Here is a 246150-nt window from a genome sequence, read left to right as displayed (position 1 = left end):
AATTTGTTAGCATCCCTTATCTGTCCCCCCACCCCCCAGTCAGTGTTGAAAAAGTTTTTGGACAGCAATACAAACATGAAAAATGTTCCTGGGGGTGTTTATAAGAGCTATAATTGCCTATTTGGTAGCCCATGTGTTGACTGGAAGCCTACAGAAGGCTCTATTTAGCAATTAAACTGTTTTTAAAGAATAAGTAAACCTTTTGTTTTTTCTATGAGTAAAATTACTCTAAACAGCCTCCAGAATTACCTACCTTTGTCCCAGCATTCTCTCTGACCTGGTTCCTTAGTCAGAAGGTATTCATTTTCATTGCTTCCTTGTGCAGAGTGAAGCCCCGCCCCCACTTCCTGTTCAGGTCTCTCCTCAACAAAAATAAAGGCTAATGCACAGACTGGCTCCTGCTGCCTCCAGGCATGCACAGAAGGCTCTCCACTTCAACAACCTTTTCCAGTTGAAGAGAGATCTGAACAGGAAGTGGGGGGTGGGGCTTCACTCTGCACAAGGAAGCAACGAAAAAGAATACCTTCTGACTGAGGAACCAGGTCAGAGAGAATGTTGGGACTAAGGTAGGTAATTCTGGAGGCTGTTTAGAGTAATTTTACATTTAAGCAATCAAAACTTGCCTCAGAAAATTCAAAAATAAGCACCTGCTTTGAGGCCACTGGGTGCAACATCCAAGGGATTGGTGAGCAACATCTTGCTCCTGAGCCACTGGTTGGGGATCACTGATGTTGGCCATGCCCAATAAATCCATTAGAACCTAGACCTGTTGACTGCAGTTTAAACAAATATTCCTATTAACCACAACATCAATATGGAAAAAAAATCCCACAGTTCTCTTGTGTGTCCATTTTTTTCTCCTTCTGAATAAATGTCTTAAAGATTCCCAGCAATGATGATTCAGTTATGGTCTCCAAGCAAGTATTCCTGCGCTTCTTTCAAAACACCTTCAGGATCTGCTACTTTCACCTAGACAAACAGAAACATATAACAGGTTCTCTATAGATTTGCACAGAAATGATGGGAGAATAAATATGTTACATATTGGCCTGTATTGCTCAGACCACCCTGCAAGGTACCCTAACTGCCCATAATATGGCTGACACATCTGTTCTTTGGGTGTCTGAAAATAGTTCACCTTCAGCTCTGTTAAAAGGGTAGTTAACCTTAGGCTGATGCCACACGAGGCGTAGGGCTGAAATTTTCGGCAAGCGGAAAAACGCTTGGCGAAAATTCAGCCCTACGCCTGCTACTTGTGCCTGCACCCGAATGAATGGAATACGCTCGGGTGCAGGCACATGTAGCCGATATACGCATGAAAATGCGAGAGAATGCAAAGTCTCGCGTTTTCATGCGAATATCGGCTACATGTGCCTGCACCCGAGCGTATTCCATTCATTCGGGTGCAGGCACAAGTAGCAGGCGTAGGGCTGAATTTTCGCCAGGCGTTTTTCCGCTTGCCGAAAATTTCAGCCCTACGCCTCGTGTGGCATCAGCCTTAAAGTAAACTTATAATATGTTATAGAATCCAGCAGCATTTCTAGCCCTAATGCTGCCCGCCCCACGCTTACCTTTACAGCACTGGAGGGGGGCCGGGGGAGGGGACCCACATAGCTAGTGCAGTTGCGCTCCCTGCACTAGAAGGCTGAATTTCCAGTTTAACCCTTTAAGTGCCAGCCGAATTCGTCATTTCGGTTCCCCCCAGTGCCAGACGTTTTTTAAGCATTTTGTACTCATTCACTTTAACAATGTTTTTTGGTAGGAAAACCTCCATGAAACTAGGGAAATTATATATCGTTTTTTTAGTCACTAATTGGGCTTCGACATACATATCAAATTTTATAACTTTTCTGGAGATATGATGTGTATTTTGGGTGAAATATGTAAAAAAAAAAAAAAATTATGAAAAATTTCTGTATATTTTGAGGTTTTTTTCCATAGAAAAGTTAATTTTACACACTTTTTTTTGTCGTTTGTAAAAGCCCTGATACTCCCAAGTCCAACGATACCAAATATGTGGTGGTACCCCACAGTTCCTGTCCAGAAGTAACCCCCAAACTAAAGCAATACTTAGTACAATATCACACCAGAACAAAGCGGAAAAGCGCTTGTAACAGTTGATGCAGCATAACTTATATGTAAATCTAAAATATCCCCTCATGTTCGGTATCTTTAGAAACTACAGACCTTCAGGTTTCTAGGTGCAATGTAGTTTTCTCTCAAAAGCCAAATACTTTTTGTCAGTGCATTGTGCAATTTGGAGCTTTTTTTGACATTTTTTTTTTTTTCTAAAACGTAAACTTGGACGCATGATCAAATGTGGATTTGACAAAAAAAAATCTCATAAAAATTTTCTAACAAAGGCAAATTTGAAAGACAAACTTCTCCTGAATAAAATGATGCCCCATATGTATGGGTGCACATAAAGACATGGGCACCAAACACTCCAAAGCAGGGGCAATGCATAAAGGCAATTACAGCTAAAAATTTGGGGGCTGCGCTCTATGTGCACTACCTGCAGTTTTTCAGTGTTAACCCCCCCTACCTGTGAAATAACCCCCACAAACTATATATTTCTGAAAAGTGCACACCTTCAGCTATTCAGAGACACCACTCTTCTCTTTCTACATGGAAAATTGTGGATGCAGTCCCTTGCAGAAGTCAGCGCTTTGGTCAGAAATCAAGGAAAAAAACAGATACAAACCTAGATTTCTCCCCAAAATCTCCATGGCAACTACCAAAAACTTACTAAACATCAATCTGCAAGTTCCCCTGAATAAAACGATACCCCATATGTATGGGTGCACATAAAGACGTGGCCACCAAATGCCCCCAAACAGGGGCAATGCATAAGGGCAATTTCAGTTGAAATTTTGGGGGCTGCGCTCTATGTGCACTACCTGCAGTTTTTCAGTGTTAACCCCCCCCTACCTGTGAGATAACCCCCACAATCTATATATTTACGAAAAGTGCACACCTTCAGCTATTCAGAGACACCACTCTTCTCTTTCTACATGGAAAATTGTGGCCGCAGTCCCTTGCAGAAGTCAGCGCTTTGGTCAGAAATCAAGGAAAAACCAGATACAAACCTAGATTTCTCCCCAAAATCCCCATGGCAACTACCGAAATCTTACTAACCATCAATCTGCAAGTTCCCCTGAATAAAACGATACCCCATATGTATGGGTGCACATAAAGACGTGGCCACCAAATGCCCCAAAACAGGGGCAATGCATAAGGGCAATTTCAGTTGAAATTTTGGGGGCTGCGCTCTATGTGCACTACCTGCAGTTTTTCAGTGTTAACCCCCCCTACCTGTGAAATAACCCCCAAAATCTATATATTTACGAAAAGTGCACACCTTCAGCTATTCAGAGACACCACTCTTCTCTTTCTACATGGAAAATTGTGGCTGCAGTCCCTTGCAGAAGTCAGCGCTTTGGTCAGAAATCAAGGAAAAACCAGATACAAACCTAGATTTTGGTCAGAAATCAAGGAAAAACCAGATAAAAAACCTAGATTTCTCCCCAAAATCTCCATGGCAACTACCAAAAACTTACTAAACCTCAATTTGCAAGTTCCCCTGAATAAAACGATACCCCATATGTATGGGTGCACATAAAGACGTGGCCACCAAATGCCCCAAAACAGGGGCAATGCATAAGGGCAATTACAGCTAAAATTTTGGGGGCTGCGCTCTATGTGCACTACCTGCAGTTTTTCAGTGTTAACCCCCCCTACCTGTGAGATAACCCCCACAATCTATATATTTACGAAAAGTGCACACCTTCAGCTATTCAGAGACACCACTCTTCTCTTTCTACATGGAAAATTGTGGCCGCAGTCCCTTGCAGAAGTCAGCGCTTTGGTCAGAAATCAAGGAAAAACCAGATACAAACCTAGATTTCTCCCCAAAATCCCCATGGCAACTACCGAAATCTTACTAACCATCAATCTGCAAGTTCCCCTGAATAAAACGATACCCCATATGTATGGGTGCACATAAAGACGTGGCCACCAAATGCCCCAAAACAGGGGCAATGCATAAGGGCAATTTCAGTTGAAATTTTGGGGGCTGCGCTCTATGTGCACTACCTGCAGTTTTTCAGTGTTAACCCCCCCTACCTGTGAAATAACCCCCAAAATCTATATATTTACGAAAAGTGCACACCTTCAGCTATTCAGAGACACCACTCTTCTCTTTCTACATGGAAAATTGTGGCTGCAGTCCCTTGCAGAAGTCAGCGCTTTGGTCAGAAATCAAGGAAAAACCAGATACAAACCTAGATTTTGGTCAGAAATCAAGGAAAAACCAGATAAAAAACCTAGATTTCTCCCCAAAATCTCCATGGCAACTACCAAAAACTTACTAAACCTCAATTTGCAAGTTCCCCTGAATAAAACGATACCCCATATGTATGGGTGCACATAAAGACGTGGCCACCAAATGCCCCAAAACAGGGGCAATGCATAAGGGCAATTTCAGTTGAAATTTTGGGGGCTGCGCTCTATGTGCTCTACCTGCAGTTTTTCAGTGTTAACCCCCCCTACCTGTGAGATAACCCCCACAATCTATATATTTACAAAAAGTGCACACCTTCAGCTATTCAGAGACGCCACTCTTCTCTTTCTACATGGAAAATTGTGGCCGCAGTCCCTTGCAGAAGTCAGCGCTTTGGTCAGAAATCAAGGAAAAACCAGATACAAACCTAGATTTCTCCCCAAAATCTCCATGGCAACTACCAAAATCTTACTAACAATCAATCTGCAAGTTCCCCTGAGTAAAACGATACCCCATATGTATGGGAGCACATAAAGACGTGGCCACCAAATGCCCCAAAACAGGGGCAATGCATAAGGGCAATTTCAGTTGAAATTTTGGGGGCTACGCTCTATGTGCACTACCTGCAGTTTTTCAGTGTTAACCCCCCCTACCTGTGAAATAACCCCCAAAATCTATATATTTACGAAAAGTGCACACCTTCAGCTATTCAGAGACACCACTCTTCTCTTTCTACATGGAAAATTGTGGCCGCAGTCCCTTGCAGAAGTCAGCGCTTTGGTCAGAAATCAAGGAAAAACCAGATACAAACCTAGATTTCTCCCCAAAATCTCCATGGCAACTACCAAAAACTTACTAAACATCAATCTGCAAGTTCCCCTGAATAAAACGATACCCCATATGTATGGGTGCACATAAAGACGTGGCCACCAAATGCCCCCAAACAGGGGCAATGCATAAGGGGGGGCTGTGCTCTATGTGATCTACCTGCAGTTATATAGTCTAAACACCCCCATACCTGTGAAATAACCCCCGCAAACTATATATTTCCAAAAAGTGCACACCTTCAGCTATTGAGAGACACCACTCTTCTCTTTCTACATGGAAAATTGTGGCCGCAGTCCCTTGCAGAAGTCAGCGCTTTGGTCAGAAATCAAGGAAAAACCAGATACAAACCTAGATTTCTCCCCAAAATCTCCATGGCAACTACCAAAAACTTACTAAACATCAATCTGCAAGTTCCCCTGAATAAAACGATACCCCATATGTATGGGTGCACATAAAGACGTGGCCACCAAATGCCCCCAAACAGGGGCAATGCATAAGGGGGGGCTGTGCTCTATGTGCTCTACCTGCAGTTATATAGTCTAAACACCCCCATACCTGTGAAATAACCCCCGCAAACTATATATTTCCAAAAAGTGCACACCTTCAGCTATTCAGAGACACCACTCTTCTCTTTCTACATGGAAAATTGTGGCCGCAGTCCCTTGCAGTAGTCAGCGCTTTGGTCAGAAATCAAGGAAAAACCAGATACAAACCTAGATTTCTCCCCAAAATCTCCATGGCAACTACCAAAAACTTACTAAACATCAATCTGCAAGTTCCCCTGAATAAAACGATACCCCATATGTATGGGTGCACATAAAGACGTGGCCACCAAACAGGGGCAATGCATAAGGGGGGGCTGTGCTCTATGTGCTCTACCTGCAGTTATATAGTCTAAACACCCCCATACCTGTGAAATAACCCCCGCAAACTATATATTTACAAAAAGTGCACACCTTCAGCTATTCAGAGACACCACTCTTCTCTTTCTACATGACAAATTGTGGCCGCAGTCCCTTGCAGAAGTCAGCGCTTTGGTCAGAAATCAAGGAAAAACCAGATACAAACCTAGATTTTGGTCAGAAATCAAGGAAAAACCAGATAAAAAACCTAGATTTCTCCCCAAAATCTCCATGGCAACTACCAAAAACTTACTAACCATCAATCTGCAAGTTCCCCTGAATAAAACGATACCCCATATGTATGGGTGCACATAAAGACGTGGCCACCAAATGCCCCCAAACAGGGGCAATACATAAGGGGGGGCTGTGCTCTATGTGCTCTACCTGCAGTTATATAGTCTAAACACCCCCATACCTGTGAAATAACCCCCGCAAACTATATATTTACAAAAAGTGCACACCTTCAGCTATTCAGAGACACCACTCTTCTCTTTCTACATGACAAATTGTGGCCGCAGTCCCTTGCAGTAGTCAGCGCTTTGGTCAGAAATCAAGGAAAAACCAGATACAAACCTATATTTCTCCCCAAAATCTCCATGGCAACTACTAAAAACTTACTAAACATCAATCTGCAAGTTCCCCTGAATAAAACGATACCCCATATGTATGGGTGCACATAAAGACGTGGCCACCAAATGCCCCCAAACAGGGGCAATACATAAGGGGGGGCTGTGCTCTATGTGCTCTACCTGCAGTTATATAGTCTAAACACCCCCATACCTGTGAAATAACCCCCGCAAACTATATATTTACAAAAAGTGCACACCTTCAGCTATTCAGAGACACCACTCTTCTCTTTCTACATGGAAAATTGTGGCTGCAGTCCCTTGCAGAAGTCAGCGCTTTGGTCAGAAATCAAGGAAAAACCAGATACAAACCTAGATTTTGGTCAGAAATCAAGGAAAAACCAGATAAAAAACCTAGATTTCTCCCCAAAATCTCCATGGCAACTACCAAAAACTTACTAACCATCAATCTGCAAGTTCCCCTGAATAAAACGATACCCCATATGTATGGGAGCACATAAAGACGTGGCCACCAAATGCCCCAAAACAGGGGCAATGCATAAGGGCAATTTCAGTTGAAATTTTGGGGGCTGCGCTCTATGTGCACTACCTGCAGTTTTTCAGTGTTAACCCCCCTACCTGTGAGATAACCCCCACAATCTATATATTTACGAAAAGTGCACACCTTCAGCTATTCAGAGACACCACTCTTCTCTTTCTACATGGAAAATTGTGGCCGCAGTCCCTTGCAGAAGTCAGCGCTTTGGTCAGAAATCAAGGAAAAACCAGATACAAACCTAGATTTCTCCCCAAAATCTCCATGGCAACTACCAAAAACTTACTAACCATCAATCTGCAAGTTCCCCTGAATAAAACAATACCCCATATGTAGGGGTGCACATAAAGACGTGGCCACCAAATGCCCCAAAACAGGGGCAATGTATAAGGGCAATTTCAGTTGAAATTTTGGGGGCTGCGCTCTATGTGCACTACCTGCAGCTTTTCAGTGTTAACCCCCCCTACCTGTGAGATAACCCCCACAATCAATATATTTACGAAAAGTGCACACCTTCTGCTATTCAGAGACGCCACTCTTCTCTTTCTACATGGAAAATTGTGGCTGCAGTCCATCGCAGAAGTCAGCGCTTTGGTCAGAAATCAAGGAAAAACCAGATACAAACCTAGATTTTGGTCAGAAATCAAGGAAGAACCAGATAAAAACCTAGATTTCTCCCCAAAATCTCCATGGCAACTACCAAAAACTTACTAAACCTCAATTTGCAAGTTCCCCTGAATAAAACGATACCCCATATGTATGGGTGCACATAAAGACGTGGCCACCAAATGCCCCCAAACAGGGGCAATGCATAAGGGGGGTATGTGCTCTATGTGCTCTACCTGCAGTTATTTAGTCTAAACACCCCCATACCTGTGAAATAACCCCCGCAAACTATATATTTACGAAAAGTGCACACCTTCAGCTATTCAGAGACACCACTCTTCTCTTTCTACATGGAAAATTGTGGCCGCAGTCCCTTGCAGAAGTCAGCGCTTTGGTCAGAAATCAAGGAAAAACCAGATACAAACCTAGATTTCTCTCCAAAATTTCCATGGCAACTACCAAAAACTTACTAAACATCAATCTGCAAGTTCCCCTGAATAAAACGATACCTATGTCTGGTTGCACATAAGTACATGGCCGCCAAACCTGAAAATGCATAATATTGGGGCTGCACTCTATGCACCCCTTTTTTTTTTGCCTGCACCCGAATGAATGGAATACGCTCGGGTGCAGGCACATGTAGCCGATATACGCATGAAAACGCGTGAGAATGCAAAGTCTCGCGTTTTCATGCGTATATCGGCTACATGTGCCTGCACCCGAGCGTATTCCATTCATTCGGGTGCAGGCACAAGTAGCAGGCGTAGGGCTGAATTTTCGGCAAGCGTTTTTCCACTTGCTGAAAAAAATCAGCCCTACGCCATGTGTGGCATCAGCCTAACCCTTGGCAATAGAAACTACCAGAACAATCTTAGCCTTTCTAGAACAACTGAAATCAAATGAAGTTAAAATGGAATAAAACCACTAAAAGCAATCAAAGAACAATAATTGCAATGAAATCGGTGGTCAGAGCCCTGGATCCACCAATGTCACTGCAAAAGCAACCTTTTTGGGGGCACTAAACACACAATAAAGAACAATGCAAAGATAAAACACCATAAAATCAGTAAAATCCAATAAAACCACCTAAACCAACAGAAGAACAATAATTGCAATGAAATTGGTGGTCAGAGCCCTGGATCCACCAACGTCACTGCAAATTCAGCACCCAATAGCAATAAAAAAAGTTACAGTGCAATAGAATAATAAAAAACAGAAATCAATTATGAAAATGCCAAAAAAACACTAAAATGCAACCAAATAAATCAGATAATTATAGAGCAAGATCAGAAATAAAGTTTTAGTAAAAAAAAAGACTGCCAAAGAAAGCAAAGAAAGAAAGAAAAGAAAAGAAAGATAGAAAAAAAAAAAAAAAAAAAAAAAGTGTAAGTGTAAGTGTGTGTGTGAGTGTCTGTGTGTGCTTGGGAAAGTTGTAAATAAGTGTGTATGTGTACAAAAGTGTAATAATGACAAAGATAGAAGAAAAAATTGAAAAAAAAAAAAAAAAAAATTTTTAGACAGTTGAGATCGAAATAAGCAAAATAAACAGTGGTAGAGAGTTGTAGTTCAGCTTACCCAAGGCAGGCAGGCGATCAGGGGCGACCAATCTGGCAGGAAGGCAGCAGGAAGGCAGCAGGGGAGCTCCATCAGGTCCGAAGTGCGCAGCAGGAATGAGGAGCCGACAGTAGGCGGCGCTATTTAAAGGGACAGCAGTGGACACGTCATCATCGCGTGTCCACTGCTGTCATTGGCTGGCGACGCGATCGTGGGACCGGATCGGTGAGTATGACTGTCTCTGCTCGTTGCCTAGGGGGTTGTGAAGGGTTTACAAGCGCTGCGCTGCTTTAAAAGCGAGCGCAGCGCTTGTAAACCTGATAGTGCTGTAGGACGTAGATTCTACGTCCTGTGGCACTTTGGTCCTTTGCTACCCAGGACGTAGAATCTACGTCCCATGGCACTAAAAGGGTTAAAAACTAAATTTTGGCTCTTAAAGTTACCAGAAGGGGATATTTGGTACCCTTGTTAACTTGCTGTGCGCTGCCACCTGAGGAGAGTTTATTTTCAGCCATGGCCTCATGGCAGCAGCGCTCCTGAGAATGTCTTATTCCTAGCGATTCAATTCAATTCTAGCTCTCAAATTGGAGGGGGTTGGGGGGTTATTGCTAATTTTAATACCAATCTTTATTCCCTATACTACTTATATTTCAGTCTCTCATTCAAGCCACGTCCTGTTTGCTTGGGCAAATTGGACCCAACCAACTATATCGTTGCTAATATTCCAAACTGGAGAGCTGCTAAACTAAAATCTAAATCATTCTAAAACAGATATAGAAGACCAATAGTAAATGATCTTAAAGTATTTCTGTTTACATCATTTTAAATGTTGCGTTCAAAGTGAACTACCCCCTTTAGGCTAATGTCCCAAGGGGAGACCACAGGCAACTAATCTCCCTGAAATGCCTTCCCACTGGCAATGATGTGAACCACCGGTGGGAAGCAATGCTCATAGCTAAGTTGCCAGAAGTTTCCTCGCAAAGGAAATAACTTTTAAACCATTGAAAAATGTGAATGTTTATTGGAAAGTTGCTTAGAATTACATAGTTGCCCACAATATGAGAGATTTATCACGGGCGACTAATATTCCCATAGGGCATTAGCCTTATTCATTTGGTTTCTATCACATTGTTTCAGGAGTCAGAGATAGTTTTGCAGAGAATGTAATCAGCCAGACAGATACTTCCTTTTTATAGCAAATACATTTACAAATAACTTCTAAACCATTAAAAACTTGAATGGTTATTAGAAAGTTGGTTAGAATTACACACAAAAAAATTTGGGGGTGAATTTGCTTGTTTCACAAAACCAAGACACATTGAAAAAAAAAATACTTATTTTTATGTACCCTGCTAGGTATTTCTCCTTAGGGCAGGGTACATGGGGAGATTAGTTGCGTAGCGACAAATCTCCCCGCAATGTCACCCCACTGGCTAGAATGTAAATCAACGGTGAGATGGCATGCGAGGCGCCAAAATTTGCCATCCCACCGGCGATTTACATTCTAGCCTGTGGGATGGCATTACAGGGGGATTAATCGTCTGCAACAACGGAGATGTGTTGCAGCATGACTAATCTCACCGTGTGTCACTGCCCTTAGAGGGGATGAGCTTGCCTAGTCCGTAGCTAGCTGTCTGCAATCACACCAGCTATCCCACTCTAATCTGCACAGGGCTGTATTAAGGTCTTGTATTGCACCTGCAACGATTGCTAAAGAAGAAGGTACCCTACCCGTCAACTCTGTTGCTGGATTTAGGTGGGAAGCTTTTCCCACCCCGTGCTTTTATTTACCATATAGGCTCGCAAGGGCAGTCCCCCTCTAAAGCTGCTCCCTAGGCATTGGCCCTTGAGTGCCTGCATGGTAGGTATGGCCCTGTATCTCCTTGCTGCTTCACCAGATTCAGACCTTGAGAAGTCAGTGGAGGCAATCTACTCAAAGGTATTGCATATATGTTAGGAGACACCATGCCCACTAATGTCAGGGGTGGGTGCATAACACTAATTTTAAGGTTTTCCACATTTTATTAAAGGCATACTGTCGTGATTTTTATAGTGTACTTTATATTTCTAAATTACACTGTTTACATAGCAGATAATTCACTTCATTTAAAATTGTATTCTTGAACCAACAAATGTATATTTTTTAGTTGTAATATTGGTGCGTAGGCGCCATCTCATTGTGCCTGAGTCTGAGCTTTCAGAAAGAGCCAGCGCTACACATTAAGACTGCTTTCAGAAACCTATTGTTTCTCCTACTCCCATGTAACTGGAGGAGTCCCAAGCCGGACTTGGATTTTTTTACTATTGAGTGCTATTCTGATATCTGCTGGGAGCTGCTATCTTGCTCCCTTCCCATTGCTCTGCTGATCGGCTGCTGGGAAGGAAAGGGAGGGGGGTGATATCACTCCCCTCCCAACTTGAAGTGCAGCAGTAAAGTGTGACTCAGAGCACAGGTCAGTATTCCTTTATATCATTTAAAACCCAAACACACATTCTCCTGCAAAGTGTGGAATTTTAAGGGGTGAGTAAACCTGTGAGAATAGTTAAATAAGAGACCTTAAATGTGCAGTAATGTAAGTCAAAGGAACAAAAATATGATGACCTGTCAGTTTCTACAATCCAGCACAGTATCAAAGTGGAGTTGTTAAACAAGAAAAGAACCTGCTCCATCAGGTTCCCTCCGGCTCACCCCCATCACACACACGTACGTGATGCATTTCAGAGCATTCCTCACTTTTAGACATGATTTACTAAAGAGGATGCAGGCAGATTTACACCAAGCTCCCAAATATCACATTGCATTTTGGTAAATAAAGGGCAAGCAAACCCTAATTTGAAATTGCTCTCACAAGTTTACTCACCTTTGAACCTCCACCCCCTAAAACCCCACTCTTAGCAGGATGATGTGTGTTTGCCCCTCCCCCCAGTGATTTAACTTTTCCTTCTCCTTTTCTTGAAATCCCAGGGCCCATGCATGTGCATAGAGTCAAATAGCCAACTTTTTTTGTTAAAGTTTGGCTTGTCACTGTACTGTGTATGCACAGTCAGCACGAGGAAAGAATGTTACCCCAGCGTGGGGTATCAGGTAAGTGAGTACAATCACTGGCACCTCTGCTATTGCAGGAAAATGGATTCCATCTATTTTAACATACTGGTCTTGATGGCCTCCCTGCATCTAGACCAGTAAATCATGACAAACTGGAATGGCAAAACCCTAGAGCTGGAGTGTATTGATAAGCAGCACCACCTGCCCCTTTAAACATAAGGTTTTACTTGGTGCTGGTTGAGGGGGGGGGGAGCCTTACCATACCCCTTGTATTATTGTTAGGCTACAACTCCCTGCATCTCAGACAGCCCAAGGCTCTTAAGAAATTCTAGGTGTTGCTGTTCATCAGCCTTTGAAGAACTGCAGTTTCATGGGCGAAAAAGCCTACAACGCATAAATCTGTGTTAAACAATTTTTTTAAAGTTTTTTTATCCTCCACCTGAATATGTCAGAAAGGAAGGAAGGAAACACAGTTGTTTTAAAGGAAACAGATGGCAGCTCTCAGAATCAGTGACACAGCTGAATATCTTTAGGAGACCTCTAAAGCTTTTTAAAGTGACTAAAAGGGCTGGTTTTAGAGTAGAAAAGAGACAGCCCTGCTTCTGAGCATCACTTGGCCCCTTTAGGTCAGTGTTATTAAAGGGGCTGTATACCCCTTGTTTAACATGATTTGTTGTTTGTTAATTTAGATAATTAGATCAGCAGTGCATAGATAGCCAAGCTAATATGGAGGTGGACTATTTACACAGATAATCTAATTATTTACTTCACAAGGACCAAACATGGAATAGCTTCATTTTCCCTGTTTAGGCTGATGGCAGACAAGGTGTAGGGCAGATATTTTTGGCAAGCGTAAAAGCGCTTGCTGAAAATACCGCCCTGCGTCTCCTACATGTGCCTGCACCCGAATAAATGAGATACTGTACACTCGGGTGCAGGCACATGTAGCCAAAATACGCATAAAAAGCAAGACTTTGCATTCTCTGGCATTTTTATGCATATTTCAGCTACATGTGCCTGCACCCGAGTGTACAGTACCTCATTTGGGTGCAGGCACATGTAGGAGGCGTAGGGCGGTATTTTCAGCAAGCGCTTTTCCGCTTGCCGAAAATATCCGACCTATGCCTCGTCTGCCATCAGCCTTATCTGGTTTTGGTAAAAAAAAATTTAAAAAATTGTTCATGATTAAAACAATAGGCAAAAAGTATGTCCGGCACAAGCCCTATTGATTGCATTCATGTTGAACAGAGAAAACCTTTGGATTGCCAACAAATCTACACAAAATACAATCAATACAATACCAAGTGCTTATTATGGTGAGCAATAATTGTTCCTTCTGGCTGTTGACAAGCATGCTGCAGAACATGTATATATGTATAACTTTAATCATATAACAGTAATAATATGAACAGGAATGACAAAATGTCGAACGCTGCAATAAATATATTAAATATACAGAGGTAGGAGACACAGAAGGATAGAGGATATAGAGCATACAGTTTAGGCGGGTGAATAATATACACACAAAAAATAACAAGTTAAAAGTGCTGCTATGCACAAAGTTTGCCACTGAAGAACTGAAGAGATTAAGAATGTATTCCATATGGAGGAATTCAGGAATTGAATTCTAGAGGTAGGGACCAGCAAAACACAAATGTTTAAGACGAAAGATGGCAGTGGGCTTGAATATTATTTATATAACACTAACATATTCTGCAGCAATTTACAGAATCTATACATCATTTATTGCCTCAGTGGAACTTAAAATCTAAGGTCCTTATCACATTCACACACACACACTATGGGCAATTTTAGCAGAAGCCAATTAAGCTGCCTGTATGCTTTTGGCGTGTGGGAGTAAAACTATGCACACGGAGAGAACATATTAACTTCTCGCAGATAGTGCTCAGGCTGGAATCACACTCAGTACTCAAGCACTTGCAAGGCAGAAGTGCTGCCCTCTGAGCCACCATGTCTGAATAATTAGGATTTGGTGTGGGATTTAGCAAAATCATAGCAATTTTTGCAGCTTTGGAATTCAGACAAATCCCAACCAGGTCCCTTAATTCAGTGCATTAGAAAATAAAATCTAGGGTGCCATCTCTATTATGGAGTGTCACCTATAGCCTGGTGTGGTGAAGTTAGGCTTCCAATACGACCATGCCCCAAGGCTGCAAAACATAATCACCTTCTAGTTTGCTGTACAGAAATGTAAAAGTACTGGAAAGCCATTATATTCTTACCTCAGGTAATGGATATTTTGTTGGATATGGTGCTTCTGTTCGTCCAAAGTCAATCATAGTTCCACATTTTGGGATATCTTCAATCCATACTCCTTCATATAGCTGGCCTTTATCAAGGTAGTAAAATTTGCCCGGCCCATCCTTCTTCCCATCCTTCCAGGAACCCTCATATCGATTCTCATTAGCTGGGAATGACACAAGGCATTACCTTACCACATATCAACCCAAGCCTGTTATACTGTAGTTGTAAACAAAATCATACAATTGCTCAATATTAATATGCTCAATATATATTTATGCTCAATATGCATAAAAAAACACATACGCTTTCTTGCGGGCCTATTTTTTAGCATTTATGTCTACTCTACCATTGGTGAAACTATGGAGGAAGCAGACGCTGACCCAAAGGTCCCAGACTGTGGGGTCTGCTGTATAGAAATTCCCCCTCCCCAGCTACTCACCTACCTTAAAAGTTGTGTACCCACAAGCAGGTTGGGGGGGGGATTGTTTTGTTTTACGATACTACAGAATATGTCGCCATTGACTAATGTAAGTCTAAAAAACATTTATTCCAATCATCTCTAAGTATCTAGAGAAGTGGGCTGGAATTAGATTTTTGTGTGTGACAACTTCCATTTTTTTTTATGCATCCCTACATATGCAAATGGACTATAGTGATATTATTGGTGCATAAAGTTGCTGTCTATAAGGATCAAGTGTAGTTGCACTGTGCATCATAGACTTTCTAGTTGTGCAAATGTATTTTGCGATGCTCAGACCTAACAAGGAATTTTTCTACTGTGCCTCTCCTGCAAATACTTTTACCTGAGAAGTATGAGTTAACTAGGGCCTAACATGTTGATATGACCTGATTGATTGATGACTTTCAGATAAATATTACATTATAGTAAACCCACTTTTAACGGTTTTCAGGAGACCAGAAAAAAATGTAAAATCCAGGAAAATGTAAAATCAGGGAAATGAATTATGCACGGAACAGGGCCACTTTAAGATACCAGCAGGCCCTCGCCAACATTTTATTGGTGGACCCTCACTGCCTCAAGAAATTTGTGATAGCACGTGAAGTTCAGGCAGGCAGTGAAGAAATGGTCTAATTTTCCTGCCTATGTAATTTATTTTATGTTTATTTTCAATTAAAAATAACATGCACTAAAACAATGCAGTCGCCATGGTAGATTTTAATCTGATGATTTCAGCAAAAGTAGACCTCCTTGTTGGATTTGCAAGGGCACTTGTGCTCTACCTGTTGCTGGTTTCAGTTACATTGCATTAAAGGAGAACTAATCCCTAAAAAAGAATAGGGGTAGAAATGCCAGTTTTTTTATACTGGACTTACTGTATCAGCCTAAAGGTTCAGCATCTCTACAGTAAAGTAGTAATGATCCAGGCCTTCAAAGTTGCCCCAGGGAGTCACCATACTGGATTCTATTAGGGTCGTCGTAAATGATCAAGCAGAAAATGAGGTTCCTCTGTCATTGTGATTCAAATTGCATTGGTTTTGAAGCTGCCATTTATTAATAAATCTGTATTATTTACTTTATTATCAGCCTTATATTGTGACGTTTATATTGTACATATACAGTATATTATATGTCGGTCCCTAAGCGCAGTAACTGACAACAGCACAGAGCATGGACAGTAAATCAGTAGATCAAGAAGATGGGGAGTTACTGGGGGCATCTTTAGAGGCACAGATCTTCCCTGCTAAAGGGCTGGGGTTGCCTTGGGCTGGTACAGAAGCACAAAACATAATGCAACATTTCTAGCCTACTTTAGTTAAAGCGGACCTGTCACCCTAAGAAACAATTTCAAATTGTTTTCTATTGTGTTTGTCAAGCAAAATAAACTTCACCTACACTGTAGAAATTATTTTAATCTTATTTTCTTCAGCCTTGGAATTCACAATTGCAGCAAGCAGGCAGGTACCATTTTGTGGACACTGTTATTAAGGCAAGCTTTAAATCCTGCCAAATTCTTGTTTCTGTGCCAGTATGGGGGGACCTGATGCCCATGTCCATGCACTGGTTACACAATTACATGCTGCCGAGGGAGGGGGAATGTGAGGGGCACAGCAACATCTAATAAGTTCTGAATTGAAAGTGAAAGTAACTGTCTGCCCCACCTCTATGCCTAAGGCATAGAGGCGGGGCAGGCAATATATGATTGACAGCTGGGATTTTTACATGCTTTTATAATGGGCATGGATGTGTTCATAAAAAAATGGCTTTTGGTTTCATATTTAATTTGAAAAGGACTTTTATTATACAGCTTTTTATGCCTGGGTGACAGGTCCACTTTAAGCTATAGTTCTCCTCTAAAGGAAAACTACCTGGCATCAGTAAGTATTTCATAGTGACTGTATGCATTATGGGTGGATCCACTAACTTGTGCAAACATTGGGTTGCGGCCACAGTACATGCACGTCTTAAACTATCCATACAGGGAGCATTACTTCAGGTGTAATTGCCTGACACCCATCTCAGTGCATAACTTATGCAGCCAGTTGCAACAGCCTGTTGTGTGATTCCTTTGTACCAAACCAGGACCATCAATAGGGTTGCTACCCTACCAGGGCCTGAACTAGGGGTAGGCAGAAAAGGCACGTACCTAGGGCCCAACAGTTGGGAGAGCACCAGGCACATACCTCTACCTCCACATACCCCACATTACTTCCCCCCTCCATCTTCAGCACAACTGGAACTGTATGAAGACTTTGACATCCTAATAATTTTATGGGGAAAATGCACTCCCACCTGCACTTTTGCACAGTATCCCTGGAATTCAGTGGGAATCGCAAGCATAATATTAAAGGTTATTTAGATACTAAAGTAGTTTGAATATTGGTATATATAGTTTATATATGTGAGTGTATAAAAAGGTCAGTATGGGTCTATGTGTGTGCATTGGGATTTGCTTGGAAGGGCTGAACTTAATAAACTTTTTTCAACCCAACTTAACTATGTAACTGTGTAACAAAAAAGTGACAACAGTATCTATATGGAAATCCGCTTAGCCTTTTTCTTGTATGTTTGGGGTAAAAAATTCCTTTTCATCCCTGTGCTCCACACTATGTGCTGCTTATTGTGCTCTGTTGTGAGTGCATATGAATTCTCTGGCTGCATACACTTCCTGACAGAAGTAGTGATGGTTACAATATTAATCTGGCGCTGCTCCTTACAACATAGCGTGATCACATTTCCTCTAGTCATGCTGCCCAGCAATTTCCGGACATAACCTTGTCTAGTATTTCTTTTGGTTCCACTCTACAGTAACTTACATTAGTAGGTGACTTTATTAAGTGATACAAATTTGTCAAGGAAAGTATAATATCTGATAAACAATGAAAACAACTGTTTTAATTTAAAGCCTTTTGAATAGAAGGTATGGAATCACCCCACCTACAAGTGCTACAAGATCACTGTAACCAAACACTTGGAGACCTAACAGGACTCATCATCTCAGTGTAGTCAGATATAACTAATTCTATTTTTACACCAAGAATACTTTAGCTTAAACACACAGGGACAAATGTGTAACGCAGATTCATACCAAGGAAACAACTTAACAAATATTAGGGGTGAGTCTACATGATTGATATATTTTAACAGAAACTCAGAAAATAATATATTCTATTTAAGGGTGAACTGTCACCAAAATAAATGCTGCTATGTTGCAGGGAAAAAACACAAATGTGATTGGTATACCTAAAATGCTAAACCACAACAGTGCTATGAACTGCTATATAACTCCTTAAGCTTCCAGTTCTGAGGCCTCGCTTGAGGATGGGGGTCTCTTGTTGGAGAAGTGATAGGGCTCAAGGCTGGAGAGATGAGCTACAGTAAAAGATTCAAGTCACATCTAAATGTTTATAGATACTTAATCCAGGAAGATCCCAATGAGCATTAAATATCCCTCTAGCTCAGTGATCCCCAACCAGTGGCTCACAAGCCAACCCCTTGGATTTTGCTTCCAGTGGTCTCAAAGCAGTTGCTTATTTTTGAATTCCTGGCTTAGAGGAAAGTTTTAGTTGCATAAAAATCAGTTGTAATGCCAAACAGAGCCTCCTATGCACTGCCAGTCCACATAAGGGGCTACCTAATATCACAGATGGCACCCCCAGAAAAATTGTGCATGTCTGTGTTGCTTGCCAACATTTTTTACATATTAATGTGGCTCACAAGTAAAAAAAGGTTGGGGATCCCTGCTCTAGCTGATAGCACTAAGGGTAATGTCCCATGGGAAGATTAGCAGCCTATGATAAATCCCTGCCACCGTGGGCAACGAATCTCCCTTAAAAACCTTTCCACTGCCAATAAAGGGAATCGCTGGTGGAAAGGCCTACACATTGCTTAAGTTTTCCAAAGTTACATGAAGTTGCCTGCTGGAGGAAGCTTCATGTGGCTTTGGAAATCCAAAGTGATATATAGGCCTTTCCATCTGCGATTCCCTTTGTTGCTGGTGGAAAGGCATTTTGGAAAGATTAGTTCCCCGCCGTAGCAGAGATTTGGGGCATTAGGGCTCTTTCAGGGAAATCGCGCCGCCGCGCATGCCATCCCACCGGCGATTTACATTTTCACAGGTGGGATGGCATTTCGGGGAGATTAGTCGCCCGCGAACAGGGAGATTTGTCGCGGGCGACTAATCTCCCCATGTGCCAAAGCCCTTAGGCCTAAACACTGTCAGATTAGCCTGCCAGACCAATAGATAATCTCACAGGCTACAAAGATTCCTATCACAATCATTATTTCCAACACAGGCTTAAATAACACTAAATCTACTATTGTGAGGGTAGACCCTGGGTGTCAGTTTCTCTGACATCTCTATTTTGCCATCTCCAACACTGGTCTTGTTACTTCCCTTCCTTTGTTTAGCTTCTTTCAACCCTTTATAGAGTTTAAAATGTCTGTCTACAAACAGTCACATCAGCCTAAAAAATGTAGTGGTGCAGCTCTGGCTCCTGTCACATGTTGAGTTTCTTTGCCATTGGTGATGCCCATGATAGCTTCATGTGGCCCCCAATGACTTTAATGGGATATGTGCAAAAATGCTGGTGTGTGGTTTCTGGTTATTTTACTTTTTATTCTGTCTCTACCCAGTCTGTAATTTGAAATTTCAGTGATTGATAGGGTCAGTGACCATAGCCATGTCAAGGTTTTTCCTTCTTAAATTCAAGGAGACACACAAGTCATTAATGGGATACCTAGGCATAGCATTCCCTGTCCACTGTGCTTGTCTTCCGACCATTCTCCTTCATAAATATCTCTGTTTGCAAAGTACATTCTTCCCCAGCCACATCTCTTTCCACACTTCCACTCCCCTTCGTAATACTCATTGGCCGAGTAGAAATGAGTCCCATATCCCTGTAAAGAAAAGAAGCAGGATACAGAAGCTCATTTGAAATGCTGACAGACAATAATCTAATCATGTGTAATTCATTTAGAATAGTAATACACACTGTAATTCTGAGCATTTGGTAGCTCCCCTGGTGGGTGACAAAATGTTGATGCATGTAAAGTGTGCGAGTGTGGGAGAGGCACAGGGTCAGACTGGGGGGCGCAGGGCCCATTGGAGAGCGCGTAATTGAAACTTACTTTCAACGTGTCAGGGGAGGGACACTGGCGGCCGGGGGAGTTCCAGCAGGAATTGGGTCTGGCCCGACGGGGCCCATCGGGTTTTTTCCCGGTGCACCAGAGGCCCAGTCCGACCCTGGATTAGCAATATATCATGGGTGATATTGCGGACCATATATAATTGCCTTGAGGATGCTTTGGGGCCACAACAGTCCCGGACTGGCCTGTGTCTCCTGGCAAATGCCAGAGGTACTGCTATAAGATGCCATAGACAGTCACTATTTAATGGGCTGCTGAAGGGGATTGGGCTTCTGTGTACTTGGTGGGGACTATTTTGAATACCCGTCCAGACCTGAGCAACTGCCACCCAACTTTCGTGGCTTTTTGAAACAATATGACTATTAAGGGATAAACTGTTTTCCTGTTCTATTCCTATTTGGTATAATGCCTGGACAGCTTTTATATAAGTCAATGATGGCCATTCAAATAAGCAATGCTTATGATTAGCTTTGGGAAAGTTAAGAAACTAACAGCACAAGTTTTTGTGTCATAGGCCCTCCTTTCCATGTGCATTTCCTAGTTACTATTTAGGCATTCCCATTGAGAAGCACAAGTACACGCTTGCTCAGGATTCAGGAAAAAATTGATCCAGGCCAGGAAGCACCCAAACGGTACAAGGTAGTCTAATGATGATAAAGGAACAGTAAAGGAACACTTTGCATTCGTACTAATGTAATGGATTGTTATTCCAAGTAGTGGTTCTGAGGTGAATTTTCTGAGGTTTGAATCTGTAACTTATATTTGGCTGTCTATCCTTGATCACTAACTCTGATCTATATGGAGCAAGATCAAGCTTGCAGATAAGAATAGCCTTCTAATATTCAATAGACTAACCTGGAAACCAAGATAAGTGTTTTGACTGGCTCTTGACCTGCAATTTTCTCATTGCAGGTAAAAAAAAATGTATCACTGCTCTACCGTCACATGCACAAACCAGCCCCAAATTCCTATGCAGTTGGTAGAAAAATAGCTCATCGATTCTTCTTGACTAGTTATCTGGAATTGCTGTTACAGAAATACTTACATGTTTTTTGTCATTATCCCAGTAGCCTGAATAAACTTTTACATATTCACCAGTATTAGAATCTTGCACGCTGTATGTGCCAAATCCACTCCTTTTGCCACATTTCCAATCACCTTCATAAATGGATTTGCTTTTTTTCCACATAAAGGTGCCTTTGCCTAAAACAGAAATAAAACTAATTGTAATTAGCAGCAGGCTAAATTAATCTAAATATTTTCATATGCAAGTACAGATGTGAAGTTCATAAATCAGTAATGGAACCAAAGACCTTGGACTTCAAAATTTGGGTTAGGGCCCTCCTCTTTGCTGTTGAAGCACCCACACTGTCCATTTATAATCGTACTGTTTTTATCCCTTAATATCCTGAACTCCACCATATCCACTTGTCCCTTCAAATTCCAGTGCTTGCTGTACTTGTTATGTCCTGGCATAAATCTATACAACCATAGACAAAAAATAGTGAGGTACAGCATTTTGCTTGATGGATAGTAGATACAGACATAATACTGTACATAATGGAGTGTATAAGTGCTAATAAGTTGTAGCTTTTACAGTTTCTCTTCTACCACTGCTAAAGTAGGTCTATAACTGAAGTTTTTCTGTGGAACAGTTTGTTTAAACACCTCATTTGGTCTAACTCATACTTCCTGTCTGGGGAATATTGGTAACACTAAAATTTGGATTGTAAGCTTTAATTTACAGCACCATCTCTAACCCCAGTACCGCCCAGTATTTGCCCCCTCCTATTGTACAGGGGGTATGTCGATATTTTATAAATATTTGTTAAATATAAAACTACTACAACTTATATTAAATTTACAATATAGCATGTTAAGTTTACAGTGTGGTATAATGCAAGCATATTTGCATAAACACAGTACTGGCAGGAAGTTCAGAATGCTCGGGAGGGGGCTGATCTTGTGATAAAACACACACAGGAAATCTGATAGTCTTTCAAAGAAATGTGAGTTCTATTAGGGCCAGTTGGGGAAATGTATGCTCATTATCCTTCTGTACTGTGTGCTCTGTTCATTCCATTGTTGGTCAGGGCTCCAGCACGCCAGTAGAACATTTGCAAGCATGCTCACTAAAGTCCTTTTGATTTGCTGTTAATTTCAAAGCATTTTGTGGCACTCAGGTATGGATTATTATTCTATTTATATCAGTGCTACACCAGTGGAAACCTGGGGCAAAATGGTCAGTCACACCGATGATATGGCAATCTCACAGGAACTAAATTGAATTGTCACAGGAACTAAAGCTACATAGAAGCTGACACTACTGGGCTAATGATTCAGTTCTGGTGTGAATTGTGCTGGTTTTGGATGACTATGCCTGAATGTACTACTAATCAGCCTTGTATTGTGACATTTTTATTCTATGTATACTGTTAAGATGTATATTATGTGTAATGTATATTGTGAGTGCGGCATATTTGGGGGCACAGAACTTCCCTGCTAAAGGGCTGTGGTTGCCTTTGTCTGGTACAGAAGCCCAGAAAATAATGTGCAACATATCTACCCATGAACTAAAATCTTCAGCACACCACTTACATTCATGTTCTCAAAGGGTGCTTAACTTCCACAGCCGCTCCCAAGCCTTTTTTCCATGTATCTTTGCAAAGGGGAAGAAGCACTCCAGTGTGTCGGCAATGCCTTTGTTCATTTCTGCAAATAAATTATTTAAAGGCATTGACGACACACTGGAGTGCTTCTTCCCCTTTGCAAAGATACAACAAATCTACCCTACTTCTTTGTTAAGGTTTTAGTTCTACTTTAATCATGGGTGACCAATGATGGCATCACTTTTTATTTCAGGTGGTTCAAGAACCTACTCGGAATGATTCTATTTTGGACCTGGTAATATCTAATAATACTGAACTTATCTCTAACATTTGTGTGGGTGAGCATTTGGGGAACAGTGATCACAACATGGTCTCCTTTGAGTTAATGCTACAGAGACAGCTCTATAAGGGAGTAACTAAAACGCTCAATTTTAGACGTGCAGACTTTGCCAGTTTAAGGGCATCTCTGCAATGTGTCAACTGGGAAAGGCTTTTCATGGGGTTAGACACAGAAGGAAAATGGAACATCTTTAAAACATTGCTTTGCAAGTATACACAACAGTATATTCCCCTTGTAAGCAAGGAGAGGCATCGCAAAGCAAAACCGTTATGGCTGAAGAAAAAAGTTAGGGTCGAGGTTGGTAATAAAAAACGTGCTTTTAAAGCATTCAAGTTAGCTGGGACAGCGGAAACTTTCATCAGGTATAAGGAAGCAAATAAAGCATGCAAAAAAGCTATCAGGCAAGCTAAAATAGAGATGGAAAGGGATATTGCAGCTAGGAGTAAAAAGAATCCAAAATTATTTTTTAATTATGTGAATAGTAAAAAAATGAAGCAAGAAGGGGTGGGAACTTTATTATCACGGAGGGGTAAGTTGGTTGATGAGAACGGGGAAAAAGCTGAAATTTTGAACTCTTATTTTTCATCTGTCTATACATCTGAGGAGCCACCTAATGAAGGCTTCCCTTTTAATATACCCAGTTCTAGTAATTTAGCTACTGACGCATGGGTCACTCGGGAGGAAATTCAAAAGAGACTTGAACATGTAAAGGTAAACAAAGGTCCAGGACCGGATGGGATTCATCCCAGGGGTATTAAATGAGCTGAGCGCTGTGATTGCCAAGCCTCTTCACATAATTTTTCAGGATTCGTTGAGGTTTGGCATGGTGCCGAGAGACTGGCGGATTGCTAATGTGGTGCCATTATTTAAAAAGGGATCTCGTTCTCAGCCTGAAAACTATAGGCCTGTTAGTCTGACATCAGTAGTAGGAAAGCTTCTGGAAGGGGTAATAAGGGATAGGATAGTTGAATACATTGCAGTTCACAATACTATTAGTTTGTGCCAGCATGGTTTTATGCGTAACAGATCTTGCCAGACTAATTTAGTTCCCTTTTATGAGGAGGTGAGCAGGAACCTTGATGCTGGAATGGCAGTTGATGTCATCTACTTAGATTTTGCTAAAGCGTTTGATACAGTACCTCACAGAAGGTTAATGATCAAATTGAGGAATATTGGCCTAGAACATAATATTTGTAATTGGATAGAGAACTGGCTGAAGGATAGAGTACAAAGAGTGGTGGTAAATGGAACATTTTCTAATTGGGCCAGTGTGGTTAGTGGAGTACCGCAGGGGTCAGTCCTTGGTTCTTTGCTTTTTAACTTGTTTATTAATGACCTGGAGGTGGGCATAGAGAGTACTGTTTCTATTTTTGCTGATGACACTAAATTGTGCAAAACTATAAGTTCCATGCAGGATGCTGCCGCTTTGCAGAGCGATTTGACAAAATTGGAAAACTGGGCAGCAAACTGGAAAATGAGGTTCAATGTTGACAAGTGAAAAGTTATGCACTTTGGTAGAAACAATATAAACGCAAACTATCTACTGAATGGTAGTGTGTTGGGGGCATCCTTAATGGAGAAGGATCTAGGGGTTTTTGTAGATCACAAGTTGTCCAATTCCAGGCAGTGTCATTCTGTGGCTACTAAAGCAAATACAGTGCTGTCTTGTATAAAAAAGGGCATTGACTCAAGGGATGAGAACATATTTTTGCCTCTTTATAGGTCCCTGGTAAGGCCTCACCTTGAGTATGCAGTGCAGTTTTGGGCTCCAGTCCTTAAGAAGGATATTAATGAGCTGGAGAAAGTGCAGAGACGTGCTACTAAACTGGTAAAGGGGATGGAAGATTTAAGCTATGAGGTTAGACTGTCGAGGTTGGGGTTGTTTTCTCTGGAAAAGAGGCGCTTGCGAGGGGACATGATTACTTTGTACAAGTACATTAGAGGGGATTATAGGCAGTTGGGGGATGTTCTTTTTTCCCATAAAAACAATCAACGCACCAGAGGTCACCCCTATAGATTAGAGGAAAAGAGCTTCCATTTGAAGCAGCGTAGGTGGTTTTTCACGGTGAGGGCAGTGAGGCTGTGGAATGCCCTTCCTAGTGATGTGGTAATGGCAGATTCTGTTAATGCCTTTAAGAGGGGCCTGGATGAGTTTTTGAACAAGCAGAATATCCAAGGCTATTGTGATACTAATATCTACAGTTAGTATTACTGGTTGTATATATAGTTTATGTATGTGAGTGTATAGATTGGTTAGTATAGGTTGTGTGCTGGGTTTAATCGGATGGGTTGAACTTGATGGACAATGGTCTTTTTTCAACCCTATGTAACTATGTAACTATGTAACTATCACTCAAAATTCACATGTAGCACCATGTAAGTATCATGTTAACATTTTAACATGTGTGATAACATATTATTGTTTAACTTATTTAAATAACCCATGACAGTGTTTCTGAAGCAAACTTGCCATTTTAACCTGTGTTGGGTAAGATTACATTATATTTAAATGCATATAAAACATATTATCATTTTTTGGCAATGGGGGTACTAAAGAAGCAATGCAAAGTTATACTTAAGGGTAGTTGTACATGTGGGCAGGCTGAAAAAAGTGAGTGGGTCATCTGTCACATGTGCCCCTACCAATTGAAGTGATACCTATTGAAGTGATAATTGCTTAGCCTTTAAATTTCACTGCAAAAAAACATGTTGGTTTAAATCCTTGCATTGTAGCACTTACCTTTGCTATCAATGGTGATATTTTCATAGCAATGTGTTTTTTTTAATTGGGTAAGCCTAAATATGACAAACGGAATGCCTTATAGCACACAGATGTTTTTGTTATATGTTGGGATGGGATCTTCTTAGGGATCAGTGTCAATAGCACCCCCTACTGGCAGTAAATAAGATAAAGTTATCTTATTTATTGCCTGCATGAAGTAAATTATAACTTTGGGTAAGTATTATAACCTTGCTATTTTTGCAGACACAATAAAACAACATGGCATCTCTTCCTGCTCTCTACGTACAACACACAATGAGCTAAAGATGCCTAAAAGCAATAACAGAGGATCTAGTAAACCTTACCATGTCTGAGGTTATTTAGCCACTCTCCTGTGTACTCATCTCCATTTATACTGTAAATTGTGTGTCTCAGACCTGCCTTCTGTGCTTTGGCATCCCATTCCTTCCAGACTGGCTCTGCCTTCTTTGGAGCCTTAACTAAAGGCATGTCATGCAGCTTTAACAAAAATTAAAAGGATGTTATAACAGGTATATTGTTTGCAGTTCCACTGATGGCTTAATATGTTTAAAATTTTAAAATAAATAATTGACTTTATATTAAGCAGTTATTGAGTATGGCTTTTTTTAAAATATATATTTCCATGTCAAAGCAATATTTGTTTGGAACATTATTACTTAGAAACACCAAGCAAGCATTCCGCCATTATTCTGACACTACAGATATTTCCTGATATCACTTTTAAGCTTCCAACACAAGGGGGAATCTGAACTGTGTAGAATGTAATAAACAGCAGATTAAATAGCTGATTGGGGGACCTGACTTATTTAGTATATGGCTTAGGGCATGGACTCTAGAAACATTTTGCTGAAGGGACCAGTGACTTCTAATAATGTGTCTAAATTCCAAACCTAAATTCTAATTTATATACTGGAGCATCTATTTATTTTGCACCAAATTCATACATGGTGGTATAATGTCACATTAAAGGAGAAAGAAAGGTAAAAACTAAACAAACTTTATCAGAAAGGTCTATGTAAATACAGCCATAAGCACGCACAGAAATGCTGCACTGACTTCTCTGTGAAAACATTTCTTGTGTCTGTAATTCCTGTGCCAGAGACATGCAGCTCTCTGCTGTCTCCTCTCTCCTGCTCCCCCCTCCCTCAAGAATGCTAAGGACTCACTCCCCCCCCCCCTTAGGAATGTGGATCTGAGCCAATCAGCAGGAAGCTGACTCATAGTCTAACTAACTGAGCATGTTCACTTGGTCTGGGTGTCTGTGCAGGAGTAAGGCATTATGGGAACTTTACACAGCTCAGCGTTTTTTCTTCCTGTTTGGCTTCTGATCATCTGAACAGGTGAAATTTGGGGAGACTTAAGGGCACTACTGAGACAACTGAAGGTAAGCCTGCAGCTTGAGATTAACTCTTTACTAGCCTTTCCTTCTCCTTTAATGACTCCAGGTGAGAGAAAAACTCTGCAATGTTGAGATGCATGAAAGGACAGGGCACACTATAACTTTCCATAACCAAACTCACAGGGATGTTAAAATGTGTCCAGCAAATATTGTGTACTGAAAATATGATCTGATTCAAAGTGTGCAATGTGCATATTAGTTGGCAGTTCTCCATAAAAAAAGACAAATGCAGACTTTGCACAAAGCACAAAAGAAAGTGATCTGAACACCATGTACCTATTGTACAATATGCCCAGTCCTAATACTATTTATAGATTCTATGGAAAGGATATTCAGGAACAAATGCAGAACAAGTGATCTGCTTCTGGATATGTAAGAGGAAAAAAAGACATTTTAGGCTGGAAGAACTCCCAGCAGCCTGTGTGATTGCATTTGGTTTAATGAAAGTAAGAAGTCTGGATCCAATTTGGTTTAGCTATGATAAGTTTCCTATGCACCGAGGGACAAGTATTGGGTTACTCCAACACTGGCTTCCCGAACTCCAGATCAAGTCCTGGAAAAAAGATATATGGTTTGCTACTATTAAATATCAGCAGGGTTTATCCCGCTTATGTAGTGCCAGTATTTTTGTGCTATCTGGAAAAAAGAAACACAGACCCTGATTGATTGATTCTATGATGTCAGAAATATCCCAATATCATTTGACAGGTGTCTTGGTTTGCCGGAGGGGTGACTGGAATACAGCAATTACCAGTGTAGGAGCACAGAGACATAGGGGGAGATTTACTAATCCACGAATCCGAATCCCGAAAGAGAAAAAATCGTATTGGAAACATAAATTTTGCAACTTTTTCGTCGCCGTCGCGATTTTTCGTATTTGTTGCGACTTCTTCGTTGTCGGCGCGGCTTTATCGTATTCTGCGCAATTTTTTAGTCGCCGTCGTGATTTTTTAGTATTGAGCGATAGTAAACAGCGGAAAAACCAATCCGATTTTTTTCGTTACGGTGACGAAAACGTCGCGGAACATATACAAAAAAGGCACGACGGAGATGAAAAAATCGCGGGACATACGAAAAAGTCTGGACGGCGACGAAAAAGCCGCAAAAATACTAATCATTAAGAAAAAATCGCATTCGGATGCCTTCAGACTGTTCGTGGATTAGTAAATCTCCCCCATAGTATCTCCTGCACGCAGCCCATAGCATATATCAACTGATACTAAAAATGTGCAGTCAGGATTGTCGTGCATTGTGTTTCCCAAAAGGATCAGTGCCCCCTGTGCATGGGTCCCTGTCTGTGCATCAAATAAATCTTTCACAGAAAGCCGCCAATTACATTGTGTCAGATCACTGTTAAGCTGGCCATACACGCTTGGTTTTGTATGTTTAAATGCAACAATCTAAAACTAGCATTCAGATTGAAATTGTAGGATAAAATACTAAAAATTTCAAATCGTAGGATGTTCTGAACATGAAATAATTGGCAGACAAAAATCGTATGAAAGTGATGTCCCAGAAATGTATTGTAGGTCCCCAAGGATATTAATCAATCAATTACTCAATGCACACCTACTAACCACAAAAGGCAGCAAATGGTATGTTTAACATATAATGCTCTTTATATGGAAAAAATTCACAGAACAGTAAATACAATTACAATGCATAATATACATACCACCAGTTGGACAAAATGCAATATACAGAAAAAGCAGACACGTGTGGATTGAGAAAACCCCAACGTTTTGGAACACAGTCCTTTGTCAAGGGGATTCTGAGGATATTGCCAGATACACAATACATGCTCAGATTTTATCATTATCAGACCAAAATATTTCTAAACTGTCTGACTGACCAAACATCTGATCGCCATGGTATGAAAACTATTGGGACAACAATTTGGAGCCCACACATGGTCCGAAAATGATATCAGTGTATGTATGGCCAGCTTTAGCGGAGTGCAAAGTACTTGGTCTATCGGTGTAACGAATAGCTATCTCTCAGAAAAAGTTAATGGATGCAAAAGAGTGACTGACCCTTAAAGAGATACTGACATTAGAAATTAAACCAAATTTTACATTTATCATAACATTATTTTCATGATTTTTATAATTTTGCCTTAAACGTATTTGCCCAATGCTTTTACATTACATTACATTATCTGTTCCTCTAGGACGAGATGCCATATTTGTGCAGCAGTAGTCCATTATAATTAGAAGCTATAACTGTGTGTTCTCCCCGTGTCTGCGTAAGTTTCCTCCGGGTACTCCAGTTTTCTCCCACACTCCAAAAACATACAGGCAGGTTAATTGGCTCCTGACTAAATTGCCCATAGCATGTGTAAAATGAGATTGTAAGCTCCTCTGGGGCAGGGACTGATATGAGTGAATAATCTCTGTAAAGCGCTGCAGAAATGTGTCAGCACTATATAAATGAAGAGTAGTTTTTTTAGTGCCAGTATTACTTTAAAAGAGAAGGAAAGGTAAAAACTATGTAAGCTTTATCAGAAAAGTCTATGTAAATACAACCATAAGCACTCACAGAAAGAGTCAATTATTAAAAGAAACACAGGATTTCTTGTCTCCTTTTTTGTAAACATGTTCTTCAGTATCAGACTTCCTCTCTTTTAGGGCTTCTTCAGTTTTGGGGCATGAGTCTGCTCAGTTCTCTCCTCTCTCCCTCCCTTCTCCTTCTCCCCCCTTCCATAAAAATGCATAAGAACTCATTCCCCCCTCCCTTAGGAATGTGTGATCTGAGCTTCCAATGCAAGCTGCAGCAGGAAGCCACCAAGACCAAGCTAAAATGGCAGCTGCTAACAGAGGGAGCTTCTAGGGCCCTTTACTCAGGTATGATAAGCTTTCTGCTGAATAAAATAAATAACAGAGGCACCCCAACACTGATGTCGCTAATGACTACACACTTAAATACTTGCACACAATGAGCGAGTCTTCCATTCATTTGGAGCAGGGTTACTAAGGATAGAGACATAGTGGGAACTACTTGTCACAGCTACAAAACGGCAGAAAATACCCTGCCATAGACAATACTGAGAATTGCATTTGCTAAAACACACGTAGAGACAATTATCAGTAAATGATCAGCATTGTCTATTTTAGTAGCCATGACAAGTAGCTGCTACTAGTAGCTCTGTGTGTCTTCATCCTAAAGATACAGCACACAGGGTACTTCACAACTTGTGTGCACCATACAATAAAGGGATTCTGTCATGAATGAAAGGAGGGTGGTTATTCAATCCAACTTGCAGCTCAGCAGTAAAGTGTAACTGAAGTTTATCAGAGCACAGTTCACATGGCTGTGGCACCCTGGAAAATAGAGAATATGGCTAGCCCCATGTGAAATTTCAAAATTAAATATATTACAATGCAGGATTATCCTGGAGAAACTCTATTAATTTATGCATTTTGAAAAAAACATATTTTCCCATGACAGTATTCCTTTAAGTCCAAGGTTCCCTTTGTACACTGAACCTGTGGGTGCTCTTTTTTACATTTACTATACTACACGAAAGTGAAGGCAGAGTGCCCATGTGGCCAAAAAATGCAATTGTATCTTGTGGACTATTTTCAAATAAGTACAGTAAGGGCTCTTACGCACAAGCATTTGCCCCTGCACTGGATCTTTCCTGTGTTCCAAAGCATGTGTTAACACAGCCCAGTCTTTTCAATCAGTCTGTGCTCACTAGAGGTCATTTACTTATTCCAGGGGTTCAAGTGCAGGAGTTCTAAGGGGCACAAAAGTGAGCCACTTAGTACTCACTTATGAAGCACTTGTGCCACATCAAAATAAAGTGCGCTGTGCAGAAAGCAGCATTAACAGGCATTGCTCCAGATACTCCTTTACTGCATGTATAAATGGGAATAAAGGAGTGCAGGGACCTGTGGCCATTGTTCACATGCACCAAGCCATGTGCAAAGTGCAGAAAAATGGCTGGTTGCATTGTATTGAGACCTCCTGTGCCGCAGGGAAGTGCCAAATTCAGGTGGAACGCAAGTTGATGCGCTTATGCTAAAATGTTTGGAAAAAAACACTGCATTGTGGGAATAAAATATTCAATTTGTGTTGATTTTTCCTGCTCTTCACAATAAGCTATGAAAATAATTGAGGCCTAAATAAGGATGTTATAATCTTATAGTAAAAAATCATAGTTGTGGTTGGCAGAAGTTACCTTATTCTAACATAGAACAATAAAACCAGTGTTTGAAATATAAAAGACAGCAGAAAATATTGATATCTATAAAAAAAGAATTTATGCCTGGTTCTACATTGTACTGACTAAACAGGGATAGGGTTGACCGCTTTTATGAAAAGGAATTATTTTTATATCATGGCAACATGTATCATTTATACCGGCCACACAAGAAAAATACTGTACAGGCTGCGCAATGCGTCCTTTAAAAGAAATAGATTAAAGAAACACATTACATCATGGCAGGCAAGAAAGATACATATATATCCAAGCATTTTAAATAGTGTTGGAAAAATGACATTTTGTTCTTTAGAATTGTTTTGCCCCTGGAAAGAGGAGGGGATCAGTATAAGTGGCTATTGAGAGCTGAAATGAAATGTCTATATCTTCTAGGAACCTGCCAATCATCAGACCATAATTCTGTTTTTAAAGAAAGCTAATTTAAGGATGTGACTTTTACATGATGTTATTATGGCCTATTAATATTAATTATGACTGTGTATTAAGTGTTAAATCAGTACAGAGGAGGAGACAATGTGAAGTAATTTCCATCTGTTTGCTTTTAAATATGATATTGTATGTGCATTAACATATACCTATGACTAAGTGCCAAATGCACAAAAAGCGTTGGGCAATGATTTTTAATGGATCCATTAAAATCACGTTTTAAAGAGATACTGACACATCAGATTAAACTGTTTTTAATATAACATAACATTATCTTTGCAAGAGCTTTATAAATTTGCCCGATGCTTTTACATTACCTATCTGATCCCCCATGTTCCTCTATGAGGGGGGCCATATTTGTGTAGAAGAAGTCTGTTAGCATTAGAAGCTATAACTGACAGGCTGAGAAGGGACAGTCAGGTTTAGGAACTTCAAGTAGCAATTATTAACAAAAATGAACCTTTAAAAAAAAATGTAAAAATTATCAACATGACCTATAGATAAATTTTAATGTACATTATTATTTTGAAAAGTTGTTTTTTTTGTGTCAGTGTCACTTTAAGTCACTTCCCATTCATGTGTCTGGGAGTGTGAGAGCAAAAACACTGTATCAGTTCCATACAGGCAGCAAACCTAAAGAACAAGATACCAGCTAAAATACAAACTTGGTGATTCAATAAGAAATAAAATCACATGAAAGAATATTTTAGTCAAGAAAAAATGTAAAGGCATACAGACCTGTGTAGTAGGAAATCAGACAGGACAGGGTTCTAACTGCTGCCAGCTCCACAGAGACTCTGGTCTCCACAGCAACAGGACGCTTGGCTAACAGTCACATGGCTCAGCAGCCTGCAGCACAAAGAGAGGAACAAGTTTGTCTGACTCCTATTAACCCTTTATGTCCACTCAGTTTCCTTGGCTTACATTGCTCTTATTTCAGGTTGCAGCACAAAGAGAGGAACAAGTTTGTCTGACTCCTATTAACCCTTTATGTCCACTCAGTTTCCTTGGCTTACATTGCTCTTATTTGAGGTTGCAGCACAAAGTGAGGAACAAGTTTGTCTGACTCCTATTAACCCTTTATGTCCACTCAGTTTCCTTGGCTTACATTACTCTTATTTCAGGTTTCTGTCCCAACCCTTGCCAGCAGGGTTGCCAGGTATAATTTTCTAAACCTGTCAAAAGCCATTTAAAAAATAGCACCAAAATTGCACCATAAAAATATAAAATAAAAAGGATACATGTTAAAACTTAGATACTTTAGTTGTACTTGATTACAGGCTAGGTTACTCGATTTGCTTAACCATTGCCAGTTCTACAGAAATTAACTAAAAAAAATTGTTCCATAGCAGTCCCACGCAGTTTCCATAGCAACAGAACACTTGCCCTATAGCCACATGGTTTCAATTCTGCCCCCTTTACTTTCATTGCCAATGAGTAGTACATTAATGAATTGAATAAAATTTTTATTCTTTTGTTGAAATTTTAGTTTCCCTAGAAGCACATTTCAGTGGTGTCTGAAATCTGTGTCTGAAATGGTGTCTGAATCTGTTGCTAAGCATCTGAGTTAGAAAGAATGCGTCTATACAGATGTAAATACAACCAGGGTTTTTCATTAACCCCCAAACACTTTTTTAGTTGGTTTCAGATAGCACACAAGAAAAAATACCTTTATCAATTGCTTTCTATTTTTTATTTTAAATCATTTCTGAAAATTGAAGTTTAAAGTTTAATATTCCTCTCTTTGGTGTGTCAATTGAAGTTTAAAGTTTAATATTCCTCTCTTTGGTGTGTCAATTTGGCAGCTCAAGTGCAGTTATTAGTCGATACATGCCCCAGCAGCATCTGTGGAATGTATCAATTATTGTATCAATTATAACAGCAGCCTTTAATGAAATTCGGGGATTATGCTCAACAACATAATTAGCAAATTGGAACAGCAAATTAGAACAGTTTTACAGGGGGCAGCTTTCGTTGTATTCACCCACGATTTCGTGTGAGTGGGTGGGGTCGCAGGTGACCGGTGATGGGAGCAAAATCGTGGGTCACCATGACACACCCCCCACACAGGCTAAAACTAGCAGGCTAAAAATCCTGGTAGGCCCCAGTCCTAGTGGGCCCCAGCAAGGCTGTGTTTAGAGCTGCCCCATCCTCCTGCTCTGCAGTTTCCATAGTTGCCTTAAATCCCACACTTGCTGATTCTAGATCTCTAAGCCAACCTACTTTGGCAATCTAACCAATGTACTGGGCTAGTACATTTCCCTGCACCTACCCAATAAGAATGCAGCTCTTCATTACAGCCAGGCAAACCTACCAATCCAGCAGTTCGTACAGAGCAATGGGTAGGCCTGGGAGGGAATTTAAAGGAGAAGGAAAGGCTATGGAAGAGTTAATCTCAAGCTGCAGGCATACCTTCAGTTGTCTCAATAGGGCCCTTAAGGGCTCTGGCACACGGGGAGATTAGTCGCCCGCGACAAAACTCCCTGTTCAGGGACGACTAATCTGCCCGAATTGCCATCCCACTGGCAAAAATGCCTCGAGAGGAAACTTGCGCGATTTCACTAAAATCGTACCGCCGCGTTTGCCATCCCACCAGCGATTTACATTTTCGCCGGTGGGATGGCATTTTGGGGAGATTAGTCGCCCGAGACACAGGAGATTTGTCGCGGGCGACTAATCTCCCCGTGTGCCAGAGCCCTAAGTCTCCCCATATCATTCAGAGGAAAAGAAAACACTGAGCTGTGTAAAGAAAGTTCCCATAATGCATTGCTCCTGCACAGACACTATGACCAGAAATGTAGGTAGCGCATGTGCATTTATCTTGTGATGTGAACGTGCTTTCCCATCTCACAAGCAGGGGTAGAGTAGGTCACGCTCGCGTCTAGGGGAGGGAGAAGCTTTGCGCATGCGCATTAACTTACGCGGCGCCAAGTTAAATATCCAACATGGTGGCCGCAATAGAGGCAAACGAGCGCTCAGAAACAACAGGGATTGTTCGAAAAGTACCAGCAAAACAGGTGAAAAAATGTAGTGATCAGCTACAGGTACATGTGGCCTATCTATGTATGGGGTCAACTTTTAAACCCTTTCCTTCTTCTTTAAGCTAAATGCCTAGCATGTGTAAGTAATAAAAGTAATTTATGCTTTCCTGTCCATCCAAAATCATCTGACTCCTTTCACCCTGCCCCAATTCTGAAGTAACCCTTTTCACAGGAACAGTGTTTTTTCCATTTACTACAATGATCTTCTTGGCATGTCAGGGGTTTAGGCACAGCTTATTGCCAGCAGCAATCCAACTGGCATGTCTGAATATAATGAAGTGCTTAGTATCTACACATTCTGCAAGGATGTCACTGGCATATTTGTGGTTAAATGGTGTGCTCATCCATTTTTTGCTACAACCTCACTGGCATATCATGGGTTAAATGGTGTGCTCATCAATTTTCTGCTGCTATCTCACTGGCATATCTGGGGTTAAAAGGCGTGTTCATCCATTTTCTGCTGCTATCTCAATGGCATATCTGTGTTTACAGTTCCTAGCCTAAGCCTTGTTATTGTGTTCTCCTTTTGTTTATCTGACTTCATGCCTGTTTTTTTTACCTTGTCTTCTTACCACCTGCCCTGACCTCTGTTCTGACCTTGACAATGATTCTAAGTACAGAGGAGAGCACCATAAAGCAGAATATCTGCTGAAAAGACTTTTTATTTCAGACCACAGCACACAACATGTTTCGGGCAGTGTGATGCCCTTTATCAAGTACACACCTATATTATTACTGAAGAAACATGTTAGAACAAAAGATCTGTGCACACAGCTTCCTTTTGGGGCCTCATAATATCCTAGCACCTTAAAAACACATCTACGATGTCAGTCAGAAGGGCAGAAACCTTACTCAAGTCCCCAAAATATATGATCAGAGAGTTCACATAAATACTGTATCTCAAAAATATTCATCAGTTAAACGCATTTTGGAACATTGGTTCATTAAAGTCTACATTTTTTCTGTTCCGTTCTTAAGGTGGCCACACACGTAGCAATTCCGATCTTATGCACGAAAGATCGTTCCCACCCTCCACTGACATTCAGGGCTGAATCATTAGATGTGGAGGTAGAAATAATAGAAATTCTACCTCCACCTGGCGATTCAGCCCTGAACATAGATTTTAAAAATCTTTTAACTTGACCAACTGACCGGTCGGCTTTTCGAGCTGCCATACACACACAATATTATTGGTGCGTGTATGCCTGGCTTTAGACATTTTAAAAATATAAAATCTTTCTAAAATGAAACCTTTTGGTTAAAAAATTGGGCAGGTGGCAAACCTATATGGTCATGATGACAAGATTTTATGCTACAGCTCCCATTTTCCCAATGGACACAAAAAACTGGGCAGTGTTCAGGGTATATTGAGGAAATGTAGAGGTTAACTACACTTGCATCAGGGTCAAATGATCAGATTACAATGGCGGGCTATCGGCGTTGGACCAAGGACAAGCCAATGTGATCCAATGGAAAAATCAAAGATCTGCCAAATTTTCAGATATCAGTCAGGTAGGCCCATTGGGGGTGTCCATACGCAGGCCGATTTCAGCTGCCGATATCGGTCCTTTAGATTGATTCTAATGAGCTGATCTTACAGTGTATGTCCACCTTAAAGAGATACTGACACCAGAAATTAAACCTTTTTTTACATCTATCATAACATTGTCTTTGCATGCTGTTTATAATTTTGCCATAAAAGTATTTGTCCAATGCTGTTACATTACCTATCCAATCTTCCATGTTCCTCTATGAGGGGGCTGCCATATTTGTGCAGCAGGAGTCCATTATAATTAGAAGCTATAACTGACAGGTTGAGAAAGGACAGTCTGGTTTAGGAACTTCAAGTAACAATTACTTACAAAAGCAGAAATATTAACGAAAAATTATGAAAAACATGAACTACTGGTAACTATTTATGTAGATTCATATTTTTAAAAATATTTTTTTCATGCCAGTATCACTTTAAAGCCTGTAATGTGCTCTGCTAGATCCCACACAGACCCCTGCTTGATCCCATTACTTCCCCACCACCATTCATTTTACTTAAGTTGGCAGTGAGATTTAACTTGGGTTACTAGAGGTGTTATTTTTCTGTGACCAGGGAGCATTGCAACTATAATCAATGAGTCATTTTATATAATATGCTACTTAATAATTTTACTTTGAAAGCTGTGTATTACAAACAAATATGTAGATGTAAAATGGTCAGTCAGGCGCCATGTTTGGTTTCTTGAATTCAGTTCCCCAAAGGCTGGCCCTGACCAATGTTTCCTATGACTGATTCCAGTCTGCCTGTTATTTCTGCATGTCCAGAGGTGCGGGGCATATGATTCCTTGGCAAACTTCCAAAAAGTTTGTGCTGAACACTTTGTACTTTGACTGCAACTCTAGCCCTGTAAAACGCAACAGCACTACTGCAGTCCAACTACAGAAAGAGGTTTGATAAAGACAGGGGCGCTGCTACCATGAAGTGAGTTGAGAAACTCCCTGCAAATTACCAGGGACGACAAGAGCCAATTTTGGCTCCTCTAGTGCGCTCTCTGCACTAGCGATGCAGCCCCCCCTCTGACACGAAAAAGCTAAACCTTTTTCAATATGTTTTTTATTAAAAAAAATATATATGGCAGATCTGTAAAGGTGGCCAAATATGCACCAATATTATCATACAAAACTAAGTTTCACACAATAACATCTGTGGTGGGAGACAAGCAGGCTGATATCGGTAAAAGACTTGGATATCGCTTGTCTCTTCGATCAGGCAGGATTAAAAATTTTGATTGGTTGCCTTTGAAATGCCTGTACATTGTAACGCTAATGTTGAATCGTCAGATAGGGGTAAAGAATTCCTTTGTTTTTACCTGCATATGCAATTACTTTAAACTTCAAGTTTCAGCAATATTTTGCATCGATGCAGGAAGATACAATGTATGCCAGGCCTATAACAGGGCTACCTGTTATAGGCCAGGACGGTGGACACTTTATTTTCTTTATTTAAAGGGACAGTTCAGTGTAAAAATTAAACTGGGTAAATGGATAGACAGCACAAAATAAAAAATATATGTAATATAGTTATTTAGGCAAAAATGTAATCTATAAAGCCTGGAGTGAGCAGATTTCTAACATAAGAGCCAGAACTCTACACTCTACCCTCCTTTCAGCTCTCTAACCTCTTAGTTAGTCAGTGACTTTAGGGAGGGGGCACATGGGACATAACTGTTCAGTTAGTTTGTGAGCATGCAGGTCATATTCAAATGCAAACTAACTGAACAGTTATGCCCCCCCCCCCCCTTAAGTCACTAAGTAACTGTAAAGGAGGAAGAAGTATTATGACCATTATGTTAGACATCAGCTCCCTTCAGCCTTTATAGCAGATCCTCAAACTATGACCCCCAAGGTAATTTATCTTAACAGGTCGAAGCCAGAGGAGGGAGTGGGAGGACACAGTGGGGAGCTGGAGGAGGGAGCAGGAGAATGGAGGAGGGAGTGGGAGCACGCAGGGGGGAGCTGGAAGAGGGAGCAGGAGGACGCAGGGGGGATCTGGAGAAGGGAGCGGGAGGACGCAGGGGGGAGCTGAAGGAGGGAGTGGAAGGACACAGGGGGGAGCTGGAGGATGCAGGGCGGGAGCCAGAGGAAACAGGGAGAAGCCAGAGGAGGGAGTGGGAGGATGCAGGGGGGAGCTGAAGGAGGGAGTGGAAGGATGCAGGGGGGAGCTGGAGGATGCAGGGCAGGAGCTGGAGGAAACAGGGGGAAGCCAGAGGAGGGAGTGGGAGGATGCAGGGGGGAGCTGGAGGAGGGAACAGGAGGATGCAGGGGGGAGCTGGAGGAGGGAGTGGGAGGACGCAGGGGGAGCTGGAAGAGGGAGTAGGAGGACACAGGGGGGAGCTGGAGGACGCAGGGGGGAGCTGAAGGAGGGAGTGGAAGGACGCAGGGGGGAGCTGAAGGAGGGAGTAGAAGGATGCAGGGGGGAGCTGGAGGATTTAGTGGGAGGACACAGGGGGGAGCTGGAGGACGCAGGGGAATGCAGGGAAGAGCTGGAGAAGGGAGCGGGAGGACGCAGGGGGGAGCTGAAGGAGGGAGTGGAAGGATGCAGGGGGGAGCTGAAGGAGGGAGTAGAAGGATGCAGGGGGGACCTGGAGGAGGGAGTGGGAGGACACGGGGAGTTGGAGGACACCGGGGAATGCAGGGAAGAGCTGGAGGAAGCAGTGGGGGAGGACATTGGGGAGGACTTTAGTCCAGCTCCCCAAAAGTCTGAGGGACCATGAACTGGCCCCCTGCTTAAAAAGTTTGAGGACCCCTGTTTTATAGATTATTGCTTACCTATATTGAAAACATTATTTTGCACAGTCTATCCATTTTGCTCATTTTTATACTGAACTGCTCCTTTAAAATAACAATATAGGCATGTTTCTTTACCTCCCATGCCTTCCTCAAGGGGGCGTTTGAGAGAGTTGGGGAAACATACCATATTGGCACCCCAAGTTTTATGGGCCATTATATATCCGCTGATTGGCAGTGTTTTGCGGCCTGCCTGATTTCCCTGCTGCTTTCCAGCAGATCCGACGGCAACTTACGGGAAAAGCAGCATTTGTTTTTCAGCGATAGTCGCCTGACCCATGTGCGAGTCAGTGGGGACTTTGACACCCAAAGCTCACTCTCGCTGCAATTAAACGTCAATAATGCTAAATGCTTCGGGAGTTATACAGGCCTACGTTAGTAATACGAAAGAACAAAAGGAATTTGCCGTTTCGTAGTGCCTGAGCCCACTGGGAAATCCTCCGGTGTTCAGCTAATACGAATCAGCAAACAAAACCAACATTAAATATCAAGCCCACAATAGTGCAATATGAAAGGAGGGAAAAAGACAAATGAGGTGACAGTCCAGGGGGTGGCTGCTATGCTCTAGTAACTTGTCCTCTGCTGTCAATACAGAAAGCTCCGCCCACAGCCTGAGGGAAGCCCCTCTAGGATTGGCCAGATCTCTTAACTCGAAGAGCAACCGAATGGGAAGACATTTGCGCATGCGCCGTGCTCAGTACCCGCCTACCTCCAGCTTGGACGGTCTGGGTCATGGAGTTAGGGAGGTGACGTAAGGTGCGAGCGTGGCTCCTGCGGCCGGGCTCACAGCGGCTTCTAACATGTCGCTACAGAAGTGCCAGGAAGAATGGGGAGAGCTGGAGAAAGAATTCCAGCAGCTACAGGTAAGCGAGGGTCGGTCACAGAACGGGGGTTAGAAACGACGACAAAGGCTATTTGTAGCCCAGGCATGGTGAGTTTCAGCTGGACTAGCTCACCTGTGAGGCGCACTATATGGAGCGCATATCCCCTGGCTAAGGAGAACTGGTGCCCGAGTGGAACCGTATGCGCCTCATCGGCACAATGGCCAGTTACATACACGCTATTGCTTCTTCTTATTTCTTACGGGGGAGGTCACCCCATCTGGATTGTTCCTCCTCTGTCCTGAGACTGTGCCCTTCTTATCCTCGCCTTCTTCAAACTAACAAGCCATTCAACTTCTGCGGCACACACTAGCCCATCTGCCTTTATTCCAGTCCAGATGGTGACCTTGGTGCAGCTTCCATACAATGACCCCTCTAACCATCTGCAATACACGCCGAATATGAGCATCTTAATAGGGATCAATAAGGCAAAGGTCGGTTCTTTCCTGATTACTGTGTTACTGAGCAGGCTATGCAGTCTGTCTACACACATATATAATACATGTATACATATAAACTTGGTGGGTAGATATTTACTAAATGCTCAGGTGTAACACACTACAGCAGCCTTTATTTCGCAGTGTCAAAGTATAGAACTGCCACCCAATATAAAGGCATCTTCTCCCTGTCCACAGTGGAACCTATTCCAGACTGTACTGTAAAGCATTTGAAAAATCTAAATCTATTATGGCTCTTTGCCTTTGGCAGCACTCTGGCTGTAATTTGTATAGCCTATGCTAAATTTTATTTCTAAACCTTCAGTATAGCACAGATATTTTATAAAGTACACAGTAAATTGCATTAGGGGTCTAGGGGGTTCTTAACTAAATGAATATGGTGCCTTAGAGGAAAAGTCCCTCAAGACCAAGTCAGCACTTTATTGGCCCATGTATAGCTTCCACTGACAGTCAATCAGGCAGATTTGTAAATCCCACTTAGATGAGGACTGCATCTGTGTGTTGATGTGGTCCTTGTTGAATGGGCTTCTGTAGAACCTTGATGGGCAAATCTCTGTTGGCCCCATTGTATTATGGGCAAATGATTATCTATATGGGTCCAGATTCACTCATTTGTAATCATGAAATTAGTGAATCTGCTGTTGCATGGCCATCTTTATTTGCGCGCTTTTTATGCAGTTTTTTCAAGATCAAATTAACCTAGGCTGTATTTGAGCTATTAAACCTGTGGTTCTGGGTACATTGTACATTGCCCCAGGGACATTAAGCTGTAACATGAATGTCTCCACCGTTAATTCTGTAAGTTATAGTTAAAACCTCATCATTTTGGTTTTAAGGCAGTGCTATGTGATTAGCATAAGGTATTTTAATACTTCTGTTCTGGAACTAAGAAAAAATTAGAGTAGGCAAGGTACTCATATTTTAGTAGTAAATTTAAGCAACATTTAACCCAACATGTTTCAAGCATTCGTTTTGTCTGTTGAGTGTGATGGGTGTTTCAGGTAACACCCTGACAGAGATCGTAAAACATAGTGTTATCTAGGTGTGCTGCTCCTTTTGGTATACATTTTGAGAATGGGAGAATAAAGAGCTTCAGGAACAGTGCTCTGGCAGTGAGGTTTCCGTGAGGTTTTATGGAGATGCTCACTGGTGTGCTTGCAGGTACATGGCACCCAAATAGCGCCTAGCTCAGCAATGTTTGCAAGAAAGTTACTTATCTTGCCTATACCTTAGATTACATCAGTTTTCTATCTAGACTGGAGATATTTACCTAATTAACTATTTAGGGACCTTGAACAGTTGAGCGCCTGCTGTGGCTTTCCCCTTGAGGAGCCTTATTTCTATCTTTATGTGTGCTTTTACTACTAGTGAATTTCCCAGACTGGTGGTTTTTCTTTAAATCCCTTCAACAACTCTGTCTAGACTCTCCTTCCTTACAAAAAAAAGTCTGGAACACGTCCAGTTATATGTAGCTGAACTATAGTAACCCTTAAATACTACTCTCTTTTGTGCTTGTATTGATTTGTATCCAACAGGTAGTAGCTATGCCAGTCGAAAAGAGCAGTAAAGCAACATAAACCCACACACAAAAATGGGCAATAACATATATTAAGAAATACTTTTTGGAATAGACACAAAGAGAGGAATTCACAAAAGTGGAGTAAACAGAAGTCAGACATAATACTAGAGAGAAATTGGAGTTAAAAGAACATTAGATTCACAAAAGCCTGCATGTTTAAATTGCCACTATAAAATGCCACTTTAGTAAAATTGTACAAATATCTTTAATATAATCTGGGATATAATTTATGCATATTTTAAAGAGGTTGAAGAAGCTCTGTATGGTTTAGTTAAAGGAGATGGAAAGTTTAAATCACTGGGGGATACCAAAATATTACCTACCAGTGATTAAGATTGCTTAACTGATACCCTGGGTCTGTGTGCCAATTTGCTAAAAACTGCAAAGGCCCACAGTACTTCTACAGAAGCTCAGCGCCATCTTCTTCAGAGTCTTCTGTTTTCTTCTCATTTTGGTCTGGTTAAGGCGCATGTGCAGTAGTGTGAAAGATGAACCTAGAAAGGAAAAGCCGGCTCTTTTACTCTAGTGTGCGTGAGCATGCTCCAGTGAAGAAAGAAGAAAAATTGGGGCAAAAAACTGCTGAAATACCTGGGCCGGTACAGTTTTCTGCTGGAGCTCCAGCCTGGGTTATCAGGTAAGCTATTACAGTCGCTGGGGGGTGCCTAACATTTGGCACTCCCAGTGATTTAGACTTTCCTTTAATAATGCTTTACTTCAACTTTTTGCTGTAAAAAATGTTTTTGTAGTAAAGTAGAGTGAAGAAACAACAATTGTGATGTTGACGTTTATTGATCCAACATAACTAAACAATTTTACTCCAGTATACCTACAAATTCATCTTAAAGCCACTTTTGCAAATACCCTGAATGACATATTTGTATATCCATAGTGGTGAGAAAGCTTATGTTTTAGGAGGTAAATTTATGAAAGATTTGGCAATCTGATTTATAAAGGGGCTGCCTTCACTTTACCTGTGTGTGGCCTCTTTTTGGTTTTGCTGCAAATTGATTGCTGTTTAGTTGAAACTCCTAGGGGCACATTTACTAATCCACAAATCCGAATCCCGAATGGGAAAAAATCGGATTGGAAACAAACATTTTGTAATTTTTTTGTCACCACCGTGACTTTTTCGCAAGTTGTCGCAACCTTTTCGTCGCCGGTACGACTTTTTTTCGAGAATTGTCGCAACTTTTTCGTATTAAGCGCTCGTAAACGGCAGGCAAACCTTTCCGACTTTGCATGATTTTGGAAGCCTCCCATAGGACTCAATGGCACTCTACAGCTCCAACCTGGTCCAAGAAAAGTCACAATACTGAAGCTTGAATGAATCCAAAACTTTCATACTCAGTGCGACAGTACGTTTTTTTCGCGATATCGGCGAAAAGTTTGCGACAATTCGCAAAAAAGTTGTGACAGCGACGAAAGTAAAAACTCGCAAAAATACCGATCATTATGGAAAAAAGACATTCAGTAAATGTGCCCCCTAGTGTCCAGTGTAATTTGTTTCATACATTTGTTGGTACATGTAAGGTGAATAGTGGTTGGTTTCGGGATCAGGCAGGTTAGGAAATGTCATCTGTTGCTGCACCATGTTCTTCAGTGCTGATGAGGAATTAAAGCATTTGGCACAGAGTTATTTGCTTTTTAGTTATATGTTCAGTGTTGATTCAGGCACACCAGGGGTCGCTCCTACCACAATTTGATATAGATGCTATTTATAAATGGTATAGGTGTTATATAGGCCTGTGAATGAAATAAGAAAGTTTTAATGGGATTTGACATCTACGGGGCCCACTGGGAAATCCTTTGGTACTGTGTGGCAGCAGTGCCACAGTTAGCATATACATGCAAGCCCCTAGAATAGAAAATAGGATTTTTCAGAAATACTGATTACTAGATATCTACAGTTAAATGGTTCATTGATCATGTTAGTTATATAACAGCACAATAGCCAGAATACTGCTTTGTTCATAAGGGGGTTTACATTGTCTTAATGGGCAACATGCTTTTTCATAGAACAAAATAAATAGGTTACTAGAAGTATTGAAAAAGCTTGCAGTGCCACCAAAGCTAATCTTTACATACGGATTGAACACAGGAGAAAGATCAAGGTTACAGATAAAAAGTTGTTTGCCGAATTGCTGCACTGAACAGCCCTTAATGTCAGAAACTTGGGCACGCTACTTTGTTCAGGCGACAGACTCTTAAAGGGACAGTGCACCCCCTTGTTCAACATGCATTCAATAAATAGGCTTTGGCTGAACTTTTTTTTTTTTGTCTATCACAGTAGTATGTGGTTTTAAGTATCTGTGGTTTATCGATCCCATTTGGCTTTTTACTGTGATGTGGAAGGGCTTATCTATGGGATGTCCCTTTCCAATTGAGGAGAAACCCAGGGGTTAATTTACCAGAACATCTTGACCAGTCACATCGCTTCTTACTATTTCAGGAAAACGTTCTTTTATTTGGTTCACTGCACAAACCTAGAAATATTTCTAAATGGAACATATGCATTCATCACACAAATACTTCCACCTTAGCAAGTAAGGTCACGTTTGACATTCAGATTTTTATATCCCAGAGGAATTATTGTAAAAATTTCAGACTTGTGAAAATTTAAGACAAAATTTGTTTTTTTTAAGAATCTTCTTTACAAATGTGTGCATTTCTCATTTCTTATTAAAATTGTTTACATCCTTTGAGGTGTTAAAAACCATTGTCAACTATGTAGCAGGTTGTAGCAGATTTTACAGCATACAAAATCATGAACTTAGAAGTGACTCATGAGTAGAATTGGTAGTAGAATGCTTGTTGTATTGTTTAATATCTTCCTGTTGCTAAAAGCAGACTAATTTGGGGATGATGAATTTCTTTTCAGTAAACAAGCTTGTAATTAAAGTCTTAAAACGGTTTCAAATAAAAAAATCTACATATAAAATCTACATATATAAGAGCCCCCCCCCCCCCCCCCACCGAGTGAAATAAATTGCTAATATTTCCACAACCCAGTGGTCCTTGGGGGAGATAAAACTGTACCAATGTGGGGAAAAAACTGAGTGCCCACTCTTGCGCTAAAAAAGACTTTCACATTTCACAACAGAAATTTTTTACCTAGTACTGTGCAAGCTCAAGCCCCAAATATATTTTCTTTAGGCAAGTGCCACGCCAAGTGGATTCTTGGCCTGTGAATAAGACATGCTGTTATCCGCAGGCCAAGAATCCGCCTGGTGTGGCAGTAGCCTTTAAAGGGGGTGGTTTATCTTCAGTTTAACTTTTAGTATATGTTATAATTACCTATCCTTAACAATTTTCAATTGGTCTTCTTTTTTTATTTTTTTTTATAGTTTTTGAATTATTTGCCTTCCTCTTTTGACTCTTTCCAATGTAATTGCCTCTTTTAAATGTTATTGCTGTTGTAAGCAGCATCTATCCCTTGGTTTTACTTGGTAAACAATGCCGCAGAAGGGACCTGTGTAGTAGCAGAGAGCCGTGAAGAATGCAAAGCATTGTGGGAATTGAAATTCTTTACTTGATGAGGACTGGATCCTGCCGCCATGTTTGAATAGTTAGCATGAATTGCAGAGAATAGCAGGGGATAGCCAGACACTGTACTACTTTCCTTATCATTAGTCATTATGATTACTTTAAATGGAATCTAACTGTTTGGAGGGGACAGAGGGGCAAATACATTCATAAAGGTTTTGGCCCCTTTTCAAATCATTCAAAATGTTATTAATAATGTAAATTAAGATGGTAGGTAGAATTAGGTTTTGTTTCACTAGCTGAAATGTTATTATTTCAGCTAGTTATTATTAGGAACTAGCTAAAATTAGTAAATGTAGTCTATCATTGTGTAATATCTCTCTCCTTTGTAATGCAGGAAACACACAAGGTATACAAACAGAAGCTGGAAGAATTGAATGGCCTTCAGAATCTATGCAGCAGTTATATTAATAAGCATAAGAGGCGTCTGACTGAGTTAAAAGGCAACCTTCATGGGTAAGATGATTGCTTGGTGTTTGAGGCTAAAGCATAAAAAATAAACTGCCTGGCGCAAGTGCTGTGCAGTACCGGACCTTGATATTCCTTGCACATGTTCTCTATTAGAAACATTTTATTGTCATTAATCAAAGTAAAAAATCTAGATCTCAGAATAATTCAATGACTTATGTAAATTGTTGTTTTCTGGAATTGTGTATTAACCTGCTGGTGTTCTCATAATGCCAATAAACATTGTCTCTGTGCCATGGTACATGTAAAAGATCTTTCTGTTTTAGAATAATATATACACTTTTAAGCTTAGGAAAGCTGAAGCTTGCTTTATATTGCTTACACTTCCCTCTAGGGTATAGCTACATGTTTTAACCTGCAGCAAATGTAGTATAATTTCCTTCTTATTCCCTGTATGCAAGTGAGACATGTAATTCTGCACACCTGCTAGAGACCCTGGCACATCAGGTTGTTTACTGGATATTAAAGTGATCTGAGTTATATAGTCTTGCAGAATTGTTTCTATTGCTAGTCTAGACTTGCAGCACATATCTCCCTAATAAACTCTATACGATTATACTTGTACAGTGTGTTACGTCACACACAAATGTATAAAGCCATGTAATTTTATGTAACTGTTTGAATGGCCAGCAAGTATAATTTAACACTAAAATATTTTCCAGCAGTTTTTTTATAAAACAAATAAAAAACCTAGCTATTAATATTTAACTCAGTCTGCTTTCCTGTAGATAGGACAGGTAGATTGATGCACTGTAGAAATGAACAATTACAGATTTTTTTTTAAAAAAAAAGTTGAGAAAGAAGATTTATTTTCAATAATCTGGGCAGTTAGTCATTGCAACCAATCAGAAGTCTGTTTTGATTCTTACACCTGCAACTGACTGGAAAAATGTAATCACTGTTTGGTTGCTGTAGGTTAATGCCAAGGTGCAAATTTCCCCAGTGTTTATAAATGAGCCCCACTGAGTCAGGTTCTGTAATGTGATCACTGATTGTTAAACACTCATTTAATCTTTATAATCATTTCAGATATAAACATACCTCTAATGTTGAAGAAAAGGAACTCGTCCAGCAAATAAACAGCACAATTAAAGAGAGGCACAATGCATTTTTCGACATGGAAGCCTATTTGCCAAAGAAAAATGGGTGAGTTAGGACTAGCTTGTCACAGTTCTAGTGGGTAATCTTGCAAAACTCTATCCTAATGGATCCCATGGTCTCGCATAAATTGTTTTGTTATAGCTGCTGAAGATCCCAGAGTCCTGAGAGGGTTAATTATTTTTTTTGCAAAAATCTTTGTTGTGATTTTAGATTTGTAGATAAAACTCAAGTTGGTGAGGAGTAAAGGAATATTCTGTTTAAGCTGAGAGTGTAGGTATTTACATTTGTCAAGCTGATGGTCCTGACCAATACCCATATACTAGAAATATCAGCCATATTTGAAAATCTAATCTGATGCATCATATCTGCCAGTGTGTGGTGCCCTGGCAAATGCCTTCACCGCCTGCTGTTCTGCTGTGTATTATGTTTGTTAGTGTAGTTCCTAAAGTGACCATAAAGTGTAACTTTACTATAGTAAAATAAGTAATTTCAGCACATGTTCAGGTTTTTTTTGTGTGTACTTGTGTGTGTCTCAATACGTTGTCTTTGAATTCTATGTCTTTTGTACCTGTAATTAAATGGTGTTTGCTAGGATCAGTAACACTAGAAACAAAGATTGTTTTAGAGTTTGATTGAATTCAGCTAAACTCTACCGATTTCGCCAAAAGTTACATAAAGTGCTGTGATTCATTTGAATCATTGATTCAGTGGGCAACTGAAAATAATAAAAGGTTGGATGCCCAAAGGGTACCATGGTCTGTGAGTAGATTTTAAAATGGCTTGTATTGTCCATCGACTTCCATTAAATGACATTTATGATTTCAGAAACAATGCCTATAGAAATTTTGTGGTTTTTTTTTCTCTTGTTAATATGTTTATTTCTCTTTCCTTAATGCAATTAAGCTATATTCAAAAAAAATCATATTAAAAAGTCACTTTTATTACTAGCATTAAAGGAAAAGGAAAGGCAAAGTCACTTGGGGGTGCCAAAATGTTAGGCACCCCCAAGTGACTTTAACGGCTTACCTTGTACCCCGGGCTGGTGCCCCTGTTCGCAGAAAACAGCACCAGCCCGGGGTAGCAGCGAGCGCTTCCTCCTTTGTTATTTGCTGCACGCGCATGTGCAGTAGAGTGAAAAGCCGAACTTAAACATTAAAGTCAGCTTTTCACTCTACTGCGCATGCGCCCACCGTTTCAGCAAACGGAAGCCGGAAGGAGGAAGCGATCCGCTCCAGGTACCCCGGGCTGGTGCTGTTCTCTCTAAACACAGGGGCACCAGCCCGGGGTAAAAGGTAGGCGGTTAAAGTCACTTGGGGGTGCCTAACATTTTGGCACCCCCAAGTGACTTTTACTTTCTTTCTCCTTTAAAAGCATGGCAGTTCTGCACGTCCCTCCTTACCTACCCACCCCCCCCCCGTCCCATCCCTTTTCCTTCTCCTTTTTCTTTCCTCTTCTTTTCCCCCTTAAGGAACGACACGTAAAAACCAATTTCGATCAACAGTGGTACTCTTTATTGACACAATGATTTACAACTGGAAATGTCACTGAATATGTCATGTACTTTGTTATCTCCAATAAAAAAGTTAAAACTAAAAAAAAAAAAAAAGCATGGCAGTTCTATGCCCAAACCTGCGGGTTTCAAGTAGGCCCACTTATCACTCCTCTGTTGAATGTAACTATTCTTAAACTAAATAGCTCTATATATGTTTAAAAATGCTCGAATCAATGGGGAGTGATTCTAGGTGTTTTGTTGCCTGCAAATGAAAGTATGTGGAAAACAACTTTCTTGACATTCTGGATGTGGATGCAGGAAAAAACATTTGAAGTAGTCTCAAATATACCTAAGGCTAATGGCGCTTGGCTTGTTTTCTCTGTTGGCATTTATACCCCAGCATGTTTGTGTTCACTGACAGGCACATAATCCATACACACACATACACACACACACTCTCCTCTGCTGTTGTGTATATATGACTGGTTTTCCATTAGTCTTAAAATGTTAACAAGGGTGAAAGTCCATGTTATGCTGTTTAACAGCCAGAGTCATCAGACATTCTTTATTGTGGCTTGTATCCTTTACACACCAGATAACAGTCCATTCTTTAATATCTATTTCAAGTAAGCATAAATGATTCACACTTCCTTCAGTGTTAAACAAAATGCATTAATAAACAAAACATACTTTTAATGATCACTAAAATTGAACTGATAAAACTTTTTCCTTTTTCAGTTTGTATTTAAACCTGGTGCTTGGAAATGTGAATGTCACTCTCCTTAGTAATCAAGCAAAGTAAGTGTTCCATTCAATTGTTATTCTTGTTGTATCTTGTGGCCATAAATTGTCTTATATATTTAAACACAGAGTGCATTTATGTACTTGTATGGTAGACTTAATGAATCCCTTGTATACTGGTCAGCTAAGTCATTCTAGCAGTTCTTTAAAGGAACAGTAACACCAAAAAATGAAAGTGTATAAAAGTAACTAAAATATAATGTGCTGCTGCCCTGCACTGGTAAAAGTTGTGTGTTTACTTCAGAAAGCCTACTATAATTTATATAAATAAGCTGCTATGTAGCCCCGCGGGCAGCCATTCAAAGGAGAAACGGCACAGGTACATAGCAGATAACAGATAAAACACTATTGTATTCTACAGACCTTATCTGTTATCTGCTATGTAACCTGTGCCTTTTCTCCTTTTTTCCAGCTTTAATGGCTGCCCCCGTGGCTACACAGCAGCTTATTTTATAAATTATAGTAGTGTTAATGTAGCAAACACACCAGTTTTACCAGTGCAGGGCAACAGTGCATTATATATTTATTACTTTAAAGCTCTTTTATTTTTTGGTGTTACTGTTCCTTTAACTCTCTAACCTAACCACGGCTTCCTGTGTTTACAAAACAAGGCAACTAGACTTTACACATTTTAACCCTTTAAGTGCTGCGTTCTCTTGATCTTGTCGCATCGCATGTTGCCAATAAACAGGGGCATAGATAAAAATGAATCTATGACACTTGCATAACTGTAACTTGGTGTTAGAACTGTTCATTTTGCATCCACTTGCACATACAGGGATAAACATCATTATTAATATTACTTTTCTCTCTGAACCTCTTTTCTGTGTTTTCAGATTTGCTTACAAGGATGAATATGAAAAATTCAAGCTTTACTTGACTATTATATTGTTACTGGGAGCTATCACATGTAGATTTGTGCTTCATTACAGGTGAGCTCTCTCACTGCTGCTTCTTTAAAGGCACCTGTTATTGTAAAATGTTTTCCCTCACTGAGGTGCGGACTAATAAAGCTCACACACTGAGCACTCTCTGGGAGGGAGCTTCTGGTGCAGGTGGCCATATTGGGTTTAGGCACATACGTATAATGACCAAGTCTTTCAGCTTCCAAAGTTTGATCAGGGAAGGAGTCAACCAATTCTACATCCTGTCCCAGCATGCCTACACTAGGAGGTCTCTCCCTGTGAGGGCTAGATAGTGTTTGCTATATACAAAAATAACATTGTTTGCCCCAACGGGAGTGTTTGTTTTATTAACCTGCACCACTGGTAAGGGAAACCGTTGCTGTTATATGTGCTTTAAGGACCTATACATTCAAAAAGTTTTCAAACTGTGAAATAAGTTGTTTGCAGCATATGTAACTATATCATCTAGTCTTCTGTGGGCTTAGAGACTAACTTATGCTCCATTAACAGTGCAGGGGCAAGTTGGCAATAATCTTACACATGCAGATATATATATATATATATACAGTCCACACGACAGCACCACACTCCAAAATCTGCTGCTCTGCCCCTGTGCACGGGATATCATATAAATATCAAAATAAAACAGCCAGCACCAAGGGTCTTTGTATTTCAAAAAATCTCTTGTGTATTATAATTGCATGTACAACCGACGTTTCGGTCCCTTTTGAAAAAGGTCCCAAAAGGGACCGAAACGTCGGTTGTACATGCAATTATAATACACAAGAGATTTTTTGAAATACAAAGACCCTTGGTGCTGGCTGTTTTATTTTGAGATATATATATATATATATATATATAATATATATATATATATACAGAAAAGAACAGAGCACACCCTAATAGTAATCAAATGCCCCAGGTGCTTGCAAAAACCGTGTATATAGCAAGACAATGAGCCGCACACGCAGGGACTTTGTTAGAAAACAAAAATTTTTTTTAATGCAAACGATCCAACGTTTCGAGCACCAACTGTGCTCTTCCTCAGGGACAAACCAGGGTTTGTCCCTGAGGAAGAGCACAGTTGGTGCTCGAAACGTTGGATCGTTTTCATTAAAAAATTTTTTTGTTTTCTAACAAAGTCCCTGCGTGTGCGGCTCATTGTCTTGCTATATATATATATATATATATATAATATATATATATATATATATAATATATATATATATATATATATATAATATATATATATAATATAATAATATATATATATATATATATATATATATATATATTCTGATTTAAAGGAGACATATCATGTGAAAATTAAGAATGTAACCGTACTCCTCTAAATATTGAAGGATTGGCATTAAAAAAAAAAGTTGTTTTGGACTGAATTATTGAGAAATTCCCCCAAAACCCTACTAATCCCACCCATCTGTCCCATTTCCTGCTGGCTGAATTCTCTAAATGTGCAGGGAGCAGGCGGCTCTCAGCACACTGCACTGTAGGATAGGAACCAATCGGCAGCTTGACTGACCTGATAGGGAAATAAAGTTTAAAGTCATTGGTTGTGTGACAGCAGGGCTGTGATTGGCTATCCCCCTGCTACTCTGCATCTGGCAGGGACCGCTAGGATGCGCCCACCCCTCATTTGAAACACGGACAGGGTCCTGGGAGAATCTTATAGATAGTATTCATTTTTAGTTCAAAAGTAAAACCAGCACTATATATTATTTATAACTGCCTACAAGATTAGGTTTTTTTTTTTTCATTTATCCTGTCTTTTTAAACTGCCCAGCCTTAGCACTGGTGCATGTGGGGTTATTTTGACACTCCTAGATGAGTTGGTCTGCTGCACCTAAAACCTGATCTGCAAATGCCTCTTCTTAAAGATTATATGAGACTTCATAGCTCTCTCTTCTCTGTTCAAATAATTACCCTATGGCCATCCCTGTCTGTTTCCAAATCTAACTTACCCCCCAACCCACACAATATATTTGGCAAATCCTCAACTTTAACCTGCATTTTCAAATAAGCATCATCTGAATAAAAATATGTTCACTTCAGCTCAGTGCTTAAAAGTCCCATACAAATCCTTAAGGGCTCTGGCACACAGGGAGATTAGTCGCCCGCGACAAATCTCCATTGTCACGGGCGACTAATCTCCCCGAACTACCATCCCACCGAGATGATTTGGAAAAAAAAAAGGTTCCCAGTCTTTCTCCCATTTCACCTCCATGTTGTTTCTAGAATATGTATAGAAAGAAACTTCAGTAATGCTGAATTTATTGTACTGCTTCTGTGTCCTTCCTTTTATACACTGTATACCTGCTGGCCACTGCAAGCTCTAAGAAGGACTGCGTAAATAACCTAAGCTGCATTAAAGCACTACTAAGAGCAGCTAACATATTCCCCTCATTCTCTTTGAGTCTCTTTGAAACACCAATGACCTAGGTTACTGTTGATTGCTCAGCAGCATGCCAATTGATCAACTCTGTATTTGCTTTGCAGGGTGACGGATGAAGTATTTAATTTCTTATTAGTCTGGTACTACTGCACTCTGACCATTAGGGAAAGTATCCTCATCAGCAATGGTTCAAGGTAAGTGCTTCCATCTGTGGCCTTTTTATATGTTTTTGTGTTCAATCTACATTTAAAAAGGATGGTAGAATTCTATAATATCTGTGCTACAGACCTAGAAAAGTACCTTTTTGGTACCTAGATCTAGATGCACCTGGTTACCTAAAATTTGGTAACAGGCGTCCCAGCTAGATGGTCCAGTTATTAAAAGTCCAGTTATTAAAAGGAAAAGTAACTTAAAATGAATGGGGGCTTCCAAGTTGTAGATCACCCTGCCCCCACACCTATCCCCACCTACCCTGGGCCAGTACTCATCTTCAAAAAAAAAAAACACACCTGCCCTTTGTACATTATGTTGAACCCCACATGACCAATCTTTTTCCAACCTCCCAAGTACCTCGCCACAAACGTTAAATGCCTTACTCTCCTGATTGCAGAGCTCACGTAATAGAAATCCATAAAATGAGTAATTGAAAGGAAGTGTGGAAATTGATTCATGATGTTACATTGTTGACAGTCTGTATTCTGCTTGCATGCAGGATAAAGGGATGGTGGGTATCCCATCATTATGTCTCCACGTTTCTTTCGGGAGTGATGTTAACATGGTAAGTCCATCAAGTGTAGCTTGTTCACTGGGGTGGGGGTTGGCTTGTTTTATTACAAACTATTCCTAACTGATGTCTGGTTATTGTTAAACTGGTTAAAACTGATGTACAGGTTAATTGCACTCAGGATAGACTTTGATTCTGAAAAGGTTGAAGATAAAATTAAATATTGTCTATTTTGCCCCCCACCATGTAGGCCAGATGGACTCATGTATCAAATATTTCGAAATCAGTTTCTGGCATTTTCCATATATCAAAGTAAGTAACCGAGAAATAAAATATAAACTGCTTTAAGGCAATCTGCAGCACAGTGTGTCTGTATTACACAACACCCCTATGCCACAACACATAAATGTTCTTGTTCACTCTTGTGTGTATTGTATTTGTTTTGCTTACAACTTGGGGAAAGTACTGTAAGATGCCTACTGCTGTACAATAATGTTCAACTTTCCTGGCACCCTGTGTGCAATTTCACTGTGCTTGGGAAGTGACTACAGTGATATAAATAGGAACCAGACAGATTTGCTTGCACTTCTTAGTTACCACATGGTATACAGGAACTGGCATACAGGAAACATTAGCATCCCAAGAAATTATTAATCTGAAGAATCCTAGGGTCAGATTTATCAAAGCAAGAGTTCGAATCCCGAATGGGAAAAATTCGGATTGGAAACAAAAATTTCTGAAGATCACAAATATCACGAAAATGCTTACGAAAAAATCGTATTAGTCACAATAATATTGTTTTGGGGATCCGAAAGTCACAAAATTTTTGTACCGAACGATTGTAAACAGCAGCAAAACTGTTTCGATTTTTTCGCGCTACAAATAATAATAAAAGTCGCAGAAAATTGGAGTGTTCATGGATAAGTAAGTGTGCCCCCTAGTGTACAATAGAATGAATGCTCCTTTGTACCAACTCGGTGTACTAGGACATGGTGTGCCACTAAACTTGTACTCCGTGTACAATAACATTGTGGCATCCCATTGGGATGTGTTCAGTAATCACAGCGCTACCCTGACTTGACTGCTAGAGTAAAATTCTTCCCTGGCATGATTACCAGTGTACAAAGACATGCTGCCCATTGTACAATATCATGATTCCCCTTGACCTGGATTCCACTGTTTTACAATAGCATGGTGCACCAACTGTACAATAACATGGGGATAACATGGTCAGTAAAGAATACTGCTTATGATGTAGATTTTGGATGTGTTATTTTGAAAACTTTAATAAAACTATAATTAATAATAAAGAATACTGCTGCAGTACTGCGATCTGTTTGTTTTTACTTTCAGATATTACTTCATTGTTCTTTCATATTTGTAACAGGTTCTGGGGTTTTTTCTGATTTGTGTTCTAGGTTGTGTACAGTTTCTTCAATATTATTATCAGAGCGGCTGTTTATATCGATTACGTGCTTTAGGAGAGAGAAATCATTTAGACCTCACTGTTGGTAGGTATATCTGAATTCTATTGCCCCTTTCGGAAGCGGGTAAGCTATTACAATCCACTTGTTCTCTACCACAGGGAAAATTGCTTTTCTTTAGCCTATACCGCCCATTTCTCTTCCCACCCAAATATATTCATCTTCTGCCTTTTATAGTGCTGATTTTGACTTTGGATAACTTATTTTGTTCTCTTTGTTGATGTTCTCCTTCTCTCATTTCTAGAGGGCTTTCAATCATGGATGTGGCGAGGCCTTACATTTCTACTTCCTTTCCTTTTTTTTGGACATGTAAGTATGTGTATAAGTAAATGATGTACAAGTATGGAATCCCTGATCTGGAAACCCGTTATCCAGAAAGCTCCGAATTACGGAATGCCCGTCTCCCATAGACTCCATTTTAATCAAATAATTCAGAATTTTAAAACTGATTTCCTTTTCTCTGTAATAATAAAACAGTACCTTGTAATTAATCCTTATTGGATGAAAAACAATCCCATAGGGTTTAATTGATGTTTTATTGATTCTTTAGTAGACTGAAGGTATGGAGATCCAAATTATGTAAAGTCCCTTTATCCGGAATACCCTTGGTCCCGAGCATTATGGATAACGGGTCCTATACCTGTATATTGTAAAAAAAAAAAAAACAATGAATTCTGGCTGTTAATCAGTTCCCCTTTTCTTGATCTGTAACCATAAATTTCTGTGCATGTATTATTGTTGTACCAAACTAACCCAGTGTCGGACTGGGACCTCAGGGGACCACCAGAAAATCTTAGATCATAGACACACTCTCTATTTCTGCTCTTTTCTTCACCCAACCTCTTTATTCTCCTAGTCCTTATTTACATGCTTGCATCCATTCTTCATCTATTTGTTCCCATTCAGAAATAGGGAATGACTATGAAGCAGGCCAAATGGTTAGGAGCAGGAGGTCTGACACTGAACTAACCACAAATATCATTCTGTATATGCCACAACAAATGTCCTTTGTTGCTGATATTATCCCACAGCACCTACTCATTTTGGCAGGGGTTGAGCCTGTTTTGGGTTCATTTATTCAAACAGATGAAGTCATCTGATACCTCTACTGATGTCCTGCAATGTAACATTTTATTAGATACTGCTGAGCCAATGGTTACCTTGCTGTGTCCCTATAAAGGTCATACACTGACCTGCCATTGTTTACTAGCTGGATCTCTGGGATTCATAGATTCAAAATAAGCCCTGGCATTCCAAGTACACAGAGGCCAAAACAGCCCCCACCAGCCAAATAAATATTGACCCTGACATGGCATCTTACAGCAGCCCCTATGGCTTTTGATGGCCACCACAAGAAGCAGTTTTGTCTTTGTCTTGTTATAATTTAACAGCAAGCTACCCATGTGCTGTTTGAATATCCAGCAAAAATACTAGTATGTTGAATAATTAGAACAGCGCACCCAATCTCAGAAACACATGTCAGAGCTGATATGTAAAGGTAGGTATTCACTAAACCTAAAGAAAGGGGAGCTAAAACCCCAAAGTGTTGTTTGTGCCAAGAGGAGTACTTATTTCACAATTAAAATGCCTGGCTGCCAGTAAAAAATAATAGTATATACTCAACAACAGTGACCTTACTCAGGCATGTCCCTGAGGACCAACACCTAAAATTATGCCCAATTTTATACCATTTTAGACCTGTTATAACCCACTGGAGTCAGTAGGACAAATTCAGATGGAAATGAATTTCTGTAATGAAAAGTAGTGTTGAATGTGTACAAAGGCTGCACTCAACACCTATTATTACCAGTCTTTTTCTTGCCACCAGAAGTGTGCTCTAATCTGCATATTCACATTAAACTAATGCCATACCGTAATTAGCACAGATGTATAAATATTGCAGGATAACAAGTGGTCATTTGTGGTGCCTTTCAAGGTTTATTCCTCTGTTACTGTGCCATTGCTATTAACAGAACACTAGAGGGCACCACATAATTGAACAATAGCAGCTCCTACTGAAGTCCTTTTTATCTCCATCATTCTGTAAAATTCTGACTGCAATTTTATTTTTAGTTTTGGCAGCTGTACAATGCAATTACACTCTTTGGGCTGTCAAGACATGAAGAATGCAAAGAATGGCAGGTAATGCATTTTTTATGACTTTTTTCTTCTATTGCATGATCTTCATCAACATATCTTATGTCAGAGGTCTTCCAGTTCAATCTCGGCTTTGGTCTGACTTTTTTTTATCTCATTACAAGTTGACAGATATTTGAAAGTACTGTTTCCATAATTCAGCAATCTTTCCAAGAATATCTAGGCCTGGTGGTTGCCACTACTCTGAGCCTCCCCGGCAAGCCCCACAGTTTGGCACCCAAGGTCAGATGAATTTACTGTGGCAGAATGCCTCATTTTAAATTGATAGTTCTGCATACACAAGTTGTGTTGTATAAATAGAATCACACATATATTGTTGTGTGAAGCCGAGTGTGCCATACATTTGTATGTGTGAGTGGTTTGTTTAAATGAGGAAGTGGCAGCATATTATAACTTAAAAAAAAACCTCATATTTATTGTGCTTGGTGAAGAGGCATTCACTGCTCAGGCAAATGATTAAAAGAAAAGGTGCACTGTGAGGGCTAATTTTCAGTTTTGGGTCCCAATTCCTAGGTTAAAAATCCCTCTATTACCTGTAGTTGCTGACATGTCTCTGATACTCTGTCGATATATTTATTATAGTAATATTTTAAGATAATTTGCAATTGGCCTTCATTTATTATTATTTGTGGCTTTCAAGTTATTTAGCTTTTTATTGAGCAGCTCTCCAGTTTGGAATTTCAGCAGCTACCTGGTTCCTAAGGTCCATATTACTCTAGCATCCAGGCATTTATTTGAATTAGAGCATGGGATATGAAAAGGAGAGCGCTTGAATAAGAATATGGGTAATAAATAGTTTCAATAACAATACAATTTTAGCCTCACAGAGCAATTTGTTTTTTGCCTGATGGGGTCAGTGACCCCCATTTGAAAGCTGAAAAGAGTCAGAAGTAGAAGGTAAATAACGTAAAAATAACAGCAGGGAGAAATAGGAAACAAAGTGCAAAGTTGTTATTTGTATTATACAATTGAAAATGCAAATCTTAGTGACCTGTCCCCCCTTAAAGTAAAACAGTGAAACTTATGTGTTTGAGTTCCCTTATGATTAAGTGGGAAAGTTCTCATTGCTGCCTGACCTGAGCACATTTACAGTGAATAGTGAAAGAGTTTATTGCTACATAAAGCGGTACTACCATACTCACACGCTTGCATTTATCCGTGTGATGTAACTGTACACACAAAGCATGTGGGAAAGGGACGTGTTACTCATCAGACTCTGTGCTTGGGTGAATATCTATGTAACGTGCCTGCTGAGAGCTCCTCTGCTGAACTCTGCCTGGCAACTGAAACAAAGGTATAGGATGGAAAAGAGCCTGCTGCATTTAAAAGCACCAAGGGCTAAACTTCCTACCAGTATGGTCCAAATTTCATCTTTTTACATTTCAGTATAGGATTTGTGCTTTGGTAAAATCGAATGTACATATTTTTCTTGCCTTTCTCATATTGTGCTCAGACTGAGTCTTGCTGTCTCCATTGCAGGTGTTTGTGTTGGCTCTCACATTTCTCCTGCTCTTCCTGGGGAACTTCCTGACAACTCTAAAAGTTGTTCACACAAAATTTCAGAAGAACAAGCTAAAGAAGCCTTGAGCCTGGTGTAAGACTGGGGCAAAAATATACTGGATGGAATATTTGCCCCTCCCCCATCGTGGACTTTAGCATGAGGGTGGGCTGGAAAGTGCAGGGGCTGTGCTTTGGGTCCCTGATCAGGCTATTACAGTGGGGGTTGGTATAATGGATTGGAAGGTGGGTGCATAGATGCCGGCCAGTTTCCCTCTGGGAGAGACTTTCGTACTTGCCATTTCTAAGCTGCTTTTTTCCCCCCTCTGGAAAGGATACGCTCAGGCCTGCGGTACAGACCACTGTGTTCTACGGCTGCTAATGGAATTACTGACTCTACTACTAATCCCCATTAATCATTTTGGCCACATTGCATTTTGAATCACATATGCAAAGGTGGGTTTCCCAAACCAGTGTGTTATGGTTGGTACCATGTTTATATGGAAGTACAGTAAGGGCACAGGCTGGAGGGAATGAAAAATAAATGTTTACTACTGTGACTTGTTTTAGTGTTTTATTAGTGGGAATGGGTTGTGGAATATGGCACTACACTGAGCATTCGGTGGCCTTTTGTCTTGCTGACATATACACAGGGCCACCGTCAGAAACTTTGGGGCCCGGCACAAGTTATTTATATATGCCCCCCATGAACTCAAATGCCATGCCCCTTGTGTGCGCAATATAAACAGCTGATATTACTCTATAATAAGCAGTTCATATGATGAGTTCCATTAATTAATGTGATAATAATAATAAGCTTAGGGGACCAGTGATGCTGCTGTGGGGCCCAATAACCAGTCATTTTTTAATTCATTGGCAGCCAGTGGAGTTTGTCCCTGCAGAGCTTCTCTGCATTGGCTTTTGCTTGATACGCAAGTTACTTACTTCTAGGCAAGTTACGTAGTTTTCTAGGCAGTTTTTGCAGAAGTTACGAAAATTGTGCAACCTTATACATAACTTATGCAATTTGCGATGGGGCCCCCTTATCTACATATATACAAGCTACATATTATAAATGCACCAAAGGGCCCTGTACCTGCTATATTTAATCTGAAAAATACACTATTGACAGTGAAAGAAAACCCCAAATATAAAGTCAGACAAGTGGTGTGGAAAATATAATGAAATCTCTGTAAATTAAAGAGAAGGCCCAAAAATAGGTGTAGGGTATTCTGTACTTCCTATGTCTGTCTGTCTGTCCCAGAGTGCACATGCTTTAAAGTGATACTGACAGCAAAAAAGTACTTTTCAAAATATGATTCTACATCCAAACATACCTATAGGTCATGCTGACCATTTTTTCATGAAAGTTCTGTTTTTCTAAGTAAATCCTAATAAAGATAGCTGGACCCGACTGTCTGGCAAGCCGACTGTAGCTTCTGAAGCTGTCTGTCAGAAGTGGAGTAGCTGACGTCAAAAAACTGGGAGGATCCTAACGTTACTTTAAGCAGAGTAACTAAACATGACCATGTGACCTCCCTTCCCAATGCCTGTGAGCCTGCAGCATTTACCCGTGGATGTGTTCCCTCACTGTTTGTGAGTTTGTTTTGCAGCTAATACTTTTTATGGTTCTCTTTCCACTTTCACGCACATTCTTGCAGTCCCTAGCCTGCTTCAAAATGCTCTCCCCCTCCGCATTACACACACAGAGAATTAGCAGACACCGTCAATCTTTTAGAGTTGAGGTCCGATTCCAAACACAATACAAGCTTGGAGAACGGTTACTTCAGACTCACTCTGATGGTATCTGCTAATTCTCTGTGCGTGTAATGCGGAGGGGGAGACCTTTTGAAGCAGACAACGGACAGCAAGAGGGAAGTTTATTTCTATGTGTGTGTAACAGAAGGTAGAAGGAGAGCCCCCTAAAGCAGGCAATGTGATTGGTTGATTTTTTTCCCCTTTATTTATTTATTTATTTATTTTTTTTGATGGAGGCGTTTACATGGCAGTGCAGAAGAAAGCAAACATGGCTGCCTTGTGGAGCAGTAGTTCATCTGCTCCTAATAGTAATGTGAGCAAACTGGAAATTTTTTAAATAACATTTTAGAAGCTCATAACATAAACAGTATAGCGGGCGTAAAAAAAAAAAAACGGGTTTAATAGGTGTCAGTATCGCTTTAAGAATGGATCAGGTCAACTATTAAATCTAGTGAAGTGCAGGAATAATGGCTTAAAAGTTATGTAATAGCCAACGTCAAGCCGATGTTTCATAATATACACACAACTATGTAATTAGTCATATTATTAAAATGATCATTAAACCTTACATAAGTCCATTACAAGTAACCAATGTCCGGCCATGCAGTGTCCTTGCCATGCTGTTTCCATCTCCCGGTGCATGTTTTGTATCAGATTCTAGACAGCACGGTCAGTTCTGATGGTGTGTCTTGGCTGTCATTATATAGTTATCTGTATTTTATTATATACTTGTCATTTGTCAAACATTGTCAGGTGTAATCTTACCACTGCCCAGTGGTAACAGCCTTCTTTTATCACTTTCATAGCCCTCCTATTGTGCTATAGCCCTCAATACTATGGATCACTGTGGTGCCGTAGCAGCATAGGGCAGGATCTAATTGATTTTGTGGCTTGTTCTGCCAAACTGGGTCCTAAATAGAACTCACTGTAGCAGTGACCAAGTGTCCAAACAACCCGTCTAAAGTCTCATATCTGGAGCTGGAACTCTCCCTGCATAGTACCAAATTGTGCCTGGAATGTTGGCAAGAGTTTGGATGTGGAGGAGAACACTACCTGCCTGAATGAATGTATAATTCCTGTAATGTTGGTGGAGGAGGAATAATGGGCTGGTGCTGTTTGGGCCATGGTTTTGGGCCCTCAGGAACCACAGCTTACAGGAACGTTCTGGACAATTCTGTACTTGCTACCTTATGGCAGCAGCGTGAGAATGGCTTGTCCCTGTTTTAGAACAATAATGCTGACATGCACAAAGCTGGGAGTGAAATAACTTGACTGACAGGCCAGGCCTGATTGCCCAACCTTGCTCATGCTGCTTTGGCTGAGCCAGAAGTAAATTGTGTTGGAACGTCTAGTGGGAAGGCTTCCCAGAAGATCAGAGGCTCCATATTACTCATTTCAGAATGAGATGTAAGATAGACAGGTGTCAGGATTCCTCTGTACTAAGCCCAGTTCAGCTGCACTGCTAGTACTTAACATAATGGTGGGAGCAGCCTTAATACAAATACCTCAATTGCCACCCCCAACACCACAGATGGCAATACAGAACAAACATTGAACAGCAAACAGGAATATAAGTACAAAATATGCTTAGTATTTTCCTATTGTGTTAAAGCAAAGATACTGCAGGTATGGCATCTATTATCCAGAAGCCCGCTATCCAGAAAGTCCCAAAGGCCATCTCACATAGACTCCATTATAAGCAATTGATTCTAATTTCTGTATCAATAAAACAGTACATTGTATTTGATTCCTAGGATAAAAGTCATCCTTACTGGAGGCAATCCTACTGGGTTTATATAATGTTTACATTCGTTTTTAGCAGATCTAAGGTATGGATCCAAAATTATGGAAAAAAAACCAAGACAGGAAAACCCCAGGTCCTGAGCATTCTGGGCAGCCCTAGGCAACCTGGTCGACCACTGCACCTCCCCCCCAACCCCCTCCCCCCCCAGATGTGCTGCGGTGTGCAAATGCAGTTCCGTCAATCACACGGGGGTCATTGCTCCCACCGTATAATGACAAGCAGAGCGTGGACTAGGAGGAGGCAGGAGAGGCTCCTGTCTGGTGCCTGTCAATCGTTGTGCCCTAGGCAAGTGTCTCTTCTGTCTACCCCTAGTCCTGGCCCTGCACCCCACAGCATAGTCACATGTATTGCCCCACCCGAAGCCCAACCATAGCCCAAATAGATAGAACTAATAAATGGGCAGCTGTCATAATCATGCCCCATAAAATAAGCCCCCCCAATTGCCCCCATGTACCAGTGCCAACCACCATCATATTGCCCCCATGTATTTGTGCCAGCACCCAACATATTGCCAGACCATGATCTCATGGAATTACTGGATGGGCTCTGGTCCCTCTAAAGCAGGGGTGTGAGCCACATTCAAATGTGGCAGCCTACAGGAGGCTCTAGTTGATGCAACTAAAACTTGCCTTCAAGCCAGGAATTGAAAAATGAGCACCTGCTTTGAGGCCACTGGGAGCAACATGTTGCTCAAGAGCCACTGGTTGGGGATCACTGGCCTAAATGACCAGTGGCCAAGCAACAAGGCTGGAATTGCCACATGTGCCTGTGTATGGCTGCCTCAGCGCATTGCTATATGTGAGAAAGAGAGGTTTTATCAGATGTTATTGCCTGGCCTGCTTGATGAACACAAATCTTCAGATACAATCTGCTGCCAATGTAGTAGAACCCATACCAATATCTATAGAAAACTATGGGGAAAGGAAACAGTACATATAAATAGGCTGCACTGTCCCTTCCAGCAGGAAACATTCTGCCGTGAGAAATGTGTATTCTGTAAAGGGGAAGTAAATGCAGATCACAGAAAACAAATGTGGTTTCAACTTTCACAATGCTCACACAGCTAACTACAGCAGTGTTACCTCCCCAAACATTCAGCCTGGTGATTTAGACTTGGGGCACCCATCAGTGACACAAAACATATGCCAATAAGGTCTTTAAAGGCAAATTGGGATCCCATACTCAGCCTGAAAACTATAGGCCTGTTAGTCTGACACCAGTGGTAGGAAAGCCTTTGGAAGGGGTAATAAGGGATAAGGTACTTGAATTCTTTGCAAATTAAAATACTTTGAGTTTTATGTGTAACAGAACTAGAATGGCAGTGGATGTCATCTACTTGGACTTGATAAAATAAGGCACAAAAAGTTAATGATAAAATTGAGGGATATTGGCCTGGAACATAATATTTGTACTTGGATAGGGTTGAACTTGATGGACTTTGTTTTTTTTTTTTTTTTTAACCCAACTTAACTATGTAAGTCTATGTAACACCTACAGCAGACATTCCTGTCTACAGTTAATTGTTGTGAGAGTGATCCCTAAGGTGCACTGTTCAACTCTGAAGGAGCACTGAGCCACTGTCCACCTCCCATCTTGTGTGTTTGCCAGACAGGATAATAAGTGGTTAAGTTGCTTCCTGAGTGACTTAACACACAAGCTATTAATAAATGCTTATGTACTAAACAGGCCCGGTCTAGACCTCTCTTGAACCCTTGCCTGCATTGTCACAGCAGTAACTCTCCATGCCTTATGGATAATGCCACCCCCTCCAACATTTACTCCTGGAAACCTTTGTACAGGGCTCCGTTTCCCATGTGCCAGCAAACATGCATTCAGCTTTATGCATTTAGTACTAAATAGCAAGCTAAGTGCTGAGAAAACACAAGACTCCATACTAAGCTGTAACTTTTATAGTTTTATATTGTTTATACAAGTTTTATTTACAGACAGTTGTGGCCAAACCAGCCATCTAAACTGTCATTTATATAGAACAATTTAGTACCAATATCTCTTGTTACCGCTGCCCTAATACTGTGCATTATACTGGATGCCACATAGGGGTGAGCTGACTTGCCCATAGCCCCACCTGCCATAAACTACTCGGTGCCTTTAGAACCATTTCAAATGAATGTTAATCAATACAGTGGGATACGAGCCCAAGGGTGATGGCACGTGGGGAATTGTGTAGCCCGTCCCTTGTTTCCTTCCCACGGGCTAACATGCAAATCTCCAGTGGTAACAAATAAACAGCACTAAGTTGCCCAGAGCTGCCTTGCGAGGGAACATCGGGCTACTTCAGAAAGCCAAAGCGCTGCATATGTCACCCCACTGGAGCGATTTGCATTGAACAAGCAGAAGGTATTTTTTCAGGAGCAGGTTAATCAGAGCATGAACTGCTTTTCCCATTAATATGTAGTGAGGAACATTAGCACAGCAATGTCACCTCTGAGAGCAGTTTTATTTCCATGACTATTAAAGGGGTAGCTCATAGAATGGCTAACAAAGTGTTCACCTACCTCTTCTAAATTCTTTTTATAAATTGCAGGTGAGGAAACAAATGACTTGCTTTGACTTTCCAAAGTAGTCTGAAATTGGCTCGCGAGGAAACTCTGACTGCTAAGAAACCCTAAGAAACGTTTATGTTTCCCCACCAGCATTTTACTGTACATTACTGCCAGTGGGAAAGCATTTTCAGGAGATTAGTTGCCCATGGTAGTGCTGATTTATCACAGCCAAATAATCTATACATTTGCCAGCCAAAATAAAATATTAGAAAATGTTCATATTAAAATAATATGTTAAAATCATATTTACAAAACAGTCCTGACAGTTTAATTGAAGTGCCAGCAGTGGGAGATGGCATGGAACTGAGTTGGTACAAAGAGTCTCAGAGCAGCGAACAATTCTTCTGTTTCCTCTTCAGCTTCTGTTCTCTCTTCATAGCGTTTAGCGCAATTAAAGTGGCCTCTTTAAAAACATTGTCTATGTTCTCCCGGTACTTGGCAGAGCACTCAAGATATTCTGCAGCTTGTATACTTTTACATGTGTCTTCACCCTGTAGAGAGGGAGGATATCTAACCTATAACCCTCCAGCTGTTGCTAAACTGCAACCCATGGTATCTTACCAACAGCCAAAGGTTGGAAGGGTATTTAAAGTGATACTGACACGAAAAAACAACTTTTTAAAATATGAATCTACATAAAAAGTTGCCTATAGGTCATGTTGATTATTTTTTGCTGATAGATTTGCTTTTGTAAGTAATTGTTACTTGAAATCCCAAAACCTGACTGTTTTGCCAACCTGACTGTCCCTTCTCAGCCTGACAGTTACAGCTTCTAATGCTAACGGCCCCCTGCTGGACAAATATGGCAGCCCCCTCATAGAGGAACATGGGGGATCAGATAGGGAATGTAAAAGTTTGGACAAATACTTTTATGGCAAAATTATAAATAGCATGCAAAGTCAATGTTATGACAATGTTATAAAAAAGGTTTAATTTCTGGTGTCAGTATCACTTTAAAATATTCATATAGTATTGTGCAATGGGCTCTTAACACAGCAATATTTTAACATCTCTTATGAAAGATAGCTAGAATAGACAGCTTAGAACTTAGGTCTGAGCTAAATGACACCAAGCTCACCAGATATTATTACTTTTAGCATATTAAGTATGCTGCTCATACAGCAGCCTGTACCATACCAACAACTCCTAACTCTTGAGGCTGCACTTGGTCCGTAGTTTAGAGAGCAGGTTTTTATACGAATAGCTAATTGCAAGCGGGTGAGGCTGCGCTTGCCGGGCCCCTCCAGAGAATATATTTGCAGGGGGGGGATGGCGAGAGCTTCTTACGCCACTGGACTGCCCAGGCCCATACATGCCAGATACGTAGATAAAAGTTAGCACAAATACTGATTAAACCTTAAGATGTGATGGTGGGGATCTCAGAATGGTGACTCTCTGGCTATAGGCTGGACACAATTAGCCACTCACATGTAAGCGGACTACTAAAACCAAAAATGAATATGATGAATCTGACCTGATATATTTATGTTTATTTCTGCACATGTACAAGTCTTTCCTTCAGAGCAAGTTTTGTTTTTTATTGCAGGATGTGTTACTGCTTCTGATGCACCATCTTTTCTGTCTAATCAAAGACCTGCCCAGTCTATTGTATTCACTGGGACTTCACATATTACATTTTCATAAATAGCCCCCAAACAGAAAACCTACAGTTACTTTTAAATAGAAAAAAATATCAGTATTTCTAGAAATGGAGTGGAATTGTTGACAGGGCCAAACCAAGTAGTCTAGTGCAGCCCATCTTGGCCTCTCACCACATCAAAGCTTCTATACAACACCTGGAGCTAAAGCATCTAAAACACCTGATACCCATTTTTCTCAGTCTGAAGAACTTCAAAAGACTCTGCATTTTTTTTCTGGCATTTAAACCATCAATACAGGCAGCTTGCTGCTAGGCACTTAAATACTGAAATAAAACTCTGCATGAAATTTTAGGTGCATCCACCTCACTGGCGACTGTGGAAAAGGCATAAATGGCCACACAGAGTTGTAATCGTCCCTTCTTAAATTAAAAACATGTCATCATGAATAAAATATTAGAAAATGTTCATATTAAAATAATATGTTAAAATCATATTTACAAAACAGTCCTGACAGTTTAATTGAAGTGCCAGCAGTGGGAGATGGCATGGAACTGAGTTGGTACAAAGAGTCTCAGAGCAGCGAACAATTCTTCTGTTTCCTCTTCAGCTTCTGTTCTCTCTTCATAGCGTTTAGCGCAATTAAAGTGGCCTCTTTAAAAACATTGTCTATGTTCTCCCGGTACTTGGCAGAGCACTCAAGATATTCTGCAGCTTGTATACTTTTACATGTGTCTTCACCCTGTAGAGAGGGAGACAGAATGAGTAAATATGACACAAGTGCTCTGTGGACAAAAAAAACTATTAGAAATGTAACCTTTCTTCATTATATTATATTTCAGTTATTTAGGTGACGTGAAAGGCAAACAGTACAGCAATTGCATTCATAAATCAGAATCCCTGAGTAGTTACTTTCTAGCCAAGGTGTTCTAGAAACCAGGGGGACCAAACAGTGGCCCCTTCTGGCAGAGGGAATCCCCGATTAGAAGGAGCTGGAACGCCACTGACTGTCAGTTGTACAAGCTAGAAAGCACCACAGTAGAGGGCTGTTCAGATGATGGGGGGGAAGGGGTGCAGCCTTCCAAAAGTCTTACTATGGCTCCTTAATTACAAGAGCTATGCAGACTACTTGGAATGACATATTAGATTAAATACAAAATCTGCATTATAAAGTACATTTACCTGAAAATACGTAACTGGTTCCTGCTGTGCAGTCCGAAGCTTGCGTAGTCGTTCTTTGTCCTTTCTGAGGTCTGTTTTACACCCAATAAGCACTATGGGAACCCCTCGACAAAAGTGATGGACCTCTGGATACCACTGATAAACAAAGCACATAGACTGACTGAATCACTGAATCACGAGAATGGGAAGGACAGATAAGAACTCACAGTGACTCACAGAAACACTCATTTGCTCAGTATGACACAGACCCCATTCCACCCCTGGTCATCTGCTCTATATTTAACAATCTTATCTGGATATTGAAAATACCTGCAACATGACCTGGTTTCACTTTTCTATCAATCTATGCCATGCTTGCGGGTAGGCAAATACACAATTCTATCACTCTCTGTAAAGGTAGGAAGAAGTACATTTACTGCATTTCTTCCTTCGCTTATCTGAGTTTAAAGTTGCCAAACCTTGCAAATGTGCATTTTTGCATAATGTAATAAATAAATGTATTTCTAATATACATTAAATGTCTCATTTGTACCATCTCGTGTCTCCATGGAGCAGCTCTGGGAGTGGGACACTGACTCTGTAAAGTGTTCTGATTTGCCACATTAGTTGTTACATTTCTTATGTTTGGTCTTTCATTAGAGGTGGCTGTTATAATCGATACAATAATGGATACATCTCACCGATGCCTCTGACAAATGTATCAAATAATGTAGCACATTGTAGCAGCTCAGAGGAGGCATTTGGATTACTGAGCTACCAGACAAATACCAGAGAGACAAACATTAATGTTTAAACTTTAATTTAAAAAAAAAAAAAAAAAATTGGTAGCAAATAAACAAAGTGGATTTTTTTTTGTTAGCAGAAGAGGGAGAGAGAGAAAAGCAATCATGACTCATTATATATATAAGCAATGGAGACCCAAACATTGGAGAGGACAAGACAAATGTATATCTGTTCCCTTACCTTTATTAGCACATTATCAAAACTGGTGGGGTTTGTAACATCGTAACATATTAAAACCAAATTCACATCTTGATATGATAGGGGACGTAGCCTGTCATAATCCTCCTGACCTGTGACAACAAACAAAAGCAAAAATTGAAGAGATCAGCAATTTAAGAAAAGCTTGAGATTACAGGCACTGCGCTGGATTTGTTCTCATCCCCCCAGATTGAAATAATCATTTTACAATACAGTTTTATATTTTGTGGTTCACAGCCCAGAACGAAAATATGTCTGTTGCTAGTGGGTCTGGCCACTGTAGCAGCAATTACAGAATGGATCCTTGCAGCAGATCATCATTTTCAGTAGGTAAGCATTGGCAGGATGAATATAAATCTTTGTCTGCCTATTAATTGGGATTATTTGAAACCTGTCAAATACACTTTTGACCATATAATCTTTCAATCTAGAAACACCCTTAAAAGATTATACATAGCAACAATGACCTTAATCCATCTCATATATTTTAATTATATATATATATATATGTTTATCTTGGTAAAGGTCCCGGGTGAGGACCGAAAGTTGATCTAAATAAAATGAGTATCTTTTTTTGATGAAATTTCCTGGTGTGCATCAGCATTTTTTACATATTTACATTCATATATATATATTTCCAGAAATTATGCGCACTCCTGTCTCCATTAATTCACTTTATTGTAAATAGCTGCATGTTTAGTACATCAACGTTTCGGTCCTGGTCTAGGACAAGGGTTGACAATGTGAACAAGGTCGTTTTTTTCTTACTAAAAATACCTGGTGTGCATCTGTATTTTTGACCAGTGGCTCAGGGGCAACATGTTGCTCACCAACCCCTTGGATGTTGCTCTCAGTGTCCCTAAACCAGTGAGTTATTTTTGAATCCCTGACTTGGGGGCAAGTTTTGGTTGAATAAAAACAAGATTTCCTACCAAATAAAGCCCCTGTAAGCTGATAGTGTGCATAGAGGCTCCCCAATAGCCAATCTTAGCCCTTATTTGGCTCCTCTGTGAACTTTTAGGGCTCTGGCACACGGGGGAGATTAGTCGCCCGCGATAAAACTCCCTGTTCGCGGGCGACTAATCTCCCCGAGTTGCCTACCCCTGCCATCCCACCGGCGAACATGTAAGTCGCCGGCGGGATGGCAGACGCGGCGGCGCGATTTTGCGCAAATCGCCGAAAAAGCATTGCCCGCGAACAGGGAGTTTTATCGCGGGCGACTAATCTCCCCCGTGTGCCAGAGCCCTTATGATGCTTGTGTTGCTCTCCAAGTCTTTTTACATTTGACTGTGGCTTACGAGTAAGAAAGGTTGGGGACCCTGTTCTAGACCCTAAACTACTTAGCAAGTCCAGTTGGTTTGGATTTAATACTCTAGATACTGTATCTCGTGACTTGAGTGAAACAAAACCTTCCCAAACATTATGGAGGGCTGCACTGTCTGCACCCATAAATATGCGGACTAGATCAGAAGTCAGAACATTTTTATATCTTCTCTTAGAATATTGAAATTTTAAAGGAACAGTAACACCAAGAAACTAAAAAGTATCTAAGTAATTAAAATATAATGTACTGTTGCCCTGCACTGGTAAAACTGGGGCACTTTATAAGTACACAAAAGAGATCGTTCCCGCACACCCAGGCTCTCCAAAAATTGGAAAATGCTCTCAAATGCTTGAGAAAGGGGTCATCTTGCCCCGAAACGTTGCACTTCCGCAATAAAAATTTAAAGGGCTTGTTCCCTTGTTTGCAGCTCTGAGTGCCACTTGCTTTTGTTGTTGCACTTTATAAGTATCCAGTCTTATGACTTGAAACAGCAGTACCAAACATGCCATTGCTTTCTATCATGTTTGATAATCAGCACTGACCGAACAGAATAGTGGCCATCATTAGCTCAGGGATCCCTCTGAGACACATGTATGGCTCATAATGAACACCTGCAGGTTGTACACCCCTGTGTATGTTGGCACTTACTCATCTGGCTAAAGAACAAGTCATCTGGCCTGGCCTATGAGAAGTAGTTACATCCATTAGCATAGCCACAGGAATGGGACAGTCAGAGAGGCATGTGCCAGGAATAATCATTTGCTAATATAGGTACAACTCTATAGCCTTTGTTTTGCCTATAAAGTCACAACAATTTTTTTTCTATTTAGCGTTTGAGGAAGGATGGCAGCACTGCTCCTATATAAACTAGACAGGCAGGGTAACGGTGGCCATACACGCACTGGTGTACTTGTAGTCTCGGTGATCGGGCAGGACTGAAAATGTTGATCAGGTGCCTTTGAAGGTGCCCAAACTTTGTAAAGTTAACGCTGAATCATCAGATAGAGGTAAAGAATGTGATCATTCAGAGCGGACAAACAATTTTTCCTATGACCAATGGTCGTGGGAAAGATCGTAAAATGTAGCGTGTATGTCCACCTTAAAGGGGTTGTTCACCTTTGAGTTAACTTTCAGTATGATGTAGAGACTGCTATTCTGAGACAATTTGCAATTGGTCTTCATTTTTTATTACTGGTAGTTTTTTTAAATGATTTTACTTTTTGTTCTGCAACTCTTCAGTTTGGAATTTTAGCAGCTATCTAGTTGCTAGGGTCCAATTTACCTTAGTAACCAGGAATGGGTTTTAAAAAATGTGACTGATATGTGAATAGTAGAGGGGCAGATTAGAAAGATAAGTAATAAAAGGTAACAATAACAATACAATTGTAGCCTCACAGAGCAATCATTTTTTGGCTGCTGGGGTCAGTGACTCCCATCTGATAACTGGAAAATATGAAGAAGAAGACAGCAAATAAAAAACTATAAAAGATAAAAAATGAAGACCAACTGAAAATTTGCTTACAAGTGGCCATTCTATAACATATTTAAAGTTAACTTAAAGGTGAACATACAGGAGATCTGTTTGTTTTATCCCACAAAGGGTTAAGTCCATAAGCATTCGCTGTAGCATGCATGTGAATCTGATGCAATGCAGGCTACAGTTTGCAAACCATTTCCGCTCTCATCACTTATACCACAGGTTTCTTGTGTTCTGTGAGACTACAGGAAGTCTTGTAGCTGAACACTGGGCTATAACTGATGCTGGCTTGTGCCATACAAAATGCATTACTTGAGTTAAACCATAAGAGACAATACAATGTTTATACTGGTATAAATGAGAAATGGAGGTGTGCAACTACCAATTGTACTATACCTCACTAGGTCCAGACTGGAATTTAATATAGGCCCTGGCATTTCAATTAGAGAGGCCCAAACAGCCCCCCACAGGCCCAATAAGTAGTGACTGTCTATGACAGCCTTTCCTTCTCCTTTAAATAATAGCAGGGCACTAGGTTTAGATAATAAAGAAAATATTTATTTTATTAACATAATATCCCATTTAAACCCCCAAAAAGCAATGGAAGTTCCTCATTTAACCTCTGATGATATTAACATGTTTATTTAAGGTGTATATACACAAAAAGGCTGTTTCCCATGAACATCCCCCTGATCAGACTAAATATTCTATTGTCTATTTTGTAGCTAATTGTTGTGGCTACAAAATAGACAATGCCGATAATTGTCTCTGTGTGTTTTAGCAGGGTATTTTCTGGTGGTTTTGTAGCTTGGACAAGTAGCTGGCTACAATTAGCTCCGTGTCTTAGGGCTCTGGCACACGGGGAGATTAGTCGCCCGCAACAAATCTCCCTGTTCGCGATCGACTAATCTCCCCGAGTTGCCATCAGTTGCCATCCCACCAGTGAAAATGTAAGTCGCCGGTGGGATGGCACACGCGGCGGCGCGATTTCGGCAAATCGCCGAAAATGCCTTTACATTTTCGCCGGTGGGATGGCAATCCGGGGAGATTAGTCGCCCGAGACACGGGAGATTTGTCGCGGGCGACTAATCTCCCCGTGTGCCAGAGCCCTAAAGCCCTTAGCCTTTTGGTATAATAGTAATTTAATAGTAACATTGGATTTTGTTTATTAAGGTCTACAAAAATGCAGCATGCTTTTAATGTGGTTCCCCAAATCTCTTTCATACTAATGATTCTATTAAAGATGATTTAAAAGGAGAAGTTGGAATTTAATATTATGTATCCATTCTGTACCTACGGTACAAATAGTCACATAAAATAGACAACAAAATGAATCACTAAATCATCAGTGTAATGGATCCCTTTGAACTAAATGGCACGCAACAAGAAATTCGCCTCCCTGATTTCACCATCTGTCTAAACACCTTCACAGGACTATAAAAAGTTATTACAGGTCGACACAGCTGAAGTTCCTGTCAATCCTCAAGTAATAACAGGGTAACACTGTTTCATTTTATCGGAATGCATCTTCTTTCCTTGAAAATAATCCTTTTACACTGAAGAATTTATAGCCATGATCAAAGTCTGCTTCTTGCAAGCCCATATATACAGTGGTGTGAAAAACTATTTGCCCCCTTCCTGATTTCTTATTCTTTTGCATGTTTGTCACACTTAAATGTTTCTGCTCATCAAAAACCGTTAACTGTTAGTCAAAGATAACATAATTGAACACAAAATGCAGTTTTTAAATGAAGGTTTACGTTATTAAGGGAGAAAAAAAACTCCAAATCTACATGGCCCTGTGTGAAAAAGTGATTGCCCCCCTTGTTAAAAATAACTTAACTGTGGTTTATCAATTTCAATATCAATTTCTGTAGTCACCCCCAGGCCTGATTACTGCCACACCTGTTTCAATCAAGAAATCACTTAAATAGGAGCTACCTGACACAGAGAAGTAGACCAAAAGCACCTCAAAAGCTAGACATCATGCCAAGATCCAAAGAAATTCAGGAACAAATGAGAACAAAAGTAATTGAGATCTATCAGTCTGGTAAAGGTTATAAAGCCATTTCTAAAGCTTTGGGACTCCAGCGAACCACAGTGAGAGCCATTATCCACAAATGGCAAAAACATGGAACAGTGGTGAACCTTCCCAGGAGTGGCCGGCCGACCAAAATTACCCCAAGAGCGCAGAGACAACTCATCCGAGAGGCCACAAAAGACCCCAGGACAACATCTAAAGAACTGCAGGCCTCACTTGCCTCAATTAAGGTCAGTGTTCACGACTCCACCATAAGAAAGAGACTGGGCAAAAACGGCCTGCATGGCAGATTTCCAAGGCGCAAACCACTTTTAAGCAAAAAGAACATTATGGCTCGTCTCAATTTTGCTAAAAAACATCTCAATGATTGCCAAGACTTTTGGGAAAATATTTTGTGGACCGACGAGACAAAAGTTGAACTTTTTGGAAGGTGCGTGTCCCGTTACATCTGGCGTAAAAGTAACACAGCATTTCAGAAAAAGAACATCATACCAACAGTAAAATATGGTGGCGGTAGTGTGATGGTCTGGGGTTGTTTTGCTGATTCAGCACCTAGAAGGATTGCTGTGATAGATGGAACCATGAATTCTACTGTCTACCAAAAAATCCTGAAGGAGAATGTCCGGCCATCTGTTCGTCAACTCAAGCTGAAGCGATCTTGGGTGCTGCAGCAGGACAATGACCCAAAACACACCAGCAAATCCACCTCTGAATGGCTGAAGAAAAACAAAATGAAGACTTTGGAGTGGCCTAGTCAAAGTCCTGACCTGAATCCTATTGAGATGTTGTGGCATGACCTTAAAAAGGCGGTTCATGCTAGAAAACCCTCAAATAAAGCTGAATTACAACAATTCTGCAAAGATGAGTGGGCCAAAATTCCTCCAGAGCGCTGTAAAAGACTCGTTGCAAGTTATCGCAAACGCTTGATTGCAGTTATTGCTGCTAAGGGTGGCCCAACCAGTTATTAGGTTCAGGGGGCAATTACTTTTTCACACAGTGCCATGTAGGTTTGGATTTTTTTTCTCCCTAAATAATAAAAACCCTCATTTAAAAACTGCATTTTGTGTTTACTTGTGTTATCTTTGACTAATAGTTAAATGTGTTTGATGATCAGAAACATTTTGTGTGACAAACATGCAAAAGAATAAGAAATCAGGAAGGGGGCAAATAGTTTTTCACACCACTGTACGTTGTAGAAACCAGACAATCTGTAGCTCATAGAGCAATAGAGAAGAGAGACGCAACTGGGTCAGGATCCCCAGAGTAGCCACTTGCAACCCAACACTGAGCAGCATGGGAGGAATACACCACATGGTCCAGTCAGACTGAAAACAGCACCAAATTTGCAGGGAGCAAAGAACATACTGTTTTGTGTTTACCAATTTCTAGAGCTCACAATTGGGTCTTTCCAGCACATTCCCAATCTTTCCACACCAAAATAAAATTGCACAATTTAAATTGTGGAAAACTTTTCTAGCAGATAAGCAAGTTTATAACCATCCATATATATTTATAGAGCTATACATAATGATGCCTGTGTTCTTCTCAGCAACTAAAGATGCAAATGTTCTGCAGTTTATTGGCATACATAGGCATTCTCATTGTATTCTTCACTGAAAGATCTGGGATCCTAATCCTAAAATACTGACCAGGGCCTGTCTGTATAGAATGATCAATGCTATTCTGGTGGGACCAGCCTTGGTAGGTCTCACTAACCCGCTTTAGCCCTATCTACAGTTATTTTCCTTTCTATCTTCCCTATTAATAACATGGGCACAAAAAATAATCACTGGTCAGGCTGGTAATATAACAGTAATGTGCCAATGATTAAGTGCCCGTTTTTTGGCATGAAACACATCAGGCTATTCATGATTGAGATGTTTTTTCTTTAAATCAAAAACAAACATGTTTTAATTGCACCACTGTTTGCTAATAGGTTCACTCTTTTACCTTTAAGCGTAAGAAAACGATTTCAGTATGTTTTGAACAGTAAAACAAAGTCCTTGTGGAACAGAATGCACAGCTCCAGTGCCTTTTGACTGAAGAAAAGCAGGATTACCGAGTGTTGGGACATTTTCCAGCAGTGCTATTTATAGACCCATTCCCTCATAAATAAAGCAGGGTAAATGGCTTCCGTAACATATGCAAATGATGTGCCACAGTGGCCATTGCTGAATAACAGCATCGGACAGGCCAAATCACAGCACCCCTGCCAACTGGCCAGCACTGAGGCAAGTACTGGAAGAAGCCAACAAACACAGGCACTAAAGTGTGGCACAGAAATATTTTCTGTACTGTAAAGAAAAGTACTTTCCACAGACAAGGAAGTGTACAGACAGAAGCATTCACCCTTTCTTAAATTAACCTTTAAAAAGGAAGGAATACAATTATTTCAGAGCTGTATCCAATGCCACCCCACCTACATCCCTGCACTCAACTCTGCTTACTACAGAATTTGTGGGCTTAGAAATTTCAGTACCAGCCCAGAGGCTTTTATCCAAAAGTCCAATATTCAGAAAGCTCTTAATTACGGAAAGGCCATCTCCTATAGACTCCATTTTAAAAAATAAATCCATTTTTTAAAATAATTATCTTTTTCTGGTAAAAATAAAATAGAAACTTGTACTTGATTCTAACTAAGCTGCATGAATCCATATTAGTGGCAAAACAATCCTACTGGATTTTATGTTTTTTTAAGTAGCCTGGAAAACCCGACGACTCAAACATTCCGAATAATAAATACCATACCTATTTTTGGTGCAGGCCACTGCCATCTTAGCTAAAATTTCTTGTCACATGTATAACTACCTCTAAATGTGTTGCTTTTGGCACCTCATACACACAATGAAAATTTCTGTACACTCCAAATGTTGATACCTGATTGGCACAATAAACAAGGGGGAATTGAAAGTAACTCAATGTTTAGGAAACAGGGCTACTTCAAATAGCCACAGACATTTCAACTTCAAGTGAGACATTGCATGAAAACAAATATGCAATGGAATAGAATGTTTTTAACCTCAAAATACAGGGATAAAATGTTTACAAAACAAAAAGAGGAGATGAAACACACCAGAATACCACATCAAACTATTGTTATATAAGCCGCCTAACCTGTTTAGTGGAGTGGTGCTAGTAGAGGTAAATATAGAATTAAAGAAGGCATTATACATTTCCATTAAAAGAACCGTGCAAACCTGTTTGTCACATACTGTAGCTAATATGCAACAATGTCCCTATGAAGGGTGGTGGACGGGGTGTAAAAGGAATTCTAGTGAACCTAATGCAAATTTGCTCCAAACTTGTGCTAGCTACACCGGATAAGGCCAAACTTGGCAATCTTAATCAAATATGAGTTGTCATTTTACAAGTGACTGACTATACATGAATAAGCCTTATGGTGCTTTCTAATGTTACCCTTCACACTTGAACATTTGCCATTTTTGTCTGTGTTTTGTAAATAGCCTTAATTTGCAAAAGTAATTGAAAAACCATTAATTATTCACCAAAGTACATGCCAAACTGACAAATTATTGCAGCTTTCATGTATTTATTCCTCTTGACTGGTTCTTCTCTATATTATATAAAAACACAATTAGATTCCAAATTCAGACAAGCAGTAGCACAACTTAAGTGTTCCATTTCATACACATATACTTGTATAGTTTATTGGTCAGGAACACTCCCAGACATATGTGGTCCATAAATTCACTCCCAAATGTCAGTTTTACATTTTCTTGCTTTAGAAAGCTATGTTTTACATCCAACATATGTTACATTTAATTAAAAGAAAGCCAATATTACAGGTGCACAGGAGTTGCCCTTACCTGCTGTATCATACAGGTGCAGAAAAATGTCCTTGTTTCCAATAGTTATTGTGGTGGTGTATTTTTCAAAGACAGAAGGAGCGTATTGCTGTTAAGAGAAAAGCACATGAAGCACAATGAGAATAATTCGAACCTGGGCAATCTTTCATAAGAATTTGAGTCTGGCTGTAAAAATATATACTATACTATAAGTATTTATGCCTAGGGTCACTTGTTTTTAGTTTAATGGCAGATACAGCATTTCTTCAGTCGTGTGTGGCGTATTTTAGCCAGCAAAAAAACGCCCAGTACCTACCCCCATGCCATCTATGATTGACATGGATAAACACCACCTGTAAATACTCATGTTAGATGGGTGTTTATCAAAGATACACATTTGGGTGTTCTCAGGTTAGTAATTGCCGAAACCACCTGCGCAGCGTGTGCCATCCCACCGGCGACTGACATTTTCGCCAGTGGGATGGTAGTTCATGGCTGGCTGAAATACATTGAGGTCAAATTCTGTGTGCCATTAGCCTACAAATAAATAGGGTCAGTTAGGTTAATCAGGCATTTCTCTACCACCTGATGTGTGTGTAATGTGAATAATGTATAATCTCTGTATAGTGCTGCAAAATATGGTGTTGCTACCCTGTTTCCCCGAAAATAGGTCATCTTCCGAAAGTAAGGCACCCCCCCGATTTTTCACCCCCCTTGGAAAATAAGGCACCTCCCGAAAATGAGACAACCAACTAGGGCTGGGCGATAAATCGCCCAAATTATGGAATAAATGTGTAATGTATTCTTCTTCATGGAAAAATAAGACATCCCCTGAAAATAAGACCTAGTGCATATTTTGGAGGTTTAAAAAATATAAGTCAGTGTCTTATTTTCGGGGAAACACGTTATATAAATAAAGGATAATAGTAAAATGTAGATAATGGCGTTCTAAACAATAAGCAAATAGGCTAAAAGAAAATAAAAAGCAAGTCATTAAAACATTCCATATTTTCACATGCACTATTTCTCTGTATGTAGCGTGAGCTGCCTGAAACCCAAAACATGTCCGGTGTTTGATGCTGCTGTTGGTTCTTATGCTGTCCTAATAAAGATTCATAGCCAAAAAAGGGAAAGTTGTGCTCAACCACTATATTTTCAACCATTAGGCAGGGATGCAATGAGGTTGTGACCACAAAATACATATAGACAACAACAAGAAATCCTCTGCGCTCACCTATTATCAATATATATAGAACTTTAAGCTACCAAGGAATGCCCTCCCCTTTGAGCAAAACAGGGATTTTTGTCCATATATTGCAATAAACTTCAAGCTGGCCAACTACGTCAAAGTCATCCCTTCTGGCCAGTCCTACACTGACTTATCTGATTCATTAAGAATTCTACTGCTTTAATATACATTTTAGTAAGTAAGCTGCAGGTAAAACTTAGTCCCTTTTATAAATGTATATTGAAGCAGTAATTACTTTTTTTTAATGAATCGCATAAGTAAGTGTAGGACTGGCCAGAAAGGATGACTTTGATGTAGTTGGCCAGCTTAAAGTATATTGCAATATAAGGACAAATAATCCCTATTTTGCTTAAAAGGGAAGGCATTCCTTGGTAGCTTAATGCACAGAATGTCTTAATGTGCTATATATATATATATATATATATATATATATATATATATATATATATATATATATATATATTTATATATATATTGATTGATAATGGGAGAGTGCAGATGATTCCCTGTTGTTGTCTAATAAGTAACAAGTTTTTAACTTAAGTTTTGGATTGATTGTAAAATCCCCACATAACATGCTGGCTATACACCAGAAATCATCCTGTCTATGGCCACCTTTGTTTTACACAGCAAGAAAATGAATAAACAAGAATTTGGTGACACTCTCAAAAGGCTCGGGACTGAAATGCATTCTAGAAGCACAGTGATTAATTGCATACATAAAAATGATTTATTGTATGCATTCTAGAAGCACAGCTATCTAAGTGCAAGTCTGTAAGCATGGAAATAAAGCTATCCGTGACTGTAATGGGCTTTGTTTGGATTGTGCTGGTGGTCCCAATTATAGTTCTGTTATGCATAAGAAACCAATGCCTATAGAAACATTAGTCAGGGTGCGGAAAGCTTAAAACAAGGAATCCCTGCAAACACATATACATTAATAAAAGCAAATGACATAAGCATCCTGGTTTTCATAGCTGAAAGCACAAGTTCTAACATTTTATGGTCAATTGGAGAATGTTAGAAATCATTTGGCTTCTTTAAAATATAAGCAAACATTAATGATTTTGTACAACCACAATTCAGGCCAAGCAGGTTTTTCCATTTAGAGCAACACCTCCGTGTATCTTGCCTACTGCTGGTTTCTACCAACATGTGTGGGCTGATTTTTATAGAACTGTAGCAACTATAAACACATCAAACCACCAAATATATAATTTGCTCTGCATGCAGATATTTGTTTCTTAACAATTCTTTGCTCTGTACAGTATATACAAAGCAATGTGTCTTGATGCCATGCAGGTGGGGAAGAAGGAAGAATAATGCATAACATGTATGCCGTAAACACAATAGTCCATATTTGTTAGTGTGAATGCAAAATTAAATGTTAAAAGGGCAAATATATAGGTGCACCACTCTGCCTTGCAGATGTTTGAGATATTATCTCAATTAACTATAAAAAAACAGTAACAAAAATAAAGTGAATAAAGAATTATGCAATAACAGTACCAGTCATTCCATTTCCATATTTGTTTTGTTTGGAACAGAGGGTTTTTGTATGAGTATGTTTATCTGCTCTCTAATTGCAAACAGCTCTAATTGGCACAAATTCCTATACAATGAGAGTAAAATACACTACACTATAACGGTTAGCTAGCTTTAAGCCGTTGTACAAGCAATTAAAAACGATGTACCATTTCTGAAACAATCTCCACTATCCCTTTCTCAGCACTCTGACTCCTGTATAAAAAGTGAATGAAGAGAAGCAAAGTCTGATTTTGATTTACAGCAAATACATCATTGGTGTGGGCTCCCTTTGCCTAGACAATGTATTAAATAAATCTGACTGACTATTGCATGTTTATAGACATTCTGCATGTAAGCCAATGAACAATATTCTACCTCAACCACAAGAATTATGAATCATGCAGAACAGAGGTTTTTTCTAAACTCAAGGGCAAAATTGTGAGCACTTTAGTGCTGTTCACAAAAGTACTTGCACCTAGATACACTGCTTGAAACATGCTCCTAGCACCAAGGCTCCGATTCAGCCAACTACAATAAATTGTGTGTAAGATGCAAAGTAAAGGGCGCACAGATGCAAAGTAAAGGGCGCACAGATGCAAAGGAGGCCTCACCTCGAGGAGGTCTGATTTCCACGGTTCCATATGTTTGTTATACCTGCTCATATAACTGACTTGGCAAAAAGTTTTCCCCCCTTATCTTTGATCTAAGCTAAATAGGGCAGTCATTCTGAGCCCATTAAACCCAACAGCATTGTATGTATAAGTGTGTTTATAATGCCAGATAAAAATCAGTCCCAACTACTATGTCAAAAGATATTCTAACTACATCATTGTATTTAAATTACTGCAAACTCAAGTAGCTTATCCACCGAGGACACAACAAAAATTCATAGAAGCAAAGGCAAGAAATTTTTCTCTCCCAAACTGGCCAAGCAAGTCAGTATCAGGGACAAGACCACTTCCTGAATGTGAAATATTAATACACTCCTTTCAAGTTTGTGGTTAACAAAAATCACCTCTGAGCAATGGGCCGTGCATGGAAGAAAGACTTGCAGTACAAATATTTACATTCTCAGAATTCCAAAGTGGACATTCATTACAAATGCAGCATGGAAGTCAAGCTCATGGCCTTTAAAGTGTTTTCTGACCTCAACCAACCTCATCTAGCTGGAGTGCTAGGAACTTGAAAAGTCATGGAGTGGTAAATATAGGCACCCAATATAGGGCCTGTGCCTAGGGCAGCAGCTTTAGAGGAGCATCGCTCAATTTTCTATACAGAAAAAAACCCAAAAAACAGCCTTCTGCTATACAGGTAAATCCTATGACAAATGATGAGGAGAAGGTGAAGGTTTCCCCACTCTCTCAATCAGCACATGCACCAATTGCTGAGGGAAAGGGGTGGCCGGAGATCCGCTGCCTGGGGAAACCTTGGACCTAAATACAACCCTGCAGTTGTGGCATACAACTTTTTCTGTAAGGACTCAATCTTCTTGCGCCAAGGTTATGACTGCGACTGCCAGGCCCTCTGGTTATCGCATTTATAGTGTCATGATTACTGAACAGCTGTTATAAAAATAAAAAGGTTTTACTTTTGCTGAAAATAGTATGTAATTGTGGGTGAGGTAGTGTAATTTTGGAAAGAAAAATAGACTTCTGAACAAGGGTCATATTTAACTGCATTTACACTACTAATAATAGGATCTGAAATGCTCATGTAAGTGTAATGGCACACACATTCACACACACATTTTTTTTAAATAAGGCGTATAGATCAGAAATGTATGATCAATGGCCCCACTGCACCTAATACACCTGGTGGGGCTTTGCTTACACTACACATAAAAGGTGGCAATAAAAACCTTCTACAGAATTGATCTTACACACCATCTTTTAAAGTGTTTACAAACATGTGCTGAGCACAAAAAAATGCATATATTTCATTAATATTTAAAAAAAAAACAAAACAAAAACAGGCCAAAGCAGGCCAAACACGCACCATAATAATTGTATAATTTTTGAAACGTGTGTGGGCTCTGAATAATTGTCCAGACAATTTTCATACTGTGGCAGGTTAGAAATGTTCTATTGGATAACAATAATATCTTTGCATGTATATATGACGATATCCATGGGTGACTATGACATATGAACAAAATGCACACATCCACAGAGGATCTTTATGTACGTTTGTCAAAGTTTCACGCTTTAAAAGCCACAGTTTACTCCAGCAAAAAAACTTTCTCTTCTTCTTTTCCTGATGTGCTATTGCCAATAGTATGGCAAGTGTTGCTCTGTATTTGGCATTCACAAATACTGGACTCATTCTAAAACAAAATCTGTTTTTCGAAATAGAAACTGACTCAATCCATGAGCCACTACTATTTCCGGAAAATAACTTTCATACAATTGTTGTCTGCCAATTAATGACCAGGACATCTCCTGATTTGTTATCTTTCCAACTTTAATCCTACAATTTTAATCTAAATGTTAGTTTTAGATAGCTGAATTAAAATGTATGATCAATTTGTCTGAAATCTAAATGTGTATGGCCAGCTTCTGAATGTGATGAAACACAAATGCGATAGAATGGAGATCTAAATGCTCATAAGTACAAGCAGGCATAATATAATGGAATAACTTAGTTGATGTGATAAGGTGATCTCAAACCTGTGTCTCAAATGCATAAAAAAACATCTGTGTGTAAGTGACACAGGCAACAAAATATCAAAGAACACTGCACGAGGCAGTAATCTTCTGCTTAAAACTAACTGAATCCCATAATCATACAAAAAAAGATCAAGTGGAGTAAAATGAGGATCTGATTTGAGATAAAAACCAAAAAAGATGGGCAAATGGACACAGATCAAACCTACTGCAGGGTAAAAATATTGGTTAGAAAAAGCAGAACCATAATTCTAAGGTAAAGAATATTTCACTCAACAACACACCTTTTATACAAGAATAGATGTGCATACGAGAACAATTTCTAAAACATGAAAAGGGGAGGGTTCTGTAAAATGTTCTGAGATGTGACGGTACTAGGCTGTGCCTTGCAGTTAGACAGCTTGCTCACTACAGCAGTTCACTTGAGGTGTGATGAACAGCCCAAGAATGCACGCTGTTTATCTAAGAAAAGCAAAAAAAAATCACTTATGGCCTAACTCTTTCACTGCTTTCAGACACTTTACATTGAGATGAACGGGGTGTGGCAACCCCCACCAAATCCGTCTGAGTACTGATCTTTCACAGCTGCAGACCAAGCATCTGTGAATGCAAATAAGACTGTATTGTAAGCATATTACAGAACAAGCAGGTGTTGTGTGACTGAGATATGCTATGCTCAGTCACACGATAGACACTTGTGTAAATAAGATATGGGGCATAATTAGCCCCATCTTTCAGCAGCCCCTCAGTAAATAAACTCTTTTTTTCTTGTTTGAGTGGCTTAATCCTATTTAGTGATTAACCAACAGCCACTGTGTCTGTGAATCTTTACAGTAATACTTCCCCTTTTCTGAAAGAGCAGATTGTAATCATCACACATTGCCTTCCTTGGTTGCAGAGACGAGGTAAATGCAGATAAATGTATTGCTCCGTTTGGAAAACAGCACAGAGAGCTTTTGTGTTGAACTATCAAATAATGCAAATTGTTAGTAGATACGCTCCTGTCATTGGCACTGGGTTTCCCACATTTAAACAAGGAGAAATGTACCATATGGTCTTATTTTTTTTTTAATATCTATTTTTACTCTTATACTTGGGCACATTTTTCCCCAAGGATTGTCAAAAACAGCTTATAGCCAACACAACATTTATTATAAAATAAATGCAACTCAGTCCATAGGACATATCTGCAAGCCTCCTAATGTTGATGAACCACAACTCCAAATATTTTATTGACAGAGGAACTCAAGAAGCCAAGCGCATATTTACAGGTGGATGCCATAATGTGCACTTTGACTTCATTATTCTCTTAATGTATTCCTGCGTTTTAAATTTGCTGTGTGGTGTATTCCAGTGCCTTCCACAGTGCAATATGTAGGAATGGTTACGTTCATTTGCAAATAAACACAATGTAAATACAATGATTTGCCTTGCCTCTGTGTCTTTGATCCTATGCCCAGTATAGCAAGGAGTTGGACCACTGGCTACAAGCAGAGTTGCACTTTCCAGATGGGACACAACATGAAGAAATATTTCACAAGAATCAATGCACAGTTGCAATTGCATATTGTTTTGAAACAATAAAGGTAGAGCCATGCCTGCTTACAATCTAAAACATATGCATTACAGCAGCATTTATTGGTTCTATAAAGTCTATACTATGTGGGCGTTGTACCCACTTGCTCTACCGCGGGCAAATAATAGTAGCCCCAAGTTGCCTTGTGAGGATACTTCCAGCTACTTGCGTGTGTATCTCTGGTGAGAAAGCATTTGCAGGAGATCAGTTGCCCACGGTAGAAGAGAATTATCACGGGGCAACATAAAAGAGGCATTTCTTGTTTCTTTTGGCAAACCACGTGAATACACACATATAGATAGCCCCATAGATAACTATAACAACTACTTTAGACTGCTAAGGGCAGTGGCACACAGAGAGATTAGTCACCCCTGATAAATCTTCACTATTTCGGGCAACTTATCTCCCCGACATGCTATCCCACCGGCAGGAATGTTAATTGCCGGTGCAATGGCATATGCGTTGCTTTGGTTTTCCGAGGTTTCCTTGCGAGGCAACTTCGGGCAACCAACGCGATGCGTATACCATCCCACCGGCGATTTACATTCTTGCCCTTGTGATGGCATATGTCAGGGAGATTAGTTGCCCGCAATAGTGAAGATTTATTGTGTGCGACTAATTTCCCCATGTGCCACTGACCTTAAAGAAGTATCTCATCTGACATGGCCCTCAGCATACCTGTCCCTTCCAACACAAGAAACAGACAGGGTCGGACTGGGGGGTGAAGGGCCCACTGAGGCTCCTCCCGTCCCAGGGGCCCTACGGGTGCCCCCAGCCGAGTGGGTCCCCTAACCCTCCTCGCAGGGCCCCCCACCCGACGTCCTCCCCCTCGCAGGCAAATTTGACGCGTCAGGGGAGGAGCAGACGGGAGGAGGGGTGCTGGTAAGGGTCGGGTCTGGGCCGCCGGGGCCCAGTCCGACCCTGGTAGCAGACACATTTTTTTTTAAGACAAAACATGTTACACCTGAAAAGGTTCTCTTCATTAAGTGTTTGCATTTCATCCTAAAAACATTACAGAATTCCGGTTCTACAACCTGAGAGGAACATGTAAATACCTGCAAAACCATTTGTCTTTGTTGATGTTCCTTAAGTGACAAAATAGCCACCTTTACAACATGAATACAAAAGGAAACATTTGCAATTCTAAATACCAAACCATTTAGTGAATCATGTGGAATTCAGGGCACCCTCTGAAATGAATCCTTTAGTATCACTACTGGTTGTAGGAAAATCCACAGTGACATCACATGTATCACAAGGGCTGGCACACATATACATTGTACACTGTATCAAATAATGACATATCTGTGAGTGTAACAGCATAGCCACTCCTATAGACATAGATTATTCTCAGATTCATGTAATCATTGAAATTAAACAGCCAGCATGAAAGCACTGCCTTTTTGAATATCTCCAGACCTAGTACAGGTATTGTATCTATTATCCAGAATGCTTGGGACCTGGGGTTTTACATATAATGGAACTTTTTTCTAATCTGGATCACCATACCTTTAGGGCTCTGGCACACAGGGAGATTAGTCGCCCGCGACAAATCTCCCTTTTTGCGGGCGACTAATCTCCCCTTATTGTCATCCCACCAGCGAAAATGTAAATCGCCAGTGGGATGGCATACACGGCGCTGCGAATGCCATCCCACATTTTCGCTGGTGGGATGGCAATAAGAGGAGATTAGTCGCGTGCGACTCCCCGTGTGCCAGAGCCCTAAGGCAACTAAATCGATTTAAACATTAAATAAACCAAAAGGATTGTCTTGCCACCAATATAGTTTCATGGGCTTAGTTAGGATCAAATACAAAGTTATCTTTAATTATTACAAAAAAAGAAAATCTTTTTTTTTTTTTTTTTAATTTGAATTATTTAACTGAGTGTATGGGAGATAGTAATCCTGCAATTTGGAGCTTTACCCTGTTGCTTAACCCAATATTTGCTTTTTTCTGCTGCAAACAAGGGACTCACTCACTAAGTGGAATACTGATAAGAGGCTGCAGTCACATAGGGCAGTGGTTGGCAGACTATTTTGTGCCCCTTTAATGTCAGGCCCCCATTTACCTAATAACAAGGTTAGAGATATATGAAAGCATTTTCACACAAGTCAATATGTAACAGTTCCCAGAATATCTATGGAAGGAAATAAGGGTTCACCCCAAACCACAGACTAATTATACCTTCAAACTGGTATAAAATGCCCAACTCCGGACTTCTTTGCAGTAGGACAAATGACAAGGTGCGAGGGGATGTAATAATTTAGAATCATAAAATCTTTTTTTTAAATTAGGTTTATTATAAACTATAATCTGTCTTTAAGATCACTTTAAGTGACCCGCCAACAGTGAAGTTCCCGGGATAATTTTGACTTGCGGTACCCACCTCAGGGAAGGATCCCTTTGCATACACCATAAGCAGAGAAGTCTTGCCACAGCCTCCGTCTCCAACTATAACTATCTTTACTTCCCTCCTGCCCTTCTCCCGGCTCTTGCTGGTGTCTCTTGTCCCGTTGGTGACAGTCCCGTTTGGTTGTGTCATGGTTTCTTCTGCGCTCAGACTTAGTCCATGAGGCGGCTAGGAAAGTACCTGCTGCAATTCCACCACACACCGGCGTTCTGACAGCTAGCAGGCTGTGAGGAGCGGCCCAACTCACATTCACCGCTCTCATTGGTCACTTGGATCACATGATGACAATAGCCTCCCGCCCTACAGTGAGCTTTCCCTACCTGCTGCTTAAGCTGCTGTCAGCGGGAAATGATTATTTTTGGTCCTTGGCACCTGAAGATACGCCTCAACTGGCAGCGCTGTAGTAAACGAGTATTGGGTAATGACTCTGCATTTTTTAGTTTGTTTTCTGCTGGATAAGCACATTTCCTTATGGGTTTGTTTAAGGTTTTGGGCAATGTAGAGCCGCCATCAGTTATTTTAGCGCCCAATACTATCAATCTAGAAGGGCGTTGCCACTAGTGGGCGCAAATTATTAGCCCATTGGATGCCTGGGTCCTGGGACGTTGCCACATTTCTTTTTCATACTAGCCCTTTCATGTTTATATTAAAATACCAGACTTCACCCAAGTCCCTCCCCCACAGCGCTGATCTCAGGGCCCAATTTGCTAGGGGACCCCTGCCTACAGTAAGTCCTGTACTCCCGTAAACGTTGTCCTGGGGCAGAGGCATAACTGGAAGTTACTGGTCCCACCTATATGTGTGAGTTTCCTGTACCCCCACTAATGGTTTCCCTGGGGCAGTGGCATAGCTAGAAGTTACTAGGCTCCCTGTTATGTGTGAGTTTTCTGTATCCCCCTAATGGTTGCCTGATTCCTGATGGTGTGGACACTGTACTGTACTGTACTGTGCTGTACTCAGGGCCACCATAAGAAATTACGGGGCCCCTCACAACAAATTTTTCTGGGTCCCCCTCCCACCAGTACAAAGGACTCACAGACATGAGACATTGGTAGCCAGCAGTGCCCCAACCCTAGTACATTGGTAGCCAGCAGTGCCCCCCCTAGTACATTTGTAGCCAGCAGTGCCCCCCCTAGTACATTGGTAGCCAGCAGTGCCCCAACCCTAGTACACTGGTAGCCAGCAGGGCCCCCCTAGTACATTGGTAGCCAGCATTGCCCCAACCCTAGTACATTGGTAGCCAGCAGGGCCCCCCTAGTACATTGGTAGCCAGCAGTGCCCCAACCCTAGTACATTGGTAGCCAGCAGGGCCCCCCTAGTACATTGGTAGCCAGCAGTGCCCAACCCTAGTACATTGGTAGCCAGCACAGCACAGCCCCCCATGTCTTGTTCAGCTCCTCCGGCGGCTCCTCCGTTCACGATAGCACTGCACTTCTGAGAGCCGAAAGATGCCCGGTCCTTTTATAAGGTTGCGCCCTATGCGTACTTATGTACATGTACGCATGGGGCGCGACCAATAGGATCACCCGCTGACCACCAATGACAGGGCACGGAATTGATTTGAGGGGGCCTGAGCTACTAAGAAAACTGTAGCACCACCAGGCCCCCTTTTAAAGTTAAAATCGTCCGGCCCCGGGACAACTGTACCCCCTGTGCCCCCCTGATGGCGGCCCTGGCTGTACTCATACCAAAACATTTAATAAAGTTATTTGCACCAGTTTAGCATCTATTTGCCCAGTAACTAGCAAGTTTCGGTGTACATAATTTCCACCGGATATGTTTTAAGGTGGCCATACACACTAAGAGGGCGGATCTTCTCCCGATATTGGGCTACTTCGGTTGTTTGGCCTTTGGAATCCGTCGGTTTGGGGACCGCATCAACAAGCTGATGCGGTCCCTGATCCGACTAATTTTCAAACCTGCCGATCGAGACTGCCCAATTTCAGGCAAGATGTCGGTCGGGCAGGCCCATCATTAGTGCCCATACACGGGCCGATAAGCTGCCGAATCGGTTTAAGGGACCAATATCGGCAGCTAGAATCGGCCTGTGTATGGATACCTTTAGAATGCTGTCGTTGCAAGTGTAACTTGTATTTATCTATTATTAATAACCCCCTGTTGTATTAATTTATTGTTCTACTGTACAGTGCTGCATACATAAGCAGCGCTTTATAAATAAAGATTTACATACATATCCATCACACGCATTAAGAACCACATTAGTGTCTCAATCGCTTGGCTCAAGTTCAAATCTAAGGTAGCCCTGGAATTTGCACACTTTCAGGCATGCTTAATGGATGCAAACTACACATTTCCCAAAGCTGTGTTGGTACCTTAGCTGCCTCTCTCTTTTTAGCTCCATCGACTGCACTCAATGTCAATAGCAAACCCCTCTCTAGCTACTTATTTTCTCTCCTCCAGTATTTCATTACACTCATGTTACAGGAGGAAAGGGGGCAAGGGAAAGAGGCGCAGTGTTTGAGGCTGCTAGCCAAACATGGAGGTGATAAACAGATATAGGGGCATTCCTTAAGCTGGTGTTCCTCTAAATCTCTGCTGATTTTACAGGAGGAAGTTGGCAGATTTGTTATCATGCCCCCCCTTCCTTTGTGACAGCTCTGCGTGACTATATCATTACTATACCTGGAATCTTTCACAGTCACATGGTATTCATGTTATGATCATAAGATCTGCAATATTCCCAGTTCCCATAACCATTACATGAGGCAGTACATACTAATTTAGATTTCCCTACAAATGGACCATTTATTTAAATCAAGAATTGCATGACTGTTCCAATCAGAATTCAAGTAGCCTGAAATAAACATATGCACTCATACGGAAATATCAGCATTAGCTTCAGCTTAGTGCAGAAGTACTCACATCTCTGCTGAGTGTCTCACCCATAGGGGCTAACATAGGATCTACCATTTTCGATTCTTTTTACATTTTATTTTGCCATATCAACATCAACACCTAATTAAATGTATCTTAATAAAAATAAATGCTCAGTTTAGGGTCTATATTTGTGTTGCAGCTGATGACTGAGGGTACCTAAACCTTTCCAAAACGGAAAGAACTAATCAATAAAAGCCTCTCTTCCGCAGAAGGATTGACTTAACACTGTAAGTGCCATGTCTACGGCACTTATCTTGAAGCTAACACATTCATTTTTTTTTAATGTGTTTTAGAAGCCTAGTGATCCTATTAAAATACATTGTTGATTCTAGTACTGAGCTGACGTTTGGAGTCGGGAAGCAATTTCCCCCCCTATTTAAGGCAATAGTACCTAGAAATAAATTCTGTTAGCAAAAGGTTGAATTTAACATGTCCTTTTTCTAACCTTCACAACTCTGATTATGTAACCACTATGTAACCATACATTCCATGGCAGGCATGATGACCTAAACAATACAGACACATAGCAGTGATGAATACTAATTTGAATGCCTGGTATATTATTGATTCATGAGTTGAGAAATAATTTTTGCTCTAACAATCATTGATTAATGCTTGATAGAGGCTACTGTTATAGGTGGCTATAAGCTATTTAATTTGCAATCTGTAGTGTCATTACAATGTTTTTCTTACAATCTATAAGGTGGGAACAATAAGGATTTCAGTAAAAAGAACTTGCACGGTACCATGACAATGAGATTGCTGTTGGGCCTCTACAATGCCAGGCCTAATTTTGAATCTTAGTTTGAGCCAGGCTATCATATTAAATTCTTTCATTTTACAAAGAAAGAGGCACAGAAAATTTGCAATTACAAGGAAAGCAAACCTATAATTTTTCTAAACAGCATTTAAAGTGAGTAACAGAGCATGCAACTTTCAGAGAAATATCCCACAACATTAAGACATTCAGTTTCTTATATATACCGGTATCGGACCCCTTATCCGTAAACCCGTTATCCAGAAAGCTCCGAATTATGGAAAGCCCGTCTCCCATAGACTCCATTCTAATCAAATAATTCATAATTTTAAAACCGATTTCCTTTTTCTCTATAGTAATAAAGCAGTACCTTGTACTTGATTCCAGCTAAGATATAAAGAATCCTTATTGGATGCAAAACAATCTTGTTGGGTTTAATTAATGTTTTATTGATTTTTTAGTAGACTTAAGGTATGGAGATCCAAATTATGGAAAGACCCCTTATCCGGAATACCCTTGGTCCCGAGCGTTCTGGATAACAGGTCCTATACCTGTATAACTTAAAAATTTAATAATTGTTGCATGGTACCATAATATGTAATTTTACCTTTACTAAAGGACCCCTCTGAGGTTCCCCCTCTGAACCTATTTATTATTATTTTTGCCAAATGTGGTTCCATCTCTTTTTTTCAGAAATCACTAATTATAGAAATCACTAATTATATCATAGTCTCAACCATAGTTCTCTGAGAACTACATTTTAAAGTAGCAAGTGCTACGAAAAATTATTCCCATGGGTGCGTCTTGCCAAATGAATCCTTTGTTGGCTGCTGGCAAGTCCCATGTGGCCTAACTGCACTGACTAGCTAAGGGCTTTTGAGGCTGGAAGCAACATCAAATGGGACGGCAAACATCATGTTGCTTACTCTTTGCTGGGGATAATTAGTCTGTAGTGTCAGTATGGGTAAGATTTAATCACAGGGACAATATCACAATGTTCTGCCTTCTGTGATAGATATTGCTTCAGTTTAAAAAACACATTAATAGTCTGTTTTTGGAAAATGACTTGGCAAAAATGTTAGCCCACAATTGCAATTGCTCATTGAGGAACTCTGCATATGTTATGAAAACAGTCACCTGTGTCATTCTGTTTAAATGTGTAACAACACTGAATCATGATGAAAAAAAACTTTTTGCCAGGAGCAATCCTTTGAAACTTATAGGCATTTAAAACGTTCAAATTGTATTTATATTTAACTTAAAGGGGTGGTTAACTTTTAGCATATTATAGAATGGCCAGTTCTTGCAAGTTTTCATTTGGTCTTCATTTTTTTAATTTCAATTATTTGCCTTCAACTTTCAAATTGGGGTCACTGACACCAGCAGCCAAAAAACTATTGTTCTCTGAGGCTACAACTTTATTGTTACTTTTTATTACTTATATTTCTATTTAGGCCCTCCTCTATTCATATTCTGTGTCCCAGAACCACTGCCTGGTTGCTGGGTTAAATTGCAACCACATAGCTGCTGAAATTCCAAACTGAAGAACTGAATACAAAGCTAAGTAATTCAAAAACTGCAGATAATAAAAAATGATGACCAATTACAAATTGCATCAGAATCGAACTCTCTACATCATACTAAGGGGCTGATTTACTAAGACACGAATTCGAATCCGAATTGGAAAAATTCCTATTGGAAAACGAACATTTTGCGACTTTTTCATATTTCGATTTTTTCGTAGCCATTACGATTCGCTCGTATCTTGTCACGACTTTTTCGTATTGAGTGCTCGTAAGCGGTGGGCGAAACTTAGCATGATTTTGGAAGCCTCCCATAGGACTCAAAGTCACCATACTGAAGCTTGAATGAATCCGAATGCTACGAAAAAAATCGCAACATTTTGCGAAACTTTCTGAATGGCTACGAAAAAGGCGCAACTTTTCGCGCAAGTTTTAACGCTACGAAAAAATCGCCAGATTTTGTGCAACATTCGGAATGGCAACGAAAAAGTTCCGATAATTTTCCGAAAAATCGCCAAATACCGATCATTACGAAAAAAACGCAATCGGACGCATTCGGCCCGTTCGTGGGTTAGTAAATGTGCCCCTAAAAGTTAAAGGTGAACAAACCCTTTCATTTAGACATTTTGAACAAATGTGTTTAAAAAAGGCAGATTAAAACCTGGAAAATTAAATTTTTAGTTGATCAGGATTTTTATAAGCAAATTTTGAAAAATGTGACCATTATCTATTTGTTATTTTCCAATTTCCTCCTTTTACAAAGAGGATCAATGGTAATCCATGTTATGTGACTGTACTGTGAAATTTCTTCATGTTCTTTGTATGTTAAATATTTGCATTTAGATGATTCAGTTGGATTATCATGCATAGGTCTTGGTTGTTTTTGCCAAAACATAGCACAAAAGAAAGGCTGTTGACAAATCACAGTCAATTCTGAGATCTGCTAGTGTGTTCTTTTGTGATAGCGCTTAGTTCCTAAGATTTGTTACTGCAGCATACTGCTTATTCCTATTGATTGTATTTAGTTTCATGGTCTCTGATAGTAGGGATAGTGGCATAAGTGTGAATAAAAAAAGTATCCCCATTTAAATGTAGGCATGCACTGTGGGTGGTGGAAAAGGTTCCCATAGGGAGAGGAATGCCAGGTGCTATCAAGACATTTAAAAAAAGGAATCCAGAACAACACAAAAAGACTCCACTAACATATTTTCTATTGCTGTTTAAGCTGACCTGGCCAGTGGGACAGCCCCAAGTTTTGTAAATCATTGCCTTAGTGGTATGTAAGGTAAACATACAGCATATTATAACTGGACTGTTTTTCCACTGTGGACAGTAAAGAGGAGGACGAGGAGAAAAAACTGGGACTAAAGAAAAAACTTGTATGGAGAAGAGAAACATAAGAAGAGAGCAGAGGCAGTAAACAAAAGTAGAAGGGAGCAGAGCAAAGTGGAAATATGAGAAAAAATTAGCAAGGAAGCATCTGTCATGTATATGTCAGCTGTACTGTATATAGCCATAGGCTTGTATCCCCAGTATCCCACCGCACCTGAGCAACATTGCTGAGAATACTAACATCTCATGCAAGAAGCCTAGTATTAGCAGTCTTAAATTGCTAATATCTCACGAGCCATAACAAATACATTGCAAAAGTTCTCAGAGGAGCAAGGTTACATACATTTATTTTTAGGTTTAGATCAATCCTGTTTTAGGAACAAGGGCTGTGGCATGCAAAGCAAGGTTTGTTAAAGATTTTGGCCTATTTCAGTTCCTACTCTCATTTACTTACCTGGTCTTAGTTCCAGTTATAGCACATTGACACCCACTGTGAGCCTTGCATTTAAAATTTTCACTTTCGCACCTTTTTTAAGGGGACCTGCCACCCATACATAAAAAGCTTTATAATAACAGTCCTTTGCAAATTAAACATGAAACACAAATTATTTTTTTTTGTTAAAACATCCATACCTTTTATAAACACATTTAAAAATCTGAGCTGTCAATAATGTCTCAGGTACAGAGGCAGGACAAATACTTTCACTTTCCATTATGCACTTTTTAAATGACAATGCTCTCCTCACATCCCCCTCCCTCCTCATGGTCATTATTAAGCTTACAGTCAACTAAACATGATACACACAGAAAGGTGACACCATGCAGGGACATCAGTTAACAATAAATCCAAAGTGAAAAGTGAGAAAAATATTTGTTTGCCCCCTGTTTATTTCTCAGTAATATCTATTTCTGCATGTTCTTATGAATACACAAAGGTATATTTTAATTTTAAATTTTAAACAGACATACCCAGTATTTAAACTGTTATCCCATACCTATGCATTGCTCACCTTTTAAAGTGATACTAACACTAAAAATCTACTCTTCAAAATATGAATGTACAGAAAAAGTTACCTATAAGTCATGTTGATAATTTTTCCATGATAGGGCTGCTTTTGTAAGTAACTGTTACTTGAAGTTTCTAAACCTGACTGTTTTGCCAACCTGACTGTCCCTGACTGTCAGGTATAGCTTCTAATGCTAACGGACTCCTGCTGCACAAATATGGCTGCCCCCTCATAGATCTGATAGGTAATGTAAAAGCATTGAACACATACCTTTATGTCAAAGTTATACAGAGCATGCAAAGACAGTTATGACAGTTGTAAAAATGTTTAATTTCTAGTGTCAGTAGCTCTTTAATGTGGCTGTGCACTTGTTCATAGTATAACTGTTGTTAAGCAATGTAGAAATGAAGATGACAACACAGGATGCATTACACCATGTTATTTAGAGCATGTGACTTTTGGGTAAAGTTCAGTGATACCTAGTATATTTACTTTGTAAGATAGCCAAGGGGTTTTCTAAACAGACGAGTGCACACCATACAGTGAATCAAAAATCTCCAGAATATTACAGTAAAACATACTGGACTGGAGTATCCTACATACCTTTATTTTTTATTTGTCTAGTAGAACTATAAAGAGGTAAATGTTTAACAGATATTTGACTAAAGGTTGTGTTTCCCTGAAACATGTAGTAAGTTACCCAATAATAAAGTGCTTTTTTCTCAGAAAGGACAAATAATAAAAAAGTAGATCTATTCTGTGTTTAAGAAAGCATTTGATCTACCATAAACACGTCTACCACTCCCTTTTGAAATTTGTGCCACCCCAAACTCTGTGGGGTGATCTATGCTTGCCCACCACCTGAAGGGTCTCTGCCTGCAAGGAAATCTCCTTAGGTTTGAACATGATAAAATGGGGATATTGAACAAATTTCATGTTATTTAGCCTCCAAGAGAAAAGCTGTGTGTTAGATGGCCCTAATTATATATTATATATATATATATATATATATATATATATATATATATATATATATATATATATATAAAATAGTCCATAGGGTGCACACCATTTGCAGCAACAAAACCTGGGTGCTAGTACAAAAAAATGTACTGGAACAAGGACAGCACTCCTAGGATTTAAAGAATTGAGAGCAAAATGTAAATGCAAAAATAGAAAGGTTTATTACTATATATATATATATGCGTGTATATATTTTTCCCCACCAGTTATTGTAATTATTTCTTTTGCAGGGCAACATGGAAACTCTCTTTAGACTCTATGACAACCTGCCATTTATGTGTATAAGCACAGGTCAAGAAATAACCCCTCCACTAGCAACCTCACTCTCCTGTATCTGCCCTAGGCCTAGAGTGGGATTCAAAATAGGCATTTTAGTCAACAGAGGCTCAAACAGGTCCACAGGCCCAATAAATAGTGAATGTCTATGGGATCTCACAGCAGCCCCTCTGGCATTGGCCAGAATCCTGAGACTGCCAGTATAGCTTGGTTTGCACCCAAAAGCACTGTGTCAGCCTGAGTACAGACACACTCAGTGGATGTTCGCTAATGTTGCTTGTGTCAGTGACACATTTTTGTGTGCTGATGTTTATATTGATATTGCTTAGCGAGTGGACACAGGAAAACAGTGGTGATAAGAGACGAGACGTGATGTGGTAAGCGTCTTGTGCTCAGTTCCTGTGAATGCCAGAGCATGGAGTTTGGTTTTGCTACGAAGAAAGGTGCATAGAATACATATATATAGAAAAAAATCCTATTTTCCTACATGGACTAACATATAACAATACAGTGCCCAGGTTAATATATCCATTTTGAGGATCTGTTTAATGCAACATGCAGAATTTGTAGTTTGACAACAGCGGGCCTGCATGTTTGGCCTGCCTCAAGTTTTACTGATGTAGCTCCTTCTCTGAAAATGCATAACGTATGGAGCACAATTGATTTTGTTTTGCATACAGCTGCTGCTTTACAGGTCCACAGGAGATACACCCCTGATTGTGAAAAAAAACAGGCATACAGTGGATTTAAAAAGTCTACACACCCCTGGTAAAATGTCAGGTTCCTGTGCTGTACAAAAATGAGACAAAGATAAATCATTTCAGAACTTTTTCCACCTTTAATGTGACCAATAAACTGTACCACTCAATTGAAAAACAAACTGAAATCTTTTAGGTGGAGGGAAGAAAACCAAAAAAACTAAAATAATGTGGTTGCATAAGTGTGCACACCCTTAAACCAATACTTTGTTGAAGCAACTTTTGATTTTATTACAGCACTCAGTCTTTTTGGGTATGAGTCTATCAGCATGGCACATTTTGACTTTGCAAGATTTGCCCACTCTTCTTTGCACTCCAAATCTGTCAGATTGCGAGGGCATCTCCTGTGCACAGCCCTCTTCAGATCACCCCACAGATTTTTAATCGGATTCAGGTCTGGGCTCTGGCTGGGCCATTCCAAAACTTTAATCTTCTTCCGGTGAAGCCATTCCTTTGTTGATTTGGATGTATGCTTTTGGGTCATTGTCATGCTGAAAGATGAAGTTCCTCCTCATGTTCAGCTTTCTAGCAGAAGCCTGAAGGTTTTGTGCCAATATTGCCTGGTATTTGGAACTGTTCATAATTCCCTCTATTTTAACTAAGGCCCCATTTCCAGCTGAAGAAAAACAGCCCCAAAGCATTATGCTGCCACCACCATGCTTCACTGTGGGCATGGTGTTCTTTTGGTGATGTGCAGTATTGTTTTTGCGCCATATTTTTTGGAATTATGGCCAAAAAGTTCAACCTTGGTTTCATCAGACCATAACACCTTTTCCCACATGCTTTTGGGAGACTTAAGATGTGTTTTTGCAATATGTAGCCTGGCTTGGATGTTTTTCTTCATAAAAAAAAAGGCTTTTGTCAGACATATGAAGAATACGGGAGATTGTTGTCACATGTACCACACAGCCAGTACTTGCCAGATATTCCTGCAGCGCCTTTAATGTTGCTGTAGGCCTCTTGGTAGTCTCCCTGACCAGTTTTCTTCTCGTCTTTTCATCAATTTTGGAGGGACGTCCAGTTCTTGGTAATGTCGCTGTTGTGCCATATTTTCTCCACTTGATGATGGCTGTCTTCACTGTGTTCCATGGTATATCTAATGCCTTGGAAATTCTTTTGTACCCTTCTCCTGACTGATATCTTTTAACAATGAGATCCCTCTGATGCTTTAGAAGCTCTCTGTGGACCATGGCTTTTGCTGTCGGATGCGACTAAAAAAATGTCAGGAAAGACCAACTAGAGCAGCTGAACTTTATTTGGGGTTAATCAGAGGCACTTTTTAAATGATAGCAGGTGTATGCTGACTCCTATTTAACATGATTTTGAACGTGATTGCTTAATTATGAACACAGCTACATCCCCAGTTAGAAGAGGGTGTGCACACTTATGCAACCACATTATTTTAGTTTTTTTGGTTTTCTTTCCTCCACCTAAAACATTTCAGTTTGTTTTTCAATTGAGTGGTACAGTTTATAGGTCACATTAAAGGTGGAAAAAATTCTGAAATGATTTATCTTTGTCTCATTTTTGTACAGCACGGAAACCTGCCATTTTACCAGGGGTGTGTAGACTTTTTAAATCCACTGTATCTTGGCAATATTATATAGAAAAAAGCATCAGAATAAGGATCTTAATATAACTGTAAAGGAGGAAAGTTGGTCCCAAATTTGGAAAAGTACAGCAAGTTGCTCTCGAAATACCTCATTACTGGAAACTACATATAAGGTCCTTATGCGCTGGTATATGGTTCCCTCTCGCCTGCACAAAATAAACCCTCACTTTAGTAAAGATTGTTTCAGGCAATGCGGCCAAATTGGCTCAGTAATACACATCTGGTGGGAATGTCCAAATGCCCAAAGATTCTGGTCCAGAATTTACAATATTATTTATTCAGTAACACAGGTAAATTTGAAGAAGGACCCTCAAAATGCCTTACTAAATGTCAAAATACCAAATACCAGCAACTATACAAGATCATTAATAACTTTTATATTTTTAGCAGCCAAGATAACAATAGCTAAATTTTGGAAATCAACCCAAATCCCTATTTCCCATTTTAAAAATAAAATGAATTGGATTATGGTTAACGAAAGGCTAACTAGCATACTTATAGATAAACATGACAAATTCATGAAATGTGGGAACCCTGGTATATTTATTCCTTCCCGACAGCAGAAACCTTATCCACATTTACATCCTAAACTAACTATTGAAAGGACAGTCGAGACAAATAAGAATCAAGGTAAACTTTATTGGGGCTGAATACAAACGGTTCTCCCACAGATGCTGACCTTATTGAGTTTTATTTTTAATATGGGACCTCAAAGGCTACACCATACTATTAAGTTCAAATGACCAATTTTGAATATAAAGAAACCGTCACGTTAAATTTTTTTTTTTCTTTTATTTTTATTTTCTTGTTGTGTTTTTCTTATTCACCCTTTGGCCCCACTATTTATCAAGAATGGGACCACTTCTCTCTTCCTTCTTCTCTCTTTCCTCTCTTCTCTCTTTAAGGATATAGATTGTTCAATACAAAATGACATTATATTGATATCCAACCTGTAAAAGTTAAAATGCAAATAAAAATCATTGAAAAGAAAAAAGCATCAGGTTTTGGCAGTGGCATCAATATGGTCAGAGAAGTATAGGGACTGGTCCAAGATAACCCCTAGGCAGCATGTCTAATGAACAGGGTTAATGGTCATGCTATAAATAATAATGGTAAAATAAGTGGAAGGGCCAAGATTGAAGACCAGAAGCTCCAATTTAAAGCTGGCCATACACGCAATGATGATATTGTATGAAACCTTGTTTCGTACAATATTCGGTGAGTGTATGGCGACTTGGTGAGGCAACCAATATCGCAAAAGGCTGTGGATATCGGTTGACTTGCCGATCGAGCAGGTTAAAAGATTTTGATCGGATGCCATTTAAGGCACCTGAGCAAAGTCTACCTTCAGGGCTGAATAGGCAGAAGGAGGTAGAAATCCTATTGTTTAGGAATGCCTAAATAGAAAGATAAGAAATAAAAAGCACCAACAACAATACAATTGTAGCCTCACAGAATATTAGCTTTTTACAGCTAGGGTAAGTGATCCGCATTTGAAGGCTATAAAGAGTCAGAAGACTGACGGTCCCTTTAGGATTGTAAACTAAAGATATATAATTTTATTTATAATTTTGTTTAGATCGTAAGATCTTTGGGACAGGACACTATTTACCTCTTGTATCACCTGTTTTTCTTCGTATGTTCACTGTATGTTCATTATATACACCTATTTGTTGCACAGCTCTATGGAATATATGGGTGCTTTAATATGTGTAATAATAATATGGCTGCAATAAGCAATTTTCTTTTAGAGCTAAACTCAACATCATTCTAAAGGGTTGTCACAAAGTATATTAAGATAAAGGCAGACCTGCCACCCAGTGTTTATTAAAGGAACTGGCGTGCATTATACAGTTTGGATTATTCATTCCAAGTAGCCAAATGCAATGTTGAGAAAGTGTTATCCCATGAAAACTTCACTTCCTCTATTGTAGTCTGTGGCTTGTGTGTATTGTGTATAGTACAGGCACAAATCCAGTCATATTCAGTCAACTGTACATTTTTATTGTACTTATTTATATAATGCCACCACATTACACAGCCTTTTACGGAGCATGTTTAAACACTAACGGCAATCTCTGCCTCTGTGGAGCCTACAGTGTCCCAGGCACACAAAACTTAGATTAAATTCATCATAAGCCAGTCATAGCTAAACTCTTTAGGGCAGGGCCTTTTTTACCTCTTCTATCAGTAATTAGTTGTTCAATGTACATACCCATTGTTTGTACAGTGCTGCAGAATATTTTGGTACTGTATAAATGCATGTTACTACTAATAATAATACATGGCGTATTATAGTGAAGCAGACCCTGCTTTTATGCAACCAAAACTTGCCTCCAATCCAGGAATTCAAAATAAGCATCTGCTTTGAGGCCACTGGGGAGCAGCATGTTGCTCACGGACCACTGGTTGGGGATCACTGCTTTAGAACTTATTTTTGCATTTGGAGGGCAAGCAAAACAAAACTTGCACACATTCATAAATAACAGCTTTTGGATACATTACATGGCCAAAGGTATGTGGACTTTTGTCTGTCCAACATCTCATGCTCAAACCATTGGTAATTAATATAGAGTCCCTCCCTTTATTGTTAGAACAACTACTCTTCTTGGACAGTTTTCCACTAGAGTTTGGAACATTGCTGGTTATATTTGTGATGTTGGGGGATCAGGCCTGGCTCACAGTGTTCTAATTCATCCCACAGGTTTTCAGTTGGATTGAGGTCAGAAACCTGTGCAGCCCAGTCATGTTCTTCCACTACAATTTCTGACTTTTTAAACAATGTTTTAGCATAAATCAGTTCTCATTAAGATCTAATAATCAACTGCCTTCTGCTACATTGTTTCAGGGGTCAAAACCAGTAATGCAGGCAAAATAGAGTGTCAGGCAGCAGTTAAACTTCAGTTATGTTATTCTTCCTTTCTCACAATATGTAATGATGCAGAGAAAAACAAAACATTTTGAAAGCATTTTAACCCCTAAAAATGCGATTATATCAGATAAACATAGAGATCCTTTCAGTTAAGATTCTAGCCTGAAATGAGGGATGGGAGTGTCTCTTCATTCTCCCACAGGAAGTGGTCATTGCCTTGACAGACAGGCTAAATTCTGCAGCAGCAGAAGAGAAAACCCCTCTAAAGTTCCTGCCTGTATGCAGAATATATAATAATAATTAAATTGAGATCATCCTATTTTTGGGGTTTTGCATGTATCACCCTGCATCTTTTATATTATAAACAATATACAGTCTCTGCACTTTATTGGTAGTTAGTATATGTTTAGATGCAGGGCGTTACAGATACTTAAGGGCCGATTTATCAAGATTTGAGTTTATGTTTTTTTCATGATTCGAGAAAAACACGGTGAAAAAATGTAAATGCAACTATACTTGAGAATATTCTTAAGCACCACGAGTAGTTGGTATTTATTAAAGGAGTCATGTATTAATGCTTTATTATTTACATACACACCACGTGTTACATGCAAAATCATGGCATTATATGACTGGAAATATGTATATATATATATATATCCAACATGGGATACTAATCTAACTGAAATCTAACTGGATTAATTAAATTGATAAATGAATGGATTGAAATGCACTGCACACTTTAACCTCTAGGTGGTGCTTTTGGATAAAAAGTTGTGAATTTGCACTCTTCTAAAACAAATATTTGAATAACAAAGGGGATTTTCAAACTGACAAATATTTATTGACTATATAATGAGCTCAGGAGCCTTGATTAAAAAGAAATGTGCAAACAATTTTGGCTGATGACCAGATGGTCCTTCCTGGGACCCATCTCAACATGAATACTAGGACCCATAAGAGCTCCTGTTTTCCTAAAATGTTAGATTTGTTTATAGTAGAACTAAGGCATGAGCTGTTGTAAGGTGTGCATCCACCTCAAGCAGGTGGGATCAAGTACTCTTGGTTCTTTAAATTTGTGTATTATAAGAAGCCAGGTCTGTCTGCTTTACAATACAGGGATATACTAGAAGTAACAGAATAGGTATATCATTACAGTCCCCAAAAGCATAAAACAGGCTTTCTACTGCTGCTGAAGCAGAACATAACCAGTTAATTGTAGGATAACAGATCAGTGTTTAGAGGTGAGAGGGCAAAGATGATAGAGAACATATAAAAATTAAGGACAAGATAAAACTGAGACAAAGTTGAGGGAGGGGGAATTATACAGCTAGAGATTTAGAACAGCAGTCCTGGTGTATATAGGAAGGCTGGGTCCCATAGACTAGGGAGACTAAAATTTGTATTGCCATCTTAACCTGTGTGTATGTTACCGTGGGTGTATATTATCAGCCAAACCACTCAAGCATACAGTTCTATGCTTATAGCTTCATCTGACTAATAATGCAATATAAAATAATGGTGTTTCGTTGCATCAGTCATTTTACAAATTTGGCCAGGGCTATGTAAACTTTAGAGCATAAACTGCATACCCACTGTAAATCATTATCTGTGGTCTTCTGCAAAAATAGGCAGAGTGTTTTTATAAATGAGCCATGGTAAGAGAGGCTGAAGTGAAGAATTAAGCAAGGGTGGAGTGGAGGGCAGCACATTTTTTTCCACTAATAAGTGATACTTACCATTAGCCAGAGGGTCAAGGAATGCACATCTTCAGACACTCATGAAGCACATGAGCAGAGGAGCCACCAGAGGTCACTAGTCACCAATTTTTTTCCCACTACTTTTCCCTCCCAAAATGTATGAAAGGTTTTTTTGTTTTTGTTTTTAATATTATGATAACATGTAGCCAGTCTCTTACAATAATCCTTGCATATTTAAACATACAACAGAAGGCAACGGCAGCAAACATTTTCTTGCAACTACCTTCTCAAGTGGTGAGCTTACACTCCTCTCCTAAGTTCACCACATATTGTATGGTTTGTGTTTTTATCCAAAGCTGTTTGGGCTTCACGGGTACTTTTTTCTTAGTTTTAGCCAGTGTCCAAACAGGGAATAACTTTACAATAACAACATTTTACAATAACCAGCTAGTTTATAAAAGGGGTGTTTGTCTTTACTGATTATCTTACTGCATTTGGCACTTTAAAACAGAATGTCACAGTGCATACAGATGAATAAAAGGAACATGTAATCACAATGTGTTTAGTGTTCTTAAAGCCATATTGTCATGGGAAAATGTGTGTTTTTTTTTTTCCAAAAACACATCAGTTAATAGATCTTCTCCAGCAGAATCCTGCATTAAAATCCATTTTTAAAATTAAACCAGATTTGTTATATGTTTATTTTTAAAATCTCACATGGGGCTAGCCATGTTCTTCATTTCCCAGGGTGCTACAGCCATGAGACCTGTGCTCTGATAAACTTCAGTCACACTTTACTGCTGAGCTGCAAGTTGGAGTGATATCACCCCCCCTCCCAGCAGCCAATCAGCAGAACAATGGGAAGGTAGCAATATAGCAGCAGCCTGACACCTGTATTGCTAAGGTTAATATCTGACATTGATCTAGTGGTCTGCGACAGTGTAGCATTGTGTAGGCCTTTCCACCAGCAATTCCTATTGTTGCCAGCGGAAAGGCATTTCAGAGTGGCTAGTCACCCTTGGTAGCAAAGATCTGTCACAGGCAACTAAATCACTGCCTAAAAGTGGTACATAGCAGAATAGCACAAAAAAAAAAAAAACCCAAGTCTGGCTTGGAACTCCACCAGTTACACATAGTAGGAGAAAGTAAGTTATCTGACTGCAGTTCTAATGTGTAGCGCTGGCTCTTTCTGAAAGCTCAGACTCAGGCAAAATGGGATGGCACCTACACACCAATATTACAACTAAAAAAAATACATTTGTCGATTCACATTTTAAATGGTTGAGTGAATTATTTGCTATGTAAACAGTGTTATTTAAAAATAAAAAGTACACCATAAAAATCATGATAGATTATCCTTTTAAACAAAACAAATCCCAAAATGGACTTGCGGAATGCATACAATTTTCATGGAAGAGGAATGTGCAGATGTATCTAAATAAGGGTTAATACACACAGGTATTAGTCATTGGTGTAAATGCCACACATTTGATTGCATCTGATTGACTGCATGGAAACCATCATTTTTTATTTTTTTTTTTTAAATTCAACTGAATATGGAATACTTCATTATATATTCAAACATATTTTTGAACTGTTATATTTAAAACGTTTACAGTATATCATCTTATCCATTTCATTACCTTTGCCATCATCAGTAGATCAGCCACCTTTTAAAGGAAAAGGAAAGGCTAGTAAAGAGTTAATCTCAAGCTGCAGGCATACCTTCAGTTGTCTCAATAGTGCCCTTAAGTCTCCCCATATTTCACCTGTTCAGATGATCAGAAGCCAAACAGGAAGAAAAAACACTGAGCTGGGTAAAGAAGGTTCCCATAGTGCCTCACTCCTGCACAGACACGGAGACCAAGTGAACATGCTCAGTGTGTAAGACTATGAGTCAGCTTCCTGCTGATTGGCTCAGATCCACATTCCTAAGGGGGGGGAGTGAGTTCTTAGCATTCTTGAGGGAGGGGGGAGCAGCAGAGAGGAGACAGCAGAAAGCTGCGTGTCTCTGGCAGAGGAATTACAGACACAAGAAATCTTTTTTCAGAGAAGTCAGTGCAGCGTTTCTGTGAGTGCTTATAGCTGTATTTACAAGACCTTTCTGATAAAGCTTACTTAGTTTTTACCTTTCTTTCTCCTTAAGACAACTTGTGTGACAAACAGGGTGTACAGTCAGCACTTGCTGTGTCAAGCCTACCTATACCTGTTACATGGCTGTGCAGACATCTGTGCTAGATTAGCAAAAAGACGGTCACATTATGTGCACAGGATTCTACTTTTATATGGACTGGGACCCTAAGGGGCACATTTATTAAAGTACGATTGAGTCAGAATACATTTTTTTTTCTAAGTTATAGAACTGTGCGTATTTACTGTGATTGTTTTTTTTGTTAATTTGCTCAACTTTTTCGTACTTGGAGATAAAATCGTATTTGTCTCACAGAGTACAGAAGTTTGGGATTCATTCAAGCTTCGGTATCGTGACTTTTCTTGGGCCAGGTTGGAGCTGCAAAGTACCATTGGGTTTTATGGGAGGCTTCCAAAATCATGCACTGAAGGTTCAGTGTCAGAAAGGTTTTCCCGCCATTTACAATAGTTCGGACACGAAAATTTTGTGACTTTCGGAACGCCATTGCGATATTATTATGACTATTGCGGGTTTTTTTAAGCATTTTCGATCATCAGAAATTATCGTATTTAATCCGAATTTTACCCATTTCGGGATTGAAATTTATACTTTGATGAATGTGCCCCTAAGTGTTGGTTCTTCCCTTAGCACCAAGCACTGGAATAAGCAATTTGAGAGAGGCTTTGGCGTGCCTGTGAAAACTGTATCTAGATTAGAAACTGCCTCCTAACGCCCTGTTACAACTTTATGAACTCACTGTAAGACAATACTTGCAAACCCCAGGCTAAAGATTTTACCAACAGATAAACAGGGGAGTGAAAAAAACCAAAACACTATGGGTAGAATATTGAAGTTCAGTCACACTTGCCCAGACCCAAGGGTCATTCAAGCCACTGTAGCACTTGCGCATAGTTATGAATTTCACTCAGTTCCGCCAATATAACCTTCAAAGGTTCTGATCTTAAAGTTGCATGTGTATGTTATTGTGGGGAGCATCATTACTTTTATGTTTATAAGGTGCCAGGACATTATACAGAGCTTTGCAATAACATTACAATAATAAATTAAGAGATAGGGAATTACAGAGTAGGTTTGCCTACTGCAAATACAGGTATCGGACCCCTTATCTGGAAACCCATTATCCAGAAATCTCCGAATTACGGAAAGCCTGTCTGCCATAGACTCCATTTTAATCAAATAAGTCAGAATTTTAAAACTGTTTTCCTTTTTCTCTGTAGTAATAAAACAATACCTTGTAATTGATCCCAACTAAGATATAAATAATACTTACTGGATGCAAAACAATCCTATTGGGTTTAATTAATGTTTTATTGATTTTTTTGTAGACTTAAGGTATAGAGATCCAAATTATGGATAGACCCCTTATCCGGAATACCCTTGGTCCCGAGCATTCTGGATAACGGGTCCTATACCTGTATATATCAAATTCACGTGGTGCTCACTAGCAACAAGCAGAAATGCATTCTTTGTTTTTCAAGCAGTCATGCAACATGCTTGTGTGGACATTATGAAAATGTATAGGCAGCAAACCTAGTTTCATAAATAAATGGGGATTAAGATACTCTAGTCGGTCTCTTTCTTCCCACAATTAACTGGACTAGTGTCAGAATTACCCCTTTTCCTGCCAGTTGCTGATATCTGTCTGCATCAGTGCAAGGAGTAAAGCCTGTATGTGCAACTAATACATTATAAATAGGGCAGAGCTATGTGCTTGTTTTATTTGATCTTGTGAAAATAAGTTATCATTTGGAATTAAAATTAGGTTGTGCATATAGACGTCCATCTGGAAAAGTGCAATCCATTTTTTTTCCGTGTTGCAAGAGTATTACCTATTCCACATTTGGGTGAGATAATAATATGTAATAGAATACATCTTTAAAGCCCCTGGGCCCCATGGTGCATATGCCTCTAACATATAAAGACTCTAAAGAAAAAGCAACTTAACCAGGTGCACATAAATATAAATGCTATTTACTAATGCAGGTGCTAATCTGCACCAAAAACTGTGCTGAACTGCAAATGTTTTATGATGCATTAACAGGTGCAAACGGAGTTGCTGGAAGGAGTGTCTCTTCAAAGCAGGCAATTTCAGGGCTGTGCACCTGTGCACCCAGTAAATTGCATCTTGCATCTAAGGGCCATGGCAGACGGGGAGAATAGTCGCGGGCGACTAATCTCCCCGTCTGCTACGGCCCTAATACAGAAAAACACACATCTACAGCATTTTAGTGCAAGGCACCAATAGTGTGTGATGAAGTTTCGTGAATGCAAATGGGACTTGGATGGATGCAATTTAGCATTAATGAGCCCTAATGTGTTTCTATAAATAATAAAAACCATGGTAGCATAAAAGAAGTGATCACAGAATTCAGCCATAGACCACAAACAAAAGAAATGTTATAATTACAGTGTAAAAATACTGTAGCTTCAGAAAGACACAGCTCAGGTGAAGCAAGCGAGCTACAAGTTGCATTTATTGACATTCCAGCAGCAGATACCAAAAAAATGTTAGAGCCAATGCTACTGTAATTCATAAATTTGTCCTGCTTTGCTCCATTGCATTATAATGCTAGAAACTAGAACACACAGTACTATGCTTCTACTGCCGAGCAACTCTGGAATGCACCCAAGCAACTTTTAGCCACCAGCACATGCCAAATGGATGACAACTTGAATTCTGTCTGTGAGATACAAAGAAAGAAAAAGAGCGGCTTTTAAAAGTTAACATAATGTATTGCATTAAGAGTTAAGCCATTGCATACAAATATCTGTACATTCTAACATAAAAGAGAGCAAAGAGTGGGACATGAAGCAAGACAGGAAGCCATGCATTTCCTCCCCTGGTTCATAACCGTACTGCAAGAGGAAAAAACAAGTGAGAGTTCCTGAAAAGAGTGAAACATTCAGACTGTGGTAGAGAAAAATGTCCGACCCATAAAGTAAAACTACACCAGTAGTTATATGAGCAGTTTGCAGCTGCTCCGCACCTATAGTATAATCATTTTTCAGGAAAGTAGTGTTTGCACAACAAAATCTTGTCATAAATTTATTTTTTTTAAGCCAATGTGGCAAAAGAGAGGGCACAGATACAGATGGGAAAATAATAATAATCATCTGCAAGAGCCTTGCAGAACTTTGAATAAAATATAATAAAGTAAGAATAAATGTTAGGCATTAGCATAGCAGCCTATTCTGGGAAACAGAAATACTAGATTTCCCTTCCTTCCTAGCTATCCTATGTTACATACCTTTTGGCCCTATTAATAACATTGGCATTAATGATTGGTTTTACTAGCTGGGTTGGGAATATACTAGCCAGGGGGCAACTTTAGTCCTGCTAGTGCAGGAAGACCTCAGACACTTGCAAGTAGCTTGAACCCTGAGGTACTACACTGGTCTAATTAACAAGTGTCCCATTTACCACCACTAGTAACTATGCAAGAAATAAATATCGCTGCCTTGGACATGCATTATATGCATGCCCCAGAAATACTGCTTGTGTGCCTTTAAATGAGTGCTGCAAAAACACAGAAATGGGCCAGAAAAACTCTGGCAAACAGTTACATATGTAACTGATACCTAGACAATTAAGGGAAGTTAAAAAACTTGAAGACACTGAGATGTTTTTACCAGCCTTTGCAACACTGACAAAAACACCAATGTGTGTCTCATTGTGATATTGCCATAAAGCATTCAGGAAACACTGACTGAAAAAATTGATGAAAGGGGGAAAAAAAAAAAAATATAAGCATCATATTCATGTTGCCTGTCCATACTTATATGGTTAAGGGTCGTAACACACAGGGCGATTAGTCACGCCGCAACAAATCTCCATTGTCACGGGCAACTAATCTCCCCACAATGCCATCCCATCAGCTAGAATGTAAATCGATGGTGGGATGGTATACGTGGCGCTGCATTTGCCGAAGTCGCCGAAGTTTCCTCTCAAGGCAACTTTGGCAAATTGCGGCGCCACGTATGCCATCCTACCAGCGATTTACATTCTAGCTGGTGGGATGGCATTGCAGGGAAATTAGTCGCCTGAAACAACGGAGATTTGTTGCAGCGTGACTAATCTCCCCGTGTGTCACGCCCTTAGTTGAAAAAAAAAAAAATTGTACTGGGGTTGCTGCCTTAAAACATACCAGCCTGTACTGGAGAGGATGGGGCAGTGACATGGTGGGCAGGGATTTGGTGGGTAAGGTAAGGGTTACAGAGTGAAGTGCCTAGTAAGGACTGATAGGGAGCTGGGAGAGGAAATTATTATTTACACATATGTATAAAATGCCAACATATTGCACAGTATTGTACAATAAATCTGTATATAAACTAAACATACAAGAATCATACAATACAACCAAAACCAATGCAAGAGTTCAAAAGAGCTTACAATCAGATTTGGAGCAGAACAAGCGATTTCAAATGCACAAACAGCAAACCTGTAGCTAGATGCGTCTAGGTGTTACGGCAAAGCTACATGAAACAAGAAATCAGCCACAAGCCAAGTGTTAGCAAAACCCTGAAAACTACTAGTGTGCCATTATCAGTTAGTACATACAGCCATACAGTTAGTACGTATAGCCATATTAGTCTCATACTTGTTCAACCTGACAAACTAAAAGACATAATGCTATTTTTTTTTTTTTTTTTTAACTACCTGGATATAAATGTGTAAAAATAATTTTAAGGCAATCCATCAATAAAAGAATCATGCAGGGTATTTGTGGCACAACAGTACTACATGGATGGCAAAAAAGTGGCCATGGAGCTGGTTACAGAATGGCAGGTGGGCCAAAGTATTGCCAGCTGTCAGAGTTAACATGGGACTAACCACCTGTTCTGTCCTTGCAAAGTCTTAAACGAACACATTGCATAAGTGGTATCTGCCCTCATCTGGTCTCAGATTCCCAATAACCTACTCAAATGCACAATACTAGCTTTTCTCTACAGAAGCACCACTATGAATGTATATAAAACGGTGCATTATCTAACAAAACATTTCTGCATTTTGCTGCGTGGTAAATGCATGTATGTATGTATGTATGGTCCCTTTCCCTAAAGTCCTACTGATGTGCATTAAAGCACATTTTATAGCAGACAGATGCCGAAAGCAATTTGTACAATTACAAAATATTTAAATTTGTCAGTGCTATTTGCCTAACACAGAGGCACATTATTTAGTCGCAAAAGCCTCCAATTTGAAGCACTTAAAGGCCAGGGGAGAATGAGAACAAAATAGAAAAGGTCACAGCAGGTAACATGTCACTATAAGGCATGCTGATTCAGCAAAACCCGCCCAGTAATTTATCTGCTGCCGCATACTATAAATGAACACAAAAACAAATCACAAAAAAAAAAAAAAGAAACAGCTTCACCATTCAAAATATTTGAGTTGGGGGGGAGAAAGGTCTGAGAATCTTATACAACCATGGCATCGATTTATAGCTGCATTTTTCATCTCTAAACACCTTCAAAAACTCACGGCAAAACAATTGTATTCAAAGTAGTTTCAGTTATTTGCTATGCAAAGTAAGGCCTACATGGAAACCTTCATGTCTAAATGAAGTTCCTTTTGAAGGCAAATAACAGGGTGACTTACCAAGCAGTGGTCAAATGGTAGAGCAGCGCTGACACTTGCTAGTGAATGCCACAGCCTGGTTCTTTTCATGTCGCCCAGGAAAAAAAGAGCCACACCATGGGGTATTCCTTAGAAGATATGAATTATTCAAATAATCTGTGTGAGAACCAGCCTACCATAATATTAACAGTGACATTGTGGGAAATCACCTGCCAGCTTGCCTAAAGCTGCACCTTTCCTTATGTCTTTGGCTATAGCACAAGTGAGTGCTGAAGAGTCTCTTCAAGTCGCTAACACTGACTGTAATTTAAGGCTGAGGGATATATGACCTAAAACAGAATTTAAAAAATGGTTACTAGTGCAGAATACATTACACTGTATTTAACTGTATAAAAATACAACAGTTCATACCATGACATCACTGGTCCCTTAAGATAAAAGTTCACAAACCAGTTAAACAGGTTTATCTTTCTGGAGCTGAAGGATTAGGTTACACTGTTTTAAAAGCAACTGAATGTTTCACTGTGACCTACAATAACAACACATCCTACACCAGACAGTACCAAAAGCCCCTCCTCCATGAGTCATTTTTTTTTAATTTTTTTTTTTGCCCCTAGTAAGTGAACTATAATAATATATATTATAGTCTAGGGCAGGGCTGTCCAACTGGAGGCTTGGGGTCCTCCAAACGAGGCCTGGGGCCTCCAGTCTTCTCTACAGCTCCATAGACTTCACTGTATAACATCAATCTTAATATAATCCGGCCCTCAAACATGCTATATGGGAAACAATAGTCCCACTACATGTAACTGGTCTAGGGGAATGGCCCTTATAAACTCCATTTTCTAAGTGACTTCTGTCCACAGAACTACAGTCCTCAGTAAGCAGCCATTCCCACAGAAAGATTTCGCCTACCTACCTTTTCTCCATGTATTCTCACTTCCACTGGCCAAGCCTGCTTTCTGGATTCCTTTTTAGTTAGGTATACAAATCCAGCTTCACACAATGCAATAAAAAAGCCATCCATGAGTCACCCCTGTAAATATATTGACTGAACACAGACAACAAATAATTAAGAAACGATTGGGCCAAGCTAAAGCTCTCCTGCCAGCATAATTAGCTTTAAGTTCAAAAACATGTTTTGCACGCTTAGCTAGTGGTTTCCATAGGGTTAATGACTGGCTCTGACAGGAATCTACACTCCCTCCCCGCCTGCAGCACATATTTTTTCCACTGTGTTTGTAAGCAGCATGGCTTCGGCCTGACTCAGCGTCCATTTTACAACACTTCAGAGCACAAGCAGAAAAGCAGCAGGCAGCCCACAAAGAGATCCATAGATCCGTCTAGAGTCAGGAAGAATGGCAAATAGAATCAGCAGAATCACTGGAAAGACAAAACACAGGCTTAGGGGCAACAAAAGCGGCAACTCAGTTACAAAGTGAACTCTTGTTTCTTTGCCTGTGTGCAGCCTTTATATCAGTCCCACGACTCTAGCGACTTCACTAAATGCCATCTCCAGTGAGCACAAAACGCCAACATTACAATGCAGCTGATAGGACTTAGACTATTTACAACGCCATTCTACCAGGCAGGCCCGCCCGTACGTACGGCAAATTGCTCTGTAAAATAAAAAACAGCAACAAAGTGCACGGTAGTCCGCATTTCCACATAAACCATTTTGGGGCTGTGTTGTGTAATTTGCACAGAATCTCTGATAAGATAGTAGCTGCGTCTGTTGCTCGGTGCCCTTTGGCTTTGGAAGGTCAGAGTTGTTAATTGTATCTACAAAATTCTAGCTACACTGAAATTCTCATGTTATAGGTTTTAATTGTTACATTCTGTGTCTTTTTGGACAACTATTAAGATAGATGTGAAACATTTTACTGAAGCAATTATTTTAGCCAAATAAACCATAATACCAGTTTACATTTGCTGAATTGGCCCTGTGGTTAGCTTATATTAAAGGGCACATGGGTACTTACCTGGCTCCAAGACTTGGAGGTTGCTGGGAATGTGGGTTTTTTGGTGGGTTTTTTTTTTGCTTTCTTTACGTTAAAAAAAAATTAAAGTGATCATCCAACCTTCTTTTTGCAATTTTTCCACCACATGGAAAACAAACTTGCAAAATAAGTTACAAATGTTGCACATTGTATGTTAGACGTGGCTGTTGTATCTCCTCTGAGAATATAAAAACAATAGGAAAAGTTCAGCAAAGAAATAGACTTCAGTGAATAACCCAGTTAAATCTGGATTTATTGTCAAGGAAAAAAGCCAAGAGTTCATCTGAAAAGGTTTTAGTGTCAGACACAACTAAAACGACAGATAAAAAAGCAGAAAGAGCAGCACTAGGGCTACACTTATAAAAATGACAATACTTACAGTGTTAAAAATACATTAAACTCGTGACAAATCGTGTCCATATTGCAGATGAATATAAAAGGGCTTTAAGTAATTATCTAAATGAACAAACGTCCATAAAAGACATGAAATCGTGCAAAATACATGTTAATCTCACATTTATTATGAACAGGCAACAAATACAAGCAGTTATACACTGCACAACTCTGGCTATGCTTGAAAAAAAAAAGAAAGAAATGTATTTGCTTATTTCAGGCTTGGGTGTGCCATGACCTGGAATATAACAAAGATGGATTCCAAATGATATGGAGAAAATCCAGACATGTTGTGCTATAAACGTTTTAATCTTCCTTCTTCCAAAAAAAGTCCTCTGAAATAGCAAATGTAAAGAACACACAGTGTGGTGGACTCCTGATAGGTGATGGTGAATTCAATTTAAAGGATCCCTTTTTTTTAAAGCACAAAGTCAAAACACCAAGGGTGAAACACACACAGCCATTTCATTCCATGGCAGATAATGGCTGCCTGCTCAGTTAGCCTCTCCTTGTGACTCTGATGAAGGATGTTTCGCAGTGCACAATAATAACTCAAAGGCAGATGCAAGCTGCGCACTGATTGGCTGCAGCATTCGGGAGAGCCTCTAAGCCAGCCGCTGACGTCATCGTGGCCAAGACCCAAGAAGGGGGGGCACCCACACACACAGCAACACAACACAACACAAAAATTAATCTATAACCGAAGGTAAATAACAAACACAGGGAAGCGCTTACGGATAATGTTGGCATGTCTAAATTACAATGTCTAAAAAGGATAAGACATAGAATTACCTTTTATTAGCGTCCAATTATTTAATGCGCGAATCACGAATCACCTTACATGTACATATCTTTGCCCCTCTCAACAGAGGAACTGGCCGTGGCCGCCTAACAGAACGTTACGTACCCATGTCCCAGTCTTTTCTGGGTTAATTAAAATGGAAGAGAATGCTGGCCCGGGGTTAATTCATGGATATGTACTATCCCCCTAGGAGAAAGGGGAGGACACATGAGCGGCTGGGAAACACTCCGAGTTAGCCGTGATATAAACGTCCGATTCATGGGATCGTGGGGGGGACACCATTACCCCACAGTGCCAAACCAAACTACACCAAATCAATCTTGTCCAACGACTGTTTAAGGGCGCCATGTAAACCCAATACGGCAGATTCCAATCAAGTCTCCCCCCTCCCGCGGTCCTCTTGTAGCCTGATAAAGAACGGGGGAATTCCAAGCCCTACAAAATAATGCCGGACCCTTGGGAGAAACCGAGGGCATCCCGATTTCGCCTGTTAAATACCGAATAGGATAGTTAAAATACCAAACCCCCTATTAGTATAAATTATATAGGTATATCTATACCGGCACAAAGTACTCATAGCCATAAATTAACCCATTCATTGCACCAGCTTTCGACTGGAAATGGGACGGGAGAAATAAAACACTTCTCTCCGCTACATAGTTTAAATAAGTGAATTCATTTAATTCTTCCAATAAATGCACGCATTTCATTAAAACAACGATTAGTAAATAGACATTAAATTTAAATTTAGCAGCGCCACTTGATGTGACGAATGTGCTAGGCGGAAGAGGAAGACTTGTTCCCGGGGCTTCTGGCTGGCTAGGGAGAGAGAGGAGGGAGGCGGAGGACGCGGTGCATTGTGGGCCGCCTCAGAGCGAGCAGAAGCACAGCTCACACACAATATGTGTTGGCTCGCCAAAAAGGAGCAGCCAGGGTCCCTTCCACAGCATGTCATGTAACCGGGGAAGGGGCCTGTGAAGCGGCTTGGCCTTTCCTGCGGGGCAAGGAGATAGCCCTGGGCGCAGGAGAGCTGAGGTTGGGGGAGTGGGGAAGGCGGGCAGGCATGTCTTTCAAGGAGGCCAAGCCTGGGGAGAGAGGCAAGAACCCAGAAGACCATGGCAGAAAGCAGACTGCAAGTGAGAATGGATCTTGTATAGTGTATCGTGCGGTAGCAGGCATGGAGGCTGAGGGGATAGAGATCACACTGGGGCTGTAGCTTGCCATTGTGTGTAGAGCTTTGCCTGCTGGACTGCCCCAGCTCCACTATTCATTTCTTCTGTTTGTGGCTTGCAGGCTGGATCAACGGGATGGAGGCAGGCAACCAGCCCAGTACTTCGGGCGAGAAGAAGAGTCACCATTGGCGGAGTTACAAGTTGATCATTGACCCTGCTCTGAGGAAGGGGCAGCACAAACTCTATCGTTACGATGGGCTCAGCTTTAGCATGCCTGTATGTGTTCCCGGCTCGTGTGTGTATTGGGGTTGGGGGGGAGTTCTCTCTTTGCAATGGTTTCGCTTTGTGGCTCCCTAACATTAAGTATTAGTGGTCTGATCCCAGGGATCCCTCGGCTGAGCCTTCTCCTGCTGTAATGCATTGCCCATGCGTGGAACTTGACAAGTGCATCCCGTATAGTGTGCCCCTGTCAGCGAGTGCAGCTTCCCTCTTGCACAGTGTGTGGTGGGGTGGGGGGCTTATATGTTTACTAACTGTCTTATTTCTTCGCAGAACTCCGGGGTCCCCCCTGTGGATTCAGTAAGAGATCCCCGGATCGGACGTATATGGACCAAAACTAAAGAGTTGGATTTGCCTGTCCCCAAACTTAAGGTATTATTGCTCAATGTATGAAGTTCTCTCGGATGATGCTAATTGGCAGACTGCCTGCTATCAGTACTATAAGTGATGAGCATGCCCCCATGTGTAGGCAGCAGAGAGCATTTGGCCAGACGTCTGTCTGAGAAGTGCAACATGTGGCTTCCCAGCAACGGTTCTTGCGCTACAGCTCGCAGCTTATCAGGGAAAGCCGGCCTGCCCTGGAATGCTGGGAGCAGTAGGACATCAAACAGCTGGAGAATCGCCTGCCGTAGGCGACTTTGCTTTGCCGTTAGATTGATATCGCTGTACTGTAGCCAAATGCGTTAATTGGTTCGCTTGCTTTGGCAGGCATTGACCTACTGCCCCGATGATCGCCCCATGTCCCCCCCTCTTTAATTCCATCCCTCCTTGTCATTGCAGATCGATGAGTTTTATGTGGGGCCAGTGCCCCCCAAGCAGGTGACGTTTGCCAAACTAAACGATAACATCCGCGAAAACTTCCTGGGGGACATGTGCAAGAAATACGGGGAGGTGGAGGAGGTGGAGATCCTTTATAACCCCAAAAATAAAAAACACCTGGGCATTGCCAAAGTCATATTCGCCAGCGTGAAGGGCGCCAGGGACGCGGTGAAACACTTGCACAACACCTCGGTCATGGGCAACATCATTCACGTTGAGCTGGACACGAAAGGTGGGTGCGTTAGGGCGCCAGGGGCTTCCCGGTCCTGCTGCCTGTGCAGTAACCCACCGAGCTCTACTGCGCTCAGTCCCCAGTACCAGCGAGTCACGTGTAGAGAAAGTGTTGTCTGTTGCTAGGAGACTGCAGTCCTGGCCTGTGTATCACTAAACTTTCTTACTCCTGTCAGTTTCCTGCTACTTTGTAGCACTTTCACTCATCTATTTTATACACTCCACAACGGCTCACCTTGTTCATTGTTTTTAATCCTTTTAAGTATTATACAGTGTGCTGTAGGGTTATTTACACCAATCCCTGCTTTTGTTCAGGTACAACTCTGAGCAGTGCTGGCTATTGTAGCTTGAAGGGAATGTTACAAAACCAAATGCAATTTTGCCCAATTAAATGAAATGCCATTTTAAGTTTTTCTTCCAGTATAAATTAATCAGAACATATAAATATGTTTACAGTTATCTGTAAATATTATTAATTTTCAAAGAAGCACCTGTCTGTCCCATTTGCACTGCTGGTTCTGTCTTTGTAGCTCTGAAAATGTGCAATTCCCATGTGCAGTTTCTTTCATAAGTTTTATTTTTGGGTTTACATCTCCTTTGATTATTGCTGGTAAGGGGGAGGGTAGTCATAGTCTGTATATACAGAATTGTAGACTGGGCTTCACTGACAAATTTATGTTTTATTTAATAATAAAGCCACAGACTTAGCATATTCCTGATGTAGGTGACTGTGTTGGCACCGCCATGCACATTTCTTATAGTATGGCTGTTTATAGATTTGTCCAAACAACACATGGAATAAGTGAAATGTTAGGAATTAATGATTTGTGCACATCAGTAGCTATGTGTATGCCCTAAAACAGCAACATCTGCAAAAAGCTTAGAATTTCAATCGGTAGATGTAGTAGTCTCCTGTTGGCAAATAGGTGTCAGTTGGTAATCATGTTTTTTTTTAATATTGCAAGTAAGTAGTGTAACTTCACCAGCAGAAGCTTTGTCTTTGCTGTTCATTTTATGGCCATCAACAGAGTGAATGGAGTTCCTGCTGCTGTGGAAAAACTACAGCCTCTGGCAACTACTCCAAAGATCTGCAGTAATTTATTAAGATTTTAGTTTTGCAGAAAACCATTTTATCAGTATCACAATGCTTTAACCTGGTAGTCATTGTTTAAAGAAATAGTAACATTAAAGGAACAGTAACACAAAAAAATATAAATGTATCAAAGTAATTAATATTTGCTATTACCCTGCACTAGTAAAAGTTGTGTGAAACTCTGCTATAGTTTATATAAACAAACCTGTGTAACTGTAGCCATGGGGGCAGCCATTTAAAAGATAAAAGGCACGGGTTACATAGCGGATAACAAATAAACTGAGTAGGTTCCTGTTGTGTTTTACAAACTTTTCCAGCTTGAATGACTGCCCCCATGGCTACACAGCAGCTTATTTATATAAACTATAGTAGTGTTTCTGAAGCCAACATGAACTTTTATGATGCTTGTGTTGCTCTCCAAGTCTTTTTACATTTGACTGTGGCTCACGAGTAAGAAAGGTTGGGGACCCCTGCTTTAAGCCTTCTCTACATGGGCAGATTGATGTTTCATTTTATATAGTTGTTAGTAATATGGCAGTTCTTATATATTTAAACCATTTTTTATGAAGGTATGACAGGGTTTTTTGTTTTTTTTGCTTATAGATACAATTTATTCACATCTGAAGAATGTTACAATTCTTGCAAAGTGTTTTATTTTTAAATAAAATCATGTTGGAACAGTATTACTTTTTAAATACAGTGCATTGAAAGCCATTCTTTGGTATTGCAGTAAGTTGTCACATTAATGGGGTTCCAGAATAGTATCCATTCAAAGCACATTGTTGTAATAGGTATGTTATAGTGCTGATAGCATGCTGTTATTACCCCTGGTATTTATAGTTGTCACAATTAAGTTAACCATAAAAAAATAATTATGTTTCGCCATTTTATATTAAGTTTTCAGTTGAGGTGGCTGGAATTATTGTTACTTTTTAATTTATCTGTCTATGGAGACCCATTCCTATTCATCTCCCAGTTGAATAATTCTATTGCCTGGTTGCTAGGGTAAGCAATGCTCTTAAAGCTTTTGAAATTCCAGACTGTGGAGCTGCAGCGCACATTTTAAAAGATGTAAAATAAAATTAAAAAATATTAGTAAAATACTTTAGAATACTACTGTTTATTTGATAGCAAATATTAATTGTAAGGTGTGCTATAAATCAGGGATTCATAGAGGCCTGGGCTCAGTCACTGTGGTGACTCCTGTATAAAGTGCTTGGTTTTTGGCTCATGTACCAAAGACAGATTGTAAGCTTATCATGCGTTCACTGTTCCACCACATCTGCCTACAGTGCTGTGTATAACAGCATTCTAAATTACTGGAATATTTGGTGTTTTGCTCCATCTGAAAACTAGATTTATTGTACTCCAATTTATTTTTGATATTTAATAGCCTGTAGAGTTAGTGGAAATATTTTAGACTTTTTGGGTTCACACACTCCTGTTTTGGTCCAATTTATCTTTATATGTATGTGTACTAAATAAAAGACATTTTAAATACATGCAATAAGAGGTAAGTTAGAATTAAGTACAGGGTAATGTTTTATTATTACAGAAGAAAAATAAATAATTTAAAAAAACATTTAATAATTTGCTTAAAAATTGTGTTTGTAGGAAATGGTCTTCCTATAATTTAGAGATATTTGGAGACAGCAAGAGAACTTTCACTCCCAGACTCTGTTCTAATTTGTTGCTAAGAAGAGCCCTTATTATGCCATCTACTGCTTTGAGCCCCCTAGAGGTGACAGTCCCACAGTGTTAAAATCTCTGTTTTTTAGGATTATTAGTCCATTGATTAAACAGCAGAGTGCAAGTGATGTAAGAGCCAAACAAAAAAGTTTGCAAACCATTTTACAATATGTCCTTTTGTAAAAACAGTTGCTGATGAGGGTGGAGGAGATTTTTTTTGGGTATGCTAAAGGTTGCCATATAGCTGCTGATTTAAAACTTAAAAGGGTTAATTACTGCATAGTTTTTGCCATTTACATGGATTATTTAAACCCAGTGCATATACATTAGCTTTGATTATTGCGTAACACTTAACATTTAATTTTTTTTTGTTCTTTTAGATCAGGCCCCCCCCCCCACAAAAACATTGTTAACTAAAATGAGTGGTTTTGTTGTGTGTATAATATGCATTTATTTACCTATCGTACACAGGCAAAACTTTATGTAAATAATTACTTTAGTAACTTGGTAATGCAGAAATGTGGCTCACAATATAACCCCCAGTCTTTAAAGTGGAATATTGTGTAACTATCAACATATGTTGGTAAAAAAAAAAAGATGTATTTTGCTGAATATCACTGTTCCATGGCTTTATTGCAGTGGTTGCAAGACTGGAAAATTTGCTTCAAGGTCAGTGCCCATCTGCCCCCTTCCAATAAATTCAAATAAATCTTTGACCTCAAGGCTCCCTTGCTGTCTGTTATACCCACAGCCCAAGTGCTCTATAAGTAGGGTGCCATGTAACAGTCTCTAGGAACTTAAAGGGAGCCTTATTCGACATGAAATTTCGCACACGACACTAACACTTTAGCCTCCCCAAGCCTTAATGAAAATCCACCCATGGCCATAGATCATTTATACTAGATAGGAGGGGGGGGGTGAATTTTTCACCATCCTGCAATCCTGTCAGATCACAGATCTAAAATGTCATCTGCCAATGCACTTTACTGGGTGTTTGGTGCATTGGCTAATAAAGGAGTGGAAATGAGCAACAGCTTCACTCTTCACTTCTTGCCATTCAGATCATTTAGGCTGTCAGCTCAAATGAACATATGAATGGTCACTCATATATTATATGTCCATCTCCTGGGCTAATCTGTTTTATACAGTAGAGTAGTGGTTGTAGGACTTTGTTTCAAGCCCCATTGGGGATCCAGCCATTGGTCAGGGCCCCTTATATTAAGGTTACAGATATCAGTGTGTCAGTCATTCGGTTATGGTTACCACAATATCTAAAGGTCCCCATACACTATAAGATCCGCTCGCTTGGCGATGTTGCCAAGCGAGCGGATCTTTACCCGATATCCCCACCTACGGGTGGGCGATATCGGGTAGCAACTTGTAATCCAAACGATCGAATTACATTTGCGGCCATAGGCAGTCGGTTCGGGGACCGCATCAATGAGCCGATGCGGTCCCCGATCCGACTGGATTTTCTAACCTGGCCGATCGATATCTGGCCAATTTCAGGCCAGATATCGGTCGGCCAGGCCGCTCGTTTCTTCCCATACACGGGCTGATTAGCTGCCGAATCGGTCCAAGGGACCAATATCGGCAGCTTCTATCGGCCCGTGTATGGGGGCCTTTAGACACTTAATATCACCCTAATTGACCTTCAAGCTGGGCTTTCATGTATATCTAGGATAAAAAGATAAGCTTTCTCATCAGATTTTTTTTTTTATGTTTTAAACACATATCTTGACAGTTGTAAAAAATGTTCCAAACGCCACATTACATTTTGCAGCAGACATTTTGGGATTTATGCTTGGGAGTTAAGCACTTTTTAGCAACTGGTTATGTAGAGAAAACCTGTGTAATACTATCATCAAGCAATAAATTACTCTGGATACTGATATATATTCTATATCTATATTCTACCTTTTCATATAGGGGAAACGCGTATGCGCTTCTATGACCTTTTGGTTAATGGTTTCTATACTCCTCAGACTCTTCCAGTTGGAAGTGATTTGGATGCCTCTCCCACTGTGAATGAAACACCACAGGTAGGTGTAAAGACCCACAGGGGTTGAGCTGAATATACGTTGCTGAAAAATCTATGTTTTTTGTTATTTTTCTTAAAGGGAAAATTCTCTAAATATATTATACCATTTCTGAAATAAAGTCTCTTCATTATCTCCCTCTCAGCATCTCTCTTCTTCATTCTCTCCCTATGCAAAAGCAGAGAATATTTTTTTTTTTTCTAGAAGATGTATTACAGCTCATTCTTTTAAAATCACCAAAAATCCTATATCTCTACATGCAGAATCTGTGTCAATTATTTTGTTACATTTTGTTTTTGCTGGAATATTTGAGTTAGCTCTAATTACATCTGCTAAAAGTTATATTGGATTTAACACCCAACTCCTGCATGAAGAGAAACATGCTGAGAGAGGGATAATGAAGATAAATGTGATTATTTAAGAAATGGTACATCATTTTGATTGTTTCGAAAGTTTCTTATTTTAGTATAATGAAGAGTGTGTTAAAATTTCCATTTTTGAAAAGTTCCCCCTTAAGACAGGAAAACTGAAGCTACTCCATGTTTGGTGCTTTCAAGGTAGATAATAAGGTTTGCATATTGGAGTTCTGCTTATCTGGTCACTAGTAATCAAATAATCTACCTTACAAGAAATAAAAATGAGTGTGGACGCCTTTGCTATGCTATACCTTTCCCTGAGCCTATTTCAGACTTAGCATAGGTAAAGCAATATAGCGATTAAGGCACTTGAGGGTAAAGAACAACTCAAATAATATAATAAAATAGGTCTCTCTGTTTTGAAATGTAGCGTACAAATTGGAAAATAGTTTATACATTGAGCAGGGGGGTGTTAGATTGTTTAAAATATTCGAACTTCATTAAAAAAAAACAATAAAAAGGAAGGAATACAATACAAGGAAGTATAAAGAAACAACTTTTAACTAATCACAGACAAATGAAAGTCATATTTACATTCTGTAATGATTAAGATATGTGATGTAAATGTATCTATAAGTGGATTTTGGGAAGATCCTGTGAATGTGATTTGGCCTTGGTCTGTATTGAATAATAATGTTACGTCATAAATGCGCTTCCAGGCTTCCTTACCACCAAAAGAATTAACTATGTAAGAACTTCTGCTAGAACTACCCACTAACCAGTCTTACTTGTGTTCCATGGCAGATATTCTAAGATAAAATGGTCAGTGTGCATATTTTTTCAGTGCTTTTAAAGTGTGAGGTAATCTGGTCATGCCTAAATGGATTTCTTTTTACAAATGCCTAATTGATTACAAATGCGAAGGGAGCCTCTAATGTTAGGACATAAAATGTTGTATCTCAAAGATACAAAAGCTTTGCATTTGAGCACTTCCAGCTATGATTTTGTCTTAGATTTTGCAGCCACCTGCAAATGTAAACACAACTTGGAGAAGGTGACACATACATTTTTTTTTCTACTTCCTTTTCCCAGGTTGTCGAGTCAGTGAAACGTACCAAGGAGACTGCCATTGGTCCATCAGTTACCCCAAATAGCAGTACTCCATTTTCCCATGATACAGCCTATTCAAGCTCTCGACAAGGTACACCTAATTCTTACAGCCAGTTTACACCACAGTCGCAAGGGACTCCTCATACTCCCCGCTTGGGAACCCCTTTCTCGCAGGATTCCAGTTATTCCAGTCGGCAAACAACACCAGCTTTTCATTATGGACAAGACTCTGGTTTTAAACCAAGGAGACATGAAAATAAGTTTACGGACGCTTACAATAGAAGACCAGGCCACCACTATGTACACAGTTCTGGATCCTACCGGGGGACTGAACACACATTTAATGTGACCAGACCTCAACCAGAACCTGTGCAGGTTCCCCGCACACCACCTTTGAGTCATTCTAGCGGGAATTATAAATCCGCATTTTCACCTTATCAAGGAAATACTGTTTTCCCTCAAACAGATGAGAGCCAGTATCCTCAGACATCAAGGGATATGGAGTACAGAAGGACAGGGCCTCAGACGTCAGACTCCTATTCTGACGCAGGGTGTAACTCTGCCAGTTTAGAACTGAAACCAGTAAAGGAGAAACCAGAGGAACCACCACCTCCGGAACCTGACTCAACCACAGAGCAAAAAGCATCATTTTCCCAGACCCCAGAGAGGTGTGAGACACCTGGAACTCCAACTCTGGAGGCTGAACTGCAGCACAACAGTTTGGATACACGAATTGCAATGCTATTAAAAGAGCAAAGGACCCAGCTGCATTTAATTGCTGGTGATCAAAATTCAGACAATGAAATAAGGATGGAGGGAAGTCCAATATCATCCTCCTCCTCTCAGCTCTCCCCAATCCCTCCTTATAGTTCAGGCTCCCGTTACCAGGATGTTACCCCTTCATCACGGCCCTCAAGCACAGGATTAGAAGATATTAGTCCAACCCCTTTGCCAGATTCTGATGATGACGATGAGCCGATTCCTGGCACTGCCTCACTCTGTCAGAACTCAAGGTCAGCATCTCCCATAGACCAGATTAATCAGTCTGGGCGAAAAACTGAGAGTTTGGATAAGAAGGAACTTGTAGCAGGTGATGAAACCCCAACATCTGAGAAAATGGATGAGGTAAGTGATGTTGTTTTTCAAGGGGGTAATTACTTTTAATAATATTTTTGGTATTGTGTAAACAGCCGAATTCTAAGACAAACTCTATAAATCAGTTCTTCAGTTTTTTTTACATAAACTTATACTTTGCCTTGGGTTTATTAACCTAGAAACCAGGGAGCTGTTTTGAAATCAAACAGAAAAGAAATAGCAGATGGCTTGAAAATAAAAATAGGAAATAAGAAGAAACTGAGGTCTCCCTGTTAACTGTTTTTTTGCTTGCAGTGGGCAGTGAGTCTCTAGCACAAAACAAAATTTTTAGCTTCATTCTGGAAAGAGCCAGAATGGATACTTGTGTTATTCATTTAGTATCAGCAAGTTATACAGTTCTTTACAATAATGTTGAACAATGGGTCCAACAATAATTTAACAAATGTGTTTTCCAGGGCCGGGTAATCAGAAGTGGCACGTGCTCAGGGTGCACTGTTGGGGGGCGCTAAGCACGTACCTCTTCTGTCTGCCAATTCATACTCCAGGTCCTCGTCCTCCACCGCCCGCTCCTCTGGCAACTTTGTCCCCTGCTGCACAGTCTCACTACCGAGTGCGTACAAATGCTACCCCCTCGCGGTTTCACCAGTGCCAGCTTTTTGTCTTTATTGGCAGCTTCTCAGATCTTTGGATACTGCTAGCTGTTAGTCAAATACAAATAACACATGAGCAGAATAAATTACTTAATGACTGCTTATTGTTTTAATTTAAAAAAAATAGTTTATTTTGCTAACTACCCTTTAATTAGCCAAGTTCAGGCAACCTGACAAGGGCCAATCAGGTACACTTGTCCCCTTTTTAGGAGAGGATGCACATGGCTTGTCCACCTTACTATTGACATAAAAAGGTTAGTCTGTCTGTCTATCTATATCGATCTAGAGTCACAAGAGACTCCCCTCTTGGCAAATGACACCATCTTTTCATTATGGGCAGGATGACACTGTAGGTGCTCTTCCAAAATACTCAACTTTAGCTAGTCTCTTGTAAGTCATATAATGCAGATCTTTTAATTCCTTCATATTCAGAAATAGAAAATTCCATGCTTGCAAATTATGATTTTACTGCCTATTTAAGGATAATAAATGCAAAGTAAGGTATAATTTTCCTTTACTAGATATGCTAGTTTTACAGTGATCTGGTGGATTGTTTATTATCAGCTGCCATAGAGATAAAGGCAAATGTGGCACCAGGTGACCTTACTGTGGCTTGCAAGCAGAAAAGGTGCTCATTTAACATTTGTAAATGTAGTGCCCCCTTTGACACACGAGTCTGTGGAAAGAATCTTCTTGGCAGAACACAAACTTCTTAAAAGTTTTCCTTCTTTCTATGGGCTTGCACCCAGATTACAAACTAGTAGGGTCATTAGATTCCTAAGCGATATTTTCTTGGTAAGTTCTGGTATGGAAGTGTGCTGAGTGTATTATTCTTTTGTAGTATCCCAGATCATACTTTGAAAAAAGTGCTTCTACAGGTACACATTTGTCATTTTAATTAACCATGAGCCAATAATAATAATAACTAATGTATGTTTAGGACACGTTAGGAAAAGCAGGCTGCGATGAGTGGATAACATTAAGTACTTTCACTTTCACTGCAGTTATTATGTAGTTATTTTTACAAGTATAGGACCCGTTCTACAGAATGCTCGGGACCAAGGGACCAATAGGATTGTTTTGCATCCCATAAGGATTATTTATATCTTAGCTGGGATCAATTACATGGTACTGTTTTATTACTACAGAGAAAAAGGAAATCAGTTTTAAAATTCTGAATTATTTGATCAAAATGGAGTCTATGGGAGACAGGCTTTCCGTAATTCGGAGCTTTCTGGATAATGGGTTTTCGGATAAGGGATCCCATAACTGTGTTATGTAGCTGGATGTTCTTTGCAGGGATAGGAGATCTTTCAGTACTGCAACTTAAGGTGGCCATACACGGGCAGATTAGGCCCCTTCAGATTGGTTCAGTAGCTTATCTGCCTGTGTATGGGGCCATCTGACAGGCCTACCCAACCAATATGGGATTGATTATCCAGTGGCATATACTGTTAGACAAATGTATTTTTAATGAAAAAGCTTTAAAAAGTGTTTTAAATATATTATATATACTATATTATAAAGAGCCCTACAGTGTTGAAGGGAAATAGTTTCCTCTTTATGTCCTGTTCTAGTGTATTGGTTCAGTGGTGAAACATTGAAGTAGGAGGGATATATATATATATATATATATATATATATGTATATGTGTGTGTGTTTGGGACCTGGGGTTTTCTGGATAAGGGGTCTTCTGTAATTAAGATCACCATACCTTAAGTCTACTAAAAAATAATTTAAACATTAAATCCAATAGCATTGGTTTGGCTTTAATGAGTATTAATTATATCTTATTTAGGATCAAGTACAAGGTATGTTTTTTATTATTACAGAGAATAATGAAATACTTTTAAAAAAATTTAATTATTTCATTGTAATGGAGTCAATAGAGATGACCTTTCTGTAATTCAGTGCTTTTCTGGAGGTTTCCAGATAATGCATCCCATAGCTATACCACTATTAAAAAGTGTCAACCCAGGGTAGTTAAATAATAGATCTAAAAAACTTCAACCTCCAGTCACCCCATCCTAAGTTTTACTGCCTAGATTTAACCTAAATTTGCCACTAATATCATGGAGAGGGAAGAACCATGGGATAAAGCCTAATGGGGTTGGTACAGCAATAAATTACAGTATTTGAGTCTGAGCCTATCCAAACACATGGACATAACTCTCCTTTTCAGCCAGATTTGCACATCCCTTGAGTATTGGACAGACCCACCTATCACTAACACAGGGGTGTCCGACTTTTTACTTTTCTAGGTGTTGCTGAAATACAGCTTCCAGAATCCTCTGAGACAAATCTGCATTGCCTTTCAGCAACTTTCAGGACTTGCTAATGGGATGTCCAACCAGTTTACCAGCTGGCACTGAATCTTATTCTGCTATGCTAATGATTTGTATGCACTGTGGTCCTAGTGTGGGGTACCAAACAGTCATTTTCACTGATCCCACAATCATTGTCCTGCAAAAAATGTTGGTGAGACCATCCAATTGACAATTCATTTTAGAAAAAAAGTTATTGTTCCCTTAAATTTATACATTTAAAATTTTTTAAAACATTTTTGGCATCCTATTTACATTTAAGGCTTAATGGATTGTTTTGGGAAGAACCTCCTGCTCAACTATATTAAGTTAAAATTTCCTCTTAGTTTCCTATGTTTAGGACATTACACTTTTCTTTATTTTGTTAATGTATCTTTACAACTTTTTGTCTAACGGATGATAACCTCATTTGCAAATTCTGTTATTTGTTTTGAAAACCATAACAAAAATATGCTGGCCGGCCATAAATAAATATTTAAAAATTAACAGTGTATCAGATCTCTAGTACCATATTTCAACAATATAGTAGGCAGTGTAAGTTCATTCAAAATAGGCAAAAAATGACTGACAGGAACATTTATTTAACCACATTTTGATATTCTGATTTGACCCATCAGCTACAGGCCGAGCAGAGCAGTTGTATGGCCAAACTGAAAGATATCCAATTGTTCCAATGACCAGTGAGCTCCTAAATATCATATGGTGTATAGTTTAATATCTACAATTTATTAAATTCTGTCATCTCCAGGGAGTGTTGTCGGAAATGTCAGACAATCCTGTACAGTTTTTGGAAACAATATACTGCTAAAAGGGAGGAATCTTAACAGAAATCTGATATGGGCTGTGGCATATAGTTGCTTTTCTTCTTCTTGAACATGTTTTTTTACAGTCTGTGAAAACATTCTATTTTCCAATCAATGATGGGAAAACCGGGAAATTTAACACTAAACTAGGAATACTAACACATTTTTTTTGTCTTGCTTGAAAGGGAGCTATTTCAGGCAGTTTGGTTAGACTTTCTTTAGTTATTTAACCCCTAGTAAGTAACAAACTCCAGCACTTGTATTGGTGTACAAATTGTCTTAAATGAGCAATTTACTTATAATGAGCAATTGTAATATATCTTGGTAGAATGGGTTAACTTTCCAATTTTTTGGGGCCCTAAATTGATTTTGCTATGGGGCCCAGTAATGTCTAGTTATGCCACTGCACAGGAGACAGTGTAGACCAGAAGATTGGCTGATTCTTGATCTGCGGATAAATCAACTGCCATGTGCTGTGTGGTTGTAGCCTAAACCTCACCATTACAGGCCACATGATTGGATACTTTGACTGACCACATATTGGCTTCAGGAAGGAGCTACAGTTGTTTGGATTGCATCAGGATTTAACATTTAGGCTGATGCCACATGGGGATGATTCAAGGCAAGTGGAAAAATGAGAATCAGCCCCTCCACTCCACAAAAAAAAAAAACTTTAAATTGTGCCTGCACCTGGAAACATTGAATCCACCTAGTTGCAGGCACATGTAGTGTATTACTGCTGGAAACTGCTTGGGTATGTAAGTTTGCTTGCCTGGTGATAGTTGTGTTTAACCAGACATAATTCTAGACAAATTCTATCTTTATTTTTCTACAGGGTCATCCTTCCTCGGGAGAGGACATGGAGATCTCAGATGATGAAGTTACCCCTTCTCCAATAACAAGTGCAGAGTGTGCCATAACCAGTTCCTCTGTCATTTCCTCAGTCATTCCTATTCCACCACCTGGGTTTCCCCCTCTGCCACCGCCACCTCCTCCACAGCCTGGATTTCCCATGCCACCTCCTTTACCCCCTCCACCGCCTCCTACTCATCCATCAGTAACAGTACCACCACCTCCATTGCCTGCACCACCTGGGGTGCCTCCACATCACATATTGCACCATCCACCTCCATATCATCATTTCCCTGTGATGCAAGGAGAAATGATGAATGTCCTTGGGAATCATTGGGGTGGGATGACAATGTCCTTCCAAATGCAAACTCAAATGCTCAGCCGCATGATGCAAGGGCAGGGTTCTTACCCCTACCACCATTTCATGGGAGGCTCCATGCAGTTTGGTAACCAGCATCCTTATCGCCCCTTTGCTATATCTGCACACCTTACCAGAGGACAGCCCTGGCCACCCTTTCCAAAGTTTGATCCATCTGTACCACCACCAGGCTACGAGTACAAAAAGGAGGACCCTCACAAAGCAACAGTGGATGGAGTCCTGCAAGTTATTGTCAAGGAACTGAAAGCTATAATGAAAAGAGATCTGAACCGCAAAATGGTTGAGGTGGTGGCTTTTAGGGCATTTGATGAATGGTGGGATAAGAAGGAGCGTTTGGCAAAGGTATATTTTAATTTGTTGTTATAAAAAAAAAATTTCAATAGAAACCCCGTGTGTAAGGAGAAGGAAAGGCAAAGTCACTTGGGGGGTGCCAAAATGTTAGGCACCCCCAAGTGACTTAAATCGCCTACCTTGTACCCCGGGCTGGTGCCCCTGTTCTGAGAGAACAGCACCAGCCTGGGGTAGCTGCTGCACTTCCTCCTTCCTGTTCGCTCGCGCGCATGCGCAGTAGAGTGAAAAAGCGGAACTTTAACTGAGAAGTCGGCTTTTCACTCTACTGCGCATGCGCCTGTCATGGGGTACCGGCAAAACGAAGGAGGAAGCGCTCGCTCGCAGGTACCCCGGGCTGGTGTTGTTTTCTCCTAACGGGCACCAGCCTGGGGTTTGCATTTGTATATATGAATTAGAGCTGTTTTTTTGAACTTGCTAGGATTACACTTGAGGAGAAATGGTACTGATTCTATTGACAAATAGATTGTGCTGCTTTGTTTAAAATCTGCAGTATCTTAAATGACTGTCCTCTATGTAAAGAGAAAATAAGTTGTATTAAACTGTGCTTTTATTATTTTAAACAGCAGTCCTTAACACCTGTGAAATCTGGGGAGAGCAAAGAAGAAGATAAACAAAAGACAAAGGAGCATATAACTTCCAGCCTCTTGGAAAGCTGGAACAAAGGGGAAGGATTAGGTTTTGAGGGCATTGGACTGGGCATTGGTCTGCGTGGTGCAATCCGACTTCCCTCTTTCAAGGTAAATGCCAGCTTCATAAAATGTCACATTCCACTGACATGTTTATTGCATCTCTGTTTATAAAAGGGGGGAAGTATTGAAAGTTCCCATAGAGCCATAGACATTATGAAACTATTTGCCAGCTGGAAAACTTTTTAGAAGTTGCTTTTTATACCAGTCACTGAGATAAGGCTGCGTGGATTTATTTAATATAAAAAGTTTAGGAATTATAAAGGATTAGGGGCCATGTAAACAAGACCAATTACCTGAGTGTTCAGTTATAATATATATTTAAAGCATAAGGTTTATACAGGTTAAATCACTAGATATTCTTTGGGCCTTTGTGTTATAGGCAATTTTAAAAACCTTGCTAGCCACAAAAGGCAGCACTTTTCAGGCAATGCATGCATTTAACCAGCTGTGCTTATGGACTTGAAAATCACATTCTTGAAATCCAGTGCCCTGGTAGACCTACAGCCATTGTTATTGATATCAGGGCACACTAGTGCAGCCAGATAATACCATTCATCTCTTGTAGGTAAAGCGGAAAGAACCTCCTGACGCGGCACTGGCTGGAGATCAGAAGAGGATTCGCCCATCTCATTCAGTAGATGATGAGGATGAAGGTGTGCGCTCACTCATGTTAACTAATAAAATAAAATAGTATATCTAGCAAAAAGTAACTTCTACAAATGCTTTGCCCTTTCCACTCCAGAATTTGAAAAACCACAAGCTTAGTTGCAGGTAGCTGTATTTATCTACCACATAGCTCTTCTATATGTTTGTATTACTTACACAGACAATCCTGATGCCATTGTGCAAAATTACACTAGTTTATCAACTGTGAGCATCCAGGAAGCCAGTTTTGTTTAATGCTTGTTCATTTTGTACATTTGGAATAGGTTACCAGCTTTTGTGAAACGCAGTTCTTGTTTGAATCTCTCTGGGCCTTGCATTTTTTAGCTTAGGTGCGGGTATCTGTTTCAACTAAGGTTTAGCATCAAGTAAAAGTTAACCAAAATGTGACAGCCTGAACGGTGCAAGAGTTTCTGGTTTATTTGTAAACCAACCCTTTCTTGTAACTAATTACTTTATAGATCTATTCTATCTATTATTCATGTATTATTCTCATATAAAATAGCAGTTGTTTGCATAGTTCATTTCTGTGCAGGGTAACAGACCAAAATAGATTATTAAAAAAAAAAAATCTTCTTAAAAAAACATTTTAAAGTGAAGTTCTGCCCAAGGGCTTGAATATTTATGTGCTTATTTGTGTTTAATTATAAGGGTAGTAGCTACCATCATTCCCCATTACTTGCACTTCCACACACTTTGTTTTTGAACTGTCTGCATGTGATTGTCCCAAGTGCTTTGGACATGGTATGTGTGAACTGAACAGATTAGTACAGTTGATCATGACCATGTTGCATGTGAATGCTACTTAAATATTGATAATAGAAGCTTCTCAATATATTTCTACATACCTGCACAAAAAGTAGTAACATATTCAAAATTGTTTTTCTTACAAATGTCACTTTTATCTTTGTTTGGCAGAGTCTGAAAGAGATCGAGATATCTCTAGTACAGCATCTGACTTATCAAAGAAAGATGCAGATGCAGTAAACAACCGAAGAAGGCCAGCAAGACCCTTGGATAGTGAAGGGGAAGAAGAGGTTGAAAGTGAAGGGGATGATGGGGAGACGTCAGATAAAGAAGACTCCTCTTCTGAGAAAGAGGACCAAGATGATGGTTCTGTGTCAGCTTTGTCCAGTAAAGTATGTTAACACATTAACATGTCAATATTTTAGTTAATACTAACTGGTTTACCAGGTAAAGTTTATTATGGGACAGCATCTTCAGAAAGTCATAAAAGTAATGGCTAATTTCTAATTAAGTATGCCACATATAGTCAATTTTAGATCTTAAATATTGTGAATATCCACATTGACAAAGCACTAGTCCATTCTTTATCCAAACAACATAATATTCTCTAAAAAAAATTATTCTGTATCAGACTTTGTCCAGTTTTTGAGGCCAGCGGCCTAACACCTTGCCAGTTCCCCTCAGTGGGACAATCATTTATTGATTATTGCAGAGAAAGGCCAATTTGACCGCAGATAGGCTACAGATATGAACATAATATGAGTTGGATATTCCCTCCAGTTCTGAAATTGATTTGTCAGCCATAACCTCAGCTTAAGTTATGTTTCATAACTTATATATGTGTTAAATATCTGTTTGTGAATACTTGTTTTATTTAAGCTGCATAATGAAAAGCACATAAAATAGACACTGATACTGAATATGGGCAGTTGCATTATTTTTTTACAGTAGCAAACATTTTTGTTCTGTTATCCTCTCCAGAAACAGCTGTATGGGGATAAAGAGGGTGATGACGAAGATGATGATACACAAAGCAGTGGGAAAGAAGAGGATCTTGTTTCAGAAGAAGGTAATTTTTTTGGATGTTTCACTTGGTACATTGCCAGTTCAGTACATTGCATTGTCAGTTCCAATCCCTGAGTTCACAGTTGTATGCATACATAAATGGTCTAATTTTTAGTCATTAATGGATGAAAGTATCTGCTGCAACAGTGGGGACCATATTTAGAACATAAATAGCCTTATACAAAAATGCCAGTAGCCAAAGTTGTAGCAACAATGCTTATTAACAGGTAAAATGAATTATTTGTTGAAAATGAGTAAATAAATGTGGACAACGTTTCATCTTTTCAAAGTAACAGTGACGTCTTGTGTGTACTTTAAAAAGTTACATATTAAAAAGTTGCATGTAAGCTATGAATCATCATGTTAAGAGACTTTTAATACTTTTTGTTTTGTAGAAGATACCACCAGTGTAGCTTCCTCTAGAGCCGAGATGGATTCTTCTGATGAAAGTGAGGAATCTTCAGAGTATGAGTCAAGCTCGGATTCAGATGAAAAAGAGGAGGAAGATGATGAAGAAGAAGAACTAGTCTTTGGGGACGATCAATCTGAAGATCAAGATTTAGGACAGGAATATGAAGTTGAAACTGATAGGGAAGAAGATTTCTTCAGAGAGAATTTGTCTGAATGTAGTAGTCTACCAAAGGCAGGAGATGTGGAATTAGAAGATGAAATGCAAAAAGTAGAGGAAGATGTTGCACGGCAAACAACACAAGAGACATTACATCTGAGAAAGAAAAATCTGGATGTACCACTGGTGGAGTCTAAAGAATGCAAACAGGATACCTTAGATAAAGTGGAGAAGCTCTTTGCAGTACCCATGCAAGAGGAAGTTTTTAAGGAGCATGAAAAAGCACCATCACCAATGAATGAAGGTAGTAATCTTAGCATAGCTGATATTACTTTAAATTTGTCTTTTTGAATTGTGTCTAGGTTGTTTGTAAATACCTATGTTACAAGTTGTGTTTTATATATAACAAGACTGTTAATTTATTGCTCCATTTTTTTTCTCCAACTTCTGCAGAGGAAGAGTATATAGAGCTTCAATTAGAACCTGTGCCTTTGGTTCCAGAAGGTGCAGCTCCAGCTGCACAAGAGCCTGTGATCATCCGTCCCTTAACACCAACTGGTGCTTTTGGTGAGACTGGTCCTGTTCTCAAGCTTGAAGAACCCAAACTGCAAGTTAATTTAACTCAGTTTGCCACAGAAGATGAAGAACTGTACCCTCGCACACCTGGCCGGGACACGGCTGCTCATTCAGATACAGAGGTCACTTTTCAGCCTGGTTTGAAAGTAGCCCCATCCAGCCTACCTTTTTTGCCAAGCCACAATAAGGAAGAGGAGTGTCTGCTTCCACCTGAAAAGCATGCCGGTCATTTAACGGTGACTAAGATGCTGTCGGAGGAAGATCTGCCCCGTACCCCAGGCAGAGATATTGTGGTTAAGTCCTCCCACCTTGGGAAGTCTCAGAGTACTGAGACAGTTCCTGCTACGCCTGGTAGTGATGCTCCCCTCACAGGTAGCAGCCTTACACTGACTTCCCCACACATACCTGGCAGTCCTTTTTCGTATCTCTCACAGTCACCAGGAATAATTAACAGTGGTATTCCACGGACACCTGGAAGAGATTTTAACTTCACTCCAACCTTTCCAGAATCAAATTCAATATTCCCTTGCCACCCTTCTGGCAAGAAACCCTCTGTGGATGAACCAGATGAAAAGTCATTCAAAGAACCAACCAGTGCTTCCTTAACAATGAACAGTGTTCCTTCACCCATCCCATTTGCTAGCCCGCCTAGAGGGCTTCCTCACATGGACATAAGGTTAGGGGCAGATGATCTGGAATCATCTGATACTCCAGCATACCTTTCCGATAAATTATTAAGTGAGGAGAGTGAATGTGAATTTACTAAAGTGCACCTGACTTCCACTGATGAATCTGCACCATCACCACCTCTCCCTCCTGCAGAGAAGAGGAAAGGAGACAGATCCAAAAAACCTCTTTCTGCTCATGAATTCGAGACTGAGAAAAACTATGAAACTTCTTCTGCTGTTGCCATGTCAGAAGGTGCTTTGGGTAAACAGATGTTTATTGGACAACCTGATGCAGTCAGTGGTATTAAAGATCCAGCAGCTGTACCGCTAGACTTTAGGAATGATAGCCTCTCTGAAAACACAGTTCACGAGCCCATTATTCAAAAAGTCCCTTTAAAAGAGCTGGAAAATCAGTGGAATGAAGTTTTAAAAGAGGAGGAGGATATAACTAAACATAAAAAATCAAGGAACTCCAGGCATAACAATAGATATGATGAGTTTTCAACTGTACCTTCTCCCGAATTTTCCCCACCCCGAGCTATGTTTAAACCTCGCTCTGAATTTGAGGAGATGACCATTCTTTATGATATATGGAATGGAGGAATAGATGATGAAGATATCAAATACATGTGCATTACATATGATAGACTGTTACAGCAAGATAATGGCATGGACTGGCTCAATGACACATTATGGGTCTACCACCCTTATATCCTTTTACTAAGTAGAATGGCAACACAAATGTGGAACAACAGGCTGCAATTCTGCATTGAGTGTGTTTGTATTTTGTAAACCTAGAATTCATGCATATTTTCAGGACATGTATTTTGTGTATAGAATGCATATAATAAATATATATGTATACCTTAAAGGACAACATCACAGCTCGTGTAGATTCCAGTGCTCAGATGCGGCACACAAATTATTTGCAAAAAGTGTATATTAAAAAAAGAATCACATCACATATGCACATGCATGTGATGTGATTCTTTTTTTAATATACACTTTTTGCAAATAATCCGTGGTCACATAATACATTTTGTAATTTAATTTAAACTTTTACATTCACAGCAGTTATTTAAGGCCCACTTCTACAGTTTATCATTAGAAAATGAAATTGTAAGCATAAAATGCAAAGCATGAACTTTGGGTTTATAAAATGAATTGTGTGTTACAAAATGTCCTTCTTAAAACTGGCAACCCATATGTATGTATGTATATATGTATGCATTTGTTTTTGTCACCTCAGGTCTTTTTAGTGCAAAAGCTTTGCTTATTTCCAACACTGAATGCACATGATTGATGCACAACCATGTGTAAATATGATTTGTTCCAAAATATTAGCTTCAAGTTATGCAGAACTGTGTGTAGGAAATCCGAATCCTTCCTGGAATATTTTAATGAAATTGCTCTTAATTTTTTAAAAAAAATTTTAATGTTGGCTTATTTTTTATGCCCCCGTACTAGTAAAAAGGTAGCACAGCATCAAAGAGACGTCTGAGAACTGCAAAATTACAAAATCTAAGTTTTTGGTGCTATGGTACTTTTATGCTGATGCCATAGATTTTCCAGCGGACAGTATTAATAGAAAGTTTCCCTGTTTACAAATAGTTTTAACAATAATTTATTTTTCTTAAAATATCTATAATATACAGGGGCTTTTCTTTATCTGCAAAATTATTTATGCATATGACTAGAAGATGCTATAAAGCTTGGAGCCCCATCTAGTGATCATGGAGCTTAATTTAAATGAAACTGTTAAGGTCTGTGATAAATGCCTCAGATAAACCAAGCAATATGGCAATCCTATTCATATGTATACATGCAAATATGCAGGGATATGTCATTTGCGCTTAAAGCTTTGTCCTATAAAATAATTCTAATTTTAAAACATTTCTTTTTTTTCTCAGTAATAATCAATCAGTACCTTGTACTTTATTCCATCTCAGATATAATTAATTCTTTTCAGAGAGCAGTACTATTTGGCTTATTTAATATTCAAATGATTTTTAGTAGACTTAAGATATGGAGATCCAAATTATGGAAAAATGCCTTATCCAGAAAACCCAAGACCCCAAACATTCTGAATAACAGGTCCCATTAATGTACATAATGGATTTCTGAAACATACATATGTAGCATAGTGTATGATATTGTAATAGTTACAATGTGTACCCAGGTGGTAAGCGGTGCATGGCAGAGAAACAAAAGGAGAACATAGCACTCGAACAAATAAAAATGGTAAACTATAACAGCTCCTTTACCAAACTGCATTGTGATACTTACCATTTGCCAGTATCGCTTTAAAATAATTACAAGGACTGATAAAAAAAACTTTATATTACAATATACTATTTAACAGTCTTAGATGTGGGACCTATCATAGGTTCATGTGGCTAGAATGCTCCAGAAATGGGGGCAAAATGCATATTTTATGGTTTATAAAAGGCATTTTAATATATTTTGGGTGTGATTGCAATTTTAACTTGAACCTCTAAATAAATTTACAGTGAGCCATTACCGGTTTTCCTTAACATATGCTCACCAACCAGTGTTTATTCCCCCAAGAAGAAGAAGCGAGATGATGGTTTACGGGAGCATGTAACAGGATGTGCTCGTAGCGAGGGATATTATAAAATTGATAAGAAAGACAAACTTAAATACCTCATCAACAACCGTTCTTTGACTGAAGAACTTCCCATCGATACCCAGGTAAGAGTTTTGTGTGTGAACAGGCATGCATTTTAAATCATACTGCAATAATGGATGAAGAGCATAATTTTTTTTCTATATTAAAGGGAGCTTTAACTTTTAGTACTTTTAGTACTGTGAGTTTATTTGTGTTTTTTTTTTGTTTTGCGGGCTTGTATTTTTCACTGTTAAGAAAATGTAAATGCATTGATGTGTTCTGTTAAAAGGGTCTTGTAATCTATAATTCTTTTTACTGTCTCCTTTGATACCTAGGGAAAGAGTATCCCAGCTCAGCCTCAAGCCTCCACCCGAGCGGGCTCGGAAAGAAGGTCAGAACAGCGCAGACTGCTCTCTTCCTTCACTGGAAGCTGTGACAGCGACTTGCTCAAATTCAATCAGCTGAAGGTATGTGGCCAGTTGGAAGTCTTGCTTATTTGCTTTCCGTGGATGCAGTTCAAGCTTAACTTGGATGCTAAATGTCTCACTCTGTTTGAAACCACTTTAATATTAATTTAAAGTGCAATATGATAATATGTAGCATATTACAGAGTTAGTAAACTGCATTATTCTACCAATTATACTGTTATACCAATATAGTGATAGTGTGCTAGTTATGTATATTTTTGAATCACTGATAATAAAATCTGCCCTATTACCTTAGAATATTCTGCACTGGCTTCATATGAATTTTTGTTTTCTTTTTTAAGTTCCGAAAGAAGAAGTTGCGTTTCTGCAAGAGCCATATTCACGACTGGGGTCTTTTTGCCATGGAACCAATTATAGCTGATGAGATGGTTATTGAGTATGTGGGACAAAATATTAGACAGGTAAGACTTTTTTAAATCTAGACTTAGAAAAAGCAGTTACTCTCATAGCGTTTCATTACTTGCATAGTTGTAGTTTAGAAGGCTTCACATGAGCAAGTTACTCTTGATTGCTGTAAGGTGGGGGCCAAAAAAATATTAGACATAACTAACATGAACATAGCTCCAGGGCCTGATGGAATGCTTTCAGGAGACCTTAGAGGGATATGGTCTATTTAATTCAGGTTAATATATTAAATTTTACTACTCTTAATTTGGAAGATGGCTGATAAACTGGCAGACAACAGATGTAATTTCTGTTTTAAAATAGCAATACAGTCTTAGCCGGGGTGGTTTGTTGTTAGATTGTAATCTGAATTATACTGCATTTAGAACAATAATGTAATTGTATTCAGCATGGCTTTAAATAACATATATCTCAGAAATGCACCTGATGATAACAGTGCAGTAGGGTCTCAAAGTTAGATACTGGTGTTGTAGAAAATGATCTATGGTGTTGCAAAGGCTTTGGATGCAGTGTTGAGAAAAGAATTTATTGTACAGGTATAAACAAGGTCTGTTGGTCATATAACAAAAGTAGCGCTTCACCATAGCATTCTTTTTGGGTACTGCTTTATCTTATTTTTTGCATTGACTTTGATGTCATTTAATGTAATGTCTTTGCCTTTATGCTGAAGAGAACTAAGCTGCAAGGAGCAACAGAATCTGCAGGTGGCACAGCACACTGAATATTAATCTTATAAATGAAAGTAATGTCAGTGCATAGAATATATACATTTGTAGAGCAGGGTTAAGCACCCTTGACCCCTGTCTAACAGTTCAGCATCACAGGGGCTGCCAAGAATTTACACATAAGCAGAATGGCCAGCATCCATCAAGGGAGATAAAATAAGACTGTAGTAACGATCACTTGTATCTCAAAACAGGTACAAAAATTTTAACAGATATTACAAAGTTGTATAATTTAGTCATAAGGACCTATATATGCATTTAAAAATGACTTTACATCCCCTTTAATGTCACTAATAGTACACAAAGCCAATACACTGATAAAATAAAACATACACAGGATGAAGCCAGAGGTAGCTTATATTTATACATGGTACACATTGCTTTTAAGTTTCCTTTGATAGATGTCACCTGTTAAAGGGTCCTGGTACAGCATCCCTTTTCCCTCTTTTTAGGTAATTGCCGATATGCGGGAGAAGCGATATGAGGATGAAGGAATCGGCAGCAGTTACATGTTTAGGGTGGACCACGACACCATCATTGATGCGACTAAGTGTGGGAATTTTGCACGATTTATTAACCACAGCTGTAATGTAAGTAATTCCTTTGTTACTTTTGTCCTTGGAATACATATTTTGGAGAACATATTGTCATAATTTATCACATTTTTAAAATTAAGACCAACTGAGACCAGTGCCATTCAGTGAAAGTAATGACTTTGTCTCATAGCCCGTTGGCCAAGTGTTAATAATTTTACAGCTTTCGCATGATTGGGGTAGAGTTGAACAGAGGAAACAAGTTGTGGTATAATTTTGGAGACAATTATTTGGATGGAGGATCAGATTGAAAGAATTTAGAGTTGAAGAGAGTGCATAGAATGGTAGGGTTTGCTATTAGCAGCAGCCCTGAGAAGGGCCCAATATGACTGGGAGAAAAAAAAGACAAATACATGTGAATGCTTAGCAGCGGAAATAAAAGAAAATAAAAGTGTCATTGAATTTAAGAAAAATCACATATATATTTTAAATCAGTATAGGGATAAATTTGGGAAAAGCATGGATAGGAATAAATAAATAAATAAATAAATAAAGATGATGAAAGGTGAAAGAGGGAGAGGAATAGAGAGTACCAGAACACAAAGCTAGAGTGCAGTGTATAAGATCAAACCAAGAAGATAGGAAAGTTGGATAAAAAAAAAAAAGAAGGGGCAATGGTGAAGAAACAGAAAACATGTTCTCTTAGGGCTCTGGCACACGAGGAGATTTGTCGCCTGCGTTTTTTCCCCCTGGCGCTTTGGTGACAAGTCGCCACGACAATACACACAAAGAGATTTCATGCGAGTTGAGCTCCAGGCGATCTGCTACCCATGGTACCACTCAACAGTTACCCCTCCCACATGTTTACTCAAGTCGCTCAGAAAAGGGTCTGTGTGCGATTGGGTCTGCAGGCGACTTGAAGTAGCCTCATATGTTTTGACGCTGGCGATTTCCATTGGTTTAGCATTGGCGTCTTGTCGCTCGTCTTGTCGCCAAATCGCTCTTTTTAAAATCGCCGGCGACAAATCTCCTTGTGTGCCAGAGCCCTTAAAAGTAAAGGCATTTTGGCATTTTACTGCCAATAGATTAGCTACAATAGTTCACGCTATATTTGTTCTGCAGAGAGCTTAAGATGTTTAAGATAGCAGCTGCCATTTTAGCTTGGTCTTAGTAGCTTCAGTGCAGCTCAGATGGGGGAGCAGAAGAAGGGAGAGAGGAGAGAACTGCTCAGACTCAGGCCCAGGAATGAAGGATTTTTTTGAGAGACAAAGTCTGATACCAAAGAACATGTTTACAAAAAAGGAGACCAGAAATCCTGTGTTTCTTTTGAGTGCAGCTTTTCTGTGAGTGCTTATGGCTGTATTTACATAGACCTTTCTGATAAAGCTTACTTAGTTTTTACCTTTCCTTCTCCTTTAAAATGTGTCCAGTTTAGATAACTGGCAGTTGATGTGTTGCACTCCATGTGAATCTGAGCATATCTATGATTTCCATAGATAAGCAGTGTAGCAATGTGAAACATGAAAAATGTCCATCATAGGCCCACGCATTCCATTCTGCAAACCACAAATCTGCTATGTGCTTTAGCCATATTCTATATTTTACTATTGTGCATAACAATAGTGTGGAATAATTCAGAGTCCTTGAGCTTCAAAAAGCCTTACAGAAATATATTCCTTGCTGGTCTAACAGAATCATTATACCCCAGAGACAATCTATTAAGAACATTGCAGAGAACATAATGATTTACTGTATCCATCACAATTTATTTTTTTTTATTTTTTTTTAGCCTAATTGCTATGCAAAGGTTATTACTGTGGAGTCTCAGAAGAAGATTGTGATCTACTCCAAACAGTATATCAATGTGAATGAAGAGATAACATACGATTACAAGTTTCCTATAGAAGACGTGAAGATCCCTTGTCTTTGTGGAGCAGAGAACTGCAGAGGGACGCTAAATTAGAGATCCCTCTCTTCAATGCACCTTTCAGCCATGTTGGACTGCAGGATATAGGTGTAAGTTGCACTTTTGCCAAAAATGATAAAAAAAAAAAAAAAAAAAAGAGAAAAAAATGTGGTTTCGCACTTCTCTTGGGCTCATGATCAACACGAGCACATGTATAGTAGGACATTGTTGATTGTAAGGATCCTGGTGCTCTTTCTTCAACCAGATAACAAGCAAACATAAATACCATTCGGTGACTACAGAGTCCATAAATGTTGGGAAAAAATCAGAAACACTATCTCCTCCTGTTTTATACATTTTTTTAAGGCTTTATCGGTACCTTCAGATTTCTGTTAGAGCTGCTTCTAGCTTCCTCACCCCACCGCCCCTATAGATGAGGAATGCTGCAATGGTTTCTGGAGCTGTATTTTTTCAGCAGAGAATGAACTTTTTGCACCTTTCTTTTTTTTTTTACTCCCAAAGATTCTGAGTCACTTTCATATCCTCCCCAAAATCCATCAGATATAATGTGCTATCAATTGTGACATTTCAATTACATTGACTGTTTTTCTGTTCTGGTGTGGTGTATTTTCTACCCTTTGGCATGAGGCTGTTTTATCTTCTCCATTGCCAAATGGGCTGCAGCTTTAATGCCTGCTTCACAGTGTGGGAAAAATTGTATTTATTAACAGATCCCCTACCTTAAAAGATAGCCTTCTATTGCCCTTAATGAATTGGTGTTATCAAGTGGCCCGACAAGCCTTTTTAAAGCCAGTGTTTAGTCATTAAATCTTAAATATGACCATTTATATTAAGCACTTATTAACTGTTATAGGATCTTTTCAGATTTAGTTTAACTAAAACAAGAAATTCTTAACAAGTATAGAATCTATTCTCCATAAAACATATTATCCAGAAAGATTTTTTTTCCCTGTAACAATAAATTGATGGTAACTAAGCAGCATGAATCCATATTGGTGGCAAAACTTGGTTTACTTTTAATGTTTAAATGACTTTTAGTAGTCTTAAGGCATGGTGCTCCAATTTACAGAAAAACTACTTATCTGGAAAAACCACAGATCCCCCAAGCATTATAGATAATAGACTCCATACCTGTTTACTTTCCAGGTATGGCAGTACATTCACTTGCATCTGAAAAGCAATCCTCTTTTTCTTTAAACGTAAGCAGTCTAAATTAGAAAACAAAACAAAACAAAAACAATTCATGCATCATGTAAGCAATGAGTGAAATGTAATGATGAAATGATTAGGATAGGGCATCCTATATATTACAGATTGTACACAGGAGCCGCAGAATTCACTATGCTTCACTCCAAGCAGGTAGACAACTGGTAGGTGCATGCCACAATATTGCAGGCCTTTGTATAGTCTGTAGTATTAAGTAAGTTAACGTATATGCTTATTTTTCTAAATGTTACCAAAAGGGAAAGATTATGCATCTTCTCATCATTGCTTGTGGGCACTTATTGCAGCCTGGCCACTCAATCTACCCTGTTTTCTACCTGAATTGCTTTCCCAGTTAGTTTATCGTGGTGATTGCAGCTTTTCAACTTTATTAGTGTATATAGGCAAATGGTGGCCATACACCATACAGCTGGTGATTTGGCCCCTCCATACTAAATAGTCAACTAATTGGCCAACATATTGGGCCCTTCTGACAGCCTGCCCAACAGATATATCAGGCTAATCAGCCAGGTGTATGTATTGGACAAGTTTGAAAATTCCATTTAGCAAAGAGCACATTGAAGTGTTGATGCAGTCCTTGCCTAACAGGTATCCCAAGAACTGCAGTATGATCCAATTGTTGGGCCTGAGGGAATCAAAAGGATCAGTGTGATTTGGCCCAGCTCATAGCCAGAGATTGTTTCTTGCCAATCAAGCAGTTCTTAAGGTGTATGGTCAAAATGCTGTCAGAGATGATACTAGTGCTACCTGCTCAAGGCAGAGTTGTGTTTAGGGGTTGTAAGTAGGGGGCAACCAATATTTGTCTGCCTGAATAGCAATTGTAAATAAAGAAACTGTGTTTTTCAGGGAAGGGGCAGCTTCAACAGTAGTTCAACAAAAGCTGAAAGGCTGGAGTTTGGATAGGATTCTTTTGTTTTTTGGCTTGGATCTGAAAGATACATAAAAAACATAGATATGTGACTGTCAGGTTAGCCAGCAGTGTTTATGGTATTTATGTTAAGGGAAGTTGGGATTTTATGAGCACTGCTGCCATCTGGCAGAGAACAGTGGTGATCAGAATGCCCCTGTCTGCCTGTCACTGCTTCTGGTAGAAATGAATGAAGAGCTCCATACTGAACACATATAGAGTAGTGATAGGTGGATGCTGACATTTTGTTGCCCACTTTTTTTCTGCCATAACCTGAAAAGTTAGACTCTCCTGTCCAAATGTGGTATAAGTTGCCTGCAAGTACATAGAGTTATACATTGCTCAATTCTATAATATGTGATTATCATTTTGGTAACATTTAGAAATACTTGTGCAAAAATGAGTATTCTGAAGGAAAATATTTCATTATCTCTTATTGCATGTGCTGGATTTACCATATTGGGGGAGAGGAGCCCAAAGTACCATTCATCTTCTTCCCAGTTTGCTTTAGCACAGCTCATGGAGGTTCAGTCATAGAAGAATAAATCTGTGTTACTATTACAATTAGCCATATAAATTACAAGTACCTTATATTTTAGCTATCATTTGCTTCCAAATAACTCTGCAGCAGGCATTGAAGTGCAGACTTCTGAATGACCATTGACAGGCTCAGGCATCCATTTCTTTTATTTTTCTTGCAGACCTTGTTTAAAGAAGGAATACAGGCTAATGTGGTTTTAACAGACCTGATGTAGTATATTATGAATGTGTGCCTCAGAACACCACTGTTCTTGATTGAAATGAATACAATCTCTGGCCATGTGAATAGCATTTACATCCCTGTTTCAGCAATTATATATTTAATAAAATAATCATTTTGCTAATATTTACCTTTATCCCTCATTCTACTGACTACCAAAGTTCACTAGCCAGATTAACTAAATTAATGTGGATCCTAATGTGTTCACACGAACACACTTTATTCAGCCCAATGAAGAATTTGAAGGGGAAGATGGTTAGGAGGAGAGGTGATAGAAATATGCATTAGCATAATTAGCGCCTTCATTGAAATAATAAATAGCAATCAATTGACATCTGGGCCAGATACATTTTCTCTGTGGAATGACTTAGCATGGCTTGAGTGGTCATTTTGGTGAGATCAAAAAATGTTGTGAATATGTTTCATAGTTTAAGGTTTGTGTGGTTCAGACTTGCAATAAGATCACAACACATGCAAAACATTTGTAATACAAATTACTCATACAAGAAAAAAGAGCCTAACACTGTATGGGTGAATTTAGTGCACCAACCTGTTTTGGGGCATGTGTATCATTTATGAGAGAGTCATTCAAGCCTCAGTGGCCTAGATTAGAGTAGTTTGTTTGCAGCTTATAGCAGCAGGGTATTTATTTAGGGGATTGATTTTGGTATGTAAAACAGGTCTTACCAGATAAGAGTTGTACAATGTCTTGGGATCCAAGGTTGGTTTTAATGAGTTTGGTAATGTGTTACTACGTATAGGGTGCCAAATATATCATTGGACTGTATGAACCACAACTACATGTCCTTCTCTCTTACCTCCCTTTTATTTCTTTGCTCAGCATGTCTTTTGCTGGACAATTCTACTTTAAATTTATACTGCCTTTAGGCCCATGGGTTTTTTTTTTTTTTGCATTTTGCCATTGAGTTTTTTTTTTTTTGCATAAATATCTATAGCCTTAAAATTGCACCTTGACACCTCCCTATTGAGTTAACTGGGAATTAATTTGTGTGGGTCTGGAGCTTTTCAGGTAATAGATCAGAAAAAAACTAACAGTCTCCCTGTGTGAACTAATGTTGGCTGCATTGTGTGCTTTGTCCAATTATGTGGGTTCTGCGGATTTGTCAGTTGATGGGAAGTAAGTGCTGTAGCTCTTTCAGCATCAAAATGACATCTACAGGCTTTTGGCTTTCCCATTATGATTAGCCAGATAGCAGGTGATTGCAAGTCAAATAACAGCTGTTCATTCTTAAAGAGAAACTAGTAACAATGAGAGTATCCTGTGTTTTAATCTTTGGATTTTTTTTTCTTAAAAAAAAATCTATTTAAGATCCATAACAAAATGCAACTAAAGATTCAGAAGAAAAGCAAACGCGTGTTTTGGCCAATGCCTTCCTGTTAACAAGGGCAATCTAGTTTTTATTTAATGCGCATTTTTCCCAATTTATAGTTTGACCAGTAAGATGCAAGTATAAGGTCTTTAAATATTCTGAGAGCAGGTCCATAGACCTTTGGCATAGGGGTCAGCAGTGGTGGGTAGATAATAGAGAGCCTCTTTGCTCCTTTTGCTTTACTAAAATCCATATCAATGGCTTCCCCATGGCTTCCAGTCCACAGTAGGCTGTATTAAGGGTTTGTCTGCCCCTGCAAATCTAGCAAGTAATGTTAAGTTAAACTGTGGTATGATGGTACTATAGGTCTTAAGGTTAACAAAACTGCTAAAATATAGACTCATCCCAGATACCACCTGCTTGTGTCAAAGAACAGACACAATGTATGTTATCTACTGGAAGGCTGCTTCCTCTGGCACCATATGCTTTCATCCATGTTCCTCTTGCTACACTGTAATAGGTTGATTCTAACATGCTTACATCATCACCATACGCCCAGTTTAATTGCATAAGGAAAGAAAACTATTTATCTTGTGTGTGTGTGTTTTTGTTTTGTTAGACGTGATACTTTCATATGTTTTTCCTTCATACCTTCTGCTTCGAAGGGCAAATGTGAATTCAAAACTCTGTACCATAGCGATTTGTAAATTAAGATCTGTATGTATGTTTGTGTAAAGTGTATATAAGCTAGCCTTTTCCCCTTTTAATTTCAACTGCACTAGGACTGTTTTACACATCTCCTTCTGTGAAAAATTTCAAGACGTTTGAATTTTTTTATACAGGTTTTAAAATTTGATCCTTTATTAAATGAGTCCGCCAAGCAACAGAAATTAAAAAAAAAAAGAAAAATGTTTTTAAACTGAGAATGAAATCAGCACATTTCGGTTTAAACGGTTTGCAATTGTTTCAGGGATTATTTCGGTGCATTTGTGCATTCACACAAAATGGGAGAATGAGAGAAGAAAATATATAGGATTATATATGAAGAAAGGGTTTTTTTCCCCCAGAGTACCTAGGAATTGCATCTTCTGTATAAAAAAAATCTCTTAAATCTCTAAACATTTGTTTCTTGTAGAAACAAGTTTTGTTTTTTTTTGTTTGATTTTGATCGCTTCTTTGTATTTGAAAATATGTAAATAATTTATTACAGTGAATAATGTAAATTTATTATTTCCTTTTTTTTTCTTACATCGCAGCTAAGAGAAGTTTCTGTTCAATATGTGTCAGGTCAACTTACTGGGAAAATTTAAAACCCTAATTCAAATAATTTAGGGAAACATTTTTTTCCTTTTGTTAAAAAGGCAAATTTCTGCCATATTGAAACGGAAACTAGGAGATAAGGCATTGAGTGAATAAAGTAGTAAAATTTTAGCTTGTGTCAAGCTTTTCACCTTGTAAATTCTGTATAAATATATATTTTTTTTCCAAATTTAGAAGCATTAACACGTGGAATGGCAAATTGGCCAAGGTGGAGGCTTTTTTTCCTTTCCCAGGTATAAACCATGTGTGCATATTGTATTTATTGAATAGGAGGAATATTATTTGATCTGGTAACATGGAACTGAATCATTATGCAGCCAATAGCAGTTCATTGCTAATTATGTTGCTGCAAAGGACAATGAAATGTACCCATGATATTCGGTCTCTGTAAAGGTTTAATGCTTTAGCTGCCACAAACACCTGCAAGACTGCAGATCTCAGATCTCGCGCAGTAGTGATGAACCATTAACTGGACTTTCAGATAAATATATATTTTTCTTTCCTTTCACAAAGATTTGCCATGTAGTATTTGTTAAAAACACTATAAGGAATATTTTAAAAGAATTGTTTAAAGTAAAAAAAAAAAAAAAAATCAGTCAGTGCACACTGCTTAAAGTTTCATGGAATTATTTTGTATATAAGGATATTTTTAATTCACAAAAATAAAAAAACCTTCAAACAGAAGCCAAGTGACAAATTTTGCAATAAGAGAACTTATTTTTTCATTGCTCCATTAGCTTTTGATTTGAAATCTCTGCTTAAGAAGTTTTTGCGGGTTCTAAAAAATAATTTTTTTAAAAGAAAAGACTTCTACATGTAGGGATTTTGTTTTGTGCATATAAAAACTGCCTTCGATACGTATCGTTTTGAAGAAAGTGTTTTTGTTGTGGGTGTGTCTTGCCTGTATATATTTGTTCATATTTTTGTGAATTCAATACTCTGTACCATTGTATTATAGTAACTTTTATAAAGCAAACCATAAATATACTCACTTTTCTTACAGATAAACCTTGTCTCTGTGACTTATTTCATTGTAACTTTTTTTTTTTTTTTTTTTTTTTTACATTTTATTTCATGAGCAATTCCTACTTTACCAGAATCTGCTTCTCGTTTTACTTACAGAGCTAAAGCAAGCTAAAGATCTGCACATTTGGCGAGGTTACCAAATGAGCAGAAATTTCCCCCGATATGCCCACCTTCAGGTGATTAATATCAAGCTCATATGTAAAACCCTGCTTCATCTAAATAAACCATTTTCATAAAAACTTTTTTTTTAGTAGTATGTGGTATTGGATACTCCTAAATAGAAAACTTTAATTTTAAGAATTAAGGGCCACCTCCTGGGATCATAGGATTCACAGTGCACACAAACAAGCCAAGGCACACATACATGCTAGGCCACATCAGCCAATTAATGGACAGAGTTCTGTCTTTTGCTCCCACATTACTTCCTGTTAGAGCTGCATTATTTCTGGTCATGTGATCTCTGAGGGAGCACACAGCCTATCACTAAATGGTGGATCAAGGGAAAGGATGTAAAAGGGCAATATTTACTGATATATATTCCAGTTAGGTAAGATTTTTTAATAGGCCACTTACACAATAGATTTATATCATATTAAGCATTCATTCTAGAAGTATATGTCCTTATAACATAAATAACTGTAAGAGGCACATACTGTGCGACACAGATTTATTAAGAATTAACTACAATTCAGCATTTTTTTAATGGGCTTATGCATGTCTACCCCTTGCCTTTGCTAATTTCAAATAGGGCAGTCTGTGCTTTCAGGCATCGGCGGATATTCAATAAGGCTAGGGGAGGCTAAGCCTTCCCAAATCTGCTTGGCACCTTAAAATAAAAAAAACCTCACTCCGTTTTCTGCAGTGCTCTGGAACCTTTACCATCGGGGAAATCTTGCATTCCTCTTTCCTGCAAGCTCTGATTCTGTTGTGCTCAGCTGTGCTCTGATTGGTTTTTTTGCAGAGCAACAGCACATTATATTTTAATTACTTTAAAACACTTTCATTTTTTTATGTTACTGTTCCTTTAAGTCAGCCTATGTATGGTCCATCTTTAGCCTCCCCGAACAAAAAAGTCACCGTCCGCCTATGCGTCCAGGTGTTTGCCATAGCAGGCATCAGGAGGCAACTATGGGTTGTGGCCCAAACACCTGAATCACCAAAAATCAAGCACAAATTTGTATTTTAGGCTTGTCTTAAGGTGGCCATACACAGGCTGATTTCTATGGCCGATATCTCCCCTTTAGACTAATTCGGCAGCTTATCTGCCCATGTATGGGCACCAACGAAGGGCCTCCCTGACCGACAATTGGCCCGAAATCAGGCAGATTTCGATTGGGAAGGTTTGATTTCCATCGAATCAGGGACGCATCGGCCGGTTTTAAATTGATCGCTTGGCCCTAGGGTTACTTAGGGGGGGTCACAGGATTTGGGGGAAGCACTGTGCATGATGTCACTTCAGCGATGTCGATGCGTGTTACGTTACGCGCACAACATAGAGGCATATTTAGGTTCGGTGCCTAGAGCAGCACAGGACTTAAATACACCCCTGTTGGTGTCCTTGCCAAGTGAGTGGATCTTACAGTGTATGGGCCACCTTTAAAATCCAGAATCTGATCAAACCACACTGCAAAGGGCTTATTTATGAACACAGGTGCTAAACAGCACAAAAACATGTTCCTGATTTAGTTTTAGTTTTGATCTGTCTGCTACCAGTTAGAAAATGAAAAATCTGGTTGGGCAACCACTATATAGCAATTTAACATTTATTTTAGTCAACTGGCCCCTGCAAACTTCCATAGATGTTCAATACTTAAATATTGTGACTTGGAAAACAATGGAAGGTGGTTAATTCTATGAATGTAACTCTACCATGCACAGTAACAGGGGGTCTTTTTTGGAAGAAAATAGAATTTAACTCTGTGGCACCTTCAGAAGGGGAAGGGGGCAGGAACTGATGACAAGGACTAATAGGTGAAAGCAAAATGGCTTTCACAAAACATTGATCTGAAGCCAATGGAAATTAAACAACAAATCATTGCAATACAGTTTTATTGTAGGAAACAATCATACCTAATATTGTGGGTTTTCATGTAAGTGTGTTATTGCATCACCCATATATAACCAATTATACAAACTTCCTGTGAGCAATGTCCCCTTAAAGCTGCACACTCACCTGTTCCCATGAGCGAAAACAATAAATGCTTGATATTACAATAAGAGATAAGATCTATGCAACATGAAGTGAGCATTTACTAACAAGTGTGCTTAGAACCTATGATACCCAGACACTACTTTAACAAGTTGCTCAATTGACCAATTACATGAGTTCAGTTTGATAAAACTCAGAGAGAATGCTAAATGCAGTCACTGTCTACAGTTAGAAAATATTCCATTAATTCCATTCAATATTGTGGTTTACATGGATAAATGAGCTGGTGCTGAATGGCAATGTAATGTTGCTGTACTGTCAAGTTTAAAGAGCTATTTGCAATCACTAGCATCCAAAGTACTGCATAGTCTTGGCACCATTTTATACATGCCAGTATTCACCTTTAAAGAAGAAAACACTATATATTCCCAGTGTGCATTTCATTTATCATACATCTTCCTATTTAAAGAGAATTCTGGAATGCATAATAGTAAGTAAATTTTTAGCATTGGCTTCCAGTCCTACAGAAATTCCAGATCTCCATTTGGCGTCAGAGCTGTAAGATTTCCCCGTGCAGCCTGGTCTGCTTCAATAGCTTGAAATAAGGATTTAAAATTTCCAGCTCCAAAACCCTGAAATGCAAGATCGCATATGTTCTATGATTTTCTTCTCCTTACACACTGCATTGTTTTACGTGACATTCAACAAGAAAACAAAAAGCAAACAGTGATAATATACAAAAGATAATGCCAATATTATAGATGTGTAAGTATAGAGTCTTGAGAGGTGGGCAATAAGATTGAATACAGTGTGCGAGTATAGAGCCCTGAACGGTGGGCCATAACCGTGTGAATATAGGGTCCTGAGAGATAGGCCATAAGAGTTAATTCATTGTGTGAGCATAGAGATCTGAAAGGTGGGCCTTAACTTTGAATTTAATGTGTGAGCAAAAAGTTCTAAGAGGTGGGCCATAAGCCTGAATTAAATGCGTGGGTATAGACTCCAGAGAGGTGGGCCATTTATTTCGGAGTCCTGAGTTTTTTAGGTGCGAACAAATAAATACATATAACCAAGATGTATACCTGGTGATTATGACGTTGAATGACTTCAAAAAATAGAGTTGGCCTGTCCTGAACTGGTTTTGTAAAGATCTGCAGCAGATATCCATTATCATCGTAATCCACCAAAATCTTTAGTTCCTACAATAGAACAGAAATACATAACCAGGTCTGATCCCTGCAAATAGGTGTTGAAAAGGCATGCAACTGGTTGCTTAGCAATGCACCAAAATCAAGATTCACTTTGCAGTGGGGGCAACTACCTGCACTTTTTGCATGATTGTGATTCAGCCAAACTGGATTTGAGTTATAAAAGTCATGTGACTTTAAAGCATTGGTTTCTTTTTCAGATTATGCAGTTTTGGGGGGATTTTGCTCAAATTGTGATATTCTAACCTCCAATTTGTCAATATCTTCAGCAACTTTGATCTTGGCAGTTTTGAGATTCTCTCGGAGGGTCTGGTAATAAGCAGAAGGCACTGACATGAACTCCATGCCTCGCTCTTGTAAATTGGAAACCTGCAGAAGAAGATGTTGTTACTCATATTCACCAAACAACAGTTTTCTTTGGGCTCATATGGACAACCAAGATAAACTTACTGCAGTAATTATGTCGGATGTATTGAGAGCAATATGCTGGACTCCAGGGCCACCATAATAATCAACATATTCCTATAACATAGAAAACTCTTGCTTACAATAATTTTACATACACAGGTTACATAATATACAGTAAATTAGATCAGAGGGCCCTGCTCACAAGAGCTTATAATATAAAGTAACACTAGATGGTACAGACACTGGCACTGATCACAACTACAGGGAAATGCAAGAAGTGGCTTTAGACACCAGTACCTAAACTGAATCGTGTCTATGTGTCTAAAACTGAGTTTGTAAATGATCCCTATAATGCTGAATGCTGGCAGACAAATGTAATTCCTTTCTGTTGAGAAGCAGCAATGGTACTGTGGCACAGCACTCAGACCTGTTTTGTGCACTGGCACCGACGGGCTGGCCTGAGGGCAGAAGGCAAAGAAGAAGGATTGTGGATATGTTATTTATGTTGCCGGGCAATAACATAAACATATATGATATATTTGATATAGATAGATAGATAGATAGATGATAGATAGATAGATAGATAATAGGGAGGGCTGGGAAGTATCATTACACTGTGTAGCAATTTGCAATTTATATTTTCTACCAAAGGCGAGTTAGTCCCTTCTGAGGCTTGGGTACAGGGAAAATGCTGTTTTTCCCTTATGCTAAAACCAGTCTTTTACATTCCTTTTCAGTGTGGTTGAATGCCAATTTAGAGGGACAGTGGAATCAACCTCATCCAGTCTCAAGATCCCTGACCCAACACCTTAAGTCAGGGTTGGGCTACCAGTGGCCCACTAATGTTGCTGAATTACAACTTCCTGCATCCCACTGACAGCCAAAGGTTCCACTGCACACAGGGTTAGAGCAAGGCAGGAGATAATATCAATAAGTGAAAACACAGGCTGTAAAAGTTTGCCAGGTGGGAATTCTACTACTCTCTACTTACTTGCAGTGATATGTTAGGCCCATATATATCAAATTGTGAACTGTATTTTCATGCTTTGGTAATTATGACCCTAAAACTTTTGTTGTGCAGTTTCTTTATATATCAGACCTGCCTGCAAAGTACCTGTATCTGAGACCTTTTCTTCCCTGGTGCAGGCTCATTTATTGGCATTTTGATTGTTTCCTCATAATTAGCAACCACAATAGAACGAAGGGCACTGAACTCTGTGTGAAGCTGCTTGTCATCCACGGACCAGAAACGATGAAACAAGAGGGCTTTTTGGTACCTGCAGAATAAAATAGAAGAAGATAATGAAACTGGAACAGAAACTTACAGGGTGTACAGTTGGACTGGATTCTCTAAGACAACGCTTTCCAACTTTTTCTATATAGTGAATCATGTTTCTAATTTACCAAACATTAGGGGTTGTATTATATGTTAAGATGTCTGTGGGACTATTGTACATTTGGGGTCATAAAATTCCCACCAAGGGCCACATTCATCCCACTGTTATGGTTTTTTCTAGGGAGCAAAATAAAATCTCTTATAGCAATAAAACCTGCAGACACCTGAGCCTGTGACACATTGATTAAAAAAAATGCATTTAATCAATTTAACCAATTTGGCAAGTGTGAGGGTGATTGTGATTTGCCACTGTCTGGGTTAGGGGCAGCAGTCAAAACACCATTTTGTTACCAAGACCATTAAAATGCTTGTTTATTTAAACTAGTACACTTAGGTCAATAACACAGAGGGTGACTTTAGTGCCATGTTCTTAGGTATGAAACATGACATACCCCCAAAACCTACCCATCTGACTTCCATTTAAATTCCCTACAAGCTCTTTTGAAAACATGGAAGTCCATAAATCCAGGCAACTGTAGCCTAACCAGCACTTGCACAATAACTTGCAGGCAATTTACGATGTCATTGAATAAGTATTCAGGGGCTTTGGCACCATATGTTTGGGTTTGAGCTCAAATTGCTCCTGAAATCTCTCTGTGTACTATGGCCTTTACATCACATTTTATACATCCTCTGCATTTTTATGTTTATAGATGTGTAAAGTAATGTGCATAAGAACTTACCAATCTGCAACTGAAACCATTTCATCATCAGGCTGGTTTCCTACTATATGGTCTATGAAATTCAGTTTGCAATCTGGGCTATAATGACAGAAAAGAGAAACGACATGCAGTTCTTGGCTATGAAACTCTACTGTCAGGCTTAATGCAGTTATTAATTGTCATAAAATCCTGGTGTGAAACTAAGGTGGATCCCAAATTTGTCAATGGCTGGGGTATTTCCACTGCTAAGTTTTTAATTGTGAACTGAACCCACCCTTGTTAAGCCATTTGGTTGACTTGGTTGGTACTGCCAAGTGTTTTTTTTCTGTAATGGGTCTCATTTCTTTACATTGGTGCTAAACTGCACCAGTACTATAACAGCTTGAGCTCCATCTTCTGAAAAATAATTGCACCTAATAACAATTAGCATACATGCAGGGCTGGAACTAGGGGAAGACAGAAGAGGCACCTGCCTAGGGCACAATGGTGGGGGTGCTAGGCAGGCACCCCTTTTGCCTACCTGTAGTCTGGGATATCTTACCCCCACCGCCACTGGTCACTGCCCTCCGATATTATGGTGCAAGAGTGCACACTGGGGGGTAGGGTGTGAGGTGATGGCCGGGTTGCCTAGGGTGCCTGGCCACCTTGGACCGCCTCTGTATATGTGAGACAAAGCAATACACTTTAAATTTGTATTTGGGAGAAAGGATTATTTCTTCCAACTACTAAAACCATTTACATATTAAATAAACTGAATGGGATTGCAACCATTAGAGTTTTATGCAGCTTAGTTACCATCAAGTATAAAATAATGTTTTATTATAACCAATATTCCCTAAACATACCAATAAATTGTGGTGTGAACACTGTTTTAATAAGTGCACACAAAATATTTTTATTTGCACATGCAGCCAAAAAGAAATTAGAGGGAACATTGATTATAACAGAGATTAATGAGATCATTTTTTAAAATAAGAATTATTTGTTTAAAATGGACTCTATGGGAGATGGCCTATCTGGATATTGAGTTTTTGTTAAAGGGATCCCAGGCCTTTAATGTTATAATACCAAAATAGCTTTCCCAGCAGCATTAAATATTTTATAGCATAATATTCTAAAAGAGGAGAGTAAAAGGCTAACATGACTAAAAAGCAGGATGTTTACATCAGGAGTATATGCACAGTCACCACCTGACTCCTAAGCAAAAAGTTTATTTTAAAACAGGAATATCTGCTTTAGCCCAAGAGCACACAGTGAGATGCCCAGGTCCAGGTACTTGACTTTAAGTCGTACACAGAGCCTTAAAGGAACAGTAACACCAAACAATGAAAGTGTATAAAAGTAATTACAATATAATGTACTGTTGCCCTGCATTGCTACAACTGGTGTGTTTGCCTCAGAAAGATTACTATAGTTTATATAAGTTAGCTGCTGTGTAGCCATGGGGGCAGCCATTCAAAGGAGAAAAGGCACAGGTTACTTAGCAGATAACAGATAAACCCATTATATGGGGCTTATCTACTAGTAATCTGCTATGTAACCTGTGCCTTTTCTCCTTTTTTACAGCTTGAATGGCTGCCCTCATGGCTACACAGCAGCTTATTTATATTGTAGCTTTTCTGTAGCAAAAACACCAGTTTTTTTTGCAGAGCAACAGCACATTATATTTTAATTACTTTAAAACACTTCAATTTTTTGATGTTACTGTTCCTTTAAAGTTAAAGGCTCTGTGTGGGAGTTCATGTTACCTAAATAACCTCATGGATAAAACACCACAGGTAAGGAGTTTACTGTGCTTTTTAGGGTTACCATCTCACCCCATTAAAAGAGGATACATATAGAATACACATGCTGCAAGTTGGATGCATGACTGCACACAAATCCTTGATCCAAGCATCCAACTTGCAGCATGTGTGTTAATAGGTGTCCTCTTTTAAAAGGGTTGGTTCGAAATCCCAACTTCTTTTCTAATTTTTTTTTATTCATTACTTTAACTAAGTAAAGACCTCCAACACAAAAATAAATATGGATTATAAAAGAATGACGTTACATTATCCCCTTAACCAACAAAACCAGTCATCCTTCTGCAATAAGTAAATAAGAGTTTCTCTCTCCCTGCTGAATACCAACAGGGCTGGCATACAGCACAACTAGAGCTATGAAGATAAGTTAAAACTTACAGTTTTGGTAGCAGAGGATCTTGAAACAGAGGAGGTTCATAACCAGGTAGGAATATACCATTGTAGCCCAATTTTTCCACTAAAGTGTGGGTTGTATCTCCATACTGGGGAGCACAAAAGATATTTTTGACATGTAGTTATTAAATACAATATAGTGGGTTCACCCTGTTGGTGTTTGGAGCAGCAGCAAGGGGGAAGCTCAGCCTGAGCCTATTTGTTCTTCTAGATAAAGTAAGAAAATTCAGAGAGCTGATTGGGGTGAAAAAGAAAAATATAAGCAAACAGTAATGGATAGGGGAGCACAGGATAAAAAGGACAACAGGGCTATAGCAAAACAAGGGGGGCACAATACAATACATAAAAAATAAGGTGACCTTTTGTGGACAAAAGCAATATCAATCAACAGTGTCCAACCATCAACTCTCCATTCCAACAAATTTCAAGGCCTCTAACTGCAAGTGGCATTCTGGGGGTTGAGGCGCAACAAAAGCTGTAGGCTGAATATCCCTGACATAAACACACAAAGTCTAACAATTGTTGAGCAATATAATAAATCATTATTGTACTTTTACCAACTGTCTCCTGTATGGTGGTATGGAGAGAAGGAGAATGAAAATAAAACCCCCAGGGAAGGAAAGAAGGGAGAAGAGAAAGAGAACAGCAGTGTCTTAGCAAGGGCAGATAAAATAGGGTGCAGGCCTCCAGATGAACTTCAACTCTCAGAAATTGGTAATTACTTTTTGGTGAGGAAATTAGACTTTTCTTACCGTCTGGACTATAGCAAACTTCACTTTGCCAAATTTGTCCTCTTCAACCCATGGCTCCTTTACTATGACAGCTCCTCTCTGTCTGGCTTTCTGTACAAAAAGACCAGTTACATGGGCATTTACTAGTTTCATGGCAAGGACCATCCATACTGACAGAATTTAATTACCTGAACAAGGAATTCACAGTCCTCTACTTCAAATGCTACATCTTTTACGCCATCACCATGCTTCTGTAGATGGGCTCCAAATTCTAGAAAAATTACCATATGGGTAATGTCAAGGGTCGTTTATTAAGGGGCGGCTATTCCCTTTAGGACCTCCCTAAAGACAGCACTTAACTATTTAACCTGTGAACTATGACTTGTAATTAAGTTGTTATCAGTATTATATTTTTTCTATGTCCCTTCTTTCTAAAAAATGAAATACTAATATTTGCTTTGTGCCTGAATATTGTTTAAGTATTATAAACACAGTGATAGTTGCAGATACTATAAAAGGGGGTAAAGACCCCCTTATAAATCCTTGACCTCTTGCCAGTAAACTTCCCATAAATTAGACAGTAATCCTGTGTGAAGCTAAGTAATCTCTATTACGCTTTTTAGACGCTTTTTTAGTGCTACTGGGAACAGAAACAAAGAAGGCTGTATAGGCCATTAAAGGTCAAGGCAACACAAAATTTTTTTGCCTAATAAAAGAAAACAAAATGCTGCTTTCAATAGCAATTACATTTACAAATAACTTTTAAAGCGCTACAAATTTTTAATTACATTACATTACATTAACATTTATTTATAAAGCGCCAACATATTCCGCAGCGCTGTACAATAAGTGGGTTACATACATTGGACATACAGAGTAACATATAAAGCAATCAATAACCGATACAAGAGGTGAAGAGGGCCCTGCCCAAAAGAGCTTACAATCTACAAGGAGAAAGGGTTGAGACACAAGGTGTGGGAATGGGCATGACCAGAGTTGTGAGAGGTGGGGCACAGGGTATTGCTAAACTAGATTAGGGTAAGCTTCTCTAAATAAATGTGTTTTTAGAGATTTCTTGAAGGCAGAGAGATTGGTAGAAAGTCTGACAGTTTGTGGGAGCGAATTCCATAGAAGGGGGGCAGCCCTTGCAAAGTCTTGAATGCGAGTGTGTGAGGAGGGAATGAGAGAGGAGTTGAGGAGCAGGTCAGTAGAGGAGCGTAACAAGCGGGTTGGATGGTACCTATTATTATGAATTATTTCATATTGGAAAATTGCTTAGAATTATGCTTTCTTTTATTATGCAAAAAATTATTTTTGGGGTTGACATGCCCTTTAAGCCATGTTTTACTGCACTGAAACAACACCAGCTAACTAGTGATTGAATGGCCTTACCTTCATTTCCAGGAGTAAGTGCAGATACAAACAGAAGTATAATCTGCACAGAAAGGATAGAAAGGAACAATGTCAAACATAGCACTGCTTCCATGAAATGTAAAAACTTTAAAAGATTACTATCAGGCTAATGTATATGCATTGGCATGTGGGTATACCTTGTCCTGCTTCACAACATGGGTTACCAGCTTCCGGCTGCCAGTCTCTAGACCTTTATATGCCAATGGCTCGAATCCCAGTTTATTGCAATAAAAAGAAGCTGCCTGTGACACAGAAATTGATGCAAATCAACTAATGAAACACAATAGCATTCTAAGGGAAATCAGTAATAATGTAACAAGCCATACAGAAATGAGGGGCCCCTGGCACTGCAGGAGAGCTAGGGCCAAAATCTGTGGGAATAATGAAACAATCCAGGGATGTTCAACCTGTGACCTTTCAGTGTAGTTCAACTACTACATGCTCTGGAGATCCACATCCCTGAAGCACAATTATGAAATCATAGTTAAGCAATTTAGAAACTTTTATTTTATATAGGGGATCCTGTGATTGGAATCATTTCCTCTGAAACATGACTAGTCTTTTATTTAACAACCTTTCTATAGCAACAGATTCACTAGGCTACACTACTGACAATATTTATTTTTTGGAAAAACTAGCACTTTTACCCTATTTTAAGAACTTTAAGCCCAAAAATAGGATTCAAGGGTAATCCATTCAATCTCAGGATTTCTGCATATACTTAATATGTATTTTATACCCTGCATGTGGAGGCAATGGTCTGCAATCCTGTGACCCTGTCTGGTTTTGGTACTTTAAAGGGGTGGTTCACCTTAAAGTTAACTTTTAGTAAGTTATAGAATGTCCTTTTCCTAGCAACTTTACAATTAGTTTTCAATATTTATCTTTTATAGTTTTTAATTATTTTACTTAATCTTCTACCAGCTTTCAATTGACAATTTCAAGTGACAATTTTATTGTTATTGTTAGTGTTTATTATTTACCATATTATGCAGGCCCTCTCCTGTTTATACCCCCAAATCTGATTGAAATCAGTGCCTGGTTAATAGGGTAAATAAGACCTAACCATGTAGCTGCTTAAATACCAAACTGGAGAGCTGCTGAACAAATAGCTAATAACTGAAAAGCCATAAAAAATAAAGACCAACTGCAAATTGTCTCAGACTATTAATGTCTACATCTTGCTAAGAGTTCAATTACAAGTAAACTACCTCTTTAACTCACAGCCTTGTCTCTATATTAATGTGTGTTCTCTGAGGCATTTTGTGCCTGGATTACACTGTTGATTTTCTGCAGATTTTTAGGGAGGTATGAGAACCAGGATAATATTCTCTGAATTGTCTTCTGAGTTCGTACAGTAGTTGATCCTAAAAACTACTGTCCTTAGGAGACCCATTTGGCACATCCAATCTCATAACAGTTGAGTCGCAGCCTGCATCTGTGACAGGAGAGCACCACATGTGGTGCTGAATTTAAGTGGAACCAGATTCTTACAGAGCACAGATCCTCCCCTCCACCATCCAATCGCAGTGTACATAATTTTGAGGCTGGATCTCTGATGTAACACATTTTTTTAATTCCATTTTAACGATTCAGTACAAGAAAAAAAAAACAAAGTGGGAGACTTACTTGTTTTGCATTGCTAACCCACAGTGTTACAGAATGGAAGCTGAGAAATCTGCCTTGTTCATGCTAAGAAAAAAAGGAAATTGATTAATATTATTTCTACTGACATGGAAATGATTTGGGATTAATTAATCAAGCAATGCCATGAGATCTATAGATTTCTGCTGCGATATAACGTTTGGCTGGAAAGGTTTCCCAGGTCTAGTAGCTCTGAAACAGCTAACCAGTAAATGCCATTTGAGCATTAGTTTGATTTCTATAACCAGACCTGTAGCAAAAATTTTAACTTTTGCATTACCCATTATTTAAGTCTATACAGTTGAAATATGGACATAAGGACATGTGTTTTAGCCTGCACAGGAGCCTTTTTCTGGATTAAGCTAAGTTCTGTGGTGACTAACAAAGCAGCTATATTCATGTACATAAAAAGTGCATAATTTTGGGGTCATAAAGCTGTGTCTATGACTTCACCTGGCCCCCTAAAAAATAGGTTAAGAATCCCTGGTCTATTAAGAAGAATGCATAAAAGTTTGCAAAATTAACAAACTGTAATTCAAAGCAGCTTTCCAATATGATAATAAGTATAACTGCTATTGAAAGCAGCATCTGTCTGACTTTGATTCATACAAGGTTAACTTCTCCTACATTGTGTCAGAACCAGCACTGCAGAATGGGTCAACAATATACTGCAACTGCAGCTAACTTTACAACTACTGCAAATGTGAAACAAATACATTTTGGAAAATTGCTTAGAATTACAATTTGTTTTATTATGAAAAATGTGTTGTTTTTTTTAATTTAACTCTTGCAGTTACTGCAGAGTATTGTTTTGAAATGTAGAAACCTTAGCTAAGGCAAGCTAAATAGCAGCTCCTACAGATATACATATAAAAATATGTATAAATGCAATTATTCAGAAAAGGAATTTTCTGAGCTCAATTAGCTGTTCTTTATTTAAGGGAAAGATAGTGAAGGAGAAACGCTACAAAAAAGTTTGACAAATAGGTAGAAAGTAAACAAAAATACAATAGGAAGAAATTAAATGTTCACTGAGCATATTAATATGTTTGTAGAGGAAGAAATTAAATGTTCACTGAGCATATTAATATGTTTGCATAGATATGAAAAGAGATATTAAGAAATGTCAGGAGACTAATGACAAAATTTTCATATTTATGCATTCAGAGGTATACCTTTTCTCCTTTGTCCGTATAGGAAGTCTATAAAAAAATTTCAGATAAATAATAATTAGAATACATAAAACAGAAAAAACAGGCCAATAATCAATAAGTGCTATTTGTAGCATGCCAGACATAGCAGCGCTCAGCCTGCAATAATTCAGCTGACTGAAGGAGCAGAAGTTACTTAATAGTTGGTAGGAATAATCATAACTTGATTGTTAATGCAGTTATCACTATTCACTACAGAATAAAACATTTACTAGTAGAAATTGTTTTTTGCGCTTGTCAGTGGAACGTATATTTCTGAAATTGGCACAGAGCTTTGAGATGACCAAAAAAAAAATAAATGGAACCTGAATTACCCTTTTCCTTCAAAGGAATGTTACAATATGTATTACAGCATTTCTTTGCCACAAGATATAGATATCTGCTATTATTACCTAACAGCAGGGATTTTTTTCTGCCTGATGATTGCATATCCCTTCCCTAAAGTGTTCCAGTCTGCCTGAGGATCCTTATGAACTCCTGAGTGTTGCTCTGCAGTAGCTGGAGCTCTGCATATTCCCTGCCTCTGCTCCCCTCTGTCTCTGACTGTATTATATGGAATGGAAAACATCATTCTATCAGTTTACTATTCTTTTTGAACACAACACAGACCTGTATGTTCAAGGTAAATCACTGCCTTTATAGCCCCTGTACTTAATCCTTTTTATGCCATGCCATTCAGCTGGAATGCCGATGCCACAAACACACTGAATAACTAAAAAGCGTCATTTGCATTGGCATAAAGGCCATAGATACTTACCATCTCTCCTGATTCAGTCCTATATTTGCAGTGAGAAAGCCTGATATAACAGGAATGTTGTTGGAGAAATGCTTCATATAGGGCTGGAAAAAGTTACACCCCCTCTGTGCCCCACCTTTTGCTTTGTAATGTGAGGCACTGGGTCTGTCCCTCATGTTTATTACATCGTGTTGTATAGCTTTCCTTAGATCTTTATTATGCTGTAGCAATATATATATATATTATATATATATATATATATATATATATATATATATATATATATATAACTGAGCTGAATCATGACCCTTCTGCATTCAGGTGCATGCCTATTGAACATGTACCCAGACATATGGGAGGGGGGGGGGATCAGAATAAAAAACTTTGGAAAAGAGGTGTACAAGGTTAAAGGTTTGCAGATCCTTGGATGCATATTTAACTTGACTTGTAAGCCATTAATTCTTATTATATGATATATATACAGTAAACTCCTACTCCTCCTAAACTAATTTATTAGGTTTAAAAATAGATATAGACTGTACAGACAGAGATCTATTTAATAAACTCTTTTGTCTGATGATATAATTTATAGCATAAGTAACTTACTGACATCCATAGTTCATTAATAATTATAATAATAATTAATAATAATAATTATTCTTACTTTTTAGTGCTGTCATATAATGCTCTTCACAAGATATAAGGGGCCTAACATTTGATTGCACTTCACTTTTCAAGTTGCGCAGTTTAGCAGGTATATATTTATTCCAAGAATATACATTTTTAGCATCAGCGGATTAACAGCAACTAATGTATCAATAAATCAGTCGCTCTGTTACATACTTTAATGAACCTATGGTGAGGAATGTATCAACGTATGTATCAGATTGTACCAGTTTAAAATATTAGTGATCTGGCTAACCAAGCTGCTACAAAACCAAATTATTTTTAAAACTTAAATTTGTGAAGGTGAACTTCCCCTTAAACAAATACCTCCTTTTTGAACATTAGTTTAATGAATAGGGCTTATGCTGAACATACTCATGAGAAATCTAACGCTGACTTTTGCTTGTGATGTAACTCTAGATCTGCCCTACAGAATACAATAATATGGTAAGAAGTTTTGATCTGCTACTGAATTGGATTGTTTGGCCACACCTGTCCTCTGCTTGTTACCTGAATGTGACTAGCCCTCCTAAGGTGGCCATACACAAGCTGATTTTTTACTTTAAAATGACTGAATGATGATTCCAGAATGATCCGATAATATCGTTAACTTATCGTATAGTTGATGGTGTACGAACAATTGTCAGGGTCACTAATCGGGCCGACATTTTTGCCCAAAATTATTGCGACAAAATTGATCAGCTGGGTTTAAACATTTTTGTTGTTCAGTGATAAAATCTGCCAGTTGGTGTGAGTGCCCGACATTTGTTGTTGAACGATTGTTCCCTGCACATGTCATAATTGCCAGCGGAAGTCACACAAACGTTCTTTGTGGAACCTTAATTTGCAGAGTTCGCTTGTATGTGAACGCTACATATTACATAACCTTTAATAAAACATGTTTTTTGGATAATGCAGCAAGTTGCAACCATTTCCAAAATGCTGGCAAAACTACTGGTAGAGTAGGGTATGGCACACACAGGGGCAGAAGTATGGCACACACAAAGCTTAGGGCAGACAGGGGTAAATACTGCTTCCGAATACAATGACATCTTTTCATATAATTGTTGTCCATAGAAAACATATCATATGGCAAACCAATCGTCAAACAATTGTGTACCGATTCGATTGTTCATCGCAGAACAAGTGAAATCAGCTTGTGTATGTCCACCTTTACTATGCGGACCATTTACTGATAATTGTCTCTACATGTGTTTTAGCAGAGACCATTCTCAGTATTGTGTATGGCAGGGTATTTTCTGGCATTTAGTATCCGTGACAAGTAGCTGCTACTAAGTAGCTCTGTGTGTCTTCACCCTAAAAGGTGGCAACCCTACCTTTGAATTGGAATAAAATGGGAGTAGGTGTCTGTACTGTAATATAAAACAGTAAGGCTCATGTGTTGTGTATTTCCATATTTTATGTTTGTATCATTTTTACTTTAAAATAGGAACCCCCTATTCTTTTAAGCACCTGCATATAACTGGAAAGCTGCCCTCAGAGAACAGAAAATTATCCAAAGAAAAGAATGCTTAAACCAACAAGGGGCCCACGCTGCGCAAAACATGTGTGCTCCAATGATAACTGTAAAGAGGGGAGTTGCCAGTACTAAAGCTCCCATTGGATAAGAAAGTGGGATGTGTCATGAAAACTAAGGGTTTGTGATAGAACAAACACAATAATCCAGAAATCAATCCTTAATAAACAAAAAAAACCTGTAATATCTCGCCTTGGGATCAGAGATCAGAGAACTAGAAATAGAAAGTGATTAGAAAATAGTTATTGATCGTTATGACCGTGTGTTGTCAAACTATGCAGCACGAATACACAGATGCTTTAAATATCATATGGTAGCAGTTTAAAGGATTGCTGTAACAGTAAGGTTAGCCACAGAGTTCAAAACACATTAATAAGCCCTGCTGCAGACTTTCATGTCCAGGAATGCATTTCCTGTGTCAGTATTAGTTCCCCTTTCCATATTATCTGCACAAATCTGTACTTCATTATGGCAAAGCTCTGGTACATAATACACATATACAACCAGGGGAGCATTGAAAGCCAAAGGAGGCTCCTTGATATAGAACCATAGAACATTTGTAGTGTAATGGAGTTGTAAGCAATTCAACACAGCAATTCTCTTCTGGGATCACTAGAAGAGGAACAAATAAAGAAATAAGGTGGAATGACATTAATATGCTGGTTGTAGTATTATGGTTAAGGCACTTTAGTTCTCCTGTTACAAACAAACATCTAGAAACAAATAACTTATACAGTTGCTTGGTTGGTAAAAATTATGACCAATGCTTGTTCTTTATTCCAAAAGAGTAACATTCAGAGCTTCTGTCATCACTGCAGTATTAATATTATATAACTGAACCACAGTCATTATTATGATAATGTATATTTTATATCAATGGCTACAAGGGGAATCATAATCTATAGATTTATTGGTTATGCTAACACCTGTGCTAATTTCTACCCATAAATGGCTGCACCTTCTTTGATACATGACAACAAATCATTATTTTTTTGGCCTCATTCACCACACTGAGCACATGCTGCATAAAAGTTGTACAAAAACAAAAGTTTGCACAGACAAATAGAGGGTTGGACTCTATTTATGGGCCCCCAGCCTCTTGATAGTGTTTTTTTGTCATCTATTGCTACAATGGAGGTGATTCTTTCTTTGTCTTCTTTTTTTTTTTTGAGAAAATGGTTCTTTCTTTAGGTGATGTACAAATATTATGTGATTTAAAATGATAACAGTGAGCAACACTTGCTGATGTCTTGAGTTTTATTAAGTGGAGATTAAAGGACATGTCAACCCAAACAATGTTTTTGCCTAATAAAAGAAAATATAATTCCATAATTCTAATTAACTTTGCAATATACATTAATTAAAATTTTGTAATGGTTTTTAAGTTACTAGTATATATAATTTCTGTTAAAAGCAGTTTTGTCCTTTTCTGTTCCCTGCCCTGGTGGCACTGGCGTTTGAAACAATGTAACACAAGGCACCGGATTGACAGACCTGACTTGCTGGAGGAGACTGGCTTTTGTAACATTGTTTAAAAAATCATAACCAGGAGTTCAGCAAATGCTGCTTTCAATAGCAATTACATTTACAAATAACTTTAGAAGAACTAATGGTTTTAATAAATTCATATTGGAAAGTTGCTCAAAATGATGCCTTGTTTTATTAGGCAAAAAATTATTTTTTGGGTTATGTCCTTTCAAAGGATACTATCATGATTTTTATGGTGTACTTTTTATTTCTAAATTACACTGTTTACATAGCAAATAATTCACTCTACCATTAAATTTTATTATTGAACCAACAAATGTATTTTTTAAGTTGTAATATTGGTGTGAAGGCGGCCATCTCAGTGCATTGTGCCTGAGTCTGAGCTTTCAGAAGGAGCCAGCGCTACACATTAGAACTGCTTTCAGCGGAACATTTTTCGGCTTCAACATGGTATTTGTGCATGCACATGACGCCATTTCTGGGAGCGCGTGCACATGCGCTAACGTCACTTCTGGGTATTGGGGAAGTTTTCATATCATTATTTAAAATAATATGAGCTCTGATCATAATGAAAGATTAATGAAGTGTGGCATAACTAGTATAGTTATTGGGCCCCACAACAAAACTATTTTTGGGCCCCCTACATTTTGGGAAATAAAACATCTATCATAAACATATATTGAAACTATTAATCAGTCAGTGGCCCTCATGGGATTCTTATTAGTTCTGGGTTCCCAACAAATAGCAGGGTCTGTGCTACACTATGTTTACAAAAACCGTGGAGGAAGGTCTGAGGAAAGGGTAGGACAGCATGTAGGCGTATTTGGGCGTGGTCAGAAACTACAACGTCTGGCACAAGGGGATACCAGCAGCTGCAAAATGATGTGTTCACTTTTACAAACAAGTTATTGTTAGACATCATTCTTGTAATACCCCAAAAGATGTGAAATCTACAAACTGCGTGTTTTGTGTTTTTTGAGCACAATAACATAAAGAGTAACAAGTAGTTTAACCCAATTGCTTACAAATGACCACGTCCTAAATGCGCAACAAAGTCAATCGCCTTAGCACTTCTTACATAAACACTATTTACAATTATTTTAATTCAGAATTACATTCTATTAGTTCACCGCGGAAAATCTACTTTGCGTTTTGTAAGATTTATTCCTCGTAGGTACCCGTAGATGTAGTTCTGCGCGGCTGTCGGTAGTTGTGGTGCGTCTCTGTAGTTTGCCAAAGTGATGTCGGAAGCTGCGGATCCCTGTGGATCAGAGGTTACTATGCACGACGTGGAGCTTTTGATCAGCAAGAAGGATGAGATCGAAGCCCAGATAAAGGCTTTATATGACCTTCTGCAAGATGTAAGTTGCTTCTTTAGCCCAGGGAATGGCTGTGTCATAAACATTATGCCCTCACTGCTTACACATGCTCACAGCAATACCAATAAACACAAGATTACAAAGCATTATGAAATAGTCATTTTATATTATGTTATAATATTCATTGACCCGCACAGGGGCATATCCATTTCTGCCTCTTTTCAGCTTTGTTTATTATTTTTGCCTCTGATTCTCTTATTTTTGGTAGTGGGGCCCAATCAACTAGTAGTTTTTAGTTTCAATCTCTGCTATATTGTTTGTAGTTTTTTATAGTGTTCAGTAGTCAGCGGGAAACCTGACAGGACTGGCTTCCACTAAAATAATAACTGAAATCTTTTATTTTTTTTAGCAAAAAGCAGTCGGCATGGACGAACCACTGGTTGACAGAGAAGGATACCCTAGAGCAGATGTGGATATTTACCAAGTTCGCACTGCAAGACATAATATCATCTGTAAGATCTTCAATATTAGAATTTTATAGAGGAGGGTTTCTCATACCAAAGCAATGTAAAGCTTTGGCATATACAGTATATTGATTTTGTAAATTTTTGAAGGCAGTTGAACTGAGCAGAACTTTCACTTGAAAGTGTACCTTTTTACATGAGTTGCAAATTCAGTTATTTATCCATACGGTGTGGTTAAATGGTGAGAAATCTGTATAATTATATCTATTCCATAAGTATCATATTAATGTGAAACTGGGTTTACTAACATATACTGCCTCCAGGTTTGCAGAATGATCATAAAGCCATTATGAAAGAGATAGAGGAATCTCTACATAGACTACATGCACGAGAGAAAGAGAAACGTGAGAAGGATGAAGCAGAGGCCCAGGCTGAAGCACTACAGAGTCACCAAGCACTGCCTACTGCTTTTGCTAAAGTAGATGTTGTTACCCCAGGCTCTCCTGCCAGCATGTCAGTAAGTAGTTGTTATGCTGTACTGATGAGACAAACATCATTGTTGTGTAGTTACCACCTTTTATAGTCCAATATATACCATATCATTTTACCTACAGATTTAATTTTAGATGTACCTTTTTATCTATGTATTGTAATGAACTATATGCAGTTCATATTAATAAGACAGGTCCCCAAAGCACCTAGTTGATTTCTTGGCTCTTTTTTATTGGCGCTTTCTAAATTCACTTGTATAGTTACAGCTAGTTGCATGGCCACAATAGCCACAATCCATATTGTACTCTGTAGAAATATTTGTCCACACATCACAGGATCACTTTCAAATCTACATAACAAATCAAGTTTCTTCATAATCTGCCTTCTTTTAAGTAACTTAAACACTGTGTAAATTGTCTGTTATAGACCTGTCTGATGTACACATCTCTGGTCAGACGCTAATAAAGCTGGCCATACACGCACCGATAATATCGTACAAAACCTCGTTTCTTGCGATATTCGGTGCGTGTGTGGCAACTCGGCGAGGCGACCGATATCGCAGAAGGCTGCGGGTTAAAAGATTTTGATCGGGCGCCATTGAAGGCACCTGAGCAAAATCTGCCTTCAGGGCTGAATCGACAGAAGGAGGTAGAAATCCTATTGTTTCTACCTCCATATCTGACGATTCGGCCCTGAGGGTTGGAAAGATCGAAAATCGCCATGTGTGTGGCCAGCTTTACAGTACACTATATGATGAAAAGCATTTGGACACAATGCATAGGCTAAAGTATCTTGACAACCCAACTAAAAAGACTCTGTAAAGTTTCACATTTTTTTGATGAAACATCAATCATTTTTATGGGCAAGCAGCTGCGTAGAACTCTAAGATCAGTATGCATGTTGCTGGAGTCATATAAAGATCACTAACAGTGATGAAATGTGCTTCACTATCTGGCAGTCAGACAAGTGTAATTTTGCTGTCCCAGGAAAATGCTACCTTTATGAATGGTTAATGCATATTTTTAACTTTGGTGGAGAAGTAACAATGGTCTGTATTTTTACCACATAAATAATTTATATATAAAAGAGCCCTGAATATTGTGGTTGTAATGTCATCACATATACAGTATATTAGCTTAGTGATATTAGTGATATTATTGCTTAGTGATGTAATGTGTGTCACATGACACATTTTATGATTATAGAACTCCTCTGCAACTTAAAATTTACAATAGGGTGTGCACTGTTCTCTGTATAATAACAGCCAAGGGATTCTTATCGAAACCTGAAATGAAAACAAAGTGCGGTCTTAAGCTGGCCATAGGCTGATAGATACGCTTGTAAGGCGAGGGACCAAATTAGGCTGATTAGGCTGGTCATTTGGCACCAGGCTCTATGGAGATCCAGCATAAGAGGTCTGTATTAACACACTACTGCGGTCCTTGCCCAACTTTATTTTAAAACCTGATCAATTTTTTCCCAGATATTAATCAGTAGGCCGCCTGGCAGACACCATTGTGGAAGGTCTGCGCCAGCACCTTTTATTGGCCTATGCTTGGGTAGCTTTAGTCCTTAGGCTGATGCCACACAGGACTGATTCTCAGCCTGTGGATAAACGCAGGCCAAGAATTTGGGCTCTGAAATGCAAACTTGTGTGTTTTTGGGCCAAAATCTGCTCCATGTGCCTGCACCCAGGTCAACACAATGGCCTCAGGTATAGACACAGGGAAAGAGTGATGTCAGCGTAGTGGCTAATTCTCAGGCTGTGTTTATCCACAGGCTAAAGGTGGCCACACACGTGGCGATCTGACGATGTTTCTGGTCGCACGAAACATCGTCAGATCCGCCACACACTGTTCAGGGCTGAAACAGCAGATAAGGAGGTAGAAACAATAGGATTTCTACCTCCTGCCGATTCAGCCCTGACGGGAGATTTTGGTCAGGCGCCTTCTCTGGCGCCCGATCAAAATTTTCTAACCTGGACGATCGGCGAGTCGACCGATATCAGCAGCTTCCTGCGATATCGGTCGACTCGCCGACATGCCATACACGCACCGGATATCCTACGAAACAAGGTTTCGTACGATATTATCGGTGCGTGTATGGCCAGCTTAAGAATGAGCCCTGTGTGGCATTAGCCAAGGTGATTGAATTATGTACAGAACATGTGAAAATGCGTGAATACCAATAACATGAATTAAGTGTAAAACCCCAGTATTTTGAAATGATTGTGGCTAAACACAAAATGCTTTATTCTTGACAGCACATTTATTACTTTATTTAACATAATGAAGGGCTAAGATGGTCCAGGAATTTTAGAAAGTTGCCTGTCATCTGGGTTTTATTAGTGCAATTCCTGCTCCAATAACATCTGTTAAAAAGAAAACAGACCTAGTTAGAAGAGTGCTGAGTCATACCTCCCACCCCCTATATTTCACTTTTATACACTGCCCAGCAAGGAGGCAGCTTTAGGCTTTCAGGGGGCTAAAGCCAACCACCCCCTGTGTTGCTTATGTTTTATTTGTTAAATAATAGATGAAAAACAAAAGCAACCAAACCACATGTAATATCACAAAAAACACACACACCATTACTTCAATGATTGTAAGGTTATAGCTGAAACATTTGTGGCATGTATTCAGGCAAGTCTCTGTTGCAATTTTTACACACAAATTTTGCTTTATCTTCCCAGTGTCAGTCAAGGTTTTTATAAGGTTACAGCCAACTGAATATTTGAGCCATGATCTCTCTAGCCAGTGAAGGCGGCAGGGGCCATTGGGGTGCAGGGGCCCCTGAGGCAGAAGCCCCGCTGGGCCCTGCACCCCCCAGTCTGACCCTGTCCCCTAGTATGGTAGAACCTTAAGTATAAGACATCTTTTGTTGTTTAATACTTTTGCTGCCCATGTTTACTTAGGTTTACTGGGCTTTTTGTTATACCAATGTTTTTTGGATTTTTTTTTAGTGCAACCCTTTCTTTCAGGCCTTTTGTTTTGTCTGGCCTTTCTTAGCCTATAGCAAGGTTTCAGTTAAAGAAAATGTTGCTGTGTCAGCAGCTCAACCATAGTTTTAAGAACATATAGGACAGTACCTAAATATTCACCAAATCTCACCTCAATTAGTATGCAAGTTAGATTTTAAAGGGTATGTAGGAGAGCATATTACCAATAAATAGTGTTGATCTTCTGGCTCTTTACTTGCTGAGGTGCAGCCAGATATCCCTATTTAGTATCAACAATTTCGAACCACAACCACTCTTTTCAGTTACTATTACAGTCCCATAGTCCCCATGACAGTAAAAGCACATTTTTAATTGGGGCTTTAAAATTGGGGTTTGCATTTATACTAAGTCCATTTTTTTTAAGGGGCTGCAAGTTGGAGATGAGATCATTTCATTTGGAACAGTGAACACCAGCAATTTTCAGTCTCTGCAGAATATTGCTGAAGTAGTACAACACAGTGAGGGGGTAAGTATGACGTATATAATAGAATCACTGTGATAAATTATTTATATAATGAATACAGTTGCTAAATTAAAATCTATAGTAACCACAATACACATGTGGCTCCTAAAATTTAGGAAACACTGGCATCAGCGCTGTATTTTGTCATGGTGGCACCCTAGTCACTGGACCACAGCCCAGTCAGCACATGCATAGAAAGAAGTGGCCTACTGTGCATGCACTGACCCAGACATTTAATTACCCCCTGGTCTGCCAATAGAATTCATTGGTAAGGCAGCAGGGGAGGGGTTTTTTCACACAAATTTTATTTTACTAAATAAGTACCTGAGGGCCACCCACCTAAAACTAGGCTGGGGCTCTGGAGTGCTTGTATGGTAAATATTCCCCTGACTGGCATAGTATGTCAGTTGGGTTTTGGAACATCATATACTGCCGGAGCTCCTTTATTGTGTGTTGGCATAGGATGTTGTTTCACAAAATATTATGTATTATTATTAAATCCTTGTATTTCTTTCATTTGCAGAAGCCCTTAAGCGTCTCAGTTGTTCGAAATGGGAAATTGGTGTCTTTTGCACTCACCCCTCTGCGATGGAGTGGAAAGGGACTTTTGGGGTTAGCTTACTAATAATTTGACTTGTTGCTTTAACAAATATAGAAAATATAATTGTAATCTTATATCAGAGAGAATATAAGTCATAATGTACTAAAATGGTTCTTGTGTGGATCAGTAATACAAATATAGTTATTGTGCAGACTGTAGGAGCAATGCCAGCACACAGGCAGCATAGGGCAGGCAGAGTATGGCACACACAGGCAGCATAGGGCAGGCAGAGTGTGGCACACACAGGCAGGGTAGGGAAGGCAGAGTATGGCACACACAGGCAAGGTAGGGCAGGCAGAGTGTGGCACACAGAGGCAGCATAGGGCAGGCAGAGTATGCCACACAGAGGCAGGGTAGGGCAGGCTGAGTATGGCAGACACAAACAGTATAGGGCAGGCAGAGTATGGCACACACAGCAGGGTATGGAAGGCAGAGTATGGCAGGTTTTTGCTGTACTACCACCATTAATATGGGTATGGTCATGTGATAACACGGATGTGGTTTCAAGTGGGTGTGGTTTTAAAAAGGGGAGTGGTCAAAACTGGCTTCCATTATCAGCCCTCCACCATGTAGGCCCTCTGCACCACAGAAGTTGGACAGCGCTGAGGTATGGGATTAGTTATCTGAAAAACTGTTATCTAGAAATTACAAATTACAAAAAGCATTTTAGTCAAATAATTCAAAACATTTTTTCTCTGTAATAATAAAACAGTACCTTGTACTTGATCCCATAAAAAGATATAATTAATCCTTATTGGAGGCAAAACAATCCTATTGGGTTTAATTACTGATTAAATTATTTTTTAGTAGACTTAAGGTATGGAGATCCAAATTAAAGAATGAGAGCTTGAAATCTCCAGGTCCTAAGCATTCTGGAAAAGAGGTCCCATACCTCTAGTGTTAGCACACATCATGGATCTCAACTTAATTTATTCAGTGTTCTTAATGTTTTTAATTTCTTCAGTGTTTTGGGGAACTTCATACAGTTTCTCTTCTGATTTATAGTTCCTCCCTTATATAGGCAGTTATCAATAGGTAAGCAAATAGGTTTGCTGGTAGAATACTGTAACTTAAAGGAGAAGGAAAGGTAAAAACTAAGTAAGCTTTATCGGAAAGGTCTATGTAAATACAGCCATAAGCACTCACAGAAATGCTGCACTGACTTCTCTGTGAAAAGATTTCTTGTGTCTGTAATTTATGTGCAAGAGACACGCAGCTCTTTGCTGTCTCCCCTCTCCTGCTCCCCCCTCCCTCAAGAATGCTAAGAACTCACTCCCCCCCCCTTAGGAATGTGAATCTGAGCCAATCAGCAGGAAGCTGACTCATAGTCTTACTAACTGAGCATGTTCAATTGGTCTGGGTGTCTGTGCAGGAGTGAGGCATTATGGGAACTTTCTTTACCCAGCTCAGCGTTTTTTCTTCCTCTTTGGCTTCTGATCATCTGAACAGGTGAACTATGGGGAGGCTTAAGGGCACTATTGAGACAACTGAAGGTTTGCCTGCAGCTTGAGATTAACTCTTTATTAGCCTTTCCTTCTCCTTTTTATTGGTCACTTTACAATGGTCACTTTAGGGACCATGTAACTTTAACATGAAAAATTGTAGGATAGGTAACTTTAACATACTAAATGTTATGTACATGGCCTGTAACCTGTTAATTTTTTATTTTACAATAACTACTTTTACCATTACTAATTTTTTTCTTTCTTTTTGGCAGATGCAATATAATTCCCCTGAAAAGATGATCCTGATTCTATAAAACAATTTTCACATGAAATGGACTTTCTGAGGAAAAAGGCTTCCTTATCTCAAAGATGTTCTTTTTATAGCCTAGTGTCAAGTTGCTTGAAATATAACTTCAAGTCATACAGAAAATGTCATTCCAGCACAAATGTATCATACAGTATTTTGGCTGTAATATTTCTTCCTTATTTCAGCATTTTTTCCTGATTTCTAGAGTAAAATAAAATATAATTTATAACTCTTCTTTTTGTTAAAAGTGAATTATCATAATCTCTGAGAGCCTTATTTTATGCCAGATAACGGAAAGAATCTGCAGCCACAGTTGTAAAAAAATAGGAACAACCGAGGTTTGGTGCTTTAGGGCTCTGGCACACGGGGAGATTAGTCGCCCGCGACAAAACTCCCTGTTCGCGGGCGACTAATCTCCCCGAGTTGCCTTCCCCTGCCATCCCACCGGTGAGAATGTAAGTCGCCGGTGGGATGGCACACATGCGCGCCGCCGCGCGTGCCATCCCGCCGGCGACTTACATGTTCGCCGGTGGGATGGCGGGTCATGACAACTCGGGGAGATTAGTCGCCCGCGAACAGGGAGTTTTGTCGCGGGCGACTAATCTCCCCATGTGCCAGAGCCCTTAGGTTTTGGGGTTCCTTGCTAAGCACTTTCTCAAGACCTGATTTTAGCCATGGCTTCAAAGCAGGGAAATCAGCTTTTTAAGACAGTGAATTTATGACCCGTAACACCAAAAATAAAAAAAGGTTTCATGTATTCTGTGATTTTCATCTTAGTTAGCCAATAAAGGTCTCATATTTACCAGTGGTGTAACTATAGAGGAAGCAGACCCTACAGGGGAGCCTGGAGTGCAGGGTATTCTTACTCTATAGCTGTTTAGAAATTACCTTACCTGAGAGGTAGCAGAAAGTGGGTGGCCCTACCGTTACGAGTTTTAGTGAGCACCCTCCAGAGATTTTTTTTTGCGGGGAGGGGCAGTAGTTACACTGCAGACCTCTTTACACCACTTTTGCTATGTTTTTTACTTTAAAAATGGAAAATAGTCACACCACTTATGTGGTTTATTTTCACACATATGTATTTAATTCTTAATGCTGAAACTGATGGATTGTGGTCTTTAATGTTTAACACATAAATTGAGTGTACTTGAGTAATAGTCTTAACACTATTCTCTAATTCACATAATCTCTAATGTTTGGCTTTAAAAAGGATGCACTGTGTTACATTCTCTCTGTACCCTTTGATCTGCCACAAAATAAATAAACAAACTGTAAAAAAACAAAAAAAAAAAACACTGTGAGGCCCTAGTACAAGCAGAAGTTGCTGTGGTGACTTCTTCAACCAGCAGAATTTACTCAACCTTATTGGCTCATAAACATAGTCATATTTGTGCATCTGACAATGCATGCTGAGCCATTATAATCAAATACTCTGGTGTTTCACCCTGTGGTGGAGTTCTCCTGCATTTCACCGCAGGAGAGCTCAGGTGGAAATGCAGCCCATTCTCACATTACCAGTATGTGCTGACACAGGCGCATGTAAGCCCTGAATGTAACACGCCTTGTTGCATTCCACCCTTGTTCGACGCTACATGCGCCTGTGTCAGTACAGGCTGGTAATAAAGAATGGGCTGCGTTTTGTCATGCGCTCCCCTGCAGTGAAATACACAGCAAAATCTGCCTGTGAGTATGAGCCCTTAAACACAATTGTTTTGTGAGTTTAACATGTTTATCTCTATTTTATCACTGTATATTATGAACTTGAATGCATGCAAAAGCAGCATGTTGTTTTAAAAAAACACAATAAAATGCAGCTGTGATGAAATGCAGATTTAGATGCTGCTGGTTACAACCAGGCTGATTAAAATTAAATCAGTTTGTGGGTTTAGGTGTGCTCAAATGCTTGTGAAATCAAAACAAAAATGCTTGTGTGCAATGTACTGACCAATTACAACAGAACCCCTGCTGACAGTAATGATCTGACTGATATGCAACGGGCCTTGTCATAAATGGACTAAACATGTTTGCCTTGTATAAAAATCTTGATATTAGGGCAGCTTTAAATAACAAATCTCTACCCTATTTCCACCCTCGTCCAGTTTCCTGATCTGACCGTACTGTGCCATATTTTTCAGAGTAAACAGATAAAGTGGGCTTCTGTAAGGCTTTAATAGACCAGCTGGTAAATTCCTAATGTCACGGTTATCAATAGGAAGAAATATAAGAAAGACTGGCAGATGGGTATTTGCCATCTCCCATTATTAGTGCCTAGACTTGTCTTCACGCCCTAAATGTTCCAATGGTTGTATGGGTGTGGTGTTAGCACCAAGTTGTGGAAAAGTAATAGAGGGAATCAGTAGATGGTGCTGGGCTTGGGTTACTACAAACTAGCCAACCTCCAATCCTATTTCATGGATCATTCTTTGAAGCTGACACACACTGGGCCATTTGCACTTCACTTATGTATACACAAGACTAAAGTAGTGGGAAAATAATGTGGGGTCACAAACTGCCCCCTGGATGGGAACAATAAATTATTACAAGTAAAAAAAAAAACATTATTCCCAAAATGGAAATAGATGATAATAATGATGGAAATAGATAATAATGAACTAAAAACAATAGATCGAAAAGATAACAAAATTAAACCAACAGAAACGTTACTACGTTAAATGGAGCACACAATACAAACTAGACTTTCTCAGTGAAAGACTCTAGAATCTATTATGAACAAATACAGCTCCCCGATCATGGCATCACAGGCTACAGATACAACGGATCCGTGACTCAAACACGCGACTGCAAGCGTAAAGCACTCCGTCTCTTTGCGGTGATTTACGACGCAGCCGAGTGTAAGTTTCCGTCCCCATGACAACGCAATGTAGTTTACACTCGGTCGCTAAGCAACACACGCGTGAGTCAATGGTGCTGAGGAGCAGTATTATCGCAGGTAAGCGTGCAGTGCAGCAAGATAGCGATTTGGTGCGCCCTATAAATCACTTCATAATTTACGTTTTAAAATGCGTGCGTAGCTGGAATAAACCACTGCCTCCCCTAACTGGGGGGTGCAGCCACTGCAGAGTATCTAGATAGGAGAACAAATAGGCCTCCCTGACTCAATGGTGCTCAGCGTGAAGCTTAGGATAACATTTGTGGGAATGCCTGTTTCTCTTAAAAACACAAGCTTGAAGGTCTGTTAGAGTGAGATTTTAGGTAAAAACTTATTATTTTGCACTAGACACTGCAGTTTTTCTATTTTCTTGTAATTTTGTCCTAATCTACAGAGGGACAATATTAAAAGGGTTTAAAGGGGGACTTGAACCATAAAACATCAGAAAACAACTGGGTTAAGATAAAACAGGGATTGTCAGTATTCCTGGCCCTCAGTGTCGGACTGGGATGCCAAGAGCCCACCAGAAAACCTTAGACCATGGACCCACTCTCCAAATTATTCTTCATCCACTTTTTATTGAGTTTCTATATCTCCCTAGTTTTTTTATCTTTACATACTATAATCTATTCTTCTATAAATTTAGTTGCTTTGTTCCCATAGAAAAATAAGTAATGGCCATGAATAAGGCCAAATGGCTAGAAGCAGGAGGGCCCACTGACACCTGGGCCCATTGGGAATTTTCCTGGTATCCCTGTGGGTCAGTCCGACATGCTGGCCCTTCCCATGAGAAAGCAGGCTCTGTGCCAGGGATACATACCTCCCAAAATTTTGAAAATGGAAAGAGGGGCAAAAATAAATGTCGCACAGCAAATATTTTGACCGTGCCCATTTTTGCTACCACACCCCCTAAATACCACTCCCGTTTGACTAAATTTGGCAGGTTATTTAAAGTTTGAACACATTTCTGGGGGTTTTGTGGTGTTGTTTTATGTGTTATTACAGTTTTACTGAAAAAAGGTGAAATTGCCCTTTAAGCTGCAAGGCTCAGTTCCCCCAAGAGACCTGTTTAGCTTATTAGTTACAATCAATTACAATCTCAGTGCAGGGGGGCTTTTTACCTTCTGGGCTCTCTGCCAAAAGATTCTTATTTAATTAAATGTGAGAAACAATGTATCTAAGTGCAGGTGACGCTGGTTAAAAAAAAGCTACTTTTAATTAAATTTGTATCTTTTTTAGCTTCAGTGCAGGAGATCAGATTAATAACATTGGCATTAAGCCTCATATTTACAGGTCAGGCTAGTAAAATACTGGCCAAGTGGCCAGAATACTGTGCCACCCAGTAAGTACTTTGGGGCTCACACTTTGGGAACCACTGCTTTTGACCAACTGATGTTAAAAAATTAAAAGTAAAATATTTTTTGCAGATAAACATAACTGAAAGATTATGGATCCACACATAGAAATCACTGCCAGTGAGAGCCAAGCAGGAACAGCAGAAACACAGGAATTGGAAACAGCAAGTCTCAACGCTGATGGAGAAATATTCCAGCAAGTTGAGGAGGTATGGTAACTACGAAACATTATATTGTGCTAGTCAGTTATATGACAGAGAACACAGAGCTAAATAGATGGCACAAAAAAAATTTTTTTGCTTGTGTGTAAAGCCAAACCTTTACTGAGATTGCAATCCTTAATCTAAGGGAATGACATAAAAAACATTTCATTTTGTGTACATACTGTAGCTGACTTTTTCAGAATGCTGATTTGAATTTGTCTGGCTCTGTTGATCCAGTTGGCTCATATATGTTTTATCATAATTAAACTTTGGCCTGACCAATTGGTGCTGTGTGCTGGATTTATTGAAATTTTCAGTTTTGCAGCTTTTCTGTATGTCACTTCAATCTAGTTGCCTTGATCATGGAAGGGATCAGATATAGCTCTCATTGCCAGACTGCAGGAGAAAAAGGAAAGTAATTTATTATAATTATTATAAGAAATATTAATGACCAGAATGGTCTAGTCTTACGATCCACCAGCTTTCTGGTTTCCAGCTTTTAACAAAATTATTCTAGGTGGCTTTGTTAATTTTTAAATAAGGGATTTGGTAGTGAAAAAAAATGGAGGAACATGAAAAATACACTTCAGGGCAGAAACTGGACAATAGCAGACGTGGCTATTTATAGTTAATTTATGGGAGGTGGCTCCCCCTAGTGTCTCAAAATGAGGCAACAGAAAGGACAGAATGGAGCATTTTGAGTCTGACTAATTTTTTTAAGAGGTGCAGACTTGTTTATTTTTATTTTGTGTATACCACTAAATATCCTTCTGGCAGCATGACAGACATTGCACTGTACCTGTGCCTATTGCTGTTTGCCACTGAGTGCACCAAAAAGTGAGTTACTGCAAACCCATAGGAAATTATCACATTGGTTATTATTGACATAAAATTCCTCTGCATTTTTATTTTCTGTTATTACCCTTGCCTTTCTAATATTTGTTGTCACAGTCATTCAGATTATACTAAATGTTAAACTAATGATTGCTTTATGAAAAAAATGATACTGGAAGCATTCAACAATATATTCAGCATCTTATCTGTAGTAAATACATTTAAAGGAGAAAGAAAGGTAAAAACTAAGTAAGCTTTATCAGAAAGGTCTATTTAAATATAGCCATAAGCACTCACAGAAATGCTGCACTGACTTCTCTGTGAAAAGATTTCTTGTGTCTGTAATTCATGTGCCAGAGACCCACAGTCCTCTGCTCTCTCCCCTCTCCTGCTCCCCCCTCCCTCAGGAATGCTAAGAACTCACCCCCCCCCCCCTTAGGAATGTGGATCTGAGCCAATCAGCAGGAAGCTGACTCATAGTCTTACTAACTGAGAATGTTCACTTGGTCTGGGTGTCTGTGCAGGAGCGAGGCATTATGGGAACTTTCTTTACACAGTTCAGCATTTTTTCTTCCTGCTTCTGATCATTTGAACAGGTGAAATATGGGGAGACTTAAGGGCACTATTGAGACAACTGAAGGTATGCCTGCATCTTGAGATGAACTCTTTATTAGCCTTTCTTTCTCCTTTAAAGGGGTGCTAGAATGTACGGCAGTCAAGGCAGCCATTAAAAGCATATTATGTAAGCCATGACTTCAGGAATTTAAATAGGATATCCAACTTTAGCAAAGTGGTAGGACTTTGCAAAAGAAAAAAAAAATCCAATTACAATACTATAACAAAAATCATTCCTTGTTCCGATATCATAATTCATAGTAACTTAATAATTTAAGTTGAATCAAGTTCAGTCTTAAAGTATGTTTAACATTTGTGTTTACCCCATAAGCACAGAGGCAGAGAAAGCTGAGATCAATAGCTGTTATAAATCATCAGTTAGGACAACGTCAGCTTTCCGCCTTCACTTGCATAGAAAGTGGTCAGTAGGGGTTGTCTACCCTTACTCTAGAGGGGGAAGCAGTATAGGCTAAGCAGTTACTTCAGATAGAGTGATGGCAAATGCTGGAATTAGTCACCTGTGGTAAATCTTTGCTAATGCGGGTGACCTCCTGAAAATGCTTTCCCTCTTTGGGTTCCTGAAGTAGCCCGAAGTATCCTCACGAGGCTACTTTGAAAAGCCAATGTAAATTGAGGCTATAACTCAGAGATGAACCTCTGTATTAAAAAAAAGAAGAAAGATCATGTCTTAAACCTGCTGCTAATAAGCAATTACATATAGACAGATGGAGAAAATAAATGAAAAGATTTTTTTTCATTTATGGTAGTTACAGTATCCAATCAGTTCTATTGGGTACCCTCTAAAACATGACTTTTAGGTTCCCCAAAAACACAAGCAATAATCCAAAATACTCAACCGAGGATGTAAAGGAGAACATTTGTGACCTAGTTCCTTAGTTAATCTGAATTTAACTAAACAATTACACTTTTAAATTAGATTGTGATCACTGTTCATGCCTGATTTTTTTTAATCAGAATCATATGAGAGGGAGGAAATAGTTAGAAATATGTTCCTTTATATAACAAGAAAAAGTTGTCAATCAGTTAGCTCACCTACAGCACTCAAAGGCATTATATATGGCCAGAGTGAAACCAGTTGATGGCTGCAAGGATCAATTAATAGACTGAACAGATTGTGCAGCTCTGATTGCTAGTCATTTGTATTTTGTTTCTGAAGCTTGAGAGATTGAAAAATAACTACGTAAAGCATTTGCATTTCACCCATGTTATGTCTGTGTTTAAATGTATTTTAGCATGAAGTTACTGAGGAAAATTTAGATCCCTCTGAAGAAGAAGCTTCACAGAACCCATCTCTTGTTTATAACCCAGAACAAAGGTTAAATGGTGAAAATGAGCAGGAGTCAACAGAAATGGAATCTACTTCTTCAAGGATATTTACCATTGATGACCAGGGGCAAGAGTTACATGGGAAACAGGAATCACCTGTAGAAAAAATGCATGAATTATCAGACGATATTAATGATAACGAACATGTGAAAGAAATGGTAGCTGAAATGGTCCAAGAAAGACACACTGAAAGTGCAAAAGGAGAAGACTCTTTGGTTTACACTGCTACCCCCAAGACGTTGTTTGAAGATGCAAATATGACCTCTGCAGATAAACCACTTGTAAGTGTATTTATTGCATGTGGAAAAAGTTACAAAGAACAATAGTAGAATTAAGTCAGTTATGTACTACAGATTTATGCATACATATCATTATATGATATGTACCAGAAGTCTCTCTTTGCTTGTGTGACTGCAGGGCTGTAATTGCCTATGCCCCTCCTGCTGTGCTTCTGGCAGGGGCTGTTAGAATGAATACACCTCATTTAAAACAAGGACAGGGATATTAGCATTATATATGGAGCTCCAATAAAGGGGCCAGAGTGAAACCAGTGCAGTATATTACTCATTATTGCCTGCAAAAGTGGGGTGATTTTCAGTTATACTGTATGGCTCCTTTAGTAACAATAAAAGTCTTATCTTGCAATGAACTGTTCTGTTACTCATATACAGAACTTCGCAACCAGGCAGCATTCTGAATTCTAGATTGCAAACAGGTAGAAGAGTGTGAATGTGATATGGAATGTAGATTGTATGATGTAAAATCTCTATAACACTGTGTGAATGTGTTGTTTCTATAGTAAATAAAAGTATAACATAATTACAAGATACCAGTATGATTATATTGTCTCCTGAGTTGGTCTTGGCTTCAACCCTGGTATAAAATGTGATTCCTACTTTTTAACATACAATTTAAACATTACAATTTAAACATTACAATTATGATGGGCAGTGGGAAGGATGCAATAAACTCCCAGAACACATTTTGGGGTAATGTCCCTCAGAGAAATTAGTTGTCCACGATAGATCTCTGCTATCGCAAGGGACTAATTTTTCTAAAAATGCCTTTCCACTGGCACTGGCAACCGGGAATCGTCAGTGGAAAGGGTTACGTATCGCTTTGGTTTTCCGAAGTTGCGCAAAGTTGCCAGAAGGAGTCACCACGGTAGCAAAGATCTATCGCTGGTGACTAATCTCTCCATGGGACATTACCCTCAGTTGTTGAGGTGGTGAAATAAAATAGCACAATCTGTGTTTCTATACATTTTAGAGTAAAATTTTGATTAATACCTCACTTAGATTTCTTAAAGACTTTTGTGGTTATGACGTTGCTATTTGTTATAAGGGAAGAGTCTTATCTGCTTTCTTTTTGTTTTATTTACAGAACTTGTCGTGGTCCTTTGGTTTAAACAATAAAATCCCAGTTTTTAACTTTTATGATGAAGAACGTCAGGTGATTGTGTATGCTTGTGCCCACACAGCTGTCATACATGATATATCACAAAACCGTCAGCACCACCTTCAGGTACACTGAGATAATTGCTTGCACTTGAGGCACAGAATGAATTTAGAATCAGATTAGACCATTTGAGTATTATTTTATTCTGCAGGGACACTGTAGCTGCATTTCTTGCATGTGTGTGAGTGAAGAAAGGAGATGGATTGCTACAGCTGACCAAGGCACTGAAAGTCTTATTATAATATGGGATTCATTCTCTGGGTAAGGACTTGTCTTGTCTGCAAATGAAATTAAAAGGGCTACAAGGCACAAATCACAAAAAAACAAACAAACAATGTTTTTTGTCCTCAATGCACCTCACTGCTTCTAAGTTGTTTGGTCACAGAGGCAATTCCTTCACTTGCTGAATGCAGTACAAAGCCTAATGCTGTATTCAAAATAACCGTCAAATGTCTTGTCTTAATGTGTTGTTAAAGGATCATTAAAGGCACAAAGAACTACTAATCTGTACCAGTGGCATTTCTTTTTTTTACATAGCCTTTTAGCATCTCTCCATGACTCAAAAGTGCCAGAAACTGCAATTTATACTTTGGGGGCTTGTGTTATACCTGGGAATCTGTGCACATTTTCTGTAAAATTTCCACATTTATGTTCATCATTAAACAGTAGATTTAGAGAAATAGCTAAAAAAAAAGTTAGAAAAAAGTTAATATGCAAGAAGTTTATAAGGTTTCTGGTATACACTTACCTGCATAAAAATAAGTAAATCTTCACTAAGATTTGTACTGCCTGGCTCACTAATGGAAAAGGAAAGGTGGAATCACTGGGTGGTACCAAAATGTTAGGCACCCCCTGGATTGTATTGACGTCCCTGATACCTCGAGTTGTTACTCCTGTTATTATTATTATTATTAACATTTATTTATAAAGCGCCAACATATTCCGCAGCGCTGTACAATAAGTTAGCAAAAGCTGCACTTTAACAATAAAAGTTGGCTTTTTGATTCTACGGCACATATGCAGACCTCGGGATCGTAGCGAAGGAGAGGAAAGGAAGAGGATCACTTGCTTGCAAGTACCCTGGGTTGGTGCAATTTTCTGCTAATAGGAGCACCAGGCTGGGGTATCAGGTAAGCGATCTTAATCACTTTTTGGTACCCGCAGTGATTCCACCTTTCCTTCTCCTTCAAGCAGACATCTCATACTATATTACAAATGCGAAAATGTTCACTGCTATGTCTGCTATCTTGCTGTTATCCTACATTATTTTTTCCTTGCCAGTATTTTAAATAATGAAACATAAAAAAGGAGATATAGTCCTGTTTATGTGTGTGTGAATTTTTACTTTAAGAAACCATCCTAATGTTGCTAGACTACAGCTTCAGACATGTTTAACTGCTAATATAAGGACAGATTTAAAGCTCACCACAGAAAAAATCACCAACTCTCTATTCATTCCTATGGGATTTTTAAAAGGGTATTTATCAGTGGGTAAAAGTTAGAGTTCAATATTTGATAAATGTGCTTCTAAAAACCCCATAGGAATGAATAGAGAGTGGGTGTGTCTTTCTCTGGTGAGCTTACTTTTCTCTGGTGATTTCACATTTAGTTTCACATCTAGTTTTTATCAAATAGCATTTGAGTGGAATAACAGTTGTGAAATGTTTATGTGTAGTGATAGGCATGGATTTGCGACGAATTTCCATGTTTTGCCATTGGCAGATGAAATAATTTTCTGCAAAAAAATTTGCAGCGCGTCCAAAAATTGTTACCCGCGTCAAAAGCGGTGTCGCACGTCAAAAGCATTGTCATGGGCATCAAAAGAATTGTCGCGGGTGTCAAAAGAATTGTCATGGACGACAATTATTTTTTGACATGCAACATTTTCGCTGTTTCGCTAATCTTTTGAATAGAATTTTCTGGTGAAGCGAATCGGGACAGATTCACTCATCACTATTTGTGCCTTTAAACAGTGTGTTAGCACTGTGCAATAGAGATTCTTTATACTGTATCATTATCTCTACTGGATGAGTCAATCCACTTAACATCTCTTGCAGGATACCTGTTCATACAATATTCAATAGCCATCCAGAGGGAGGGGTAATTGCCATGTCTTTCTCCCACAACGGAAAGTATTTAGCAACTGTTGGAGGAGGAACTAAACAGGTAAAACACTGCTTCATATACTTTGTTTCCAGACTATAGTAATACAACAATACAACATATATCTTCTTAGCAAACGATGTGGTAATCTTTTATATATGCCCTGATAAAATCAGTATTGCAATGTTTAATGTTTAAGTATTCCTGGAATCAATAAAGAATAAATTACATAATCTGTGCTCTGAAGTACTACATATGGCTACCCTTATTTAGCATATGAGCACTATAGATTCCTCGTTTTACAAAGTCCCTGTATGACGTGCTAAGACTGAGCTTAACCTGACATTACCACTGCTTATCTACATTTTCAGTTTAAATTTGCTTATTATAGAATGTTTGTTGCTAACTACTTTAACAGTGCCACTGGATGTTTGTTTTCAACAGGATTTAATTTTAAATTCTTATTTAATTCTTATATAATTATGTATAGCAATTGGTGACGTCTGCTTCCTAAAACACTATATTCCTGGGTGCAGAAAGAACCCAGCTACTCCATTCACTAATCTGGGGATCATGTCTCACAGGGTGCTTTGATTGTGGTGGCAATGACAATGCCCTGCCCTACAGGCAGCTGCTCCGTAATCAGTTGAATGTGAAACAGTTCTCTCTATGGTAGACACTTGAGCAATACTCATCTACTGGCAAAATGTGCCATAGGCAGTGCATTTCCTAGACAAGGGATTTCTTGTTTGCTGCAGTTTTTCTTAGTTGGATCCAGATTGAGCAGCTCATGGCTACAGACCAGTCATGTATGAAAAGCAGAAAAGAGCAACTTGAAGATACAAGAATAAACACACTTATTTAAAATCTTATTTAAAGCACTATTAAATAGAAAAAAACATTACTTAGGACACCCTTCTTTTTTTTCTTCGAAGAATTTATTTTACTTGACCTTACTGTTGTGAATTTTAAAAATTAATTAAAAAAGAAATGTTATAAGAGAACTAATTATTATTACTTGTTAGGGCACTATAAAAGCACTATAACAAGTTAATTCCAAATACAGCACACAGAATACACAGGTATCTTTTCACCCTGACCACTTGACAGTTTTACATATATAATTACAATATGACTGGTCCTTTAAAGGTTTTTTTTTACCTTTAAACGTGTATTGTTTTGAAATAGTACATCTTAAATAATGACTTGGTTCAATTGGTTTCTGTTTTTTTATTTTTTACTGTTTTTCTATAATGTGTACTTTAAAATGAATTTGTTTAAATTTTTCTTAGTGGCAGCTTGCTCGCTCTTTTTTTTTACATTAGTTGCCAGCATCTCTCAGCACCAGTTACCACTTAAAAAACCCCACAAGAACAGTAATAAATTACCCCTACGTTTTGTATAGCTGAAATATCAATATAAAACTTGCACATGTGAACTGTAACCTTTATTCAATTGTTAGCCTTTGCCATTGGGGAAAATTTTTGGTTGAAGTTGCTTATTCCAAAATCAAAAAAGAGAATCTGGTGAAGGAGAATTTATTTTTTTCCATTTTTTACTTATAATTTTACATAATTATATGTCATATACCTCATATCTAGCAGCTATGTAATAGAGTTGCACTCTTTGTATTACAGAGAGTCTGCATTTGGGAATGGACCACAGACACTGGAAAACCAATTTGCTCTGCAGAACTCAGGCAAGAATTTGGCATACAGGTTAGTGGTCATATTAGCAAGAAATGAAAAACAATTAATTGAAAAAGAACTCATGTCAATGCTGTATCTCTCTTTTTATTTTGTAGACATATATAGTTTTTAATGCTCAGGATCAGACACAACTGGTAACCAGCAGCGAAACACAAGTTATATTCTACACATGGGTAAGAAAAAAATGCAGAAAATGTTCCATTTATACAGTATATGTGTTTTGCTAAAAAAATAAAAAATAACTAATATAAAACTCAACTTGTATAATTGTACTAGTGATACAACTTGTGCTGCTGACAGTTGTGGTCACTGGAGTAGCATTTCACCATAGCAGTCTTCAACAGCAAAATAACTGATGTTAGATGGCTAGAAATAAAACACTGTGAAATGTCATCTTTTATGTTCCTACCATAGCAGTCCATGAACATGTGGCTCAGTATAATCAGTAATATTATTTTATGTTATTGAGCCCAAAGGCTTTTGGAAAGAGATCTACCAAATCCATTTTGGCCAAAGCCTGAACCAGGAAAAAACTTAAAAAAAATTATCAATATCTTGTGATAGTTTTTAAAGATTTTATATTTTATAGATTTTAAATTGGTTCAGCCAGGCACTCGTATTTGGCCAAATCTGAATTCTGCAAGAAAAATATAAGTCTTGAAATCGTATTAAGGATTTGGTGTATCCCTAGTTTTGGATGACTACTTAGAGCAGTGCCCACAGAATTCTAGAACTCTGTAAAAGGAGTTTATGCTTTCAGCAGTAAATCCAGCACTGCTGAAGGAGGAGGATGGGCTCAACGTAGGTGTTCTGACTAATGAACAATTTCTAATATGTTTATGAAAAAATTATTATTGCTGTGCAGCCCAATAATGTCAAGTTACTCTAGGTGATTCCACCTGAGTATGCTTCTGTGTGCAAACAGACAAGCAACAAGAATGAATTCTCACTTTGTTTGAAGTAGGTCACTGGGACTTTCAGATTACCATTTTTGAATTTTAAGCTCTATGGGGCAGGCAACTCCTTGTACTAGTACTTGTAACTGTGTATAAATAGTATGATATTGAAAGACTGGTAAAAAAGAAAAAACATTTTAGAGCACTTTATTTATTTATCCCTAGACCCACAACAGTTTGGATTATGAAGCGCCACCACTGAATGATAATGTAAGTTTCTTAATTTTTTGTATATATTTGTATTTATATGAAAATGCAAGTTTTCACATAAGTATAGTTTTTGTTATAGTGTAGTGCCCATTCTCACTTACTGCAGCTTTAATGCTTATTTAAGGTGAGCTAGTTGAAACAAGGGCAATTTAACAATTAGAAGAACCAACCTTTAGGCTGATGCCACACGTGGCGTAGGGCTGATTTTTTCGGCAAGTGGAAAAACGCTTGCCGAAAATTCAGCCCTACACCTGCTACTTGTGCCTGCACCCGAATGAATGGAATACGCTCGGGTGCAGGCACATGTAGCCAATATACGCATGAAAACGCGAGACTTTGCATTCTCTCGCATTTTCATGCGTATATCGGCTACATGTGCCTGCACCCGAGCGTATTCCATTCATTCGGGTGCAGGCACAAGTAGCAGGAGTAGGGCTGAATTTTCGGCAAGCATTTTTCCGCTTGCCGAAAAAATCAGCCCTACACCACGTGTGGCATCAGCCTAACATTCAAATCTTTCTTACCACGTAAACCAGTGTGTGCCAGGCTCTTATAACCTCAGCTGCAACTTAAAATGGACCTGTCACCTTCCATAAAAAGCTGTATTTGTAAATCACACATGGAAGCCACATTTCCTTTTTTTATTTTGAAAGAAACTAATCCATACCTGTTATAAATGTATTTGAAATTTGAGCTGTCAGTCATATATTGCATGTCTCACCTCTATGCCTCTATGCATACAGGAAGGGCAGGCAATTCATTTTACTTTCCATTCAGCCTTTCCTAAATGTTACTGCATGGCTCTCATTCCAACTCCCTCCTCAGCACCTATCATTTTGTAGCCTGTGCATGGGCATTAGGCCCCCATTCTGACTTATACACGAGATTTTGGGGTGATACAAAACTTACCCTAATAACAGTGTCCACAAAATGGCACCTGTCTGCTTGCTGTAATTGTGAATTCCAAGACTCAAGGAAACAAAATTGAAATCATTTATATAGTGTAAATAAAGTTTAATTTGTTCAATTAACATGATAGAAAAGGAATTGAAATTATTTCTTAGGGTGACAGGTCCCTTTTAAACACAGTCACACATTTGTTACACATTTTTTACACACATTGCCTGGCACTCACCACAGCTGCAGCTTTTGATAGAGAAAAGTGTTTTGGCAGTTTCTTTGAGCTATAAGAAAGAAGAAATGCATCTAAAATATGAAAATGAAACTTTACAGCCTTTAAACAATTAAAATTGGTGTGTAAATACATTGCAGTAATAATGTGGCTTTTATACATTTTTATTCTCTACAGACATTTAACAAAGTGGTGGGGGAATTCAGCCAATCAGTTTTTGATTTCAGTGCAACAAGAGCATTGACAGGAACATCCGCGGGAAAGCTGGTTGTCTGGGAGACCATCCACTCTCCATCGATCAAAGCAACATCTTCCATACAGCCACACAAAAAGAAGGCTTTAAAGCTAATGCATCTGCAAAAAGATGCTATTACAGTGCTTTCTACCCATGACAGGTAATTGTCAATTTTTAAAAAACACAGGAAACAAACACTAAATTTAAACACTAATACAATTGTATTTTATGTTTTTATTTGGAAAATAACAACTGCTTGTAGAATCTAAAAATACAAAATGCCTTTTTCAGATGGCCAGTTTATTGCCTTTTGCATAAGTGTCAAAGGGGAAAAAGGATTCATTTATTACATAGTGTATTCTAAGATGCTGAATTGTTTTACATGTTTTTACTGAATAGAGAATATTTGCTATTGCAGTCAAAATAAATAACTTATAGTGATCTGTAAGGTTCCCTAACCCCTAAAATTGATTATGGGTACTTTATATACTAATAATGCACCAGCCTGAAGGTTCTGCATCTTTATTCCAGTAATGACCCAGGCCTTGAAACTCGTCACAGGAGCTCACCATCTTGGATTTTGTTAGGCGGGTCAGTCAGATTTACATACTAAGGGGTATATTTATCATACTGTGTAAAAAGTGGAGTTAAGCATTTCCAGTGATGTTGCCCAGGGCAACCAATCAGCAATTAGATTTCAACAGTTAGAAAATGAAAGCAAAGCATCTGATTGGCTGCTATTAGCAACATCACCGGTGATGTTTTACTCCACTTTTTACACAGCATGATAAATATACTCATTAGTGTGCTCTCAGCAGCTGTTGAGAAGCTAAGCTTAGAGGTCATTTCAAATCATCAAGCACAAAATGAAGATGACTTCTCATAGACACTGATGCTACAGGGCTGCTTATTAAATTCTGATGCAAATTGTGTTGTTTTTGAGCTGCCATGTTATGAGAACCTGAATTCCTTATTAATTAGCCTTGTATTGTGACATTAATATTCTATATATATATATCAATCTAGATAGTGTCAGCACTCCAAGGCTCAATATTCCACGGGGTGCACAGCCAAAATATGAGTATACAAAAAATAATAATCGACCGTAGCCGGCACACCCTTCAATACTTTGTCAAAAATTTAAACATATTGTTTTTAAAACTGACGTTTCGGTCCTCATTAGGACCTTTCTCAAGGATATCCATTATTTTTTACATATATATATATATATATATATATATATATATATATATATATATATATATATATAATTTATTTATATAGATATGGTATATTGTGCAAAAGAGGCTGTGGGTGCCTTGGGCTGGCACAGAAGCCCAAAAATATAATGTGCAGCATTTCGGGCCTACTTCTTTGTCTACTTTTTGTTCTCCTTTAAGTGTCCTTAATATTTTAATATTTGGACAGACACAAACAGATATGCATAGAAAAACACATATTTGTGATCCCTTGCAATCTGTAAACATGCATAGAGTGTATTTATGTGAATTTAATATAAAAACTTGTTCATGTGCAATGAAATGCATGTGACTGTATGTATTAGGGTGGGTGGAGATTGATCAATTGTTGGAAATGACCAATAAACCTTTTGTTCTTTCAGGTATTTTGTAACTGGGGATGTACAGGGACACGTTAAATTCTATGACCAACGACTACAACTTGTGAACTGGTACAGCCATCTAACCTTGAGGCCTGTTCGTTCCATCTCTTTCTCAACATGTCCACCAGTTACAGCAAGTGGCAGAACCAGATACCCTCAGGATTGCTCTATAAAGGGGGATCAGTTTGCCATAAGGTAAATGACCAACTGAAATCTCTTGGCATACGCAACACATTTACTTTCCTAGTTTCAGAACAATTATAAAATCACAACAAAAGCTATTGATATTCAGTACCATATGTTTCGCATATAATCCTCCTATAAATTTGTCTCACTTGCTCCTGCTTCAGTGTCTGGATGAGTAAAATGTAATATTTAATTACAAAACAATTCATTTTATGTTTTAAACTTTCAAATGCTTATCATTTTATGTTTTAAATGAATTAAGCAATTTGAATTTTTTTTTAAATCTTTAAAGGTCATTTATGAAAGCAGCCCACAAAGCTTGCAAATGTTGCACTTATTGACGCCATTCATTAAAATTTCATTAACATGAAATAGTTGTGCTAACCGGCATTTCATTTGTCCTTGCTTTTCTGCTGAATAACATCCAAACGCACCTGTGACACTATAGAACCTGGGAGCTACCGCCACCCTTAGGCTAATGCCACACCGTGCTTATGGTGTATATATTCGGCAAGCCGAAAAACGCTTGCCGAAAATACGTGCCATGCGCTCCAACCTGTGCTTGCACCCTAATGAATGGAATATGCTCAGGTGCAGGCACATGTAGCTGAAATATGCATAAAAATGTGAAACTTTGCATTCTCTCGTGTTTTTATGTGGATTTAGGTTACATGTGCCTGCACTGGAGCGTATTTCATTTATTCGGGTGCAGGCACAGGTAGGAGCAAATGGAGCATATTTTCGGCAAGTGTTTGCCATACGCATGGTGTAGCCTTAATGTGATGGTACATCAATAGGTGGAGCAGACTTGCAACAAAAGGATCACATGCTAACGTTAAATGGTAATCACAACTTGCACCCCATTTATTAAAATGTATGTGCACAATTGCATTTGCTTTGACTTTGACTCTGGAAAAATACTAAAATTTGGTACTGCAATTTGTGTCCAAAAATTGCACTTGGCATACTGCACTGCATTAGAAATGACCCATTATTCCCAATCAAATTAGTGAAGAGGAACAAGTAAATAATATGTATCATATAGTTATTCTGTTGTTTTTCCCATAATTGACACCTAATTTTTATAAGTAAAATCCTTCCAATATCTCTCTCTTTCCCAGGGAGAGCTATAGCACCAGTATGTTTCTGACTAATCTCTGATTAGTGGCTCCCAAGCTACTCGTGGTACTTTACTTTCACTACTGTGGATAAGTGAACTTATATTTCTACTACTACTGTAATTACTATTTTCTGCCCACCTGCTGCTTTTGTGTGTTGGTGTTTTTCAGTTGTACAGTATATCAAAATCAATTAAAATAATGTCTTGCTTTTTATGGATACAAAATAATGAAGCACAGCTTGATATTCAAGCATTCATTAATGTGGTTCAGGACACATGCACAATGCACAAGAAATTAGTGAAAAAAACTGGGCTAGGGCTAGTTGCTCCTCACAGCATTGTGCATGTCTCTACCCTGAAGCACACTAATAAACACCAGTTTTTATATTTAAGAATCATCGATGGTGGTAAGAGTGACAAATGGGAGCGTTCTTGTATACTATTTTGTAGTATTTATTGCATCATTAAATTCAAATTATATGTACTCTTGCCTTGTGTACATTACAGTATATGCTGTGTGGGCTGAATTTTATATTTCTCTCCTTCAGCAACTTCATTGTGTCAACAGTCGATTCTGTGGTTCTGCATGTACATACAGATGGTACAGTATTAAAGGAACATATGCATGAGCCCAGTGAAGCTGTGCACGCACTTGCCTGCCATCCTTGTGAGCATCTAATTGCTATTGGAAGTTATAGTGGACTCCTAAAAGTATGGAACTACAAGGCCCGAAAACTGTTCATCAGCAGGATATTTGGCAAGGGCAAAAGCTTGCATTGCCTTTCCTATGACCCTAAAGGTGACTGTTTCTTTTCAAATCCTTTTTTTATATACTTCCCAGAATCCAGATCTAGGACCTAGGTAAAAGTCTAAACTAAACTATGTAATTGTGGCAACAACATAACACTTGTATTGCCATTGACCCCATTATTTTCAGACCTTCTGAACTCAGATGCAGATGTGCTATGCCTATTGATACAAAGCAACTCTGGAGCTAATGCCTGGTCAGAAGGTGACGGTAGCTACTCCTCTGCTCCTTAGACAAGCACAAGCCAAACTGGTTCAGCTCATGTTGAAAAGGGGTGTGCACGGTCCCTTTAAAGGAAAAGTAGCACTAAAATGTTTTAAGTAAAAAAGCTATTCTACCCTGCACCAATAACTGCCCTATCCTGCAAACCACTGCTAAAACTTGGCTTCCTGTCAATTGAACTACGGTGATACGGCGAAGGAGCAGCATCCACTATGCGATGATCGATTGATCGAGCCTAGCCTTCCTTCTGTATAGGAAGGAGTCAGGCTAGGCTCGATCAATCGATAGTCACATAGTGGATGCTGCTCCTTCCTTCGCCGTAGTTCAATTGACAGGAAGCCAAGTTTTAGCAGGTATTTTCTATTAAAGCATTTAAAATACTAAGTGGTTTGCAGGATAGGGCAGTTATTGGTGCAGGGTAGAATAGCTTTTTTACTTAAAACATTTTAGTGTTACTTTTCCTTTAAGCACAACCACCCCATCAGCATTCAAATTCTAACTTTGGTGTACAATTTTATAGCTCAGTACCCTTTCATGTAATAAAAGTGTTTTTTGTTTGTCTATGACCTTAACACCGGGAATATGTTTTTTGCACAACATACATTAGATATATGTAGTTTTTATATCAATTATAATTATTATTCACAGTCCACCTTTTCTAAGATTCCCCAACAGCATCTGGGTTATTTGCAAACTTCATTCTAAACGTACCATAAGTGGCAAAAGGAATTAGTGCTCTTTGATATCTACAATGAATATGGCTGCATTATGGGACTATGGGACTAAATATTATCTTTGTCTTGGCACTTTAGGTTTCTTGCTAGGAGCTGGTTTCACAGATGGAAGTGTTTACATCCTTGATGCTATGACACTGGAAGATGAAATTGCAGAACCCTTTAAGTATGCCAGAGGATCAATAACCCATATTGCCTTCTCACATGATTCTCAGTATCTAGCAACAGCTGTAAGTTATTGATCAGTACATAGATGATGTGCACTTTTTGGGCAACCATGAGTCGGTACTTTTAGATGATTTAAATGATGTGTAAAAAAAAAAGTGTATGGAATTGTTTATAATAAATATAAGTAATATTCTTGCCCAGAGATAGAGAAATAATTAAGTACTGGTACCCATGGCCCAGGAAAAGTAGTTATAGTATTGAATCTGCAGCGCAGTAATTATTTTTACAATATCCACATCATTGTGTTTTAGGACACAGAGTTTACTGTGACACTGTTCAAATTATCACGAGAAAAGAATGGTGTGACTTGGCAATATTTTGGAAGATATCGCAGCCATTACAAAAAAATACAGAGTCTAGTATTTGGGATCCATCTCGACACTAATGAACCAAGGCTCATATCCCTTGGAATGGATCGAATGCTGGTAGGTTTTTATTTTTAGACTTGTTTTTCCTAGAAGTAAAAAGCAAAATATTTTCTCATTCTAATATATTGTTTGTGGTTGTGTTTTGTTAGGTAGAATATGATCTTGCAAACTGTGTTAAAGGCTATCTCCAAATAAAGAGCACTGACCGTATTGAGCAGAGTGCTGTCCCACAGTCTTTGGCTTGGTATCCACCAGTGACTAAAGAATGCTTTATCCTAGTAGCAAATGATCACTACAAGATGAAGCTTTATAATGCAACCACAAAGATGTGCAGGTAAATTCTAGTTCCTGTCTACTAATCTGTATTCTCAGCTCTGGTAAGCACAACTGAGCCCCTGAGTTTGTTTTTGAGTGTAGACATTCTAAAAACAGTTTGTATGTTCTCTTTGTTTCTATTTGGGCTTCCTCTGGGTACTCTGGCTTCCTCTCACTTTTTAAAAACATGCAGGCAGGTCGATTGGCTCTTGAAGAAGTTGACCCTATTGTTGTGTGAATGAAAAACCTTGGGATGTGTGAACCTTAAGCTGGCCATACACGTGGCGATGGTCGCACGAAACATCGTAAGATCCGCCACACACCATTCAGGGCTGAATCGGCAGGTAAGGAGGTAGAAACAATAGGATTTCTACCTCCTTCTGCCGATTCAGCGCTGAAGGGAGATTTCGGTCAGGCGCCTTCTATGGCGCCCGATCAAAATTTTCAAACTGGTCCGATCAGCGAGTCAGCCGATATCAGCAGCTTCCTGCGATATCGGTCGACTCGCCGACATACCATACACACACCGAATATCGTACGAAACGAGGTTTCGTACAATATTATCGGTGTGTGTATGGCCACCTTTAGACTGTACAAGTTGCACATAATTGTTTTTTATGCATATGAGGTGCAAAACAAAAAGGACCTATTTACCTGATTTATTATTGTGGGCGTAATCAATAAAAGCAAATTTGCATGCAGGTTTGTGCATGTTAGAAAGCTCCTATCTCACCCAATTTTACTCAAAAGTACTTAAATGTTACTGATCCCTAACTTTATGTTATCCTGTCTAAATTATTGCAACATGCTACTAGCAGCCCTCATAGCCTCCCATCACACATCCCTTTGTTGTATCTTAAACTTTGCTGCTATAATTCATTTTGTTCCTTCAGAAAAACATTGCTAGGTCCAACATTTGGTTCTCCTGTTAGAAGAATGGAGGTGCTTCCTACATACAGTGAAGAAATCTGTAAGGGCTACATGACCTACATTACAGATGATAAGGTAGTGTTTGCTTTTTAATATTTTTTTAAATTTAGACTGAACAAAATACTCAGCATAGTACAGGTTAATGAGAAATTGTATTTTAAACAAGGTCTATTCACTGTAGAGACACATCTAAAAATGCCAGTGCCTTGTATTTGATGGTTACTAAGCTGAATGAGTCCATATAGGTGGCAAAACAGTACTGTTGGATTTATTTATTTAATGTTTTAGTAGATTAATGGTAAGGAAATCCAAATTGCAGAAGAAACCCTTATCTGTAAGCATTCTGGATAATAGGTCCCATATATGTATATTGCATATTTTAATCATTTTTGAGCACCTTAACATCACCTTTTCCACTATCTGTTCTTCTTTATTAGGGCATATTACCAGGCCTGGAATGGGATTCAAACCAGGCTCTGGCATTTTAAGTACACAGAGGCCGCTGTCTGTGGCATCTTACAGCATTTGCCTGAATCCACAGATTGTCAGTCTGGGCCTGCATATTACATACAGCTGTCCCCCGATTTATGACATACCTCTTCCCACCTCTCAATGCAGATATCCTCAAGGCTTTAGTTTTTAAACATCATCTATTTTCACTATAGAGTATGAGAAGATGAGCTAATCAGCTCATCACACACCAGCTTGTGTGGCTTAGTTTACTTAGATGACAATGAAATGCAAATGTACTTAACTTGCATTTACTCTCTAACTCCAGTGGAGTGAGTTAGTCGCCCGTGATAGAACTCTGCTACAGTCAGAGTCGCCTGTGGAAAGGCCTACACATTGCTTTGGCTTTCCACAGTTGAAGAAAGTTGGCTGCAGGAGGAAACTGTGCGACTTTGGGAAGCCGAATCAATGCGTAGGCCTTTCCACTGGCGACTCCTGTTGTTGCCAGTGGTAAGGCATTTCGGAGTGGTTTGTAGCTCGCGGTATCAGAGATCTATCGCAGACGACTAACTTGTTTTGTTGGACATTAGCCTTATTCTTTATAAGCTGAGATTTCTTCCTGCTGCCTAGCTTCTTAAATATATTGCTCTCTTTTAACCAATATTATTATTATGCATTATTTATACAGCACTACTATATTATGCAGCACTTAGCAGAGAATTTTAATAAACTGCCCCAGTTAGTTAATTCCTCCATTATTTTTTCTTGTCCCAATCAATTTTTATGAATTAAAAAGCATAGCTTTTTTTGTTATAGCTGTCAAACTGGTTACTCACACTTGACTGGGCATATGCTGAAAATTGCTGAAATAATTAAAAGCAAAAACACAGAAAAATTAGTCTTACATGGCTATCATATGTACTTTCCTGCAATACGCATAGTTTAAATATAATTATATTATTTAATGATTAATTAGAATTTAGTATAATTGTAATGTTTTAATCTCTCTGGTTCCCTCCTCACCTGTATGCTGCTGACACAACTGTACCAAAATAGCATTCTAGTTAGGTGGAGCCAGCTCAAGGGCAGTGCAATTGAGGCAGTCACTTTAAGCCCTATGTCTTCAAGAGCCCACCAAAAAAGGCAAAAATTAAAATGATGGCTTTTTTCACCAATGTTTGTGCATCAATAAATATTAAAAATATATCACAAGTGTCCAAAAATATGGTGAAAATAAGAAAAGCAGGGCAGGCTGTAGGTCTTGCTCTATTACATACTGTTTATTCAAGAATTTGTCAACGTATCCACCTGGGTTCTCGTTCTCTTTCATACCAACCGCTTGGTTGGTGGTAAAACAATTGTAATGCGTTTTCATGGTTTAAATGATATTTGAACAGCTCTAAAGGGGAACTGAGACCAGATTATTCTTTATGTTATAGCATAGTAATACCAATATATATAAATGTATATAAAACAGCCTATTTACAGTTATTCATTTTGATTTTGAATTGAAGACTTTAACTCATTCTTTAATTTTCAGTCATCCTCTAGTATTACCCAAGCAGCCAAAAGACTAATGATGTTCGTCTGCGACTATATGTGATAAAGTCTCAAAATCTGCACATGATCTCACCTACATTATAAACAGAGCATTAATGCATTTCATGAGTAAAAACTAGCCAGTGCTGCAGTTAGAAGACATTTACATGCACTTTATAAGTACTTGGGTCTCACAATGAAGCCCTCCTGCCAAGGCATCCAAATTAAAGCAGACACATTGCCCCTGATAAAGATTTGACCTGCCTTGTACAATTGCTGTCAAAGAACAGCCCACCCCACTTCTGGGTTGCTATAAAGAAATGTGTAAACTATGTCCAGTGCTGCATTTAGATCAGGGACAAACAGCACATTGCCTTCTGATAATGATTACCACTGTGTATGATTGCTGACATAGAACAGCCCTCCCCTTTTGAAGTCGAACACTCCACTGTTGGTTTTCCATTGGCAGCCATTTCAGAAGCCATTGTGAATCTAGTGGTACATGTTAATTAGCTTAATGACTATGCTAATTATAATGCCTAGCTAGTTAAAGCACTTCAGTGTTGCTTTTGGAGTGCCTGCTGATTAGAACTGGCAGCGGAGTGTTTGATTATGCCATATTTATTTAGGTCTGCTTGAAAGGGGGGCCCAGTGTCACACGCAGGGGCCCACCAAAAACCTTACATTCACACCTATTAGATGCAGGCAGTACTAAATGAATAGATGTTATATAGGCCTAGGCAGCAATAAAGACGATCTGATTGAAATAGTCTTTTGTTGTGGCCAGGGGCGTATTTATATATAGGCACTCGAGGGCCTGTGCTTAGGGCGCAGCTTTTGGGGAGCGACCCTATATAATAGATTTTCTTTTTATAGAAAAAAATTTGAAAAATCCCCCAGCCACTGTCAGAGAGTTCCTGCAGAAATCTGGAGATGAAGCTGGGGGGGGGGGGGGGGGGGTGGCAGAGATGTGTGGAAGGGATGCCACTTCCATCGACTAGGGGATGCATCTGGTGCCTAGGGTGGCCTTGGTTGTGGCCTTGAAGAAAATATTCTGGCTCCAACTCTGCACTCTCCTGCTTGTGGCTATGTTTCCACACAGTACCATATGCTGTGAGTACCTGTCTTAAGACCGTGTGCTATCGATTCTGTTTCCAAACCTTTATTGCTTCTGAGACCTATGCATTGACTCCTTCAACAGAATATAATTCCTGGATGTACCTAGAGCAGCACAGGTGAATGAATCATTAACAAGAATTTGCTAGAAATGATCTATCTGCAAATCAAGTTCACATTTAGTCACTTGGAAACTTTCCTCCACCATATTCTTTATAGGACATGTCAACCCCAAAAATATTTTTTTTGCCTAATAAAAGAAGACATAATTCTAAGCAATTTTCCAATATCAATTTATTAAAAATTATTAGTGCTTTAAAAGTTATTTGTTAATGTAATTGCTATAGAGAGCAGCATTTGCTGAACTCCTGGTTGTTACTTTTTAAACAATGTTGCAAGTGCCAGGCTCCTCCAGCAAGTCAGGGCTGTCCATCTGCTGCCTTGTGTTACAAAAACCATTACAGATATGTAATGAATGTATATTACAAAGTTGCTTAAAATTAAGTTTTCTTTATTAGGCAAAAATTCTTTTTGGGGTTGACATGTCTTTTAATTCTTCTTTGACTGTTTTTTCCCATAAAAGACAAGGGGAAATCAAAAGTAGTAATGTAAAACTGTTGTGTTCAGCTACAAAACATTATCATGTTTATCTGCAGTTTCCTTTCTGCTGATCATAGGTAGGCAGTGTATTATCATGTGAGCACTATTTAGAAGCAGTTTGCAAAAATCTATTTACTATTTGTAAAACATCTCATTTCAAAGAAGTCAAATTCGGAGTATTTCCCGCGTATCCATTGCTACTTGACACCAAATCTTTTTATGATTCCTGTTCAGGTTGGGCTTCAGATCTTGCCGCTTGATGGAAACCCACACAAGTCCATGTCCCTTATATGCCATCCAGATGGTGTGAGCAACCTTGCCTGTTCATATGATGGTTGCTTTGTTTTTACTGCTGGAGGAGATGACTGTACAGTGCTGATGTGGAAGACAAATTTACAGTAAGTACAAAGAGTGCTTAAATGAAATTCAAGTGGTACAACATCCTTATAATATAATCTTAAGCAAACAACACAGGAACAATTTGTGCTCAATATGTCAATATTATTTTTCCTTTAACTGATGTATTGCTTCAGGCCCTTTGTGTATCACAACCCTTCCTGCTACTGTCCATTTCTTGCAGAATCTGTTTCTACTGTATTGTTATATCCTTAAAATTCCTTGAATAACCTGTAAAATATATACGTATTGATAGTGCTTACTAATGTTATCAGCTATAACTGGTACTTAGTGATGTCACTTGTTCCACAATATTCAGTGACTATGTTAAACTTCTAACTTACTAGTGGTAGAGGTCAGTCTGCAATACACAAGTGCCAAAATGCATGGTTACTTTGTTTGCAGCAGGAAATTATGTAAATCCATTCATAAATTATTTATATCTCAAGAATTACTGGACATTCTCTAGAATTTGAGCAATCACAGTTTCTGTTAAAGGTATGTGGCAAAAAAGGTCATTATGTTTTCTGCTTCAAACCCATTTTCTGTGGAGAAAGCACTTTAATGTCACAAGGGACTACTAGAGTAACCTTTGTAAGTTAGACTGGGCATGAACACTTTGCTGCTTCTAGTGTACAGTGCTGTAGAATAAGTTAATCCTGTATATAAAGTAATCCTTTGTAGCAAGGCCGCTCCTGCTAGAGGTAGCAGTATGCGGCAGTTTAGTAAGGGCTGGTAATGTTAAGAGCTAAAATTTGTTTTAAAATAGCATTCAGGGCTGTATTTTGGGACCCTGCTGCCCTAGCACTGCAGCCCATCCTTAACCCTCTTAGTGTGTGTGTTTGGGAGGGACAGCATCAGCAAACAGCCTAAAGAGGTCAGGCCCCAATTTGTGGAAAGGCCTGGCCAGGCCTAAAGCTGGCCATACACGCACCGATACTATCGTACGAAACCTCGTTCCGTACGATATTCGGTGCATGTATGGCATGTCGGCGAGTCGACCGATATCGCAGGAAGCTGCTGATATCGGACGACTCGCCGATCGGCCAGGTTAGAAAATTTTGATCGGGCGCCATAGAAGGCGCCTGACCAAAATCTGCCATCAGGGCTGAATCGGCAGAAGGAGGTAGAAATCCTATTGTTTCTACCTCATCTGCTGTTTCAGCCCTGACTGTGTGTGGCGGATCTGACGATGTTTCGTGCGACCATCGGTCGCACAAAACATCGTCAGATCGCCACGTGTATGGCCAGCTTAAGGCAGAATTCCCCCAACTTGCCTCACTGATAGGGAGTTGCACCAAGCTTTCAAATCTCCTGTCCCCAGTGCAGCTAGGTAGAAGGGGGTAAGAACAGCTTCAGGTTGGTTATTGCGTGTGTGCGTGTGCGTGGGGGGGGTCATTAGTAAGCATTCACTGTCCAGCCTAAGGGCGCATACATTAGAAATTCAGCAATGCAGGCAGTGGGGGTGTAGAATCGCCCCAGCTCTGTAGAATTACTCTGTTAAAGCATATACATGTTGAAGTGTTGACCAATTTCATAGTTATAAATGCTACTGGTACCAAATTTCACAACTTTTAATATCATATTAGTTACCAAAGGTTCACTGCTGATCAGGCCCGGACTGGCAATCTATGGATTCAGGCAAATGCCAGAGGGGCTGCTGTAAGATGCCATATATATTTATTGCCATAGATATTTATTGGGCTGGTGGGGGCTGTTTGGACCTCTGTGTACTTGCAATGCCAGGGCCTATTTTGGCTCCCAGTCCAGACGTGCAGCTGATCAGCGCTTGCTTTCCCTGTCTTTTTGACGGATTTATAATTTTATTGGATGTTTTCTGGTTACACAATGCTCATGTCTCTTTGTTTGTGTTACAGGGCACTCGAGTCTGTTTCTTCCCTTGGTGGGGATGGTCTGACCCCCTTCTATGGCCTGCTGCAAGGAGGAAGAGAGGGGTTATTATTTAAGGTTAGAAAAAGTAGTCATGGGGGCTAAATAACATTTATTTAGTTACAATAACTGACCAGATTTTTCTTTTCATTTTCTATCTAATTGCTTATTGGTTGGTATGGGTTATGGCACTGGTGTAGTGTAGTACCAATGTTAGTAAATGAGCACCATGGTCTCTGTAAATTTGTTGTAAAAAATAGCGTTTCTGTGTATGCTTTTTTTTTTTACAATAATTTTGATCTTTACAGAATTTCAACTGGTGTACCTATATTTACCTTTGCCTTTTTCTGCCTTATTGACAATATAGCTTGTGATGCCAAATTAGACATGACAAATCAAGGTTATCTTAAAGGAACAGTAACGCCAAAAAATGAAAGTGTATGAAAGTAATTAGAATATAATGTACTGCTGCCCTGCACTGGTACAACTGGTGTGTTTTCCCCAGAAACTTATATAAACAAAGTTGCTCTGTAGCAATGGGGGCAGCCATTCAAAGGAGAAAAGGCACAGGCACATAGCAGATAACAGATAAAACACTATTGTATTCTACAGAACTTATCTGTTATCTGCTATGTAACCTGTGCCTTTTCTCCTTTTTTCCAGCTTGAATGGCTGCCCCTGTGGCTACACAGCAGCTTATTATATAAACTATATTAGCGTTACTGTAGCAAATACACAACTTTTACCAGTGCAGGGCAACAGTACATTATATTTTAATTGATTTAAACTGTTACTGTTCCTTTAAACAGAAATGGGGGGGGGGGGGCAAAGGGGATTAAAAGTGTCAGATTTTTATTGCCCCAGAGTGGAAATGAACTAGATTAATAAGTGACCCCAGTGAAAATGGCAGTAAAATTTTCTTTTTAGTATTTAATTAAATTGTATACCTAGATTTTTTTTTATAGTCCCATTATTCAAATATGACCATAGATTTGCCCAGGAATTATAATGCATGCAAAATATTGTAAAACAGAGCACCCCCTAACAATGCTTGATGCCTTATTTTTTCAGACTTGTTTTACATTGTGTTATTCAAACAGGAGCTGGAAAATTACTTCTACTATGCACAGCTACGGCACCAAGGGATTGATACAATGGAGACCAGACAAGTGTCAACTCATATTCCCTTGAAGGAAGTTCCTTTTATCATGCGCGCACTTGGATATTATCCATCAGAGCAAGAGGTTGTTAAATGTACTTTTCAGAATCATCCATATTGAATGTACATTTCTAAAGCCAGTAATATTAGATTTATATAAAATGCAGCCCTCTTATTCTAAAGAATAAGGTTAAAGCCATCTTGAGTAAAACTTTTGGAAAAGTGAATGAATTCAGAACGGTGTAACATCTATGTATTATACTTTATGAAAAGTTAAAAGAAAATGTATGAGATTTATGATTGATGCCTTTTTATAGCAAAGCGTTATGTTATTACATTTCCAGTGCTAAAATGTAGATACAATTGCTGTACTAACTGTATTTTCAAGTAGTCAAAGCTTGTTTTTTTACTATACTACGAGCTAGTTCAACTCTATTGAAAGATGATATATTTGAGCCAACGAGAGGGTTTGTAATAAAATGACTTCATTAACGGGGTCCTCCACCCAAAAAAAACAGTAAAAGAAAATGTAATTCTGAGCATGTTTCCAGTATATAGGAATAAATATTCATTTTTTTTTAAAGTAATTTGAAATTTTAGTTCCACCTGGTAGAAATGACAATGCATTTTATACATAGCCCCCTCATCTCAGGGCACCATAACGTTTGGGACAATTGGCTTCACAGGTGTTTGTGATTAATCACGTGTGTTTTATTGCTTCATTAGTGCAGGGATAAGATACCTAGGCTGCTTCTGCCATTTGGAGTCTGCAGTTGTCAATGTTCAACATGAGGAGAAAAGCTGTGGCAATGAAAGTCAAGGAAGCTATTATGAGGCTGAAAAACAACAATGAAACCATTATAGACATCGGTCAAACCTTAGGGCTCTGGTACACGGGGAGATTAGTCGCCCGCGACAAATCTCCCTGTTCGCGGGCGACTAATCTCCCCGAGTTGCCATCCCACCGGCGACAATGTAAGTCGCCGATGGGATGGCACACGCGACGTCGTGATTTTGGCAAATTGCCGAAAATGCCTCGTGAGGCAACTTCGGCGATATGCCGAAATCGCCTGCGAAGCGTGTGCCATGGCACCGACGACTTACATTGTCGCCGGTGGGATGGCAATTCAGGGAGATTAGTCGCCCGCGAACAGGGAGATTTGTTGCGGGCGACTAATCTCCCCGTGTGCCAGAGCCCTTAGGATTACCGAAATCAACTGTCTGGAATATCATTAAGAAGGAAGAATGCACTAGTGAGCTATTTAATCGCAAAGGGACTATAGGCCAAGGCTGCTGATGACAGAAGAATCCTCTCTGTAGTAAAGAAAAATTAAAACGCCTGGCCAACAGATCAGAAACACTCTTCAGGGAGCAGGTGTGTCTATCTGCAGAAGACTTCATGAACAGAAACATGAACAGAGGCTACAATGCAAGATACAAACCACTAGTTAGCCACAAAAATGGCCAGATTACAGTTTGTAAAAAAATACCTAAAAGAGCCTGCAGAATTCTGGAAGAAGGTGTTATGGACAGACAAAACCAAGATTAATGTGTATCAGAGTAAAGGCAAGAGGAAAATGTGGATATGAAAAGGAACTGTCCAAAATCCAAAGCTTACCAGCTTATCTGTGACATCTTATGGCTTGGGCATGCATGTATGGCTGCCACAGGTACTGGCACACTTATCTTCACTGATGATGTAACTTCTCATGGCAGTTGCACAATTAATTCTGAGGTGTATAGAAACATCTTATCTGCATAAGTTCCAGTAAATGCCTCTAAACTCATTGGATGGCGGTTCATTGTGCAACAAGATAATTATCCTAAACATACTGCTAAGGCAACAGGGGAGTTTCTCAAAGATAAAAAAAAAAAATGGAAAATTATTGAATGGCCAAGCCAGATATAAACCCAATTAAGCATGCCTTCCATATGCTGATAAGTAAACGTAAAGGGACAAGCCCCCAGAACATGCAGCAGTTGAAGGTGGCCGCAGTAGAGGTTTGGCAGAGTATTACCAGGGAAGATACGCAGCACCTGGTGATGTCTATGAATCACAGACTTCAAGCAGTCATTGCATGCAAGGGATATGGAACAAAGTACTAAACATGACGGCTTTAATATACCTACCATTACTTTGTCCCAAACATTATGGTTATGGAGATACAAAATAGAAAGATGTATAATCAGACTTACAGCTCTCTGCAAAGTGATGCCATATGATCCCATATAAACCCTACACACCAGAAAAAACTTCCTTAGGGAGGTATTATAGTTAAAAAAGCATTTTATTCATCAAAAGCATGATGTTAAAAAGTTTTTATACTTTAACAATATATATCCATCAAGAAACAAGTACATACATACCACACCGCAATTTGATTGAAAAAAAGAGAATATGAAGGCAGATACTCTGGATGAGAGAGAGCTCCCTTGACAAAGGCGTTTGAGCCGAAACGTTGGGGTATTCTCTCATCCAGAGTATCTGCCTTCATATTCTCTTTTTTTCAATCAAATTGCGGTGTGGTATGTATGTGATCGAGGATGACAGTAGTTGCACTTCAGCAATGGGCTGTTGGTGATAAAAAGTTAATGGTTTCTGAAACTGGGGAATGATATAAAGGTAATAATAATGGTCTATTCTTGACTGTCTAGTTTGTGATGAGTGGATTAGGCAAGTGGCAGAACCTGTTTTACTGATGTTAATGATGGTAATCATCTGTGCTAAGCCTTTATTAATGCAGTAATGGATAATTTCCTGTTATGTTTGTATATAATCTGTACAAACTTAGGGAAGGCTTGGTATTACATTTGGGAAGAAGGGACACTTGGTAATTATTTTAAGAATTCACTTTTTCCTCATACACAATAAAAGCAACTTATTTGGCAGGGTGACCAAACAAATAGAACTTTACCAAGCACACATAGTACATAGATCAACTGAATTCACCTGCTCAAAGCATACAAATACATTCTGATGAATTTTGACTGTCAGGAATCTTTTCCTGTTATATAAGGGCTGATTATTAAATTCTGATGCTAATTGAATTGGTTTCAGTGCTGCCATGTACTAAAAACCTGAACTATTAAAAAATCAGGTTTATATTGTGTCATTGTGTCCCTAAGCTCATGTGACAGCAGCACAGAGCATGTGCAGTGAATCAGCAGAAGATGGGGGGCTACTGGGGCATCTTTGGAGGCACAGATCTTCCCTGATAAAGGGCTGTGGTTGCCTTGGGCTGGTACAGAAACCCAAAACATAATGTACAACATTTCTGCCCTACTTCTTTAGTTAGGCTTTAGTTCTTCTTTAAGTGAGCAGAAAAGATCTTTGGTACAAAACTGGCCTATAGTTTATAAATTATAGTTACAAATCACCTAATTTATGGAGATTACAGTGAGTAATTGTGGAGGTAAAATCCTGGGTAAAGGAAGCTATGAAGTGTGTATCTAATTGACAATCCTTTTACAGGTGGAAAACATGCTGAATGAAGTCAAATTCAGTGAATACGTGGATACAGGAAAGCAAGTTACTTGCATCAGCTTAGAAGAGTTGATAAAACTTTATATTAATCATAGACCAGCCTTTGGACTTTTTATGGAAGAAATACAGTGGGCTTTCCAAGTACTTGGCTTTACTAATGGTGATGGAAAGCAAACAATTAACAGGGGAGACTTTTTACAGATACTTCAATCAAGAGGTAAGGAGACATCACAAACCAGCAGGGAGCGAGCACATGATGGCTGTTAGGGAAAGGGTGCACTAAGCACAGGGTCCGCTTCTTCTTCTGTTCCTTTATGCTTCTGTGTCTGGCTGTAGTGATAGGCTACATGGAGCGAAGATCAAACTGAAAATGCTTTTGCTTTTCAGGCAGATCTCCACTCTGTGTAGCTGAACTCAGACCAATGCTGTGTCAGTAAAGCTAGACACAGGAGCATATAGGAGCAGATACAAAAACCTACAAATCACAGACGAAGATACGCTGACTCTAGGGGGTGTATTTATTAACATTGAAGACGAACAGCACCGGTGATGTTGCCCATAGCAACCAATCAGATCTTTGCTTTTCTTTTTTAACTTGTAGGTGGCCATTAAAATCTAACTGCTGATTGGTTGCTATGGGCAACATCACCGGTGCTGCTTGTCTTCAATGTTAATACACCCCTAAGTGTGCTCTTGGCTTTTAACTGATTTCAATCTATTCTCTCCTTAGGTGAGCATTTGACTGAAGAAGAAATTGCTGAATATCTTAGTACTTTGTTGGGATTGAATCCAGAAGGAGGGAGCTCAGAAATGGGTAGCTACGACTCTACAGGTATGTAATGGCTCAGAATAAAGATATAGTTATACGGCTTTTACTAAAATGTTTGTTTAGAAATGTACCCTTGTAACTGAAAAAAGATACCACTCAGTGCCACCATAACACACATTTTTACCTTGTTTTTTAACTGGCATTATAAAGAACAGGCACTACATTTTTTTCTAAATACCGCATTATTATATTTACTTCCAGTTGACAGCAATAAAATTCAACACAAAATGATCTTTTCTGCAGGTGCTGCAGATCTGCTGGAGCAAGGAATCCCAGAAGAGATTACCACAGATATGTTTGCTGCAGACATTCTTGGTCTACCTTTCCAAGTTAATGGGAACTATGAAGAGCACACCGTAACAAAAGAGACTGCTTCTTAGGAGTCAATAATAAGTTATATTTTTTCCTGCTCCTTATTAACCTAGTAACGAACCAGGCTGCCAACACCTCTCATTGAACTAGATGTTATATGTGTATACGTATGTACAACAATGTTTTGTAGAAGACTTATGTTAAGAAGTGGTAGACAAAAGAATATTCATCTTGTTCTGCTCGATGTAAAAACACCTATTGAAATCTGTTCAAATAATTAATGGTACCATTGCAGCTGTGTTTTCAAGCTTTTTGAGGTAATAGTGTGCAATTAAAGCCCTCTAGTTACATCATTACAAAAATACTATAAACAGAATTTTAATTAATACCCTAGACAAAAGAGTTACTCCTCTACAGATTAACAAAATAGCTCTAAAGTAAAAAAAAAAAAATAATTATATCACCAATGTAATAACTCTTTTTAGTGTTTCTGAAACAAATAGCAATTGGTCATAAGTTGCAGATAGATGAAAAAGGAGCACCTGTGCAGTTACATATTCTAATCAGCAATTAGTTGTGATTAGACTAAAACATATTAGTAAATGAAAGCAGATGTCAAATTGTCTGTGTAACTGCACTGGTGCAGTTAAAGCAGAAGGAAAGTCTAAGTCACTTGGGGGTGCCAAAATGTTAGGTACCCCCAAAGTAACTGTAATCGCTTACCTTGTACCCCGAGCTGGTGCCGCTGTTAGTAGAAAACCACACCAGCCCGGGGTAGCTGCAGCGAGTGCGTCCTTCTTCCATATGTCTTTTGCCGGCAAAATCCCTGGGCTGGTGCTTGCGCATTAGAGTGAAAAGCCGACTTTGTTGTTAAAGTTCAGCTTTTAACTCTACTGCGCATGCACAAGCGTGTAAACAAGGAAGAGGAAACACTCGCAGCTACCCCGGGCTGGTGCGTTTTTCTCCTAACATATTTGTTAACCAATAAATGCTATCTGCCGATTGGCTGTTGTACATTATTAGAAATGCTGCAATTTTTATTACATAACACCTTTACTGCTGCCTACCTATATGTTGATTGTAGAGAATAAAATACAAAAAAATGCACCTTTTTTTCTGATCCCCTTTAAAGCTCTTATTGATGTAAAGGGTGATTCTATAAAATATTAAATTGTGGGGTCTGACTACTTTTGCAAATTCATATTTTATTTATTTTTGTTCTATTATCTTTTTTTATTATTAAAAAATGGGGTTTCAGTGCTTGAAAAAAATTACAGAGAACAAAATTTTACTTGACAGTTTCACTTAATGGTTTATGATGTCACTTTCTATACATGATGATGCCACTTCTAGTAACATATCAGAGTTGATAAAAAAAAATGGGGGTTGCAGGTGCAGATGTGAGTCTCAGGCCAGGTGATGTATTTCAACATAGGTTTTTTATATAGTAAAATGAGAATATTAGTCAAGGGTCTGAATAATTTTGCAAGCCTATCTATCTTTATAAAGTTGCATTCCCTTAAAACTGGATCGCAAGATCTAAAAGGTAGTGACAAGTGGCAGATGGGAATGGACCGCAGTGGCATGACTAGAGGGCCCGGACTATTGGTAGGCAGACAGAAGAGGTAAGTGCCTCTTCTGCCGACCCCTAGTTCCGGTCCTGGGTATAATACATACAGTGAAGGTGCTCTGCACTCCAGTATTCCTGTTACTTAAAGGACATGTAAAGCCTACATTTACCTACAATGTATATCAGTTGGGCACATCTCCCCCACCCAAATGGCATCATTTGTACTGCATATATCCCCAACGCTTGCCAGCACCATCACATTTTCCTGAAACAACAGCTTTCACCTGGTGGCCATTTTTCCTCTGATACATAATCAGTTACATTTAAATCTGCAAACAGCATACACACACACAGACCCTTATTCAGCATACATTTCATCAAGAATACAGACTCACACAGGCAGAACTGTATCTGATAAAAGTTCTGCTTTGTTTGAGCACTGTAATGGTAAAGCTGAGCTCAGGAGAAAGAAATTGCAGCAGACAGCTAGAGCTGAGTTTCTATGGGAACAGCAATGCCATCTCTTCACTGGCTGCTAGACTGGGGGCGTGTTTAGTAATCTGAGCTTAAAACAACTGAGGATGCCCACAAGCCAACAGCCAAAGCAAATTCCTGAGGGAGGGGGCCGAGTGGGTTACAGGAGGAGAAGGAAATCTAAGTGATTAAGGAGATGTTGCAGCCTTACTATTAACCTCTGGACAACCAGTGTGGCAGGTATTGAAAGATTTTAAAGAGGCTTTTCCCTGATTAAATTTTTGTGTGTGGGGTTTACATGTCCTTTAAAGTCCATTATTCCATAAATTTCACAATCATTTCCCCCAGTGCTTTCAACTAAGCCCAAACGGTCAGCCTCATTATACTGACTGGTCTTGCTCCAGCTCAGATTAGGTCTTTCTCTGGTATTGCTTACTTTTCTTTTTCCCCCACTGAAATAAAAATTGTACTTGTTTCTATTTGGGTATTAATAGTTCACTGCTCCCCCCCCGCACTCGACTGTCCGGCTGCATCCTCTTCTACTGGCCCCAGCTCGCCGCTGCATGCGCTAGTTATACAGCGCGTTGCCATAGCAACCGGACGCTTGCAGGTCTGTCAGAAGGGGAGCGCGCCTGCTTGTGCTGAAGAGGGACATGTGAGCATGCGCCGCCTACAGTTCTAGTAGGGTCGTTGCAGGAGCGATGCATTATGGGAATCCTCTTTACTCAGCTCAGCGTTTTTTTTTCCTGATCATCTGAACGATGGCAATTTGGGGAGACTTAAGGGCATTATTGAGACCAATTGCCCCAGCTTCCCTGCCCACATGGTCTGGCTCCGAATTGTCTTCTAACCCAGATAAGTGTATCACTTTCCCACAGTCCCTTGTTGCATGTTTAATTAAGGGTCTCTGTGTGGACCCAAGGCCAAATGTTGCCAGGTTGGACCCTGGACATGCCAGTGAAATACTGCTCTGACATGACATGTATACATTTTTAAAAATGGGTTTTTAGTTACAAGGTTACGATCATAAAATTGCCCCATACTATTTACCTCTGATCATAGTTTTTATAAACTAGCATCTGCCTTCATAGTTACAATTCTTGGTAAAAGTGGCAAAAAAAAGTGGCACCTGTTTTGACCCTAATAGTTCATGCCAATAAATGAAAAACATTTGTATATTAAGATACCATGATTTTTTATATCTACATGGCTTAGTTATCATCAATTACAGTTAATTTCTTATTAGTACAGAAGAAAAAGCAAATCAATCAGAAACATGGAATTGGTTTTCTTAATTAAAATTGATGTATTTCAGAGCTTTTTTGATAACTATATATAGATTGAGCTAGGGTTGCCACCCCTCTAGTTTTAAACCCAGTTTTTCAAAGTGCTGCCCAGTGCAGGCAATTGAGTCTAAGTGATGCAATTACCCCTCCCCTGGTGTCATAACCCCACCCAACATTGTGCCTACCCCCCAGCATCACTGCCTCACCCCGTTGTCTGAGTTTAGACACCTGCAAGTGTGGCAACCCTAGTCTTATGAACTATGCATTGATCTCAAGCCTGGTCATCCCCCAATGTAGATTTCAGAAGGGAGACGAAAACGCATTTTGTAGTATTCCTAAACCTGTCCCTTTTATGTTGCTCCTATGCACATATTTGCAGAATTAACCAATGCATGTTTTACATGTGGCAATTCCAATGGATACAGAGGGGTAAGTATTATTGGGAACTTTGTCACCTGTGGGAGATTTCCTGCTGAGCGACATAGTGCCCTGTAATTGCCATAGCACCTACATAGTTGAGTTGGGTTGAAAAAAGAGTTCAACCTTTCCAAACAAACCCCAATGGACACACATAGACCCATACTGACCTATCTATCCACTCACATACATAAACCATATATACCAACATCAATACTAATTGTAGATTTCAGTATCACAAAAGCCTTGGATATCATGCTTGTTCAAGAACATATCCAAGCCCCTCTTAAAGGTGCAGTTCAGTGTAAAACTAAAACTGGGTAAAATAGTTAAGACTGCACAAAATAAAAAATATTTGCAATATTAAATAAAAATGTAATCTATAAAGGCTGGAGTGGGCAAATGTCTAACATAATGGCCAGGACTCTACTTCCTGCTTTCAGCCCTTTAACCTCTTAGTTAGTCAGTGACTTTAGGGCAGGGATCCCTAACCTTTTATATCCGTGAGCCACATTTAAATGGAAAAAGTGTTGGGGAGCAACACAAGCATGACAAATGTTTCTGTTTCGCATTATACTTGGTATTTATGCAACCAAAACTTGACTCCTTACCAGAAATTTAAAATTAAGCAACTGCTTTTAGGCCCCGGAGAGCAATATCCAAGGGATTGATGAGCAACATGTTTATCATTAGCCACTGGTTGGGGAAGACTGCATTAGAGGGAGCAACATGGGACATAACTGTTCAGTTAATTTGTGGGCATACAGGTCAGATCCATATGCAAACTGAACAGTTATGTCCCATATGCCCCCCCCCTCAAGTCACTGATTGGTTACTGACTCCTAACAGCTTAGAGAACTGTAAATCAGGAAGTAGTGTAATGGCCATTATGTTAGACAGCTGCTCACTATAGCCCTTTATAGATTACATTTTTGCCTAACTAACTATATTGAAAACATTTTTTATTGCGTGCAGTCTGTCTGTTTAACCCAGTTTATTTTTACATTGAACTGTTCCTTTAAAGGATGGAATCTGCCATCACAACCTCACTGCTCTCATCGTGAAAAAACGCTTACACTGCTTCAAATGAAAGTTCCGTTCTTCTAATCTAAAGGGGTGGCTGGTGAGCTGATTGTTTTTATGGGGAAAAATAACATGCCCCATATGCCTATAATCCCCTCTAATGTACTTGTACAGAGTAATCATGTCCCCTTGCAAGCGCTTTTTTCCCCAGATACCAACCCCAACCTCGACAGTCTAACCTCATAGCTTAAATCTTCCATCCCCTTTACCAGTTTAGTTGCACATCTCTGCACTCTTTTCAGGTCATTAATATACTTTTTAATGGAGCCCAAAACTGCACTGCATATTCAAGGTGAGGCCTTAACAGGGACCTATAAAGATGCAAGACGGCACTTTATTTCCTTTAGTAGCCACCAGTGTCGGACTGGCCCACCAGGATACAAGGAAAACTCCCAGTGGGCTCAGGTGTCAGTGGGCCCTCCTGATCCTGACCATTTGGACTGTTTCATGGTCATTCCCTATTCCTAAATGAGAACAAAGAGGAGAAATAGATGAAAGAATAGACTCTATCATGTAAATAAATGAGACTAGGAGAATAAAGAGGTTGGGCAAAGAAAGGAGAAAAAAAAATTTGGAGAGTGGGCCTAGGGTCTAAGGTTTTCTGGTGGGCCCCTGAGGTCCCAGTCCAACACTGGTAGCCACTGAATGACACCGCCTAGAGTTAATTTGTTATCTACAAAAATCCCCAGATCCTTTGCAATTAAGGATCCCCCCAACACATTACTATTTAGTGTATAACTTGCATTTATATTATTTCTACTAAACTGCATAACGTTGAACTTTTCAACACTGAACCTCATTTTCCAATTTGCTGCCCAGTTTTCCAGTTTTGTCAAATCGCTCTGCAAAGCGGCAGCATCCTGCATGGAACTTATAGTTTTGCACAATTTAGTATCAGCTGCAAAAATGGAAACAGTACTCTCTATGCCCTCCTCCAGGTCATTAATGAACAAGTTAAAAAGCAAAGGACCAAGGACTGACCCCTGCGGTACTCCACTAACAACTCTGGTCCAACTAGAACATGTTCTATTTACCACCACTTTCTGTAATCTATCCTTCAGCCAGTTCTCTATCCTAGTACAAATATTATGTTCCAGGCTAATATCCCTCAATTGATTCTTTACCTCTGTGCATATACACATGGAAGACTTTGCTAAAGCTGTGCAGTATCTGCACCCCTTCACTAAACCTTCCTGCCATGTTCTCAGACTTTAAATTATATCTTAAAGGAGAACTAAACCCTAAATACAAACATGGCTGGAATCTGTATTTTTGAATTTACTGCACCAACCTAAAGATTCAGAACCTCTTTAACAGTAATGCTTTAGGCCTTTGAACTTGTGCACAGGAGCTCACCATCTTAGACTTTAGTGACACTCACATGCTCAGTGTGGTCTGGGCAGCTGTTGAGAAGCTGTTGGTTTGCATCACAGGTCTTGCAAATCTGAGGCACCTAAATTGGTGAATCAGCACACATTTTTGCTCTTCAGTACTGCATGTGAATTGGCCACGCAGTGTCACTCTTTTATGATTTTTTTTATCCATTTATATATTTCACAAGGGCCTGAAGACGCTTCCCATTGCAGACCTTCAGTAAGATAAAGTTCATATAAAATTATTTTTTTCTATATTTCACCTTCAAGGAGATTCTCACTGAATCCTTTTTACACTTTTGAGTTTTGCACTTTTTTGCACTGCGTGAATGAAGCATGAACTTGGGCTTCAATGAAAAACTGTCAGTATTTGTATGTAATATTTATGTTTGCTGTATATAACTTTGTATTCTACCGCACTTTGGCATATGTTGCCACTTTATAAAGTTAAAATAGGGCAGCTATTTACATATAGACAACAGCAAGAGGTGCTCTGCACTCTCCCATTATCAATATATATAGGACATTTAGACATTCTGTGCATTAAGCTACTAAGAAATGCCCCCCTTTAAGCAAACAGCGAATGTTTGTCCTTATATTGCAATATACTTCAATCTGGCCAATAGACAACAAGAGATCCTCTGCACTCACTCATTTAAACACACTATTTAAATTTTAAACTGATTCCAAGTTGTCATTCTTTACAAAATGTGTCCATTTTTCAGATATGATCCAAAAAAATGTCCTGTGAGACTATTAGCGCCAAATAATTTTCAGCTCAAAAGTAATTACATTGTCAGAACTGGTAAAGTGTCTGTGTCCTGCCTTCTTAATTACAAGTTCTTAGGAATGTACTGATCCCAAGATTAAGACAAATCCTAGCATCTCACCCCAACCAGGCTACACAAACTATTTCCCAATAACCCTAGGCAATGTTGGAGATGCAATAGCGCCCTAGGGGACTTACCCCATATACTGGGGTTCTGGCCACATATCCAGCAACTCTGGGATGAAACCCAAATCCTACTAACAAATCTTTTCCATGATACAATTAATAAAGAAATCACTACATTCCTACTGGGCAAACCAATTGAAGGCCTTACCAAATCTCAGCAGAAACTAGTGAACCACATCCTGACCATAATAAAGATAGCGATAGCCCGCCATTCCCAGCTGGGCAGAAATCCATCGCAAAATAAATAGCAATAAGGATTTCGAATATAGAATTGCTTATCTACAGAACAGGGTACCCACATACCTTAAAGTCTGGAACCCATGGGAACTGTTAGGACAACCTAATAACCATACATACCTAGCCAACCTTGTACACTCAATATGGAATACGGTTACAATATGTTGAACTATGTTTTTAAGTTAAATAAGTTGATTTATTATTACTAACTCTTACTGAGAATGACTCTTTCTCATGTGCATAATTCACACACGTTAACACCCACTACCTGCTTCCAGGAATCACGACAAACCAATGAGAGTACACATTTTACGGGCAAGCTATATTAAAAAAGATATAAATGACTCTGAATAACTGTAAGAATGTTCATAACAGAATTATATAAACTGCACTGTACTGTACTCGCCGAATGTCAGATCTTTATATGTACTACTAAAATGTATAAAACTGCGAATACCTTTTGCTTTGTTTGTACTAAACTTTAATAAAAAATATAAGTTACAAAAAAAAGACAAATCCTAGTACTTTTTGCAAGATTTGGATGAATCTGAACCTATGTGACTTTATGGATCTGAACAAATGAATGCGAAAATTTTGGTTTACTGATTTTGTGATGTTTTGTATTTTTTCAAATTATATTATGCAAATTAAGTTCTGAATCCCATTAAATCTGGAGGACTGGGTTCAACTGAACCCAAAAATGACGGATACAGTGCACCCCTACTATTTTTTATATAATGTTGTCATTTTTACACAGAGATTATTACTTGCTGGTACCAGAGGTTAACCCTTAGTGATTTTTATTGCTGTGTTTAGCCTTGCTTTGTGTTTTTTTTATCTCCCAGTTACCCAATTAGTATGGAATGGAAATGGACTGCAGTTTAAAGCTGGAGGTGTCCTTTAGGACGGTCCTAATTTAATTACACAGCCCAGAGTCTCAGATCACTATTTAAAGGAGACATATATAAAAATGAAGAATGTACCGGTGAATTATACTCCTCTAAATATACAAGGATTGTGCTTAAAAAAGTTGTGTTTCGAACTGATTTATTGAAAAAATTCCCCCAAAACCCCACTAGTCCCGCCCATCTGTTCCAATTCCTGCTGGCTGAATTCTCTGGATGTGCAGGGGAGCCGGCGGCACTCAGTACACTGCACTGTAGGATAGGAATCAGCTAGACCTGATAGGGAACTGAAGCCTGCCTTTGTTTGTGTGAGTGCAAGGCTGTGATTGGCTCCTGCTGTGCTTCAGGCAGGGACCGTTAGGACACTCCCACCTTGCATTTGAAACAAGGACAGAGAACTGGTAAGATCTATAGGGAGCTCCAATAAAGGGGCCATTTTTACAGAGAGGATTAATTTTTAACCCAAAGTTAAAACCTGCACCATATATTATATAATTGCCTACAAAATTAGGGTTTTTTCCATTCATCCAATATGTCTACTTTAAACGTCCAACTTGGATCCACACAAAACAAAACTCAAACCACAAAACAAACTCGAATTCACAAACTTGAAAATAGATAAATAAGTCCATAAGTATGCCCTATAACACTGGAGACAAACATCGTCATGTTGCCAATAGCATCCAACCAGATCTTTGCTTTTGTTTTCTAACTTGTAGATGACCGTTTAAATCTAATTGCTGATTGGTTGCTATGGGCAACATGACAATGTTGTTTGTCTCCAGTGTTAATAAATACACCCCTGACTGTCATAAAACTCTGGTGTACCTAATATTACTTTACCCCTTATGCTACCATTTCAGCCAAGAAAGTAGGTTTTTGTTTGTGGTGTTTTATCATTGGCGAAAAGTTCCTTGCCTTATGTAGTCCCTATTTGGCTTAGCCTGTTTTTATTCGCTAGCCAAAATCAGCATTACCCTTCTGAATTTCCAAATGTGAGGAGGAATAATAGCACATCTAGCTACATTCCCCATTTTAAAGAACAGGACCAGCATTTGATGCCCAGTCAATGTGTACCCGAATGCCCTGCAACACATATAAAAGTACTCATGTTTGGGTTGCAACCTTTCCCCTGAAACAGATAAGACTGTAAGCTTTGCACAGACAATTCATTTTTAATATGGTGTTGCTGGATTAGTAAATTGAAGAGAATAGATTTCCACTATTTCTTTTACTACAGCTGTTTTTTGAATAAGCAAAAGATGGCACCCTAGCCCATATGTACATGCCCTCAGGCAGCAAACATGGTATATAGAATAATACACCATCTCTTGTAAATATATATAACAAACAGTTTTGTGACCTTATAGTAGTGTCCAGGAACTAGATGATGACCTCTATCCACCTCATATTATGAAGAAGGGGCTATGGAATACACACAGATCATGTGACACATGGCATCGCTAACTATCGCTCCTAAGCATATTATGCGGGTTATAAATGTACAATTACGTATATATACATATGCCTATGTTTACTCTTTGAACGGGGTCATCGACAACTTAACCTGTAGCACCGAGCCGACCCTGGCGGCCTGCTGATATCAAACTACAAATCCTACACTCCCAATATTAATGTTCGTAGTTGAGCAGTATGAGAGAGGGATGTGTAGAGCTTCATAATTAAAAAAAACAAATAGTATATTCTTCATTACATACATTATTAATGGGTCTGCAGTACACCCCCTCCCCCTGCCTTAAGCTAGCAGCAGCCGGAGCTCCATCCGCAGGCTCATGCACTGCGCAGGCGCACTACGTCTCTCCCTGGAAACGTCCGTGTGTGTGAGAGCAAAGTAAAAGCGATAAGTAACCGGCAGCGAAGCTTCCTCCTACTCTCACTCACTGAGAAATCACCGCAGCTATGTCGGGGCGATCTGTCAGAGCAGAAACAAGAAGTCGGGCGAAGGATGACATCAAACGGGTGATGGCCGCCATCGAAAAAGTACGGAAATGGTAAGGAAAGAGAAATAAATGGACAACAAAGGAATGGAGGGAGGGCGGTGGGATGAGGGCAACATTGTGCGTGTGTGGATGAGCAAATGGATTGGGTGGAGAACTGGAAACCGGCACTTCCCGCATCACCTGACCTGTACCAGTCTTGTCTAAACCGGTGTCACATAGAAAACGCGAGTAAAGGAGCCCGCCAAATGCGCTGGGAGGCGGCAGCCATTTCGGAGCGGCCAAATGGAGCCGGCGAGAGGAAGGTGCAAGCGGGCTATTGTCTGGCGGCCGGCTCGGCTGCTTCCTGTCTCCACTCACTCGCTCTTATTTCTTTTCTTCATCCAGCGATATGTTTAAATTTAGCGCTTTGTCCCCGAAGCTCTGAGGCTACCTCCCTCCTGTTTTCCTCATGGTGTCCTATTCTATCCTGACTGGGAAAAAACCGATGAGGCTGAGAGAGGAAGTGCAGCTCCATGCCTGCGATCGCATACAGCATATATACATTGCTTTTAGCTGCTTCTGGCAATCTGAAGCCAAACTTCAAGCCAGACCTACCCACAGTGCGGACCCTCCTCTATAGTTGTAAAGAGGATTGTGGGAGTTGTAGTCCAACGCCAGAACATAGGTTAAACATTCAAATAAAAATCTTATTTTTCTTTCAAAAAAGCAGCATGTTTGTAATGCTTACGTGATATATTGTATAGGCATTAGTGTTTGTTATACATTTGCTAAACATACACTATGGGGCATATTTACTAATCCTTGAACGCTCCGAGCGTATTTTCGCTGAATTTTTCGACGCCGCACAACTTTTTCGTACACTTGCGCGTAAAAATCGGAAAGGTTTTCCTGCTGTTTACAATCGTTCGGTACGAAAATTTATTGACTTTTGGATCGCCAATACGATATTATCGTGACTAATACATTTTTTTCGTAAGCATAATCGTGATATTTGCGATCTTCAGAAATTATCGTATCCGATCCGAATTTTTCCCATTTGGGATTTGAACTCGTGTTTTAATGAATCGGCCCCTATGTGTGGTGACATGGCTTGCACTTGTGCGCAGTTAAACAATAGCAGACTTTATTTATAAACATCAGAATATATCCAGTATTTTATGAATACAACAAGTGACATTAATCTAGTTTATTAGGTGGCCTTTATAGTGTTTGAATTAGGGATTCATCCAATCCAGGATACCATACAGATGAATCACACTTTATTTTCAGGTTATGGGTTGAACCCCAAGTATTTCAATTTGAATATACAAATGAGGGTTCAATTTCCGATTAGGCAATTTTGATTTCCAGCCACCAAAAGTTTGGATGTGATGCTTTTTCCTGGAATTCTATTGTTTAAAGGGATTTTTCATCTTTAAAAGGTAGTTTTTAGTAGAAAGCCTTTTTATAAAACTTTCAAGTTGATCTTCATTTTTTTATAGTTTTATTTTTCTTCCTGGAAACATTTGCCTTTCTGTTCTGTTTGTAATTGGTCACTTGCTCTGTGATGGTGAAGTGTTGTATTATCTTTCTATTTAGGCGCTCTCCATAGCAGCTAGATAGCTTTGGAATAAATGATCTTATCTGTTATTTATATAGTCCTGACATGTTACGCAGCACTTTACAGAGTATACATCATTTATATCAGTCCTTGCCCCTGTGGAGTTTATAATCTAAAGTTAGCCATACATTTAAAGATCCACTTGTTTGGTGAAGTTGCCAAAGGAGTGGATCTTTCCCAGTGTCACACTGGCACACTAGAATACCAGCAAAACTCGCCGGTGGGATGGCATATGCGGCGGCGCAAAGTTTCCTCTCGAGGCAACTTGTGAGGCAAGGAGGAAAAATAGTTTGGAAAGTGGGCCTAGGGTCTAAGGCAGGGGTGGGCAGACTTTTTTTTCGGTCGCTATCGACCGATGACCGGGGAATGCGGAAGAGCAGCGTGAATGCGAACATATGCGGCGTACATACGGATACACGCAGCACTTCCGCATCCCCGGCTTGATCGCAGTCCACCAGGAATCCACTGTTGATCAACTGGTGGACCGCGATCGACGTATTGGCCACCCCTGGTCTAAGGTTTTCTGGTGGGCCCCTGGTCTTTCCCGACACTGATCTTTCCCAAATATGCCCACCGACAGTTTGGCCCTCCAGCTACGCAATTGGATCATAACGAATGGTGTCTGTCGGCGCGAGTACTGCATAAACAAACCAATGTGGTCCTCACCCCAATGGGGTTTTTCAAACTTGACTTTAGGCCAGATATCAGTTGGGCTGGCCTGTTAGTGGGCCCCATACATGGGCAAGTAAGCTGCCGATTCGGTCCAATTTGCGTCGGCCTGTGTACCTTTTAGGTTCCTACCTAGCACTTAGGTTTTATATAGACCTAAAAGGTTGAACTTAAAGTAACCGAAAAATAAAAATGTTTTAAAGTAATTAAAATATAATGTACTGTCCTGCACTGGTAACACTGGTGTGTTTGCTACAGAAACTCTACTATAGTTTATATAAATAAGCTGCTGGGCAGCCATTCAAGCTGGAATAAGGAGAAAAGGCACAAGTCACACAGCAAATAACCAAAAATTCTGAATACAATAGGAACCTACACAGCTTATCTGTTATCTTCTATGTAACCTGTGCCTTTTCTACTTTTTTTCGATTTGAATGGCTGCCACAGCTTTTTTATATAAACTATAGTAGTGTTTCTGAGGCAGACACATGACTTGTTACCATTGCAGGGCAATAGTACATAATATATTAATTACTTAGACACACTAATATTTTTTGGCGTTACTGTTCTTTTAATGGAAGAAACATAGTAACATAGTAAGTTAGGTAAAAAAAAAAGACATACGTCTATCACATTCAACCATAATGCCTATATATAATCTGCCAAACCGCTAGTTGATCCAGAGGAAGGCAAAAAACCCATCTGAAGCCTTTCTAATTTCCTGCAGAGGGGGAAAGCGTTTTTTTTTTTTTAAAGTCCAACTTACTATGTTACATTCATGTAAAACTGGGGTCCGTTTTATCAGGAGCCGCTTTACCTCGAATGTGGGAGGAGACTGGAGTACAGTACACCCATGCAGACATAGGGTGAACATACAAAACTCTTTGCAGATAGTCCCCTGTAATGATATGCGGGCCAGGCTGACACCTACATAAGTTCCTCATTGCTGAGCTCTTTCTGCCGCCCACGACCTACCTGCGCCCCACTTCTGCCAAGAGGAGCAGCTATTTATACACACGCGCCTGCCTTGCAGGCTCCTCCGTGACATCAGAGATGGGTGGGTTGGGCGCAGGGGGCCGGGTCAGGCGCAAGTTGGGAGAGGGCAGGGTTGAGTGCGGGTTGACTTTTTGTCGACCCGCACATCACGTCCCCTGGGGTCAAACTCTGGACCCCAGCACTGCAAGACAGAAGTGCTGCCAACTGAGCCGCCTTGCTGCTCATAAACACTTAATCTAAAAATCATGAAAAAATAAGGCCAGAATATAACTCTGCGGTATGTGCCTCTCTTTGTACACTGCTGTGAAATTGGCTGGCTGTTATTGAGCTAAGCAATAGACAGAATCCATAGAGTAGGTTGTTAGAAATAATTTGACCTTCCATACTCTGTTTAGTTTTTCTTCAGTGTAGGACTTGTTAACACAAGTGACTGCTCCAATTTGGTGGTAGCAGGAGCTACATTTGTTAATATTTTTCTGCTTAGTGTGTGTGTTATTGCAGTATGACTCATTGGATAAACTCCTGCAAAACTTTGTTAAAGGGTAACTTCACACATGTATTTGTTTTCCCTAATAAACAAAGGTTCTTTGCTGCAGTAAACATTTTGAATGGTTTTAGTTCTATGGAATGCAGTGTGTGTTCTTTTACGGAGAATAAGGCATTCTTTTCAAACCTCACTATAAGTACTAGGCACACAAGCTTCTGCTCTGGGCTCCTTGGATGGGTGAAGGGATTTGTCGCCCACGGTTAAACCTGCACTACCGCGGATGCTAGATCTTCCCAAAATGCTTTCCCACTTGCAATAAAGTAAGCCACCAGTGGAAAAACATATGCAGCACTTTGTTTTACAAAGATGCCCGATGTTTACTCGTGAGTTTAAATGTAAGTAATACAAGTAATTATACAAAAAAAAGACTTGTATGTGCAATCATATAACTTAGCAAAACATTAGTCCCTATTAGACTTCATAAACTGTAAATTATTAGTTGAAATATAAAGTGATGGAATAGTTGTCTTATAATAACTACATGTGACCTAGCACTGCTGAATTCTTAGACTTCTTAGTAAATATACTATATGGCCAAGAGTATGAGGACACACACACCTATGTGTGTTGTTGAACATTCAGTTTCTAAACTGAATATCAGATTGGTTGCCCCTTTGCTGCTATAACAGCCTCTGCTCTTCTAGGAAGGCAATTAACCAGATTTTGCAACATGGCTGTGTGGGCTGGCTAACATTCAGACACAAAAACATTGGTGAGCTCAGGCACTGATGTGGGGTGATGGCGCCTGACTCACAGGCAGAGTTTAAAATCATCCCAAAGGTGGTGTTTGGGTTCACATCTGGACAGACCTGTCAAGTTCTTCTGCATCATAGTCTTGCTTTGTGCACAGGGGTCATGCTGATACAGAAATGCTCCTCCCCAAACTGTTATTTCAAAGTTAAAGTTCACACTTCTCTACAATGTCATTGTATCATTGCAAATTTCCTGAACTAGAATTAAAGGTCTAAGCCCAAAACACAGAAAACAGGGCAGATCATTATTCTTCCACCATCAAACTTTATAGTTGACACGTCCGATTCCGATGTTCCTGTTGCAGTTAGAAGCCACAGGTTAGCACTACAGGAATGCAGAGAAGCAGGATTATTCAAATTGGAACAGTAGTGCAACATGTTGCTCACCAGCCTCTTGGTTGTCGCTCTCGGTATCCCCAAAGCAGATGCTTATTTTTTTAATTTCTTGCTTTGGTGGCAAGTTATGGTTGTATAAAAACAAGATTACCACCAAATAAATCCTCCTGTAAGCTGATAGCGTGCAAAGAAGCTACCAAATAGCCAATCACAGCCCTTATTTGACAACTTTCTGAACTTTTATGATGCTTGTGTTGCTTTCCAAGTCTTTTTACATTTGTGTGTGGCTCATGAGTAGTAAAGGTTGGGGTTCCCTGCTCTAGAAAGTGTTATGTCTGAGTAGGTGGATAAATAAAGAAGATGGAGGCATATAGCTGATGTTTAGTGTCTAGCCTTCCGTGGGAGACTACTCCAAGCATTTTGTTGTTGGCTGCAATGGGAAAACCATAAGATCTCTTTTTAATGACGGGAAAAACGCTTCACTGATTTTATTGGTTTAAATATAATTTTCAGTGTGTACTTATAAATTTCTCTTTGATTTCAGGGAGAAAAAATGGGTAACTGTTGGAGATACATCTCTCAGGATCTACAAATGGGTGCCTGTCACAGAGCCCAAAGTGGATGATGTAAGTGTTGTTTAATATATATTGTGTTTATATTGCAGTCACAGTCAATGCCCTCACCTTACTGAAACATCAGTATAAAAATTACAGTTGATGTGCCCTTATGTCTTTTTTGACTGAACTTGCAACCAGATGCTCCCTCTGTTGGAATTAAATGATCCAATTTAGTAATTGATATCTAATTTAGCATGTTGAGATATCAATCACTGTTGACAGAAAATAGCACTGAGAGACCACATTGGACTATGCATGCAACCCAGGTGTGATTGGCCAATTGTTTAAATTAGTATAGTTAGGTCTGGCTATTTGTGACAATGAGCTTGTTTAGTCACATGACACTTTTTTTTTTTGTTTTGTTTCTTATATCCCTGCTCAGTTCTATTACTGAATGTGAGCGATAGAACTGAGCACGAAGTGAAAGTGCTTCAGGATGCATCTCCTGACATAGAACTGAGCAGGAAAGCATAAGGAGAGGCTTTCTGTATCATTAAACTAAGCTTTTGCCATCCATTTGGACTCTTGCTGGAACAGCAGAGGGGTGCTCCAGTTGCTTATTCATGATATGAGCATAGAAGCTTTATATTGCACTTGTTTATATGCTAGAATAAAATTAGAATTATAATAAAATTACATCATACAGAGGTTTAGAGTATGCCATAAATATTTAATGGGGGTGGTCACATCCGGCTTTGAGGGCCTTTGGTTTACTCAGCTCTTAGGTAAGAAGGGATAAACATATTGCTTAAATATCTACTTAAAGCTATGATGAAGCATTTAAGTAAATTATTGCAAGCAGTTTAAACTTGTTTAAAGTTTGTATCCTTCTCTAATGTAACCATGTTACTGACATTCAATGGGCAAATTGCTTGCACTGCTCATTAGGGTGAAGACACACAGAGCTACTAGTAGCAGCTACTATTCATGGCTACAAATATAGACAATGCTGATCATTTACTGATAATCGTCTCTATAGTAGCTGCCGATATCGGTCCCTTGGACCGATTCGGCAGCTAATCGGCCCGTGTATGGGCACTCCCGACGGGCCTGCCCAACCGAGATCTGGCCTGAAATCGGGCAGATCTCGATTGGGCTGGTTAGAAAATTTAGTCGGATCAGGGACCGCATTGGCTCGTTGATGGGCCCAGAGCCAAACGATCGAATTACCCTGGATTCTCCCGATATCGCCCACCCGTAGGTAGGGATATCAGGAGAAGATCTGCTCACTTGGCGACAGCGGAACACACTTTAAGTGTGTTTTAGCAGAGGCAGTTCTCAGTATTGTCTATGGCAGGGGATTGTCCATTTCTCTAGAAGCTCTCTAAAAACTTTAATTTGTATAGCCATGCCCTAGTGGAAATGGAGCTGGCTTACCAAACTTTTAAGTTCTCATAACCTGTCATGGCAGTTTTTATATCTGCACTTGAACTGGTTGGTTACTAACCTTTTCCTTTTGCCATTATTAGGAGGAACAAATCTCATTCCTGCTGAGAAATTTCTCTTATTTGTATCTGCCATATGTCTTCTTCACAGAAGTGAAATATTGAAATAAAGACTAAAATATTTCTCTCACCGAAGGGCTGTTGTACAATTGCCTAGCTAGGTGTACTTACTAGAGGGGAAATTCTTGTTAAGGAATTCTGGGGCTTATGGGAATCCTTAAAAAAAAAAAATAATAATAAAAATTTGCCTATACTGATGCGCTCTATAGTTTGTCTTCAGCAGCATTCCTGAATCGAAACTGGTGATCCATTAAATGTGAGCCATATTTTTAAAAAAAAATTGAATAAAATACTCATCTAATCATATATTGTATAATAAGCTAGGGGAGGGAGGCTAGACAGACAAGCAGTGACCTGAAGGTGGGCACTTTTGGGAGCAGGGCACTAAGTTACATGGTTATATTTGTTCAGTGCTGTGCAGTTAAATAGGATATAAAATATTTTTCTCTATGATTCAATCAAGATATTTTAAAACTGATGCCTTGCGGGATTATAAGATTTTATATAGCACACTACTTTAACATCCTTACTTCTTTGCATTTTTTCCCTTCAGATTGATTTGAAAGTGACAGATGAGAACTCTGGACTCCTGAGGCGGCCAAAACCCAATGCAAAAGTCAGATTTTTTTTTCTCTTTCCCATTGTCTGTTTAATTTCTCTTGTGTTTTAGGAACTTGGCTTCTGAAATACACTAACACAAAATGCATGCCTTTATTGTTAAAATAAGCAGGTCACCCGAATGGAGTTTTGTTTTCTCTAATAAGATTTTGTTTATTGGTATAGAAAGTTGAATATAAAGCATTGGTAGATAAGTGAGCAGGTAAAGGGGGGAGAAAACAATTTGTGTGAATTAGGGGACCGTTTAGTTAGCCAGTCGACTTCTTGCTTTGGATTGAGATTCCTGTATCATTTAAATCCTAATTTTGTCTGGGGTGGAAGTAATTTATTAATGTTTTTAGAGGGCAGTGACTGTTGGCGTATCCATGTTATCGCTTTCTCTGCAAAAAAGGAGCTGCAGGGATGCATTTGGCTGCGCTTTCTTTAGGGACGGTCAACTGCGCCTTTTTTTTTTTTTTTTTTTTAATCTCACCAACTGCATAGAAGTTTTTAAAAATCTTACCAGAAATGAATTGTCTCACTCCGACTTCCACACTTCGTGCCAGTATTTGGTGTGTGTTGGGGGGGGGGGGGGGTCACTGACTGATTGGTACTGTTCAAATTTGCTACATTAGTTGATACATTCCTTGTCTTTGGCCCTGGTCAGAATAATCCATGAGTTTTATGTAAGGCAGCGTTTGCAATTGATTCAGAGTGCTGCTAGATTACTGAGCTAGCAGACTGGATAAACACATTAAACTTTAAATTTTAAAAACATTGGTTTGATGTTGATCTTCCCCTTTAAGTTAAGAATTCATAGATGGTTACAGGTTGCTTTTTTAAAAGCTCTGAAGTGCCTGAAGATAGTCCTTTTACACGTATATTAACAACATTAATGCAGTACATGAACTGAGTATTAGGAAACTCCTTTTTAATGAGCTTAAAGTGTATTATGACATATTGAGAAATATTTTAAAGAAGCAAAATAAACTGTCTTAAATACACTAACCTCAATAAAGCTGCTGGTGGCAGTGTTTTGTGCTGGCCACATATCAGGATATCTGACCCACCTTTCCGTTTGAGGAAGAGTCCAACTGGGCCATACTAAATTGCTCTCCTATGACAGACTGGTCTGTCAAATCACTTACTTGAGACAATTGGCGTTAGAAAATGCACACCCAATGGTACAAAAGAACCAAGATGCCATCCACTTGGGTTGACCATTTTCATCGCTATAAAGAAAAATAAATTGGAGCATAAGATAATTGGTGGGGTAGGATCATCGGTTGTGGGTGGAATTGGTTGCTTTAGAGGACCCAAGTCTGTAAAGGTGAAGGGGCTGTGTGCATAATATAATTTTTGTTTGTGCTTTAGTTTTCTAGTTTTGCCTACAGACGTTTCAACCTTAAAAACTTACACCACTGTACATTGTACAAGTTTCAATGTGAGGAAATGTTACAAATATATGGAATATAGCATCCGCGCATGCACACTTTGATCCATTGCTTTTTTTCTGCATTTACATTAAGCTATACTTGTAGTTAATGGTTTATAACCTGTTTAGGTTTTCTAGATCATTTGGGAAGTGGATGAATACAACCCTAGGTTTTATACAACTCTAACATTACTATTTCTTCAATCTTGTTTGTGTACCACTTAACACTTTGTTTCCTTTTTCCTCTTTTCCCTCTGGTGTTTTTTTTTTTTTTTTTTTTGTCTCTAACATCTTGATTTCTGAGGCTTTCGACTTTCCATACTTTAGATGGTACTACCTCTTTGGAGGGTGGGAATTTAATTGTGTTGTTGTTGTTTATATTTAGAAAACGAAGAACAAGAAGAAGACTAAAGATGACAAATGTGGCTCAGAACTTACTACACCAGAAAACAGCTCATCTCCAGGAATGATGGATATGAATGGTGAGTTTCTGCAGCTTTCTCTCCTCTCCCTCAGCATTTGGATTGTGTACAAAATCCAACAGCACTTGAATAAGCTATTTCAAAACACCATGCCAAAAATAAGTAGACTTATGGTAATTCCATATATGCCACAACCTAGATTTTGTAAAATTAAACCTTTCTGAATTAAAAATACCACAGTATTACTTATTATAAATGATTGTAAAAGCTCATTGATAAAAATAGTTTTACACTGCGCATATTAACACCATGCATGAATTCAGCAACATATCCCACAAATCCTTTTGGCATCAAAGACAAATCTATAAAACATAGAAGAATGCTGTGTAATTTGATACTGCATAGTTATTAGTTTCTAGAAAGCATAAAATATTTATAGCTCTTTCTGGTTTTTATGGATAAACCTTTGGCTCCTGCATGCAAAAGTTACTGCTCCACAAAACCCATAAAAGTAATATAATCCCCACACATCCATCTGTGTGTTTTTGTTTTTTTTTTGTTTTTTTTTTATTTAAAATGGGTAATTGATAAAAATATATGTAAATGTAAAAGTCACTGGTTAAATCGGAATAGTATACTGCTGTATATGCTGTATACAATTACTCAAAATACCATGCAAAGACCCTAGATTTTGAATAGTTTACATTTTCATGAAATTCATGTTCATGAATTGCATGTTAACCGTTGCAAGCAAAGCACATTGCATATTACTAGGTCATTAATGTTCATAGTAGAGAATTTTCTGGAAAAAAGAATTGATATGGGCATTTAAAAAGTATAGAGAAATAAAAGCTTCAAATCTTTGCAAAAAGTTTCAGCTTGGACTTTAGAACAGTGTCTGTTGAAACTACCACTGAGTGTGACATAAATGCCTTATACGGCTGTTCCCTGGTCCTACAAATTTACCTGTAAAAGTGAAATGAACTCAGTCTAGTTGAACCTTCTTGGCAGTATAGTATATTGCAGTGCTGTCCAACTTCTGAGCTTCCGAGGGCTGGAATTTTCCTGGCCTACATGGTTGGGCTGATAATGCAAGCCAGTTTTGACCACTCCCCTTCTTTAAACTGCACCCACTTTAAACCATACCCATGTTATCACAAGAGCTTTTAAGACCATACCCACATTAATGGTGTTAGCTCAGGAAAAACCCAAATTGTTGGTACTTACTCTAGGGATATCACCCTTCATTCATATGTGAAACAATTATATTATGCCATATTGAGACATACACTTAAATCCATATGCCTCCTCCTCCACTGTGGATAGCATATAATTACACACCAAGGGACCATATAATGGCTTATTTCCAACTGCTAACAAGCTCCCAGAACAAACCCCAGGTTCACCTCCCACTGGCAGCATAGGACAAGCAGAGTACTGCCTGTGTGTGCCTCACTCTGCCTGCCCTACCCTGCCTGTGTGTGTGCCATACTCTGCCTGTGTGCCATACACACAGGCAGCATAGGGCAGGTGGTACATACAGTGACACAATGCTGGCACTACTCCTACCATCTGTCTGAGGTGTGTACAGATGAACAATGTGGATGCTTACAGTCTGAGCCTGAGATGTAAACAATGCACAGATTAAAAGGTGTGAACAGTAGAGGGGATTATATTTTTGAACAGTTAAAACATGAATTTAAATTGTGAATAATGCAGGGAGTCAGTTAATCTCAGTACTGATACAATTCAAATGTTACACAAAGGTAAGCAGCCAGACAGGTGGGTGGCCATGGGCCGCCAGTTGGACAGCTCTGGTATACAGAAGCAAATTTGTATTGGTTGGTTCTGTGTATATATCCATTCAAAAACATTTCTTCTTTATGACTGCAGAGTCATGCATTTACAAAAAACAAACAGCAGCACGCCATATCGTATATTCTAACATGTAAGTGTGCTTTATTTTACATTGTTTTGCAGATGATAATAGCAATCAGAGTTCCATAGCTGATGCCTCACCTGTAAAGCAAGAAAACAGTAGTACTTGCAGCCCTGCACCTGACCAAAATGTATCTGCACAACCTGAAGGAAGTGAAGTAAAACTGGAAGAAAGTCATTCAAATGCCAGTGAACAGCAAGATTCTGAAGGTTGGAGCAATAGATCTGTTTTTGGCTATGTAAAATCTATCTCCCAACACCTTATTATTAAAAGAGAAATAAGGGCTATAGCTCACAGACATTTGGACCATCAATGCACTTTGGCCTTATATTTACTGATTTGGCTTCTGCTTCTGATTTCACTGAATTTAATTGGGGATGTTCTCTGCCAAATTGGCCACCTGCATTCTGGGCCTAATAAGGGTGATTGGCCAGTGATCAGATCATACACTGGGGCCTAGATAGTCCCATTGGGTGATGGCTGCATAAATGCACTGAAGTGCCCCTTGTCCAACAGGATTTTCCAACCTACCTGTCTGATATATGGGCATTTTTCTTCCAGATAACATTTGGGCAGGCCCACCTGTTAGCCCCTTATATGGGTAGATAAGCTGTTGACTCTACGGCTAAGGACCCATGTAGCGGTTCGGTCACCTGTGATAAACCTCTGCTATTGCATGCGACTAACCGCTCTGAAATGCATTTCCACCAGCAACAATATAAGTGCCTACTTTGGCCTGAGACAATGGCATCTTTAAACTAAAACTGCAGGCTCAGTCAGTAATACCATAGAAGTTATTAAGAAAGTCCTAAAATAAATCTTTCATTTTTTTCATGATGGGGGTCTGCTATCTGACAGATTACGTGCTAATAGACTGGATTATATTAAAATGATGTAGTACACAGCATGGAGTCGTTAACAGAGGGCCATATATGTTCTGAGGTCCTCCACTTGAACATCTTTGCATTACACACATAAAAGGCAATGAAAAAACAAAGAAACCGTATCACTTTAATAGTACATACAAGGGTTCTTTTAGAAAGGTTTAAAATGTAGTTTTATGAAAGCTTATTTATTGCCAACCAACCATCAGTTCAAGCACATAAAACATGTGAAATATCTTTAAGGTAGAGCCAGACTAAAGACAGAAGATTCTGTCTACAGCTGAAGCAAGTTTGCTGGGGGAATGCTGCAGTTTGTACTGCAACAAGTAAAGATCTATATGAATGATGCCTATATAAGCGTTAGAGTTTATCTCAAGCTGTATGCATACCTTTAGTTGTCTCAATAGTGCCCCATATTTCACCTGTTCAGATGATCAGAAGCCAAACAGGAAGAAAAAACACTGAGCTGTGTAAAGAAAGTTCCAATAATGCCTCTCTCCTGAACCAAGACCAAGTGTACATGCTTAGTTAGACTAAGTCAGCTTCTTCGTGATTGGCTCAGATCCACATTCCTAAGGGGGGGAGTGAGTTCTTCGCATTCTTGAGGGACGGGGGAGCAGGAGAGGGGAGAGAGCAGAGAGCTGGGTGTCTCTAAATTACAGACACAAGAAACCTTTTGACAAAGAAGTCAGTGCAGTGTTTCTGTGAGTGCTTATGGCTGTATTTACATATACCTTTCTGATAAAGCTTACTTAGTTTTTACCTTTCTTTTTCCTTTAATAGATCATGTAGACTGCATGTCATGTATTTAAATCATGTATTCTCTTATTATATATAATGTGTGTGTAAATACATTATTTTTCAGTTTCTTCAGGACAGAATTCGCATTCGTCAATAGAAAGCTCATTAAACAGTTCAGAAAAGGCAGAAACGCAAACTTCTGGTGATAAAGAAATAACTGTGGAGGCATCAAAAAACTCTCAGGTAACACTCAGGCTTGACTTTAGAATCTTGCATTATTGGCTTCTAACAGGCTCGGCTTGCACAGTAGGTTGCATCATTGCACAGCAGGGTCTTTACTACTTTTGGGAGTCCTCTTTGTGTTAGGCCCCTGCACAGAACTGCTGTATAATTTCCCATTTATATAGCAATCCTATGAAACTAATGTTCTAGTTCTTCAACCACATTCTGGAGCATTCGTTGTACAGATGGGGGGCCAAAATGGGTATGCATTTGAGGTCACTGGGAAAAGGGAAATAGTATATTGAATTGTAATTGTTTAGGATGTGTAGAAACGTTTGTTGCATTAGCACTAATTCGTATAGGAAATTAGCCACTAACCTTTACAATTAAACAAATGTTTACAAATCAGTTTTTTTTAAACATTTCCATTTAACACGTGTGATAAAATTTTCAATGTCTCCTTTTATTTTTCTGCAAACATTTTTTACTTGTGGTACCAATAACTTGTTTTCACTTGTTTTTTTTTTCCTTTCTTCCTTTTCTTTCTTTCCACAACCTACCTGCTCACCATTTTGATGAAGGATTCCGATGATGGAACCCCACCATGCAAAAAAGTGAAAGGAGACAGTTCTCAGCCAAATAATGATGGGATTTAGATTATCCTTCTCGTTTATCTATTTCTTTTATTTGGGTCAGTTTACTGTAAGGTACATCGGTTATCTTTACAATAGGACAGCCTTACTTAAAGCATCTTTGGATGAGAATAGAACTTTTACAATTTCAGCCTACAAAGCAAAATCTGACAATGCCTGGAAAGGAGGCCAGGGCTTCAGAGAAACTGAAATCTTTTCTGTGAGCACAGAGAAACCTGTGACAGTCTTTGAAGTGGTTGATGTTAACACTCAGGAGGGTCTACGCACTGTTTCTATAGTCAATTTTACATTTGTGTTGCTGCTGTATATAAATATATATAATATTTTTTCCATTTCTCTATTTAACATTTGAAATATTTAAAAAAGGTACTGGTTTGGTTTTAGCCCCATTTGATATTTCCATCTCCCCGCTTCTGTTTTTGTGCCTTGTAATCCAGGAACCAACTGCAAACAGACCTACTCTTAGTGCCATGCGAATGAGACATTCGGTTTTATGTCAACGATACACATTTAAAAAGCCATTTTCACGTGTGGATTAGCACAGTTACTTTGTCTCCAAGGTTAAGTGTGGTTGCCTTTATTTTAGGTTTTTAAACATTCCAAAACCCTCATCTGAAACTGTTTGAACTGTAAACATTACATTGCATATAGTGGACTGTTGGTAGAGTTACTTCTAACATTTTTTCAAATCCAGGCAGCTAAGACAACATTTACATTTGCAATGCAGGTTTGTTACTTTAAGAATAATTTGAGGTTGCGCCCCCCCCCTCCTCCCCTTCAGCAACATAGTTAAGTAGTATCAAGTTTGTAATAAACTGTTATTTTTTCTTGTAATCTCATACTCCTATTTTGGATGGGTTATTTTTCCTATAATGGGCATGAGTTAGGCAGGGTTGGTAGGGTTCTTGGACTACGCAATTTGTTTTCTAATTGACTGCATGGCTAGTGAAATAGTGAGATATTCAATATCACTTGCCATTTCTTTTAAAGTTAGCTAGTTCTTCTGCTTGGTCCTAAACATTTTTATGATTTGCCAGTAAAGGCTGGAGTCCTATGTAGACTTGTCCTTACACGTTTTGCCTAGCTTATTCCCTAATGTTTTTGTTAGAAAGGTGCTAAAGTACAAATATATTGTTAGTGTAAATATAAATGTACCCAAATACCCATTAATGATGTATTTAGTTTTACTGAGAAAGCTTGACTAAAAATTATGTCCTCTCCCAGCCATGAAGATGCAAATTTTAAGCTATTGCTAAGCAGTTTCTGTGAATTTCTTTGCAGTGGTATGTATATTGTGTCATTTAAAATATTGTGATATTTTTTTCTTGCATGTTTTTCAAGAACTCACTTGTAGGTTGTGCGTTGAACAGCGGTTTGGTTTAAAGGGCTTTTAAAACCCAGAAAGAGGAATACTGCATAGAAAACATTTGAGACTTGCAGGCATGGAAGCGCAGTACAGTTCTAGATATTCTTTCTGATTTATAGGCTTTCATTATCATAGCCATGTGTACTTCCACATTCCACCCATGCAGAATTTTTGGATGGCAACCATCTCTCGGTACATAACACTAATGCACTAAGCTTAAGTTTTTACATTACATTTTTCATGCCCTATAGAAATTAATTTGATCCGGGAACTTAGTACAGGTATGGGACCTTTTATCCAGAATGCTTGGGACCTGGGGTTTCCCGGATAAGGGATCTTTCTGTAATTTGGATCTCCATAACTTAAGTCTGCTAAAAATCATTTAAATATTGAATAAACCCAATAGGCTTGTTTTGCCTCAAATAAGGATTAATTATATCTTAGTTGGGATCAAGTACAAGCTACTGTTTTATTATTGCAGAGAAAAATGAAAATCATTTTTTAAAACTAGAATTATTTGTTTATAATGAAGTCTATGGGAGATGGCCTTTCCGTAATTCAGAACTTTCTGGATAACGGTAAGGGATTCCATACCTGATCCTGATAAGGGATTCCATACCTGTATCATGATCACGTGGTTTGGTCAAGCATCATAAAAGATGTATGTTCTGTATTGCAAAAAAAAAAAAAAAAGGGGGGGGGAGCCCTGCTGAAAGCATATGATATAAACCACTGGCTCCTAAACTGTAGTTGAGGCTGTCAGACTAGCTAGTTATTTAAAATTTGGAGTAAACTTGTAGTCTGGAGGCTAGTTATTTGGGGTTCACTAGGTATTCTTCATACTACTAGCATTGGAAATCTTTTTATTAACTACGAGCGACCTTGAACAAATATGTGGTCTCAAATGGGAGAGCTCGTCATCCTAAATTACTGATACACATAGTGGCATTCTAAAACCATTCAAATCATTATTTTATATTTTTTACATTTTTTGCAGAGTCTCACCACCAAACACTAGTTTAAAGGTCAGCATTGAACATGAATAGGAGAGAGTCTGAGTAGAAATATAAAGAATAAAACCAATAAATATTAAATCTATCATAATGAATCTGGTTTCTGGTTGCCTAGCAACGACACTGAATTTTAAATTCAAGGATTAAATGAGGCAGCAAAGAAAGCTAAAAAAAAAAAAAAAAAAATAGAATGCATTTCCTTGCCATTCAGAAATGTTCTTTTAGTGGTAAATGCTTATTCCATTGTTATGCATGGATCAATTGAAAACAGAAAAGAAGAGTTCTCAAATGACACCCAGTGATAGTGCTGTCTCTGCTACAGGCAGTTTCACCACAGCAGTCAAAATTCTGTGTCCTATAGGCCTCAAAGTTAGTGTCACCTTCACAGATGTGCTAACCAATAACTGGATTTAGAGGATAAAGCCAACTTTCTGAGCAACAAAATACTCTTTGCAAATATCAGTAGCATATAACTTTGCTACCAACAGATGTACTTTAATGTCATAAAGTTGAACAAGGTTATCATTGGCTTTATCCTCTAAATCCAGTGCCCATAAAGACCTTACATGGAGATCACTGACATTGGCATGTTGCCATGTGCCTACAACACAAAGGTGACACTCTGTTAATACCTCAAGCACATTTATTTGCATGAAATAAAAATAGCTGCAGATTTGAGCACAAATTTTTTTGAAAACAGTGCCATTGGTTCCTTGCTCATAGTTAGCCAGGGGATAGTGCACCACTGAGACCATGAATTCATTTTCTAACTTTAGAAGAAATAAAGGGTTTGGTTTTTTTTTTCTAAATAAACGTATCTGAATTTTATTGCATGCCCTTGACAGAATAGTTCTAGCAAAATGGATTAAAAATGTGGGCCTATTTGTGGAATTTGTATGTTTTACAATTAGAGAAGACAGCAATTTGCCTGGGACAGAATTACCTGCTGCCATTGTCTGTATGCCCCAAAAAAATCACAATATAATGCACAGCTGGCACTTACATTCCTTGAATGCCTGACTAGGTATCGCTGGCAGCTGAGAAACCGCACAAAGATCTTACAACCCAAGGCTCTTAATTTACTGGTGCTTTTGATGAAATTTTTGGCAAACTGTTGCCGAAAACATCCGCCCTATGCCTCGTCTGACATCAGCCTAAGCGGAGAAACAAAATAATGCGCTTTACCCTAAATGCAAAATCCAACGCCACTAAATTAAGCTTAACAGACTTGAATGCTAAGAATTATGCAGTTCCTCCTAACTTGATGCTGTATGATCTCATATGCTAATGCAATACAGTGATACCAAGTCTGCAATTAGGGTTCTGCACTGCTAGGAGGAAAGGCAGTTGTTTTGGTTTCATAAGCTGCTAACCTGACAGGGCAGGTATCTTACTTATGTATGAACACCTTTAGACTGTGGCATGTGGTGCCTGTGACAGTCAAGATCTCTGGTATTTACAAAGGTAATTTACAAAGGACTAAGAATGAATATTGACTTTCAATAATTGTTTCCTAAAAATTAAAACTGTCCACATCATACATGACCCCCGACAGAATTCGTCATCAACTCCGTGTCTGATCATACTCAATAGGATTGTTTTGCTTCCAATAAGGATTAAGTATATTTTACATGAGATCAAGTACAATATACTGTTTTATTATTACAGAGAAAAAAGGAAATCATTTTTTTTTTAAATAACATTATTTGCTTAAAATGGAGTCTAAGGGCAAGGCCACACGGTGAGAGAAGCCTGAAAAACACAAAAGCTGATGTTTTGAAGGTTGACCTCCTATCCACTCCGCTCTGTGTGCCCACACTAGGGTGGCTGCCATTGTTTAAATGCAAGGCAAATGGAGTAGCATAGGCAAGCGGATGCGCTTCTCAGCCTGGCCAAAAAACAAAGGGCTAAGAGAAGTGGATATATGCACCGTGTGCCCTCGCACTAAGGGAGATGGCCTTCCCCAAATTCGTAACTTCCTGGATAATGGGTTTCCAGAAAACTGATCCCATGCCTGTAACTGTTTATTTACTAAAATACATATGTCTTACGCATCTAGCTATTAGGTTTTATTGACTACAGGATATCAATATACAACATCTTGCCAGGCTTGGAGAAAATGAGAAATTGCTGGTGTTAATGACAAGATATTAGTGCTCTTTTTAAACTTGGCCAATATAGATTTTTGAGTTCCTTGATATATTCTCAAACAGTTCTGTTCAGAAATTTAAAATACAGGTAGGGAAAACCATTTAAAAATAAAAATCTATGGCAACTGTTCCATCAACCTGATTTAGCCAGCATTATTATAAGACTCTGTTTTACAAAAGTTAAACATGAAGAATTGCATGTTAATATACAGTCAAACATGACTTCTGGAATTTAGAAACATTCAAGGATAACTGGTTTCTAAATTATAGATCTCATACTTGTAAAGAGTGTATGCATTCCATTACATGTGTTCGTGTCTGCTTTGTACATGCTCTTTCTCTGTACATTGTTATTAGTGAGAGATGCCAATAATATTTGTCCAGTGATACACTGGGGCCCATTCATCAACACCTCAGCAGTAACTTATTGCAACCAATCAAAATTTTGTTTTGTTGTTTTACTTGCAGCTGTCTAAAAAAAATAAAGCTAGTCACTGGTTGCTATGGGTTACTGCCCAACTTCGATTTTGTCCAGTGTTGATAAATGAGCTTTACTGAATGGTTTTTGTTGTTTTTAGGTGCAGATTTTTAATGCCTTTCTTGGCACTAACCTGTAGTGAGATAAGCCTTAAGCAATGAACAGGCTATTACACTGCAGCAGTAAGTCCTTTACCTGCATTATCCTACATTGTGTGCTTCCAAGGGATATAGTTCACCAGTGGTTTTCTGGCAGGTTACAAACTACCTTAGTTTGAAAACAATAATATTGCATAGCAAGTGTAAACACTACAAAACAATAATGCTACAGTCTAAATCCATGGGCAAAATTCTTATAATAAAGAAAATGAGGTGGTTGTAACTATTTCCCTATCTTTCCACTGTTTTCTTATGGTGCTAAAGCCTGGCCTCAACAATCCAATTTACATTGGTGGGGATTATTTTAAGGGTTCCAGATCCTACATTTTATACTTTGTCATCAAGTTTTGAAAATCCTGTGGGGGTCACTTACTTACACACAGCCCACAGTGCTGCAAAGATCTCATAGTCTGTAGAATGCTCTTGCTGTGCCCTAAGGTTCCATATGCAGGGATGTGTGGCACAGTGGCTTGCAACTTCCATGTCGTGCTGGGATATATTAACAACCCTGCAGACAGTTTCATGGATAGATGCTACCCATAATGTTTGTTTCGTTTCCAATGGAATGAGCTATAGCAGCCTTGTGCAGTGAAGGACTATAACTTGGTATGGGGCTTGTGTGTCCATCTGTATTGCAAGGACTCATTAGTTAATGTTTTAATTGTATTATGTTTGTCTTTTTTATGTATGATTCTACAAAAATACATATAATGTAGGTTTAAAAACCTCTTGGTATCATAGTTCACACGTTCTGCTGCAAAATCTAGTACAGAAAAAACTTTACATTTCCTGCAAAGCCCTTTGCTTGTCCCTAAGGAGATAAGGGGCATGCACTGAATCTATACTTTATTGGTTTTGACTCTGGACTGGATTCTCCATAAAGCATTTGACCAAGTATTTAACTTAATCTAAATGCTAATTAGCATATTTCAATTTGAGAAAAAACATGTAAATAAAAAATTGTCAAATTCAGTTGTCCACAATCTTGCAAAAAGTGGTAGAATTTGGTGCATCCCTACTAACCGCAAATCCATACTGTGTTAGGTATGTTAATACTATACAGCTAGGAAAGCTTATACCTCAATATCAGGGGGGTCCTTACCCCAAAGTGCATCTTTTTATACTTGTTATTGGTAAAATCCTGTACACCAGATACTGCATATGTTTTATATATTCTTTTCAGCACTCCTATGAAATGATATAATGTACCGATCACAAAGCCTTTACAGACTAGCATGTGTCTACACATATGTTTTGCTTCCCAGGTTATCTAAGGATGTTACCCTCATGGGCTGCAAAATAGGATCCCAAACCGGTTTAGCATCTGAACCTTGCAGTTGCCAGCAGCTGATTATAGCCAGTTAAAACTGTCAGTAGATTGACTATGAAGATTTTCATTCATCCAGGTCATGGTATATCTAGCATAAATAAATCTAAAGCAACTGGACTTGTTAAGTAATCACTGAAGACATTTCACTACTCATCCGAGCAGCTTCGTGAACTGAGTTGAACTAAAGAAGCTGCTCGGATGAGTAGTGAAACCTCTTCAATGATTACTTAACAAGTCCAGTTGCTTTAGATTTATTTATGCTAGATATGTCAGTAGATTGGTGAATGAAGATGAGCATAAAGCACACACTATCACCACTGCCTCCTGTTATTTTTTTGGATATGAATAGATGGATATGTGGTGGCTCAAAAGAACATGCATTATAAATATCCGTTAAGGGTCCTTATGCCTGCCCTGGCACCCTGTACTGTGTGCTCATGTTAACTTTCAATGTTTCAGATTGGCCCAGATACTACTTTTATCCTGTTTTGCATCCTGACAATCAATAACATTATCCTGGGAACATATATAATTTAATTACCATGAGATGTATTGGGTGGTTGAATGCATACTTGCTCAAAGGTCAGCTTGGCAATCGGAACAGGCTGGGCACCTCTAGATGAGATGTGACTTAAGTGCCTCAAATGCTTGTTCTCCTGCTCATCACACTCTGAGTGTTATTGGAAGAAAAGGCTATTTATAGATGTTAAATATATATATACCATTGAAATACAATTCATTATTTAATGTATCAAAATATAGAGAAAAGTTTATGTACATTAAAAGGTTTGGCAGTAGTGTCCCTTTAAAGGCATGCTGTCATAGTGGCACAGAGAAGCAAGTTAGTCTGAGGGCTGCAGTTGTGTTCATATTGCTTTGTAGCTTTCTGCCATATGTAGTAGCTTGGAGAGATGCCCTGTAATAGGGTTAGAGGGGAAAGAGCTGAACAGCAAGTTGGGATTGCACTGTGTCCTCTATCACATACATCTGTAAACATCAAGGAGAAGCTGCTAACTCACTGTGCTCCCTGGCTCTTTGCTTTTACACAGGACAGACAGTACAAACTACATAGGCATCTGTGTAGGTTTCTCTTCCGTTATAATAATAACAAAACATAATATGCCCATGTCCGCATACATGAACAAAAAAACACTTCGGGGCATTTAGTCATAACTATAACTGGGAATTGTGCATTCCAAAAATGAATAGGACTAGTATGTTTGAATTTACCCTTTCATATATTCCAACTATTCTTGGGTGCCCTTACAGCAACCATAGCATCTCCTTGCCAGTTTTATTGTTATAACATTTTAGATGATAACTCAGCATGGAAAAAAAATGGTTGCTGTTCCTTTATGCTTGAATATCCCTACCATATTATTCATACAGAATTAAGTGCACTTACAAAACATTAGGAAAAAAAGTACCCATGAGTGGCAGGGATGGTTAACTAAAGCTGATCTTAAGTCTAATGGCAAAGAGTTTGGGTACAAGGGCCTAATCCACTGTGGCTATAGATATTTTTGATTTACTGCTTCATGGCTGTGCTGGCAGTTCTCATCACTTGAATGCACTGACTTTTATTGCAAGTAAACCTGTCTCCTCCCGTTTTTGAAGTTTGTTGTGGGTACCGCCACAATTCTTCTGTAGCATGGTCTTGTTCATTTTATCCTTATACAAAACTGAAACATTGCTAAAATAAATCTGCTTCCTCTCCTTGTTGGTGTTTACATTACCAATTTTAGGCAAACTGTAATTGCTAGTGAGTAGGGTGACCAAATCAATTGAAAATTCAGGGACAAAATAATCCAGCTACAGGAGCTGCACTGGTTGCAGTTAAATGTAAATGCAATCAATGCAGCCCTGCAACATGCATTTTTTAGACCTGTCCCTGAATTTTCAAGGGATCTGCCCATCCAACTAGTGAGTGTCTGTACTTCCAAATTTAGCATTTTTGTTTGGAATAACTGTTAACCACCCGACTCTGCACATTTTTAGATTGTTATACAACATAGTAGTGATGTTTGCATTATTTTTCCTTTTTTTCTACTTATTTATTCTTTTGTTCCATCAGTAGTGTATGGTTTGTACAATGTACAAAGATTCCTTTTCAAAATAAAACAATCAACTATTGTGTGGTTTGCATTGTGTTCTCTTCCTTTTTCCACATTGGCTTCATGATAACTGTGTTATTACATTAAATACCTGCATAGACATCTTTCCTTCTCAGTATTATATCTGTTGAGTGAAGCAAGGAACAGAGTAGCTTAGAGGTTAAAGTGTGATGGAGGATTTATATACCAGAAATACATGGTGCTAAAATAACCCAGCTCTCTGTCAAAAAGGATGTCCCAGAAATTAATGGCAATAAACCGATGGGGTTGGTCTAGCACCATGGTTTTGAGAATTCGTTTTTTTATGAAAGCCTGCATGATTATTATATCCAGGCTTCCCTAGTTTTAAAATATGATTATGGAAATCAGAGTTAGGGCTGCAGACATCCACAAATATTAGAGGCTAACCATTTTCTTTTTTCTGGCCGTATATAAAATGAGTGCTCATGAGAACACCGAGCACTCACTTCCACAGAATTGCATAGAGAAAATGATTGCCTGAGTGAGCTCTGCCAATGCTGTGCTAAGCGCCAGTTTTATGTGTGAAGTCCAAATGACTGGTATTGTACATTAAAGGGCACCTATCATTAAAAAAAATGGTTTACCCTACTGGAAGTGTAGGTTAATGGAGTCCAAACTCTAGTTGGGGGGAAACAATACCATTTTGTGCAAAAAAGTGATCCTAAGGGCAGTGGCAGGCAGGGAGATTAGTCGGCCAGCGACAAATTCTTGTTGCCGCGGGCGGCTAATCTCCCCGCAATGTCATCCCACCGGCAAGAATGTAAATCACCGGTGGGTTGGCATACGCGTCGCTACAATTTGCCAAAGTTGCCTTGAGAGGAAACTTCAGGCGACTTCTGCAAATCGTAGCGACGCATATGCCATCCTACCGACGATTTACATTCTTGCTGGTGGGATGGCATTGCGGGGAGATTAGCCGCCCATGGCAACGAAGATTTGACATGGGGCGACTTATCTTCCCGTCTGCCATTGCCCTTATGGGTATGCCACAAGCAACAGGAGGGCAGTGTGGGCAGCCATGTTGTGACACTAACATGCAAATTATACTTAGTGCCCCAGTTTGCTCATTATGCACATACATGTGAGAGAGCCCCAGCCCTCCAGGGCCAATTAATATGCAAAATAATCCTTCAATGAAAGTCCCAACTGATCATGATAGGTGCCCTTTAATTACACATGGAAAACAATTTCCAAAGAGAATTCTACTGACCAAAATCTCAATTACAGATGCAAGAGAACTGACCAGGAAGAATGCCGATTCCCAGCACTTTGCTATATTGCTGTTATCTTACATATAGAGAAAATTAGGTAATTTTTTCCCTTTGTTATATTACACTGGAATCAGACATGGGGATAAAGGACAGACTTGTTCAGTACTGTAAAACTGTGCTTAATGCTCCCAAGTCCAATTGCAGGAACAAAGAATAGGGAGCCAAAGTTATACAGATCAGCTGGGATTCCCATTGGGGGATTATTCTGTATATTAATGCAGCTGCTGGCCTTGGAAAGCTGGGGCTCTCTCACATACAAACTGGGGCACTAAGCATCATTTGTATGTAAGTGTCACAACATGGCTGCCCACACTGGGAGCTCCTTTCTGTTGCTGGTGGCATAGTGCCCATTAGGAGCATTTTTTGAGCAAAATGGTATTGTTTCCCCCAGCCAGAGTGTAGGCTCTATTAATCTGTGCTTCCACTGGAGTAAACAATTTTCCATCGATAGGTGCTATTTAAATGCAGGTATGAGTGCTGACCCTTTACAATTAATGGTAGCATTAGATATTTGACATATGAATATTCTAAATGTTGAGTAACCATAGGCCTTACTCTCTTCATGAAGTGCTTTCTGCCCTGCAGTGTTGAGAAGGCCCTTCTCTGTTGTACAGTTGCAAGTGACTGTTGAGCAAAGATCACAGGCTGCTCAAGTCTTTAGCACTGAACTTTGCTTTTCACTATCCAAGAACACTTTCAGTGCATTGACAGTTGATTAGAGCATGGTAAAGATTCTGCAACTGACCAACACCGTAGTGAAAATAGGTCCTTTTGTGCTACTGGGCACATTAGGCATACGTCTAACTCACTATTGCAAGAAGTTTAAAAATGTTCAACTTCAGTTAATGGCACTGAAGTTTTATTAAGCAGCAATCAAGAAGGCAAAAATAAAAAAAATTGTAAATTATTGCTTTACTTGCAAAGAGCACTCCCTAAAATGACGATGAAGGTTTTATACTTCCACCTGTCTGGCTGCTGTGACTGACCTTTGTGTAAGCTTTAAATGGCATCAGTACTGAGATTAACTGTCCCCCTGCATGGTTCACACCTCAGAATTAGACTGTATGTCCCTGTATTATTCACACCTGTAATCTCCTGTATTGTTCACACCTTTAAGCCCCTGCATTTTCACAACTCAGGCTCAGACTGTAAGCCCCCACACCTGTTAACCTGTTCACACCTCAGACAGACTGTAGGAGCAGTGCCAGCATTGTGTCACCGTATGTACTGCCTGCCGTATGCTGCCTGTGTGTGCCGTACTTTGCCTGCCCTACCCTGCCTGTGTGTGTCATACTCTGCCTGCCCTATGCTACGTGTGCCATACTCTGCCTACCCTATGCTGCTTGTGTGTGCCATACTCTGCCTGCCCTACGTTGCCTGTGTGTGCCATACTATGCCTGCCCTATGCTGCCATACTATGCCTGCCCATGTGTGCTGTACTCTGTCAGGGGTTTGTTTTGAGAGTTGTTAGCATTTGGAAATAGCCATTATATGTTTCCTAAGGTGTGTAATCATGTGCTGGGGGTTGCTGTGCTATTGACTGGGGAAGCATATGGATTGTCTTAATATGCCAATAAAGTTCCTTCACATATGAATGAAGGGTGATATCCCTGCAGTGAGCAAAAAAAACATTTGGGTTTTTGCTGCATTGCCACCATTAATATGGGTATGGTCTTAAAAACTCTTGTGAGAACATGGGTGTGGTTCTCCTTGCTTCCATTATCGGCCCTCCACCATGTAGGCCAGAAAAATTCCGGCCCTCAGTGTCACAGAAGTTGGACAGCACTGCTTAAAAACATTTTACCGTTCCTTTAAGCAAGTTTTCAGTGGCTGACACAGGAGCTAGTACTAAAGCATCTCAAACTTCTTTGCATCTGTCCTGGTACCAATGGGGTTAGAGGAAAGCTGACTATATTCTAATATTTAAAAGGGTATGGTCTCAATCTGACAATTGTAGGCCCGTAAGTCTGACATCTGTAGTGGTGAAGTTATTGAAATGTATGTTAAAATATCAAATTCAAAATTATAGTGTTGGTTGCACTTTTTGACATCAGTGTTTATGTCCTGGAGGATAATATAAGTAGTAAAAATGGTTTTATTGACCAGGCATGTCGAACAAATGTATTTGTTGGACAGCGGTGTTGCAGTACATATGGTCTGCTTATGGAATGTAGGTTCATTCTTCCCCTTTACAGTGCTGCTTAAAACTTTGTTTTGAAAAAAAAAAGGTCTGCTGGTATTGCTGGTACTATTTGTATAGAGAACTGACAAAAAGATACAAAGAGAAATTGTCAATGGCAGGGGCAGCTCAAGAGCAAGGTGACCAAACCTTAGGCCCTGAAGGCCTCACTTGCCCTCACATGCCTAAGCCGGAAAATGGGGGGGAGAAAAGATGGCAAAAAAGGAAAGGTGGCAAACTACAAAACAATACCAATGGGTATGATTTTACAAAATAATCACTTATGGTTATTGAACATCATCCAGAGTAGGTTGTCACCGACTAATCAATGTAGGTGTATTGGATGGTGTATTAGACACAGAAATGAAACATGTTTGTATAACCAGTGTTGTATTGTTTGTTGTTAGTTTTATGTTACAAATGCAGAAATAAAAACCTTTAAAAAAAAAAAAAAACACTTATATTAAACACCACTAGATGGAGCCACCAGTTGTGCATCTTACATACAGGACCTGTTGGCGTTGCTAGCACCAGTAAAACCTAGTGGGTATTAGCACTAGAGTATTTGGCAGTCACAGGACTAAGGATATACATGGAAATAACATTAGCTCATACAATCATTTTTGTTTCTGTGACATTGTATACTGTTTAATAGGTTTCCCCTAATGCTCCTCTGCCATTCTCCCTATGATCAGCTGCTTGCACTACTTTCTGAAGAGATCTGCTGTCCTACAGTTATTTTACCACAGAGTGGGAAGTGAGTCTCCTCTCAGTAGAAATATGCATAATACACAGAATTTACCAACAGTATACAAACTGTGCGATACAAATAACTACTGCCCTTGAATCCCTTTCTGTGTTGCTGATTAAGCTGAATGTTACTTTGTATAATTACCATTTCTGAAGCACCTTCTAAATAGCTGTAATCTTAAAGGGGAAGTATGCCCCCTTGCCCATCTGCTAGTGGAAAAGAGATTCAGTGTTGATAAATTTAAGGTTATGCATTTGAGATATAAAAATATGCTAGTAACTTGCAACTTGTTAATTTAGATACAGCCTTAATAGGAAGAGAAGGACATTGTAGAAAATAAACTTGTAGTAAGCAATGCCAGTCAGCAGCAGGAAATGCCAGAAAGGTAAGTATTGAAAGGGGTATAGATTCACAGGAGGAGATGGTCATGCTCCCACTTTTCAAGGCCCCATTTAGAATATGCCATGCAGGTCTCCAATCCTAAAAAAGTAAATTCATAAAATACAGAAAGTCCAACAAAGTGGCATTTGAAACCCACCCCTTGCCCACAAAATTTCCAAATGAAGGTTATCAGGGCACATGGTTAATGTATGATGGGGTTGCCCCAGAGTTACCCACTTTTGGATTTAAATGCTTTGCGCACTTCATTCTTCATACATCAACAGAAATGTAATAGTCAGAACTGGAACCAGGGGGTAGGGAGCAGACACAACTGTACCCATGTTTTTTTACTCCAAAGTACCAAGCCGCAAAGCTTTCCTAAAGCTGGCAATTTTGATGACATTTCCAAAAATCCCCTAAAAACTTCCACTTTGCAGCATCTTATCTCCCACACAGCATTAGGTACCAAGATAAAACACCCTAAATTTGAATGCCAGGGGTCCACTGAACAATTTGATGCCCAATATGTATAGGTTTACCTAAGTATGCGGCATGTAGGAGCCCCAATGGGAACATACCCCCAAATGATGTGTAATTTCAGAAAATCAACACATTTACATCCTTTATGTGGGATAATGCTACAAAAAAGTATGCTTACCCCAGAAAGCCATATATTTTTGGAAAGTACACATTCCCTCGAGTCTATAATGGGTACACATTTCCTTTTACTCCAAAGTACCAAGCCGCAAAGCTTTCCTAAGTTTGCCAATTTTTATGACATTTCAGAAAATCGCCTAAAAATGTTGCAATTTGTCGCATTTATCTCACACAATTTCTTGCATACAAAGGCAAGTCACCCCAAATAGGAACGCCTAAGGCCTACTGAACAGTTTGATGCCCAATATGCATAGATATACCAAAGTCTGCAGTATGTACTGACCCCAAAATGAAAATAGCGCATAAGGATTTCTCGCCTGCCAACTCAGCTTTTGCACACAGAGCCCCCTGACAGCGTATTATGTGCCAAAACACCCCCTAACTATACAGAGACCACCAAAAAAACATATATTTTTTAGAAAGTACACATTGAGGAATTCAAAATAGGTAAAGTTATTTTTCTACACCAAAGTTACACCTGGCAAAGCTACGCTAAAAACAGATCAGGAACACTAATACAGGGATGAAAATGCAATAAAACCACAAAAATTGTGCAAATTGGTGAAACAACAAAATAAGTCACACAACAGCATAATTAGTGGTCAGAATATCTTATCCAATAGTCACGCTGTCATAATAAACAGTTTTTAAGGAAAAGAAACTAAAAACAAAGTGGTAAAAAAATAAATAAATAAAAAAGTGTTTGTGTATACATGTGTGTATATGTGTAAAAGTTGTGTGACAGTGTGTAAGTGTGTATATGAGTGTATATAAGTGTATATAGGTGTATATAAGTGTGCAAAACAAAAAAAAACCCTGCAAAATTGTGTGCTGTATGTGTATGTAAATGTGTGTAAGTGTGTATAAATGCAAAAAAAAATCACCCTTACCTGTCTTCAAGCTTGCCTGGTCCTGGTGCTGCAGTCCTGTCCTCCATCTCGCGTGGGCCGGCGCTGGGGAAGAAGCAGGAAGAGGTAACAAGCAGCAGACACGATGCAATCACGTCTGCTGCTTGGGGGGGGCCTGCGACGATCACGTCGCAGGGCCGACATGACAGCCCCCCTGGCTCTTTATTATCGAAAGAGGATATTGAACTATTTCATACTATGGTCAAAGAGGCAAATGCAGGACACCCAACAATCAAATTCACCATAGAGATATCGAATAACTCTGTAAATCAGTGATCCCCAACCAGTGGCTCGAGAGCAACATGTTGCTCCCCAAAACCTTTGATGTTGCGCTCAGTGGCCTCAAAGCAGGGGCTTATTTTTAAATTCCTGCCTTAAAGGCAAGTTTTAAATGTATAAAAACCAAGTATAATGCCAAACAGAGCCTTCTGTAGGCTGCCAGTCCACATAGGGGCTATTAAGTAGCCAATTATAGCTCTTATTGGTACCCCCAGGAAACTTTTTCATACTTGCTCCCCAACACTTTTTCCATTTAAATGTGGCTCACTGGTATAAAAGGTTGGGAATCCCTGCTCTAAATTTTCTAGATGTACAGGTTACGGTATATTATGGATGTAGCACTTATATTTGCCTATTTGTGTCTGTAAGCTACCCTCCCATATAGATTGTAAGCTCTACGGGGCAGGGACCTCCATCCTCTTGTGTCTTTGACTCTTAACTTATTGCAACTGTTACTGTATCTTGTATTTATTGTTATACTCTGTATTTATCTATTATCTTATTAACCCCCTGTTTGTATTAATGTATTCTACTGTACAGCGCTGAGTACATAAGCAGCGCTTTATAAATAAAAATATACATACATACATACATACATGTATCACCACAGACCTGTTTAGGAAAAATACAGCCTGTAATAATCTTCTCAATTCTAAATCTACCAAAGTGCTTTAAGGCTATCAATAAAGAACAGTTTTTATGGGCAAAAAGGATAGCATCAGATGTGAATGGGTACCATGGAGCTGCAACAGACTTAAAAGAGAACTAAAGTCTAACCAAAGAAGTACCAGCCCAAGGCACCCCCACAGCCCTTTACAGGGAAGATTTGTGCCTCCAAATATGCCCCCTATGCTCTGTGCTGCTGTCAGTTACTGAGCTTAGGGACCAACTCACAATATAGTGTATATACTAAATATAAATGTCACAATATAAGGCTGATTAGAAATCAATACAGATACTACATTGAATCTCAGAAATCAGTGCAATTAGCATCAGAATTTAATAATCAGCCCTATAGAATTAGCTTATATGACAGGC

At 39.2% G+C, this 246150-nt stretch overlaps 8 protein-coding genes and 3 long non-coding RNA genes across 19 annotated transcripts; 6 read left to right on the top strand and 5 right to left on the bottom strand.

The window, feature by feature from the left end:
• Nucleotides 1-834: 834 nt before the first annotated feature.
• Nucleotides 835-32822, bottom strand: morn3 (MORN repeat containing 3). Its single transcript, XM_002937694.5, has 6 exons — nt 32715-32822; nt 26250-26403; nt 21259-21416; nt 19805-19964; nt 14584-14768; nt 835-969 (listed from the first exon to the last, which is right to left on the bottom strand). Exons 2-6 carry the CDS (start codon nt 26392-26394, stop codon nt 901-903), a joined length of 717 nt encoding a protein of 238 aa, XP_002937740.1. The 5' UTR covers nt 26395-26403; nt 32715-32822; the 3' UTR covers nt 835-900.
• Nucleotides 32823-40080: 7258 nt separating this feature from the next.
• On the top strand, nt 40081-59412 carry tmem120b (transmembrane protein 120B). The gene is given in 12 exon segments (NM_001011029.2): nt 40081-40218; nt 46154-46272; nt 47314-47430; nt 49616-49675; nt 50515-50610; nt 53098-53187; nt 53706-53771; nt 53968-54029; nt 55136-55228; nt 55446-55510; nt 57275-57343; nt 58838-59412. Coding segments are annotated over 12 exon segments (1008 nt in total). The 5' UTR covers nt 40081-40155; the 3' UTR covers nt 58946-59412.
• A 369-nt stretch (nt 59413-59781) lies between these two features.
• LOC116407495 lies at nt 59782-61201 on the top strand. The gene is made up of 2 exons (XR_004220357.1): nt 59782-60136; nt 61038-61201. It is a non-coding gene; the product is annotated as an uncharacterized LOC116407495 (long non-coding RNA).
• Nucleotides 61202-66448: 5247 nt separating this feature from the next.
• rhof (ras homolog family member F (in filopodia)) lies at nt 66449-87149 on the bottom strand. Of its 3 annotated transcripts, none has more exons than XM_018093167.2 (5): nt 86794-87149; nt 77412-77499; nt 68725-68834; nt 67777-67896; nt 66449-67321 (listed from the first exon to the last, which is right to left on the bottom strand). In XM_018093167.2, exons 1-5 carry the CDS (start codon nt 86947-86949, stop codon nt 67154-67156), a joined length of 642 nt encoding a protein of 213 aa, XP_017948656.1. In that variant the 5' UTR covers nt 86950-87149; the 3' UTR covers nt 66449-67153. The 3 variants fall into 3 exon arrangements, with proteins under 3 accessions (XP_017948656.1, XP_017948659.2, NP_001016369.1); XM_018093170.2 differs by lacking the exon at nt 86794-87149 and adding an exon at nt 80778-80822 and having other exon boundaries at nt 67762-67896; NM_001016369.1 differs by having other exon boundaries at nt 66453-67321; nt 67762-67896; nt 86794-86964.
• Nucleotides 87150-98622: 11473 nt separating this feature from the next.
• LOC101733658 lies at nt 98623-113956 on the bottom strand. 5 transcript variants are annotated; one of them, XR_004220355.1, is made up of 5 exons: nt 113491-113956; nt 112288-112483; nt 111225-111356; nt 110327-110634; nt 98623-98953 (listed from the first exon to the last, which is right to left on the bottom strand). It is a non-coding gene; the product is annotated as an uncharacterized LOC101733658 (long non-coding RNA). The 5 variants fall into 5 exon arrangements; XR_004220356.1 differs by lacking the exon at nt 113491-113956 and having other exon boundaries at nt 110327-110433; nt 110515-110634; nt 112288-112598; XR_004220354.1 differs by lacking the exon at nt 113491-113956 and having other exon boundaries at nt 110717-111356; nt 112288-112598.
• A 371-nt stretch (nt 113957-114327) lies between these two features.
• setd1b (SET domain containing 1B) lies at nt 114328-140560 on the top strand. 2 transcript variants are annotated; one of them, XM_018094579.2, is made up of 18 exons: nt 114328-114636; nt 114794-114948; nt 115225-115323; nt 115732-116002; nt 120713-120825; nt 122271-123413; nt 127996-128733; nt 129309-129479; nt 129997-130084; nt 131013-131233; nt 131823-131910; nt 132302-132778; nt 132928-134427; nt 136264-136430; nt 136683-136814; nt 137117-137236; nt 138418-138555; nt 140288-140542. In XM_018094579.2, exons 1-18 carry the CDS (start codon nt 114564-114566, stop codon nt 140459-140461), a joined length of 5868 nt encoding a protein of 1955 aa, XP_017950068.2. In that variant the 5' UTR covers nt 114328-114563; the 3' UTR covers nt 140462-140542.
• Nucleotides 140561-149025: 8465 nt separating this feature from the next.
• On the bottom strand, nt 149026-160785 carry hpd (4-hydroxyphenylpyruvate dioxygenase). Its single transcript, NM_001078908.1, has 14 exons — nt 160768-160785; nt 159975-160001; nt 158785-158847; nt 157293-157397; nt 157135-157177; nt 155931-156013; nt 155764-155853; nt 154997-155100; nt 152838-152915; nt 151873-152035; nt 150801-150872; nt 150597-150719; nt 150225-150341; nt 149026-149774 (listed from the first exon to the last, which is right to left on the bottom strand). Exons 1-14 carry the CDS (start codon nt 160768-160770, stop codon nt 149664-149666), a joined length of 1182 nt encoding a protein of 393 aa, NP_001072376.1. The 5' UTR covers nt 160771-160785; the 3' UTR covers nt 149026-149663.
• A 4855-nt stretch (nt 160786-165640) lies between these two features.
• Nucleotides 165641-172759, top strand: psmd9 (proteasome 26S subunit, non-ATPase 9). The gene is made up of 6 exons (NM_001016559.2): nt 165641-165798; nt 166166-166268; nt 166544-166737; nt 170075-170176; nt 170697-170785; nt 172492-172759. Exons 1-6 carry the CDS (start codon nt 165679-165681, stop codon nt 172517-172519), a joined length of 636 nt encoding a protein of 211 aa, NP_001016559.1. The 5' UTR covers nt 165641-165678; the 3' UTR covers nt 172520-172759.
• Nucleotides 172760-175384: 2625 nt separating this feature from the next.
• wdr66 (WD repeat domain 66) lies at nt 175385-207081 on the top strand. Of its 2 annotated transcripts, none has more exons than XM_002937703.5 (22): nt 175385-175476; nt 176844-176980; nt 179677-180051; nt 181154-181294; nt 181380-181489; nt 183286-183394; nt 184969-185049; nt 185136-185213; nt 186162-186206; nt 187516-187733; nt 189195-189389; nt 191049-191299; nt 192343-192494; nt 192744-192917; nt 193010-193194; nt 194069-194180; nt 198045-198208; nt 200084-200174; nt 201197-201340; nt 204728-204956; nt 205470-205571; nt 205812-207081. In XM_002937703.5, the coding sequence occupies exons 2-22, from the start codon at nt 176864-176866 to the stop codon at nt 205946-205948; spliced, it is 3210 nt and encodes a 1069-aa protein (XP_002937749.2). In that variant the 5' UTR covers nt 175385-175476; nt 176844-176863; the 3' UTR covers nt 205949-207081. The 2 variants fall into 2 exon arrangements, with proteins under 2 accessions (XP_002937749.2, XP_031748475.1); XM_031892615.1 differs by lacking the exon at nt 175385-175476 and adding an exon at nt 175617-175739.
• On the bottom strand, nt 197925-203369 carry LOC116407494. The gene is made up of 2 exons (XR_004220353.1): nt 202874-203369; nt 197925-198185 (listed from the first exon to the last, which is right to left on the bottom strand). It is a non-coding gene; the product is annotated as an uncharacterized LOC116407494 (long non-coding RNA).
• Nucleotides 207082-216025: 8944 nt separating the features above from the next.
• Nucleotides 216026-230890, top strand: bcl7a (BCL7A, BAF complex component). The gene is given in 7 exon segments (NM_001006871.1): nt 216026-216192; nt 221586-221667; nt 223717-223779; nt 225581-225677; nt 227598-227765; nt 229306-229424; nt 229985-230890. Coding segments are annotated over 7 exon segments (696 nt in total). The 5' UTR covers nt 216026-216100; the 3' UTR covers nt 230060-230890.
• Nucleotides 230891-246150: the final 15260 nt, after the last annotated feature.

Source organism: Xenopus tropicalis, chromosome 1, assembly GCF_000004195.4.
Source record: "Xenopus tropicalis strain Nigerian chromosome 1, UCB_Xtro_10.0, whole genome shotgun sequence".
NCBI classification, from domain to species: Eukaryota; Metazoa; Chordata; class Amphibia; order Anura; family Pipidae; genus Xenopus; species Xenopus tropicalis.
The sequence above is the reverse complement of the archived record's forward strand: the minus strand, read 5'-3'. Positions and strand labels throughout refer to the sequence as shown.

Coding starts and splice junctions, on each gene's coding strand:
- morn3 (XM_002937694.5), bottom strand. CDS start 26,394: ATGCCTTTAGTTAAGGCTCCAAAGAAGGCAGAGCCAGTCTGGAAGGAA. Junction 21,417..26,249: donor GCTAAATAACCTCAGACATG/GTAAGGTTTACT, acceptor TTTCTGTTTTAG/GCAAAGGCACCTTTATGTGG. Junction 970..14,583: donor CAAAATATCCATTACCTGAG/GTAAGAATATAA, acceptor CTGTTTGTCTAG/GTGAAAGTAGCAGATCCTGA.
- rhof (NM_001016369.1), bottom strand. CDS start 86,949: ATGACACAACCAAACGGGACTGTCACCAACGGGACAAGAGACACCAGC. Junction 68,835..77,411: donor GCACCTGTATGATACAGCAG/GTAAGGGCAACT, acceptor TTGTTGTCACAG/GTCAGGAGGATTATGACAGG. Junction 67,322..67,761: donor AACCAGTTACGTATTTTCAG/GTAAATGTACTT, acceptor CCCTCTCTACAG/GGTGAAGACACATGTAAAAG.
- setd1b (XM_018094579.2), top strand. CDS start 114,564: ATGTCTTTCAAGGAGGCCAAGCCTGGGGAGAGAGGCAAGAACCCAGAA. Junction 114,637..114,793: donor TGGCAGAAAGCAGACTGCAA/GTGAGAATGGAT, acceptor TGTGGCTTGCAG/GCTGGATCAACGGGATGGAG. Junction 137,237..138,417: donor TGGGACAAAATATTAGACAG/GTAAGACTTTTT, acceptor CCCTCTTTTTAG/GTAATTGCCGATATGCGGGA.
- hpd (NM_001078908.1), bottom strand. Junction 156,014..157,134: donor ACTTACTCCTGGAAATGAAG/GTAAGGCCATTC, acceptor TAATTTTTCTAG/AATTTGGAGCCCATCTACAG. Junction 150,342..150,596: donor AAGATATTGACAAATTGGAG/GTTAGAATATCA, acceptor GTTCTATTGTAG/GAACTAAAGATTTTGGTGGA.
- psmd9 (NM_001016559.2), top strand. CDS start 165,679: ATGTCGGAAGCTGCGGATCCCTGTGGATCAGAGGTTACTATGCACGAC. Junction 166,269..166,543: donor TGCAAGACATAATATCATCT/GTAAGATCTTCA, acceptor TACTGCCTCCAG/GTTTGCAGAATGATCATAAA. Junction 170,786..172,491: donor AGTGGAAAGGGACTTTTGGG/GTTAGCTTACTA, acceptor TCTTTTTGGCAG/ATGCAATATAATTCCCCTGA.
- wdr66 (XM_002937703.5), top strand. CDS start 176,864: ATGGATCCACACATAGAAATCACTGCCAGTGAGAGCCAAGCAGGAACA. Junction 185,214..186,161: donor AAGTTATATTCTACACATGG/GTAAGAAAAAAA, acceptor ATTTATCCCTAG/ACCCACAACAGTTTGGATTA. Junction 204,957..205,469: donor ACAGATACTTCAATCAAGAG/GTAAGGAGACAT, acceptor TTCTCTCCTTAG/GTGAGCATTTGACTGAAGAA.